The sequence below is a fragment of the Saimiri boliviensis genome, chromosome 13 (genome assembly GCF_048565385.1).
Source record: "Saimiri boliviensis isolate mSaiBol1 chromosome 13, mSaiBol1.pri, whole genome shotgun sequence".
In the NCBI taxonomy this organism is placed as follows: domain Eukaryota; kingdom Metazoa; phylum Chordata; class Mammalia; order Primates; family Cebidae; genus Saimiri; species Saimiri boliviensis.
Window position 1 is genome coordinate 98,484,269 of NC_133461.1, and position 206,515 is coordinate 98,690,783.

Sequence of the window (206,515 nt, forward strand, 5' to 3'; positions counted from 1 at the left end):
GTAGTGGTGGGTACCTGTAATCCCAGCTACTGGAGTGGCTCATGCTTGTAATCCCAGCACTTTGGGAAGCCAAGGTGGTTGGATTGCTCAAGCCCAAGAATTCAAGACCAGCTTAGGCAATATGGCAAAACCTAATAGCTATGAAAAATACTAAAAAGAAAAAATTAGCCAGGCATGGTGGCGCGTGTGTATAGTCCTAGCTACTCAGAAGGCTGATAGTGAAAGAATTGCCTGAGCCCAGAGAGGTGGAGGCTCCAATGAGCCGTGATCACACCATTGCACTCCAGCCTGGGCTACAGAGCAAGACCCTGTCTCAATAATAATAATAATAACTCATTTGTTGTCTTTATTAGGTTTTTAGTTGCTTAGAGAAACAGATCTGGCAGGGTGCGGTGGCTCACACCTGTAATTCCAGCATTTTGGGAGGCCGAGGTGGATGGATCATTTGAGATCAGGAGTTTAAGACCAACCTGACCAACGTGGTGAAACCCTGTCTCTACTAAAAATACAAAAAAAATTAGCTGGGCATGGTGGTGCATGCCTGTAATCTCAGCTGCTCGGGAGGCTGAGGCAGGAGAATCGCTTGAATCCAGGAGGTGGAGGTTGCAGTGAGCCGAGATTGTGCTACTGCACTACAGACTGGGTGACAGAATGAGACTGTGTCTCAAAAAAAGAAAAAAAAGAAAGAAAAACTGAGATCTAAAAGGTTTTTTACATCCACATAACCCTCTGTATTGCCTTTAAGTTCTTTTGATAATCACTTTGGTTAAATGAGTGTGGAAAATAAAAGTTCCCCTTCAAAGTTTCCTTTCTTGTTAAAGAATAAGTGTGCTAATAACTCGTTACGCCTTATCCTATGTAGCTATTAGACATGCTTATAGGCACGTAGTACATTCTTTGTCTTTGTACTTTAACCAACATATCTGTGTTGGATGCACTCACAGGCATGTCCCAGCTCGCCATTGTTTTTACCTGTTTAAAAAAGAGGTTTTTTTGTTTTTGTTTTTGTTTTTTTGTTTTGTTTTTTCTAAGATGGAGTCTCCCTCTGTCACCCAGGCTGGAGTGCAATGGCGTGGTCTCAGCTCACTGCAAACTTTGCCTCCTGGATTCAAGCGACTCTCCCTCCTCAGCCTCCCAAGTAGCTGGGACTGGGACTACAGGCACGTGCACCACACCCAGCTAATTTTTGTATTTTTAGTAGAGCCGGGGTTTCTACTAAAAGGTTAGTCTCAAACTCCTGACTTCATGATCTGCCTACCTTGGCCTCACAAAGTTCTGGTATTACAGGCATAAGCCACCGCACTGGTCAAAAAAAAGTTTTAAGTTGTTAGCCAATCAGGTTTTAGTTTAGATTGTGAGGTCTGGCTCCAGCCAACGAGCCAACGGAAATCGGACAACCCCAAATATATAAGGGATAAATATGTCTACTTTTCCTTTGTTGACTGTACTCTCCTGGCAAGAAGGCTAGCGAGAGAACCCTTCCTGCAGTCCAGGAAGTAAAAAGTTGCTTACTGAGCGATCCTTTGTCTTAGTGCTGATTTTTCTTTGCGGCACCGAGTAGCTGTTTCCAACATGAGTAACTATTGTTTCACAATGACCTATGGTTCTGTTTTAATCAAATGTTTTGAGCCTTTTTTATTTATTTATTTATTTTCCTCCATGTGCAGAGTTTCTATCCAGGTCTCAGTGTGCGTTTTGAGCATTTTAACCTCTTTAACAAACGTTCTCATAATGGAGTGCGAAATTAAATCTCTTACTGCTGGAATTCATCAAAACTATAAAAATTAATCACCACAAGGTTAACTTCCAGTCAGGTCATAGACTTCAGTGCTACTGTCTCCAGCCCCTTAAAAATGTCCTTATTAGGCCCTGTTTTTTGTTTGTTTGTTTTGGTTTTTTTTTTTTTTTTTTTTTTGAGACGGAGTTTCGCTCTTGTTACCCAGGCTGGAGTGCAATGGCGCGATCTCGGCTCACCGCAACCTCCGCCTCCTGGGTTCAGGCAATTCTCCTGCCTCAGCCTCCTGAGTAGCTGGGATTACAGGCACGTGCCACCATGCCCAGCTAATTTTTTTGTGTTTTTAGTAGAGACGGGGTTTCACCATGTTGACCAGGATGGTCTCGATCTCTTGACCTCGTGATCCACCCGCCTCGGCCTCCCAAAGTGCTGGGATTACAGGCGTGAGCCACCGCGCCTGGCGCTATCAGGCACTGTTAACTAATGCTTGTGTGGTTAAGTTACAAGGCTTTGACTCCTGGGTACACGTAGCTCATCTAAAGAAGGCACTGACTCCTGCCAGTCTCTGACATCAAACTCAAGGTAACCAAAGCCTGTCTTTGGACCCAGGCAAAGGCAACAATCAAAGTACACTGATTCTATGAGACACAGGAGTCAGAAGCATTTGAACCAGAGCAACTTCATCTTAAATAGGAGCTAGGTAAAATGAGGCTGAGACCCACTAGATTGCATTCCCAGACGTTTAAGGTATTCTAAGTCACGAGATGAAACAGGAGGTCAGCACAAGATTCATAAAGACCCTGCTGATAAAACAATTTGCAGTTAAAACAAAAAAAAAGCAAGCTAAACCCCACCAAAACCAAGAGAGCCATGAAAGAGAATGATCTCTGGTCATCCTCACTGATAAACTCACTGATGCCATGAGAGTTTACAAATGCCATGCCAATGACAGGAAGTTACCACACATGGTCTAAAAGGAGGAGGCATGAATAATCCACCCCCTGTTTAGCATATCATCAAGAAATAACCATAAATAGAGACAACCAGCAGCCCTCGGTGCTGCTCTGTCTATGGAGTAGCCATTCTTGTATTCCTCTAACTTTACTAACATGCTTGCTTTCCACTTTATGAACTCGCCCTGAGTTCTTTCTTGTGAGAGATCCAAGAACCCTCTCTTGGGGTCTGGATCCGGACCCCTTTCCCGTAACACAGGGACAGGCTTGTATTCAAAACCACTAAGATTCATTTAATCACTTTGCCTCTATGTAAAACAATATCATAAATTGTATGCCTTGATACCAAACAGTTTAAATGTTTAGCTACCTATAATTTGGAGCCAGGCAAAGGCGACAAAGTGAACTGCTTTTGTGAGACACAGGGACAGGCTTGTATTTAAAACCATTAAGATCCATTTAATAATTTTGCCACTATCTAAAATAATAGATTCTAAGCTGTGATACTGAATAATTTAAATGTTCAGCTACCTACAAGCTTCCTTTCCTGTCATTCTCTGAACTAGGCAGGGCTTATGAGCTTTCTGTTTAAAACATTGCTAGTTCTTGGCTCGGCACGCTGGCTCAAGCCTATAATCCCAGCACTTTGGGAGGCCGAGGTGGATGGATCACGAGGTCAGGAGATTGAAACCCTCTTGGCCAACATGGTGAAGCCCCATCTCTACTAACAATACAAAAAAAATCAGCTGGGTGTGATGGGGTGCGCTGTAATCCCAGCTACTCGGGAGGCTGAGGCATGAGAATCATTTGAACACAGGAGGCAGAGGTTGCAGTGAGCCGAGATTGTGCCACTGCACTCCATCCTGGCGACAGATCAAGACTCCATCTCAAAAAAAAAAATGCTAATTCTTTATATTTTGTTTTACCTCCAGAATTAAACATTTTTCTTTTCTTTGCCTTTCGACTTTTGCTTTTTGGCTCTGGAAACTGCTTCAAAGGGGTTTTAAAGTTAACGAGTGCTTGCCCATCTCCTTTCCTATCTGGACTGGAATGTATAATTGCCCGCAAGTCTTTTGACTCAGTCCCTTGACCACAAGGATCCCGAAGGACATGATGCACTCGGGAAGGTAGCCACATCATTCTGTTACTGACATGGAACAAACTAAAAGCTTGGCTCTTGATACTCCTCTGGTATACCTTGACCAAAAAGGAGGAAGTATAAACTAAAAAATAAAATAAAATTCTAAGTCCCCTGACAGATTGAATGGACCTTCTCTTGGCCAAAGAAATCTGAAAGGGACCTGAAACACTCGCTGAGTCCATGACAGGAAGCAGGGGTGTGACACACCTCACTGTACGTTCCCCCACTTTTTGGAATTTAGGCTCCAACTGATCAACATTAAAAGAGAAGTCACAAGACTGACAAAATAGACTCTTTGTAGCAATAAAATATCAAAGAGATGAGAGATCAATGTTAAGTCCACATCCCTGATCCAGTAAAAATAAGAGATTTGACCAGATACAGTGGCTCACGCCTGTAATCCCAGCACTTTGGGAGGCCATGGTGGGCGGATCACGAGGTCAGGAGTTAGAGAATAGTCTGGTCCACATGGTGATACCCTGTCTCTACTAAAAATACAAAAATTAGCCTGGCATGATGGCAGGCACCTGTAGTCCCAGCTACTTGGGAGGCTGAGGCAGGAGAATCGCTTAAACTCGGGAGGTGGAGGTTTCAGTGAGCTGAGATCATGCCACTGCACTCCAGCCTGGGTGACACAGCAAAAAATTAGAGGTTTATATATCAGGGTGGAAATGTAACCGTGTGTAGAAAAACAGGATTTAGGGAGGGGTAAAGAAGAGAAATCAATCAACAGGAAGCAGGTGGTTGACTAGACAATCATGATTGCTGTGGGATCTCTGGTATCTCAGTGTCCAGATCAACAGGAAGCAGGTGGTTGATTAGACAATCATGACTGCTGTGGGATCTGGTATCTCAGTGTCCAGATCAACAGGAAGCAGGTGGTTGATTAGACAATCATGACTACTGTGGGATCTGGTATCTCACTGCCCAGATGCAGTGATCTCAGGAAGTTTCAGCTACTGGATACTATCGGGGAGACTAGTTGGCTGGTTTCCTGGAAAGGAAACTCAGATAAGAAAAATGTAACTTTCGGCCGGGCACAGTGGCTCAAGCCTGTAATCCCAGCACTTTGGGAGGCCGAGGCGGGTGGATCACAAGGTCGAGAGATCGAGACCAACGTGGTCAACATGGTGAAACCCCGTCTCTACTAAAAATACAAAAAATTAGCTGGGCATGGTGGCGCGTGCGTATAATCCCAGCTACTCAGGAGGCTGAGGCAGGAGAATTGCCTGAACCCAGGAGGCGGAGGTTGCGGCGAGCCGAGATCGCGCCATTGCACTCCAGCCTGGATAACAAGAGCGAAACTCCGTCTCAAAAAAAAAAGAAAAAGAAAAATGTAACTTTCTCGGCCGGGTGCGGTGGCTCACGCCTGTAATCCCAGCACTTTGGGAGGCCGAGGCGGGTGGATCACGAGGTCAAGAGATCAAGACCATCCCAGTCAACATGGTGAAACCCCATCTCTACTAAAAATACAAAAAATTAGCTGGGCATGGTGGCGCACGCCTGTAATCCCAGCTACTCAGGAGGCTGAGGCAGGAGAATTGCTTGAACCCAGGAGGCGGAGGTTGCGGTGAGCTGAGATCATGCCATTGCACTCCAGCCTGGCTAACAAGAGAGAAACTCCGTCTCAAAAAAAAAAAAAGAAAGAAAGAAAAAGAAAAAAGAAATATGTAACTTTCTCAAGTTTTAAGACAAAGGATTGGCAGGGCAGAGTGACTCATGGCTGTAATCCCAGCCCTTTGCGAGTCAAGGCCACAGGATTGCTTGAGCTATCCCCTTTTCTTCAGTAACCAAAGACCCAATAAGGACAATAGGAGTTTCCAGAACTCAGATAAGAAAAGTGTAATTTTCTCAAGTCACTTTCGTTTTTTTTGTTTTTGAGATGGAGTCTTGCCCTTTCACCAGGCTGGAGGGCAGTGGCATGAAATTGGCTCACTGCAATCTCCATCTCCCAGATTCAAGTGACTCCCCCGCTTCAGCCTCCTGAGTAGCTGGACTACAGGTGTGTGCCACCACGGCCAGCTAATTTTCTGTATTTTAGTAGAGACTGGGTTTCAACATGGTGAAACCTCATCTCTACTGAAAATACAAAAAAATTAGCTGGGTGTGATGGTACACGCCTGTAATTCTAGGATGGTCTCCATCTCCTGACTTCATGACCCACCCTCCTCAGCTTCCCAAAGTGCTGTGATTACAAGCATGAGCCACCTCTCCCAGCCAATTTTCTCAAGTTTTAAGATGGAGGATTGGTAGGGCAGAGCGACTTATGCCTATAATTCCACCACTTTGTGTCAAGGTAAGAGGATTGCTTGAGCAATACACTTTTCTTCAGTAATCAAAGACCTAATAAAGGACAATACGAAGCATGGAAAATTATTTTGAAATGCCATAACATTTTAGTTCCCAAAGCAGATTATTTACTAGGTAAAACAAGACCTTTCATAGTTTTTTTTCTAATTAAAGAAAAAAGAAAACCCATTTTGTCCTTTTTTTTTTTTTTTTTTTTTTGGAGATGGAGTCTTGCTCTTGCGCCCTGGCTGGAGTTCAATGGCGAGATCTTGCCTCACTGCAACCTCCTCTTCCCAGGTTCAAGTGATTCTCCTGCCTCAGCCTCCCGAGTAGCTGGGATTACAGTCACCTGCCACCATGCCCAGCTAATTTTTGTATTTTTAGTAGACACGGGGTTTCGCCATGTTGGCAAGGCTGATCTCAAACTCCTGACCTCAGGTGATCCACCCACCCTCCTTGGCCTCCGAAAGTGCTGGGATTACAGGCGTGAGCCACCACACCTGGTCTATTCTGTCCTTTTAACAGAGAAATTCAAATTCTAGTTTTGAATCAGTTCACTCTCAATATTTAGGCTTATTTTTAAAAGTCATATAATAAATTAATTCCATTTAGTCAACTTGAGCACGTATGATTCTCTCTTGTTTCTCCTCTTTCAACTTTTTCTTTCTGCTGTGGTTTGCATGTGTTCCCCCGCCCCCTCCAAGTTTGTGTGTTGGAAACTTAATTCCAAATGCAACAGCGTGGGGAGGTGGGACCTTGAAGAGATGATTATATCAAAAGGGTACTTCCCACATGAATGGATTAATATATTATTGTGGGAGTGGGTTCGTTATTGCAGAAGAAGATTTGTTATAAAAGTGAGTTTGGCCCCCCTTGCACGCTTCCCCTTCCTCCCATGCATGCCCCCCGTCCCTCTACCTTTCACCACGTGATGAGGCCACAAAAAGGCCCTCGACAAATATGGGCCCCTTGACCTTGGACTTCCAAGCCTCCAGAGCAGTGAAAACTAAATCTCCATATTTAACTAAATCGCCCAGACTTGGGTGTTCCATTATAGTAGCACAAAACAGACTAAGACAATATCCATTCCATTTTATCTGTTATTTATTGATTCTTTCTGAAACAGCCTTTGAATAACTTCCACACTGGATCTTAGCCAAAAGGCCGAGAAGCAATAACCTTTGAATAACTTCCAAACTAGAACAATATTTTTTTTTTATTTTAACAAAAACCCATCTTTTCGGTCTCATAGTTTTTTGTTTGTTTTTGCTTTTTTTGACAGAGCCTCACTTCGTCCCACAGGCTGGAGTGCAGTTGTACAATATTGGCTCACTGCAACCTCCACCTCCTGGGTTCAAGCAATTCTCCCATCCCACCCTCCCGAGTAGCTGGGATTACAGATACCCACCTCCATTTCTGGCTAATTTTTGTATTTTTAGTACAGACATGGTTTCAACATGTTGGCCAGGCTGGTCTCGAACTCCTGAGCTCAGGTGATCCACTGCCTCAGCTTCCCAAAGTGCTGCAATTACAGGCATGAGCCACTGCACCCAGCCGGTGTATTTCACAGATTTCAAAGAAAAAAATACGTCTTATTTTTCTGTTATGCTTTGCATAAAATGTCGCTTTTCCTATTACTTTTAGAACTGCTACTTACATTAATTTGGTTAATTTTTTTTTTTTTTTTTTGAGACAGAGTCTCACTCTGTCACACAGGCTATAGTGCAGTGGTAGTGCAATCTCGGCTCACTGCAGCCTTCGCATCCTGTGGTCAAGCAATTCTTCTGCCTCACCTTTCCAAGTAGCTGGGTTTACAGGCTGATGCGGTCACGTCCAACTAATTTTTGTATTTTTAGTAGAGATGGGTTTCACCATGTTGGCCAGGACGGTCTTGATCTCCTGACCTCATGATCTGCACATCTTGGCCTCCCAAAGTGCTGGGATTACAGGTGTGAGTTACGTCGTCCAGCCAATTTGGTTAAGTAAGAATTGTTAACTCTTAGTGACTTTAATTTCTAGTGAACACTAGAGAACTAGAAAATGTGCAATCATGAACTGTTTTCTTCCAAGTTTGCAAGTACTCGATTTCATAATTACTAGAAACAAGATTCCTAGAACAATTGGAACGTTGTCCTATGACACCATATGGGAAATGGCAGAGGAAATGTTTAATAGGCCCCAAATACCTTTTTTTCTTCTGTAATAGGTAGCCAAAGTTAATAAGTTCTAAATTTATGTTCAGCAATAAATATTTCAGTATCATATTAATATTTAGAAATGATCTAGAAATTCAATACATATTGCTATGGCTTGAATATTTTCCTGCTCTGAAAATCATATTAAAACTAAATCCCCACTGAACAGTACTAAGAGGTAGGAGCTATCAGATATGATTTCATTATGAGGGACCTGCCCTCATGGACAGATTAATCCTTCACAGATTAATGCGTTGTCATGGATGTGGAGTAGTTATAATTTATGTGTGATAGAGTTTGGATCTGTGTGTTGAATTGCAATCCCAAGTGCTGGAGGTAGGGCCTGGTGGGAGGTGACTAGGTGGTGGGAGGTTTCTCACGAATCCTTTACCACCATTGCTTGGTGCTATTCTCCTGATACTGAGTGAGTTGTCCTGGCATCTAGTTTTTTGTTTTTGTTTTTTTTTTTTTGAGACAAAGTCTTGCTCTGTCAACAGGCTGGAGTGGGGCAGTGGCATGATCTTGGCTCACTGCAATCTCCACCTCCCTGGTTCAAGCGATTCCCCTGCCTCAGTCTCCCAGGTAGCTGAGACTATAGGTGCACACCACCACACCCCGCTACCTTTTTGTATTTCAGTAGAGATGGGGTTTCACCACGTTGACCAGGATGGTCTTGATCTCCCGATCTCATGATCCGCCTGCCTCGGCCTCCCAAAGTGCTGGGATTACAGGCATGAGCCACCAAGCCCGGATATCGTTGTTTAAAAGTGTTTGGCAGCTCCTTATCTCTCTACCTCCTGCTGTGGCCATGTGAGACAGCTCACTCCCCCTTTTCCTTCTGCCGTAATCGGAGGCTTCTTGAGGCCTCCTTGAAGCAGAAGCTGCTGGGCTTCTGTACAGCTTGCAGAACCATGAGCTAATTAACTGTCATTTCTTTATGAAGTACTCAGGCTCAGGTATTTCTTTATAGCAATACAGACTAATACAGTGTGGCTCTCTTATAAAAGCCTGTTTGTTTCTTAGTGTGTCCCCTCGCCATATAATGCCCTGCACCAACTTGAGACTCTGCAGAGACCCTGCATTAGTCTGTTCTCATATTGCTATAAATTATTAACTGACACTGGGTGACTTATAAAGAAAAGAGGTTTATTTGGCTCACAGGTCCACAAGCTGTACAGGAAGCATGAGGCTGGCATCTGCTTGGCTTCTGGGATGGCCTCAGGAAAGTCACAATCACAGCAGAAGGCAAAGGGAGACACAGCACTTCACATGGCCAGAGCAGGAGGGAGAGAGAGTGGGGAGATGCCACACATTTTTTAACAACAAGATCTCATCAGAACTCATTCACTGCGACAAGGACAGTCCCAAGAAGAATGGTGTTTAACTGCCCTCATGATCCAGTCACCTCTACCAGGCCCACCGCCAACACTGGGGACTACAATTCAGCATGAGACTTTTGTGGGGCCACAGACCCAAACCATGTCAGACCCCATCAGCAAGAAGGCCCTCCCTACATTTGGCCCTTTGTCCTCGGACTTCCGAGCCCCACAAAACAATACACGAATTTATATTCCTTAGAAATTACCCACTCCCCACTCTGAGGTATTCACGTATAGCAATAAAAAATAGACTAATACAAATAACCGTCATTTAACTTAGATTTTTAAGTTACGGAATATTAGATATAAAACATTCTTAAAAATATACATCTTATAAACATCCTATCAAAAAGATACATCACATAACACATAAAAAGCACAAAAATATTTTAAAAATATAAAAAACCACATTGAAAATACGTGGTTCTTTTCAAGTCTCTTTTTCCTTCTCGCGTTTCATATACATCAGGAAATTTATCTTTTCCTTGTACATTTTGTTCCTTAGTTGAATGTACAGTTTTATGATCGTAAACACACATTAAGTGTTTTGATTAGTAAATCCAGGTAGAAGTTGTACGTGTGCACTGTAAATGTTGACAACTCTAAAGATTTGCCTGTTTAAATTAAATCAAAAAACTTAAACTACCTTTTTATTTACTAATGATTATCTCAGATAAGATGAACTTGAAAAACATTTAGGTAAGCTCTCATTTTTCTAAGAAAATGCTTCATTTATGGGAGCAATTTTCTTCCTTAGATAAATCTTTGCATAGGTACCAAATAACACATTTGTTTAGGATGAGAGCTTCCCCCTCCAAAAAAAGTATTTTTTATACAGAAACGTCCAAATCTCCAAATGTACATGTACTTCAATTGTGACTTGAACTCAAGGTAAACACATAATTAATAAATTAACCTTAGCTTACTCGATGGCCACCGTCTTATATGCTGTTCCCTTGACTGAAATGTTATGAGGCAAACGACTGTACATGAGATGGGACTTACTAGAGGAATTAATGCATGTGATAAGGAACTTGAGAAGTTCCACGACAGCCCATCTGCACAGTAGAGACCTTGGAATGCTGGAAGCAAGGCTCAATTTAGTCTAAAAGCCTGAGACCCAAGGAAGCCAATGGTATAATTCTCAGGTCAAGGCCAAAGTTCTCAGAACCTCAGGTGGGCGGGGGGGGTGGGTAGGCCATTGGTGTAAGCCCTGGAGTCCAAGGGGTAGAGATCCTGGAGTTCTGATGTCCACAGGCAGAAGAAGAAGTGTCCCAGCTCCAGGAGATCAGATGGATTTGCTTTTCCTTTTTTTTCCTTCTGAGATGGAGTCTCAATCTGTCACCCAGTCTGGAATGCAGTGGTGCAATCTCGGCTCACTGCAACCTCCACTCCCGGGTCTCAAGCAATTCTCCTGCCTCAGCCTCCTGAGGAGCTGGGATTGCAGGTGCAGGCCACCATACCTGGCTAATTTTTGGTTTTGTTTTTGTAGAGATGGGGTTTCACCATGTTGTCCAGGCTGGTCTTGAATTCCTGACCTAAAGTGATCTACCCCCCTTAGCCCCCTAAAGTGCTGGGATTACAGGCGTGAGCCACTGCACCGAGCTAAGTATTTATTTTAAATAAACGTTTAAATAACCTAATAAGTATTAACACCTAAGAGGAAACCTCTAGTAAAAAGAGACTTTTTTCCGAGACATGGGCAGCACCTGTGCCATCTTCCTGGTAGATGAACTTTCCAGAGTTCACGAGGAGGTCCTCAATCCTCTCCTTTGCATGTCTCTCTCCCATCATCTCCAAAGCATTCAGCAGGGTGTGGATAGAGGCATTCCGCCCAGTTTTGTTGACCCATTTCGTCAGCATTACATACAAGGCATCACTTGGTCCTGCTGCCTCAGCTCTGGCCACGCAGATCTCATTTTCCGTGAGGCCCAGCAGCCTCATGAGCTGGTCCCAGGAGTTAAAGGACACGTGGTCTGTAAAGTAGTGGAAGCACTGCCTCAGAGCTGGGTGGGAAAAGCCACAGAGACAGCCAGGTGAGCTGGGACTCGGAAAGGACAGAGGATCCCACATCGTGCCCAGAACCCAAGAAGAGAACTTGGAGAGCCCCCTGCATGGGCAAACCTGTTGCTCCATTGTCCCCTTCCTCCCATCCACAGAGGGCCGACTCACACTGCCCGGCCTCCCTGGCACCCAAGGCGCAGAGAGGCATTAAGGTCACCAGAGAATCTGTCCTGAGGGAGGGCTGAGAATCCACCTGGGGAGGATAGATGGATGCTACAGAGGCAGAAAGCAAAGTGGGTGAGAGCCCGAGGGAGGGAGAGAGCGTGGCTGCAGCGGGAGCTCAGATGAGGGAGGCTGCTTGGACTGCACTTGCCATGGGAGCAGGTCCCAGGGCGACCACTTCTGCATTTGTGGAAAGCGCAGGGTCTGGGGCAGGGGACCTCTGTTTACACCCAGCTCAGTCTCATTCCCTGAGGCTGGGGCAGAGCTAGGTGGGGGCAAGCAGACCCTGAGCAAGAAAGCAACCTGAAGACAGAGCAACCCTGCCCACATCTCAGGACTACCAGGGATTAAATGGAATGAGATGTGTTTGCACACCACCATCCACAGGGATGGAAGAGACCAGGAATACCAGGCTGTTTTCTAACAGCCTCATTTAAAGAACCTAAAAAGAAGTGACATTTATTTTAATGTATGGTATAATTATATGAAAAATATAATTTAATATGCAATCAATATACAAAAACTGAAACCCAATTGTCTCATAGAAAGGTATTTTTGTTTGTTTTTTATTTTTTTGATAAACAGAGATTGACCCTTCTGGTCTTCAACTGCTTGAAACTTTTGTTTTATCTGAGTTACTTCCTCAGGAAAGACCTTCAGGCCTCTCAAAAAAAGTGTCAAAGAACTGAAACTCACGATATGACTACATCCAGACAGTGATAGGATGAGGGACCCCTCATTCATCTTGATTGTTTCCTTCCTGCATCCTAGCTCCTACTTCTTATACCTTGTTACATTTCTTGCCTGCTACATAAACCCCTAGTTTTAGTGGGTCAGGGAGATGGATTTGAGACTGAGCTCCCGTCTCCTCTGCTGCAGCACCTGTTAAAGTGGTCTTGGCAACACTCATCATCTCAATGACTGGCTTTCTGTGCAGCGAGCAGCAAGACCTAGACTAAACCCCTGGTGTTTTGGTAACAGATTTTGGTTCCCTAACTAGGGAAGTGTTATTCATGGCTCTACTGCCATGGCCAAGGAGTCTCAGAAGCCCCCCTAAGCAGTTGCCGCCCTAATTTTGGCTGGACGTGAGTTTCAGTCTCTCTGTGGTTCCACTGCAGCTGGCCCCAACCACATTCCTGATTACCCCAGAAGAACTACCTTTGAAATTTGACATTTGCATCTGGATAGGTGATTGTGCTTTGTGGGCTCAGACACAGGTTCTGCTTTTCTCAATTTGGGAAATTTTTAAAGGAATTTTCATTTGCAGGTTGAACAGGCCCAAGTGACTGTGAGAAGGAAGCACCCTGACTCAGTTTGAATACTCTTGGGGGTTTGTTTGTAATTGTGTGTCGTGTTGGGGAAAGTGAGTGTCTTTCGTGGGTACCAGACAGCAGGACTGGTTCCTCTGGATTTCAGAAATTTGAAAGAAATTTTTGGCTGGGCGCGGTGGCTCATGCCTGTAATCCCAGCACTTTGGGAGGCCAAGGCAGGTGGATCACGAGGTCAAGAGATTGAGACCATCCTGGCCAACATGGTGAAACCCCGTCTCTACTAAAAATACAAAAATTAGCTGGGCATGGTGGCGTGCACTTGTAGTCCCAGCTACTCGGGAGGCTGAGGCAGGAGAATCACTTGAACGCAGGAGGCAGAGGTTGCAGTGAGCCGAGATCTTGCCACTGCACTCCAGCCTGAGCAAGACTCCATCTCAAAAAAAAAAAAAGAAAGAAAGAAAGAAAATTTTGTTGGCAGATTGATCAAGCCCAACCAATGAGGAGAGGAAGCACCCTGACCATTTCAGTTTGGATACTCCTGGGGCTGGTCTGGTGTTGCAGCAGTTGGATTGTGTTTTGGGGATTACCCGTATGTGTTTGGTAGAGTCGTCGGAAATTAGAATTCAGTAAACTTGGTATTATTGTTAATACTGTTTGGCCCCCAAATTGGAAACTGGAGTTTGCTGCTGAATGAGAAAGTGGGAAGGAGTTCCCTGTATTGAGGCTCTTACATTGCTGTTCTAGGCAGGTTGGGCCAGGTTAGTTGTTTCTAGGTGGTATTCTCTGTAATGCTGTTTGACCCCAGTGTTCTTTGGAGTCTGAAGAGGTTTGACCCTTAAAAACCAAACTGCCATGGCAACCGCTTTACCTAAAATTTTGGTTCACACCTTCACTGTATTACCTATGGGGACTAACAAAGTTCAGCCATGTGAACGTATTTGTAGACTGGTAAGTTTATATTGCTCTCTCATGGCCAGAGTTCAAAGGTAAAAGCTACTGGGTCTTTGTGTGTTGTGTGAATAGGTCTAGATGTGTTTATGTGTATGTACATTTATACCATTATTATCATTATTTGCGACGGAGTCTTGCTGTTGCCCAGGCTGGAGTGCAGTTGCAGTATCTCAGCTCACTGAAACCTCTACCTCCTGGGTTTGAGCGATTCTCCTGCCTTAGCCTCCTGAGTAGCTGGGATTACAGGCATGTACCACCACACCTGGCTAATTTTTGTATTTTTAGTACAGACGGGGTTTCATCAGGTTGGTCAGGCTGATCTCGAACTCCTGACCTTGTGATCCGCCTGCCTCAGCCTTCCCCAAAGTGCTGGGATTATAGGTGTGAGCCACCATGCCCAGCCTTTACATTTATTATCATTAAATTACATGTTGTGTCTGCCAAATTGACTCATAGGTAAAAGAGTGCTTGTAAATTAAGTCAGTCAGTCCAAGCAATTTTCAAGTTCATGTGACTTAAGGTAAATCCTTACTAAACAAGCTGGCTTTAAAAGTATTGGTGTAAAAAAAAAAAAAAGTGTCTTCAGAACTGTCAGCATACCTTTTTTCCTGGGTTTTATATTTGTCTCTGCTAGATATTTTGAGGTATCAGTTTGGCACAAAAAAATTGTAAGACTTTAAATCCAACCAAAACCAAATGATCTTTGAGTCAGTTTTTGGCCGAGTATTTTAATGAACAGTTGAATCTTCTGAGTTATTGGTGAAAATACCTATATATTTAACTTTGAAGCTCTTAAGTGAGCACCTAATGGTCACTGGCTATTAAAAAAATGATTGGCAGGCCGTGGTGGGTCACGCCTCTAATCCCTGAACTTTGGAAGGTTGATCACAAGGTCAGGAGTTTGAGTCCTGCCTGGCCAAGATGGTGAGACCCTGTCTCTACTAAAAATACAAAAATTAGCTGGGTGTGGTGGCAGGTACCCATAATCCCAGTACTTGGGAGGCTGAGGCAGGAGAATCTCATGAACCTAGGAGGCGGAGGTTATAGGGTTACAGTGAGCTAAGATCGTGTCACTGCACTCCAGCCTGGGTGACAACAAGACTCTGTCTCAAAAAAAAAAAGGTTGACAAGGAAATAACTAACTTTAAATGATGGTGTATAATATCTCAATTTTCAGAAGCAATCTGGATAAACTTAATGCAAGAACTGAGTAAATGTAAATGGAATACATGTTTTAAGTAAACTTTTCACATAACTAAAAATCTTAAAATTACTTTTGATGTTCATCATTGGGTATCTGAGTCATTTCCAATTATGAAAGTTATAAATACAAGGAAATACGTTTCTAAAAATTGTGGAACTGTTTTCTTTTCTTTTCTTTCTTTCTTTTTTTTTTTTTTTTTTTTTTTGAGGTGGAGTCTCCCTCTGTCACCCAGGCTGGAGTTCACAGGTACACGCTTGGCTCACTGCAACCTCCACTTCCTGGGTTCAAGCGATTCTCCTGTCTCAGCCTCCCAAGCAGCTGGGATTACAAGCTTGTGCCACCACACTCAGCTAATTTTTGTATTTTCTGTAAAGACAGGGTTTCACCATCTTGGTCAGGTTGGTCTTGAACTCCTGGCCTCAGGTAAGCCACCGCACTCAGCCAGAATGGTTTTCATCTATAAAATGTTAATATGTGATTTCAATGCTAATATGCTAATATCAAGATTTCTTGCTTTCTAGGGTTTCAGTAAAATTTAAGCTTACTACAAATGAAAATTATAGTTAACATGCAACTGTGTGTATAAAACGGGCCAAAAAAGATGGGTTATTAGTGAGAAAAAGAATAATTTTGCCTAATTCAGAAGTTAACTAAAAGTTAATTCAAATTATGGACTTGAAAAAGATGATTTATGAAACAAGGTAATAAGAAACCAGTTTGTAGGGAAGAGAGATGTAAAAAAAAATTATAAATATGAAGATGTATTTTTGGTAAAGAAAGTTACCCAGAAAAGATAATAATTTTGTATGAGAAAAGATCTTGTACAGTAATTTTTTCATCCTGGAGTAAAATGACTGGTTATTTAAAGAAGAGAAAGAGGACAAGAAAAAAATCTGGGACTGCATGGAAAGCCCAGGCATGTCACAGATAGTCTGTGTAAATTACATGTAGTTTTTTTCTGTTTCTCTGTGTGTCTCTTTTCATGCACATACAGAGAAATAGAAAGCTGAAAAAGTTAGATAATAAAATATTCTTTAAAACCTGATAGAAGATTGGAGAAATTTAGCTAATTAACATTTTTATAGTTAAAGCTCTTAGTCTTGATAAAGATAAAACAAGAAATACTGTAAAGAAATGCATTGGCAGTTTGGCTTTTTTTTTTTTTTTTTTTGAGATGGAGTCTTGCTCTGTCTACAGGCTGGAGTGCAGTGGCACAGTCCTGGCTCACTGCAACCTCCGCCTCCTGGGTTCAAGTGATTCTCCTGCCTCAGCCTCCTGAGTAGCTGGGACTACAGGCATGTGCCCAGCTAATTTTTTTGTATTTTTCGTAGAAACGGTGTTTCACCATGTTGGCCAGGATGGTCTCAATCTCTTGACCTTGTGATCTGCCCACCCTGGCCTCCTCAAGTGTTGGGATTACAGGCATGAACCACTGCGCCCTGCTACAATTCTTTTTTTAATATAGTTAAGCATGAAGCCAGATTTAGTGTAGAGCCAAACATTTTGCATACCTGTTTGCATTGCTCCACACTATATTTGCTATTTTGCATAGATAGCGCTAGGACTCAAGTGCTTACTGGCCACGTGTAAAGTGAGTTTCATGTTTGCATCGCTTCACACTGTATTTGCTATTTAGCATAGGTAGCACTAGCACTAAAGTACTTTTACTGGTCATGTAAAGTGAGCTTCTTATTACTCACATACATGTTCTCATTGCTTCACACTATCTTTGCTATTTTGCACAGGTAGTACTAGTACTAAAATACTTATTGACCATGTAACTAAAGTGAATTTCTTAATTGCACAAAATATATAATGATATTGGTGGACTTAAAAATAATAAATTGTGTATCAGGAATCAAATATCCATCATGTAGGTTTTCTAAGGCTCTGGAAAACAGTGTAGCCTACAAGGTAAACTGAGTAGCAGAAAAATTTGGGGTTGGTGTTGTGTTCATTTTTGCTTCTAATTTTCATTTATTTGCTGTTTGTTCTCCTTTGGGTTTTACTTACCTCTCTCTCTCTCTCTCTCTCTCTCTCTCTCTCTCTCTCTTCATATATGCATATAGTATATAAAACCATTGATATTTTAGTTTTTCTGGTTCTATAAACAGTCACTTTGTTTCCTAAGCATTTCCAACATTTCATTCTTTGCTCTATTTATCTAGAGTTCCTAAGCTACATTTGTCCAGCTTTCAAAAATTGATAGAGGATACCAGCCATTTAAATTTTGGTTGGTTTTCCTTACCTCTGAGGATAGAGAGAGAGAGCTACAAGAGATTTAAGGTTCTGGCAAAAAATAAAAATAAAAAACTTATTTTTACAAGTTCTGAGCAGAAATAGTACATTATGTATTTTGCTATTTGGAAAAGTAGGTGAGAGCAGAAATGTTTAAATGCTGTTTATTTCCAAGGTAATTCAATTTGGTCAATAATTTGAATTGATGGTGGATGTCCAAGAGATACATATTAGACTTATTAGTTATTCTAGAATTATGCAGGAAGCACTGTCACATCTGAGGTGATGTTTAGCTTCCTTTGGGTTATGCGTACAGAGAAACGTTAATATGTGTTCCAAGATTCTACAACATTCCTGAAATTCTGAGTTGTCTTAATATATATTATCAGTAATAATTATCATGTTAAATCATTGTATGTCACAGAAATAACCAAACTCCCTGGTCTATTGTGTCTTTGACTATGGCTGTCCTAAGATTTGATCATCCACAATTGATGTTTTTCTTTGATCCATCTAAAAAAAAAAAGGTGACTTCTAATCAGCTACAGTCCAGGGCTTGCTTTTATAGGGGAGTTCATGAAAATGACTCTTGAATGAAGATTTCTGATATCTGTGGAGATTGTTGTCATTGGATTACAGAGAAAACTTCTAGTGCAGTCATTGAAAGACCCATGTGTGCCCAGGCACAGTGGCTCATGTCTGTAATCCCAGCACCTTGGGAGGCCAAGGCAGGCGAACCACTTGAGGCCAGGAGTTTGAGACCAGCCTGGCGAACAGGGCAAAACTGTCTCTACTAAAAATATAAAAAGTACCAAGGTGTGGTGGCACACACCTGTGGTCCCAGCTACTCAGGAGACTGAGGTGTGATAATTTCTAGATCCCAGGAGGTGGAGGTTGCAGTGAGGTGACATCACGCCACTGCAGTCCAGCTTGGGTGACAGAGTGAGACTCCATCTCAAAAAAAAAAAACAGACTGATGCGTTCATAAAGATTGTGATTGTTAACCAAACATGAAGCAGGGCAGGAGTTGATTTCGAAGACTGAACTAATAGTGGACTGAAATAATTTTTATGGCTTTAAGTATACTTTAAGTATCTTGATTACTTTTGTAAGCAGAATTTGAGGCATGTTTCTCTCTCTGCCTAATTTCCCCAGAATTTGTAAACTATTTGTGACTATTAATCTACGGCAATGTGTTTGTTTGTATATGGTCGATAACAAAATGTTTTCTTTTACAATGGAACACAGTTGGAGAAAATGGTTATTTTCCAAGAACTTTGATTGCAAAGGCCTTGTGAGAGGTTCCAATAAAGCCAGCTTGGGAGAGCCTATGTGGACAGTGAGTTTTGCTGTACTTGGTGTGGGTAAACAGGCCATGTGTATGGAACTAACTTACTTTGCAGGTACATGGGTCCCACTATAATTTGTCTTTGGAGGAAGTGGGGCCGAGAGAGAGAGAGAGAGACTGAGTTCCAGAAGAAACATAGTCTTCTAGTATTAGATTAACCTTTGATTCCTGGGTCATCCACAATATGAAGCTTCCCACAATGCCCCTCTTCAGCCATGAAGCAGCCAGAAAGATCCAGGACCAGATTCCCCATGACTGGGGGATTAATAAATAGCAAGGGAGAATTGAAATCAACCCAATAGTTCCATCAAAAGGGTTTTTGTTTGTTTGTTTTTTAAATAAACATAGAAATTGACCTTTTTGTTCTTAAAGCTCAAATCTTACATTTGTTTTATCTGAGTTCCTTTTTCAGGAAATGATCATCAGGCCTCTCAAAAAAATTATCAAAGAACGGAAACTCACCAGATCACTACATCCAGTGGGATGCTGGACCCCTCATTCATCTTGATTGCTTCCTTGCCCCCTCCCTAGTTCCTGTTTTCTTACACATTGTTACATTTTATCCCTATTCTATAAACCCTTAGTTTTAGTCAGTTGTGGACATGGATTTGAGACTGAGCTCTCCTCTCCTTGGCTGCAGCACCCAATTAAAGCCTTCTTCCTTGTCAATACTTGTCTTAGTGATTGGCTTTCTGAGCACCAAGACCTAGACCCAACCTCTGGTGTTTCACTAACAAAATAATGAGTGAAATATTTTCCACTCTTTCTTGCATTAAGTCTTTGGCATTGGCATATTGTTTACACAACAGTGCTGCAAATTGGGCTTAGGCACAGATCAAGAGCTCATTAGCCCACTGAAGTCAGTGGTGCCATGCAGGAGAGGACAGCCCCTCAAGAGGTCCTGAACAGCAAAGGAGAAGAGAGGAGGTGGATGAGGGGATGGACAAAGTGGTTAGTGCTGTAAATAGGGTGCAGAGAGGATCAGCTAGAGTGAGGAAGAGCTGGGAGAAGATAATTTAGGGTCTTGATGGTCTATAACATAGAACCCCCGGTTTCTGGCATGGATTGCTCTGGAAGAGCACTCTCTGCAATTGGGACACCAGTTAGAACACTGTCCTTATTCCCTCCATTCCTGCTGCATCTCCAGAAGCAAAACACTTACTCTCAGTGGGGTCAGCGCCATTTGGTAGAACCAGCAACCTTGTCCTCTGAGACCCTTTGTCTTCTGCTGGTCTCTGTAACATACGGTGGGGAACGCCTTAGTCTGGGTCAGGAGTCCTGCAGTCTAGTACTGACCCTGACCACCAGCCAGTCCTGAGACCTGCAGCATGTCACTTTCCCTCTTGGGTCACCATGGAGATGGAAAAAAACCTTCTGGTCCCCCAGAGCTCATAGCCACTCTCCATTGCAGGCATTACCACCTCAGTTCCACTCCCTGTCAGATCAGCAGTGGCATCAGATTCTTATGGGAACATGAACCCTATTGTGAACTGTGCATGTAAGGGGTCAGGTCACATGCTCCTTATGAGAATCTTATAGCTGATATGTCACTGTCTCCCATCACCCTCAGATGGGACCATCTAGTTGCAGAAAAAGAAAAAAAAAAAAACAAGTTTAGGGCTCCCACTGACTCTACAGTATAAAAAATTATACAATTATTTCATTACATATTACAAGGTAATCAGAATAAAGCGCACGATAAATGCAACGTGCTTCAATCATCCCCAAACCACCTCCACCTCCCAGTCCATAAAAAAATTGTCTTCCAGCCAGGTGCAGTGGCTTACACCTGTAATCCCAGCACTTTGGGAGGCCAAGGCAGGCGGATCAAAAGATCAGATTGAGATCACCCTGGCCAACATGGTGAAACCCCATCTCTACTAAAAATACGAAACAATTAGCTGGGCATGGTGGCGCATGCCTATACTCCCAGCTACTTGGGAGGCTGACGCAGGAGAATTGCTTGAACCTGGGAGGTGCAAGTTACAGTGAGGTGAGATCGCGCCACTGCACTACGGGCAAGCCTCTGTCAGCCTGGACAACAGTGTGAGACCCCAGGAAAAATTGTCTTCCACAAAACTGATCCCTGGTGCCAAAAAGGTTGGGGACCACTGGTGTATAATATAATGTCTTTTTAATACAGATACACTGATGCATAGATTTGGACAAAGAATTACAGGAAATGATTTCTCATAGTTACTTGAGGAAAAAGACCCAGGGCACTGCAGAAGAGTGGAGGATGCTCTCTTCACTGAGTACCTTTCAAGAGTTTAAATTTTCTGTTTTTGTTTTTGTTTTTTTAGATGGAGTCTCGCTTGTTGCCCAGGCTCGAGTGCAATAGCGCAATCTCACCTCACTGCAACTTCTACCTCCCAGGTTCAAGCAATTCTCCTGCTTCAGCCTCTCGAGTAGCTGGGATAACAGGCACACGATGCCATGCCCGGCTAATTTTTTGTATTTTAGTAGAGACGGGGTTTCACTGTGTTGCCCAGGCTGGTTACAAACTCCTGAGCTTAGGTGATCCGCCCGCCTCGGCCTCCCACAGTGCTGGGATCACAGGCGTGAGCCACTGCACCTGGCTGGTAGTTTAAATTTTCTCACTTTAAGTATAGGAACCTTCTCCTGAAAATGTCAAAGCACTTAATCAAGCTGGAGAGATGATTGACCGTTTTAATGTTTGCTTGTTTTTTACATTTTTAGTTAGAATAAATGGATACTAATGCAAGAATGGAACAGCCTAGGTGGAAGGAGATCATTGTCTAGATGAGCATTTAACCTCTGATCAAGGAGGAACCCAAAGCAGAGGGAAATAGGAGAATCAGTGGCTCAGCGGGGTTGGAAAAACCAGACAGTGACTAGAACAATTCAGGAAGTGGCTCGCTTTGCATTAAAACACAAATCAAGTTCCGTTTAGATTATATAGTTAAACGCAAAAATCACATCATTGAAAAAATATCTCCATCAGAAGTTAGAGAAGTTCGTCTTGTGTTGGAGAAAGGTCTTTCTACAGTAATGAGCAATGAAAAAGTAAATATATCTACAGATTTCACTGGTTAAAAATTAAGGCTTCTACATTGGAAAATACTAGAACAAAAAGCGGCAAGAAGTCAGGAATCTATTGTCTGAGTGTGAGAAACAGCACAAGTAGGAGAGCACGCCTTTTCATAAAGACTCTGTAGACAAGACACCGATTTTATGCAAAAACAGTCAAAACAAAGCAGTGTTCATTTAAGGCCAGGCACAGTGGCTCATGTCTGTAACCCCAGCACTTTGGGAGGCCAAGGCAGACGGATCACGAGATCAAGACCATCCTGGCTAACACGATGAAACCCCATCTCTGCTAAAAATACAAAAAATTAGCTGGGTGTGGTGGCATGCACCTGTAGCCCCAGCGACTCAGGAAGCTGAGGCAGGAGAATCGCTTGAACCCAGGAGGTGAAGTTGCAGTGAGCCAAGATCGTGCCACTGCCCTCCAGCCTGGATGACAGAGAGAGACTCCATCTCAAAAAAAAGAAAAGAAATGTTTGTAATATTTTCCTAAATACCAAAAAAAAAAAAAAAAAACCCTTTGATGTCAGATCCAAATACATGAACTGGTACAGTCCAACACTAGGGGGCTGTGTGCGTGTGTGTACATGCATGCGTGTGTACCTGTGTGTACGTGCATGTGTGTAGATGCATGTGTGTGCCTGTGTGTGTGTGTGTGTGTGTGTGTGTGTGTGTATGCACAGTAAGCAACACTTCTACACGCTGACTTGGAAATCGTGCTTCTTCTTAGAAGTCTCCATACAACCATATTCAGAAATCTGGACAGAGATTTACATTCAAATCTGTTTGATGCAATACTAATTTCAGGGTAAATTTTAAACCCCTGCTGTTATGAGCAAGGGCTCCCTGAGTTCTGTTAGGAGCACACAGTGGAGACCGTGCAGCCCTCATTCAGTCATCAGTGAACCCTGTGACCCCCACTCTGTGCCTGTGGAGCTCCAGGTTCTGAGGACACAGCAAGGATATGACAGGGACTAAGAAGTAGATGTGCTGCAGAGTGGCTGTGCCCTTGTGAGGACGGCTGATTCTTCCCACGCAGCCCCGTTCCCTGCAGTCCCATCTCCCTCAGGTTCCATGTCCCCCTTGGCCAGGAGAACTGAGGCACGGCCCTCGATCTCTGCCTATAAGGTCTTGAAGAGACCCGACCCCCACTCACCAGCAGAGACTGTGCCTCCCCGGGGGACTGTACAATGACATCTGTCAAATCTGCTGGCTCCTGGCTTTCCATTGGCTCCTCAGAAGCGAAAGTGGACAGCGAGTCTGCGTTGTCCAGAATCTCATTGTGGTCATTGTCCTTGGCCTCTGGCCCTCGTAGAGTACACCAGCAGAAGGAACAGACCTTAGGAAGGCAAAGAGCCAACTCAGAAGCCCACACCCAGGGCACCCCACAGTGTCCCCAGGGCACAGCTGGACCTGCTGTCCCTACCCCCTCCCAGTGAGGTCACCCCAGGAAGTCTATGCTTAGTACATCCAGGACCTGCTGCTGGGGCCAGGCCCTGGTGCTGTGCTCAAGGGCTCACCCCATCTCCAGGGTACAGGTTGGGTGAGGATGCCACCCAGGCTGCAGGAAGGGATAGGCTGCAGCATGGCCTGACAGCCTATGTGATGCTCCAAATGGCCTGTGTCCCCCAAAACCAATCTGCAGCATCCAAGCCACTTCAGAGACTCAGGGCAGCCGTGAGAACATGCGACCCACCCACCCAGGCTATACTGTGGGCAGGGAGCAGTTCTTGAGCCCTGGATGCCCCTGGCTCCTGGAGAAATCAACTTACTCTGCCCATGCACCTGGAGTCTCTTCCACAACCTAGAAGAGAAAGGGGTTTCTTAGCGGACGGGGAAGGGCCCATGCGGCGCTCCTCCTTAGAGGGCAGTGTTGGGCAGGGGCGGGCTGGGGGCTAGGGCACTGGACAAGGAGCCCCGGGCCTGGGATCCACATGAGGCCTTGCCAACTCAGGAACTCCCTCAGGACAGGGAGTATAAGGGGAGGTGGAGTGAAAACATGTGGACAATCTCTGTGTTCTGCTGTGTTCTGCTCTGACCAAAGCTAAATAAATCCCCTGACCGCTTCTCGTCCTGAACCTTGTCACCCAGTTGAGGAGCTGACTGCCCCCTGCCTGGCTGGGCCTGAACATGGGAGGAAGTGGCCCTGCCCTCTCAGACTTGACGGGGAGATGAGGGGACCCCAGCCCTGGGAGAGGGACTGATGAAACCAAGGTCCTGGGCGGTGCACAGGAAGGGGAGATGCGGGGTGATCACAAGGAGGAAGATAGAGCCGGGATGGAGACGCCAGGATGGAGACACCAGGACTTGGGGCAGAGGTGGGCGATTCTGTGTGTGGGAACAGGAGGAGGCAGGGCGGAGAGTGCCCAGCATCCCTGTCCTCAGCCAGCACCTACCTGAGCGGATGTAACAATAGATAAGCAGTATGGCCACAATCAGAAGGAACACAACCACAGCACTCGCAAGTGAAATCTCCAACACAAGTCCATTGTCTGAGAAAAGACAGGAAAAGACAGGAGTCCCCAGGCTGGCGGTCACTGTCTCCTCCGCAGCTGGGGCTTCCCCAGTGGGCTTTGTACCTGATTTTTCTTCACACTTGATGTCACTCTCTGGCGTACAATTACTGACTGGAACCTTCCCACTGGGGCACCTGGGTACACACAAGAAGGGAGCAAATTACTCTTGGCCCTTAAAACCCAAGTAGGAAAAGGACAGGTCTTACTGAGAAATCAGGGACCAGGGGTGACGCCAGCTGGGTTGGCTCAGGTCCTCATGGGAACTTAAGGGAGCTCCACCCACGGCCTTATTACGCCTTTTGTGGGCTGTGGGCATTTCTGTCTTCTTGCATTAAAAGCAAATATTAAAAATTACATTTTAGGACTCAATTAGTTTAAGTATAAATACAACCCTGGCTGGATTCTATGTCAATATTTTCTTAGGATTTCAAGATAAAATATTTCCTGCACCTCTCTGATGGGTTCTTAAGTCACAGCCTCCTGAGACCAGTGAACAAGTCAGCCTGGCCAAGGGGACTTGTGCTGGAGAGGAAGGAGGGGGCCACTGCAGAAGGCAGGGGTGGGGACAGTCAGACGGACCAGGAGGGGCCACTGCAGAAGTCAGGGGTGGGGACAGTCAGACGGACCAGGAGGGGCCACTGCAGAAGGCAGGGGTGGGGACAGTCAGATGGACCAGGAGGGGCCACTGCAGAAGGCAGGGGTGGGGACAGTCAGATGGACCAGGAGTGGCCACTGCAGGCTCAGAAGACTTCACATGGTCAGGGACGCCCCATGGGAGAGGAGGCACCATGGGGTCTGGGAGAGATACAGGCACAAGGAGACTCAGGTCTTCTCAAGGTTCCTGGTTTCTGGGGGGTTCCTTGGGGCTGCTGTCTCACCGTGTTCTGCATGTACGACATATCTCGGGGGAATCTTCTTCCCGGAAGGTGCCTCGCTTGCACTGACACACTCTGTTCCTGGTCCCGGTGCAGGGACTTAGCTCTTCTTCATCTGATGACAGAGCACAAGGCTTTGGGAATGTGTTTCCCTGATGTGTCCCTCCACCCTTCCTCACCACCCCGACCCCCGCCCACTCAGCTCAGCTCAACTTGGTTCACCAAGGAGTTCTGAGGGCCAGTTCTCCACCAGCACACTTGGGGCTCATACAGGACACCCACCCTTCGGCTGTCACCAATACTCAGAGTAATAAAAAGGACCACAATTCATTATTTATTACATCAGATTAGGGGAAAAGCACCATTCAGATCACATGGTCCATAGCAAAAAAGGCGCAGGGTCATTTGAGAGACTTTGCAAGGAGAGGAGCCCTCGGGCGACTTCCCAAAAACCCAGCCTGCTGGGGAGGAGAAAGGGGCCTGAGAACCCAAAGACTGAGTGAGGCTGAGCACCTGCCAGGAGCACAGAGCCTGGGGAGAGAGCCTGGCCCCGGAGCAGACCCGCGCCACCTCTGACACCCAGCCCTATCCACTCGGCCAGGCCTTCTCTGTGCTATAATGATGCCCTCACCCTCTTGCAGCTGACAGTTTGCACTATCAGGTGGCATGCATTATAAATACGATTTCTTTCTGTTTTATTTTATCAACCGAAGTCATAATCATGGAACAGGGTATGATGAAGACCAGGCTGGGCTGGAACTTGGTTCCCTGACTCACATCGGCTACAACTCCAACCTCATCGCCCCACCCTTACCTCTGGGCAAGGGGTCCACACATTCTGTACCTGATTTACAAACTCTGCATGGGCAGCAAAAAGATAAGTTGATGGAATCATTGGTGTAGCCTCCACCAGCTATGTTCTGGTTACAATTTCCACCGTGTTCTGATTGATAAGATTCTGGGAGGGGAGAGAAAAGCCAGTGAATGAATTGCCACAGAGATTCCAAAGGCTAGTGGTGGTGGCTGGGATACTCTTCTTTTGGCCACAGGGAAATCCCCTCTTCTCGGCTTGATCTTGTCATCAATTCTGCATCTATTACACATGTCTGACTGGCAAAGCTGACAGAAATAGAATACAAGCTACATACCTAATTCAAATTCTGTGAGAGCCATATTAAAATAAGTAAAAAATAAGTTTAAAAAAGTAAAATAGATAAAAAAAGAAGTCAAATTAATTTTAACAATGTATTTTTTGAACCTAAAATATCTAAAACATTAGCTTTTTTTTTTTTTTTTTTTTTTTTTTTTGAGATGGAGTTTCGCTCTTGTTGCCCAGGCTGGAGTGCAATGGCATGATCTCGGCTCACTGCAACCTCCACCTCCTGGGTTCAGGCAATTATCCTGCCTCAGCCTCCTGAGTAGCTGGGATTACAGGCACACGTCACCATGCCCAGCTAATTTTTGTATTTTTAGTAGAGACGGGGTTTCACCATGTTGACCAGGATGGTCTCGATCTCTTGACCTCGTGATCCACCCACCTCGGCCTCCCAAAGTGTTGGGATTACAGGCGTGAGCCAGTGCGCCTGGTCTTTTTTTTTTTTTTTTTTTTTTTTTTTTTAACAGAGTCTCACTCTGTTGCTGCCCAGGCTGGAGTGCAGTGGTATGATCTCGGCTCACAACAACCTCCACTTCCCAGGTTCAAGTGATTCTCCTGCCTCAGCCTCCTGAGTAGCTGGGACTATAGGCACGTGCCACCACGCCTGGCTAATTTTTGTATTTTTAGTAGAGATGGGGTTTCACTATGTTGGCCAGGCTAGGTCTCGAACTCCTGACCTTAGGTGATCTACCTGCCTCTGCCTCCCAAGATGCTGGGACCACAGGAGTGAGCCACCTCACCCAGCCAACATTAGCGTTTCAACATGTAAACAAGATAAAACGTTGAGATATTTTCTTTTATTTTGAATATTAAGTCTTTGAAACCCAGAGTGTATTTTTCACTCACTGCACATCTCAATTCAGAGTCTCTGTGTTTGAAGTGATTAATGGCCACATGGGCCTAGAGACCAGGGCAATGGGCTCTTCCACCCAGGTCCCCGGAAACTTACAAAAAGTCATAATGTTGGGAGGCCGAGACAGGTGGATCATGAGGTCAAGAGATCAAGACCATCCTGTTCAATATGGTGAAACCTCGTCTCTACTAAAAATACAAAAATTAGCTGGGCATGGTGGCGTATGCCTGTAGTCCCAGCTTCTTGGGAAGCTAAGGCAGGATAATTGCTTCAACCCAGGAGGCGGAGGTTGCGGTGAGCCGAGATCACGCCATTGTACTCCTGCCTGGGTAACAAGAGCGAAACTCCGTCTCAAAAAAAAAAAAAAAAAGTCATAATGCCTGTCCTCAGTGAGCTCATGGTTAGCAGAAGGCACAAACAGGCACAGAAGCAATACCGCAATGAGGGGAAGGCTTCAGATATAGCCCATGCCACCTGCCATGGGAGGAAAATGGAAGGAAAAATGGGTCCTCCCTGTACAGAGTCAAAGAATGATCCATAGAAAGGGGGCCTATGGGCTGGGCATAGTAGCTCATGTCTGTAATCCCAGCACTTTGGGAGGCCGAAGTGGGCAGATCACAAGGTCAGGAGTTCAAGACCAATCTGGCCAACATAGTGAAACCCTGTTTCTACTAAATATACAAAAAATTAGCCAGGTATGGTGGCAGGGGACTGTAATCCAAGCTACTCGGGAGGCTGAGGCAGGAGAATAGTGTGAACCCATCGGGGCAGAGGTTGCAGTGAGCCGAGATCGTGCTATTGCACTTCAGCCTGGGTGACAGTGTGAGACTTTGTCTCTAAAAAAAAAAAGAAAAGAAAGGGGGCCTACTTCGTGCTCCCCTGGATTGCAGAGGGTCTCCAGGCACTAAGGTGACAGCTGCAGGAGCCATCGCCAGCAGGAGCCCATGTCCGGAGGGTCGACCATCACCTCCAGGGCTTTGCCCCTTCAGGTGACCTCACTCTCCCCTTTCAATGCTGTCTATTTATCCCCCTCCACTAATTCATATTTATTAATACTGAAAGATACTCTTAGAAACCCAAACTGTGAAAAAAAAACTTCCTTGATAATGTGTTATGACAATAATACGACCAATGATAAAAAATGTGATTATTCAGTGATAGTGTGGGGGCAACTAAGGTTACTGCTGAAAAAGCATAAAGCTTCTTGCTTATGCTCTCCCTATAAGGAAATAAAGACTAGGTGTATCAAGGTGTCAACTGCAAAGTACGAAACCACACAAGTACTACATGAAAAATTTTTCTTCCAGGATTGGAGAGGGAAACGACCTTCTCAATCTCACAGGAAATTAAAAAGTTGCCTAAAGTAGGGCTAGGCACGGTCACTCACACCTCTAATCCCAGCACTTTGGGAGGCCAAGGTGGGTAGATCACCTGAGTTTGGGAGTTCAAGACCAGCACGACCAAGATGGAGAAGCCTCGTCTCTGCTAACAGCACAAAATTAGCTGGGCGTGGTGGCGCATGCCTGTAATCCCAGCTACTCGGGAGGCTGAGACAGGGGAATTGCTTGAACCCGGGAGGTGGAGGTTGTGGTGAGCCAAGATTGAGCCATTGTACTCCAGCCTGGGTGACAAGAGTGAAACTATGTCTCCAAAAAAAAAAAAAAAAAGTTGCATAAAGTTAACTATATAAAAATTAGGAACAAAACTGCATGGAAGAAATCATGACTAAGATAAAAACAAACTAGGAGGAAATAACGAAATACAAACCACACTTAAAAGCATAGTTTCCTTAAACTATAGGAATTCATACAAAAAAATTCTAGAAAGAAGAAATCATGACTAAGATGAAAACAAACTAGGAGGAAATAATGAAATACAAACCACACTTAAAAGCATAGTTTCCTTAAACTATAGGAATTCATACAAAAAAACTCTAGAAAGAAGAAATCATGACTAAGATAACAAACTAGGAGGAAATAATTGAAATACAAACCACACTTTAAAAGCATAGTTTCCGGCCAGGCACGGTGGCTCATGCCTGTAATCCCAGCATTCTGGGAAGCCGAGGCGGGTGGATCACGAGGTCAAGAGATCGAGACCATCCTGGTCAACATGGTGAAACCCCGTCTCTACTAAAAACACAAAAAATTAGCTGGACATGGTGGCACGTGCCTGTAATCCCAGCTACTCAGGAGGCTGAGGCAGGAGAATTGCCTGAGCCCAGGAGGTGGAGGTTGCAGTGAGCCGAGATCGCGCCATTGCACTCCAGCCTGGGTAACAAGAGCGAAACTCCGTCTCAAAAAAAAAAAAAAAAAAAAAAAAAAAAGCATAGTTTCCTTAAACTATAGGAATTCATACAAAAAAAATCTAGAAAGAACATCAGCAAGAAAGTAGTAGACTTGAACAACACATTAGCAACTAGACTGGACAGACCTCTATAAAATGCTCTACTCAATCAAAACAAGATATATATTCTTTTAAAGTGCACACAGAACATTCTCCAGAATAGGCCATAAGCTCAGCCATATCATAAACCTCAATACACATAAAGGATAGAAATAATCCAAAGTATTCACTCCTACCACAATGGAATAAATTTAGAAATATATAGCAGGAAAAAAGTGGAGAACCTCACAGCTATATAAAAATTAAATAGCTCACTCCTTTTTTTTTTTTTTTTTTTTCTTTTTTGAGGCAGTTTCGTTCTTGTTGCCCAGGCTGGAGTGCAATAGTGCAATCTCAGCTCACTGCAACCTCTGTCTCCAAGGTTCAAGCGATTCTCCTGCTTCAGCCTCCCAAGTTGCTAGGATTACGAGCATGTGCCACCACACCCGGCTAATTTTGTATTTTTAGTAGAGACGGGGTTTCTCCATGTTGGTCCGACTGGTCTCAAACTCCCAACCTCAGATGATCCACCTGCCTCAGTCTCTCAAAGTGCTAGGATTACAGGTGTGAGCCATTACGCCCGGCCATAGCACACTCCTGAATAACCAATTGGTCCAAGAAGAAATCAAGAGATATCAGAAAATAAGATGAAAATGAAGACACAACATACCAAACCTATGGGATACAACTAACGTAGCTGAAGTTTAGAGAGAAATTGATAGCTGTAAATGCCTATTTAGGAAGAAGAAATATCTCGATCTATAACCTAATAATCCATTCTAAGACACTGTAAAAAGAAGAGCAAACTATAGATAAAGCAAGCAGAAGGAAGAAAACAATACAGGTTAGAGCAGAAATTAATGAGACAGAGAATAGAAAAACAACAGAGTAAATTAATGAATCCAAAATTTAGTTCTTTGAATAGATTGATATATTGGCACAGGAATTTGAGCTAAAAAACTAACACAGGGAAAAAATAAGAAGACTCAAATTATAGCCATGCATTGCATGACGACGTTTTGGTCAACAAGGAACCACCTATGTGGTTCCCATAACATTGGTGGTCCCATAATATTATGATGGAGCAGAAAAATCCCTATTGCTTAGTAGCGTCATAACTCTATGCATTGCTCAGGAGAAATTCAAGCTGACTGCAGAAATTTGCATAAGTAATGAGGAGCTGAATGTTAATCCCCAAGACAATGGGGAAAATGTCTCTAGAGCACGTCAGAGGTCTTCATGGCAGCCCCTCCTATCACAGGCCTGGAGGCCTAGAAGAAAATGGTTTCCTGGTATAGGTTCACGGTCCTGTATTGTATGCAGTCTAGGGACTTGGCGTCCTATATCCCAGCCACTCCAGCTGTGAAAACAAGGGGCCACGGTACAGCCTGGGCTGTTGCTTCAGAGGGTGGAAGCCCCAGGTCTTGGCAGCCTCCATGTGCTGTTGAATCTGTGAGTCTACAAAAGTCAAGAACTGAGGTTAGGGAACTTCCACCTAGATTTCAGAAGAGGTATGGAAACACTTGGATGCCCAGGTAAGTTTGCTGCCCAGGCAGGGCCCTCCTGGAGAATGAAGGGAAGGGAAATGTGGCATCCAAGCCCCAATATGGAGTCCTACTGGGGAGCGGCCTAGTGAGCTGTGAGAAAAGGGCCATCATCCTTCAGACCCCAGAATGGTAGAAGCACCAATAGTTTAACCATGCACCTAGAAAAGCTGCAGACAGACACTCAGCACCAGCACATGAAAGCAGCCAAGAGGAGGGAGGGGGGCGATACCTTGCAACGCCACAGGGGCAGAGCTGCCCAAGACCGTAGGAACCCACCTCTTATATCAAGGAGACCTGGATGTAAGACATAGCGTCAAACGAGATCATTTTGGAGCTTTAAGACTTGACTGCCCTGCTGAATTTCAAACTTGCACAGAGCCTGTCGCCCCTTCGTTTTGGCCAATGTCTCCCATTTGGAATGGCTATATTTACTCAATGCCTCTACCCCCCATTGTATCTAAGAAGTAACTAACTTGCTTTTGATTTTACAGGCTCATAGGCAGAAGGGACTTGCCTTGTCAGAAGATACCTTGGACTATGAACTTTTGTGTTAATGCTGAAATGAATTAAGACTTTGAGTGACTGTTGGGAAAGTATGATTCGTCTTAAAATGTGAGAACATGACATTTGGGATTAGCCAGGGGTAGAATAATATGGTTTGGCTGTATCCCCACCCAAATTTCATCTTGAATTCCCATGTGTTGTGGGAGGGACCTGTTGGGAGGTAATTGAGTCGTTAGGGCACATCTTTCCCATGCTGTTCTCATGATAGCGAGTAAGTCTCATGATACCTGATGGTTATTATAAGGGGTACTTTTCCTGTGCAAGCTCCTTCCTTGCTGCCATCCATGTAAGATGTGACTTGCTCCTCCTTGCCTCCTGTCATGATTGTGAGGCTTCCCCAGCCAATGGCACTGTAAGTCCAATTTGGCCTCTTTCTTTTGTAAATTTCCAGGCTTAGGTATGTCTTTATCAGCCCAGTATAAAGGGACTAATACAATTACCTTAATATTAAGACCAGAAAAGGAATTCACAAAGAAAGAAAACTACAGACTAATAATTCTTATGAATATGGATGCTGCAACAAAATACTAGCAAGTTGAATCCAAAAGCATATAAAAAGAATTATATACCAGGACCAAATGAGTTTTATCCTAGAAGTACAAGGTTTGTTTAACATCCCAAAATAAATTGATGTAACAAATTATATCAATAGAATAAAAAGCAAAAGAAACAGGATTATCTCAAAAACAGAGAAAGCATTTTACTAAGACCAACACTCTTTCATGATAAAAATCACAAAATAAAAATGAACTTCTTCAACCTGATAAAGAATATCTACAAAAACTCACAGCTAACATTATATTTAAGGGCGAACAACTGAAAGATTTTCTTCAAAAAAGATATCTGTTGTCACTGCTTTTATTCAATATTGCACTGGAGGCTCTAACTAGGACAATTAGGTAAGTAAAAGAAATAAAAAGGATCCTTAGCTGGGCATGGTGGCTCATGCCTCTAATCCTAGCACTTTGGGAGTCTGTGGTGGGCAGATCACGAGGTCAATAGATTGAGATGATCCTGGCCAACATGGTGAAATCCTATCTCTACTAAAATACAAAAAAGTAGCCAGGCATTGTGGGATGTGCCTGCAGTTCCAGCTACTGAGGAGGCTGAGGCAGGGAAATTGCTTGAACCCAGGAGGTGGAGGTTGCAGTGAGCTGAGATCATGCCAGTGCACTCCAGCCTGGTGACAGAGCCATACTTTGTCTCAAAGTCAAAAAAAAAAACAAAACCAAAAAAAGCATCCAGATTGGAAAGGAAAAAGTAAAACTTTATTTGATTTGCAAATTATATACTATATAGGGAAAATCCTAAGGAAGCCATGATAAACGCATTAAGAATAATAAACAAGTTGTGCAAGTTTATAGAATACAAGATCAGTGAACAAAAATCAATTATACTTGTATACACTGACAATGAATCCTAAAATGAAATTAAGAAAAGGTTTTATCCACTTTAGCATAAAAAATATTAAATATCTGGGAGTAAGTTTAACAAAATCAACCCAAAATCTATAGTCTGCAAACTACAAAGCATTATTTTAAAAATTAGAGATATGGCTGGGCGCGGTGGCTCAAGCCTGTAATCCCAGCACTTTGGGAGGCCGAGGCGGGTGGATCACGAGGTCGAGAGATCAAGACCAACCTGGTCAACATGGTGAAACCCCGTCTCTACTAAAAATACAAAAAATTAGCTGGGCATGGTGGTGCGTGCCTGTAATCCCAGCTACTCAGGAGGCTGAGACAGGAGAATTGCCTGAACCCAGGAGGCGGAGGTTGCGGTGAGCCGAGATCACGCCATTGCACCCCAGCCTGGGTAACAAGAGCGAAACTCCGTCTCAAAAAAAATAAATAAATAAAAATAAAAATAAAAATTAGAGATAATCTAAATTTGAAAAATGTTAAAAAAGTAAACTCATGCTTTGGATCAAAAGACTTCTCATTGTTAAGATGCCAGTGACCTCTACACTGAGCTACAGGTTCAGCATAATCCCTGTGAGAAACTCAGCTGATTTTAGAAACTGGCAAGCTGCTCCTAAAATTCATATGAAATTGCAAAAGACCCAGTATGAACAAAATAATTCTGGAAAAGGAAAAAAAAAGGAAGATTCATATTTCCTGATGTCAAAACTCACTATAAGACAGTGTGGCACTGGTAAAAGGACAGATATACATCAGTGGAAAATAACTGAGAGTCCAACAATAAACCCATATTTTTATGGTCAACTGGTTTTTGAAAAGGATGCCAAGACCATTGGGGGAAAAAAAAATCATTTCAACAAATGGCAACTGGATAGCCACATGCAAAAGAATGAAGTTGGACTCTTATTTGACACCATTTACAAAAATTAATTGAAAATGCATCAAGAGTTAAAATGCAAAACTCTTAGGAGAAAACATGGAGATCAAGCTTCATAACTTTGGATTTGGCAAAGGATCAGTAAGTCTCTGCTGAATAGAAGAACCAGAAACTGCAGGAAACAGAAAACTGGAACAACATGGAAAAGGAATGTCATTGATGAATTTAGAGATAATTTTTGTATATGGTAAGGAAAAGGAAGGTGTAAAGGATTAGAAATCAGTCTTAGAAAGTACCTGGTGGACACACGTCGTCTCCCAGAGGGCTATGTTTCTGTTGCTGTGAGGCAAGTAATTGATCATCATTGTTGATGGTTTCAGCTGAGGCAGGTACAGCCTGTGGGGGCAAAGCAGGGACTGGCATGAGTGGCTTTCAGATCTCACCCTTTACAAGATTAATCTCATATTCCATTCCCCCAGCCTCCAAAACTAGACAGAATTTTCAACTTTCTCCCAGTTCTAAAATTCAACCATTTGTTTGTACTCATATTTGTCCCTTTGCCCCCATCCCCCTGCCCGAGCCCTTGGCAACTACCATTCTACTGTCTGTTTCTATGAATTTGACTACTCTAGGTACTTCATATACATGGAAACACACAGTATCTTATTTTTTTCTTGAAACTGTCATATTTCACTTAGTATAGTATCATCATGATCCATCCATTTGGTACCATGCTTTGGAATTTCCTTCCTTTCCATTGTGTGTGTGTGTGTGTGTGTGTGTGTGTGTGTGTGTGTGTGTGTGTATCATATTTTGTTTATCCATTCATCTGTCAATGGACATTTGGATTGTGTCCACAATTTGGCTATTGTGAACAACGCTGGTATGAACATGGGTGTACAAAATCTCTTTGAGCCCCTTCTTTCAGTTCTTTTGTATATATACCCCAAGGTAAGGGGTTTATATTGCTGTTTTCTTCCAAGAGTTGTATAATTCTTGTAGGTCTTACATTTAGGCCACATATGAAAAGCCAACAGCTAGCATCCTACTTAACAGTGAAAGACTAAAGATTTTTTCTCCAAGATCAGGAACAAGACACGGAGGCCTCCTTTTATCACTTCTATGGTATCAGGGTAATGCAAGGCCCACAGAAAGAGTTAGAAAGAGTTCCATTCCCTCCAACTCAATTTCTTGGAAGAGTTTGAGAATTAGTAGACGTCATCATTAAAGAAGTGTTTCCTCCTTCTTTTTGTCCTGAAACAATTTGTCTACTGTTGGTGTTATTCCTTCCAAAAACACTTATAGAATTCATCAGTGAAATGACATGGGACTGCAGTGTTCATCATTGTGAGCACTTAACAATGAATTCCACTGGGGATGGTGGCTCACACCTGTAATCCCAGCACTTTGAGAGGCTGAGGCGGGCAGATCACCTGAGGACAGGAGTTCGAGACCAGCCTGACCAACAGGGTGAAATCTGATGTCTACTAAAAATATAAAAAATCAGTCAGGTGTGGTGGTGGGTACCTGTAATCCCAGCTACTCGGGAGGGAGGCTGAGGCATGAGAATTACTTGAACCTGGGAGGCGCAGGTTGCAGTGAGCCAAGGTCACACCACGGCACTCCAGCCTGGGTGACAGAGCGAGACTCCATTTCAAAATAAATAAATAAACAATAAACTCCAATTCATAGACACTTTAGGAATATTTAAATTAGCTTTACCCCTTGTGGCTATTTTGCTGAGTAGTGTTTTACAAGAAATTTTTCTGTTTAATCTAAGTTGTCAAACTGATTGGCATTAAGTTATTCACGAGATCCCACTGTTACCCTTTTACTAGCTGTAGAGTTTGTAATAATATCCCATCATTAATTCTTGATATTGGTATTTCATGCTGTTCTTTTTTTCTTTTGAACTTTGATTTATTACTTCTATAATTTTGTTGACCATTTCTGAGAACCAACTCTTGGCTTATTGATTCCTTTTATTGTTTGAATTCTGTTTCATTGATTTCACTCTTATTATTTCCTTGTCATCTTGATACTGCTTTTGAGTTTAATTGATGACTTTTTTTTTTTTTTTTTTTTTTGAGACGGAGTCTTGCTCTATCACTAGGCTGGAGTGCAGTGGTGTGATTCCAGCTCACTGCAACTTTCATTTTCTGGTTTTAAGCAATTCTCCTGGCTCAGCCTCCTGAGTAGCTGGGACTACAGACATGCATCACCATGCCTGGCTAATTTTTTTTTTTTTTTTTTTTTTTTTTTTTAGTAGAGATGGAGTTTCATCACGTTGGCCAGGATGGTCTTGATCTCTTGCCCTCATGATCTGCCCACCTCAGCCTCCCAAAGTGCTGGGATTACAGGCGTGAGCCACCGTGCCTGGCCAATTGACACTTATTTTATGGGTAAATAATGCAGACCTCTGAGTCTGTTACCATTCTTCTTTTAATCCTAAAGCACTTTACTAAGATATACTTTATATATATAATTATTTCCTTTAAATAGACTTATAGAAGTGTATAACCAGCAGTAAAAATTAATTTTTGAATATTTTCATCACCCAAAAAGAAAATCCATGCCCATTAGCAGTCACTCCTTGTTTTCCCCAACTCCCAATTCTTCTTACAGAAGCCGTGAGAGCTGTGCATGTCATTCTAAGCACTGGCTTAGTGGCTTCCCACACATTTCCACATACTATGTAATTATCATCATCTATTTTGAAATATTTTGAAATCTCTTTTGACTTCATCCATGAACTATGAATTATTTATAAGTATGTTGCTTAATATTCACCTATGAGGACTCTTTCTAGATATTGTCATTGCAACAATTTAATTTCATTGAGATCAGAGAACATATTTTATATAATTTTCTTCATTTTAAATGTTTTTAGATTTGTTTTATAGCTCACAATGTGGTCTATCTTGGTGGAAGTACTATGTTCATAGAAAAGAATGAATCTCCTGTAGATGTTGCAGGTGTGCTCTATAAATGTCAGTTAAGTCAAGGTGGTTGACAGTGTTCAGATCTTTTATTTTACGGTTTTCATCTGATCGTTCTAAGCAGTTGTTGAGAAGGGGGTGACATGATCCCCCTTTAGTCCTTTTGAGTGTTGCTTCATGTATTTTAAACCTCTACTAAAACACATATACACATTTATGATTATTATATCTTCTGATGAATTCACTTTTAACACTAAAAATAGTGCATTAAAAAAAATATCTGCTAATAGCAAATGAAAACCTGACAACGAGCTCCTGGTGACTCTGAATCTCGGCAGTTCTCAGCATTCTGTTCAGCTGCTCTTCCCACCTCTCACATAAAACACAGTGCAGGCTTCCTAGAACCCGTGTTACTCATTCACCCAAGTCAGTGCCCGGTGACCACTCTGCAAGGAATCCTGGAGTATCAGGGGCAGGCACGACCCTCTCTTTCCTTAGGACAGTTCCAGTTCACAGGGAGATGAGGCACAGCCATCACTAACCCCAAAGTCCATGAAGGTGCAAAGAGTCATGAGGGGCTGCCTAGGCAGAGGTGACAAATGCCATTAGTGGTAGGGACACTGGTGGACATAGAGGAAAAAGTCCACACAGACAGGCTCCCAGGCAGATAGGAAGTCAAAGCAGTCGGGGGTGGGGGGGAGTAACAAGAAGTGAGGTTGGGACCCAGCTCTGCAGTTTGTGGGCGTCTCTGATTGAGGGAGATGGAAGGTGCGGTCAGAGAAGTGAGGTTCTCAGTTCACTCATGGGGGTGTGAGGTGGGGTGTGTGTGTGTGTGTGTGTGTGTGTGTGGGTGTATGTTTGTTTAAGAGAGCGAGAGAGACAGGTCTTGTTCCAGGTCTTCTCCTCCATAGCCTCTCCTGACCCTGCCTCTTCCTGAGCTGAGTCATTAATCACAGGGTTTCCTTGCCTTGTGTTTTACAGCCAAGTTTGTCATGCACACTGTGGTCTCTTCTCTCAAGCATACATACCTTAAAAAATGCCTTGATCTTAAAATGAGTAACTCAGACTTGTTCTGAAAGTTGTCCTGTGGTCGGAAATCTGCTTCCCCTGAGCCTTTTGTGGCTTTTTTCTTTGTTTCTTTGTTCTTTTAGTATGAAAAGACCCCTGGCTTAAGAAGCAAGCCATCTGTCAAAGTCTCGGGCCAGCCTCATGGTTCAGGGGAAGCCACTTCTTTTCTAAACATGTCTATCATTCTTGAAATAAGAGGTGGCCTTACATGACTTCTCAGGGACCCCCAGCTGTGATCCAGCCCTAGGTGAGTGCAGGCCTCAAGAACAAGCACCAAATACCTGCCTGGGACAGACCAGCACAACCCAGTGACCCAATCACTGCTGCTGCCCCGAGGGTCGCTCGTCCCCCTGCCCAGCCCCTCCACTGAACGAATGTTCTGCGTCTCCTGCTGCTCATCTAAAGTGAAGACAACGAGAACTCCTGTGCAGTCTGGCTGTGTCAGGATTCCGTGCGTTCACAGGTGTATGGAGTTCTGAGAACAGACTTGGCACGTGCAAGTAATATATTTCAGCACACGCTGTTGTTAGTACAAACATTACCCTCAATGTGGATTTTAATCAAACCACATCTTACAAGCCAACAATACCGTGACCTGAGGACTTGTAACTCCACAGCCTCCCTCTGCCAGAGTCAAGTAGGGAGATGGTATCCCTGTGTAACATAGCTAGCCTAAAGTTAGAACCTGAGCAATGCCATTTTATAAAAGACAAAACTGTTTTTAAAGTAAGTTGTAAAGGCTGCCCCATTCTCCTCACAATAACTGCGGGCCTTGGCCTCTGTAAATATAACTGCTAGTTTACTTTGCAAAATGCAAAAAGGTAAAGCCGCTTCTCAGTGACTGCCAGAGTTGCTAGTCTTTGCTTACCGGTAATAACCAGAATAAGCATCCCCATCTAATTCCATCCTGGCTCCTGCCGCTTGTAATAAGTGACTAAGATCTGTTATTTCTACCTTAACTCAGACAATGTGCAAACTAACGCTTATCTTGACTTCTGTAAGCCACTTAGGTAACAATCGAAGTGACAGCAAGTCCTCTAGCCCTCGGAATGTCCAGAGATCCGTACCCTCCTCCCTGCCTGGGAAGTGATTTACGGAATCCCCTGGCCCTCAGATTGTCTGAATCCCTTCACCTCCACCCCCACCCCACTCTCACCCCCAAAGGTGGGCATAAAAAGGTCTTGTCACCCTCCTTTCGATGCCACGGTTGGAGAGACGCGAGTCCTCCGTGGCTGCCAGCACAATAAACCCTGTAATTTGGCATACTTTGGTCTTGGTGTTGACTTTCTATGCTCGGTCCAGTACAACACCTGGAGCCGGCACAGCCTCTCTGGAGGTGGGGGAGGTGAGGCAGGTGGGGGAGGTGAGGCAGGTGGGGGAGGTGAGGCAGGTGGGGGAGGTGAGGCAGGTGGGGGAGGTGAGGCAGGTGGGGGAGGTGAGGCAGGTGGGGGAGGTGAGGCAGGTGGGGGAGGTGAGGCAGGTGGGGGAGGTGAGGCAGGTGGGGGAGGTGAGGCAGGTGGGGGAGGTGAGGCAGGTGGGGGAGGTGAGGCAGGTGGGGGAGGTGAGGCAGGTGGGGGAGGTGAGGCAGGTGGGGGAGGTGAGGCAGGTGGGACCCCGTGCTTCCTGATAGCTATTTAGGTCCCTGGTGACACCTCCTTCACCAGACTGTGGGCTCCAGGGAGCAGGATTCACACAGGGCTCACTTGTCCTCCCACCGCCACCAGGCGCAGACATTCTCAGAGTAAAGGGCTCATCATCCACTTCCTGGGTGAATGACTTTCCCGCCAGGCCCATGACACGAGCCCAGCGGTGGCCTCAGCTCACTGCTCAGCTCATAGGCTCCAGGCTGCAGCACAGGGAGAGGCCCCCGAAGAGCCCTGTGGACTCTGCTGAGGATCCCCAGGAGCTCCCAGAGGCCAAGGGCAGGGCAGAGATACACAGAAGTAGCTGCTCAGCCACCTTAGTCCTGCAGAGGCCAAAATGTGGCTGTTATTATTCAGAAGGGGAGGCCAAAAATGCTAGAGGCATGGCTCCTGAGGATTATTTTTGCCGCAATCAACGTGCTGAAACCACTGTTAAGGAGAAAGTCTTAAAAGCAGCCAGAGGCCAGGAGCGGTGGCTCACGCCTGTAATCCCAGCATTTTGGGAGGCTGAGGCGGGCGGATCACGAGGTCAAGGGACCAAGACCATCCTGGCCAACATGGTGAAACCCCATCTCTACTAAAAATACAAAAAAAACCAGCCAGGCGTGGTGGCACACGCCTGTGGTCCTAGCTACTCAGGGGGCTGAGTTGGAAGAATCGCTTATAACCAGGAGGTGGAGGTTGCAGCGAGCCGAGATTGCGCCACTGCACTGCAGCCTGGTGACAGAGCAAGACTCCACCTAAAAAAAAAAGCAGCCAGAGAACAAAGGTCTCCTCCCCACAGACAAGCCAGGTGAGAGGGGCAGCCTAAGCCAGAGAAACCACAGCAGGAGGAGGCAGCCACAGAGGGCCTGCCCCAGGCGGTGTGACTCTTCCCTCCTCTTTACCAGGACTGTTCCCCCTCCCTCCGCTCAGTGCTGAGACATGGGGCGAGGGCATGATGCACTTAATATGACGTAAGCCATGCAAACCTATTACCAGCAAAACTCCAATGCCTTGACTTTGAAATTCTCTTCATCTAACTTTTTTAAGTGGTCATTCCTAGTTTCCCTCATTCCTCCCAGTGCTCTGGACAGACTGGCCTGTGGCCCGGTGCACACACTTTCCCCCTCTGAGCTGTGGTTCCCTCCTCTGTAAAATGCGATGATTCATACCTCCTCCCGGCCCCAGGCGGGTGTCTGAGGTGCTGAGCACACCGTGCTCTTCCCTACAAAGCAGACTCTTTCTCCTTTCCCTATTATCACAGATACCTGCCTGGGAATCCAAGAGATGCTCTTCGCAGACCAACAGGCACCTGCTATTACCAAGCAGGCCAGGTCCCAAATGCTGGGGACTTCCTCCTCCTAAATCTCATTTTCTCTCCATACAAAATGAGAGCAACAATCCCCAACTCTCTGGGTTAGGAAAATACCCTGATCAAAGATGTGCAGTCTCCGGCTGGGAGGAGGACACCAGCTGTCCAACAGTACAGGCTCGGGGCATGGCACTGTCCCCACGGTCCCCATCCCCGACCTAAAAGCTAAAAGCTAGAGCCTCACTGCCCTGCCATTCCTAGATACAGGACAGAAGACCATAACTGGGACTGTCGATTTTCAGTAGGGGCGGGGTGAGCAGCCAGCTGCAGCCACCTAGATGGAGACATTTCCTGCTCTCTCTTCAAACTGCAATCTGGGCTGCATGCCCACTAGAAGGACAACTGAAGTGTGGCAGGTGAACCAGGCTGTGCCCCTGCAGTGAGACCGCTGTCCTCGCTTGAGGTCTGGATCCTCTGTTCCTCCATGGCCCCTCCCCATGGCGCTCCACCCCAGTCTTCAGAAGCTTCTGCCTCAAACTCATGCAAATACTGATGCTGAGGTGCAGGTAGGATTGGGTTCAGCCTCTGCTGGGTGGAGGGCATGTGCCCTGGGGAACCAGTTCACAGTGACTGACACTGTCGCTGAGGATGTGATTTGTCCTCCCACGTGACAGCATACAGCCCGCCAACACAGTCCACTGGGGTTTACATAGAGCCACGGGGGACTTTTTCTTCTATCTGTCTATTTTATAAGGAGCTGGGGCCACACCAGAGTCACTAAGCTGAAGAAAAGCGCTGCCAACCCTGGCAGTCTTCAGCCTCCACTCTCTGGGCTCTTTAACAGCCTGAGTGTCTGAGCTCCTGAGCCTTACAATTTCTCACTTCCTACTTGGATAAAGAGACAGGAGAGGTGGAAGGACGTGGTATAGAGATTGGACCATCCCAGCATTGACAGAGCCAGGACCTGAGGTCAGAAACTGAGCTTATCTCTAGGCTCATCTGAGGTTATCCTGACAGCCTGAGGACAGAGACCTTATCTCCATTCACAGGCGGCAAGTGGCAGGGACTGGCCCCAGCTGACCACGGTTTCCCGAGTGCATAGGTGTGACTGCGGCCTTCCCTGCTCCCTCCCCTGCTGTCTCATCTGGAGTCTCAAAGTCATCTACTTCCAGTCTCAAAAAATTCCTGGATCCTTGAAAATCTTTAATAACATTGAAATAAAAAATACGACATTGGGAGCTATCATTTTTTTACCTCTTAGACTAAGAAAGAACGAAAATTCTGTGTAGTAAGGGTGCAGGGACATGGGCACGCTTGGGTACTCTTGGTGTGAGTGTAAAGACACAACCTTCTCCCAAAGGACAATTTAGCAACATCCAAACAAAATTCTACATTGATGAGCTCATTGACCCAACAATTCCTCTCCTAAGGAGCTGCCCGATACTCCAGTGAACATGGATATATGGGCACGTGACACATACAAGGGTTCTCACTACGATCCTTCTGGACTTAGCACAAAGGCAGGATACCATGTTAACAATTGTCCATAGGATGGAAAACTAAAATCAACTGTGGTTCACCCCATGTGTTTCACCCAGGCACTAAATATTATGATGCTGTTAAAAAGAATGAGATACATGCAGGTAGTGACCGAAAACACCTAAAGCGATTTCTTGTTCACTCAGAATTTTTAAAACCTAAGGTGCCTATAAATGCACAGGAAGAAAGCTGATGGATGGCGGGATGAGAGGGTCCTGTGGGATGGCAGAAGGCCTTGGCATCTGCTTATAGGTCCTACCAGGTCTCATGCTGAAATCTGAACCCCAATGTAGCTGGTGGGTCCTGTGGGGGTTTGGGGTGGATCTCTCACGAATGACTTGGTGCCATACCCGCCCGCTCTCCCATCTGCCTCAAGGAGTTGTCACTGTCAGTTACCGTGAGAGCTGGTTGTTAGAATGAACTTGGCCCCTCCCCCTCCCCTTGCTCATCTCTTTCCCCTCCCCCTACCATCTTTCCCACCCGCTTTCCCGGATGGACAGAATCCAGCTGTCCTTCCCCTTCGCCAGGAGTGGAAGCTTCCTACCAGAAGCAGATGCCGGTGCCATGCTTTTTGTGTAGCCTACAGAACCACGTGCCAAACACACCTCTTTATAAACTACACAGCCTCAAGTATTCTTTTACAGCCACATAAACCAACTGTCACATTGCCAAAACCACCACATTCAGATGTTGGACCTTGTCTACACAGGTGAGCCCTACATCCACCTGGACTCACATTGGCCTGTCAAAAAGAAAGACATTTAATAAGCTTATTAAAAATAAACAACAACCGTGGGTTCCACCTCATATAAACTGATGTTTAAAACATAAATTCTGTAATTATTTGCAGATTACAAAATGCCATTGGTTTCCTGATCTTGTTTACTTTGTTAAACAAAAAAAACTTAAAATCTCCTGACACCTGTAAGACGGGTTTTTATCCTTGAGGTATTTAGCTTTTGTTTTGTTTTGTTTTTCCTCGAAGTGGAAGTAATCGGGAAGAGAGCAACTGGCAGAGCCTCAACCGACTTGAAAGAGAACTGAAGGCATTGGCATTTTCCAGACTGATCGCTTTAACAGAAAAAGCTGCCCTCTGAAGGATGGGTGAGCCCGGTCCTAGCCGTGTCACTGCAGTTGATTCACTGCCCTGTACCTGCTCATGTGCAAGAAAATGGCTGGAAGGAAACTGCTGCTGGGGTGCTCAGGGGACTCGAAGAAAACGGAAGACTACAGAGGAGAGAAAGTTACTTTTTCCTGCCGGGCGCGCGTTTAACCGATCTGTCTAAGTAAAGAAGGATGATGGAGGGGCCGGGCAAGGTGACTGACACCTGTAATCCCAGCACGCTGGGGGCCGAGGCGGGCAGATGACGAGGTCAGGAGATCGAAATTATCCTGGCTAACACGGTGAAACCCAGTCTCTACTAACAATACAAAAAATTAGCCGAACTTGGTGGCGAGCGCCTGCGGCCAGGGATCGCTTGAATCCGGAAGTCGGAGGTCGCGGTGAGCCGCGATCACGCCACTGCGCGCCAGCCTGGGCGACCAAGCGAGACTCTGTCTCAAACCCACACGCGCACACGCGCGCACACACACACACAAAACGAAAAGAAGGATGAGGGTGGGGAGGACGAGAGTGACGGAGGGGGTTTGGGGGGAGGAAAGACATCTCCCCTGCGCTCCCCTTCACGCAGCCAGTGTGGCTTGGAGGTGGCTTGGAAGTTCACACACTTGAGCTCGCTCTATCGATTACGAAACTTCCCGATACGCAGCGGCAGACAGGGTGGAGTGCCCCGGCCCGGACTCCTGCGGGGAGGGGGTTGGGGCTCTCTGCTCCCTCCAGGCCCTGGTCACTCCTGCCAGACCCTAGGGACCCTGCTCTTCCTCCGACTCCTACAATGGGTTCCTGCTGCCCGGACATGCCCGGCCACAGGTGACCCAGGCCAGGCACCCCGCTGCGTGCAAAAAAAAAAGCTCTCCCTGCCCCCTCCCTGTGCCAGGCGCGCTTTTCCGCAGTTCGGACTCACCTGCAGCAAGACCCAGACGATGGCTACAACGAAGAAAGTCTGGGAGACTCGGAGCCCAGGCCTGGCTCCCCGCTCCTGCCTGGGTCCTAGGGCGCGCCCTGCCCAGGCCCTCGAGGGAGCCTGGGCGCAGGGTCCCGGCTGTCTCATGGGGTAGGCAGCGCTCCTCGGCCCCCGCCCCGCTGTTCAATCCTCGACGCGGAGGGGCCCCTAGCTATGCTGTGTGTGGCCGCGGCTACCTCTGAACCTCTCGCTGAGCTTTAGATTCGGAGTCGCTGTCAGGAAAGCGCCCAGCTTTACTCCAGCTGGTGGTGATGGCATCAAATCAAACCGCGTCAATCCAAGAAGCAGTGCGCTCTGATAAAACCGAAGATGGCATTCTCAGAGTCAAGGCACCTGATCCCGCCCCCTTCTCGCGGCACCGGAGGCTCGGGTTGGCGAACCCTGAACTTCCTTCTTCTTTGCCCCTCCTTCCCCCCACCACACCCGACGCTGCTGTTCCTCGACGAAACCCAACCGCCCGGATGCCGCTGCATTCGGAGTCGCTTTGCCACGTTCCTATCTTCCTATTATCCTTAAACCCGAAAAGTATTATGGGATTTGCATGCTGTGGCTATAGTTTAACCAAAACATTAGATTGTGGATCTAGTAACAGACGCCTGCAACTTCTTATCTACCGAGAAAGTGTGTAAGAACTGCTAACTCATGCCCCCATGCCTAACAACGTGGCTTTCTCGACCTTTAAAGGGTTAGAGTCATCCGTGGGTCTTAGGACTCCAAATAAAAGTAACAAACATGTATTTTTCCACTGCTTTAATAGCCCTAATCCCCTTAATCTAAACGATTGTTACTACCTTAACCAGCCCCTGCCAAAAAGGTCCATACCCAAATTACGTAAAAATATCTATCGCATGCGCCTTCGTCATTAGCCTCATCCCTACAGCAATATTTATATGTACATGCCAAGAAGTCATTATCTCAAACTGACACGGAACGACAATCCAAACTCTTAAACTCTCACTAAGCTTCAGAGTACACTACTTCTCCACAATATTCATCCCAGTAGCACTATTTGTTACCTGATCTATTGTAGAATGCTTAATATGATACATAAACTCAGACCCTAATATCAATCAATTTTTCAAATACTGATTTTCCTCATCATCATATTAATTATGGTTACTGCCAACAACAGCCTTCAACTTTTTGTCGGATGAGAAGGCGTAGGAATCGTGTCTTTCTAATTGGCTGATGGTACCCCCGAGCAGATGCGAATACAGAGACCCTCCAAGCAGTGGCGACATTGGCTTTATTTTAGCTGGAGCATAATTCGTCTCATCCTCCAACACGTGAGAGCTTCAACAAGCATTTATTCTTTTATTTATTTGTTTGTTTGTTTGTTTGTTTTTTGAGACGGAGTTTTGCTCTTGTTGCCCAGCCTGGGGTGCAATGTCGCAATCTCGGCTCACCATTCCCGGATCCAAGCGATTCTCCTGCCTCAGCTTTACGAGTAGCAGGGGTTACAGCGCCCACCACGCCGCCCGCCTAATTTTTTTGTATTTTTAGTAGAGACGGGGTTTCTCCATTTTGGCCACGCTTGTCTCCAACCCCCGACCTCCCGTAATCCGCCCTGCTAGACCTCTCAAAGTGCTGAGATTACAGGCGTGAGCCACTGCGCCCGGCCACAGCATTTATTCTAAACCCCACTCCCGACTCCCTTCCATTAATTGGCTTTCTCTTAGCGGAAGTCGACCTCAGCCTCTTGGTAGCCGGGTTCCTGTCGTCCAGCAGGCGCTCGGTGGGCGGATGGTGGCAGAATGAAGGCTACAGAGGCCGCCACCGCGGGGTGTGAACTCCGGGCCGCTGAAGGCTTCTACGGCTTCCTCCGTCGACACCAGGCAAGTGAATCATCCTGTTGTTGGTCTCAGGTTTCGATGCCAATAAAATGTCACCTCAGCTCCACTGTCCGCGGTGTCAGGCAAGCCCGAGGGACCCAATCCCGCCTTTCTTCTGGATTTTCCTAACCTGTTAAAAGTCTTGAAAGCCCTTAAACCAGGGGAGACTACCTGGCGCGTGACAGGGGATGCGTTTTGGCTGGGGTCGCATGTGGGGTAGGTCCTCCCATTAGTTCCTCTGTACCCAGCGCTGCGCCGGCCCCGGCGCGGAAAATCAGCCTCCCGAAAGCCAAACGAGTCACAGTCCTGCCTGCGCAGGGCTCCCAGGGTGTCCATGGGGCTGAGGAGTGGGTAAGAGAAAGGCGGCGCTGGTTGATGTTCATTTTTCTCCGTATTTTTACGGGTGTTCCGACACCATTTGTGGAAAAGATTTTCTGTCCTTATCCAATAGCTTTATCACTTTTGTTGAAATTAAATTGACCATATATATACGTGTGTGTTCATTTCTGGACTCCATTCTGCTCCAATTATCTTTATTTGGCTAATGTCATGCTAATTTCTACATTGTCCTAATTATGAGCTGTGTAGTCAATCTTGAAATCAGGGAGTTCAAGTCCTCCCCCTGCTAGCCCCCCAAAAATGGTTTGCGTTTCCACATATATTTTATATAGAACACTTTTTTTCAATATGAAAAGCCTGCTGGGATTTTAATTGGGATTGCATTGAATGTAGAGATCAATGGAAATAACAGACATTTCAACAATTTTGAGTCTTCCAATCTATGAAATCGATTTATTTATTTATATATTCATTACTTAAGCTTGATAATATTTTGCAAACTTTTCACATACAGGTTTTGCATATCTTTTGTAAATATATTTCTAAATATTTTTGTTACTATTGCTAACAGAATTAGCTTCTTTTATTTTCAAATTATTTGTTGCAACTATACAGAAATACAATTGATTTTTGTGCATTGGCCTTGTAACCTATAGTACTGCTAAATAGATATAATGTTTCTAGTTGTTATTTTATAATTATTTAGGATTTTCTATGTAACTAATCCTATTGACTGTAACTAAAAACTGTCTCAGTTCTTCAATTCCAATCTTATTTATTTATTTACTTATTTATTTGAGATGGAGTTTCACTCTTTTTGCCCAGTTTGAAGTGCAATGGCGTGATCTCGGCTCACAACAACCTCTGCCTCCTGGGTTCAAGTGATTCTCCTACCTCAGCCTCCCAAGTAGCTGGGATTACAGGCATGTGCCACCACATCTGGCTAATTTTGTATTTTTAGTAGAGACGGGGTTTCTCCATGTTGGTCAGGCTGGTCCCAAACTCCCAACCTCAGATTATCCTCCCACCTTGGCCTCCCAAAGTGCTGGGATTATAGGCATGAGCCACCGCTCCCAGCCTCCAATCTTTATACCTTTTATTCATCTTTCTTGCTGAGTTGCTCTGGATAGGATTTCCAGTACAATGTTAAATAGAAATAGTTAAAGCAGGCATGCTTATCTTATTCCATACCTTAGAGAGAACACATCTAATTAATCACCATTAGATACAATGTTATAGCTTCCTCATAGATCCCTGCTATGGTTGTAATGTCTCCTCCAAAACTCATGTTGAACGAGACTCCACCTCCAAAAAAAAAACAACAAAAAGGCCCCACCACCCAACACCCTTACACTTGCAAGTGGCTCACGCCTGTAATCCTAGGGCTTTGTTTGGGAGGCCGAAGTGAGTAGATCAGGAAGTCAGGAGTTCAAGACCAGCCTGGCCAATATGGTGAAACGCCATCTGTACTAAAATTACAAAAATTAGGCAGGCATGGTGGCGCACTGCTGTAATCCCAGCTACTCAGGAGGCTGAGGCAGGAGAAGTGCTTGACTCCAGGAGTCAGAGTTTGCAGTGAGCTGAGAATGCCTCAGTGCACTGCAGCCTAGGTGTCTCAGCGAGACAAGTCTCCTTCTGTCGCCCAGGCTGGAGTGGAATGGCAGGGTGATCTTGGCTCACTGCAACCTCCACCTCCCAGGGTTCAAGCAATTCTCCTGCCTCAGCCTCCCAAGTAGCTGGAACTTCAGGCATGCACCACCATACCTGGCTAGTTTTTGTATTTTTAATAGAGATGGGGTTTCACCATGTTGGTCAGGCTGGTCTCAAACTCCTGACCTCATGATCTGCCTGCCTCAGCCTCCCAAAGTGCTGGGATTACAGGTGTGAGCTACAGCGCCCGGCCTGATGTATTATCTTTTTTACGTATTGCTAGGTTTGACTTGCTAATACTTTCTTAAGCATATTTTTGTGTCTGTATTCATGAGAGATACTGATTTATCATTGTCTTTTTCTGTTATACCTTTCTAAGTTTGGGTATAATCATTATTCTGGCTTTATAAAATAAACTCAGTTTTCTTGAGAGTCGTGTAAGATTGGCATTACTTCTTTCTTCAGTGTTTGATACATTCACCAGTAACACGATCTGGACTTGGAGATAATTTTTGTTGTTTTTCTTTCGGAGTATGTGTGTGTCTGAAGGTTTTTGATAATGACTTCAAATCCTATAATAGATAAAGGTTTTTCAGATTTTCTATTATTTTATGCGTCTCTTCTGGCAAGCAAAAATTTTCAAGGAATTTGTCTCTGAGTTCTTAAAAAACTTTATTGGCATAAAGTTGCTCACAATATTCCCTTATTATCCTTAGCAAACATAGTGATATCCTCTCTTTTATTTTGATTTTGGTAATTTATGTTCTGTCTCTCTCTGATGAGTTTCGCTATTTATAAATGTTATTATTCTTTTCAAATAGCTATGCTGTCTATGTTAATTTTGTTTATACTTTCAGGGTTTTTCTGTTTTTTATTCTACAGATTTCCTCACCTTATTATTGCCTCTATTATACTTATTCTGGGTTTATATTGCTCTTCTTTCTTTAGCTTTTAAATGGAAACCTAGATCATTGATTTCTATCCTTTTTTCTTTACTAATATAAACATTCATACTATGTCCTGCTGTAGTTACTTCCTACAAATTTTAATATTTTGCATCATCATTTAGTTTGAAATACTTTCTGATTTCCACAAGCTTTCTTCTCTGACCCATGGTTGTTTAAATTGCAAATATGAAAGTCTTTTCTATATATCTTACTGTTATTGACTTCTAGTTCAATTTTACTGCAACTAAATAATGTATTCTGCAGCCCCAAAAGCAGTACTCATAGCTCTGACAAAGGCCTTAGACTGGGCAGAGAGAAAAACTGTTAACATCTACACTGATAGCTGGTATGCCTTTGCTGCGGCTCATGTACATGGAGCCATTTATAAAGAAAGAGAACTACTTACTTCAGAGGGAAAAAAAACATCAAAAATAAAGAAATCCTAGCCCTACTAAAGGCTATATGGAAGCCCAAGGCAGTGGCATTAATACACTGCAAAGGACACCAGAAGGAAAATTCACCAGAGGCGAGGGGAAATAGGGCGGCTGACCTACAAGCCGGACAGGCAGCCTTGGGACCAGTAAAACCTCTGACTCTTTTTGTGACTCTGCCGGCCCCAACCCTGCCCCCCACCCCTACATACTCACCTGATGAAGAAAACTTTGCTAAAGAACAAGGGGGCACACAAGATTCCACAGGATGGTGGATTCTACCGGACACAAGAATTGTGGTCCCCAAGACTCTAGGACGGGCCCTAGTTAAGGACACACACCAGGACAGACCAAACTAACTGAGCTGCTGAAAGTCACATAATACATTCCCCACTTACATGAACTTACAAAGAAAACTACTACTCTGTGTGATGTTTGTGCCCGAGTAAATCCGGGAGGGAACAGGTCTAGCCAGGTAGGAGTAAGACTCAGAGGGACTAGCCCTGGGGAGCACTGGGAAGCAGATGTCACTGAAATAAAACCCCCAGCAAATGGCTATAAATACCTCCTGGTGTTTACAGATACATTCTCTGGATGGGTCGAAGCCTTCCCCACTAAGTCTGAGACTGCTTTGGTGGTCACAATAAAACTATTAGAGGATGTTGCTCCTCGGTTCGGCCTCCCTCTAACGCTGGGGTCAGACAATGGGCCCGCCTTTACTGCACAAATTTCTCAGGGCCTAGCCAAGGCCCTGGGTATATCCTGGAAATTGCACTGTGCCTATCGTCCCCAGAGTTCAGGACAAGTTGAACCAATGAACCAGACCTTAAAAGAAACCCTGACAAAGTTTATCCTAGAAACCGGTGGAAACTGGCTCAGCCTGCTTCCTTTCGTCCTCCTCCGCATCCGATGCATGTCCTATCAAAAAGGTTTCTCCCCTTTTAAAATCATGTTCGGCAGGCCCCCTCCCTTACTCCCCAAACCCGCGGATACCATGCATGCTGAAGTCCATAATTATACACTCCTTAAGTCCTTACAGGCGCTCCAGTCTGTTCAATCACAGGTACACCAGGTCATTAAGGACACCCGTCCCACCCCATTGGACCTTGCAGAGCAGCCAACACCCCTTCCAGCCCAGAGGCTCTGTCCTTGTTAAAAGATTCGCCACCTCTGGCCTCACTCCGCGTTGGAAGGGACCCTACACGGTTATCCCGACCACACACACCACACTCAAGGTGAACGGACTAACGGCCTGGATTCATCACACCCATATCAAGACTGCCCCACCAGAAGGACAATGGAGCATCAAACACTCATCCTCTGATTCACTAAAGCTAGACTTGTGTGCTCTTCACGGTCACCACCCTCACCACCCTAATCCGTGCTATAAATCCCTATAGCAACCCCCCCCCCAGAGCCCACCTACTATCAGTGGGTCCTCACCGAGGGCTCCACTGGAGGATATGTTAGTTCCTTAACCAGGAAGGGATTCACCCTAGTCAACTTAACCCTGGAGTACATTCCAAAGAACCCCATTACCTTCTCCCTAGACCTGTGTGCTCTCCTGAGCCCCAAACTAAATTTCAGAACAAGTGGAGGTGTTGCCGGGTGCAGCAGTTCAGGGGCAGAGCAACAATGATCTGTGCCCAGGATCCACCCCCCACCACCCCAAAAAAAGATGAAACTGTGGAGACTTAAATGAATTCTTTTGCCCCCACTGGGATTGTGAAACTATCTCCACTATATCAGGGTACACCAAAAACATAGACTAATGATATTAAGGTCTCGATATGAGCCCAATACTAACCTGTTGGAGGAATCAATGATTTAATTCCTGTCAATAAAACAAGAGGGGGATGTGACATGGTAAAAGCCCCATAATACCTCAACCATACCTCAGCTTTCTGTTGAAACTGCTCTCTGTAACCCAAATGTGAATAAGTAATTAAGGACAGTAATTTCCACCCTACCCAGACAATGTGTAAACAAATGCTAATCTTGACTTTTGTGAACCACTTAAGTAACAATCAGAATGTCCAAAGTCCCCTGGCCCTCAGAATGTCTGACTGGGCAGAGATGAGGGAGCCCCTCACCCTCATCTCTGCCCAGCAGGTGATTTACAGAATCCACTAGCCCTCAGAATGTCTGAAGCCCCTCACCCCCACCCCTGTCCCTCACCCTCACTCCCAAGGTGGTTTTACAGGTATAAAAGGTCTTGACACCCTCCTTTCAGGGCCACGGGTTGGAGAGACGAGAGTCCTCCATGGCCACCAGCAATAAAGACCCTGCAATTTGGCATTAAAAAAAAGAACATATTCTGTACAATTTCAATCCTTTTACATTTGTTAAGACTCTTCATAGGCCCAGAATTGGGTGTACCTTAGTGAACATACTATGTGCACTCAAAAAGAATGAACATTCCACAGTTGTTGGGTATAGTATTCTATAAATGTTTATTAGGTCAAGGTGCTTGACAACTTTTTTCAGATGATCTATGACTTCATTGATTTTTGTGGGTTTTTTTTTTTTTTTTTTTTTTTTTTTTTTTTTTTTTGAGACAAAGTCTTGCTCTGTTGCCCAGGCTAGAATGCAGAGGCACCCATCTCAGCTCACTGCAACCTCAGCCTACCAGGTTCAAGCAATTCTCCTTCCTCAGCCTCCCACACAGCTGGGATTATAGCCACCTGCCCCCATGCCTGGCTAATATTTGTATTTTTGGCACAGATGAGGTTTTACCATGTTGTCCAGACTGGTATTGACTCCTGACTTCAAGTGATCTGCCAGCCTTGGCCTCCCAAAGTGCTGGGATTAGAGGCATGAGCCAACGCGCTGGCCTCCATCTTTTACTTTCAATCTATCAAAAGCTTTATATTTAAAGTGCCTATATTTTAGGCAGTTAATACTTTCAGCTTGCTTCCCCCCCCCCCCCCAACCCCACCATTTGGAGAAATTCTGCCTTTTAGTTTGATTGTTTATTCTGGTTACATTTGTTGTGGTGGTGAAATTTGGAAAGTTCCATCTGCCACAATTTCTTCATTTCGTTTTTAATGCATATTTTCAATGTGTGTGAATAATGAGTCAACAGGTTTTTTTCACTACTTGACAGATCCTGGGCCTTGGTTTTTTTGAGTCAGCTGTCATTCATATCTTTGTTCCCTGTGAATGCATAAAATCGGCTCCGCATGCTTATGATGTGTCCAGGTGGGGTTTTCTTTACATTTATTTTCTGAGGGGTTTATGAACTTTTTGAATCTGTAAGTTGGTATTTTTTCACTACTTTTGAGAATGTGTGAACCATTTTTTCCCTCATCTTTTCCAACCATTTCTTCTTGGTCCCTGGTTCCATGAGCAGTGCATGACGTTGTACCATAGGTCACTGAGACTCACTTCCTTGTTTTAGTTCAGTTTCATTTTCCTTTTTGCTCTAGCTTGAACGATTTCTATTGATCTCTTTTCAAGTTCACCCATATGTTAGCTTCTGCAATGTTCAATCTCACTTCAAAAAGCCCAAATAAATTTTTTTATTTCAGAGAGTGGAGTTTTCAATTCTAAAATTTCCATTTGGTTCTTTTTTTATAGTTATCATGGGTATGCTGAAATAGCTTATCTTTCATTCACGTCAACAATCTTTTCTGTAGACCCAACATATATTTTATAGTTCCCTAAAAGAGATTCTATTATGAATCAGCATTAAAAATCACTGTCAAGGCCAGGCGCGGTGGCTCAAGCCTGTAATCCCAGCACTTTGGGAGGCTGAGGCGGGTGGATCACGAGGTCAAGAGATCGAGACCATCCTGGTCAACATGGTGGAACCCCGTCTCTACTAAAAACACAAAAAATTAGCTGGGCATGGTGGCGCGTGCCTGTAATCCCAGCTACTCAGTAGGCTGAGGCACGAGAATTGCTTGAATCCAGGAGGCGCAAGTTGCGGTGAGCCGAGATCGTGCCATTGCACTCCAGCCTGGGTAACAAGAGCGAAACTCTGTCTCAAAAAAAAAAAAAAAAGCTCTCCAGAGGCGGGCCCTAAACGGGCACCTCCCCTTTCCGACCGCTCTAGGGGCTCTGCCAACTGGCTCACGTCTCCCTTTCACGTTTCCTCCCGCTCTCCAAGATCGAAACCGAGAATCGAAACTAAGCTGGGGTCCATGCAGCAGGAGCCTGCACCCGCCCGATCTCCGGGGCCCCAGCAGGACCCCGCCCGGCCCCACGCGCCCACCATGCCTCCCCCCGGCACCCCCTCTGAAGGCCGCCAGCCCAGCCCCGGCCACAGCCCTGCAGAGCAAAGCACGGAGGAGGAGTTCCGGTTTCTGCGCTGCCAGAAATGCCAGGCGGGAGCCAAGTGCCCGAAGCTGCTGCCTTGCCTGCACACGCTGTGCTCGGGATGCCTGGAGGCGTCGGGCATGCAGTGCCCTATCTGCCAGGCGCCCTGGCCCCCGGGTGCAGACACGCCCGCGCTAGATAACGTCTTTTTCGAGAGTCTGCAGCGGCGCCTATCGGTGTACCGGCAGATCGTGGACGCACAGGCTGTGTGCACCCGCTGCAAAGAGTCGGCCGATTTCTGGTGCTTTGAGTGCGAGCAGCTGCTCTGTGGCAAGTGCTTCGAGGCACACCAGTGGTTCCTCAAGCACAAGGCCCGGCCCCTGGCAGAGCTGCGCAACCAGTCGGTGCGTGAGTTCCTGGACGACACCCGCAAGACCAACAACATCTTCTGCTCTAACCCCAACCACCGCACCCCTGCGCTGACCAGCATCTACTGCCGAGGCTGTTCCAAGCCGCTGTGCTGCTCCTGCGCGCTCCTTGACAGCGGCCACAGCGAGCTAAAGTGCGACATCAGCGCGGAGATCCAGCAGCGACAGGAGGAGCTGGACGCCATGACGCAGGCGCTGCAGGAGCAGGACGGCGCCTTCGGCGCGGCGCACGCGCAGATGCACGCGGCCGTCGGCCAGCTGGGCCGCGCACGCGCAGACACCGAGGAGCAGATCCTCGTGCGCGTGCGCCAGGTGGTGGCTCACGTGCAGGCGCAGGAGCGCGAGCTGCTGGAGGCGGTGGAGGCGCGGTACCAGCGCGACTACGAGGAGTTGGCCAGCCGGCTGGACCGCCTGGACGCTGTGCTGCAGCGCATCCGCACGGGCAGCGCGCTCGTGCAGAGGATGAAGTGCTACGCCTCGGACCAGGAGGTGCTGGACATGCACGGTTTCCTGCGCCAGGCCCTGTGCCGTCTGCGCCAGGAGGAGCCCCAGAGCCTGCAAGCCGCCGTGCGCACGGATGGCTTCGACGAGTTCAAGGTGCGCCTGCAGGACCTCATCTCTTGCATCACCCAGGGGACAGATGCAGCTGTATCCAAGAAAGCCAGGCCAGAGGCTGCCAGCACTCCCAAGGACCCTATTGATGTTGACCTGCCTGAGGAGGCAGAGAGAGTGAAGGCCCAGGCCCAGGCCCTGGGGCTGGCTGAAGCCCAACCTGTGGCTGTGGTACAGTCAGTCCCCGGGGCATACCCTGTGCCAGTGCATGTCTTCTCCATCAGAGACCCTTCCAACAGAGAGGAGGTCTCCAACACAACCACAGTCCAGAAGAGGAAGAGCATTCAGACCCAGTGCACCAGGAAGATGATCAAGATGGAGTCTGAGGAGGGGAAGGAGGCGAGGTTGGCTCGGAGCTCCCCCGAGCAGCCCAGGCCTAGCACCTCCAAGGCAGTTTCGCCACCCCACCTGGATGGGCCCCCCAGCGCCGGGAGCCCCGACATAGGAAGTGAGGTCATCCTGCCCAACAGCAACCATGTGGCCAGTGGTGCCGGGGAGGCAGAGGAGCGCATTGTGGTGATCAGCAGCTCGGAAGACTCCGATGCCGAAAACTCGTCCTCCCGAGAGCTCGATGACAGCAGCAGCGAGTCCAGTGACCTCCAGCTGGAGGGCCCCAGCAGCCTCAGGGTCCTGGATGAGAGCCTTGCCGACCCCCGAGCAGAAGACAGGCCTCTGGTTTTCTTTGACCTCAAGCTTGACAATGAAAAAGATTAGCCAGCTGGCAGCAGTGAACCGGGAAAGCAAGTTCCGCGTGCTCATCCAGCCCGAAGCCTTCAGCATCTACTCCAAGGCCGTGTCCCTGGAGGCGGGGCTGCAGCACTTCCTCAGCTTCCTGAGCTCCATGCGCCGCCCCATCTTGGCCTGCTTCAAGCTGTGGGGGCCTGGCCTCCCGAACTTCTTCCGGGCCCTGGATGACATTAACAGGCTGTGGGAATTCCAGGAGGCCATCTCGGGCTTCCTGGCTGCCCTGCCTCTCATCCAGGAGCGTGTTCCTGGGGCCAGCAGCTTCAAACTCAAGAACCTAGCCAAGACCTACCTGGCGAGAAACATGAGCGAGCGCAGCGCCATGGCCGCCGTGCTGGCCATGCGTGACCTGTGCCGCCTCCTTGAGGTCTCCCCAGGCCCCCAGCTGGCCCAGCATGTCTACCCCTTCAGTAGCCTGCAGTGCTTCGCCTCCCTGCAGCCCCTGGTGCAGGCGTCAGTGCTGTCCCGGGCCGAGGCCCGCCTCCTGGCCCTCCACAACGTGAGCTTCGTGGAGCTGCTGAGCGCACACCGCCGGGACCGGCAGGGGGGCCTGAAGAAGTACATCTGCCACCTAAGCCTGCAGACCGCCACGCTGTCCCCCACCCAGCCTGCTCTCAACCTGCAGGCTCTGGCCACCTACTTCGAAGGCCTGTCGGAGGGTCCGGCGCTGGCACGGGCAGAAGGTGTCTCCACCCCCCTTGCTGGCCCTGGCTTGGCAGAGAGGGCCTCGCAGCAGAGCTGAGAGGAGTGGGTGACCGGCTCGGGTTCTCTGGTGGGCAGAGAGGGATGGGGTCCCTGAGCCAGGCCCCGCCCATCACAGCATTCCCAGGTCCTGGTACCCAGCCCTCAGTTGTCATTTGGTTCAGAAGCAGTTCCCTCTCTCTGGGACCAAATTTCCCTTCTCTAGACATCCTACAGAGAAGCTTCCGAAGCTGAGGCCCCACCACCCCAGGTGTTCACCAGGCGCCCAGCCCCTCCTTCCAGGAGCTAGAACCAGAGATGTCCTGAGTGAGGAAGGCATGACCTCTGAGCTCTCTAAGTGGCCCTGGTCTTGCCTCTGCCATCCCACCTGCCACTACCTTGGGTGTCCTTACAGCTCTGCCCTGACCCCAGCCGCTGTGCCAGCGGACCTGCTGACAGCTCCCGCAGAGAGCAGTCCGAGGTGGTGCTGGCCACGCTCCCACTCGAAGTGCCTTCCAAACCGGACTGCCCCTCGTGAGGTTAGGTTCCTCCAGCCTCCGCCTGCCCAGCGGCCAACGCTCTTCCCTTCCCCTTTCATCCCACGGGGGCCTCATCAGCAAAGACAGAAGCTGATGTTCCACGCATGTCCCCGCTTTCAAAGCCTGACCTTCCAAAGTTTGCTTCCTTCCTCCTGGGCACAGACACCTCTGCTTGGCCACAGCTTTGCTCTTTGGTCCTCAGGCCACCAGACCCTCACAGCATGGCCCTTGGCTCTTCCTGCCCTGCCCTCACCCTCAGACCTCCCAAGGAGTGTCCAACTACCCAATGTGTAGTCCAGGGCATCGGCATCCCCTGGGAGCTTCTTAGAAATGCAGACCCGTGGGCTCCACCGCAGGCCTCTGGAATCAGAAGCTTCAGGGTGGGGCCCAGCAGTCTCTCTTTTAATGGGTTCTCCAGGTGATACTGGTGCATACTCCAGTTTGAGAACTGCTGCTCTCACAGACGGCTCCTCCAAGGGGAAGGGTGTGAAACAGCAGAGAAAGTCCCATCCCTGTCTCTGTGCAGTGAGTGTGGCCTAGGAAAAAGTCCCTTCCTAAGCTCCAGCGTCCCCACCTACAAAATGGGCTGATTGGCCTCCATGGTCTCGGAGCTGCCCTCTGGCTGTGCCAGCCTGCATTTTTAGGAATGGAAAGCAGGCCTCTGAGGCAATGGGCAGGAAACTTTCTCATTCTTGAATTCTAGCTCCCATTCCAAGCCTTTAGTTCCCCAACTTGCGGTCACACCAGCGGTCAACAGCAGAACGCAGGCAGGTCAGGGTTGTCCTCTCTGATTAGCAGAACAGCGGACCCTTCCTCCTCCTGCCTCCCTCCCATCCGTCCTCCTTGGCTCCCTGCTCCTGGGATGCTTCCCAGACAGCCCAGGCGTCTAGCCTCCATGGCTGATGACCTCAGCTTTCACATCGGTGAGATCTGCTTGCCCATACTGCAGCTCCGTCCCATGTGGGCCCTGAAGACTCACTGAGGGATTCTGTAGGATCTTGTTCCCATGACAGGAGTGTGGCTCTAGCAGTGAACGTTGACACATTTAAAGTAAGATTCTGATGCCAGACTGTTAAAGCAGGTGCTGGTTCTGAAGCACCTATGGAAACATATTGATGTAGATTGAAGGAGGAAGGGAGACTGGGCCCACTGACTTCCAGCCTTGCCATGTGTTGCTGTCTTCAGATGTAGCTGAGGGGTGCTCTGCCCTGCCTCCACTGTCACAGCCTTTAATAAAGATGTGAATCTTGAAAAAAAAAAAATCACTGTCAAGACAGAAACTCTACCTAGAAGAATGAGGTTTTTATGGTTTTGGTTTTGTCTTTTGAGATAGGGTCTCACTCTGCTATCCAGGCTGGAACGCAGTGGTGCAATCATGCCTCACTGAAACCTCGACCTCCTGTGCTCAAGAGATTCTTCCACCTCAGCCTGCTGAGTACCTGGTACTACAGTCATGGGCCACCAAGCCCAGCTAATTTTTGTACTTTTTCTAGGTACAAGGTTTTGCTGTGTTGCCCAGGCTGGTCTTGAGTTCTTGAGCTGAAGTGATCTGCCTCAGCCTTCAAAATGACTAGGATTACAGACCTGAACCATTGTGCCCAGCCAAGAGTGAGTTATCTAATGAAGAGTAACAATAACAGAAAATGTTTGTTAGCTCCTGCCTACAATAATTTTACAAGTATTTATTGAAAACTGATTATGTACCAGGCAAAATGTATGCAAACATTAAAATACACAGTACCTGCTCTAGGGAATGTGCACACTAGTAGGGAGATAGTAAAACAATTGCAATAAAATGTGATTTGGCAGGACCTATTAAAATGATTCCATACCCAAGAACTTGTATTTTTACTTTGGAGGGTAAAATACTTACGGTGATTAGGAGATAGAAGGTAGGAGAGAAGAAGAGAGTGGAAGAAAATGAACTGGGGAATGTCTCAGACCTTATTTACAAAGAAATCTTCAGGAAGACAAAGAAGGGGGGCAAGGGAAGACAGCAGAGGAAGTTTTAGCCTATGACACCCATAGCTACAGCACGCAGTAAACACTCCCTAACTCCTAGTCAGATAAACATAAAATCTCCCACTAAAGTCCTATTTCACTCAGTTACTTTTATCCAATCCATCATGCCCATAATACAGGAAGTAAACATGTATTACAGAATCGAAGGAAGAGATTTACACTACTATACTAATAGTTGGGGACTTCAATTCTCCCACTTTCAAAGATGGACAGAACAATCAGAATGAAGATGAGTAGGAGCACAGATCACTTGAACATCACTATATACTAATGGAAACTAAAAGACATACAAAACAGTTCACCACAAACAGAAGCATAAAATTTTTCTCAAAGATGCATAGAATATTCTCCAGGATAAACCATAAGTTAGGTCATACAGTAATTCTTTTTATATATATATAAAATAGACCTACCCCTTACCACTGTCATACAGTAATTCTTTACAAATTAAAAATAACTGAAATTATATAAAGTATCTCTTCTGATCACAATATGACACTAGAAATCAACATCGGAAGGAAAAGAGTAAACTCCACAAACATGTAGAAATCAAACAAGTTTTTAAATAACCAATGAGTCACAAAGGAACTCATATGAGAAATTATAAAAGATCTCCAGATCTTTTCTAATTAAGTAATTAAAATTTCGGCTTGCCGTAGTGGTTCACGCCTGTAATCCAAGCACTTTGGAGGCCAAGGCGGGAGGATCACCTGAGGTCAGGAGTTCAAGACTAGCCTGACCAACATGGAGAAACCCCATCTTTAAAAAATAAAATAAAATAAATGTTCTAATTAAATTTAATTAGGAAAACATGATCCAACAGTGAAGTAGAAAACACAACATATGGAAACTTATGAGATGCAGTGAAAGCAGGGCTACGAGGAAATGTTATGGTAAAGGCTTATTTCAGGAAGGAAAAAAGACCTAAAAGAAACAATCTAACTTTATACATTAATAAACCAGGAAAGGAAGAATAAACTAAATCCAAGGCTAGTAGAATGAAGGAAATTAAAAAAAATAGAGTATAGATTATTTTAGGAAGAGAACAGAAAAACTGTAAAGAAAAATCAATAAGCCCAGAAGCTGATTCTTTGAAAAGATTAACAAAATGGAGAAATCTTTGGCTAAATTTATTTAAAAACAAGAAAACTCAAATTACTGAAATCAGAAATGGGACATTATCACTGATTCTATAGCAATTAAATAAGGATTAGAAGAGAGTGCTGTGAAAAAATGTATGCCAAAACCAGAATGATCTAACTAAAATGAACAAATTCCTAGAAACACACAGCCTACCAAGACTGATTTATAATGAAATAGAAAATTGGAACAGACATAACTGGAAGGAGATTGAATCAGTAATCAAAAACTTCCCTGGACCAGATTTGCATTCTGCCAAATATTTAAAGAAAAGTCACCACCAGGTTTTCTCAAACGCTTCCAAACGGGAAAAGAAGGAAACCCTTCCTGATTGTATGAGGCCAGTATTGTCCTGACACCAATGTCAGGCAAAGATACTACAAGAAAAAAACTACAGACCAATATCCTTTATAAATTTTGTTGCAAAAATCTTTAACAAAATAGTAACAAACTGAATCTAACGTTTATTGATTTTTATTTATTATTTACTTTTAAGACAGTATTGCTCTGTCATCCAGGCTGGAGTGCAGTGGTGTGATCATAGCTCACTGCAGCCTCGAACTCCTGGGCTCAAATTATCCTCTTACCTCAGCCTCCCAAGTCACTGGAACTATAGCTGCTTGTCACCATGCCCAGCTAATTTCTTGGTTTTTTTTTTTGGTTTTGTTTTAGAAATGGGGTCTTGCTATGTTGTCCAGGCTAGTCTCAAACTCTTGGCTCAATCAATCCTCCTGCCTCGGCCTCCCAAAGTGCTGGGATTACAAGTGTGAGCCACCACACCCAGCCTTGTTTGTTTGTGTCTTTGCTGTTGTTTCAGTCTTTCTCCCACTGGGTTTGACCAACTCTATCCGACTCGATCAAATCCAAAGGAAAGTTCCAAATTACGAGGAAAAAGGCTTCTAAAGTGGCTAAATTCCCATACACAAAAAAAGGTGGTATAGTGGGGGGAGAAAAACGGCCAAGAAAAGAAAAAAATAGGAATCATTTTTTATTTTGACTACTTAAGGGTTTTATTTACATAACAAGGCGACCTTTTTGCTAGCCAGGGCAAACTGAAAGCAATGGCTGACTCCCCCCCCCGCCCCCCCCAGCCCCCGTGCACTCTGCAGTTCAATAACTAAGGTTCTGCCTTTTTTCCCTCATCGTGACAGCTTAGGTTTGGTTCCTAAATAAGGTCCTTTCTGGTTTGATACTTGGTTCTTCAGAAATAGCAGCAATTTGTCCCAGCTAAAATATAATAACATTTTGAAAGATTTTTTATTTTTAAAGGCACCCAATGGTTAAAAGTCAGCTGAATTAAAAGCTAACATGTAAAATATATGTGTATGTGTGCATGTTTGTATTTAAAAGGCCTTCATGTTTTTGTTTTTGTTTTTCTCTGCTAGGACCTTGTTTATTTTTTTTTGAGCAAAAGTTTTTTCCTGTGGCGTTGGTGGTATAGTGGTTAGCATAGCTGCCTTCCAAAGCTTTTTCCTTCTCAATTGACTGAAATCCATTTTCACCCCATTTTTCTTTTTTTTACTAAAATCGTTCTTGCAATAGAGGCTACTCTTGGGTTTTTAAGAAACAGTATAGTTTGGACACTCAGAAATGCCTTGTTTAAAAAAAAATTAAGTGCACTGTAAAAGCATCGCATGGTCTAGCCTCATAATAATTCTCCCTTTTTGGAGACCCAGGAGCTCAGAGATCCAGTTAAATAAAAGTAGGTAGTGCTGGGCACAGTGGCTCAGCCTATAATCCCAGCACTTTGGCAGGCTGAGGCGGAAGGATCATGAAGTCAAGAGATCAATACCATCCTGGTCAACACGGTGAAACCCTGTCTCTACTAAAAATACAAAAACTAGCTGGGTGTGGTGGTGCACCTGTAGTCCCAGCTACTTAGGAGGCTGAGGCAGGAGAATCTCTTAAACTCAGGAAGTGGAGGTTGCGGCGAACCAAGATGGTGCCATCGCGCTCCAGCCTGGGCAACAAGAGCGAAACTCTGTCTCAAAAAAAAAAGAAAGAAAAGTCCCTATCTAAATAAAATGGGCCTTCTTATACAATCCAATGATAAATTTCTATACTTTTATGTTCAATTGGCAATTAAATCTGTTTTAATTTCCCTCTAGCTCACCAGACTTTCTCTTCATACCTTATAATGTAAATTTTGCTATCTGACTTTCATCTGAGTTGTTTCCTTTAATATGCAAATTTAAGACTATTTAGATGATAACTGCCTAGGGTTCTGAAACAGGTCATCAGGAATCTGAAAGTCTAATATAAAGAAAAAATGGTTTTTATGAATCTATAAGACGTACTTCTCTCAGCATGCCTAATACATCTATGTATTTATGTGTTGTGTACACAACGTTGCAGTACTGAAAATATGTAAGAGCTCTAATTGGATTAAAAAATGAAAGCATTTAAATCAAATACTTTATCAGAAAAAGGAAAAACTAGTCAAATGCTTTTTCAAGTTATGTGACTTAAGTACAATCTTTAATAAATAAGCTAGCTTTAAAATGATTGGTAAAGTAGTATTAGAAATGTCTTAAGAATTGCCAGTATACATTTTTGTTTGCCTTTATTAATCAAGCAATTTCATACTTAACTCTGCCAAACACTGTAAGGTGTCAAAAGAGCGAGACTCCATCTCAAAAAAGAGAGAGAGAGAGACAGGGAGGGAGAGAGAGAATCAAAGAAAGAAAAAGAAAGAAAGGGAAAGAGAAAGAAAGGGAAAGGAAACAGAAAGCGAAAGAGAAAAATAAAAGGAAAGGAAACAGAAAAAGCAAAGAGAAAGAGAGAAAAGAAAGGAAAGAAGGACGGAGGGAAGGGAAGGGAAGAAGGAAGGAAAGGAAAGCATTGTCTGAAAAAGGGTGCAGAAGGTGAAGAACTCAGAGGGGGCCAGAGCAAGACCCATTCATTTCCCTGAAACTGAACATTGCAGGTGGCTGCTTGTTAGTAGTGAAGTCCCATCAGCTCTCAAGCTTCCCCCCTTTTTTGGGGAGGGAGGGAAAAAACCTCCCCATGCCCCACAATCCTGTGCATGCCTAATCCTGTCACCCACAGCAGTCAGCAAAGAGAGCAAGGCGGATTCCTCCAGAGAGAATAGCAGTAGACCCCCTGTAGTGCCAAACCCGTTCTTACTCAAAAGGGACTTTATCAAGAGCCCTCAATTTTAAAGGTACTTCAATGCATTGTTGTTCGTTAGAAATGTTCTACTGTAAGCTATCTTTACTAAGATTTTGCTGTTTCTGTAAGACTTCGCTACCTCAGGCCTCGTTTATAAGCCAGAAGGAACTCAGTTTTCCAGAAACCAAGGGTTCCATTTTTACCTAAAATACTGGCTTTATTCCCAGGCTCTCTTGATCAACTTAGCCAATAATTTTTCCTACCTAAGCATGCAAGAAGAATGAAACAAAGGAACAGAACACAAAAATTCCTGTGAATGTGCAAAAGCCAAATTTTCTAACCCCTGAAAGATTACTTCTTACTACCAGTTCCCTTCTGACTCAGCCAGACGTAAGAGGCCTCTAACTGGATCCAAGCCAGTTAATTCCCAAATCAAATCCATTCCTGGGCCCGGTTCAGTTTCTGTAACAAATCCAAACCCAGTTTGGATCAGAAATGTGCTCAAAGAAATTCAAGACAGGTCAAAACACAAATCTGTGGAGTTCTGAAATCCAACAGGGAGCTTACCCACCATCCCCAGCTGCTCTGAGAGATTGATGGACACAGGTGGGTCCTGCAGGTACCTTGTGTGTTCACTCAGCGCTCCTTGGGGTTGCTAGAAGCTCCACTTTGGATTCCACTTCTGATACCATCTGGTCAAAGAAAAACTTGTGCCAAATTAAATGTAAAGGACTTTAATTGAGCAATGAATGATTCATGAATCAGGCAGTCCCCAGAATCACAGCAGATTCACAGAGACTCTAGTGGTGCCTCAAGGTCAGAGCAAATTTACAGACCAAAAAGGTAAAGTGACATACAGGAATCGGCAATGAGGTACAGAAAAAGTGGGACTGGTTACAGCTTGGTGTTTGCCTCATTTGAATGAAGTTTGAACATTCAGCAGTCTATGAGTGGTTGAAGTATGGCTGCTGGGATTGGCCAATGCTCAGCTATTGTTACAGGTGCATACTATTAAGTTAGATTTTCAATTTTGTCTGACTATTAGGCTAGATTACAGTTCATCCATAAGGACTCAAATATAGAAGTAGGGAGCCCTTCTCAGGCCATATTTATTCTGCGTTAGTACCAGTTACCCAGGAGTGCTGATTGTAAGAGACAAAATGATAAAGAATTGAAGCTGTCCTCTTGGGCTGAGTTAGTCCCTGGGTGCGGGTGGGGTGGGGCACAAGCTCAGATGAGCCAGTTTATTGATTTGCATGATGCCAGCTGATCCTTCGAGTGCAGGGTCTGCCAAACATTTCAAGCACTGATCTTAGGAGCAGTTTCGGGAGGGTCACAATCTTGTAGCCTCCAGCTGCATGACTCCTAAACCATAATTTCTAATCTTGTGGCTAAATTGTTAGTCCTACCAAGGCAGTCTAGTCCCCAGGCAAGGAGGTTTGATTTGGGAAAGGGCTGTTACTGTCTTTGTTTTAAACTATAAGCTAAGTTCCCCTAAAGTTAGTTGAGCCTATGCCCAGAAATGAACAAGGACAGCTTAAAGGTTAGAACAAAATGGAGTCGGTGAGATCTCTTTCACTGTCTCAGTCCTAATATTGCAAAGGTGGTTTTCAGCAGCAAGAAGAAGTGCAGAAAGAAGAGGGAGAAGCCCCTTATGAAACCATCGGATCTTGTGAGAACTCATTTACTGTCAGGAGAACGCCATGAGGGTTCTCCCCATAATTAAATTACCTCCCACCAGGAACCTCCCATAACACATGGGGATTATGGAAACTACAATTCAAGATGAGATCTGGGTGGGGACGCAGCCAAATCACATCATTATTTATGAGAGATTTGTTCCCAGGATTCAGTCACCTCCCATCAGGCCCCATCTCCAACACTGGGAATCACATTTCAACATGAGATTATTTGGACGGGACAAACACTCAAGCCATATCACCATTCAATGGGGAGAAGACCATCATTTCAACAAATGGTGCTGGAAATACACAATATCCACGTGCAAAAGAATGAAGTTGTGCCGAGACCACCTCGGCCATAGACACCCCCACCCAGGCAGCACTGAAGGCATTAAGAAAAAGACACGGAAACAGAACAGCAAAGTGGCACTGTCCAGAGGACCAACAGCCTTCCGAGCTGATAGCATTCGGGCTGAGGGCCTCAAGCAGACACTGATCCACATGTTTATTCTCTCTGAACAGGTGATCATTATTAGCAAACAGGTGTTCTGTGTTTTCTCATAGACCCAAGATGAACTAGGTAGGCAGCTGGTGCCTGCTTACCACTGATCAGAGACAAACCAGAAAGTATTCTCCACGAGGGAGCCACGGGGGCAGAGTCACATATCCCGCGATTAAAGAATTGGTTTCACCGGTGTATGATATACATCTACTGTCTTGCTACTTTAGAATGCCTCAGGCAGTTTTGCAGTTGATGGGGGGCAGCTAGGTTTTCCTTGTCATTGTTCTTAGCAAGCAATATAATTTTATCATACACTCAGCATTTCTCAACAAAGTTGAACCTTTACCTTATATCGTACACAAAAATATACTCAAAATGGATCAAAGACGTAAATGTAAGAACAAAACTATAAAACTTTCAGAAGAAAACACAGGCAAAAACTTTATGACATTTGATTTGACAATGATTTCTTTATTATGATAGCAAGAACACAGAAAACAAGAAAAATAGATAAACTGGATTTCATCATAATTAAAACTTTTGGGCAACAAGGAACACTCTCAATAGAATAAATATGCAATCCACAGAATGGGAAAAATATTTGCAAGTCATGTGTCTGGTAAGACATTACTTGGAGTGTGAAGAACTATAACTCAACAATATAATATCTAATTTATAAATGAGTAAAGGAGTTGAACAGACATTACTTCAAAGAAGGCAGGCAAGTGGCTAATAGCCAGAAGAAAAAACGCTCAACATAACTATCAACGAAATGCAAATGAAAACCACAAAAATCTATTGTGGACAGATTCTCCTGATAGGAGAATTGCTTGAACCTAGGAGGCAGAGGTTGCAGGATCTGAGATCACGCCATTGCACTCCAGCTTGGGCAATAAGAGTAAAACTCTGTCTCAAAAAAAAAAGGAAAGAAAAAGAAAAAGAAAGAAAGAGGACAAGTAAATATCTGTGAAAAGGCCTGGAGCCACCAGGCCTTTTAAAATATTAATCTATAAAATATATTAATATTTTATAATATTAATCTATCAGGATTAATATTATAAAAACCAACCAGAAAATAACAAGTGTTGGCAAGAACGTGGAAGAATTAGAGACCCTTGTGCTACTGATGGGAATGTAAAATGATGTGGCCACTATAGAAAATGATATGGCAGTTCCTTTAAAAAAATTAAGCATAAATCTATCATATGATTTAGCAGTTCCATTTCTGGATGTTTATGCAAAAGAACTCAAATAGACATTAGTACACCCAAGTGAATTGCAGCACTATTCACAATAGCAAAAATGTGGAACTATCCCAAGTGTGCATGAACAGGTGAATGGATGAACAAAATGTGAAATAAATATATATATATATATACACAAATATAGTAGAATGCTATTCAGCCTTCAAAAGGAAGGAAATTCTGACACATGCTACAAGATGGAAGAACCTTGACAACATTATGCTAAGTGAAGTAAGTGAGTCAGAAAATAACAAATACTGCAGAATTTCATTTACATGAAGTCTCTAGAGCAGTCAAATTCAGGGACAGAAAGTAGAACACTGGGTACCAAGCTCTGCAGGAAGAGGGAGAATGAGGAGTTACTGTTTAATGAATGCTGAGCTCCAGTATGAGAAGATGAAAAAAGTTCTGAAGATGAGTGATAGTGACATTTGCACAACAGTGTGAATCTAATTAATCTCACTGAATTGCACACGTAAAAATTGTTTAAATTGTAAATTTTACTCACGTATATTTTGCCACAACTTTTGTAAAGAAGACGAGGTCATTTTGGGATAGGGTGGGTTCCTAATTCAGTGTGACTACTGCCGTTGTAAGAAGTTGTCCTTATGAAGACGTAGACACATGTGGAGAACATCAAGTGAAAATGAAGGCAGAGATGGGGGTTATGCTGTTAAATTCCTGGGGCTACAAAACCTGGAAGAAGCCAGGAAGGACTGTTCCCTCAAGGCTTCTGAGAGAGCATGACCCTACCAACACCCTGATTTTGGACTTTTAGCTCCCAGAACTCTGAGAGAATAAATATCTGTTATTTATTTATTTATTCAGGTGGAGTCTCGCTCTGTCACCAGGCTGGAGTGCAGTTGTGCGATCTCGGCTCACTGAAACCTCCGCCTCCTAGGTTCATGCGATTCCCCTGCCTCAGCCTCCTGAGTAGCTGGGGTTACAGGCACCTGCCAGCACACCCGGCTTATTTTTTATTTTTTTTTAGTAGAGACGGGGTTTCACCGTCTTGGCCAAACTGGACTTGAACTCCTGACCTCGTGATCTGCCCGCCTCAGCCTCCCAAAGTGTTGGGATTACAGGTGTGAGTCACTGTGCCCAGCCAAATATCTGTTATTTTAAGACCATCAAAAAACTACTTTACACAAGAGTAAATGGAATTACATATGAAAATGTGAAGCCTCTTATGTCAGCAGCGTTAAAGACTGAATGTTGATGTCACCCACTAATTTGTATGTTGAAACCCCAACTCCCAGTGTGATGGTATTAGGAGTGGGCTTTTGGGAAGTAGGTTCAGAGGAAGTTGTGAGGGTGGAGACCCCCCATAATGGGAGTTAATGCCCTTACAAGAAGCGTAAGAGACACCAAAGCTCCCTCTCACATGCACATGCATTGAAGAAAGCCCATGTGACCACAGAGCCTGAAGGTGGCTGTCCAAAGCCAGGAACCACATCTGATGGCACCTTCCTCTTGGACCTCTCAGCCTTTAGAACTGTGAGAAATAAATGTCTGTTGTTTAAGCCACCTAGTCCATGGTATGTTTCTGTAGCAGCCCCAGCAAACTCATATAAGCAGGATTCACTTTAGAAATAGACACAGTGGGCTTGGTGTGGTGGCTCATGCTTGTAATCCCAGCACTTTGGGAGGCTGCAGTGGGAGGACTGCTTGAGCCCAGGAGTTCAAGACCAGGCTGGGCAATGTGGTGAAACCCCATCTCTACCAAAACAAAACGAAACAAAACAAAACAAGACAAACCGAAAAATTAGCTGGGCATGGTGGCATGTGCCTATAGTCCCAGCTACTCGGACAGCTGAGGTGGGAGGATTGCTTAAGTTCAAGACCAGCCTGGGCAACATAGCGAGATCCTGTCTCTACAAAAAAAAAAAAAAAAAAAAAAAAAAAAAAAAAAAAAAAAAAAAATTAGCCATGTGTGTGCTTGCAGTCCTAGCTATTGGGAAGGCAGAGGCAGGAGGATCACTTGAACCTGGGAGTTCGAAGCTGCAGTGAGCTATGATCGTGCCACTGCACTCCAGCCTGGGTGACAGAGCGAGATCATCTCTAAAAACAAAAATAAAAAATAGAAATAAAATAAAATACAATCTCTATGACCTGTAGTGTAGTGTGGAGTAGTTGAAAGAAATAAGGGTCTTGAATTCTGTTTCTTGGGCAAGTTACTTATCTTTCTGAGCCTGCTTCCTTCTCTGTACATTCTTTTAAGATGGGGTTAGATAATATATATTATAAATGTATATTAAACACATATGAGCACCCAGCTTTATACTGGCCTACAGTAAATGTGCATTAAAAACAACCCTCCCTCTCTTATTTCTAACTTCTTATAAACGAATTTTCTCGCTTTTTAAGGAATTAATGTGGTTCAACTGGAGAAAACTCATTGGCAATTTCAGATTTGAGGCATAAAAGTCCACGTGGGTGTATTTGTGGGATGGGTGTCTTTGTTGCTGGGTGATTGTTGTTTGCCATATGGCATAAGGGTGGCTCCAGGCCTTTTCACAGATATTTACTTGTCCTCTTTCTTTCTTTTTTCTTTTTCTTTCCTTTTTTTTTTTTTTTTTTTTTTTTTTTTTTTTGAGACAGAGTTTCACTCTTATTGCCCAGGCTGGAGTGCAATGGCATGATCTCAGATCCTGCAACCTCTGCCTCCTGGGTTCAAGCAATTCTCCTGCCTCAGCCTCCCAAGTAGCTGGGATTACAGATGCCTGCCACCACACCCAGCTAATTTTATATTTTTAATAGAGACAGGGTTTCTCCATGTTGGTCAGGCTGGTCTCGAACTCCCAACCCCAGATGATCCGCACACCTTAGCCTCCCCAAATGCTAGGATTACAGGCTTGTGCCACCTCACCCAGACTACTTTTCCGCTTTCTTTTCTGCTAGTCCATACTTTGCTTAGAGAAAGTACCTGACTCTTCGTGGCAGTAAAATCATGTGGTGGCGAATCATACTGAATGTTTCTTAGCCAAGAAAATGACTACCAGAAACTTCTGGTTCATTTTCCTGAACACCGAATTATCCTAATATTTGATTTCTCCTAGAACAAAGAGGTTTTAGGTTCACAGCAAAACTGAACAGAAAATACAGAACTGTACCATATGTCCCTGCCCCTTCCTTTCATATAGTCTTCTCCATTATCACCATCCCCAATCAGAGCAGCACATTTGTTACAATCAGTGAACCTGCACTGAAACATCATTATGTCCCAAAGCACGTCATTTACATTAGGGTTGACTTTTTTAGTGTGGTGCATTCTACGGGTTTTGGCAACTGTATAATGACATGCATTCACCGTTATAGCGTCATACATAGTACTTTCACTGCCCTAGAAAATTCTCTGTGCTCCACCTATCCATCCCCCACTCCCTTTAATCCCTGGTAACTATTGATCTTTTTTACAATTTCCATAGTTTGGCCTTTTTCAGAATGTCATACAGTGGGAATCATACAGTTTGAAGCTGAAAATTGTCCGAATCAAAAGGTAGTGACTTGTATCAAACCCTGACAAATGGAGCCAGGGAAAGCCACAAAAAGGGGGTTCTTATGCACATATGTCTGATAACAGAATCATCACAAAAATCTCTACAAAAAAGATAAACTTGCACAAAGGCCACTGCAAACTTACACACACACACACACACACACACACACACACACACACACTTCTGGCCAGCAAATCCCTGTCCAACCTTGGACCAACACCACCCTCGTTATTGATCTTTGTATCCAAGGATAATTTTTTTTTTTTTTTTTTTTTTTTTGAGATGGAGTTTCGCTGTTGTTACCCAGGCTGGAGTGCAATGGTGCGATCTCGGCTCACCGCAACCTTCGCCTCCTGGGTTCAGGCAATTCTCCTTCCTCAGCCTCCTGTGTAGCTGGTATTACAGGCACACGCCACCATGCCCAGCTAATTTTTTGTATTTTTAGTAGAGACGGGGTTTCACTATGTTGACCAGGATGGTCTCGATCTCTCGACCTCGTGATCCACCCGCCTCGGCCTCCCAAAGTGCTGGGATTACAGGCTTGAGCCACTGCGCCCGACGTATCCAAGGATAATTATCTCAAAGCAACTTATGTAATCTTCCTTTAAAAACTCTTGACTTCCTGGCTGGGCTCGGTGGCTCACCCAGCACTTTGGGAGGTCAAGGCAGGCGGATCATGAGGTCACGAGATCAAGACCATCCTAGCCATGGTGAAACCCCATCTCTACTAAAATACAAAAAAAAAATAGCCAGGCATGGTGGCACGTGCCTATAGTCCCAGCTACTCAGGAGGCTGAGGCAGGGGAATCGCTTGATCTGGGAGATGGAAGTTGCAGTGAGCCAAGATTGTGCCACTGCACTCCAGCCTGGTGAAAGAGCAAGTCTGTTTGGAAAAAACAAAACGAAACTCTTGTCTTCCTTTACCTCTCTGAATATACCCACACTTATTCTTATTGCAATGCCTATTCCCAAACATAATTTTCTTTTAGAAAGTCTCCCTCTCTGCCTGTTATTTAGATTTGACACAGTCTTTTCAGATTGACTTCTTTTTCTTAGTAATATACATTTAGGTTTCTTCTATGTCTCTTAATGACTTGATTGCTTAATTCTTTTTAGTGCTGAAATAATTCTTTATTGTCTGGATGTACCACAGATTATTTATTCCTTCACCTACTGAAGGACATCTTGGTTCCTTCCAAGTTTTGGCAATTATGAATAAACTTGCTATAAACATCCATATGCAGATTTTGTATGGACACAGGTTTTCAACTCTTTTGGGTAAACACCAAGGAGTGCAATTGCTGGATTGTGTGGTGAGAGAATGTTTAATTTTGCGAAAACAACCAAACCATCTTCCAAAGCAGCTGTACCAGTTTGCATTTCCACCAGCAATGAATGAAAGCTCCTGTTGCTCTGCGTCCTCACCAGCATTTGGCGTGATTAGTATTCTGGATTTTCACCATTCTAATAGGTGTGTAGTAATATCCTATTCTTTTTTTTTTTTTTTTTTGAGACGGAGTTTTGCTCTCGTTACCCAGGCTGGAGTGCAATGGCGCGATCTCGGCTCACTGCAACCTCCGCCTCCTGGGTTCAAGCAATTCTCCTGCCTCAGCCTCCCTAGTAGCTGGGACTACAGGCACGCACCACCACGCCCAGCTAATTTTTTATATTTTTAGTAGAGATGGGGTTTCACCATGTTGACCAGGATGGTCTTGATCTCTTGACCTCGTGATCCACCCACCTCGGCCTCCCAAAGTGCTGGGATTACAGGCGTGAGCCACCGCGCCCGGCAGTATCCTATTCTTAATTTGCAGTTCCCCAATGACATAGGATGTTGGGCATGTTTTCATATACTTAATTTGCCATTTGTATGTCTTCTTTGATGAGATGTTTGCTCAGACTGAAGGTACAACTTTAGAAGTTATTAAAAAAAAAAAAAAAAGAAAAGAGATGTCCGCTCAGATCTTTTATTCATGTTTTAATTGGGTTGTTCTTTTCCTTGTTGTTGAGCCTTAAGAGTTCTTTGTGTGTTTTGGATAACAGCCCTTTATCGGAGACATCTTTTGCAAATTGTTTCCCCAGTCTGTGGCCTATCTTCACATTCTCTTCACAAGGTCTTTCACGAGGAAAAAAAAATTATGTCTAGTTTTTCAATTCTTTCTTTCATGAATTATGCTTTTTGTGTTGTGTCTAAAAAGTAAGCATGATGCACAAGGTCATCTAGATGTTTTGTCTTCTAGGAGTTCTATTGTTTTGTGTTTTTACATTTAGGTCCATGATCCATTTGAGTTGGTTTCTGTGAATGGTGTAAGATCTGTACCTGGACTTGTTTTTGTTTTTGCACATGGGTGTACAGTTGTTCTAGTGCTCATTGTTGAAAAGACTCTTTGAACCATTGTATTGCCTTTCTTTTTTGAAAGGTCAGTTGACTGCAGGTGTGTCTATTTCTGGGATTCCTATTCTGATCCATTTATCTATTTGTTTATTCCTTAAAAAACACCACACTGTCTTGACTACTTTTGATTTATAGTAATTCTTGAAGTTGGATTTATCTGTCCTCTGACGTACTTCTTCTTCAACATCGTGTTGGTTCTTCTGGGTCTTTTGCCTTTCCACATAAACTTTAGAGCTGGTTTGTTGATATCCACAAAATAGCCATGATTTTGACTGGGATTGCATTGGGTCTACAGATCAATTTGGGAAGAATTGATATCTTGATGATATTGAGTTTTCCAGTGCATGGGTATGGAATGTCTCTATATTTATTTAGTTCTTCATGGATTTCTTTCATCAGAATTTTGTAGTTTTCCTCATATAGAATTTGTACATTTCTTGTTAGATTTATAACTAAGCATTTTATAGAGGGTGCTACTATAAATGGTATTGTGTTTTAAATTTCATGCTCCACTTGATCATTACAGGTATATAGGAAAGGAATAGACTTTTACATATTAACTTTGTATCTGCAGTCTTGCTTTCATTGCTTCTTAGTTCCAGGACACTGATTTGCCAATTCTTTCATCATTTTCTACATAAATAATTTTGTCACCTGTAAAGACAGACCATCTTATTTCTTCCTCTTCAGTCTGCACAACGTTTATTTCCTTTTATTATCTAATTGCATTAGCTACGATTTCCAGTACAGTGTTGACTAGGAATGGTGTGAGCTAATAGTTTTGTGTTATTCCTGATACAAGTAGAAAAGCATCTAAGTTCTCACCATTAATTCTTACATTAGCTGTAAGGTACTTGTTTATGGTCTTTATCAGGTTGAAAATGTGTCCCTCTATTCCTAGAGTGCTGAAACTTTTTATCATGAACTGGTGTTGGATTTTGTCAAATGCTTTTTCTGCATCTAGCGGTATGATCACGTAATTTTTCTTTAGCCTATGGGATTATATTAATTGATTTTTGAACATTGAACTAGCCTTGCCTAGCTATAATAAATTCCACTTTATCATGGCGTGCAGTTGTTTTGATACATTGTGGATTTCAATTTGCTAATATTCGATTGAGGATTTTTGCACCTATATTCACAACAAATATTTTGTGTTTTTTCTTTCTTGTAATGCCTTTGTGTGGTTTTGACATTAGGGTAATCTTTGTCTCATAGGATGAGTCGGGAAGTATTCCCTTTGTTTCTATCTTATAAATAAGATGGCACAGAATTGGTACAACTTGTTTTTTAAATATTTGGTAGAACTTATCAGTGTAACAATCTGGGCTCAACGCTTTCTGTTTGGATGTTATTAATTACTGATTCAATTAATTAGATATAAACATATTAGGTGGTCTGTTTCCTCTTAAGTGTTTTGACAGAGTGTGCTTTCAAGAAATGTGTCCATCATGTCTAGGTTATCAAATTTGTGGACAGTTACTCATAGTATTCCTTTACTATCGTTTTCATGTCCATGAGGTCTGTAGTAATGTAATGTCTCTTATTTCATTTCTGATATTGACTATTTTTTTCTCTTTGCTAGCCAGGCTAGAGGTTTATCAATTTCACTGACCTTTCCCAAAAAAATCAGCTTTAGATTTTGTTGATATTCTTTTCATTTTGTTTTCAATTTCATTGATTTCTGCTTTTTATTATTTTTTTCTCTTCCATTTACTTTGAATTTAACTTGTTCTTCTAGTTTCCCAAGGTGGCATCTTAGATTATTTTAGATCTTTCTTCTTTTCTGATTTGTGTATTCATTGATACAAATTTCCCTCTATACAGAGATCCCGGGATCCATCCGGCTGGTCCAGGCACCACTGGCGCCCCTCTGCGGCGACGCCCCAATCCCACTCTCCGAAGCCACAAGTCAGAAGCCGCTGTGGAACGCTTTGCCAAACTCTAGACTCGAAGGGACGTAAGGCGCAGCTACCTGCCGCGCAGGCGCGAAGCCCTGCTTTCTTCACAAAGACCGAGGGAGGAGGGGTCGGCGCAAACCCTCGGTGTCTCCCTGAAACAACGTTATCATCCCGCCTGCAGGCCTACGGAACGCAGCGCAACGCATGCGCCTTGAACACTTACAGAACTTATTTCACGCCGGGGGCGGCGGTGACGTGTGAACGGGAAGGAGGTGGTCAAGGAACGGAAGCCGGCAGGGAACTAGGGCGGAAGGGGACCAGGGCCAGGCTTGTGTTCGGAGCCTTACCGGGGCTGGGGTTCCGATGTGGTCCCCGGAGCGGGAGGCCGAGGCCCCTACCGGGGGAGACCCGGCGGGCCTACTGCCCCCCGAATGGGAGGAGGACGAGGAGCGCATGTCCTTCCTGTTCTCCGCCTTCAAGAGGAGTCGCGAGGTGAACAGCACCGACTGGGACAGCAAGATGGGCTTCTGGGCACCGTTGGTGCTGAGCCACAGCCGCCGCCAGGGGGTGGTGCGCCTGCGTCTGCGGGACTTGCAGGAGGCCTTTCAGCGCAAGGGGAGCGTCCCGCTGGGGCTGGCCACGGTGCTGCAGGACCTGCTGCGGTAAGGGGCGGGCCGGGACCGCGAGGGCGGGCGGGGGCAGCTCCCCGAGGGCCGGGCCCTTGTCCTGTTCTCAGCACAGCGCATTGCGCCCAGCCCACTGTCTGGCCCAGAGAGGGCATCCAGTGTGTGTTGAGAAGGCGAAGAAGGAAAATAAGAAGGAAACTAAGGAGGCTGGGCTAGGGAGGCTTGGAAGGAGAGGAAGAGGGGGTCTGGGGTGATTGGGGGGCGGGGATAGATTAGATGAGTTCCAGAGAAGCTAGCCTAACAGAGGTGACAGTGATTTGTCTGGACTGAGGTCCCCTTACGTAGTTATTTCGTAAGGGCCTCCACATTTGAATGGCCCGTGGAGCAGAAGGTCTAAGAGATAGGATTTATTAGCCTAGGGAAGGTCAGAGCTGAAAAGCAGGCATTCACGGGGAAGAGTTCTGTAGGCATCTTGCCAGCAACCCCTGGCACAGCTCATGCATCTGGCCTATCCTGGCTTGTCCTTGGCACAGGCTTTTTGGAGCAGAGAAGACGTGAAGGAGAATGAGAGCTTTGCTGAGTAACTGAGTGACTTTAAAAGGTCTGTAGGAGATAGGTGTGCAACAGGTGCAGTGTTCTGGAGGTATCTGAGGGGTAACATTAATAACTAATAGATGTACAGTACTTCCCAGCGTGGAGACACTTTGCATGCACCATTTGACCCTCTCAGCTGTTTTGTGATGAGGTGATAGAGTTAACCTCAGCAGACAGAAGAGGAAACTGAGTTTGAGAGAGATCACGTGACTCACTCAGCATCACACAGCTAGCTAGACGTTACACCTGGAGTGGATCCCTGGTCTTTGGATAAGTCATTTGCACTTCGGTGTACGTATTATTCTGAGACCCGCCTAGCATGATACCTCTCTCAGTGAAGGAAGGAGAAGGTCAACTCTGATGGTTTGGTTTGGTTTGGTTTGGTTTGGTTTAGCTTGCTGCTCTTTCTGATTATGAGATCTCTCTTCCCTACTTTTGTTCCCAGTACCTTTCCATTGGCTGACACTGATATTGCCCAGAATGGTCTTGAACTCCTGGATTCAAGAGATCCTCCCACCTCGGCCTCCCAAAGTGTTAGGGTTACAGGCGTTGAGCCACTGCACCTGACAAGACTTTCTGAGAACACGTACGGTGGAAACAGTTTTAGTCCATTCCTGAAGTAGGGAACAGGAGAAACAGTAGTTTAAGTAGTCAGTGAGGGATGAGACCAGAATGGGCCTCCTTATTGTAGAGAGGTGATGATCTTTCACTTCCAGTCCAGACCCTTGAATACCTCCATGGTATTAGACCCCTCTCCTGACTGCTGGTCCTCCACTGAAGCTTCCTGGTGCTTACCTTGGTCCTGGAGAATTTCTGAGGGTGATATTTCTCCACAGAGACAACATGGCATAGTGGTAGTATTAAAAGTAATGGCAAAAACCACAATTACTTTTGCACCAACCTCATAGTTAACAGCTTTGCTTGAGGGCCAGCCAGCCTAGGCCTGAATCCTGGCTCTGCCATTGGCTAGATTATGTGGCCCTCCACAAATTTTATGTCATCTTAAAGCCTCAGTTTGAAAATTCTAAAATGATGATAATTGTACCTATGTTTATTGTGCGGATTTGAAGAGATACTCCTTAGCATAGTGACTGGCCCGCGGGAAGCATTTAATAAATTGAGCTGCTATTACTGTTACCAGTACCACGAAATACTTAGATCTTACATCTTCTCCCCACCCTAGCTTTGGAAGAGCAGGAACTCTTTCTCTGTACATCTGTGTTTTCTTCCTTATGTCTTGCACTTGACAGTGATTTATTTTCATTTTATTGTTCTGAGCTCCATTTGTAAAAGGAAATCTCAGCGAGGGCCCAGAAGCCTCCTGAGTTTCCGTTGTCTTCGTGGAGCACTTGTCTTTCGGTTCCAGACCCATCATGATGTAGTCTTGGTCTCTCCTTAACCTTCTGAGTCCCTCAGGTTTCTCATTAGTTGAAGTGCTCATAACAGCACCTCCCATGCAGAGGTGTTGTGAGGCTTAGAGCTGGAATAGAAACAGTGCAGCTTATAGTAGTTGGCACAGCATAGGTGCCTAATGAATACCAGTGATGATGATGATGATGATGATAAAATTCCTTTTTTGGGGTAAAGAGGGAGAGCTGGGGACTGGAATGGGACCTTGCCTTAAGTGCTACTACACCCCCTTCTTTTCCTTTCCCTGCAGTCGAGGGGAGCTGCAGCGGGAGTCAGACTTCATGGCCAGTGTAGACAGCAGCTGGATCTCCTGGGGGGTCGGGGTCTTCCTGCTGAAGCCTCTCAAGTGGACTCTTTCCAACATGCTGGGAGATAATAAGGTTCCAGCTGAGGAGGTCCTTGTGGCTGTGGAGCTGCTGAAGGTGGGTACGCAGAAGGGGGTGTCTGGGTGTCACTTGATGTGATTGCGGCATCCTCCGCATCCCTTGTGTGCGTTTTTAGAAAAAGACTGTCTTTTTTGACATGGTGCCTGCGTTGATAACTGAGTTTATCTGCCCTCCCTTGTACTTGCACTTTGTATATATTTGTTAGCGGGACTTTACATTTCAAGGATTAGCCTTTGGGAGTTGTCAGTAACTAACAGTGGATTATTTTCTAGTATCTGTAGGGATTAATGTTAAGCAGCAGTTTAGGAAATGATTTGCCTTCTGTAGTTTACTGACAAGAGTCTCTCAGGATTCCCGAGGACCTTGTGGCTTTAACCATCGCTGCCTCTAAACTGGCCCACTGAGCTCCGCTTCCCGACTTTCTGCCGGTGCCCTTTCCCGTCCCAGCTTTCTGATGGCCTGCCTTCTGCTGTGCATGCTCTTCTGCCTCGAAGAGGCCACTGGGGCCATGGTCCCGTCATAGACTCCTGATCAGTCCGCCGCCCCCTGGCCTGCCTTTCCCACGGCCTGGATCGCATGGCTCATTGCTCCACTGCCTTCCTCAGCAACACCCTCAGCTCCTTTGCATCTCTGTAGGCCCACACCAGGAAACTCCAGCAAATCCATAGCCCTAGATCAGCTGCATGGGGCCTGCCACCCCTGCTGGAGAAAATCCAGACTCAAGTCCCCTTCATGGCCCCCGGCTGTGGGAGGCCCTCGGAGCCACGCCACAGCCTCATTTTTCTTTCTCTCTGTCCCCTCACATGCTTTATCTGTCCATTGTCCTTCGTCTCTGCAGGCACTTCCCGGAGAAAGTAGTCTCAGGATTCCTGAGCTGGCCTTCCATTTTCTGTCCTCCCACCCCAGGCCTAACCTCCTCAGAACCCACCTCCTTCTGTGCTCAGAGAGTAGTGTCCTTCCTCTGCCCCTCGTCTGCTCTGGGTCTGCCCTGCCCCTCTTGTCCCTTTGTCCCATCTGCTGGCCTTTTGCCCGGTATATTCTGTCTCTTTCTCAGCCTCTAAACCCAAACCCACTCATGCATTTCCCAACACAGATTGTCAGTGTTGTGGTACCCGGGCCCTGCCTAGTGACTGCTGTTTCCTTCTCAGCCGACCTTCCTGTCACCACTTCCTCATCGCCCATTCACTCGATCACCCAGTGCAGACCTGCATCAACGACCTACTCCACCCAGATTGCTGTGGATGAGGTGATAGGAGCCTTTGATAGAGAGACAGAGAGAGAGAGAGAGAGAGAGAGAGAGAGAGACAGAGAGAGAGACAGAGAGAGAGAGAGAGAGAGAGAGTGTGTGTGTGTGTGTGTGTGTGTGTGTGTGTGTCTACAAAGTCGGCTGAGCATTGGGCGGCAAAAGTACATTGCAGAGAGTAGTTACTTTTGAAGTTCACAGACCAAGCCTGACCTCAGGGCCCTTGCATAGCCCTAGAGGCTTCACACAGCTGCAGCCAGCCCAGAATCCCCACCCCTCCCCCCAAGAGAACCACCCATTTCTCCTCACCTTGAGAGACTCCAGCCCACTCTGCTGCCAGTCTTTTCCTGTGCCCCAGGATTTTGGACTGAGCAGCCCACATTTTCTTCAGGGGCAGCCCCTCTGCTCCATTGACACTCCCTCCCCACACCCGTGTGGTTATTCCCCTGCCTGGTGCTTTGGTCTCCAGGGCTCAGTCAGGGTCCCCACACAGACTGCAGGATGATTCGGGTGGCTCTGGGCCGAGCTCAGGCCCTCTCTGCCATCTTTCTCTTATCTCACATGTCCTCCAGCCTGGAGCAGAGGAGAGGTAGACCCCTGGATCCCCACAGATGAGGCTTGCACTGGCAAACAAAGAAAGCCTGCTCTTGAGGTAAATCGATTTTCCCAAGTCCAGACAGAGAAAACAGCCAGCAAGTTTTTACTTTCAGGTGGTACTGAAAAAAATACAAAAAGGCCAAAATTGTCTGTGATTTTCTTATTTAAAAAAAAAATACAAAGAAATGAAAGTTTCCTTTCTATTCATCCAGCTTCTCTCTCTTTTGGTACTGTCTTCCCATTTGTGTGAGAGTGTCTGTTTACAGACTGTGTTTCCTTCCTGGCCATGTCAACTCTAGTTCTTCGGAAAATCTTACTTGCCTGTTTCTCATCTGTCTCCTCCTACTAGAAGGGAGCAGTGCCGTGGGCCCTGGGACCCTGGGAGCAGTACCTGGTACCTGGTAGACAGTTGATAAATATCTGTTGGGTGAATGAATATAGACACACAGACACATGTGGACACATCACTCCATTTTTTTCTAGAAATGGAAGGGGTGGGCAACCTGCTTTGTTTTCTTTCCACTGCATTATATCAGGCACCTCTTTCCAGGGCCTACGCAGCAGAGATTGACTTGATTCTGTTTGATGCCCTCATGATCGTCTGTCGACGTGCCACAATTCATGCAACAGGTGCTCCACAGATGGACACTTAAGTCATTCCAATTTCTCTCTCCATTTTTCCGTCACAAAAAAAGTGCTGCTTGTGCAGACATCTATATACTTCTGTTATCTTTATGGAATTGATTTCTGGAAATGCATATATGCCTTTTAAATTTTAACAGAAATTGTCAAGCAACTTTTCAAAAGTGAGTGCTAAATTGTACTTTCATCAAGACTATATTAGGGAGTCTGGTCTCTCCAGATCCTTGTTGGCACTGGATGACATCAGTATTTTAAATCTTGCCAATTTAATGGGAAAAAATGATATGTCCTGTTTGTGAATTGAGCATTTTTTCCACCTATGTACTAGCCATTTACATATCCCTTTCTGTGAATTGTCTGTTTATATCCTTTGCCTGTTTTTGTATTATGTTATCTTTTATGTTACTCTGTATTCTGTATGTATTAGAAATAGATACATATACTGTATTTAGTAGTAAGGATGTAAATATTGTTTTCCAGTCTGTTGCTTGCTTGATTTTTATTCATGATGTCTTTTACCATGTAGAAGGTTTGCTATTCAGTTCTCTCAAACTTTTCTATATGGCTACTGAATTTCGGGCCTTGTTGAGGAAGTCATCTTCTGCCTTAAGCTTAGGTAGATACTCGTTTATGTTTCCTCTGAATTACTTTGTACTTTAATTTTTTCTGTTTATATTTCCTTACTTCAATACTAATTTTTGTGTATGTGGTAAGGAAAAGCTCAGTTTTCTTCCAAATGGACAGCCAGTTGTGTCAGTGCCTTTTCTTGAGGTTATATGACATGAATTCATTTGTGTGTGGTTACGGTGCCGTTACTGCAGAAGCTGAGTATCTGGTGGGGCAGTCGAGTCAGTGAAAACTTGACGTCTGTGTCTTACCAGGCTCTTTTGCATCCTTTGACACTGTTGATGAGTTGCTGCTTAAAATGTCTGGTTTCCTTGAATTCGTTTACACGATGCTGCAAGTTCTCTTTGGTTCCCCCAAAGCATTCCTTCCGGCTCTCTTCTGTGGGTTCCTTCACTTCGTAAGCAGTGGTCTTCCTTGTGCTTATCACTTTCCTTCCTGAGTGTCCTCGGGATCTTAATTGCCGTAGGTATGCTGAGGACTTCCAGCATGGGAGCACTGTCCTGCTGTCTCCGTTGAGTTTCAGATTTGTGTATCCACTTACATGTTGTATGTATCTTCTTGGATATCTCTCAGACATCCTAAAACATTCCATCTAAGATGGGATATTTTGTCTTTTCTTTAAAATAGGCTTTTCCTCCTGTATTTCTTCTATTGATAGCATCACATCCAGCATTCACGCAATTCATAGTGACTTCACACTCGACCCTCTCCTCCAACTCTGTATCCAGTAACCAGTTTTATCTTCTGAATTCTGTTTGGCTCCCCCCTCCTCTTTCTGTACTTATTACTCAAATAGCCTTGTTCAGCCCCACATAACCTCGGTGTAAATGGTCTCCTTGCCTCTTTTCCTGACTCTACAATCCATCCTCTCCCAGTTGGCAGTGAGCTTTCTGTTCATCTGGCCCTGCCAGTTCCCTTCAGTGACCTCCCGCCATCTACAGAATAAAGGGTCATCATAAGGTACTACACTGTCCATAATACAGGAGTGCTTCTCCTCCCCTTTCCCCTCTGCATTTGTACACACGTACTGCATAGACTCGCCCTTCTGTGCTCATGTTCCTCTCTCTTCCTGAGATCCCCCTTTCACCCCTTCAACTAGCAACTTGCTCACTCTTCAGAAATCTGCTCAACTTTCCTTTTTCAAGAAGCCCTGAGTCCCCAGGCATTCCTGCCCTGTATTTTCATAGCGTCCCATGCACACCTCAGTAAGTCTTGTTTCTGGTAGTAATTTCCATGTATGAGCAGCATAGTGACATTGTTTCTTGGAACTTATATTTCTTACTTAGTCTTGTCAGAAATCCTATCCCATCTGTTTGTCATGTACTTTTATTTGTTTTGTTTTTGTTTTTGAGATGGAGTGTTGCTCTTGTTGTCCAGGCTGGAGTGCAATGGTGCAATCTTGGCTCACTGCAAGCTCCGCCTCCCGAGTTCAAGCAATTCTCCTGCCTCAACCTCCCAAGTAGCTGGGATTGCAGGCACCCGCCACCATACCCAGCTAAATTTTTTTGCATTTTTAGTACAGATGGGGTTTTGCCATGTTGGCCAGGCTGGTCTCAAAGTCCTGACCTCAGGTAATCCACCTGCCTCAGCCTCCCAAAGTGCTGCGATTACAGGCATGAGCCACCACGCCCAGCCCTTTTCCCTTAAGACTTTTTACAGACTCAGTCATGTTCATGTTTGCAGTATAGCCAACTGGCAGGAAAATGGAGATACTGCAATTGTAAGGGACTTAGATATCATTTCCACCCTCTTCAGAGAGTGATACTGAGGACTAGTGAGGCTGTTACTGGTCCAGGGTCACCTAGGCTGGGCTGGAAATCACGCCTCAGCTCTCATTCACAGCTTTTCTTCTTCACCTCACTTCCTCATTCTTCCCTTGGGAAACCACAGGTCAGGGAGAGGCAGGAGTGTAAAATCCCCAATGGGACTGCGACACAGAGCTGGCTCCTAGTTCTCATGTGCCCCGTTTTATGTGAATTCACCAAACTTTTCTCCAAGGCTTAAAACACAGATCCTTCCTTTTTAAAAAGCTGCTACTATGGGGAGGATGGGGTTGGGATTCCCAAGCTCTTGCCTTGTTTGATCATGGCTTTTTTGTTAGAGATGGAGTCTCGCTCTGTTGCCCAGGCTGGAGTGCAGTGGTGCAATCTCGGCTCACTGCAACCTCCCCCTTCCGTGTTCAAGCGATTCTTCTGCCTCAGCCTCTGGAGTAGCTGGGATTACAGGCACGCACCACTATGCCCAGCTAATTTTTATTTTTAGTAGAGATGGGCTTCACCATATTGGCCAGGCTGGTCTTGAACTCCTAACCTCATAATCCACCCGCCTCAGCCTCCCAAAGTGCTGTGATTACAAGTGTGAGCCACCGCGCCCAGCTGTGATCATGGTTTTAAAGCTCAGGGTCAGGGTCCCTGCATCTCGTGGCAGTGGCCAGGGCCCGTCAGCCCATGTTGCCTTTCCTGCAGGAAAAGGCCGAGGAGGTATATCGTCTGTATCAGAACTCGCCCCTCTCCTCCCACCCCGTGGTGGCCCTGTCAGAGCTCAGCACCCTCTGTGCTAACTCCTGCCCAGATGAGAGGACCTTCTACTTGGTGTTGCTGCAGCTGCAGAAGGAGAAGAGGGTCACAGTCCTTGAGCAGAACGGGGAGAAGGTATGGAGGCTCATCTGTTCATTCACTGACTCAGTGGTGATTGTATAGTAGCGACCCCTCACCCGAGATTTTGCTTTCTGCAGTTTCAGTGACCTGCAGTCAACCACAATCCAAAAATAATAAGTGGAAAATTCCAAACATAAACAGTTCGCTAGATTTCAGTTGTGCACTGTTCTGAGTAATGTGATGGAACCTCGTAGTGTCCCATCTGGGTTCGCGTCCCCACTTTGTCCAGCATCTCCCCGCCTGAGTCACATAGGACCTGTTTCATTGATCACATTGACTCATGGCATTGCAGTGCTTGTGTTTAAGCCACCCTTATTGTCCTTTTTTTTATTTTTTATTTTTGAGACAGAGTCCTGCTCTGTCACCCAGTAGTGGCGCAGTCTCAGCTCACTGCACCCTCCACCTCCCGGGTTCAAGTGATTCTCCTGCCTCACCCTCTCAAGAAGCTGGGATTACAGGCATGCACCACAGCGCCTGGCTAGTTTTTGTATTTTTAGTAGAAACGGGTTTTCACCAATTGGCCGGGCTGGTCTCAGACTCCTAACCTCAAGTGATCCACTTGCCTCAGCCTCCCAAAGTTCTGGAATTACCGGTGTGAGCCACTGCACCCAGCCTACTGCACTTGATAATGGCCCCAAAGGGCATGAGTGGTGGTGCTGGCAGTCCACACGTAGAAACAGAAGTTGTCAGCTGCTTCCTGTAAGTGAAAACATGGACATTCTGGACTAAATATGGAGGCAAAATATCATTTGCTGAGGTTGCTAGGATCTACAGTAAAAATAGTCTTCTTTTTTTTTTTTTTTTTTTGAGATGGAATCTCTCACTCTTGTTGCCCAGGCTGGAGTGCAGTGGGGCTATCTCAGCTCATGGCAACCTCCGCCTCCTGGGTTCAAGGGATTCTCCTGCCATAGCCTCCTGAGTAGCTGGGATTTTTGGCACATGCCACCATACCCGGCTAATTTTTTGTATTTCTAGTAGAGATGGGGTTTCACCGTGTTAGCCAGGATGGTCTTGATCTCCTGACCTTGTGATCTGCCTGTCTCAGCCTCCCAAAGTACTGAGATTACAGGCATGAGCCATCATGCCTGGCCCAAGAATGAATCTTCTACAGGAAAAATTGTGAAGGAGGAATGTGTGTATAGCTATATGTATAGGGTTTAGTATTCTCCGAGGGTTCAGGCATCTGTGGGGGGTCCCATTCACTGGAATATCTTCCCCCATGGATAAGGGGGGCCCACTGTTCTTGCATGCCCACCAGCACTCCTGCTTGAGAATTTCTCAGCCTTTGTGGGAATGGCAGTAGTAATTTGTCCCTGTCCCTCAGATTGTGAAGTTTGCTCGGGGGCCACATGCCAAGGTCTCCCCAGTCAACGACGTAGATGTTGGGGTGTACCAACTGATGCAGAGTGAACAGCTTCTTTCACGCAAAGTGGAGTCCTTATCCCAGGAAGCAGAGAGGTAACTTCTACCCCTGAGCTGAGCCCCGTCTCCACTGAAGCTGGCCCCCAGAACTGGCAGAATGTTAGTATATGTGGGCTTTTAATAAACAGGTAGATTTTTTTTTTTAAAACTAATTACAAAAGCCCTCACTGTTCAATGCAGAAATCATGGAAACACAGAATATCACAAAAGAGGAAAATGAGGCTTTTATTTTTCTCCTAAATTGAGATAGTGGTGGGAATCTTAGCTTACTGCAGTCTCAAAATCCTGGGCTCAAGCAGTCTTCCTGCCTTAGTCTTTTGAGTAGCTGGGACCACAAGTGTTCACCACCGTGCCTGGCTAATTTTTTAATTGGTTGTTATGGTGGGATCTCACTATGTTGCCCAGGCTGGTCTCATACTCCTGAGCTCAAGCAAGCCTGCCACCTCAGTCTCCCAGAGTCCTGGAATTACTGGGGTGGGCCACTGCGCCCAGCCAAAAACATGAGTCTTAATTCTTCCCACACAAACTATGATTGTGAATGTATGTTTATCTCTTCCTTGCCAGTGTCCAATCAACTACTATTTATTGAGCCAGGCATTGTCTTAGGGACTGGGGATATAGCCATGGGCAAGACAGATGCCTGCCTTCGCAGAGGTCTTTCTGAGGAGCCCTTCCCGTGCTCTTCCCCATGGGTAACTGGTCAAGGATCCCCTGATAAAGACAGACACTCTGACAGGAGGACACAGGCATTGAAGCAGAATCTGTTCTGTCTTCCAGCTGGGAACCCCCGCCTTGCCAGAGGGCAAAGGGATATGCACGAGGCCATTGTTGGTATTAACAGTTCATTCCCCGTCTCCCCAAAAGGGGAAGATGTGTATGAGGTGCCCTGTTTGTGTGTTGTGTCCCTGAGGGTTGAAAAAGCTTACCCTCAGTCAGCCTGCTTGAGCCTGCGAGCTGACTTGCTGCAAGAGTTTTTGGCTGTCAGCATCATTCTTCTTGCTACTGAGTAGAGTGGGTTGAGTCTTCAGATTTAAAACCACCTTTGAATGCTGCTCTCGGGGACCCTTTGGGACCCTGCCACTCCCATCCTGTGGCACAGTCATCTTAACTGTCCCTTGGTTTCCAGGTGTAAAGAAGAAGCCCGCCGGGCATGCCGAGCAGGAAAGAAGCAGCTGGTGAGTTCTTGTCTCTACCAGCCCCATAGCGGTGCCCTGGGCAGGCCTGGAGGGATGCCCAGCGGTTCAGAGAGCAGCCTGCTGGGGTCTTGAGGGGACAGGCTGCAGCGGGCCCAGGCGCCACGGCATATTTTACAAACGGGAGGGAAGAAGGCTGGGTCAGCCTTACCATCTGGGAAGGGCTGTCTTCCTCATGCCCTTTGGCTTGCCCAGTTCAGCACTGACCTGAGTCTCCATGCCCCCAGGCACTCAGGTCTCTCAAGGCCAAGCAACGGACAGAGAAGCGCATCGAGGCCCTGCATGCCAAGCTGGACACTGTTCAAGGCATCCTGGACCGGATCTATGCCTCCCAGACAGACCAAATGGTAGCCACTCCCCTCTGCCCCAGCACCGGCTGGTGTCTCCGTGCGCTGCTCCCCTGCAGCTTCGGCTTTGCTCTTTGGAGGGTCCCTGGGTTCTTTCGGGATGTGTCTGGGCTTGCCTTTGCCTTTCCAGTTAGAAGGTTTGGCCTTAGTGTGTATAGGGTAAATCGAGCTTGGCTGCCAAAAAAAAAAAAAAAACCCAAAGCTGCTTTTAGAGTTGAAACAATATTGTATGTATTTTGCCAAATGTCTGTCACTTGCACTGATAGCTTTGCCTTGTCTATAGGTCTTTAATGCCTACCAGGCTGGGGTAGGAGCACTCAAACTCTCCATGAAGGATGTCACAGTGGAGAAGGCAGAGAGCCTCGTGGATCAGATCCAAGAGGTACAGAAAGGGGCCGGGGAGGGACACACAGAGAAGGAAGTGACGGAGGACAGATTTGACTTCATCGTACATCCTCTTTAACCAAACTTGACTTGTCACCTTGTGAACTTGAAGAAGCTTTCCCCATTTGGGGCAAGATAGCTTTGTAACCCTAGACATTTTCCAGCAGACTGGGATGCTCAGAGCCACCGCACCCAGCTCAGGGCTTTGCCCTTGTCTCTTACAGCTCTGTGACACCCAGGATGAAGTTTCTCAGACTCTGGCTGGTGGGGTAACCAATGGCTTAGGTGAGTGGGCAAGGTGGTTCGTTCTTTCTTCCTTTCGTCCTAAAGGACTTCGCTTCCCTGTGCTGTGATGGGTTTGACAGTGGATTTGCTTTTCCAGGTACAGGCAGCCCTCCCCTAGCCTGCCCTCCCTGGGGCTCCTCTGTGGGAGCAGAGAGGGAATTGCCATTTTCCCCTTGACAGCCGTGCTCTGACCCATCTGTGCTCCGGCATTCCTCGTTCACACGGCTTCTAACTGGATGATCCTCTTTCAAGGGCAAGGGGAATCAGGGTCAGGTCCGTGGGGTTAGCAGAATACATCTCCTTGGGGACTTAGCTCTGACTGTGGAAGAAACATCTCTGCCTGAAGCTACCCTCAGTCTCCTGACTCCTGGGATTGTTTGTAAGCTCCAAGGAGGCTGGCATCTTTTGTGAAGCTCAGCTGGGTTTTGGTAACCTCAGTCCTGGACTCATTAGTGTGTTTCTCCCTGGAGTTTATGTGTCTTTATGTTGTCTTTTCTTTCCAGATTTTGACAGTGAAGAACTGGAGAAGGAATTGGACATCCTCCTTCAGGATACCACCAAAGAACCTTTGGATCTGCCTGACACCCGCCGTGATAGGCATTTTACCAACAGTGTGCCTAACCCTAGGATCTCAGATGCTGAACTTGAAGCTGAACTTGAGAAACTGTCCTTATCAGAGGGAGGTATGGAGCTGTTTTCCAAGGCCTCTGGCGGGCATGTGGCCTTCTGGCTGACAGAGTCGGTGGGCCCAAGCCCAGTTTCTCAATTTGCCAGAGTACCAGAGCCCTGTAGGGAGTTGAGGGTTTGTTTCTATGGAGACTCGGTGCCTTAGACCCTGGAATGCCTTCATCTTCGAGGTTTTCCTGTTATAGTGTTCAGTCATTTCTTTGCCTTGCAGGTTTGGTCCCAAGCAGTAAATCTCGGAGAAGGCAATTGGAACCGACTCTAAAGCCATTGTAGGACCCTCCAGTGAAGGACCCTCATGTAAAGGAGACACCAGGCTTGTTGAGTGTGTACATAGTTATTTAAACAAGAAACTCTGAGAATGTGTTTGGAAGAGGAGGAAGGAGAGCCACTGATTAATCTGGATGCTCCTAATACTACAGGACAGATAGAATTTCTGGAAGGGATGCTCCACAGGCTTGCTCCCAGCTGTGTCATGGACCTGCCTTCTCATCTTTCTAGTGCCACGATTTATACAGTCCTGTGTCTGACCTGTCATTTCCTAGCCCGCAGTTCTTGCCATTGGCACAGTTAGGTTTGTCTTCACCCACCAGCTTTGTTTCCAGCCCATGAAGGGGAAAGATTTGCAGCTTTGCCAAATCCGAATCAGCTCCCCCTTTCCCCCCGCTGTTTTTCTGAGGGGTTTATCTTGTCGCTAATGTCAGTTAAATAACGTATTCCTGTCCCACTTGATTTTCACTGGTAAGAGAAGAATGAGAATGAAACACTTCAAGTTTGATTTGAGGGGACTTAGCTGCTATTTTGTGGAGGAATATAGAGTATAAAAGGGTTTCCTCTAGGGTCATTTGTCAGAATTCTCCAGGTGTTCAGGGAAAGAGGTCTCCCCAGGTGGCCCAGAGTTGTGACAGTACGGAGGGGCTGGCATGTCTGGTGGGCGCTGCCTCCTCATCAGATGAAGCACGAGGTGCTCCGGTGGGGAAAGGCTTCTTCCGCGCCTTCTGCACTCACTTGGGAAGTAGCCCAGTGACTGCAGGACCCTGAGATGTCCAAACCCCTCATGCTTTTCTAAAGAGGCGAAATTGTTGCCTTGGCCCCATCACAGAGTAACTTAAATTAAAAATACGTATCTACCAGAACAAGCCACACAACGACACACCTCCCCTCCTTGAGCCTGGCATGCAGCCCCGGGCTCTCTGAATTTGGAAAGCGTTTCACTTTGTGGCCCACTGCTCGGGGCAGCGGGGCTGAGCCAGGATGTGCAATAGAAGCAGGGGCTGTGCCCTCTGCCAGATCCGCTGGGAGCTGCCTGCGCCACCCATGCACCTGTCCTGCCTCCTGCAGTCCCCGCTTCCTGCCTCTCAAGGGACCGGGCAGGGCGGGGTGGGGGGACAGACAGGAAAGGGTCTGAATGCTCTGGCAATGGTGAGAAGAAACGATGACAGCCACACTGCCACTCTGCTGCCCAGCCACCAGGATTTCTGCCTGGAGCCCTTTGCCCTGTCCCTGGTGCCTGAGGTGGCGTAAGGCAGAGGAGAAGAATTTGCTCCAGGCCAGGAGCACAAATCATTGTTCAATGAATTTCTCTCCCACTCGACCTTGGTAAACGGAAATGTTGGGGGTGAAGAGAAACAATCACTATTTTTTTTTCTTTTTTTATCTGGTAAATAATTAAAAGAAAAAACTGGAACACTTGTCCTGTCTCCTCTTTAGGTTGTATCAAGTGTCTTGTTCCTTCTTGCCCCTTGCCACCCGCAGCTTCTACACACTTTGGTTCTCTGTCTCAAGGCCACAGGAGAATGTGGAGTGCCTGATCGTGTGAGCTTGGAGCTGCAGTGGCCTCTGGTCTGGCCAAGCGGCCCCCACACTGAGCTCTCCTGGGGAGGACTCATTCTTTGAACGGCCTCCTTGGTTTTAGCAGTGTGCCATTGCTACGGTTTGCCGTTGCCTGGGCTCTGTATCTGTAAGTGGCCTAATGTCTTCTGCCCATGTGACGGTACCGTACTTTAATCTGGCACTGGTATTTCTCAGTGCCTCCTCCAGAGATGGTGTTTGCCACGCCCCGTCGGGGAGTTGGGCTTTGAGGCTGAGGGCAGCATTAGGAACAGGCCAGATTATTGGTTGCAGCACTGGGTCTGTGGCTCTAGGTAAGTCAGCAGGTGAACCAGCCAGGAAAAGGTGGTGAGAGCAGTTCACAAAGCCCTGGGAGAATCTAAAGGACCTGATGAGAAGGGCGAGAGGGACTGGAGCTGACGGGCCCCACAGAAGAGAGGCCGGAACCCCTGACGTTCCATTCCTAATGCTGGAAGGAAGTGGCCTGGACCTGGGGCTTAAGGTTACTTTTTCTTTTGCTGTCCTGAGCCACTGAAGAATCCTTGTTAAATGATCCAGACAGATTGTTTGCTGTGCTACAGGAAACTGTAAGAAGCTGTTGAGTCTGTGCTTGGAGCTCAGAACAAGGGGTGATCTACAGGACTTGGGGTGGAGGCTGCGGCTGCCAGCATGGGATTCCCAACAGCCAGGCAATTGGGCAATGGGCTGAGAGTCTGGCCTGAGGAGTCAGCACCACATAGGGATTTATTCTTGAGAATTTTCTTTTTTAGGTTTTTTTTTTTTTTTTTTTTTAGACAGAATCTTGCTCTGTCACTCAGGCTGAAGTGCAGTATGAAATCGTCGCTCACTGCAGCCTCAACCTGGGGTCAAGCAAGCTCCCACCTTAGCTTCCCGAGGAGCTGATTTTACCGATGTGCCTGGCTAATTTTCTTAATTTTGGTAGAGATGGGGGTCTCAAGACTCCTGGCCTCAGCAGACCCTCTCCCACCTGAGCCTCTCAAAGTGCTGACAGGTGTGAGCTGTGGCACCTGGCCAGCTGCTTCCTTCTCTTGAATCGCTGCTGCCTTGGTAGGAGTCAGAGCGGCACAACCATGCCACAAAGAGAAGATGTCGTGCCTGGGAGGGTGGCTGGAGAGTCCCCGTCATTGCTAGTTTGGGAATAGTGATGGTGTGCAGAGAGGAGGTGTGGGTAGAAGGGCAAGAGGATATTTGGGGGTGAGGGGAAGGTGCTGCCTGGGAATCTCCTGGGCCTGCCTAAAAGGGTTGTGTAACCTGAGTTCTAGGGCCAGGGTGGGCTCTGCAGTCAACATGCTGTTGTGAGTGGGACAAAAGGGTTAAACTGCAGTTCTCACTGCCTGCCTGAAGTGACAGCCCGAGGCTGAGCAGACCTCTGTGAAGTGGTCACGAGGGTCTGGCTCAATCTACTGAAAATACCATCCGGGCCATCAGAACAAAAAGAGCTGGAGCTGTGAAGGAAGACGAGACCCCTGGGAGCTGCTGACTCTGAGGGAATCCTAGCAAAGCCCTGCTCTAAGGCTTGTGGGCGAGCCTGGAGACTCTCCTTTCTTTTGAAGTGTCTTGGTGTCTTCTCATTTTTACATGGTTGTGGCTACTGTTTGGGGAAATTGTGGCTTCTTTTCTCTTTCTGTGCAGAAGCAACGCAAGGTCATAGACTCTGGAATGTGAGAACCAGAAGGAGCCACGAGAAGGGTAGGGGAAGACCCCGAATCTTAGGCAGCTGGCCAAGGCTATGGAGCTCACGGGGGAATTAAGTTTATTGACTTCCAGCTGGAATTCGTTACACAAGTGTTGAGGCTCAGGAAATGATGGTCTAAAATGTGGCATTTGAGAAGCTGACTAAAGCAGCAACCTAAAGTCTCTCTCTTTCTCTCTGACCCTTTCTTTTCTCGCTCGCTTTTTCTTTCTCTCCTTCCTTTCTCTCTCTCCTTTCTCTCTCTTTTCTAAAGCACCAGGAGGAGCTCTTTTTCTGGAAGTTCCCATACCTGACTGAGAAAACTTCTAAAATAAATGTGGTTGTCTTAAAACCCTCTCCCTGTGAATCTCTTTAAATAATCAGGAATGATTAATCACCCAAGAAAAGACTTAAAAAGCAGCTACACCTAGGATACCATACCCCGACAGACTTTGCAGCTTCTCTTCTGAGGGCAGGTCCAAGAGAGACCTGGAAGGCTGTGTCTGTACAATGAGACAACCTTGGTTCACAGTGCCCTTCCACCCCTCACCTTCCAGGACGTGTCCACAAACTATTGTTTGTCCTTCAGTCCCATTCAGCCTCCAAAGAGAATCATCTACAAACTACTATCAGGTCCTTGGGTCCATCCATTTACAGCCTCCAACTTCTCTTTCCCCAGTGAAGACAGTATTTAAGTGCCAACTAGTGGGCCTTTCTGTGTATGTTCATATTTTTTATATGGCTCCCCTGCTTCATGCATGTTAATTTGTTATGTTTTTCTCCTGTTAACCTGTCTTTTATTTTAAGGGTGTTGGCTGTGACCCTTTATGATGGGGAAGAAAGAGATCACTCCTTTCCACTCCTGCACCAGGCTCTCAGAAATACATTCTCATGACCAGGTGCAGGGGCTGATACCTGTAGTCCCAGCACTTTGGGAGACCAAGGTGAACAGATGACTTGAACCCAAAAGTTCAAGACCAGCCTGGGCAACATACTGAGACCCCATCTCGAAAAACGGAGGAAGAAAAAAAAAAACTCCCAAAAAATAACTCCCAAAGTACCTTCTGTGGGGGCCGTGTTTCCCGAACCCGGGTCAGTGCTTTCATTTGGAAGATAAGCTTTTTTTTTTGAGACGAAGTTTCACTGTTGTTACCCAGGCTGGAGTGCAATGGTGTGATCTGGGCTCGCCGCAACCTCTGCCTCCCAGGTTCAAGCAGTTCTCCTGCCTCAGCCTCCTGAGTAGCCAGGATTACAGAGGCGCGCCACCACACTCAGCTAATGTTTGTATTATTAGTAGAAACAGGGTTTCACTATGTTGGCCAGAATGATCTCGATCTCCTGACCTCCTGATCCACCCATCTCGGCCTCCCAAAGTCCTGGGATTACAGGTGTGAGCCACCGTGCCTGGCCACCAGATGATTTCTTTAGGCGGTCGGGGAGACATCAGCCCGTAAGAGAAGGTTGCCTACGTGGAGCGAGGACAGGAATCGGGTGTCAGGAGCGGCCAGTTCCCAGGTATACATTGGAGACAGAACCCACAGGTTCCCGAAGGCTAAAGGTAGGGCGGTAGGGTGGGAAGGGAGAACTAAAGGGTGATCAATACCCTGTGGGCTTGAACAAGTGGGTGGGTGCTGGTGCCATATATCGAGATGGTGAGAACCTGGGGCGGGACAAACTTGAAGATCAACTTGAGATGGAGCCTGAGGCATATCGGCTGTTAGAGGCTGAGCAGGAGAGGAGGAGCCAGAAAAGAAAACCAAAGGAGGGGCTGGGGAAGAAAAAAAAGAAACCCAAAACTGTAGGGTCATGGAAACTGAAAGAGAATGGCCATCTCGGAGTTCTGCTGAGAACCAGGCGGCAGGAGCCCTCTGTTCCAGGGGCAGGCACAGAGGAAGGCATTGTCTGCAGAGGACAGAAAAACAAGAGAACCCAGCCTGCTTTTCATTGTCACCATGTGCTGACAATTCTAAACAATGTGGGTGATTTATTGGTCTAAGTTCCAAATAACTATTGTGGTTATCTGAGCTTGTGGGCACATTTCTATCCCCTAGCCTTTACTAACCCTTCCCCTTGGAAGTTCATTCAGAGAACTCACCGTCTGGGAGGGCTGCCCGCACATGCTCAGTTTGCAGGTAAGCTCTTAGCGGTTTGGAATCACTAGAGCTCATTGTGGTTGCAGTTTGTATCTTCAACCCTTATGATAATATGTATTCCTGGGTTTAAATAGTAGATTCAGAATGAGCCAAGACAGTGTAGTAATTGTAAAGACCAAAGACGCAGAGCATGAGTTACTGTAATTATGTCATTTTCTATGGCCTTGGAGTTTTGCTTGTGTTTAACATTTAAAACCACCACGGGCCGGGTGCAGTGGCTCATGCCTGTGATCCCAGCACTCTGGGATGCTGTGGCAGGTGGATGGCTTGAGTCCAGGAGTTCCAAAGCAAGGTGAGCAACATAGAAAGACCCTCATCTCTATCAAACTTAAACAATTAGCCAGGCATGGTGGTACGGACCCTATGGTCCTAGCTACTCAGGAGGCTGAGATGGGAGGATCACTTGGGCCCATGAGGTTGAGGCTGCAGTGAGCCATGATTGTTCCACTGCACTTCAGCGTGAGTGACAAAGCAAGAGTCTGTCTCAAATAAATAATAGTAAAACTGGAAAAGAGCAAACGACATGGTATACTTTAACTTGGTAAGTGAAAATTTTCACTTATGTGTAAAATATTTTACCAAATTTGCATATCTTTTGTAAGGCCGGTTGCCCCGCTGGGAGTTTGAAGACGCCCATCTCCCTCCCGGCTTGAAAATTACGTTATCAGAATATGCCCCTCATCTAGCTCCACCTTGGAAATCCCCTCTGCGCCAGGCACCTAGCCCGCCTCGGAAATCCCCTCTGCGCCCGGCACCTAGCCTCGCCCTGCCTCAGAAATCCCTTCTGCCCCCGGCATCTAGCCTAGCCCCGCCTCGGAAATCCCCTCTGCGCCCGGCACCTAGTCCCGCCTCGGAAATCCCCTCTGCTCCAGCACCTAGCCTCGCCCTTGGAAATCCCCTCTGTGCCCGGCACCTAGCCCCGCCTCGGAAATCTCCTCTGCGCCCGGCACCTAGCCCCGCCCTTGGAAATCCCCTCTGCGCCCGGCACCTAGCCCCGCCCTTGGAAATCCCCTCTGCGCCAGGCACCTAGGCTAGCCCCGCCTTGGAAATCCCCTCTGCGCCCGGCACCTAGCCCTGCCTCGGAAATCCCCTCTGCGCCCGGCACCTAGCCCCGCCTCGGAAATCCCCTCTGCGCCCGGCACCTAGCCCCGCCCTCGGAAATCCCCTCTGCGCCCGGCACCTAGCCCCGCCTCAGAAATCCCCTCTGCGCCCGGCACCTAGCCCCACCCTCGGAAATCCCCTCTGCGCCCGGCACCTAGCCCCGCCTCGGAAATCCCCTCTGCGCCCGGCACCTAGCCCCGCCCTTGGAAATCCCCTCTGCGCCGGGCACCTAGTCCCGCCTCGGAAATCCCCTCTGCGCCCGGCACCTAGCCCCGCCCTTGGAAATCCCCTCTGCGCCGGGCACCTAGCCCCGCCTCGGAAATCCCCTCTGCGCCCGGCACCTAGCCCCGCCCTTGGAAATCCCCTCTGCGCCCGGCACCTAGCCCCGCCTCGGAAATCCCCTCTGCGCCCGGCACCTAGCCCCGCCCTTGGAAATCCCCTCTGCGCCCGGCACCTAGCCCCGCCTCGGAAATCCCCTCTGCGCCCGGCACCTAGCCCCGCCCTTGGAAATCCCCTCTGCACCCGGCACCTAGGCTAGCCCCGCCTTGGAAATCACCTCTGCGCCCGGCACCTAGCCCGCCTCGGAAATCCCCTCTGCGCCCTCTGCGCCCGGCACCTAGCCCTGCCCTTGGAAATCCCCCTGCACTCAGCACTTAGCCTGCTCACCGGAAGTCCTACCTACCTGCCAATACCAGCTCACCCCATCCACATCCTGTTTCTCCAAATCCAATGGAAGGTACGTCTTTGCTCCTTATAAAACCCCACTCCTGAGGGGAGTCGGGCTTGACTTCCCTGGCCCCTCTCACTGGGACCACAGAACCTCGCCCGGGAGCTGAATAAATTCGCATCTAATTTTCTTGTGCTGGCCTCAGTTTCCTCATTTTTAACTCAGCAATAAACCTACAGAGAATAAACTTTACGTCTTTAAATGGAAATTTCTTTTCTTTTCTTTTTTTTTGGGATGGAGTCTCACTCTGTAGCCCAGGCTGGAGTGCGGTGGCACAATCTAGGTTCACTGCAACCTCCACCTCCTGGGTTCAAGCAATTCTCTGCCTCAGCCCCCTGAGTAGCTGGAATTACAGGTGCCCCCTACCATGCCCAGATAATTTTGTATTTTTTCTATCTCTTTTTTTTTTTTATTTTTGAGACAGAGTCTTGCTCTCTCATCAGGCTGGAGTGCAGTGGCGAGATCCCGGCTCACTGCAACTTCCGTTTTCCGGTGTCAAGCGATTCTCCTGCCTCAGCCTCCCGAGTAGCTGGGACTACAGGCGTGCACCACTGCGCCCGGCTTTTTTTGTGTTTTTGGTAGAGATGGGGTTTCACCATGTTGGCCAGGATGGTCTCCGTCTCTTGACCTCTTAATCCACCCTGCCTGAGCCTCCCAAAGTGCCGGGATTAAGTGCTGCCATAAATCTGCATTTAGAGGTAGTGTCCAAATTTTTGCAAAAGTCTTATCTTTGTCAGGAGACCCCTCACCCTGCCTGGGTTCCCATGACTCTGGCCCTTTAAGAAGAGGCTAGAACTCTGGAGAGGTTGAGGTCTCCCAGGAACTGAGGGACAACAGAAGAGTCAGAGACTTTGGAGGTGTGGTGGGGGGGACCCTCCTGGCTGGGGTGGCACACACAGCGGCCAATCAGGTAGAGCGGGGAACTAGGGAGGATGACTCATCCCCCGCCCCACCAGCCCCTGTAGCTCCGCACCCCTCTATCCTGCTTTCCCTCTCTAGTTCTGGCCCTTTCTCCACCATCTCTTTCTCTACCCTTTTATCACTCCCACTGCCTTGGCTCCAGAATGGTCTTTACTTCTGGCTTACAAGAGTTTGTTAGCTGATTTTCTTGGGTTTCTAAGGTTAAAACAACAACAACAACAAAAATCACAGGTTGGGCGTGGTGTCTCATGCCTGTAATCCTGGTACTTTGGGAGGCTGAGGCGGGAGGATGTCTTGAGCCAGGAGTTCAAGACCAGCCCAGGCAGCATAGTGAGACCTCGTCTCTACAGAAAATACAAAAATTAGTCTGGTGTGGTGGCATGTGTCTATAGTCCCAGCTACAGGAGGCAAGAGGATGGCTTGAGGCAGGGAGTCCAGGTTACAGTGAGCTATGATCATGCCACTGCACTCCAGGCTGAGTGACGGAGAAAGACTTTGTCTCAACAACAACAACAAAAACCCACAAACACCACATGTATTCTGCAAATGAGAAGGTGATATCCTCAAATGTCGAAACGTTTCCGTTTTTATGCCTTTTTGTCAATTTGCTTTTTTTGCTAGTACCTCTTAGAAAAAGGTAAATGCTAGGGGCATGGGTACATATCCTTGACTAGTCCTAAAGTGAATGTGCTTCTCCATTTAGCCCTTTGTGGTGTGTTGATAATTTTATTTAGATCCTTACATGAATTTGCATAGAGTTGTTCTAGATGAGAGTTGGGTAGAGAACATATAATAATGTTTTGCTTTTTGAATCCTTTTTTTTTTTTCTTTGAGACGGAGTCTCACTCTGTCACGAAGGCTGGAAGGCAGTGGTGCAATCTCAGCTCACTGCAACCTCCATCTCTCTGGTTCAAGCAATTCTCGTGCCTTAGCCTCCTGAGTAGCTGGGATCACAGACATGCGCCACCATGCCCAGGGGTTCACCATGTCGGCCAGGCTGGTCTTGAGCTCCTGACCTCAAGTGATCCTCCTGTCTCGGCTTCCCAAAGTGCTGGAATTACAGGCATGAGCCACCACGCTCGGCCTCTTTTTGAATCCATTTTAATGTTTGTAATATAATTGAATTATCCTACCTCTGGTTTGTTTGAAACACTTTGGTGTTACTTCTATCACTGATTTTTTTTTTTTCTGGCCTCCTCTCCCTCCCCAGTTATATTTTTCTATGTAGGCAATGTTTCTTTCTTAACCAATTTCCATAACCTCTGGCAGTTATTCGGAAAAAATATCGTTTACTGACTTCACCACAGCTATATGCCTCTCCCCTCCCCCCACACTTTGAAATATAGTCTGGGGTTCCTATCCCAATTTATGGTGATAACAAAGTTGCTTTTGTTTTTACATTCTATAGCCCTCCTTTCAAGATTGATAATATTTGTATACCCTTTTGTTGCTCTGATTATTTAAATTAATTGAATGTTTTAAGTAAATGAATTATTCAGCACAAGGCCTCTTCTGCCAGGTTATACTAGCTTGTGAGTCATTTATCTGGATTCATCTCTTGGTTGTGGGAAATGTGTCTTCCAGTGGCTTTCCAGAAAGGTACGTGAATGTCAAAGCATAACTCAGAAATATTGTTTGTTTTGAGACAGAGTCTCGCTCTGGTGCTCAGGCTGGAGTGCAGTGGCGCGATCTGGGCTCACAGCAATCTCTGCCTCCAGGGTTCAAGCGATTCTTTTTCCTCAGCCTCCCGAATAGCTGTGACTACAGGTGCCTGCCACCACGCCCAGCTAATTTTTTTTCCCTTCCTTCCTTTCCTTCTTTCCTTCCTTCCTTCTTTCATTCTCTCTTTCTTTTCCTTTCCTTTCTCTTCTTGACATGGAGTCTCCCTCTGTACCCCAGGCTGGAGTGCAGTGGCACGATCTTGGCTAACTGCAACCTCTGCCTCCCCAGTTCAAGCGATTCTCCTGCCTCAGCCTCCTTCTTTCCTTTTTTTTTTTTTAAACAGTAGAAATTCTTCCCATTCTTTGTGCTGGTTTTGTTGCATTTACTCAGCTTCGAATGGGAACCATTCTATCCTCACCTTCTGTTTGCACTCAAAGGTGTGGGTAGATTCCCTTCCCCGTTTATCTAGGAATCTCTAGGTAACCTCCACCCATGGTGGAGACATAGACACTGATACCTATTTTCCTGTTTAACCTCTGAGTTTCCCAAAGAGGGTTTGGTAGAAATTAAATTCCTGGACAGCCTTCCCCTGGAGCTTGTTTCTACTGAATCTGTCTCTGAATTTGTTGAACACCTCAAGAACACACCCAGCTCTAGAGAGGTGGGGACATGGCTTGCTTTCTGGGTTGTGGGTTAGTTCCATCATTTCAGGGAGGTACAGCCACTTTGTGGAAAAAGTTGGGCAGAACAAAAGTGTCTCTTGAATTTAATTGATCCTAGAAGACTGTGCCAACATTGAGGGGGAAAAAAAAAAAGAAAAGAGGCCGTCTTGGAATCAGACCCATCTTGGCTCAAAGTAAGACTCTGGAATGTAGTATCTGTGCAAGTTGGGTAAAATTATTTCACCTTTCTGGGGCTCGGTTTTGCCATAAATATGAAAGCTAGTCGTGTCGCTCTGGGAAAAGCGGTTTGTGTTGGTGGCAGCTGCGCCCCCTCCCAATAGGTTAACAAGAACACGCCCCTCCCGTTCCTAGCGCTACCTCCCCCCGGCCGCGCGGTGGCGCTGCGTCCCCGCAGCGGCCGGGGCCTCTCTGGGGCGCTCGGACGCGCAGGCCCGTGGAGACGCCAAGGGCTGCGGCCACGCGCGGAGAGGCTGCGGTGAGTGCGGCGGGACTGGGGTGCGATAGCCTCGGCCCCGGGATGGGAAGGGGCAGCTGGGCCGCTTGGAGCACGCCCCTGCGATCCCCGAGAAGGAGCGCAGCTCAGGGTGCGGGGCCACCTTCGGCATCCGACGGCAGGCGGGGCCGAGAGCCTTGCGCAGCAGCCGGGAGACCTCTCCCCTAAGCCCTGACTTCCCGGGGGTCCCTGGCATCACTTCCCCGCAGCCGGGCCTTGGACCAGAGGGTTTCTGAGGCTCTTGCGGTGCCGGCTTTGCGGGGTCGTGGGTGATCCCGGGGTCTGTGCTCTGATCTCCGGTCCTGCGCGTCTCCCCTACAGGCTCTCCCACCGGTCACCCTGGCCCTTCTCTGCTTGGACGGTGTCTTCCTCTCCTCAGCCGAAAATGACTTCGTCCACCGGATCCAGGAGGAGCTGGACCGCTTTCTGCTGCAGAAGGAGATGTCAAAGTAGGCTGGTGTTCGGGGCGAGGGTGCCCCATTGCTGAGAAAGGCAGAGTTCCCAAGCCGCCTGTGTCCCCTCCCCCGGGTGGTGCCTGGCCGCTGACTCTGACCTTGGCCTTTAGTCTCCATAACGCCAGCTGCCTCTTCCAGCTGCATCTTTGTAATTCTGAGCATCGTCCGGAGACTGAAGGGGCCTGGCAAAGGGATGGGGATGGGACCTGTGGGTCCCTGCGATCACCTCTCTCTATGCTCAGATCCTTTCAGTACACCTGGGTCCCATGGGACAGAAGGGAGCCCAGTGTACCTGGGAGTGGACCTGGTATGGGTCAGGCCCCAGGGGCTGGCCCTGGATCCCTGCTCAGCACTTCTCCCTGTCCCTTCCCAGGGTTCTTCTTTTCCCTCCACTCTCCAGTCGCCTCCGGTACCTGATCCATAGAACAGCAGAGAATTTTGATCTCTTGAGCAGCTTCTCCGTTGGGGAGGGCTGGAAGAGGAGGACGGTCATCTGTCACCAAGACATCAGGTGTGTAGCCTCCCACCTTGGAGTGCCTGCAGCAGGGGTATGTGGGTGGCTGGCCAGCTGGTCAGCCTTTGGAAGGGCAGGGCGCTGGGTGGAGCTAGGGCTGGGACCCCCGGCAGCTGCCATTCCTAGCCAGTGCTGCTTTTTGCATCAACAGTGGGGCAGACATGCAGTTTGTGTAATTCTCCTGGCAAAATCAGCTATATGGTTGGGCCAAAAGAGAGAAAGGAAAGAGAGAGAGATCTGTTTGAGGAGGGGAGGGGGGCCTCCCCAGCATTCCTCTCAGGAAGCTTGTGCCCCACAGAGAGCAGAAACGCCCCTGCCAGGCTTGGGTCCCCTCTGCTCCCATGTGCATCTCACAGTGGGCATCTTATTGTAATGATTATGATCCTGGTGTTTGAAGTTACATGTTTTTCTGATAGCATAATTCCTAAATGCAAGCGCTTACCTCCCTAGTGTGTAATTGAAGACAGACTGATTTCTAATTTGAATCACAGCACTAGAGGGTGAGCTGGCTGCTCTGGGCTTGTTCAAAAGTGACAGCTCACATCTGTAATCCCAGGACTTTGGAAGGCCGAAGCAGGTGGATCATGAGATCAGGAGTTGAAGACCAGCCTGGCTAAGATGTTGAAACCCCACCTCTATTAAAAATACAAAATTTATTGAGGTGTGGTGGCAGGTGCCTATAATCCCAGCTACTCAGGAGGCTGAGGCAGGGAATTGCTTGAACCTGGGAGGCGGGGGTTACAGTGAGCTGAGATCGCTCTACTGCACTCCAGCGCCTGGGCAACAGAGTGAGACTCCGTCTCAAAAATAAAAAATAAAAAAATAGTGACAGCCTCTACCATGATTTCTTCCTAAGGGATTTTCGAGGGTTATTTTGGCTGTGGTTTTCACCTAATGCTGACCTGATTGTCACTCCTGAATGACAGGTGGCTCCAGTAAATCATTTTCCTTTGGGCCCCTGCACACTCTGATGACCTCCTCCCATTCCTGCTCCAGGGTACCCAGTTCAGATGGCCTCTCGGGCTCCTGCCGCCCTGCTGCCTCCTACCCCAGCAAGTACCATGGTCCTCGGCCCACCTCAAACCAAGGAGCAGTTGCAGGGCCCCGAGGTGCCCGGGCTGGCCGGTGGCATCGTGGACGCAAGCCAGACCAGCCTTTGTATGTGCCCCGGGTGCTGCGCAGGCAGGAAGAAGGGGCGCTGACCTCTACCTCGGGGCTCAAGGGAGAGGCCCAAGCTGGCAGGGACCCAGAAGAGTCTGGAGATGTTGGTGCTGGAGACCCCAACCCTGATCAGGGACTCTCTGTGCTGACGACTCAGGGAACAGAGGACCTAAAGGACCCAGGACAAAGGTGTGAGAATGAGCCACTGCCTGACCCTCTTGGCCCTGAGCCCCTGGAGCCTGAGAGTCAGTCAGGGAAGGGAGATAGGGCGGAGATGGCCACACAACTTGAGTCCAGCCTGCAGCTGGACCTGGAAGAGGGGAAGGAGAGTCCACTGGAGAAGAGGCTAGTGGCAGAGGAGGAAGAGGATGAAGAGGAGATGGAAGAGGACGGCCCCAGCAGCTGCTCAGAGGACGATTACAGTGAGCTGCTGCAGGAGGTGATGAGGCTCTTGATCCCGGAAGGGGAGGGCGGAGGTGAGGTGGGTGTGGCCATGGGTGGATGGGGACCAAGGGTTATGGGTGGAGGGCAGGGCATGTGCAAGGGGAAGCAGGGCTGGGTGTTGGGTGACGGGGATTCCTTAGGGAACACAGGAGAGGAGGTGTGGATTTGGGCTGGGGCCAAGGAGATGCTTGACCCTGGGCAAGTTATATTGTTTTGCTGAGTCAGTTTCCTCATCTGATGATAAAACCAGATGATAATACAGGCGTCACTGGGTCATGGAGGGACTCTGTGTTACCAAATGATAATACAGGCCTCACTGGGCCATGGATGAGACTCTGTGACCAGATGATAATACAGGCCTCACTGGGTCATGGAGGGGACTCTGTGTGACTAGATGATAATACAGGCCTTACTGGGCCTGGGAGGTAACTCTGTGTGACCAGATGATAATACAGGCCTCACTGGGCCATGGAGGGACTCTGTGTGACCAGATGATTATACAGGTGTCACTGGGCTGTTGAGGGACTACGTGTGACCAGATGATAATACAGGCCTCACTGGGCCATGGAGGGACTCCGTGTGATCAGATGATAATACAGGCCTCACTGGGTTGTGGAGGGGACTGTGCAGACGCTTCGTCATGTGTTACTGATGCCAGTCATGGAAATTACTCTTTAGCCTGAAGTTTTATCTCACAAATCTTGTTTCCTTGGAACCATGTGTCTGCCCGAGACTGGTGGTGCGTTCTGGTGGGAGGGTGGCATCTTTTATTGCTATTTTATATATAAAGAATGCCCACCACAGCCCTGCCAAGTATCAGTCACATCGCTAGTAGGGGAGGGAAAGGTCTTGGACTTGCCCAGCTCTGCCTCTGACTGACTTTGCAATTTTGGGAGAAATTACCTAACTCTTGGGCCTTTGGTTTCCCCATCTGTAAAGCAGGTTTCTAGAATATAGTTCTCAAGATTCTCTGGAACGTTATGTGTGTCAGTGCCAGTCATTTAGTGGGGACTCCATACAAGTAAGCGCCCTCCCCTAAAGCCCACACTTCTTGACCTTCCAGCCCAGCCTGCCTGCTGCTGTCTCGCCCCGACTTTTGCCAGGTGGGCCCCTTCTCCCCTCAGAGCTCTTGGTGCATGTCTAGGCTCCCCTTGCTAAAGGGTCCGATCTCTCCTAGATCACACACAACCTGACGAAGAAGGAGATTCAGATAGAGAAGATCCACGTGGACACGTCCTCCTTCGCGGAGGAACTGCCTGGCGAGAAGGACCTGGCCCACGTGGTAGAGATCTATGACTTTGAACCAGCGCTCAAGACGGAGGACCTGCTGGCAACGTTTTCTGAGTTCCAGTGAGTGGTGGCGAGGGAGGTGCTGCCTTCGGAGAGGAGCAAGGACACCCGTTTGTAGTTGCGGGTGCTTGCCTGCCCCGCCCCCAGTGCCGAATCCTCCACAGAGAAGTGGGTGTGTGGCCTGGGCTCTGTATTCCTGGGCAGTTTGCCCTGCCGGCCATCCCTGGGAAAGGGAGCACTGATCTGTGGGTTGCAGACACACTCTGGAGGCCCTAGACCTGGGCGGATCCCCCTGCTTGGCCACACGCCTGCCAGGACCCCACATGCCCTCCCTCAGTCTCGAGGGACGCAGCAGCCCCCTCTTCTCCCCTTTCCCGATTCCCAGTGGCTGCTCAGTGCGTCTCCAGCAGGCTGCGGGCAAGCTCCACGTGGGAATTGTTTCCAGGGTGCACTGAGTTGCCTGGTGGGGCAGAGTGGAGGTTGGGATGGTGGCCAGAGGCGGTACTGAGAGACGGGACTTCCCTCTTCCTCAGCTTCGCCACAGGCCCTTAGATCCACCCTCCTGGCTTTCCTTCTTTTTTCTTTTCCTTTTTATTCTCATTTCCCATCTTTGCTTCCTCTTCTTGGTTCCTGCTCAGGCTTTCTTTCTCTTTTTTTTTTTTTTAAATGGAGTTTTGCTCTTGTCGCCCAGGCTGGAGTACAGTGGTGCGATCCCGGCTCACTGCAGCCTCTGCCTCCTGGGTTCAAGCGATTCCTCTGCCTCAGCCTTCTGAGTAGCTGGGATTACAGGTGTGTGCCACTACACCCGGCTAATTTTTTTATTTTTAGTGGAGTCGGGGTTTCACCATGTTGGTCAGGCTGGTCTCAAACTCCTGACCTCGTGATCCGCCCGGCTTGGCCTCCCAAAGTGCTGGGATTACAGGCGTGAGCCACCCCGCCTGGCCTTCTCTTCTCTATTTTGAGACAGGATCTTGCTCTTTCGCCCAGGCAGGCATGCAGCGGTGCAATCGTAGCTCACTGCAGCCTCAACCTCCTGGACTCAAGTGATCCTTCCACCTTGGCCTTCCAAGCAGCTGGGACTACAGGCATGCACCACTGTGCCCGGCTCTGCCTAGGCTTTTAGAAACTCTTTTCTGCGTGGCACTCCTTGCTAACTCTGCTTCCCAAAAGCCTTCCCCTGTGCTCTGCCCTTGAGTGGGAGAAGAGCCACAGGGGCGGTTAGGGGCAGCACGCTCTGTTCTTCTGTTCTGTACCTTGATGGTGCAGCCAGGCTGGGGCCCTGTGCCTTCCTCAGCTGGGTGGGACCACAGTGCCTTAGGCCTCTCACAGGCTGCAGGGTAGGTGGCACTGTGGTAGCACTGTCCTGGGCAATAGGAAGCATGGTGGGCCTGCTGGTCTGAGGTCCTGTTCCCCTCCCCAACCTCAGAAACCCTTTCGACCCCAGCCTCACACCCCATGGCATTGGCCGAGAGGAGCCTCTTCCTCCTTGGGGTCATGCCATACGAGCTCTTTGAGTCCTGGCTTCTTTAGTTCTGGAAACTGGTGGCCTGCCTGACATACTGACAGGAGTGACATTTGTCTTTCTGAAGCTGACCATATGGGCTTCAGAGAAAGTTTGGTGCAAATGGTGGTCTCCGTCCCAGAGATGGGCCCTTGCCTCGGGCTCATGGCATCTGCAGGCTGGAGGTCAGGGAGCGCGGCGGCAAGACTGGAAGAGGAGTTTGACTGCTTGCTTTCCTGATCGTGCTGTCTCCTTTCTCCCCACAGAGAGAAGGGGTTCAGGATCCAGTGGGTGGATGACACTCACGCACTCGGCATCTTTCCCTGCCTGGCCTCAGGTAAGGCACCCCCGGTGGGCCTAGCCCTCGCTCAGACCCCCACTGAGAGGGAGGATCTTGGTTCCCTGGGTGGAGGCCACCGATCTCCTGGGTGCAGACTCAGCAGTTCTTGGGGTTCTGTTCCCAGCCTAAAACACAGGTGGAGCCGGGTGGTCTCTGGCCCATAGTTATGTGTCTTCATGTTGAAGGTCTTCCTATCGTGTTAGTGCTTTCTATGAAAAGGCATCAGATTCAGGCTACCTTTGCGGAGGAAGGGCCATGGGCCAAGCCCAGTGGATGTCCCTGTATTAAACCACAGGACAGCGCTGCTTTAATGGGCCAAAAGCATTCGAATTCTGGCAATTTCATATGGTTCAAATAGATACGTTCTTACTCGATTTTCACTTCAGCCTCAAGATGTAGGTCAGAGCCAAGCATGGTGGCTCATGCCTGTAATCTCAGCACTTTGGGAGGCTGAGGCGGGTGGATCACCTGAGATCGGGAGTTCGAGACCAGCCTGACCAACATGGAGAAACCGTCTCTACTAAAAATACAAAATTAGCTGGGTATGGTGGCCCATGCCTGTAATCCCAGCCACTCAGGTTGACACAGGAGAATCGCTTGAATCTGGGAGGCAGCGGTTGCGGTGAGCCGAGATTGTGCCACTGCACTCCAGCCTGGGCAACAAAAGTGAAACTCCATCTCAAAAAAACAAAGATTTGGTCAGGTTACTCCATTGTGCAGCTGGGGAGACCTGAGGCTCCCAGAGTGTGGGGTGTGTGCTCCAGGTTACACAGCCTGAGTGTCACCGCTGAGAGTGTCACGGCACCTCCCCGTGACTCTGGTGCTCCAGTCCCCCTCAGCCACTTGCCTGCATTGCCTTGCCACCCACCGTGCTTATGTTTGGTGCAATTTGTAGTTACCCTTACCATGCCCCCTTCACTGGGCTTCCCAGAAACAGCCTTCTGAACACCCAAGATGGGGGCTGGGAGTGTCATTGCTGGTGGGGCCAGTCCTCAGGAGGGAGGGGGCAGTGTTTAGGGAGGGAACGAGGCAGTGTGGGGTCTCAAACCCCAGAGAGGGAGGCTGTGGAAAGGAAGGCAGGGAGCGAGGCCAAGAGGCGGCCCTGTGCTGTGAGAGGAATGAGCTCTGGCTGAGGTTGGCTGTGGCATTCTGGTCTCCTCCAGTCTATGGCGGGAGCAGGTTCCCTGGGCTCAGTTTCCTCTTCTGTCAAACAGTGGGCAGCTTGGACCGAAGCCTCTCCCAGCTCTGCTCTGCTCTACTCTGTAAATAGCTGGGGTGCTACAAGGCCAGGTGTGACTTGGGGCAGTGAATGCGTTTCCCAGAGGGTCTTGAGTGGTGAAAGGGAGAGAGGTGCCAGGCACGGTGGCTCACGCCTGTAATCCCAGCACTTTGGGAGGCTGAGGTGTGTGGATCATGAGCTCAGGAGATTGAGACCATCCTGACCAAAATGGTGAAACCCCGTCTCTCCTAAAAATACCAACATTAGCTGGGTATGGTGGCGTGTGCCTGTAGTCTCAGCTACTCGGGAGGCTGAGGCAGGAGAATCACTTGAACCTGGGAGGTGGAAGTTGCAGTGAGCCAAGATGTTGCCACTGCACTCTAGCAAGACTCTGTCTCCAAAAAAAAAAAGGGGTCAGGGGAGAGGCTGTGTTAAGCCCTGGGGCTTTGGGAGCTGGGAGCCCACCTCTTCTGATGTCAGAATCACAGCCTCACCGTGTTCCCCGATTGGCCTGGGGTAGGTGTCCTCTGGGTGCAGGTGTCCCTGTGCAGGCCCGTGGGGCTCTGGGGGATGAGGCAAGCAGGTGGCAGTCATCTCTTGCCCATCCAGGGCGGTGTGGGAGCAGCCCTGCCCTGAACTTGGCACAGGTGCATGACATGGCTGCATGGGTTCAGGGTGATAGGTGTACCTCGGTGTCCTGAGGAGGAGGGCATGACTTCACACCTGCTTTCTCTCTGCAGCTGCTGAAGCCCTGACCCAGGAGTTCTCGGTGCTCAAGATCCGGCCTCTCACGCAGGGAACCAAGCAGTCAAAGCTCAAAGCCTTGCAGAGGCCAAGTAAGGAAGCGAAGTCCCTGGATGGGGAGGCTGTGCATCTGTGCATGCATATGCGTGCGCGTTGTGTCTGGGCTGGGCAGGTCTTCCCCTCTATTCATTCTTACCTCTTGATTTCTCTGCTTTTTGGGAGCCCTGGGCTGTAGTAGTCCGTGGGGCTGTGTTCCCCCTCCCTAGCAGGCCTGGGGGTGTCTAGGGCGGGGGTCTTCCTTGGGGAGTGGCATCTGCCAGCCACCACGCAGGGAGGCCTCCTGCTCACACCCTCTTCTGGGCACCACACAGGGAAAACCTTGGTCTTTCTTCTGGAGGGCCCTGGAAACCATATCCACAGGGCCGGGAAGGGCCTAGGCTTTGGGGTCCACTCTGGGTGTGATCCTGGCTCTGTCAGTTACTTCAGTTGGCCTTGAGGAAGTCACTTAGTGTGTGAGTTGGTTTCTTCTGTAAAATAAGCAGACAGTGCAGGGTAGCCTGGAGGACTGAGAGCATGGCATACCTGCCTGGAGCTCTGAGGAGGGCATGTAGAAGGTACCAGATAACCATTGGTGCCTCCCTTTCCCCTCCTCCTTCCAGAAACCATGGTGGGAGATTTTAGACATGAGTTTTCCATGACTTCAAAGTAGCAACTAGTAAAACGGGCCTGCAAGACGTCTGCTGAGGCTAGCTGTGCTCTCACAGTTGGTTACGTAGACTACATGGTCCTGCGTTTCTTGGAAGAATAAATATCCTGTCCATAGGTCTGTGAGCTCTGGGTGTCCCATCCTGACTTAACATCCCTCCCAAAGGACCCTAAAAACCAGGGAGGTGTGCAGGATGAACCCCTTAGCCCCCCCTAGTATACTGACAAGAGAAACAAGGGCATGGAGAGGTGACAGGTTTGGCTCAGCATCCCCTGGGGGACCAGGATCCCTAATTGGGCCCCCCTTTTGAGCATTGGGCCATGCCATGGGCACACCTGGGCACAGGCCCCACACGTCACATGAGAGGCTGGCTCTGATGGCCTCTATGGCTGCTGTATTGCTGGGGGAGAGGCAGCCACGGCCTGGTATTCAGGTCCCCACCGTGGGCTTTCCCTTCTAGAACTCCTGCATCTGATGAAGGAGAGGCCACAGACAAATGTGACCGTGGCCCGGAGGCTGGTGGCCCGGGCCCTGGGACTCCAACACAAAAAGAAAGAGCGGCCTGCTGTCCAGGGTCTGCTGCCACCCTGAGGCCTGGAGACTTGGCTGGCCTGGATCTGCACCCCGACGTAGCTGGCGCCCCAACACCATAAGCCTTCACAGATGCCGGAGCAGCCCCACGCCACCCTCAGGCTTCATCATGAGGCAAGGTGGGCTTTAGTTCAGTTTAGTCCCAGAAATGGAGAAAAAATAAAAACTCACATTGTTCTAATGTGATTGGTTTGAAATGGGGTCTGCGGGGGACGCTAGAGGGTGCTGTTCCACCTTGCAGTGGAGGCCTGCAGTTGCTGAAGGAAGGTCACTGGAGGAGCCTGGCCGGGAGGCTCCCTGCTGGGCCTGCAGGGCCTCTGTGCACAGCCTGCCTGGTTTTGGGCGCTGGGTTCACATGTGGTTTGGGTGGGTGGTGCCAACATGGTCCTACCTGCCCTCTGGTTTGCCGGGCCCTCACATGCTATTGACACAAGGGGGAGCCCCTGTGTCTGGGTGAGTGGCTGGCTGGAACTAGCCTCCCCCACTGCCACCAGGAAGAGCTGGGAGCCCCTGTCCTGTGAAACGATGCCCTCCTCCTTTGAGAAGTGCCTTGTGGCTGTTTAAATCTAGACTTTCCGTCCGGCCCTAGCACAACTTCTATACCTCCTGACAAGTGTCAGTAAAAACCATAGGAGCTCAAGAAAGGTTATGATTCCTGTTCTGTGGCTTTTTGCAGTCTCCTTGGACTACTTCTCTCAGAGGACAGGAGCTGCCCCTTTTAGAGCCTATTGAAGGAGGCCCCTGGTGGCCACGCTGGGCTGGAGGGGATCTGGGGACCCATGTCCACTGCAGGGAAACCACAAATGTATCCGAAGCTCTGCTTCTGGCCACTGAACATAGGAAGCCCACTGCTCAGGGCCCACGTGCTGTGGGTCAAAGGAAACATAGGCATGTATCATAAATCTTTTATTCCAAGTTCAAGTATGTGTAAGTGTCTGTGATGACACATGGTATTCGGTGAGCGTCCCTGTCACCCAGGACCCTGGGTATAGCACCGTTGAATCAAAAACCCACAGAATTGGAACAATAGGAAGATGAGTCACTTACACAGGTGGGCTGGTTTTTCGTTAGAGCTGTACTTCCAAAGACCCAGATGTCCGATATTAAATACCACTATATTTGTGTTTCAAAAGTCTGTGAAAATATAATATAATATATAGTATCTTGAAAAATAAGGGGGGCAGGTAGAGAGAGAAGCACCAAGTCTGGGCTCACTGAGTCAGACACCACGTGGCAGCATTATCTATGTGCCTATAGTAGACTATAGTAGAGGGTGCTGGTTTCCTGGGCAGAGAGGTCTAGACATTCAAGTTTGCTGAAAATGACCTAAGAGGAGGAGAAATGGGATTTGACCTGACCTTCTCTTGGGTGGTGATGAGACTGCATTTGTCCACGTGTCACTGGAGAAGAGTGTGGCCCCACTGTGTCTGTGGTGAGCTTGGTGGCTTAGATGGGACAAGCTGGTGACAACCTGTCTGTGGGCCTCATCCTGGGCAAGGTTGGCTCTTGGTGCTCCTCCTGCAGCGCTGTGGACAAACTGCACCCTCCAAGGCCTTTTCAGGCCCCAAGGTCAGGCAGCAGCCCCTGGCGAATGACGGGAACGTCCCCTTCCTCCTGAGTTTGGACATGGCTGTAGGGTCTGGATGGGGTGGGGGCCAGGCTGGGCGAGGGCACGTGGCGTTCATTCAGACTCACTTGTGGGGGAAGTCCCAGGGAAGATGTGGTGTGGCCTGAAGACAGGAGGTGACCACACAGCCGCCTTTACTGTGGAGAGAGCTGGTTGTTTAGGAGCCCGCTGAAGTGCTCAAACTTCTTTTCTGTCTCTTCACTGAAGGAACCGCCTGAGAGCGAGAATTGGGGAAAGAGAGTGGGTAATGAGATGCTCAGGCCTTGCCTGACCCTGAGCTAGGGGAGTGGGCCTCAGGGGCTCTGCTGGGACCCCCCCTGTGCGACCTCACAAGGACAGGTCCCAGGTGCTGGCCATCTCTAGGGCTGGGGACACAGCAGGTGCTCTGTCAAAGTTGACTGAACGAGTGGATAAATATAGTGCCTTTAATTTTAACCTCGCCAAGAGTGAGGCCCATGACTGTTCCTGTACAGGAAAAAGCTCTGCCTTCCCTTTTTGTTCCCAAATCACATCATCCAGGGAAAAACCGTCTTTACTGGAGACCAGAAATAACAGTGGTTTGCCAGCTTCCAGCTTTTGACAGAAAAACCTGATAGGCAGCATCCACAAATTGCTGACGCCCACATTTTTGAGGTCACATGCAAAATGAGCCAGTGGCCTCTGCTCTAACCCTTAAATAGCCTTGGGGTCTGCACTGGGCCAGCCCGGGGCCTATACCACCCTCTCTCCGTGGCCCGAGCTGGCTGTAAAAACTTAGTCTCCATCCAGGCCTGTGTGTCTGTGGCTTCCGTCCTGAATGTGGAAATGTGGTGCTGGCTGCATTCCCCAAGCTCTTTACCCAAATTAGGAAGCTGACTCTGGGTCCTTGAGAAAGTAGGGCAGCTCTCGCCTGCTTCCTGGAGCAGGGTGGCCTGGGCCTTACCTATGTGGCAGTTGTACATCCAGATGCGGTGGCCGTCGTAGCGGCTTCTGCACTTCATGATGTTGTTGGAGTAATCGGATTCTGCAACCTCGTAGTTGGGGTTAATGACAACCTGTGGAGAATTGGGACAGAGGAGGCTGCTGGTTCCCTCTGCGGCCACCTCCACCCAGGCCCGCGGCTCTGTGAGACCAGTGACCTCGGGGAAGGGAAGCATGGCAGGTGCCGGGACCCAAGAGAGGGGTCTGTGGGTCTCAACAAAGTCCTTGGGGCAGGACAGGGAGATCCCACCCTCTGTCCATGTCAGTGTAACACACACCCCTCTATGCAGAGTGGGCCTTCAGAAAGGGGTCACCCCCTCTTGGGAGTTCCGGGAGAGGCAGGAGTTGGGGTCTGGGGAGGCCCCAGAAGATGCTGAAGGGAAGCAGAAGGGTGCAGGAAGGACTGGGCAGTGTGGGAAGAGGGCTGCCTGGGCACTGGAGATGGGACACTCGTCACAGCCATGTGACTGTGGACACGTCCCTTCCTCTCTATGAAGTGATGGGTGGGACGTGGGGATCCGTGTCCCTGCGTGCTCTGCTGGCCCAGGGCTGGGCTCTGGGGCTGCTGGAGAGGCTGCACCCTCTCCCCGTCCTTCCACCCCTCCTGCCTCCGCATCCCCACAGCTGCAGGGATGTTGCCCAGAACAGCAGGAATAGGAAGGACATATTCTGAGAGGGTGTCTGTGAGGGGACAGCAAAGAGGAGATTTGGGGTGAGGACCCGAAGAGAGAAGAGAAAGGCAGGTGGAGGGAGAAAAGCCAACAGCAGTGAACAGAGGGGCAGAGGATCAGGTGACAGGCCTTGCCCGAGGGTCCTGCCACATTTGGAAGGGCTGTGGCCCACAGCAGTGAGGCAGGTACAAGCTGCTCATTCAGGAACATTCTCTAAATTTGGGGCCCCAGAAAGGCCTGAACATGACCCTTCAGCAGGCCGCTGGGCCTGCCCAAAGAGGTGCTGTGGGGAAGGGTGGCCAGCCTGGCAGCCAGCCCTGTGCTCGGGCCCAGTGGGGCTGTTCTGGGGCCTGCACTGGTCCAGCTGTGTCCTGCTGGGACCCTGGCCCTTTAGCTGAGAAGGTGCAAGTCTCATTCTGCTGGGGCGGCTTGAGTTTTATTTTATTTTATTTATTTTTTCCCCCGAGACAGCATCTTGCTCTGTCACCCAGGCTAAAGTGCAGTGGTGCAATTTAAGCTCAATGCAACCTCTGCCTTCTGGATTTGAGCAATTTTCTGCCGCAGCCTCCAAGCAGCTGGGACTACAGGCGTCTGCCTCCATGCCTGGCTAATTTTTTTATTTTTAGTAGAGACAGGGTTTCACCATCTTGGCCAGGCTGGTCTTAAACTCCTGACCTTGTGATCCACCCGCCTCAGCCTCCCAAAGTGCTGGGATTACAGGCGTGAAATCTACCCAACCATTCTAGCTGCCCCCTTGTCTCTGGCTCACGCATGGTATGGGGCAAACACAGGTCCACATGCCAAGGCCTCTGGCTGTGCAGGCCAAGGCAGCGCTCTGGCCACCCAGGTGTCTCCACACTGCAGCTGTGAGGGCAGCAGATGCAGCAAGGGCTTGTGCTGGGGGCACAAGGGCCACTGTGACATGTGGGGTGGAGGTGGGGCTGGAAATCTGTGTTCCCCATAGTTGCTCTCCACTCATCTACTGCAGGCCGAAGTCTCATGAGGGCCTGCAGGAAGTGGCTTTAAGCCCCTGTGTGTCTGTGAATCTAGGAAAAGATGAGAAAGTGGATAAAGCAGGGGCCACCAGGAGCCAGGAGGCCTCTTGAGCCCCACCTCTGAGCCCTGCACAGCCCCTCTGCATGGAAGCCTACTTCCCCCTCGCCCAGCCCCTCCTCCTGTCCTTCACAGCACCACTGATCTCTGAAGTCAAGGCCAGCACTTGTGTCCCATCAATCCCCAGGCAGGTGCTTGTAGTGCCTAAAGCTCAATGTCTATATTAAGGGGAATGTGTTTTTTGATTAATCAGAGGCATTAATATGCTTCTAATGAGTCCATTTGCTAACTGTATCATTTAGGGGCCCGGAACACAAAATACAGAGTTGATGTGTCTGGGGTTGTGTGGCAGTGAAATCAGGGCAGTGATGACACCCCTTCCTTGGGAGATTAAATGAAACAATGCATTCCCCAGGCTTAGATATTCAATGGATGGCACTGGCCAGAAAACAGGGAGAGACACTCTCACCCAGCAAAGTGAGAACAAACCTTAAACAGAAACCACAGGCAGTGTATACGTGCACATGGCCACGGCTATTCATCTTTTAAAATAAATAACCCTCTGGCTAGGCCTCTCCAAGTCTGTGGTTCTGGGCCTGTGGGTGGAAAAGTGTTTGGCTGTCTGCTTTCCAGCCTCTGAAACTGCCCAGGAATCCTCTGAAAGCCCCTCTGTGGTCTGTTCTCTGAAGGTGTTTCTTCAGAGGGCTGTCTGTTGGTGGGGACCGTGTGCCAGGCCCTGGGCTGGCTGAATGCCCCCTCAGGAAAGCTTTCAAGGTGGAATGACACATTTCTGCACATGCACCTTGCTGCCCAACAGGGCAAGCTGCAAAATGAGAGGGGTGGGGAACGTGGGAGACAGTGAGAGGGTGGGATAAAGCTTCTGCAGGTGCCGTGGACCCAGGCACCGGGAGACATTAGGGGTACAACACCCCGTGTCTCCCCCAGTTAGAGCCCTGGCCAGAACATGCAGCTGTTTTCAGGAAGGTGGGAAGCCAAGGCCCCCTGGCTTCTCCTCAGGCAGGGTATGTAGAAACAAACCCTGGGAACTCCTCTGACAAAGAAGGCACCTGGCCAGGCTGTCTCTCCTGTTCAATATTTTACTCTTACAGATTCACTTCTTTGCAGTGAGAATGGCCCCATCTGTAGCTCTTCTTTTATGAGGCAGATACTTCTGAAAGAACTAAGTCACAGGCACTGGCAAGTGACCCTCCGTTTATGATTTTGCTTTCAGTCTTGACAGCACAGACCAAGGAAGGCTAGGAGTACTAAGAGAAACAGGGATGGTGGAGAGAACAGCTCCACAGGTGACAAGAGGGGTGGGTTCCTGAGCGTCTATGGAGTGAACTCTTGGCCGGAGGAGCAAGTCTAGCCTGCCGATGAGTTTTAAGTTGCATATACCAGGTGTTAACTAAATTGAACATCAGTGTCTCCGGTGTCTCTGGTCCTGTGCATGCCCTATTCCTCAGGCCCTCAGGCCCTCATGCCTCACATCTTTGGGTTAACTGATGGGACTGTGATGGCCTCTGGGGATAGCACCTTGCCCTTTAGACAGCCTGACTTCCATGCCCCTGTGTGGACACCAACAGGGAGGAGCCTCTGGAGGTGGCCCTCCCCTCCCAGCCTCTGCAGGGCTGGAACCCCTTCCCGGCCACCTCACCTGGAACAGGTAGTCTCCAGGGGGCACGTCAGTGATGTCAACCCACTGGCAGTCGATGTCATGGCGGTACATGTCCCAGCAGCCCATGGTGATGCCCTGATCGCCGAAGTTGGCGCACTCGTAATTCTTCTGGATGTCTGCAGGCGGTGGGGAGGGGAGCTCATCACCATATAACCATGGTCCCACTGCCCAGCCTCTTCCTGCTCCCAAGGCTCCTACCACTGCTTCATCTGGGCTCAGCATTCCATCCCACTATGTGGGTTTCTAATCTTTCTCATTTCAGTAGAACCCCCCATTCGATTCCCTACCCACATCCTGCCTTTTTGTTCAGGCCGGGCTCAAGGTCCCCTTCCTCCCTGAAGCCCTCCCTGACCACTCTGATCCACCCTGGACTTTATGTGACATCCTCAGCCTGGAGATGAACTGCACGTGTATATACCGGGGAAATCTCTGGTGTCTGTGGCTTAACATTACATGGGGTTCATGCTGTCGGTCTCCTCTGGAGGATCAGCAAGACAGAGTGTAGGACGTCTCTCTGACACTTACATGTTATCTGCACATAGTAAGAGGTCAATACCTGCCTGCTGTGTGATTTCACGGCAGGCCGCTTCAATGAATAACAAACTAAACACACATTTATTGAGAAGCTGCCATGCCCAGACACTGCTCTAAACAGTGGGTATAGTGAGAAGAAATGACAAGTCTCTTCATGAAGAGCCCCCAAGGCTGCAGGTGCGCAAACAGGGTGATCACAGAGCAGGTGTGGCGACCTACTAGAGGTGTGAGCAGAGTGCCACTCCTGCCTTGGTAGGAGGGGCTCCAAAGGGGGTATTTGAGTTGGAATTGAAGGGTGAGAGCCTGGCGGGGTAGGGAACTTGGTGTTGAGACACAGGAAAAAAGGTTGGTGGCAGCCAGAGCGGGAGAGGCGGAGGCATCAAGGTCTGAGCTACTGAGCCCAGATGGAGCAGGTCCTCAGGGTCTGGATCTTGTCCAGGAGGCCCTGTGGACCGACCAGTGCCTGTCAGCACAGCTCTGGGGGATCCTGGTGCCCTGGAACCAGATAGTGTCCATGCTCCCAGTGCCTCACTATAGTTAAGGAAAGTCCAGGTAGGAAACGGCGGTAGTGGTCAGAGTGACACAGGGTGAGCACCAAGCCTGGGCTCCAGCCAGGTGATCGTGGAGGTGGGGGCACTGGAGTCCCTCTGAAGCCGCCCATCTCCCCATTCCGCCCATAGATACCTCCTTCACACTCTGTGTCCTCCAAGCAAAAGCTGGCCTTGTGGCCCTCTGCCACCTTGGTGCCATTGAGGTTCAGCAGGTCGTAGTGGGTGAACACCTCCATGCTGTGGTAGTGCCTGCAGGGAGAGAGAGATGGCCTGGAGGTCAGTTTCTGGAGCAACTGCTGCTTGCAAGCAGAGGCCTGGCTGGCAGTTTGCCTCTGGGAAAACTTCTGGGGGACAAGAAGGAGCCGGGTAGGGAGAGGGGTAGATGATAGGGGCCTGAGGAAAAGGAAGCCAGTGCTTCAGAGGCAGCTTCAGGGCTCTGGAGTCAGACAGCTGCTCACCTTGCTAGGCCTCCGCCCTCTCCTCCACTGAACAGGAATGACCATCATAACGCATGGGGTGCTGTGGGCACCGGAAAGGTGAGCGGATTAGCCAGCACTGCATATGATAAGCACAGGAGCTCCAGCTATTGTGTTTGTTTTTTTTTTTTTTGAGACCGAGTCTCACTCTGTCGCCAGGCTGGAGTGCAGTGGCAGGATCTCAACTCAAACTCACTGCAACCTCCACCTCCTGGGTTCAAGCAATTCTTCTGCCTAAGCCTCCTGAGTAGCTGGGATTACAGGTGCCCACCACCATGCCCGGCCAATTTTTTGTATTTTTAGTAGAGAAAGGGTTTCACTGTGTTAGCCAGGATGGTCTCGATCTCCTGACCTTGTAATCTACCCGCCTTGGCCTCTCAAAGTGCTGGGATTACAAGCGTGAGCCACCGCACCTTGTCAGCTATTGTTTTTTTGTTTGTTTGTTTGTTTTTTTTTTTTTTTTTTTTTTGAGACGGAGTTTCGCTCTTGTTACCCAGGCTGGAGTGCAATGGCGCGATCTTGGCTCACCGCAACCTCCGCCTCCTGGGTTCAGGCAATTCTCCTGCCTCAGCCTCCTGAGTAGCTGGGATTATAGGCACGCACCACCATGCCCAGCTAATTTTTTGTATTTTTAGTAGAGATGGGGTTTCACCATGTTGACCATGGTTGGTCTCGATCTCTCGACCTCGTGATCCACCCGCCTCAGCCTCCCAAAGTGCTGGGATTACAGGCTTGAGCCACCGCGCCCGGCCCAGCTATTGTTTTAATACGCGTGCAACTGGCTCTCACTGCCCCTTCATGGTTGATGCACTTTCTTTGGACTAATTATAAAACCCCACATTTTGGTGTCTTTTTAAACGGAATATGGTAGGGAGAAAACAAAAAAAGGGAAGGGGGCGTGATTAAGGGGGAGAGATGGAAAGGAAGAGAACGTGTGCCCTGCACAGGACATGCAGGTGCCCTAGGGTCGTGCCTGTGCTTCAGACCTGGTCAGTAAAGGCCTGCAGCTTTGCCTCCAGCCCCGGGAGGTGAGCAGCGAGTCTGCTCCTCACGTTGCATGAATAGAGCAAGAAGCAGCAGAAAGACAGCTGGGAAGCCTTCTGGGAAGGAGACACTGACTCATCCTTGGGGGCACGCTGCAGTGGCAAAGGGAGGTGCGTCCCTGGGGTTCTGGAAGGGAGTTCTGCTGGGAGAGCTTGTGCAGGCAGGCTCCAAGTCCCTTGCCACTGGTTTACATAACGACACTCCCTCTCTTCCCTCGGGAGGAATTGAGAACAGATGCAGTCTTGGAACACAATGTGATGCGCTTGGTTTAGAACAGCCCTTGGTTCAGAATAAACAAGGGAAACGGGGCTGTCTCCTGTGGCTGTGGGCCTTCCCAGAGCCTGCACGGACCAGGACCAGGGCTGAAGGGAGCAGGTTGTCTTAGCCCGATTCCAACCTGCAACGTGCAACAGTTCCTACACGCTTGTCTCCGCCATTACAGGGACATTTGGAAAATGGGGGAAACTGACGAACAAGATGCCAAGTCATGAGCAGAGTCCCCGGATCTGCGCTTCCTCTTCGGCAAAGAGGGGAGGGTGGCTTTATCCGCTCTCGGAGCTGCAGAATTGAATAAGGTGAATGGTGTCAAATACCTAATGCAAGGCCGGTAGCAGATGAGTGCTGAGGACTTGACATACCTGCCCCCTTGCTTGCGACACTCCCATCACAGCAGTAACAGCAGCAGGAGTTTTATCACGTCCACTCCCACTGGGCCTACACTTCCGCAGCTGTCTGCGTTTGGCCTCAGGTTCCCTCTGCTGTGTATGGCCGTGAGCGCACGGGGAAGATAGCAATGAGCAGGAACAGGACAGGCTTCTTGGGAGGAAATTCGAGGCTCTTTTCCCTTCCTCCTGCATTTGCCTGTGCTAAAAATATCGGGAGTTGCTAAGTTGGCTTCCCTCAGTCACTCATATTTCTGGGTAAAATGACACGGAGCCCAGGGTCCACTGAGATTGTTCACAAGGAGGCATTTTGTGGCTGCTGAAGTGACGACTTTGAAAAAGTCTATTTTGGCTTCTTGAAGGAGCAAGAAGAGACATGAGGTCTGACTCACTGCCTGAAAAATGTCTGCATCGCTCAGAGAGGAGCTTATGTGACCATGTTTACCAGCTGGAAAGACTGAAGAGAAATAGGTTGATGCTCCGTTGTCTAAACAGAATTCAGACGGAGTGCACAGACAGACTCTTGTAAGGCTAACCCTGTCCTGCTCCTCAGCTTCCTGCAGACTTGATTTAAGTCTTCCCCAGCTTCATTTTTTCCCCTGCAAACTCAGAGGGGAGCAGCTGGTTTCGTGGCCTCCCAGTTTTCCCTGGCTCTGACTCTGTCCTCTCGGGCGTATGCGGTCACCCCTCCCTGGGGCTACATCTTTTTCCCAGCTACCTGGATTAGAGCCTAGAGCACCCCCTGCCACCAGCACTACCCACCCATACCCCCCAGGAAATACAGAGGACTCCGGGAAGATGGGATGGCAAGTCTGTCGAGGAAGGTCTTCCTTCTCTTCCCAGGCTGAGCTGCTGTGGTGTCTAGTAGGGGCCTGGATACCTGGGGCAGAGTTAGGGAAGCCTGGACTTGGAAGGAAAATCTAGACGCCAAGGGGAGAGAGCCTGACGCTTGGCGGAGGTCACTTGATCTTGACAAAAGGAGGCACAGCCTTCTACAGTGAGACCCCAGAGCTCAGTGGTTTTTTGGTTTTTTCTTGAGACGGAGTCTCACTCTGTCACCCAGGCTGGAGTGCGGTGATGTGATCTTGGGTCACTGCAGCCTCCGCCTCCCAGGTTCAAGTGATTCTCCTGCCTCAGCCTGTAGAGGAGCTGGGACTACAGGCGTGCGCCACCACACCTGGCAAATTTTTTTTTTTTTTTTGAGACAGAGTCTTGCTTTGTTGCCCAGGCTGGAGTGCAGTGGTGTGATCTCGGCTCACTGCAACCTCCGCCTCCCAGGTTCAAGTGATTCTTCTGCCTCAGCCTCCTGAGTAGCTGGGATTACAGATGCCCACCACCATACCCGGCTATTTTTTTGTATTTTTAGTAAAGACAGGGTTTCACCGTGTTAGCCAGGAAGGTCATGATCTCCTGACCTTGTGATCTGCCTGCCTCAGCCTCCCAAAGTACTGTAATTATAGGTGTGAGCCACTGTACCTAGCCCAGAGCTCAGTGTTTTAAGACATGGCACTTGCCAAGAGAGGAGGTGTTAGATGTAAAACGAATGGCAGATAAAGCTGGTTCAGAGGAAGATGGGCGATGCAGGTATGTTCTTTGCTATCCTGGGTCACTGGTGGCCCCAGTGAAACTCGCAGCCAGCCTTGGTGCCCCTTGTAGAGGAGACACTTGCGATCTACATCTTTTCCCACTGCAGCCATATGCCCCCGGGGCATCTGGAACGGACAGTCCTGGAGGTGCTCTGCGACAGTGGGGCAACCCTCCTGTCCTCTTTTCAGAGAACACTGGGGGTATTTCCATCCCAGGAGGAGCGGCTGGGAAGGCAGAGGCCCTCCTGCCTGCTCCACCTGCCATCCCCCTGTGCCAGGCAGCCCCTTGGCAGCAGCAAGCCCCACAGATACAATGTGGGCCTCAGATGGGCTCCCAGGGGCCACATCACATCTGTGGGCTTTGAGCCTCCCAGAAAGCTGCGCCGCACATGGGGCAGGCAGGGTGGAGGGAAGGGAGTCTCTCCTCTTTGCAGCCATGCCATCCCTGACCCAGAGGACTGTCATCTGAGCTGCAGCCCACTCCCCCTGCTTCTCCAACTCCTAGCTGCTCTCCCGGGGCTCCCCTGAGGTGGGAGGGCCAAGCCCCTCGTCCTGTGCAGCCTGGTGTGCATCTGTGCCCAGTGCCCTGTCCCATTAGAGCTGTGGCACATTGTGCCAGTCGAGCGGGCACATCCCCACAAGCGGCAGGAGAGGGACTGCATGGAGAGCGTCGGCCAGGGCGCAGTGCACGTGAGACAGAACAAGTCCGGGGGCAGCTTCCTCCAGGTATGGTTGCCGTGCAAACTTCCAAGGTGGCCAATCTCGGTGTTTCAGCCAAGGGCTTTCCAAGAACAGAGCCCTCCTCCTTGAGGCAGCATCAGTTAAACTGGAAACAGCATTTTTTTCCCACTTTTTTGAGCCAGGGTTCTCAAGCGAGGCTCCAGATGGCCTTCAGAGTGTCTGCAAATCTGCTGACATAGGCTATTAAATTTCTAGAAATGTGTGTTTTGAGGAGAGGACAAGCCAGCTCTCATCAGCTTCCCAAAGGAAACCAATAGAGGTTTGAGGCCTGGCGAAGTCACCTGGTGCTCAAGGGACCCCCCTTAAGGGACCTAGGATCTTATGGTCATCGTTTCTCAGCTACGGACCAGGACGGGGCGAGCAGAAGCTACGTGTGCCCAGCATGTCCTTCCTTCCCCTCCCAAGCCACTGACTGGAGTATCTGTAAGCAAAGAAATAAAACAGACCACAGGAAAAGCGGTGTGTGGCGGGGACAGGGAGCCACAATCCCCAGGGCCAGATCAGAAGAACATTTCCAGGATGTCACCGTTTGCCTATTCTTGGAGGAGACCGATCCTTGGAGAGTAAGTATATGGCACAGGGAGGTTCCTACCATGTAATCTCTGGGTGGGCCGCCATATGCAGGGCTGAGATGCAATTATCTTCTGCTTATAGACCCATAGGCAGCAACAGCCCCTGCCTGCCCAGGAGTTCCACCCACACATTCCCTGAAGGGAGCCAAGCACCCATATCATCATAACTTTACTCTGACTTACACCCTGAAGAAGACTGGCATGCTTCTCTGTAAAGACTGCACCTTTGGCCGAATGCAGTGGCTCACACCTGTAATCTCAGCACTTTGGGAGACCGAGGTGGGCAGATCACCTGAGGTCAGGAGTTCAAGACCAGCCTGACCAATATGATAAAACCCCATCTCTACTAAAAATACAAAATTTAGCTGGGCATAATGGCATGCGCCTGTAATCCCAGCTACTTGGGAGACTGAGAGAGGAGAATCACTTGAACCCAGTAGGCAGAGGTTGCAGGGAGCCGAGATTATGGCATTGCATTCCAGCCTGGGCGACAAGAGCAAAACTCCGTCTCAAAAAAAACAAAAGACAAAAAACCATACCTTCTTGGGCTAATTAGGACATTCAGAACGTTCACTGAATTCTACCATAGTCCTTTCTTGTGAGACTAGTTGAACAACTCTATCCCAAACTGATTTGAATGTGACTAGGTCATCAGTTGCAATATGAAAAAAAAAAAAAAAAAAAAAAAGCCAAAGATAGATTTCTGATGCAGAGTCAGCAGAGAAAAAAAGAAAAGGGTATGTGCTTTGGAGTCAGACAGGTCTGAGCCCAGATCCCTGCTCTCTGCAACTCCTAGCATTATCTTGGGCAAGAGACAACTCCCAACCTCCGTGTCCTTCCCTAAGAAAACGAGGTTTCACTGAGCCTGACACTTAGAAGGGGACAGGACATGTTAGTTCTGCCTGTAACAGTGATGGCCACATTCCAGAGCTGCCACAGTGCCTAACATCATCTAAACGAGGGCTTCTCAGACTCCAGTGTGCACACGGCCACCTGAGAGTCCTGCTAAATGCAGATGCTGATGCATAGGTCTGCAGTGTGCCCTGGGATTGAGGAGCTCCCAGGCTCTGACGTGGTGGCCGATACCATGGGTCCGAGGACCTGACTTTGAGAAGCAGGATGTAGTGCAAAGCCTCGGTTGTACAGATGGGCCTTCCGAGTGTGGAGAAGGGCAATGACTAAGTCACCGTCTGCAGCCCCAAAGGGGGCTTCCTGCTGTATGAAGTGGCAGAAGGCTCTCTTCCTTCCTTTCCAAGAGCATACCTGCTTCTCTTCCCTTTACCCACCCAGCTCAGGTCTGAGCAAGAAAATCCCTCAACAGGCAGGCCAGAGACAACAGATTCTGGATTAGATTAAGAGGCCAGGCAAAGAAAGGGAAAACAGACAGAGGAAAAGGGAGAGGATGCGCAAATGGCTTGTGGTGGCTCCAGCCCTGGCTGGCTGTAGGATTTCACCCTGTTCTGTCCTTGCCTGGGATTTGTAGCACTGGATCAGGTCCACAAACGGACAGAGCTGGAAGGGACAGGCGAGGTCCCAGGCAACATGGCCCAGCTGAGCCAACATCATGCAGCTGGCTAGAGGCACGGCTGTGTTTAGAGACAAGGTCTGAGGACTCCTGGGCCCAGACTGCAGTTTCCACATCCTGTCTTCCTAGAGGTATTTAAAATACATACCACTATGTGGAATATATATATATATATATATATATGTATATATATATATACACACACACACACACATTTTTTTGAGACAGAGTCTTGTTCTGTCACCCAGGCCAGCTCACTACAACGTCCACCTCCCAGGTTCAAGCGATTCCCCTGCCTCAGCCTCCCCAGTAGCTGGGATTACAGGTGTGTGCCACCACACCCAGCTAATTTTTTCTATTTTAGTAGAGACAGGGTTTCACCATGTTCGCCTGGATGGTCTTGAACTCCTGACCTCAAGTGATCCGCCCGCCTCTGTCTCCCAAAGTTCAGGTATTACAGGCTGGGAATATTTCTAAAAGAACTCAGAGTCCAACAACCACAGAGCCTAGAGTACCTGGCACAAACCTATGGACACACTTGGAAACCGTTGGCTGAAGGTCAATGAGGAGGTACGGGCACTCAAAGTGTGTTTCCTGACGTTAGAAACACTGTGGGCAGGAAGAAGGGCGGCAGACCAAGGGAACTTGGAGTGGAGAATGTCTTTGGGAAATGTGACAGCCAGTGTGGCAGACGCAAGCCCCCTTTAGGAGGAACCTTTCTGTGGGTCATGCAGCCTCTTGGCTCTAAGTGACCCTGGCGACTCTGAACCCACATCTGGGGCCTGCAGGATGTCCGCCGGGCAGCTTAGTGGGGAGGGTGGTGGGCTGGGCCTACCTGTGACAGTCATGCCAGATCCACGCGTGGCGGCCGTTCTTGGGCCGGAAGTCGGACTGGCCGTTGTTGTGGATCTGGGAGGAGAAGCGCAGGAGCCGGCGGTAGCCCGTGGTGGGGTTGGTCTGCGCGGCCGAGGCTGACAGGCAGTTCTCCTCCATGGCGCACTGCAGCATGAACATGGGCCGGTCCTCCAGGTAAGTGGTCTGCTGCACCATCTCCGCGTTGAGGACCAGGTCCGGGGCGGCTGGGGAGGACGGCACGCTGGTCAGCAAGACAAGAGACCCCCTTCCCAAGGGTTCTACTTCTGATTCTTGAGCTGCGACAAAACCCTCTCCTGCCTGCCGTCACCTTCAGGAAGGGCTCAAGGGCTGCTCAAGGTTACCTTCTTGTTAGGAAGACTCTAAGTTACTCTTTCCCTCTGCTCTGAGTCCTCTTTGACAGCTCCTCAGTTATCAGTGCGGATGAGCGCGATCTTGACATCTCACTCACCTGGTCCCAGGCTACCAGCTAAGTGCAGACCGTGGTCAACAGAGCCAGCTCCTGGGAAGCACTGAATGTGGGTGATGAGAACATGGGGGTTGATTCTATTATTCTACTTTTAAGTGGCTTCAAATTTTCCATAATAAAATGCAAAAAAAAAAACGACGACGATGTGATTGTGCTACCCAGAGAGAACACCTCTAATGCCTTAGTCATCGTCTTCTGGGAATGAACATGTATAATACTGTATGTAGATACATGATGTGCTAATACTGTTCCCCTTAAAATACATCTTAACATACTTTCATGCTGACATATATCCATTACAGCACACTCACTTCATGGCTACATATTTAATTCCTAGCTCTCATAATTTTAGATACATTGGTTGCTTGGAATTTTTGTTATAAGCTGTGATAAACACCCTGTAGTACATCTGTGCATATAACTTATTTTTTTCTTGAGAATATATTTCTATAAGTGAAATTGCTAGGAGAAAGGACCGTCTATTTTTAAATCTCTGATTCCTCTTGCCAAACTGCCTTCTCGCAGGTTTCTGCAGGTTCCACGGCACACACTGCTGCCGGACCAGTTTTCCCCAGGTGCCTGTCTTTTAAATGCTTGATTTACTCAATTAGTGCACTGCACATAGCAGGTGTTAAAAAAATGACTGATGGCTACAATCTGTGTTTACTAAACAATTATATTAGGAGGCTTAGCTTCTTTGCAAAAGGATTAACTGTAGGCTTTATCCTTAAGAGTGTGTTTTCAGCTTGGGGTGGTGGCTGACACCTGTAATCCCAGCACTTTGGGAGGCCGAGGTGGGCAGATTACAAGGTCAGGAGTTTGAGACCAGCCTGGCCAATATGGTAAAACCCCATGTCTACTAAAAATACAAACATCAGCCAGGTATGGTGGTGGGTGCCTGTAATCCCAGCTACTTGGGAGGCTGAGGCAGGAGAATGGCTTGAACCCGGGAGGTGGAGGCTGCAGTGAGCCAAGATCATGCCACTGCACTCCAGCCTGGGCGACGGAGCAAGACTCTGCCTCAAAAAAAAAAAGAAAAAAGAAAAAAAGGCTCTTTCAGTGAACATTTCTAGTACACAGAAAAATGCCACATATGAATTAGTGATCACGAGATCCTGCCATCTTTAATTTTGACCAGCCGCTTGTAATTTTTTTTCCCCCTAGACTGCTTGGCAGAACTGCTTATAAATTTCAAGCAAGCACAGTCTGTGAGTTTTGCTTCTCTCAAGTTCATCAGCACCTGGAGGGAGCTCTGTCTCCCTTTTCCCCCTCCTCCCCACTAGGCTTACAGGCTGTGGCAGAGCTCAGCAGGTTCTCAGTCAATGCTGTGAGCTCACTGGCACCTGGCAGAGCTGGCCTCCTCTAGAGAGCAGATCCATTCACAAGAATTGGTTGTGGAACCGAAGGGCAGAGAAAGGGCACACACAGATGGCATGTGGTGTAGGGCATGGAAGCCATAAGTCAGGAGGCTCCTGTTGATTGACAAGTATTACTTCATGGAGGCTATGCCAGGATGCAGCATTGCCCTGCACCAAGTATTCTGGGTATGCTTTTTTTTTTCTGAGGGTGTCGTGTGAGTCTCTTATTAGTAGATGGTTCCTCTGAATACCTCTCAGGTAAGCACGGGAGTCTCCACTTGGGCCTGCCCTCCAGCTCATGAGGAGAGGGATCTGTTAATGTGCCATGGTTTCTGATTAGCTGGTAGCCTGGGACCTGCACTCCCAACCTGCCATGGGTTGGGACTTGGCCTCCTTTGCATCCAGCAGGCAGCAGAGCGCCTAAGTGGCCACCTTCCACCTACCCATGGCTCAAGTATTACGATGCACCATGCTGGGCTCTCTGAACGGAGCTGAGCAAGCCAGATGTGGAACTACCCCAGACTCTAGCAAGAGAGAGACTTATTAAGCCCATAATAATTACTACTGCAACAAGAGCTGGCAGGAGAAATGTAGGGCATGATGGAAATTGTAACAGGAGGAGCCTGTCGGGTGGGTGGTCAGGAAGGCTGCTTTGGGAGAAGCTGTGTTTTAGTTGTTCTCTGAAGGATGAGTGGGGAATGGAGGAAATACACTAAGGATGAAGTTGGGGAGGCTTCAGACCAAAAAACCAGCCTGTGCAGGCCCCTGTGGCACAAGGGAGGGTCAAAGCCAGTGTGGTGCAGATGCTGAGGACAGGTCAGGGTGGCCTGGGAGGGGGCTGGACAACATCAGGGTGGCCTGGGAGGGGGCTGGACAACATGAGCCCTGTGTGAGCCCCTAGTCACGGAAGTGCAGTGGGACCTTGGGTGGGATTTAAGTGGCAGGTGGTCTTGGCTGTGGCTTTGGGGAAAGGAGAGGAGGGGAAGCCACCACAGGGGCATGTGTGACTGTGGGGACCTCCTTTGCAGTGATGCCGTGTGGAAGGTGGTCATCTGGACACAGGCAGCAACAGGGGTGTGGGAAGTCACAGAGGAGGCTGAAAACATACTGAGAGGTAAAAATCAAGAGGGACTGGATGTGGGGATGGTAGGCAAGAGGGAGAATCAGGAGGATGTGGAGATTTCCAGTATATGCAATTGGTAGGGTGAGAGTAAGATATTAGGAAGGGTTGCCTGAAGAATTACTTTATTTCCCTGAATGCTCTAACATGCATTTAGCCAGACCAGCCAAGAGCTGTGTTCCTGGCCCCAAAGGCCACTGCCCCACTGCAGACACACTCCTAGTGACGCTTCAGCCTGAGCTGTGGAGCATTCTGAGGAATCGTCCCATGAAACTCATGTTTGGCCCTTCCATGAGGATATGAGGACATCGTTCATCTCATAAATCTCAGTCCTCAGCAAATTTCAGAGTTGTGGGCTTCTCTTGACTTACGGGTTTGTTTCCGTCTCACTGTTAGTTATATTAATGACCGGTTTTCTCTTTCCTCTGGCTGGTAGGAAGCTCGGTATGAAATTAACGACCTACTCATAATAAATGTATAGAAACCCCAGTATGCATTTTTTAAATTAACCTCTCCCTGGCTCCATTTTAAGCCACAACCATTTTGCTATTAGCTGTCTTATCTTTCATCTGTTTTTATTTTATGCTATCTTGAATTGTATTTAGGTTTGTATTATCTTAATTTCCTTGAGGAAAAGATGGGATACTGCGCATATAAATAAATTGATATATAAAGAAAAGGCCCCTGACAGGGGTGTGGCCATTCCTCTCTGCTGGGATGCCCTCCTCTGGGGAGCTGGTAAGGTGGTGATCTCGCCATCTCTCCTCACACACAGGTTGTGATAGCTTGTGATGTCTGCCCAGAGAAGCTTGCCCTGAGATCCTGCTTTGCGAGGGCTAGGAGATGCCAGTGAGTCTAAAAGGGGTTGTGGGCAAGGGGTTGATGGGCCAGGCACCGGTGGCTCACGCCTGTAATCCCAGCACTTTGGGAGGCTAAGGCGGGTGGATCACGAGGTCAAGAGTTCAAGACCAGCCTGGCCAACATGGTGAAACCCCATCTCTACATACAAAAATTAGCCAGGCATGGTGGCGAGCACCTGTAATCGCAGCTACTCAGGAGCCTGAGGCAGAGAATTACTTGAACTCAGGAGGCAGAGGAGGCAGTGAACCAAGATTGCGCCATTGCACTCCGGCCTGGGTGACAGAGCGTGACTCCGTCTCAATTAAAAAAAGGGTGGGGTGGGGTGGATAGGAGAGGCACCTGCTGGGCTGAGTTCAAGCCCGCATTCTCCGTGATGGCAGAATGACAGTGCATCTTGGTTTACCAAGCACTTGCATACATTCACTGTCACACTTGATTTCTAATTTCTAGGGAAAACAACCACAGACCACAGAGGCTGACATGCTTTGCCATGATCAGCCAAGAAGGCAGGGTCTGGTCTCAAGTTCTCTGGCCAGTACCTGTGCCTCCCAATGAAGATGGCTACATGTGGGTTTTATCATAAGGCCAGGAAAGGAGGGCAGGGCTTGGGCTGAGGAGGATAGCATTCTTCAGGGCTGTCTACTGTTCCTCTTCTCTCAGTGTGGGAGGGAGGCCTCAGGAAGTGGGTCATTCTGAATCCTGGCTGGCATTCCCTTCTATGGGACCAGTCTCTCCAGGACTCCCAGCGAGCTACCAGGCAGCTAAGTGACCGCCAGGGTCTGAAATAGGAACTGCTCTACAGAGGAGGGGGAGGGAGGAAGCCAACACACGTGGAAGCTGTCATCATCCCCATTTAACTGGCGTAACAGAGGCGCGCGCTCCCAGTCATGTTGTCTGCCCTGCGTCACTGAAGTCGCAGCGGTCCTGTGACTGAAACCAAGGCTCCCAGCCTGCAGCCCCTCCCTCCCGCTGTCCTCCCCACTACGTCATAGGCAGTGATCTGTGGTTGGGGTGGCGGTCATCCCTCCTGCCCCCCACTTTTTCTCCCTTAGTACTTCATTCCACCTTCTATTGCTTGGCTCACGGCAAGGCTTTAGAGCCTCTCAAAGAATAACTGACGGGACTGTGGTCCCCTTGGGAGCCCGGCGGGGAGGGTGAGGTGTGACCCCCCAGGAGTTCTCACTTTCTGAGCAGGCGACTCCGGCCCCGTACTGCACCCCGCCCTGGGGACAGGCCACGTCCTCCCCGTCGTGGCGGCAGTGCGCCAGGGACAGCTCCGTTCCCGAGCACTTCACTCCGCTCATGACCACTTTGTTGGCGTAGACATCTCCATGCCAATACCAGGTCTCCTGGATGAACCAACAAAACAAATGGTGGGTACATCACCTTGAACTGTCACTTTCTCATATCCTAACAACTTGCAGCCTCACAAAAATCCCGTTTTATGATCCCATTTTATGAACGGAGATAGCTGGGGCACAGAGAGTCCCCTGCCCAAGCTGCACGGTTAGTTGGTGGCAGAGTGAGTTGGAATCCAGGTCTCCTGACCCTAGCACTTGGACTCTGTCACTCTCCCCTTCCAGGAAGTAGGGCTAAAGTTGTGGTCAAACACTGCAGGGCTGCTTATCAGGAATGGCAGGTGCGCACAACTCAGGTTGCCCACTCCCTAGTCTTGAGCCAAGGCAGACATTGCTAATCAGTCACAGCACCCTCTCCTCTAAGCCCAAATGGGATCTCAGAATCCTTCTCAACACCATGCTCCAGGAAGATGCTACTGGTTGATTGGAAAGGGTGAGAGAGAAAAAATCTATTTGCATATGTCAATCGTTAGACATGTTACAAAGATGAACTTCTGAATTTAGGCTTTTCCCCAGTTTAAAGAGCATTTCATAGAGTAGTTCTACACAGAGGCTTAGGATGCTGGGATTTATTTGGCCCCTTTGCTCTATGGGGCTTCAAAATACTGTTAGGATTTACTCACACCTCAGAGTAGTTTCCAGCAGAGAAAAATGAGGAGCAGAATGGGGCCATCAGGTATAGAAATGGGATGAGAACACAGGTTCTGTGTTCCTCGGGTCTCTCAGGCTTGGAGGATGAGGCAGGATTAGAGCTCAAGGAATTCTTCTTGGAATCATCAGAGAGAGACCATCAGCATAGGAAAGGCCTTGGAAGTGTTACTATCTCATCTAAACTCTCCTGTGATGGTTGATAGTATGTGTCAACTTGCCTAAGCTACAGTACCCAGATACTTGGTCAAACACTATTCTAGATGTTTCTGTGAGGCTGTTTTTAGCTGAGATTAACATTGTAATCTCTGAGTAAGGCAGATTACCCTCCATAATGTGGTGGATTCTCATCCAATCGGTTGAAGATTTTAAGAGGTAAATAATACCTGGAGCCCCCCAAGGAAGAGATCATTCTGACCACAGACTGACTTCAGACTGCAACACCAATGCTTCCAGCCTGCTGGTCTACCCTGCAGACTTCAGCTTTGCCAACCCCATCACTGGATGAGGCAGTTCCTTAAAATAAATATATTTATGCTCTGTGTGTGTGTGTGTGTGTGTGTGTGTGTGTGTGTGTGTGTGTGGCTATACAAACACATATAAATCTATTTTGGTGGAATATATTTGCATAAATATATATTGGTTGATAGCGCACGCACACACACACACACACACACGCACACACAAATACACATTCATAAAACCTATCGGTTCTGTTTCTCTTTTTGACCAATGGATATTTTGACCAATACCCATCCCCATCCTCCAGATGAAAAAACTGGGGACTTGAGAAGGGACAGGGCTTGTAATGAGTGGCAGATTTGGTCCAGACATCAGCCCCAGGCCTATTTCATGACCCCACTTGAGGCCCAGGTGTCTTAGGAATGAGCTGACAGGGAACAAAAATATCTGGACAAAGACTCTCTTGAAATGTGGCACTGTTTTCCCACTCTCTTTGGAGATTTAGAGAGTGCCCTGGCTTGTCATAAAAAGATTAGCAGAAATACTGCGTTGCCTGGGGAACCCGAGCTCCCAGAGGGTGTGGGCAGCCATTTCAAAGGTCTGTCCCTACTGGGTGCAGGAATGAAGAGCCACAGGGCAGGGGACCCCAGGCAGCTTCTGCTCAGGGCTCAGCACCTCCCATCAGAGCGACCTGGGACCCATCCAGCTCATGGGAGACAGTCAGGCTCAGTAAGGATGGGGGAGTCCTCCTCTTCCCTCCCTAAACCCCTTTCTTGGGCCCCAACAAGGGCCACTGGGGAAGGAGAGCTGGAGTCGGGATTACCACCACCACAAGACGGTCTCCAAGCATCTTCCTGTTCTGTAAGCTGCTTAATGAACATGTTTAAAGCCAGGATACTGAGGACTTGGGATTGTTCATTCCCTATCACAGGGAGGACAGCTGAGGCAGGGAAGGATGACTGCTTTGCCCCAGACCATTACACAGAGGGCTGGTGGGAATGCATCGGGATTAGAACGGGGCCTCCTCTTTTGTTGCTGCTTTGTGATAGAGGCGGGAGGGTGGGAACAAGGACCAGAGCTCAGCTGTTCTCAGCTGAGTCACTCTCTCTTTGGAGAAGGGGCTGGGAGGAAGTATAGCTCACGTGACAAGTCTTGGAGATTTCCTAGCGTGTCAGCGGGAGAATGCGTTAGGCAGAGATGTCAGCGGGGAACGGTGTTCAGACCAGAGCAGGCTTCCAAGTGAGCAAGCTAAAGCATAAGGGAAGGGTGAGCCTTGGGCTGGGGATCACCACCTCCCTGAAGGACTGAGTTGCTTCCTTTTGCACAAGGCATATCAGGACGCCCCAGGATCAGCCTTGAGCCCAGGGTGAACCCCAGTGTGCAGAGCAGGAGTGGAACATGAAAAGCGGAGCCCAGCGCCTCGTTCTGCAGCCGAGAAATCAAGGCAGAGGTGGGAGTGACCTGCCCGAGGGAGGACTCAGGCCCGTTAGGAGGAGCGCTGTGGCTGAAGCAGGCTCCCTGCCTCCGAGTCCTTCCAGGGCACCTTGTTCTGTCTTTCCTGCGTGGGAAGGAGGGTGATTGAAGACAGTGTGGTCAGACTGCACGGGGCGGGGGAGGGCGGTGAGTGCGAGGTCTGACGCTGGAGCTTCTCACCTGAAAGGCGTTGCTGGCAAATCCCAGGCCCAGCTGGCGGCAGACCACCATGGCCTCCACGATGCCCCAGTTCTGGCCGCATACCGTCCCCCACACAAGGGACCCGTTTCTCTCCACCAGCACCTCCACTCGGCCCTCGTAGGGATTGCGGCCCCCGTTCAGGCGCAGCTGCAGACAGAAAGGAAGGCGACAGTCACCAAGAGGGACGGAGGGCTTCCCCACTATGCCGCCATCTGCCCCAGTGTCCTGGTGTCCTAAGCCTGTTGCTGCCGGAGGCACACGCAGATTCAGCAGCACCCTTGGGAGCCCCCTGGTGGCAGCACCGTGCCTAGCATGGTCTTAGAGTGAGGTCCCTACCCCAGGTACCCTAAGCAGCTGGGGAGGCCCAGTGACTCCACTGACTTTGCTGCCCAGGAGCCTATCAGTGGGGGCTGCTCTTTGCGAGGATGCGTTCTTGGGACCTTGACCTGTTGGAACCCCCAAGACTCCTGCCTGGGCCCTTTTCTCTTTGCCACACCCGCTTCCTGGGGTGTTCAGGTGACTGCTAGCATTTTGTTCCATGGCCCCCCCTGCTGGCTTCTCTGAGACCCACCTAACCAGCTGCCTATCTGATAGCAGCACTTGGCATCTCAGAGATCACACATCTGAACTTGTCTTTTTTCTTTACCCTAAATAACTGGGTGTGGCCACGTTCCAATACCACTTCATTTTTTTTTTTTTTTTTGAGACAGAGTTTCGCTGTTGTTACCCAGGCTGGAGTGCAATGGCGCGATCTTGGCTCACCGCAACCTCCGCCTCCTGGGCTCAGGCAATTCTCCTGCCTCAACCTCCTGAGTAGCTGGAATTACAAGCACGCACCACCATGCCCAGTTAATTTCTTGTATTTTTAGTAGAGACAGGGTTTCACCATGTTGACCCGGATGGTCTCGATCTTTTGACCTCGTGATCCACCGGCCTCGGCCTCCCAAAGTGCTGGGATTACAGGCTTGAGCCACCGCACCCGGCCCACCACTTCATTTTAAAAAACACACTGGGTATGGTGGCTTATACCTGTAATCCCAGCACTTCGGGGGGCTGAGGTGGGAGGATCACCTGAGCCCAGGAGTTTGAGACCAGCCTGTGCAACACAGCAAGACCCCATCTCTACAAAAAACAAATTTAAAAAATGAGCCAGGCATGGTGGTGCCTGGTGATGCACACCTGTAGTCCCACCTACTTCGGAGGCCAAGGTTGGGGGATCCCTTGAGCCCACAAGTTTGAGGTTGCAGTTAGCTATGATCATACCACTGCACTCCAGCTTGGGCAACAGAGCAAGACTCTGTCTCAAAAAACAAATGAATAAACAAAAAACCAGGAGGAGGAATGGGTTTGGCCCACACGTCATAGTTTGCTGGGATTCCGAATCTGCTGTTATTCAAGCCAGAAACAGAGGAGCAGCTGTTGACATCTCCCACAGTCTTGTCTCACATCCTGTCAAAAGTCTTCACCTGTGGGTTTCATCGCTCATCTCTCTCCAATGCATCCACTTCCCTCCAGCCCTTCCCTGCCCTCCGTCGTCTCCTGCCTGAGCCAGAGCAGCATTCCTGTTCTAGATCCTAAAGCCAAGGCAACCCTCAGGGGCTCTGGCTGCAAGATGTGGCTGCCTCGTTGCCTTTGGGGCCAGGAAAACATGTGGTCACCAAGTACACTTCCCAAGGCTCCAAGACATTGCCGTGGTTCTCCAAGGCGGGCCCGGCCTGGGGTGGCCTCCATGACAGGGAGAAGGGTTTGACTGTTCTGCAAGGAATCTGGCCCCTTCATGCACTGGGGGGCTTTTCTAGTTTTCTAGAGAAGACTGGAGGGCACAGTGTAGCTGGCAGGCACTTCTAACTTGACACGGAACACAGCTGGCCAGTTCCAGGGCCCCAAACAGGCACCAGCATCCTGGAAACCACGCAGCTTTCTGGTGAGCAGGGTCTGACCCCAGCAGTGACCATGGAGCCTGAGGGACCTCGTGGTCAGCCAGGAGCCTCTGTCCTCATCCTCTGCACCTCCTCGCCCAAGGAGGATGCCAGGGAAGGTCAGTCCTTCTCAAAGTCTCTTTAAAGCCGCCCAGACGTTTCCCTTTTCCTGCTCCTTTGGTTCTCAGTGGCAGGAGCACAAGGTCTTAAAGAAGGGAGCAAAGTGTGGGGCAGCCCAGTGTTTTTCGGAACAGGAACAGAGAAAACAGAACACCTCCAGCCAGCTTTGATAAGGTTGTGGCTAGCTGGTCCCATGCCTGTGTTTGAAGGTGGTGGGGCAGACGTGACGTAACTCAACTTAGATACTAACAGGCAGGGAGGCAGGGAGGCAGGGTCTTTCCAGCTCAGGCTGCACACAGGGGCCTGGGCCTCCTGCCAGGCCAGCCAGGCCTGAGGTTCAGAGGGGAACTGAACACCACAAATGTCAAGTGGCAGTGTCAGCAGCGGTACTCGCAGCGGCACCTGCTGGTTCATCTTCTGGTTCATCCCGGAGCTCTGCGTCTATACTTTCTGCAGCCTCAGTTACAGTTCCCTCTAGGTGGCCAGCCCCCTCACCTTTTTCTGCAAGCCCATGGCAGGGATGTTGCATCTCACACCAGCATCCTCCTCATGGTTGCAGCCCTGAGACTCAGCGTTGAACTTGCAGTCTATGATGGACTTCTCATTGCCCGTGCACTGGATCTCGTTGAGGTGGATGGGTCCGATCCCTGCAGAGGCAGAATGAGCATGCGCTATGAAAGCTTTGCACGGAAACTTTCGGGATTGGCAAGAAAGTCCTGTACAGTAAGAACATGCCCTTCCCATCCTCAGAACACCCTTCACTGCCTCTAGTGAGGGAAGCCTCTTCTCCCCAGAGAGAACAGAGCCAGCTCTCTCGGGATTTACTTATCCCGTAAAAGCAAATAAAGTTTGCTACTAATTTGCTGTGTGACCTTGGCCAGATCACTTAGCCTCTCTGAATACCAGTATTCTATCATCCTTTCCTAGTCCAAAGGAATTGGACTAGAAGCTGTGTACGTTTCCTTCACGACTTTAATATTCTATGCATTTATGAATCTCAAAGGGACGACTATTGCTGTATTTATCAGGGTCCCTGCAGGAAACAGATGGCATGTACAAATTGAACTGAGTTAGAAAAAGGAATTTTAGAAATAAAGGTATGGATGGAGTGAAGGAAAATCACAGAGCACAGTCCAGTACTCAGGAGCTAGTGACACAGACATAGATAGCACGCCTGTTACTCCCCACCTCCCTGCTAGGTGCTGAGGATTCAAAGATGGGTGAGGCAGGCTCCTGCTCCAAATTGCTCCTGGTTCCTGAGGGAGGCAGAACTCACACAAAGGCTTGTGATATGAGGTTGTCAGTAACAAAGATGATGGTCACGACAGGTCCTCTGGGGCTCAAAGGTGGGCCCTCAGCCCTGCTGGGGGGTTCTGGAGATAGCTGGTATCAAGGCTTACTGAGGGCAAAAACCAACTTATAGATCAACCCATATTAGCAGGCAAGAGCCAAGTTTCTGTTTCCCTGGAAATTCATAAATGATGATGCTACCAATTCCTTGGAATTTTATAAAATGCATTAAAACGCATCAGTGATGGTAGCTGGAAGCACTGAAGGACGAGTGTGGAAAGGCTGTAACAAGACACCGATCCTAATCAGAGCCCAGGAAGCAAGCCAGGGCCACAGCTCATGGGCACAGACAGGTGACAACCTGGGACCTCAGACCCAATCGGATCAGGGGCTCGTCTGGTGCCTGTAAGGGTGATGATGGGGTGATGAGGCTGGTAGCTGATATTTATCAAGCACTTATTATGTGCCAGATTGTGTGCTAAACACACTGCCTGCATTAACTCACCGAGTCATCCCAGCAAGCTCCCAAAATAAGGAATCAGACGACCAAAGATTAAGTCTCTAACCCAGTGGGGAGCCAGGATTCAAACCAGGCAGGCTGACCGCTGGGCACGGTCTTGCCAAGTTTCTGAAGCTCATTCAGGGGAGTCAGGAGAGAAAACCCTGTGTTGGGTAAGAGCAGAAAGTTCTGTCTAGGAAGCAGCTGGGCTTATCTGGTCCAAACACCCGAGCTCTCCTCCCTCGAGGGAAGCCCTCACTGTCTACTGCCTCCTGGACTGCCCTCTTTCTGCCTCCAACTAAGGAGAAGCCTGCCTTGAAGGAAAATCTCAACTCCGTCCTGCTTCATGGTGCAGCTTCAAAGACCTCTGAACTTTTGCTTTTTACATGCCTTGCTCAAGCGGCCATGAGCTGGGCGGGCGGCCTGAGACTGAATTCAGCTTGAGGTTGAAGATTAGGGAGTGGGGAATCCTTAAAGAGTGATAAAAGCTTTAGCTCCACCTTCCTCATCTGTTAAAAGGGCAATTAATTATAATATGTGTTTTGCCGGGTCAGGGTCAGGATTTTTTTTTCTTTTTTTGAGACGAAGTCTTGCTGTGTTGCCCAGGCTGCAGTAAAATGGCGCGATCTCAGCTCACTGCAACCTTTGCCTTCCAGGTTCAAGTGATTCTCCTGCCTCAGCCCCCACAAATGGCTGGGACTACAGGCACATTCCACCACACCCAGCTAATGTTTGTATTTTCAGTAGAGACAGGGTTTCACCGTGTTGGCCAGACTGGTCTCTAACTCCTGACAAGTGATCTGCCCACCTCGGCCTCCCAAGGTGCCGAGATTACAGGCGTGTGCCACCCCTGCACCCGGCCCAGGATGAGATTATGGGGAATGAAGAATATGTCAAGTATGTCAAGTGACTAGGGACTCAGTAAATGGTCAGTATTTTTAGTATTATGTCCTCTGTATCATCCATTTGTTTTGTGTAAGTTATTTCTTAGGTTTTTCTTATTTCTCCCACTTGACATGAGCTCCTGGAGAGCAGAGTATTTGTGGAATAAATGATTCTCCATTCCAGGATCCAGGCCAAAGAGCACTCAGCCAATGTGTGTGATTGCTAAGACGACAGCCCAAGAGTGGACAGGGCAGGAAAAGCCGACGTAAGCACCAGCATGCTTCCGACTCCAATGGTCAGTCTCCTGGCTGAACTTCCATGTAAACTTGCATGGCTCTCAGACATGGGGGAGGAGGCCCCAGGGGGGCAGGGCCACCCTCCCGAAGCTTGCGTACTCATGGTGCATCCAAGGAAGGGCACGGAGGAGGAGGCCCAGCGTGGCTCACCCTCTTCCTGCCCCACTGAGTTCCGTGGGTTGGGCAGGTGGAAGAGGCTCGGAAGAACACTGGACCGAGCATCTGGCTTCAGGGTGCCCATGGTGTCTATGACTTCTGCTGACCTGGGATTTGCATTTTGCATCCTTGACCTGCGGCTGTCACCTACTCCTGGCTTCTGGAGCACCCTCAATTGTTCCTTCTCACGGTGCCTTCCCCATCTCCACATCGGCTGTGTTCTTCCCCACATACAAACGCTGCTCTAGGTGACCACAGGCCTGAGGCAGAATTAGGATGCAGTGGAAAAGCCGCGTCTAACATCTTGCAGCTGTGTTATGGCTTCCGTGGGTCCAGGCCAATGGGTAGGCTGAACCGTCAGCTAAGCTGGTTACAATCAGATTGTAGGAAGCACAAGAGAACAGAATAGGACACATCACGGGTTCTGCGTGTTGTAAAGCTAAGCTCTTGTTTACAAAACTTTTGGTGGAGTTTTGCATGTGTGACGGATGCTGTCACATGCATTCCTTCTTGGGGATTGCGTGCAAAAGGGTTTTGAAGCCACCCATCTGGAGCTGCCCCCTCCAGCATGGGAACCACCAGCCACATGTGGCTATTGGGCACTTGAAATGTAGCCAGCCACTTTGTCTACACTTCTGAGTGGAGCCGTGTTATGGCTTCCATGACGCCAGTGAGTACTTAGAAATGTAGACACACTGAGATGTCTGTAGGTGTAAAATATGTACTGGATTTCAAGCACTTAGCACCAAATATGCAAATGATCTCATTAATAGCATTCATATTGATTACATGTTGAAATAATACTTCGGATACACTGGTTTAAAGAAAATACATTATTAAAATTAAAGTCATCTTTTTCAAATTGTGGCTGCTAAAAAATGCAAAGTTACATATGTGGTTCCTGTTCTGTTTCTTTTCTTTTTGAGAGACAGAGTCTCGCTGTGTCACTCAAGCTAGAGTGCAGTGGCTCGATCATGGTTCACTGCAGCCTCCACCTCCCAGGCTCAAGCGATCATCCCAACTCCGCCTTCTGAGTAGCTGGGACCACAGGTGTGTGCCACCATGCCTGGCTAATCTTTTTAAAATTTTTATAGAGCCAGGAGCGGTGGCTCACGCCTATAATTCCAACACTTTGGGAGACCAAGGCAGGTAGATTACAAGGTCAGGAGATTGAGACTATCCTGGCTAACATGGTGAAACCCCATTTCTACCAAAAATATAAAAATTTACTCAGGTGTGGTGGCACATGCCTATAGTCCCAGCTACTCGTGAGGCTGAGGCAGGAGAATCGCCTGAATCTGGGAGGCTCAGCAATAAGCTGAGATCACGCCACTGCACTCCAGCCTGGGCGACAGAGTGAGACTCGGTCACAAAAAAAACATAAAAAATTTTTAGAGCGGGGGTCTCACTATGTTGGCCAGGCTGGTCTTGAACTCTCAGGCTCAAGTGATTCTCCCACTTCTGCTTCTCAAAGTCTCAGAATTATAGGCTTGAGTCCTACTGTTTCTATCAGACAGCACTGGTCCAGGATTAGAACTTCTTCACCAAGTATTTGTACTGCTGACCCTACTTATTCAACTGGAACACATTCATTCATTCTTTCTTTTAACACGAACATCTCTGGAGTGCTGCGTACTGGCAGGCTTGGTACTAAGGACACAGAGATAAAGACACAGGTGCTCCCCTCATGGGGCATGAAGCCTTGCAGGGAGGTGGAGGCACCAACAGGCAGTTGGGGCCTGATGTGTGCGGGGTCCTGAGGCAGAGTGCAGAGCCTGACCAGGACCTCATGTCTATGCTTCTGAGGCTGGAGCCAGTCAGAGCTGCAGGTACCGTGTGTTCAGCCACCTTGTTCCACAGTGAAGAATCTGAGGCCCAGAAAGTCAATCTAGGTCACCAAGCAAGCAGGTGGCCGGGCGGGAGAAGAGGACTCAGATTGCCTGCCTCCTGGTCATTGCCTTTGCACGCCTCCTGGCCCTGGGTGCAGTCACTGAACCCATCGGCAGCGAGAGCCAGGATCAAGGGGCTGACCCTGTCTGCTCTGTGACTTGACATTAAATGTGGTAGTTTTCCCTTTCTGCCTACAGGAGTTGACCCCGCCCAGCATGACAGGAGATAATCAATCATCCACTGGTTCTTTCAAGGACAGCATCAAAATGCCAAATGCCTCTTTCTCCCAGCATTCTGCAGGTCCCTGGAAACCTCTGGCTGCTCTGGGCAGTGAAGTAATTAGGTCACACAGCACACACCCATGATAAATGGAATGTTCATGTCATCGAGGGCCTGTTTATTCCTCAGAATGAGTGGTCTTTGTCCTGGAGGCCCTGGGAGAGGATGAACTCACACGCTGGCCAATCAGTAAGTAACTGCAGGGAAAGTCAAGATCCAGAGGGGCCGGGTGCGGTAGCTGACGTCTATAATCCCGGCACTTTGATAGGCCGAAGTGGGCGGATCACTTGAGGTCAGGAGTTCGAGACCAGCCTGGCCAACATGGTGAAACCCCGTCTCTACTAAAAATACAAAAACTGCCTGGGTGTGGTGGTGCACACCTGTAATCCCAGGCTACTCAGGAGGCTGAGGCAGGAGAATCGCTTGTACTTGGGAGGTGGAGGTTGCAGTGAGCTGAGATCAACCCCATTGCACTGGGTGACTGAGTGAGACTCTGTCTCAAAAAAGATCCAGGGGATCCTGAGGAGCTCACCGTGCCCAGGGAAGGAGCCCTGTTATGGCCCAGTGGACACTGCCAGGTGACATGATGTGACTCAGTGTACCCCAGCCCCCCAAACTTCAGTGCACACCTGGAAGCTTCCATGGACTGGAGAACAGAGACAGAGAGACATTCCGAATGAGAACAGGACTGGACCAAGGTAGGTATGAGGAAGAAGCATCTGAGAGTTGGAAGACGTGCGTTTCAGTCTTTCTCTGCCGGCAATGGTTGGGGTGGCCTCGGATTTGTTCTCATTTCCTGGACTACAGGACCCGAGGTCTTCTCCAGCAGCGCTGTCCATGAGTCTAGGACTCTCTGCTACTGGAATGCAGGCCTCCTTCCAACGTCAGGAGACCCTGTAAGAGCTGACCCACTGCAGCCTAGGGCCTGAGTAAGCCGAAGAAACCGCCAGCCAATGGCACTAGACAGATGAGCTCCACTTCTAGAAGGGGGAAAGCTCCATGGCCTTTGACTCAGCTGGAGGTTAAGTTCAATGCAGGATTCTGGATTCTCCCACAGAAAACCACTGAATGCGGTGTCAGGCCCTGGGCTAGTGGGGACTATCATTTCCTCCAGGCTGTGATCAGTGACCTCACCACATTCCTTTCTGTGGGGTGATGGCCCGACATCTGACACTATGGAAATATCCCCTCCCCACTGGACAGGCCGCCCTACCCCTTGCCTGCAGCCGGTTCTGCTTCCTACCCATCCCTTCCCAGCCACAGTAGCCCACGGTCTGCGGCAGCCTCCCTGCTGGTCAAGGCTGAAAAGATTCCAGGAAATGACTATGACTTCTCTTGCTCAAGTCACAGTTGTCCCAGCGAGGGCTGGGCACTCCCAGGCTGCCCAGTCTGTTTGGGTCGAAAACTCCTCCTGCTGAATGACCGAGGCTCACGAGGATAAGTGGTTTTCGTGCGGCTGGCTGGGGAGGAGAAGTGGCCTCTTCTGGGTCATCTTCTGGTTCCAACATCACTTTCCACCAAGGGACCCACTTGAAAGCCTCCTTCACTTCTGTTTTTTGCTCACATGAAAGATTTGTTCAGGACAGCTAATAAAAAGCAGGCCCTTTCTCGATTAGTCTGAGGACATCCGGGGGCGGTCTCTTGTTCCCTTGCTCTGCGGTCAGGGAGGAGATGTTTGCAGGGCTGCTCCACGGAGGAAAAGTAACAGGGCATTTGGTCCTTGGGTTGTACAGAGTGGCTCGGTCTGCTGAACTTGGAGGCCCTCTCCTGGAGGAGGGGTCTGAGAACCCCAGCTTTTTTGGTGGGGCAGTGGAGAGCACTGGGTTAGGAGTTGAGACCCACGATGGAGTATTCACTGGCTGAGAATATGTTATCTCACCTTGGACGTTTACTTCATTCTTTGGGCCTCAGCTTCCAAATCCGTAAAATAGGATCTCAATGTTCTCTAAGGCCCCTTTCAGCTGTCTAGGGAGAGGCCTGGGATTCTCTCCCAGGCAGATGCTAAAAGGAGGAGGCCAAGTGAGGATCGTGGAGAGCTCATGGCGCAGCCAGGCCGGGCTCACAGCACCTTGCTCCCGGGAAGAGAGGCTCCCTCCAGCCTCCCCAGTCCTTACCTTGTCCCAGTCGGGAGCCCGTGACTGCCTCTTTGGCACTCCCAAAGCCCAGCTCTCTGCAGACCACACTGGCCGACACCAGGTCCCACTTGTCGTCGCAGACGGTCCCCCATTCTCCATTTTTGAGCACCTCCACGCGGCCCTCCCCGATGCTGGCGCCGCCTCTCAGTCGCACCAGGGGTTGCTGGAGAGACACACGGTCCTGCTGAGCACAGACGCTGATGCACATTCAGCGGGCAACCACTGTCTACTCCCCTCCCTTCCCCACCACCCTGCTCCCAGGCCAGCCACTCAGTCTGGGAGCTGCCACTGTGCTTGATGTATGGATGGGTGTGTGTGTCACGGGTGTGGGAGCTTCCTCTACAGAGTCAGCTCTGGTCCAAGCTCCCTTTGCAGCCCTTGCATGGAGCTTCTGTCCTGGTCCTCTGGGAAGCCCATCGAGGACCATCAATCACTCATCACCCCAACCTATTCATGGCACAAGTATCCTTTCATCAGCACTTCCCCCACCAACTCCAGAGCTTCATGCTTTAGCGATACAGAAAGAAGCACCTACCCCCCAGAAGTCTGCAGATTCCAAACGGATCATAATTATTCCTTAAAACAAGGTTGCTCTTTTTTTTTTTTTTTTTTTTTTTTTTTTTGAGATGGAGTCTCATTCTGTCATCCAGGCTGGAGTGCAGTGGCATAATCTCAGCTCACTGCAACTTTTGCCTCCCAGGTTCAAGTGATTCTCCTGCCTCAGCCTCTGGAGTAGCTGGGATTACAGGCATGCACTACCACACCTGGCTAATTTTTTATATTTTTGGTAGAGATGGGGTTTCATTATGTTGGCCAGGCTGGTCTCAAACTCCTGACCTCAAGTGATCCGCCCGCCCTGGCTTCCCAAAGTGCTGGGATTACAGATGTGAGCCACCGCGCCCGGCATCAAGGTTGCTTCTAAGCAAGTTTGGATCAACCTTGCTTGTAACACAGCACCACAGTCTAGGCCTGCAGACTCCACGGTACTAGGCGGGCACTAGAACAATTCTGCTGTGCACACCAGTTAGAGGCAGGAGGGAGCAGACAGGAGAATGGGAAGACAGGGAGCTGCAAAGCCAACCCTCATAAAGCCATGACTCAGAATGGAGGCTGTAAGGGATGGGAGCCCCATACTGATTTTTCCAGTGCTGGAGGCATGCCCAGCCACCCCCGATATGACTCCAAGTCTAAATTGGCCTGATTCCATTAGATACAGCCCCGCCAGCGATGCAGAGAGGGTGGAGAGTGAGCATTGAAATACCCTTCATGCTCACTCACAGTCTGGAAGCTTTCATCTCCTTGTGAGTTCCCTGAGTTAGGGAGGAGTAAGACCCCACTCTCTACGTCCTGGCCACAGTGGATCATGTCTTACAAGATGGAAGGAGCTGGGTCGCTTGACGCCAGCTGTCCACATACCCAGGTTTGCATCTGTCTCTCTGCACGTGTGTATGTGCAGGCTCACCTGCATGCGTGCTGCATGTATACACGTGTGTGTTTTGGAGGAGGCTCAGAAGCCTGTGAGGCTCTCAGCTGCTGCTGCTGCTCTTTCAACTGCACACAGAGGGAGTGAGGAAGACTGTGCAGCCATCTGGGCTTGTCACGTCAGATCAGAGTCATCGTCTGCCCTGGGCCCTGTGTTGTCCTCAGCCCGTAACTGTCCTCGCTCTACTACTGAGGGCTTGGGTGAGGCAGGCCTGGGTGGAGGGGACCTTTTCAAGCATTCACATCTACCAGCTACCTTGAGAGGGATGATGACATACAAGAGCCTGCCTCTTCACCAGCTGTACCTTGGGGCTGGCAGTGGCGGGGGGCGGGGGGCAGCGGTGCTGGGACAGAACCCAGATGTACAGACCCCAGGTACTGCACTGACCCCAGCAGTATGGGGAGAAGGAAAAAGGGGAAAAATATCCATTGGCCATAGGAACTTTTATCCCAGCTTAAAAAAAAAAAAAAAAAAACCCAAACAGAACAAAACAAGTACAACTGCCGGCTCCAGCCTCTGTTTTCTGTGGAACGGCGGCCTCCTGCTTCCCCAACCTCCCTTCCCAAGCTGTCTTCCCACAGAGTGACTATCCATGACCTAAGCTTAACGGAGGCGGAGTGTCAAATAACCTCGCCCCAGCTGGCGGTGGGCAGGCAGTCAGCTGGCCCCAAAGGGAAGAAAGAAACCAAGGGAAAATATGATGTAAGGCCTGCTCGCTCTGTTTTAATTGGTTTGGTATGAACTTGATTCCTCTACTTTAAACCGCGGAGTAGAGGAATTCCAAAACAGTAGGATCTGGTATTCTGGATGACACACGAGGAAAGCTCAGAGGCTCAGGCTGAGGCTGTGGGAAGGCTGTGGCCATCGAGTCACACACGGGGGCAAGGAGGGTAAGGGGGAGTTTGGGGGGTGGTGGGCTGATTGTTGGAGGAGGGGGAAGTGGCGCTGTCCACGTGTGCCCTGGAGCCACACGTGTAATGGTGTGGTCACCTCTGTGCTCTTCAGAGGCCTCTGGGTACTGAGGGGACAGAGGAGGCAGGGCCTCATGGAAGTGCCAGGAAGTCGCTCCTACTAGTCCCCACTCCCTCTGCTGAGGAGGGCGGGGCTCCCAACATGCATTTCACTCCTCTCACTTAAGGCTCAGTCTTTTGTCCAAATCGCCACCCAGCTTGGGAGAGGGGCACCCAGTGTGGTCTATCCAGCTCTTGCCATGGTTTCCCTTTTATGTTGGAGGAGTGTAATCACCAAAAAGAGGGGAGACAGGGGAGGGAAGGGGGAAAGAGGGAGTGGGAAGAGAAGAGGGGACAAAAGGGCGGGGCTGGGGGAGGGCTGGGTGGCTCAGCCCCTCTGCTCCTGCCTGGCTGCCTGGACCTGCTGACACCTTTCTGACACACTCTCTGCTCCCACCCCAGAGCCCTTCTGCCTCCTCTGGCTCCCTTTTATCCCTGCCTTGGTGACAGCCCACCTGGAATGCACCCTGCCAACGCGCTGATGACTACGATCATCACGCTCCTCAGACACTATCTCCACTCACGTGGAGTCAGCAGACACTGCCGTAACGACTGAGGTTCCACCTGGCACAGGCAATCAGCTCCGAGACGTGATCGGTCACTTCTCCTATCCCTCCCTCTCCTCTTCCCTGTTGCTATCCCCATATACTCACCAGAAATTAGCTGTTTCCTGAACGCAGAAATCACAGAGACTCTTTGATGGATATCGTAGAAAGGAAGTGGAGGAAAAAGAAAAGCGAATCGAGAAGAGACAGACAGGGTGCTTGCTCTTTTTCAGAGGCCGGGCCAAGCCTGCTGTGGTTGGGCTGCTCTACCTGTCCTAAGAAATCGACCAGTTGGGCTGGGCACGGTGGCTCACGTCTGTAATCCCAGCACTTTGGGAGGCCGAGGTGGGTGGATCATCTGAGGTCTGGACTTCAAGACCAGCCTAGCCAACATGGTGAAACCCCATCTCTACTAAAAATAAAAAAACTAGCCAGGCATGGTAGTGGGTGCCTGTAATCCCAGCTAATTGGGAGGCTGAGTCAGGAGAATCAGAATCTTGTGAACCCAGAAGGCAGAGGTTACAGTGAGCCAGGCTGGCACAAGAGTGAAACTCCATCTCAAAAAACAAAGTAAGAAACGAAACTGGCCTTTTGAAATGGGGCTGTTACTTTATATGGGAAGATGTTCATCTGCATTTCTGGAATATACTCACATACACCCCCCCACACACACACACTCACACCCACACGCACTCAGACACACACACTCCCACACACACACACCTGACACACCCCCCCCAAGACACACTCATATACCCCCACACACTCACACACCCACATACCCACTCATACAGCCCCCCCCCACACACACTCATACTCCACACACATACACCCACACGGGGACACACACTCACATCCCCACACACGCTCATACACATCCCCCACACTCATACACCCCACACACTCACACACCCCCCACACTCACACACCCCCCACACTCACACACCCCCCCACACTCATACACACCCCCAACACACCCCACACATTCACACACACCCCCAAACACACCCAGACACACCCCACACATACACCCACACTCACACCCACATACAAACTCACACACCCCCCCCCAACTCATATAGAAACACAGACATGCTGTTTCACATGAATATAACGTAACTAATGTACAGACGACTTAGGATAATGGCACGTTTTCTACCTTGGTGGAAGCTTTTTAAAATTGTTATCCACTCTATTGCAAAATAAACCAAACATGCTTGGAAACGTGTGGTGGACTGCATGTGCTTTTCGGTGCTGGGTCACATTTCCCATTCTCCTTTGGGAATTGTGCAGGGGCACAAGGTCCCTGTCACACATCCGTTCATGGCCTGCTCACGCTGAGTAAGCAAACAGCACACAGACAGCCTGTGACAACCGCCGCTGGGGTATTCTCCCCCATGCAGTCCTTCTCTACAGAGGACGCTGAGGTCTCAGGGTGAAGCAGCAACGATGGTGACCTCAGCTGGGGCCAGCCCTCCTCACTCTCCTGGGGTATCATGCCTACTCCCTCCACACCATCCCATCCCAAGGGCCAAGTAGCCACACCTCATGCCCCACCCTTACCTCTGGCTTGTAGGCTTTCCGGAATCTCGACGGTCCGTCAGGGCTGAAGACCGGGCCAGGCACACAACTGACCACGGCCGGGAGCCCATTCTCACAGGTGACATTCTTCATGGGGTCCAGTGACACCTGGGGGCCCAGCTTGCAGCTGGAGATGTGGGCCTCTGTGCCGGTGCAGTCCATGGAGAATGGCCAGTAGCGCTGCTTCCTCCGTGAGGCAAACATTCTGCAGAGGGTAGGAAGGGACAGGTGACCAGGGCATCATGACACTTACCCCCGATTCCTTCTGCACCGAGGCAGAACGAGAGAGGCGGGGCCCTGCTCCTGGAGCTCAGCCCTGCTTCACAGAAGGGTCCCAGCTCAGTGCATTCCACCAACATTCACTGAGCACCTGGTAATGCCAGGCACCGCACTGGGCACTGGGGGATAGGACCCAGAGGGTGAGCAAGGCCTTCTGCCCTCAGGCAGCTTCCATTCCAGGAGAGAAAGAACTAACTCAGTGTAAGAAAATAATAATAATGAAGCCCAGGAATACCACGAATACAGAATGCACAAAGCTATTTAAAACAGGTGAGGCCTGGGCGTGGTGGCTCATGCCGGTAATCTAAGCACGTTAGGAGGCTGGGCTGGGCGGATCACAAGGTCAGGAGATCAAGACCACCCAGGCCAACATGGTGAAACCCCATCTCTACTAAAAATACAAAAATTAGCTGGGTGTGGTGGTGCGCATGCCTGTAGTCCCAGCTATTCGGGAGGGTGAGCAGGAGGATCTCTTGAATTTGAGAGGCGGAGACTGCAGTGAGCCAACATCACGCCATTGCACTCCAGCGTGGCAACAGAGCAAGACTCTGTATCAGGAAAAAAAAAATAAAAGGTGCGATCCCTGATCCTAGAAAACCCTTCACAGTCTAAAATAAACCATTGTTAACCCTAAGTCTTCAGATAATTTTAACACAATTTATTGTTATTCCATTTTTTTTTGTTTGTTTTTTTGAGACGGAGTTTCGCTCTTGTTACCCAGGCTGGAGTGCAATGGCGCGATCTCGGCTCACCGCAACCTCCGCCTCCTGGGTTCAGGCAATTCTCCTGCCTCAGCCTCCTGAGTAGCTGGGATTACAGGCACGCGCCACCACGCCCAGCTAATTTTTTGTATTTTCATTTTTTTTTTTTTTTTTTTGAGACGGAGTTTCGCTCTCGTTACCCAGGCTGGAGTGCAATGGCGCGATCTCGGCTCACCGCAACCTCCGCCTCCTGGGCTCAGGCAATTCTCCTGCCTCAGCCTCCTGAGTAGCTGGGATTACAGGCACGCACCACCATGCCCAGCTAACTTTTTGTATTTTTAGTAGAGACGGGGTTTCACCTTGTTGACCGGGATGGTCTCGATCTCTCGACCTCGTGATCCACCCGCCTCGGCCTCCCAAAGTGCTGGGATTACAGGCTTGAGCCACCGCGCCCGGCTAATTTTTTGTATTTTTAGTAGAGACGGGGTTTCACCATGTTGACCAGGATGGTCTCGATCTCTTGACCTTGTGATCCACCCACCTCGACCTCCCAAAGTGCTGGGATTACAGGCGTGAGCCACCGTGCCCGGCTTTTTTTTTTTTTTTTTTTTTGGAGAGAGTCACTCTATCCCCTACGCAGAAGTGCAGTGGTGCGATCTTTGCTCACTGCAACCTCCGCCTCCTGGGTTCAAGCGATTCTCATGCCTCACCCTCCTGAGTAGCTGGGATTACAGGCACCCTGCCACTATGCCTGGCTAATTTTTGTATTTTTAGTTGAGATGGGGTTTTGCCTTGTTGGCCAGGCTGGTCTCGAACCCCTGATCTCAAGTGATCCGCCCGCTTTGGCCTCCCAAAGCGCTGGGATTACAGGCGTGAGCCACTGCACCCGATCTGTTGTCATTCTTTAGCTTAATTTTTATCAATGAGCAGTACAAGCTGACTGCTAAACTCTCTCAGCGATCTACAAAATTAACTTTGTGTTTCCAATGAAAACAGTCTTAAATTACTACATCTGCTGAATCAAAGTACAATGTGCTTAGCAGTAGAAATTATAATGGTAACAAAACTCAGGAAGATCAGTGAGGTTGAGGATGTCTCTGTATAATATCCTAGGGAAGCCCTTAGCCTGTATTGCTAGCATGTGCAAAGTGTTCCTTTGCATTTTTTTTTAAAGACAGAATATGGATGCAGGTAATTTGGTTTTTTTTCTGAAACAACAACCAACTGACAAGTAATAGACTGGCTAACAAAAAGGCTACTGTGCCTCAGTTTCTCATGTCCAAAAATCAGAAGTAGTAATAGTATCTGCTGCACTAGATTGTTGTGATTATTTATTTATTCATTGTTGTTTTTTTTTGGGGGGGGGGATGGAGTCTCACTGTTGCCCAGGCTGGAGTTCACTAGTGCGATCTCGGCTCACGGCAACCTCTGTTTCCTTGGTTCAAGTGATTCTCCTGCCTCAGCCTCCAGAGTAGCTGGTATTACAGGCACACACCACCACGCCCAGCTAATTTTTCATATTTTTTAGTAGACGCAGGGTTTTACCATGTTGGCCAGGCTGGTCTTGAACTCTTGACCTCAAGTGGTCTGCCTGCCTGGGCCTCCCAAAATGCTGGGATTACAGGCATGAGCCACCATGCCCAGCCTGTTGTGACAGTTTAAATGAGTTAATACTTGCCACTAAAACAGTGCCCAGACATAGGGAGGGCTACATAAGAGTCCGTGAAGTAAAGTAAATAAAGAAAACTTTACTGGTTAAAGAAAAAAGGAGAATGAGAGGAGGGTGGGCTTCCCTAGTTGCAGCGACAGGAGACAACTTTATGGAAGAGGAGGCTTTAAATCAGGCCCTAAATGATGGTGGGATTTGAAACAAAGGAGGTCCAGGAAGGCCCTCCTGCCTGCTCATGCCAACCCAGCTTTTTAGGGCCAGCAGTGCTTGTCTCTGTGCGGCAGGACCGAGGGGGATGCCAGAAGGAGCCAGTGGAGGGGCCTTGCTGGGCAGGCTGACCCCGAGAAAGGGCAAAAGCGAAGTCCCGTCCCTGCTGGTCCAGCAGCCCTGGAAGGACCTCCTTTGTCTCAGAGCGAACGGGAAGTGAAGACAGAGGAAGGACAAATCCTACAGACACAGTTACCATCTCTCCTTAACCCAAATTTGAGACTTGTTACAATTCTAGTGTGCCTGTGAACATAATGACACAGAGTCTTGCTACGAGGACTATCCCGGTAAATTCACGGTGCGTGCTCACCACAGCGGCGGCCAGAGCAGAGAACGGCTCAGGAGGGCTATTAATACTCCCAGGAACCACTGCCCCCTCCACACTTCCTGCAAGGCCCCTGCACTTGGATGCCCACACCATGTTCCATGACGTCCCTACAATGGGCGGGAGAAGACACAGCAGAGGGGGAACACCAGCTGCTTGAGGATTGGTCAGACCCCACCGTCTGCCCCGGCTCAGGAAAACCCTTTTGCGTCCAGCAGCCAGTGAGCACCACCCTCTCCAGGAACAGATGTCCTGCATGCTCAATGGAGAGCTCAGAGCCCACAGCAAACAGAACTGTCCCCAGCAGCCTGGATCTCTCTGACATCAGCCCCCAGGAATGTGCAGCCACTCCAGCACATCTAGGCCTCCCTGAGGCAGCCCTCCCCTCCTCCTTCTCAGTATGTCACTGGGGACGGGCCTCCGAGCTGCAGACGGAGGCCCTCGGAGGGTGGCAGACAGCCCACCTGGCTCCAGGCCTGGAGACTGGAGGGGTGACTGGAGTGAGTGAGGCCGCCTGGGTGCAGCGGAGCGGAGCAGGAAGCCTGCTGTGAAAGAGGCAGCTAGGCCAATAGCTGGGCTGACTGAACCAAGAGTCCTATCCACCAGCTCTCCCCCAGCCAAGGGTGAAGGCAGATGTCATGGGATTCTGCCAGTTGCTAAGTACATCTTTTTCCATGATGCTTTCTGGACGTGGGGAAATAGCACAGGATGGGTTTGAGATGGACTTAAGCTAAAACCCCAGAAGCCCCTACTTGGCTATGTGGACCAAAGTGTGGTCCACAGTTAGCGAACAGAAATGCTGGCCGTGCCTCTGTGGCAGGTGGAGGATGCTGGGGGGAGCTCTCCCTGGAGCCGACCCAGCTGTCCTGCAGGCTCTGCCGGGTGTGGGCTGTGACACTCCGAGTCCACTGCCCTTCAGGCCTCTTCCATGCAGACCCAGGGCTTGGGCCAGTGGTCTCTGAGCCTTACCATGTCCTAAGAGTCCTAGCCCTTTGCTGGCAGATAGCCCACCGAGGTACAGAAACTCTTCACAGCACCTTTCTCTTTTGGGGACATGTAGGTTTAACTGTCACTGAGTCCCAGATATGAACATAAAATGACAGGGACAAGCAAGAAGATCGCGCTTTCCCTCACATTCCTCTGCTAGAAAGTCTGCCCCCTTGCTCCCTGCCCCACCCAGCTAGAAGGCTGCAAGAGGGGTTAGTTTCCAGCAGCTCCTGTTCCTCATCTCTCATCCTGCAGACAGCACCACCCACCACCCCCTTCTTGGGTTGCTCTCAGCCTTGGAAGCCTTATCCTCCCCCTACTTGAAAAGGCAAAGCCACAGACGCCAGGGTGGGAGGGGCGGGGAGGGGGTTCCAATGCAGCACGTGACAGGATTACCCAGGGCTCAGCTGCTGAAACTGGCCTGAGATCAACTCCTCAAAAGCCGAGAAGGACTCTGGACTGGTCAGGGTTGGGAGATGGCTTCCAAATGCCATCTGAACAAGGTGTGTGCTGTGCAGTTCGGAACTGCAGCCAGGCTGGGGGCACTGGCAGGGCCAGCCAGGTAGGAAGTCTGCCAGGGAAGGGGCTTGCTTTTCTTGGCTCCAACTGGTAAGAAAAGCTGAGAAGGTGTCACCAGGGAAGGAGTCGGGTGGGAGTTCCCCAAAGTATTCTGAGGACGGTGACTCCTGGTGCCAACAGGAAGGAAGATCTGGGCCATGTCTGGGGGCTGGAATCACCATCGACGTTACCCTAGGGTGTTGTGTGCTCACCCCACTGGGCAGCTCTGTGGCCGCACTCATTCAGCCACGTGGGGGTCTGGAGGCTGGGACCAAAGTACGGCCCACCCCATCCAGGCCAGGCTGGGCCAGGGTCAGGGAGGGATATGCGGTCTGCCCCGCACCCCAGGGAGCTCGCGGGTAGAACTGGGGCTCCAAGCTAGGTCTCCTGGAAGCCAAGTCTTCTCTTCCTCTAATTTGGAAGGAAAGAGACAGTGCTGTGAGTCTGCACTCTCCATGACTGTGGACCCTACAGCTGGATACAGGGGACCTCCAGAGGCCAGGCTGTGCATGAGGCTGGGATCTGCCCCTTTCTGGTTCTACCACGTTTCTCCAGTTTCCTCAACTCTTGGAAACAGACCCCTATTTCCCAGTGGTGGTGTGAGAATTAAATGACTGAGAATAGTGCCTGGCACGTGGTAAGCCCTTAGTAAAGAGAAGGTAATATTCCTATCATTATTAAGAGGAGGGAGGCTGGGAGCAGTGGCTCAGGCCTATAATCCCAGCACTTTGGGAGGCCAAGGCAGGCGGATCAAGAGGTCAGCAGTTTGTGACCAGCCTGACCAACATGCTAAAACCCTGCCTCTACTATATATTTTTAGTATAAACATTAGTATAAACATATTTAATATAAACATTAGCTGGGCGTGCTGGCGTGTGCCCATAATCCCAGCTACTTAGGAGGCTGAGGCAGGAGAATCACTTGACCCCAGGAGGCAGAGGTTGCAGTGAGCCGAGATAGCACCACTGCACTCCAGCCTGGGTGACAGAGCAAGAATCTGTTTCAAAAAAAAAAGAGGGAAGAAGACCCTGTGATCCACCAAGTATACCCCAAGTAAACGCCAGCTTGTTGGGGTGCTGGAATCCTTCCACTGGACACCCGTTAAGTCAAATGACTCCAGGTTCTGCCCCTGCCTACTTCTTTCCCCCACTGGGAAATATGAACGTTAGCAACCATAACAGCACTGGCGGATTTAACTGGGATTGAATGAAGGGAATGGCATTGGTCAGTTTCTCAATGACCTGCTGCAATTTCCAGATTTCTCAGAATCACCATTTGCAGAGGGCAAGTAAACATTTCTTCTTTAGTTAATGTTGTCTCTGCCAGGCCTGGCCAGGGTATTGCCCTAGCTTACCTCATGCAGTCCCTGAGCGGGCTAGCAGCACCCCAATCTGGGGTTCTCTGGGCTGGGGGTACCCTGCACCTCACTTCTGCAGTATGCCATCCCTCAGGCTACTCTGGGGATTAGGGTCTATCTCCTGTAGACCTGTGAGTTCCTCAAGGGTTAGGATGCCACAGGGTGCCCTTGAACTTGGCACCTGGCCCAGCAGAGGGGCTCTATGCAGGCTGCCTGCAAGGACACCCGCTTGCCTGGCTGTGCCTGGCCAAGGAAAGGCTGCCGCCAGGGCGGACTCCTTTAACCAGGTAGGCGGGGCAGGAGCCCTCAAAGCCACCCCTTCCGTGCAGTCCTCTTACTTGTACACTTTGGTGTTGTACGTCCTCTCCCCAGGGAAGCCAAACATGCCGCAGACCACGCGGGAATTCTTGGCCGTCCAGTGCTTGTCACAGATCTGCTTCCAGGTCTTGCCCTCCTTCACCTCCACGTAGCCCTCCATCACTGGGGTGCGCCTGCGGTAGGCCGAGAGGATAGCTCGGATCCGAATGTCCTCCACCTGGATATTCAGGTTCTGGGAAGAAGGAGGAGTGGAAGGAGAGGGTTACCCTCTGGCCTCGCTGCAGAGACATCAGGCATTCAGTCCTTCAGTGACTACAGGCTGGGCCTGCCCGTGCCCTTGGGCCCTGCAGTGAGCTCCAGGCACCCCCGAGGAGCACATGGCCCAAGCTGCAATTAGAGAGCGCTGTGCATGGGTGGTAGTGTGGCTGCAAGGACTCAACACGGAGTGGGGCAACCTGGAGCAGTCAGAGAAGACTCGGGAGACCCATGGGCTTCTCCCACATCCGAACCTAAGATCTTAGAGAGCACAGGGCGGCAGCCTCTTCCTGCACAGGCCTTGAAATAAATGCAAGGGAGAGAAAGGGTTCTTTGAATGCGGATTTCACATTTCACTCCAAAGCACGTGTGTATGTGCCTGTGAGTGTGTCTCTGTGTGTCTCCCTGATTAATCTTTCAGTAAAAGTTGAGTTTCAGATAGAGGAGCCCCAGAAGCTGGTGGTGCCACCTTGCAGACTCCGTCATATCCCAGGGGTGGGCATTCCATGTTCAAAAATTCTTAGAGAGGCCTGAGAGAAGGGGCAGGGCTTAGAGAGAAAGGAAGCAGAGATTCTGGCATTGAGCATCCTGTGTGCAGAGACCCACACCTACCTGGCAGGGATCAGGGAAGTAGGGTTGGGGACAACGGTTTGGCCACAGTAAGGAAAGGAGAGACTGCAAACGTCTTGAGTCCCTTGGAGGGTCCCCTTCCCACACCCACCCCACTCATCTGTCTGTGGACAGGGGCTGGGGTGTGGGTTGGAAAGATTCATTGGCAAGGCCCTTTGGGAGGAGGTGGAGATGGCTGGAGGGGCACAGGTGGGAGGAAGGCGCCTGTCTCCCTGCCACGTGGGCATTCCTCCTCCCTTGACATGGAGCTGGAACGCCTGTGTACCACCTACACCTGGGTCCTGGGGATCTGGCAGGAGAGGGAGCCTCGAGAGGCCAAGCTGGATGAGAGGAGCAGAGGTTCCTGGAGTTACAGTGGCACTTACTGATGCCTTTCCAAGACCTGCCATAACAGGCTCCAAATACTATGGAAGTTCCCTCCTGAATCACATGGCCCGCCATCCCAGCTCTTGCTACAGTCCCTGACTGAGGGCCAGCAACCAGAGAGCTCTTTATTCTTTTAAATAATTAATTAATTATTATTATTAACTATTTGAGGCAGGGTTTCACTCTGTTGCCCAGACTGGAGTGCAGGGGTGTGATCGTGGCTCACTGCAGTCTCATATCCTGGGCTCAAGCAATCCTTCTACTTCAGTCTCCCAAGTAGCTGGGAGTGCAGGTGTGCACCACCATGCCCAGCTGATTTTAAAATACATCTCAGAGATGAGGTATATGTTGCCTCAGCTGGTCTCAAACTCCTGGCCTCATGGGATCTCCCCACCTCGGCCCACCTCAGCCTTCCTAAGCGCTGGAATTACAGGTATGAGCTACTGCAGCCGGCTCCTTCTAAAACACAGATCTAACTTTGTCCCTTGACTAACTCCTATTTGTCTATGTAATACCCTCATACTGAGTGAGATGTTCTCAGGCATTCAGAACTGATTCCACCTGTGCCTCCAGCCCCATCACTGTCCCCAGCTTCTCATGGATCGGCAGACACCATGAATCGCAGCGCATAACAGCAACAGCTACCACAGAGCAGGCAACAGGTGCCCAGCCCTGTGCGAAGTGCTTTCCTGGCCTTCTCTTACCTAACCAATGAAGTGGTTGATGGCTACTGCCATCCCCATCTTAAAAGACGAGAATACCAGCTGATTCCGGTCCCCTTGCCTGGACCGCCTGAGGTGCAATGGAAGACACACACGCACTGTGAGTGGGCCACAGAGCAGGACGTATGACCGGTCTGAGTGGGGCTGGAAGGCAGAAGGAACCCAGTACCCCAACTGCCACAGCCCTCTCCAGCCGAGATGCAAATGAACCACGAGGTTGAACAGAACCATTCTTTGGGTGCCCGGGGATTCACGTCTCCTTGCCACGGGCTCCAGGGTCCACAGCCAGGCCCGGCTCCAGGTCCTGCAGGGCGGTGGAAGGTATGTGGACCTGGAGTGACGGCACTTGGCTCGGTTTCCTTTCCGCCAGAGTGGAAGGAATGCTGCCAGTGGCAGGATTATACCCCAGCCTGGATCCTGGATCCTTTACAGCCCTCATTGAGGCCGCAGGACCCGTGCCACCAAGACACGTGGACAGGGGTGAGCCAAGAAAGGGCCTGAGGTCTAACCCAGCCCACCAGCCGGCCGCCTTCTGTCTCTTCCCACCTCGGGAGGCTGGGCTGGAATTCCAGTGTGTAACTGTCAGGCCCAGAAGGAAAGTTACTACCTAGCATGAGGCCTGCGCTTCACGGGGCAGGCAGCCCAGGCTGACCTTCGGTTCACAGATCCTTTCCCCTGCAGTAGGCAGCAGTGCAGGCTCGCAGCAGGGAAGGTGTGACCCCCAGCACCTGGCTGCCACAGGAGGAGGAGGAAGGCCTGGCTGGAGGAGCTCAGCAGACCCCGCTGGAAAGAGCTATGCGGGCCTGAGGCCAGCACACACCAACCCAAACGCCAAGGGAGCTTGCGCTCATTCCTGTGATGATACTGGGCAGGTTCCCCTGCTAAATATGGCTGGTGGGGAGAGCCCTGGGGCTCCACCGTGAAGGCAATGCAGCCTGGAAAGAAAGGGCTAGCAGCAGGTCTCATCATCCTCACTCTTCCACTGACTCACTGCATACGTGTTTATGCATCTGTGTGTGTGTGTGTGTGTGTGTGTGTGTGTGTGTGTGTGTGTGTGTGTGTATGTGCATGGTGGTGTGCACTTCATGGTCTGTGTGTGTGCACGCTGGTAGAAAATGTGCATGGTGATACATGCGTGATGGTGTGTTTGTGAGTGTCGGTGTGTCCATGTGTCATGTGAGTCTCTGTGTGTCTCTGGGACTGTGTCTGTGTGCACGATGATGTATGCATGACAGGGTTGTGTGCGTATGCCTGTGTGTCATGTGGTTCTCTGTATGCTCTCTCTGTATGAGTGTCTATGTTACATGGGTCTCTGTATGTACAGAGTGTGCATTTGTTTATGTGTCTTATGGTGGAGGAAATTCTGCAAGGATCTTGTTCCTTCCAAGGCCTTTGGAAAGCAGTCACGACACGCTTCACACTCATTCCTTCAAACTGGAACGTCTTCTCCTCATCTCCCTCCAAAGAACCAAAGCTTCCCCAGTCTTTAGGGCTTAAATCTACCTTATTCATTCATTCATTTAACAAAACACAGTCTCTGCCCTCCCTGGGCCTTGCTGGGCTTCCTCCTTACACTGTAACCATAGCGCCCTGTCTCAATAATGACAGCTATGGGCATCATTTATCAAACACCAATTTACTGCAGGCTCGGTTCCTTTTTATTTTTATTTATTTATTTATTTGTTGGAGAGGGAGTCTTGCTCTGTCACCCAGGCTGGAGTGCAGTGGCACGATCTCAGCTCACCGCAACCTCTGCCTCCCAGGTTCAAGCCATTCTCCTGCCTCAGCCTCCTGAGTAGCTGGGATCACAAGCATGCACCACCATGACTGGCTAATTTTTTGTATTTTTAGTAGAGAAAGGGTTTCACCATGTTGGCCAGGCTGGTCTTGAACACCTGACTTCGTGATCCACCCACTTTGGCCTCCCAAAGTGCTGGGATTACAGGTGTGAGCCACTGCGCCTGGCCAACTGCAGGCTAGGTTTTATACAGAAAACTTTACATTCACTCCGTTAGTCAATTACCATGGCAGCTTTCAAGATGGCTCCTGGTCCACCCATTTAGAGGTGAAAACATGAGAAATCTTGGCAAGCTTTTGCAAGTCACCCAAGTTTACACAGCTAATAAATAGGTAAAACAAGTATGCAAATCGAGTTCTGACTCCAAATCTGTGCTCCAGGCTCATAATGACCACTGGTCTCTGAGCAGTCCTCATCTCATGCCTGTGTCCGATCCACTGCCCGGTACTGAGGGTGACTCACCCAGGGCAGGGCCTGCGGCTCAGAATTCTGGGTGTCTCCTTCAGCCACCTGAAGGGTGCTGGTGCTGCGCACAATGGAAGCCCAGCACCCTACAGCGAGGAGCAGTGAGTCAGACCGGAGTGTGTACGTGAGGGGAGAGCTAGGCTCTGGGTGTTCTTGCCTTTAGGCCAGCGGAAAGACACAAGGAAACCCTTTGGGGCACACATTTGGTGCTCACACAGGCTAACCAGCTCACAGAGGCTTAGTGAGACCTCTTAGAAAACACGCGCACACACGTCACCCATCACCTCTCTCTTAACTTCACTGCTGTGGAATCCCTTCCATAACCACAAGTATTACGATCCATTTTCCCCAGGAGTTCAGCCCCAAAAGTGAAGAGAAAGTTTGAAATATTAAAATATACACACATTTTTTTTTTCTTTTTAAAATGAAAGGCCCTCTAGGCTTGTGAGTTTAAAATTCAGCCCCAAATCCCAGAAGCTGGTCAAGTACCCTGCACATATTAAAATTCAAACTAAAACCTGATGCTGTCCCTCTTGCCAGCGACGACAGTGCACCCAGACCTCCAAATAGCTTCCCTCCAAGGCAGACACAGAAACCCCGGGGATGTGTGGTCCTCAGAGCTCATTACATCCTCCGGCAGGGCCTGAGGCTCTGGGAGTGATCTGCACCCGCTCCCAGAGTGAAAACTAAGGCACAGCCAGGTAAGGGACTTGTGACTTCAGCCAGAGAGGAAGGGAGCCCTGGGCTCTGACTTTCAGGTTTATGCCTGAATGACATTTAGCATTTGCAGCATCTGCCCATGACTTGTAAATTCCAGAACGCAAGAGTCTGGGGCTGTTGCCAATGAGGAAAAATCACCCATTTTGAAAGTCTAGCTGGAAGTTGCATCAGAGAAAGGTACAAGGAGAAGCAAAGCAATGCAGCCAGCCTACATGAATCCACGTCACAGTCACTCTAAACTCTCAGCACCAGGCACGCTGGCAAGGCCAAGTTTTAGCTTAATGGTCCTTCTCCTTCCTGCTGTTCTATAAGTTATAATTTAATATCAGCCCAGGCTTTCTTGGCTGAGAAGTCATCCTGGGGAAGAGAGGACCATGTTGGGAAGACATAACATCATGCCAACATCTCAATGAGAATGTCCGACTGTCCACTCTAGCCAGCCTCTGCTCAGCTCGCACGTAGCCTCCCACGACCACCAGCAAGTTCCTGCATCTTCCTCTCAGAGCCTGCAGCTTTCCTACTTTGGCTACTTAAAACCAAAACAGGGCTGGACATCCCTAATCCCAGCACTTTGGGAAGCTGAGGCGGATGGATCACCATGTCAGGAGTTTGAGACTAGCCTGGCCAAAATGGTGAAACCTCATCTCTACTAAAAATACAGAAAAATTAGCCGGGCATGGTGGCACATTCCTGTAATTCCAGCTACTTGGGAGACTGAGGTAGGAGAATTGCTTGAACCTGGAAGGCGGAGGTTACAAGGAGCTGAGATCACACCACTGCACTCCAGCCTGGGCAACAGAGCAAGACTCTGTCTCAAAACCAACCAACCAACCAACCAACCAACCAACCAACCAACCAACCTGGGCCGGACGAGGTGACTCACACCTCTAATCCCAGCACTTTGGGAGGCTAAGGTGGGTGGATCACTTCAAGTCAGGATTTCAACATCAGCCAGGCCAAGTTGGTGAGAACCCATCTCTCACCAACTTGTAAAAAACAAAAATACAAAAAACAGCTGGGCGTGGTGGTGCACACCTGTAATCTCAGCTACTCAAGAGGTTGAGGCAGGAGAACTGCTTGAATCCGGGAGATAGAAGTTGCGGTAAGCCGAGATGGTGCCACTGCATTCCAAACTGGGCAACAGAGCAAGACTCTGTGTCAAAATAAATAAATAAATAGATAGATAGATAGATAGATAGATAGATAGATAGATAGATAGATAGGCTGGGCACGGTGGCTCATACCTATAATCCCAACACTTGGCGAGGCTGAGGCAGGCAGATCATTTGAGGTCACGAGTTTGAGACCAGCCTGACCAACATGATGAAACCCTGTCTGTACTAAAAATACAAAAAAAATTAGCCAGGTGTGGTGGTGGGCGCCTGTAATACCAGCTACTCAGAAGGCTGAGGCAGAAGAATCCTCTGAACCCGGGAGGTAGAGTTTGCAGTAAGCTGAGGTCACGCCACTGTATTTCAGCCTGAGCGACAGACTGAGACTCCATCTCAAAAAATAAATAAACGAACCAACAAATAAATAATGAAATAAATAAAACAGGCTGGGTGTGGTGGCTCACACCTATAATATCCTCATGCTTTGAGAGGCTGAGGCAGGAGGATGGCTTGAGCCCAGGAGTACAAGACCAACATAGGTGACAGAATGAAACCTCATTTCTTCAAAGGAAAAAAGTTAAAAATTTAGCTGGGCAGGGTGGCACATGCCCATAGTCCTACCTCCCAGGAGGCCGAGGTGGGAGGATCACTTGAGCCTACGAGTTTGAGGCTGCAGTGAACTAGGATTGTGCCACTAGACTCCAGCCTAAGCGAGAGCGTGAGAATTTCTCTCTAAAAAACAAAACAATACAGCGACCTCCCAGATACAGACCCACATCCCAGCTGCGTGCCTGACACCCTCCTCAGCACCTCCACCCAAACACATCCAAGATGGCTTCAACTCTGCCTCTTTTCATTGAGCCTTGAGGGACGCTCCTGCCTCCAGCTTTGCAGACCTCTGTTACCCTCTCTCTTCCTCACTCATGCGGCCATTCAGCCCTAGCAAGACCTTCTCTGCCCTTCTATCAGCTTGCCCTTGCCTCTCCCAGTTCCCAGTCAGCTGTGCAAGGAGAATGCGTGGGAGCATAAGAACGATATGACAATTTCGTCATCTCGCCTAGGCCCACACTGTCTCCTCACCTCTGGTTTCTTCTCCCATCCATTCAGCCTCTTTGACCACAGAGCATTCAAGATCTTCCTGGAGGCCTGCCTGCCTTAGGTAGAAAGAAGGGACAGAGAATGGCAGGGTGTGGGATGGGCCTATCACAATCCCGCCAATCATCAGGGAAAATGTTATTCATCCATTCAAAAATATTTGCCCAGTGCTACCATGTCCCAAGTACTGTGTGAGACCTTGAAAAGACAGACGGGCATGGTCCTTGCTGTCATGAGGTCCCTCATCTACAGGAGGAGAGGAGGCACCAGCATCTCCATGAAGCCCCCTCTCCTGCCCCCCAAGTATCACCCCCACAGGTTTGAATTCCTCTTTATTCCTCCAGCACTGGCGTTCTGGTGACTCACTGGGTTACTGGCTTATACTGACTATCTTGTGCTAGCATTTACTTTTCCACATGCTTTTGCTGCTCAGTTGGACTGTGAATCCCGTAAGGGCAAAAATCTGCCTTATTCATTTTTGTATTACCCACACAGCAAGAATTTATTACTGGTTCCTTCCAACCATGTTTGAGGACCCACTATAGCCAGACACATAGTGGGCCCTCAAACATGGTTGGAAGGTACCAGTCATGATTTCTTCAAAATCCAACAACAGGAGTTTAGCTTAGCTAGACATGCTGAGTGCCAAGTCCAACATTTTAATAAAGACTCTTTTCATTCTTTAGTGCAAAATAAACAGCTAGGCAGTCCCCATCTCTCTTCGTAACATAAGCAGAACTTGCGTGGCTTATGGATAGACAAGAGAACATGTAAGCTTTGTCCAGCCATTCTTTTGTCACCTGAGCTCTCTAACACCCTCTCCCCTTTGCCCTTGAGATCTGAAATTAATCAATAGTTGCTGAACTTAATTAAAAGCCGTACTGATCCACAGCACACAGTGAGTTGGCTTGGCTAAGTGGGTATTATCTGTACACAGTATAAGGCATGCAGAGTCTGACTATGTTATAACTATCCCCTTTCGATGATCCAATAAGAAACTTCTAGTTCAAGAAGCTGCTAAGGGTCAGGCACAGTGGCTCATGCCTGTAATCCCAGCACTTCGGGAGGCCGAGGCAGGCGGATCACCTGAGGTCAGGAGTTTTAAACCAGCCTGGCCAACATGGGGAAACCCCGTCTCTACTAAAGATAAAAAAAATGAACCGGGAATAGTGGTGCGTGCCTATAATCCCAGCTACTCGGGAGGCTGAGGCAGGAGAATCGCTTGAACCCAGGAAGCACGGGTTGCAGTGAGCCAAGATGGCGCAGTTGCACTCCAGCCTGGATGACAAGAGTGAAACTCTGTCCCGGGAAAAAAAAAAAAGCTGTTGTTAACATTCTCCAGCCTATGACTTCCAGATGGAAGAAGAGGAGAGAGGAAAGGCATTTCAACAATTTTTGTTGATCAGGTCTAGGTGATAGAGGCCACTGGGGGCAGCATGGGGGTGGCCTGGAGAGCTGAGGTCATGCTGACACCACCAAAGGAAAGAGCCAGTAGCCTGTCGTGCCCTTCCTCCTATAAATCAAGAGCTTTGCAACACTGCTGGAGAACGGAATGCTCTGTTTCATTTTCCAAGCAGGCAGCCACTTGGGTAGGTAACAGAGGCTGCTTCTTTGGAGAACAGGCAAGCCCTGCTGTCAGCAGGAAGCCGGTGGGACACCTGTTCCAACAACCAGCCCCTGTGACCCAGGCAGTTCCTCCTGTCCTGGTCAGGCCTGACTGCCCGCCACACACCCTGGTGGGGAATCTGATGCTTCTCTTCACAGCAATCATCACCATGGTAACACAGTCACTACTGCCAGATGGAAAGCTCAGGGTGGGCAAGATGGTCTGTTCCATCACTCCCTTTATCTTCATGCCTAGCGTAGGGTCTGGTGCTCGATTGAAATGTATCGGGTGAATGAATGAACAGATCCTCAGCAAAAGCCTCCTGGAGATGAGGAGGGGGATTCCTTGGCACTGACACCCAGCATGGCTGAGGTGACTCAACTAAGCCACTTACGCTCATTGCAGAACCAGGCTGCCCACTGCCCACTCTGCCCTAGTCATGTCACCAGCCCTCCCTGCAGAGCGGGGCTGCCCATGCCAGAAAGGAGGGGCTTTCTCCAGCCCAGATCAAGCCCCCAATAGCAACTTTCCCACAGGTTTCCTCATTCACCTCTCCTCCAAACCGCCATGCAACTAAGCACCCAATCACACTCTCCAAAGTTCGAGTACATCCTGGTCATTTATTTACTTCATCTAAAACAAATTATAAGGCTACTTATTCATGTGCAATTTAATAAATAAATGATAAGGTTGCGTATTGGTTTATTTCGTCTCACAAACAGTTATAATGGTATTTACACATTTCAAAGCATTGTATCTGCAACACCTGGGCCGGAAACCAAGTTCCCACCCTTTTGCATTTCAGATTTTCAGTTGGGAAAACAGGTCACCTTAGAACCGCTTTCCTTCTGTGTCCCTGTGGTAGCTGGCAAGCCTAGGTGACATATAGACTATTAGTAAATAGAATCGTGGGATGCGAGGGCGGGACAGGATCTTTTTTTTTTTTTTTTTCTTTTAACGGAGTCTAGCTCTGTCGCCCAGGCTGGAGTACAGGGGCGCGATCTTGGCTAACTGCAACCTCCAGCTCCCAGGTTCAAGCAACTCTCAAGTAGCTGGGACTACAGGCGTGTGCCACCACACCCAGGTAGTTTTTTGTATTTTTAGTGGAGACGGGTTCTCACCATGTTAGCCAGGCTGGTCTTGAACTCCTGACCTCAAGTGATCTACTCACCTTGGCCTCCCAAAATGCTGGGATTACAAGTGTAAGCCACCTTGCCTGGCTGGATGGGATCTTAAATAACCTCTTGCCCAAGCTCCCTGTGAGGTGGGAGACAAAACCCAGGAGCGCTTCATCTGATTGTCCAGCCAGACAGTTCAGCAAGCCCGAGGGTTCAGGCTGTAAGCCTTCACCATGGCTTCTTCCGCCCTTGCTGAAAACTCTGGCACAAACTACCCTCTTGCTACCATTTCTCTTCCTCCTACAGACAGGCCATCCAGCTACACTGGGACCAGCTGGGAACGGGGTCTATATTTAGGCTTGGAGGAACCACTACCTTCTAAACTGCACAGGAATGAAAACAGGCCTCCTTGATTCCCAAAACCACCCAGTGCAACCTCTCTGGTGGGAGCCAGGGGAGGGATGAGATTCCTGGCTGGAAAGGGCTCAGAATTTTCAGACGTCTTTCTAGAGACCTTTCCCTTTTAGGCTGAAGCCCTCCACCTCTGCTGCCCCCAGACAGACAAAGCTGCCACTGGGAGCACAATGCTGAAACATTTGGCAGCTCACTGTGACGAATAAAAACCTGGACCCAAGGAATTTAAAACTTAATTCACAGCAGTCTCAGCCTCTGTGGTTAAGATGGGAAGAAAGGGCTTTTTCACGTCTCAGCGTCCTTCCCAGAGAACATGAGAGAGCAGAGAATGGGGGGACAAGGTTCTCCCCTAGGGTGGAAACAAATGGCTTTCTCCTCATTCTGTCCTCATCACCCCTCTGTTGTCCCCTCAAGACCTCTGAGGCTGCCCACTTTTACAAAGGGGAAACTGAGGCTCAGAGGTCATTCAGGGGATAGGCAACACCTAAATCTCACAGCCTGGGGATTTCCAGTCAGTTCTGGTAATGAAATTGCTTTTTGCAAAAGAGCCTTGAGAAGATGGGTAAGGGCTGGGCACAGCGGCTCACACCTGTAATCTAAGCACTTTGGGAGGCCAAGGTGGGCGGATCACCTGAGGTCAGGAGTTCGAGACCAGCCTGACCAACATGGAGAAACCCCATCTCTACTAAAAATGCAAAATTAGCCGAGCGTGGTGGTGCATGTCTGTAACCCCAGCTACTCGGGAGGCTGAGGCATGAGAATTGCTTGAACCTGGGAGGTGAAGGTTTTGGTGAGCAGAGATCACGCCACTGCACTCCAGCCTGGGCAGTAAGAGTGAAATTCTGTTTCTCAAAAAAAAAAAAAAAAAAAAAAAAAAAAAAAAAAAAAGATGGGCAAGGAAGAAGGTAGGGTGGGGAAAAGAAAAAAGGCCAGGATGTTCCCTGATCTAACAACACAGAGCCCAGCCACGAAGCTTCCTGAGCACATGACCTGGCCACGTGCAGAGCAGCCAGGCAGCAGAGGTTTACTCAGCAGGGCATCTGGATTTGTCATCTCTCCTTATCTAATGCTTTTTCCAACTGGTCGACCCGCCACGGGCGGAAACAAAGCCTCTCGATTTAAGAGGCTCTGAAATCCTGGGAGGTTTGGCTGGGGCTCCGTTTGCCAGGTTTAAAAGAGATCTGTTCACTCGGAGCCAAGAGTATTTCACATTTGCTTATTTGTTCCTACTTACCTCCTTTTAACAAAGTTTTGAGGACTGACCTAAAACTCAGTTTCTTTATACTCAGACAAACTTCTGTTTGATAGGACAGTGACCAGGGACCCAGGAAGGGTCAGTCACTCTGGACATACAGCTGTGAGTTCCAGTCTCCACTGGGACTAGAGCCCGGGGGTTCTGCCTTCAATTCTGGAGTCCAAAACTGAGAATATACAAGATACGACGGTACAGCCTATGTCAGAGAAGGGGAAAACTGAGAACCTGCCTGGTTAATTTCCTGGATAAAATGAACCGAGGATGGTGATTCAGTGGTAGGACTAATCCAGTACAGCACTTTTGAGTCTGCAAAGCACTTTTACAGCAATCATCTGACTTTGTTTCCTTACAGAATATTTAAAACTACCTTGTAAATGATGAATGCACACTACGTCTTTCTGATGGAGAAACCACTGCCACTGGACTACAGACCGTCGCAGCTGAAAGGGATTGAATTCAACTTGCTGGACACTACCCAGCTGAAGTGAACCCTTGCCCAATTGTTCTGGATGCTGGTCAAAAGGCAGCTTAGGGTACGAACCTATGAACTTTCCCTTGGTGGGGCCATTTATATGAAGAAGGCGTGATTTTTTTTCCTCCTCTAGAGGGGAATTCACAAACTATCAGGAGCCCCCAAGGATTCTCCAAGCAGCTGTAGGAGTCCAGGGAAGCACAGTTAGCTCATTAAGTGAAATTCCATCAGCCAGGCTCCAGGGCTTAGTGACTCTTGCCTCTGGCATTCCAGAGTAGGATGAACTTGGTCTAGACTGATGCAGTTTTCTTCCATTCTCTGCTCTGGGAATTCCAGTGCACTCTGGAGGAAGCGTGGGCTGTGAGGGTCATCTGTAATTATCTGTGCTCTATCCCCAATCTCCAGGGGTTACTGAGGGTGAATGTTACAGAGCCCAGCCCACACTCTTGCAGAGTAGCTGTGGGAAGGGACGTGGATGCCCTCATCACATTCATTAGCCCAGTGGTCTACAACCAGGGGTCACAAGACATGAGAAAGTATTCACTGACATTTTGTTCCAGGCCACTTTTGAATTCGCCCCTTCCAAACTGGGGGAAGTCGAGGGAGGGCTTTAACTCTCACACCTTGATATGCAGAGTGAAAAGTCTGCACCTGGTTTCAAGATCAAGGCCATCAGGGGCTGGAGAAAAGACAGAGAGACCCAAAGCACACAATACACATGCTGGCTGGCAGGCACCCTCACTCACTCTCTGTGTTCTCATACCCCCCGCCTCACTCTCTGTGTTCTCACACCCCCTCTCACTCTCTGTGTTCTCACACACCCCCCCCACTCTCTGTGTTCTCACACACTCCCCCCCTCACTCTCTGTGTTCTCACACACCCCCCCTCACTGTGTTCTCACACACCCCCCCTCACTCTCTGTGTTCTCACACATGCCCCCCTCACTCTCTGTGTGCAATGTCAATATCCAGCTGGTAGGCTATGTGGGATGAGTGCATTCTCCCAGACACTGAGTAGCAAGGGTCTTAAAACTTGGCAATCACTTAATTCCACTTACTTCCCCATGTAGGCATCTGACCACAATATTCCTGGCAAGAGATTGTCCAGTTCATGCTTAAATTCCTCCTCCACCAACGAGGAGCTCACCTAACTTAGGGTACAGCTGTCTACTGCAGGAACTCCACTGAGCGGAGATCTGAGCGGCGATCTATTTCCCATCACAGTCCCCTTCGCCTTGGCTCTGGAAGTTGGAATATATTCTTTTTTTTTCTTTTTGAAACAGAGTTTCGCTCTTGTTCTCCAGGCACCATCTCGGCTCACTGTAACCTCCGCCTCCTGGGTTCAACCTCAGCCTTCCAAGTAGCTGGGATTACAGGTGCCCAGCACCATGCCCAGCTAATTTTGTATTTTTAGTAGAGATGGGGGTTTCACCATGTTGGCCAGGCTGGTCTTGAACTCCTGACCTCATATGATTTGCCTGCCTCGGCCTCCCAAAGTGCTGGGATTACAGGTGTGAGCCATGGTGCCCAGTCGGGAGCTGGAATACATTGTAAACATTCTTCTGCATGGTAGTAGTTCAAGTATTTGAAGAGAACCATCTCTCCCCGTATTTCCTCTTGACAACTTCAGTTCCCTGTGATACGGTTTCCGGATTTGTCTCTATCCTGTTGGCCTTTCCCCTGATGGACATCTGGATCCAGAACTGAACCCTGCAGTCAGTGATCGGTCCAAAAGGCAAAGAGCTTAGGGAACGAATTCTTCTATCACTAAAGCGGTTGATACTCACTTTTTTTTTTTCCAAGCAGCCCTGTCATACTGTCGGCTGATACTGAGCTTTTAGTCAACCACTGCCCTCTCAGAGATTTGTTCTTTTATTTTTTTGAGACGGGGTCTCACTCTGTCACCTAGGCTGGAGTGCAGGACTCACTGCAACCTCCACCACTTAGGGTCAATCGAGCCTCCCACCTCAGCCTCCCAGGTAGCTGGGACCACAGGCACGTGCCACCATGCCAGGTTAACTTTTTTAATTGGGTAGAGACATGGTCTCGCCATATTACCCAGTGTGGTCTCAGACTCCTGGGCTCAAGCAATCTGTCCACCTCTGTCTCCCAAAGTACTGGGATTACAGGTATCAGCCACCACACCAGGCCTTTCAAAAAAAAACAAAATCAGTGATTTTTTGTTACTTCCCCTAAAGTCTGCACTCCTGGGGCTGTGTTTTTCTTCATGAACTTTGATATAGGACCTTCTATTCATCCCTAAGATGTTACAGCTTGGGCCTGTTATTTCAACCTACAGCAGTTTTTCTGAAAGTTCATTCCATTAATTTTATACTCCAGCAATCTCTCCTAGTTTTGTATCTCCCACAGATTTTATCAGTATGCCTTTTAATTGCCACAAACATTCCTGAAACATGATGGGGAGGCCGGAGCAGAGCCCTAGGGCTCACCATCAGAGACTATCCACTCTGTTTATACACAAATTAGTCAGCAGTTACCCTGGGTATCATTAGTCAGTGTGCTCATGACTTCACCCAAATGCATGTCCACCGAAGCTTCGTCTCTTCTTCTTGTCCACAAAAATTTAATAGAGGGCATTTCTTCAGCTGAGAGTAACGATCCTATGACTTCAGCTACTGACACAAGCTGTTCCAGGAGGTATTTTGGAGAAGCGTCTCAGCATCCCACAAATATCCCACGTAGGTGGTCTAGGTGGTTCTCCACCCATCAGGCCAGCACTGCCAGTAAGCACGAGCCTCAGCCACAAAGCCCGGGCTACAAGAAGCTTCTGGCAACTCAGCGGTTCTCCCCAGACATCCTGAGGTGTAGGCCCTTTCAGGACCTACTTTCAGCGGGTACCAAAGGGAAGCTGCAGGGAACTGATCATCAGTGAAAGTTCCTGCAGTCTCTGTGGTTGGGCCAGAAAGCTCCCCTCCGGCTCCTGGTCACTGGCCTGATCTGTCTGACAGCAAGAGGGAGCCCTTCTAGGAAAATGCGGAGCGTAGAAAGCTGTGGATGTCACCTGTCCCTTTAAGCCAGACATCTCCACAGGCTGCCTGCTCTGGGTTTCTGGAGATTCAACAGGGCCTATGCTCCTTGCCTTGGAAGGATCCCCAGCTTTCTCCAAGGTACACATCTTGTCTTGCAGAGACTGAGTGAACTTTCACTGATGATCTGCAACTTCTTCCCTTCGGTACCCGCTGAAAGTAGGTCATGCAAGGGCCTAGACCTCAGGGTGTCTGCGGAGAACCTCTGTGAGCTGGAGGACAAGGACCATGTTTTCTTTCCCTGCTGGTGTCCCAAACCAGCAGGTACCCAACAAATGCCCAGAATAAAGGTAGGGGCTAAGCTTTCCCATCATGGAATCTCAGCCCGTCCAGAATAAGTAAGTTCTCTCTAGCCTTTTTTTTCAGTCTTATTCTGCCCCATAAAAGCTCTGCTTTTGTTATGATCCATTTTATTTCTTCCTGGAAATGCTAGGCATCGGAACTGGCACTTAGTAGGCATTCAGCAAACATTTATCTAATGACGTGCCACTCAGAGTCCTTTTTCCAAAATCATTTTTTTTTTTTTTTTTTTTTTTGGTAATGGTAGACAGGCCTTCTCACGTTCTCCATACAAAACTCACTGATGTTTTGGTCTCTCTTCCTTTTTTATTCAAACCATTAATGACTTTCTTATGCCAAGAGGGTGGGTCTTCACTGGACACTCCAAGTGGATTACCCTGAGGTTCTAGGTTGAACAGAGGCCCATCCAAGATGTTACTAATCAGCTCATGGTCCTAGCAGGCAGAGCAAGCTGTGAAGAAATGACTTGCGTCCATGTGCTTCTCACTGCTGTTGAATTTAATGTTTCAACCTGGGAGATTCTCCACCTAAGGAGTAACAATTTCTGGTTTGCATTTCTGGGGAGAAGAAAATTTGGGAGGTGGAGATGTTGTTCCTATTAGGTACGTAGAATTTATCTATTGGATACGATGATGAATAAGATAGAGTCCCTGCCCTCTGGGAGCTTCCAGTCTCATGGGAGAGATAAGATACATTTAAGTGGGGCTAATTATTGTCTATGAGGTTATAAGGAATGGAGATGGAAAATTTTGTGAAACTGAGTTGAACAAGCCCATCCTTGAGATCATCAACTTCATGGTAAAGAAAGCAAAGCTGTCGGCCGGGAATGGTGGCTCACGCCTCTAACTCCAGCACTTTGGGAGGCTGAGGTGAGCAGATCATGAGGTCAGGAGTTCAAGACCAGCCTGACCAACAGGGTGAAACCACGTCTCTACTAACAATACAAAAATCAGCTGGGCATGGTGGTGTGCACCTGTAATCTCAGATACTCGGGAGGCTGAGGCAGGAGAATCGCTTGAATCTGGGAGGCGGAGGTTGCGGTGAGCCAAGATTGTCATCACACTCCAGTTTGGGTGACAAAGTGAGACTCTGTCTCAAAAAAACAAACAAACAAAAAAGGGAAAGCAAAGCTGTCATCAGTGACCGGAAGACGAAGACTGAAGAAAGTACATCAACTCCATCACAATCTGTTATCTCCAATAAAATAGCAGCATTTGCCAGGTGTCGACCAGCAGTCTCCTCCTTGCAGCTGACAGAAGCCTGGAAATCCGTTTCCATGCTGTAATGCAGGCTTGGACAAATTCCTAGCACACTTGGGAACATACATGGAGAGAGAAGGACTGTGAGTCATGACAATAAAGACCACAGTCTTAGAGAACTTCCTCTGGGGCCCGAACAGGGCAGTCTCATTGCCTTTCTTCTGCATCAGTGCTAGGGTCAACTGGAGGCTGAAGCACAGTGAAGGTTCCTTGGCCTGGATTTGGGGCAGATATCACAATCCCTTGCGGGTGATGTCCAACATGTTCCTTGAGGAAACGAGTGTTAGCTACCAACTCCTCCTGTCCTAAGCCCCACAAATGTTGCCCGTAAGAGTAATGTAGGCCAGGTGTGGTAGCTCACACCTATAATACCAGGTCTCTGGGAGGCCGAGCCAGGCCGATCACCTGAGACTGGGAGTTCGAGACCAGCCTGATCAACATGGAGAAACCCTGTCTTTATGAAAAATACAAAAATTAGCTGGGCATGGTGATGCACTCCTGTAATCCCAGCTACTCAGGAGGCTGAGGCAGGAGAATCACTTGAACCCAGGAAGCAGAGGTTGCAATGAGCTGAGATCACACCATTGCACTCCAGCCTGGGCAACAAGAGTAAAACTCCATCTCAAAAAAAAAAAAAAAAAAAAAAAAAAAGAGTAATGTAATCAGTGTGTGTAAATTTAATTGTTTGGGTAAAGAATTTGCTGGAAAGCTAACCCTGAAATTTAGCCATAAATGTAGAACGGTCAGAAGCCCTGCTGACCATTTTCAAAAGCTGAAATGGTCATTCTGGCAACATCAGAATCATCTGGGGCCACTCAAAGAAAAATAACCTGGTCCCATAGCAGGAGATTCTCAGTCAGCAGGTCAGGCGGGAGGCCCCAGTACCTGCATTTGTGAAGTGATTCCAATCCTCAGCCACACTGGCCAGCAGTAGCCAGCTTCCAGATGGTCCCGGCCATCCTACCTGTGGCACCCCTTGTGCGATCTCCTCCCACACTCTACCAGGGCTAGTCCGTGTGATCCACAGAATATGGCAGAAAAGATGGCCTATCTCTTCCAAGATTAGGTTATGAAACTGACTTCCATGTTCTGCTTTCTCTCACTCTCCTTTGCCTCATTCACTCTGAAGGAAGACAACTACTATGTCCCGAGGCCGCTCAGGCAGCCTATGGAGGGGCCACATAGAGACGAACGGAGGGCTGCAGTCTATGGCTAGAAAGAAACCACAGCCTGCCAACAACCATAGGACCTTGCATGGGAGGGGACCTTCCAGACGCCACTGACAGCCCAAATGCAACACCATGAGATGCCCTGAGCAGAATCAAGTAGCTAAGCCGCTCCTCAAATCCTGATTCTCACAAACTGGGTGAGATAATGAAGACTCATTGTTTTAAGCTGCAAAATCTGGGGGCAATTCGTTATGCAGCAATTCATAATGAATACATTTTCCCACCCAAAAGGGCAAGCTCCTGAACACGGCACAGCAGGTGTTTCATGCCCATCTTTCCAGCTTTAGTTCACTCTACTGCCAGATGCACTCCACCTGAGATCATGCTCTGCTTATCCCAGCCCAACCTTCACACCTCTGTGCCTCTGTCCAGCCTGTTCCTTGTGCCCAGAATGCCTTTCCCCATGGATGGGATTCCCTTCTCCAGAAATCCTTCCCTGGACTGCCCTTGCATCTAATCCCATTGGGTTAGGTAACTCCTTCTGCTCACACACACTTCTTGAAATCAATACGGAAAAAGCAAGTTGCATTGAGGAGGAATAACGTTTGCGTGAAGCGGACATGAAGAGCACATGACTTGCCTCTATCTGGTTGATCAACGAATTGTCAAATTTGAACCCAGGAATCCTTTTGTCACTGCACACCACACCGACGTCCTCCGTGTGCTTGCAGTCGGTGACGCCCCAGCCATTGGAGGAGCACGCTGCAAGTGTCGCCTCCTTGCCAGTACAGTGGAGATTGTCCAACCAGATGGGCCCTGAGGAGGCAGAGGAGAGAAACCAAGCACTGTATCAATGCAGGTTTGAGACTCCGTGGGGCAACAATGTCTTACATGGAAAGAGAATTTGTATCTCATTTTGGCAGCTGTGTGTGGCCGTCACTTAGTTTTTATTATCTTACGATACTGTACACAGCTCTAGACCACCTGGATCCCCACAGCACAGGAAGCAGCTGAAGTGATCTGGGGATGTGGTGAGTTAACATGATTAGGACAGAAATTAGATTTAAGCCCAGAAGTCGCACGGGATAGTGCGAAGAGTGGGGCTTGGGGTACCAAGCTCGGTTTGAGTTCTCGCTCAGCTGCTTGGCTGTAGGATCTTGGTCAAGGGCTCTTTCGCTTGTCAGTAAAGCAGAGCTAACAATGACACTTCAGCTGCACAGCTGCGTGCAGATGAGAGACATTATGAAGCACGTGCCTAGTTCACTGCCGGCCACGGTAGCTGAAAAATAGTGATGATGACAAAGATGATGATGATGTTTTAGTGACACTGATTATAGAACTAGCCAGTCTCACCTTCTATCTGTAGCAGAGGCTGAACCCGGACCCCTCAGGGAAAAACTAAACTCTCTTGCCACTGAAGGTAAAAGGTTTTTTTTTTTTCTTTTTTTGTGAGACGGAGCCTTGCTCTGTCGCCAGACTGGAGTGCAGTGGTGTGACCTCAGCTCACTGCAACCTCCACCTCTGGGATTCAAGCAATTCCCCTGCCTCAGCCTCCCAAGTAGCTGGGAATACAGACATGCACCACCACACCCGGCTAATCTTCGCATTTTCAGTAAAGATGGGGTTTCACCATGTTGGCCAGGATAGACTCAATCTCCTGACCTCATGATCCACCCACCTCGGCCTCCCAAAGTGCTGGGATTACAGGTGTGAGCCACCGTGTCCAGCCTAGTTTGAGGTTTTTAAGGCATTTGCACATGTAGCATCTCCTTGGTCTTCCTTCTTCCTATACCAAGGGGACGCGGTGACATGATTATCCACCGCCCCTTGAGCCCAGAAGCCTGGGCCGTGACTTCCTGTCCAGTGCTCTTCTCACTTCCCCACGTTTCCCATCACTGACTCAGAGACAGCCCAGCCAGACTGGCCACAGAGCCACCTTGTCATGTTCCAGAAGCTGCCATGGGACTGTGCTTACTTTTTTTTTTTTCTTTTTAACCTCACTTGCACTAAGTAGAGAATTCAGTGTGCAAAGTGCTGGAGGGTGAACCACAGTGAAACACCACCTCAGACCCTTAGGATGGCCACTATCAAAGAAACAGAAAATGGCAGTACTGGCGAGGATGTGGAAATTGGAACCCATGCGCACTGTTGATAGGAATGCAAAATGGTGCAGCTGCTATAGAAAACAGCATGGTGAGCCAGGTGTGGTGGCTAACGCCTGTAATCCCAGCACTTTTGGGAGACCGAGGCGGGTGGATCACCTGAGGTCAGGAGTTCGAGACCAACCTGACCAACATGCTACAAACCCTGTCTGTACTAAAAGTACAAAAATTAGCCAGGTGTGGTGGTGCACGCCTGTAATCCCAGCTGCTCAGGAGGCTGAGGCAAGAGAATCACCTGAACCCAGGAGGCAGAGGTTGTAGTGAGCTAAGATCACGCCACTGCACTCCAGCCGTGGACCTCATCTCACTCTGGCTGGGTGACAAAGTGAGACGAAATAAAAGAAAGGAGAGGAAAGGAGAAAGTAGAATGGAGAAAGGAGAAAAGAGAGGAGAGATGTTTCCTTAAAAAATTAAAAATAAAAAATTACCATATGATCCAGCAAAAGAATTGAAAACACAGTTCCTAAGAGATATTAGCACCCCTGTGTTTATAAAAGAATTATTCAAAATAGCCACGAGGTGGAAGGAATGCAACTGTCCATCAACAAAATGTGGTCTATCCATACAATGGAATATTAGCCTGTTAAGAAGAAAACGCTGACACCTGCTGCAATATGGATGATTCATAAAGACATTATGCTGAGTGAAATAAGCCAGTCCCAAAGGACAAATCTTATATGGGGTATCCAGAGGAGTCAAATTGACTGAAACAGAAAGTAGAACGGTGGCTGCCAGGGCCTGGCATGAGAAAGAAATGAGGAGGGTTGTTTAATCGGTACAGAGTTTCAGTTTTGCAAGATGGCAAAATCCTGGCGATGATGGTGATGACAGCTGCACCACGACGTGGACATATGTAACACTACTGAATTGTACACTGAAAAAAGTCGGCCAGGTGTGGTGGCTCACACCTGTAATTCCAGCACTTTGGGGGGCCGAGGCAGGCGGATCACAAGGTTAGGAGATTGAGCACATTATGGCTAACACAGTGAAACCCATCTCTACTGAAAATACAAAAAATTAGCTGGGTGAGGTGGTGTGTACCTGTAGTCCCAGCTACTTGAGAGGCTGAGGCAGAAGAATTGCTTGAACCCAGGAGGCAGAGGTTGCAGTAAGCCAAGATCACGCCACTGTACTCTAGCCTGGGCGACAGCACGAGACTCTGTCTCAAAAAAAAAAAAAAAAAAAAAAAAAAAATTTAAGGCTGGGCTGGGTGTAGTTCATGTGTGTAATCTCAACACTTTGGGAGGCCAAGGTGGGAGGATCACTTGAGCTCAGGAGTTTGAGGCCAGCCTGGATAACATAGTGAGAACTCATCACTACTAAAAACCAAAACATTTAATTGGGCATGGTGGTGCGTGCCTGTAGTCCCAATTATTCAGGAGGCTGAGGTGGGAGAATCGCTTGAGCCCAGAAGGCTGAGGCTGCAGTGAGCTGTGATTGTGCCATTGCACTCCAGCCTGGGTGACCGTGAGACCCTTTCTCCGAAGAAAAAACAGTTAAGGTGGCAAGTTGTATGTGATGCACGTTTTGCCACAATTAAAAATTTTATAAAGTGCTAGAGGGTTTTCAAATAGTGATTTTTAAAAGTGCCACTGCAAAATGAAAGAAAACAAAACTAAACCTCTCATTTTTCTCACAGCTCCTTGTAGGAGTCTACAGAATAGCAGCAGAGACACACAAATCTGAGTTCCACTTCCATCTGCCACATACTGGGCCACTGTATAATGTGGTCAATGGCTTCAACACCTGCTTCGCATTTCTAGAGCCAAAATAATGATGCTGAGCAAACAGGTTGCCATGGAGACTTGATGAGGTAAGGTATGTGCCTGGTATACTTTCAACCTCCCTTTCCCCTTCCTTCTTCCAGTCAGTCAGAAAAGCAATGAATTATACTGCTTCCATGATGCAAGAGGAAAACAAATAGAAACATTCCCATTGGAGAGATTAGAAAACCAAGGAGAGAAACAGAGGCTCTTCAAGATCAAGAAGGACCCCGGGGCCAGTCTCCCGACGTGCAGGCCCCGCTGAAACGTGTCTGCTCTCACGGATGCCAGACAAGATTCAAACGAGAGCACTGCAGATCCATTCTGGAGAACAAAGGGCTTATTGAAAACATCTGGGCTGAGGTTTTCCAACTGGCTTCTCAATCTGGCCTGGTTTCCAAGCAGTCAAGCTTCACTGAAACATACACTCCCTAATCAATTGCTGTCTCAACAACAAACTGATGTTTGTCTTGCTAAGTACTAGCAATGGAAAAGACCCTCCACGTTCTAAGTGGAACATTCTGTTGCAGAGCTGTGCAAGTGTCGCAGACGGTGAAAAGCAGTGGCACCCTATTCCATGTGCAGTGAGAGAAACCCCCCTCGCTAAGGACCTGGAAATCGACCAGTGCATCATCAACGGAACTGAGAAGAGCTGCAAACCAGAGACCCTACGAAGCCTGCCCCAAAGAGCTTCTCTCTTATGAACCTTGCAAAGATCCCCAACAATCTTCCATGGACCCCTTCCTCATATGGTTGGTCAGTTTCTACTTAGAAGGCGGGTATGTTAATTCGTCCTTAGCCCAAGACAGTATCACCATGCATGGTATACTCATTTGGCCTCATTTCATGACAACACATTTCATGTTGGTTTTTTTGAGACAGTGTCTCACTCTGTTGCCCAGGCTGGCGTGCAGTGGTGCAATCAAAGCTCACTGAAACCTCCGCCTCCCAGGTTCAAGTGATTCTCCCATCTCATCCTTCCAAGTAGCTGGGACCACAGGCGCATGCCACCACGACTGGCTAATTTTTGTCTTGTTTTGGTAGAGACAGAGCTTCACCATGTCAGCCAGGCAGATCTCGAACTCCTGATCTCAAGTGATCCACCTGCCTCAGCCTCCCAAACTGCTTGGATTACAGGCATAAACCACTCAACAGGGCCCCCCTTTTTTTTTCTCTATATACTTAGGGCTCATTAACTAGACTACTCTGACTCCAGTGCAACCAGCTTCTGGGTCAGCCTTCTGGAAAGCAAGGTGGTTCTAGGCACAGTCCAGATGCCTCCTCAGAGCTGCCAGGAGAGCCGTGTCCTTGGGATGCAAGATAAGAGTCAAAACTTTGGACACAAGAAAGCCATTCAATCAGAAGCCAAATTTTATCTTACTCTTTTCCTTCCAATGCCTCTCCCGATGAAAGAAGAGATATATACACAAGTTAACAGATCATTAGGAAGATAAAAATCATACATGAAATTCAGTTGGAATGTGAGAGCCCAGGGCAATGGAAATTATTCAAGTTAGAATCTGTGGGGTCAAGACCAGGTGCGGTGGGTCAGCCTGCAATCCCAGCACTTTGGGAGGCTGAGTATGGGAGGCTGGGTGGTCGGATCACTTGAGGCCAGGAGTTTGAGACCGGCCTGGCCAACATGGCAAAACCACATCTCTACTAAAAATACAAAAAAAAAAAAAAATTCAGCTGGTTGCACACGCCTATAATCCTAGCTACTTGGGAGGCTGAGACGGGAGGATCACTTGAACCAGGGAGGCGGAGACTGCAGTGAGCTGAGATTCCACCACTGCACTCCAGCCTGGATGATAAAGCAAGACTCTGTCTCAAAAAAAAAAAGAAAAAGAAAAAAAGAAAAAAGAAAAGAAAAGGAAAGAAAAATATGTGTGGTCACAAGGTGGTTATCGCTGGCTTCATCGCTCTGGTCTAAAGAATAAAGGATGTGAATGGGAATAGGCTCAGCCTCCTGATTCTGAAGACAGGGCAAGAACAACAACCACCTTAGGTTCTGCTTGCTATACCCTGACCAGGGGTTGGGAAACAAGACAGCTGCTCCCTCCAGAACTCCCTAAAAGGGCCCATGGTTTGCCCGAGCTCAGAGATGCTTGAGGAGAACCATCTGTGGACAGGCCGGGCTGGAAAATCCAGGACATCCCTGGTGCCCTCCCTGGTTGCATTACTCTTAGCCTGAACTCCAGGGGAGCTTGAGGAGTCCTGGAGGGGGGCAGCCTTATCCACAGAGTCTGACCTGCACGTTGAGCCCCTCGGGAGCAAGCCCTGGGCGTTGGCCACGTTCTGTGTTCACTATACCCAGAACTGTTTCTGCCAACTGTTTTTCCTATTCTGCCAAATAACAATGAATCGATCAGCTAATATTTACTGAGTGCCCACCATGTACCCAGGGATAAAGATCTGGATTGATGCTGGTAAATTCAAATACATTTAAATGTAAAAGGTCTCTCATGTCATAAACCAAGTACCACTTCCCATAAGCAGCTTAACTTGTAAAACCTGGAACACTTGTAAAACCTGGAACACAAGACAGTGTTTTTTTTTTTGTTTTTTTTGGTTTTTTTAAAGCATCTGTTTCTTCCCATCCTCTCTTTGACATTATTTCTTTTACGATCCTTGATGGTTTCCATGTCCACCAAGATGACCTCTCCAGTACTCCTGGTCTCTTCATTAACACTCCTCCTCTCTCAGGGACTGTCCTCCATCCTGCTCCAGCTGCTACCCTATGGTCAAAGCTCAGGTCTCTCATTAGCAGAGACCGCACCCTTTCATCTCCATTTCACTCCTCCTGTTCTGCACCCCTAGCTCCTTCCATCTTTCGGTAAACTTCTTGAATCTCCATCTGAACAGAGACCCACAATCCACTGATCACAGTGGCTATGCACAATCCAACTTCTCCACGTATTACCACCCTCCTTACCCAGCACAGTCTCCAGAGACCCTGATTTTACACTTGATCTTAGCCAAAAGGCCGAGAAGCGATGAGACCCTGATTTTAACTGTTCCCTATCCTATTCCCTCCACTCCCTGGAACTTTTCACTCTTCGTCATGCTTGGATGGCGAAGTCCCACCTCGGTAAAAACCTGCCCCTACTACCCCATGCCTACTCCTGACAGGGAGAAACCACAGTCCCCTTGTCTGACGACAGGTAAGTTTGAAATTTACATTGAAATAAAATTTCACTGGAAAAACACCTAGTCATTGGAAACCATACTGACCCATCAGTATGGCTGGTCACTTACTGTGCCCCTCATCAAAGATAATGAGCACGGGAAAGTCTGAAACAGAAAACATGAATCTGAGTTTACCCTGGATCGCTCGGCCAGCCGGATCAACAGAGATGTGGAAATATCAGACGTTTTTCTAAAGAAAACAGGAAGTGGGCTCTAAAGCCTGGCATTTGCTAACCTCACTGCTGTGGCTCTCATCGCTGCTAGGGAACCCCGAGGGAGCTGCAGAGAACATTCTACCTCCTGAGTGAGTCACCGCAACAGGAAATGTTCATTTGCATGGAGGTGAGATGTGTATGAGATGGCAGTTCCTTTCTCCTATAATTGCTAGAATAACAGAAATAAAAGTTGGAAGGAAGAATAACAGTTATCAATTTCAATGGCTCCCAAACCTGTCACTTTGCAGGTTTCCAAAAGTGACAGAATCCTGGGCTCCAGCCCAGACCTTTGAAACCAGTTTACGGGGGGCTGAGGTCTTCGATATTCTGTATTTGGAGCTCCCTTGGGCGATCCTTATGCAGTCATCGTGGCATTAACCCTTTAGTCCAGGACAGGAGTGTGGGCATCTCTGTATTAGTACAGTAGGCAGACCTGCACTGAGCCTGGGTTGCAGCTAACCCGAAGGGGTCGGGGGTGCGAGCTTCCTGTGCCTGGCTGACCCAGAGATGGGAAGCTCTTAGCGCCCGGCAACATTGTTAAAAAGAAACAATGCCCTTCACTCTTATGTCTTTCCTCTGTGGGAACATACACTGCCAGGGTTTCAGGGTTTCTTAGAGAGCCCAACTTCCTGGGGAAAAACGAGGCTGGAGAAGGTACATGTCTTCCTACAAAGTGTTGTGTCAGAGGTCAGCACAGACTCATCTCTAGGTTCAGGACTTCAAACTTGTCCTGCCGCAAAGCTCTTAAAACAATTTTTTTTCTTTTAAGACAGAGTCTAACTCTGTCACTCAGGCTGGAGTTCAGTGCTGCAATCTTGGCTCACTGTAGCCTCCACCTCCTGGGTTCAAGCAATTCTTGTGCCTCAGCCTCCTAAGTGGCTGGGGTTACAGACACTGGCCACCATGCCCAGCTAATTTCTGTATTTTTAGTAGAGACAGGGTTTCATCGTATCGGCCAGGATGGTCTCGAACTCCTGACCTCAAGTGATCAGCCTGCCTTGGCCTCCTAAAGTGCTGGGATTCCAGGTGTGAGCCACCATACCCAGCCAGCTCTTAAAACAATTTTTAAAAATAAAGTAATAAATTTGAACCTCCCAAGGGAGGAAAGACTAGGCTAACCAACGGTGAAAAACCCAAAACATCTCTGTTCCTATCGTGACCAAGCTCACAAGAGCAGGTTAGTGTTAAAAGATGAACTCTACATCCAGGAATGTGGGGAGCGTTAGCGAACTCTAGCATGTGGGAGCCTTTGCGGGGAAGAGCAAGAGGCTTTCCTAACAGGACGATTTGGAGTAAAGTGCCACTCACTCCCCTGGGCTGATGCAGTCCCCAGGCAGAGCACCCTTCGTGGAGGGAGGAGCACAGTGTCATTTCACCCCCTACCTGGGGTCACCCACCGTTCTGGTTTTCCCAGGATGTGAGACTTTCTGTGCTAAAGCCAGAAAAATCCTGGACAAATCAGTATAGTCACTTACTGTGCCCCTCCTAAAGACCCCTTCCCTCTCGCCTTCCTGCAGGGTGCAGCCTGTGTGGGCACAGAAGGATGCCAGTCCCGAGATGGGGCATCACCAGGAGTTAACGCTTTGTAGTGTGTACAGCGTCCTCTCCCAGGCTGCCCTCAGGGAAGGCTGCTCTGGGCCTTGCCAGGTGACAGCATTCAGATCCAAAGCACAGAGCCTTTACCTTCCCCCTTGCCGTAGGAGGAGCTGGCGGTCCAGGACTTGGCCTCCACGTAGCCCAGCTCCCGGCAGACGACGTGGGCAGCGTGGATGGAGAAGTCATCATCGCATACGGTGCCCCACTGGCCGTCATAGTACACCTCCACCCGGCCCTCGCTGTGCTTCCTCTTCTGCCCGGCCAGGCGCAGCTGGATCTTGGCCACGTTGGCAGGGACCTGGGGCTGGTGATACTCAGGAGCTGGCTGCTGGAAGTACTCAGGGTAGTAGGGCCAGCTGTCATACTGTGCCAGGCTCAGCGGGGACAGGAGGGCCAGCATAGCCAGGCAGCTGCAGAGGTGGGAGCACAGAGGCCTCTCCATCCCAGTCTTCGGGCTGAGGATTCCACAAAGGGGCCCTGAGCAGTTGGGAAGGACAGGCAGGGTACAGAAGCAGCAGCAGTTTTCTGGAAGAGAGGAGAGATGCGTTAGGTTGGGAAGATGGGGCTACGGAGACCTACAAAAAGAACCAGCAATTTCATACCCCTTGGCTTAATATGGAAAACTTGTCCATTCTCGACACCAATCCAGCCCCACTCCTACCTTCCATTTCCACCACGCAGGGCTACGAGTTCCTACCCCTTTACCCACCATCTTCCCATCTCTCTGGAATGCTTTTTCCAGTAGAGTTCCTGGCAGGGAACAGCTCACACTCCAACTTAATTTGAGGAGGGGGCGGGGGGGGGGAGAGAGAGAGAGAGAGAGAAAGAGAGTGAATGTGTGTGTGTGTGTGTGTGTGTGGAGACAGAGTCTCACTCCATCACCAGGCTGCAGTGCAATGGTGCAATCTGGCTCCCTGCAACCTCCTCCGCCTCCCAGGTTCAAGTGATTCCCCTGCCTCAGCCTCCCGGGTAGCTGGGACTACAGGCCCCCACCACTATGCCCAGCTAATTTTTGTACTTTTGGTAGAGACGGGGTTTCACAATGTTGGCCAAGATGGTCTCGATCACCTGACCTTGTGATCCGTCCACCTCGGCCTCCCAACGTGCTGGGATTACCGGCATGAGCCATTGCTCCCCGCCTGAGGAGAGTTTTTTAAGACTACGGACATGAAGGCAGTTCTGCAGAACTAACAAAGGCTGGTGTCACACCCCAGGGCTGGCAACTCAGCGGGGGTTACCACCCTAGGCTTGAAGGGAGCCTGGGGGTGAGAACAGCAGAGTGGCAGAGGGAGCTCTCTCTTAGGAGCTGTGCCTTCACTGGAGGGTCTCAGAGCCAACCCATGGCAATGTGGGGATGAGGAAATGGGAATAAATACCGGGCTTCCTCTCCTCCCATCTTTGAAACTTTCTGGTGCCTCCTAATTAAGCATACCGAGCCCCCTCCAACTCGGAGCCTCTGTCAAGGGAGCCCATTTAGGAAGACCGCATGGACCAGCCTCCTGGAACATGGGGGCTGGTGGAGAAGGAGGGCAGCAAGTCTGAAGGGACAAGGGCAGGATACTCAACACACCCACCCTCCATTAAAGGAATGGCTCCCCAAAGCACTACAGGAGCATTTGCTAGGTGAATTCTAATTTTCCCATCAGCATTGAGGACTGCAATGCTAAATGAGCTTTAAAATCTTCAAGGTTGGCCAGGCACGGTGGTTCATGCCTATTATCCCAGTGCTCTGGGAGGCCGAGGTGGGTGGATCATGAGATCCGGAGTTCAAGACCAGCCTGGCCAGCATGGTGAAATCCTGTCTCTACCAAAAACACAAAAATTAGCTGGGTACGGTGGCAGGTGCCTGTAATCCCAGCTACTTGGGAGGCTGAGACAGGAAAGTCGCTTGAACCTGGTGGATGGAGGTTGCAGTGAGCCGAGATTGTGCCACTGCACTCCAGCCTGGGTGACAAAGTGAGAGTCCAGCCCAAAAAAAAAAAAAAAAATCCTCAAGGTCGTGGTCACTGTATCTGATGGAGCCTAACTCCAAGAATTCCTGAGTGAAATCACGTAGCAAGAGACCTTGTGTATCTTGGTTCTTCGGTAATTCAGAGAAAGACGGAGACTATCTTAAAAGGGCTGCTTGTTGTCTTGTGAAGAAAGATGCAGGCACCCAAACCAGGATGAGCAGGTGGAAATGGTGGGGGACACAGGGTATTTTATTTTAACCCTGTACAGAGGAGTAGGCTGATCACATTCCTTCAGTCATGGCACACTACCTTTGAGGAAGGACTGGATAACTTTCCTGTAGTCAGAGCTGTCCAGAGCTGCCCATGGAGGGATGATCTGCCTTGAAGAGAGGCAGTTCCATGTCTGTTGGGTGACCAGCAGCACCCACTGCCCCAAGGAGGATGCTGGGCTGGAGACGTTAGAGCTTGGGGGACGGTCAGAACTGAGGATTCTGGAAAGCTTTCTGATGTCGCCAGAGGGCCAGACATCCTCATTTTATGACTCACAATCAAGGCCGGAAAGTGACCGACGGTTCCTGTGATAGCCCCTCAGCAGCTACCAACACACAGCCTGACCCCCTAGTGATGTGGGCGTGAAGGGAATCAGCGTCCCGGCCACGCATCAGTCCCATCAAAGCACATTTGCATTATCAAGCTTACCTAGGCCTCACAAGAACCTTGGAGAACAGAAGAGGTAGGTATTATTAGGCTTCTTATTTTACAACAAAATCAAGAACAAGAGAGGACTGGAGATTTTATCAGAGTGGCACAGTTAGTGCAAGCAAAGCCAGAACGGGTCACTCCCAACCTGCCACCCCATGTAAAAAATGTCCTGGTTCAGCCTGGATACAAAAGCCTTTATGATGTGGCACGTGCCTACCTTCCCGGCTTCGAGAGTGTCTCTCTTCCCTCACTCCAGCCCTGCCCATGGCACACATCCCATCGTATCAGCCTACACCAACTTCAGTTAGAACAATGCGCCCCCGTCCCCTCCCCTCCAAATGGCAAATGGCATAATTCCTCCTGATCTTCACGGAGACCTTCCCAGGTCCTCCAATCGGAGTGAATGTCTTTCTGATTTCCTCTGGCGTCGTGTTTTGCTTGTGCTTTACAACGCTGTCGTGTCTGGCTCTGCCACTTGGACCCTCAGCCCCAAGGGACAGAAACCACCTCTTTGTCATTTCTGCTCAGCAACACATCTGCCTCTGGATGTAGCAGGCTAGTTTGTAGTAGATAAAGCTTCCTGCCAAGAACAACTAGAAAAGGAAGGTTAAATACTAAAAACATATGTCTGAAGACACAAGAAAGCTACCAAGGCAGTAAGGACTCAAGGAGCCAAGAATCCAGAGAGATGGGATGAGCACTGAGGTGAGGCTCACGTATGTCTCTGCTTTTCCCTGAAAGACACTGGCCAGTTCTCAGCAGGGTGAGAAGCTAAGCAAAGCTGCAGACGCCTCCAGGGATGGGGGAAACGGGGGGATTCAGAATCTGCCAAGGATGAAGGGACTGTTCAACAGCTCCGGGCTTTCCGATGCGTTCCTGAAAAGCTGCACTCTAGAAGCTGGGGCACGGGAAGGTCTGACATTCCCGTAAATGGAATCCCAGGGAAGAGCAGAGACAGGATGTAAGGAAGTGCAGAGGATAAACAATGGAAGAAATAATGGCCTAGAATTTTCCAGAACTGACAAAAGATATCACGCCCACACAGTGTAATTTACGAGGAAAACCACATCTGGGCACATCAGAATCCAACTGCAGAGAATACAAGACAGGAAGAAAAAGCTTAAACACAGTCAGGGTAGAAAAGCCGCATTACCTTAGAGCAGCAGAAAGACTAGCAGCTGGCCCCTCAACAAAAACAAGGAGGCAAGATGTTAACGGCACAACATTTGCAAAGGGCTGAAAAAAGCAAGTCTGCCTAGAATCTGTGCCCAGTGAAGAGAATGGAGGTAAAATAAGAACACTTCAGATAAACAAAAGAGGCGCGAATCTGTCACCAGAATATCCACAAGATGGAAGTGCTACAGGGAATTCTGCAGGCAAAGGGAAAAATCATCCCACATGTCAGTAAGGAGGCGTAGGAAGGAATGAAAGGTGTGAGGTGGGAAATGACGCAGGGAAATCTAACTGAAGACCAGGTGTGGGAAACAGTAAAAATGTCTCGTGGGGTTTAAAATGTATGGGTTATTAAACAGACATGACAACCATAGCACAAAAGGCAGGAGGGCCTAAAATGGAGTTCAAGTGGTTTAAGGTTCTGGTGCTGCCTGGGAAGCAGTAAAAAGTGCTATTTTCGACTAGACTTTAGCAAGTCTAACAGATGCATGTTGTAATCTTTATGGGAATCATTGTAAGAACCACATACTAAAAGGAAAGTAGAACTAAAAGGTTAATAAGGAGGGGAAACAGTACAATTAAAAATACTTGGTTACTCCAAAATTGAAGCAATAAAACAGAGAAAAGGTAGCATAAAAAACTGTTACAAATAGAAAAAATATTAGATGGTGGCTTTAAACTCCTATACATCAGTAATTACATCAGATAAAATAAATACAATTAAAAGACAAAGGTCATCAGAATGAATATAACAAAACAATCCAGCTCTTTCTCTCTCTTTTCTTTCCTTTCTTGATGGAGTCTCGCTCTGTCGCCCAGGCTGGAGTGTGCAGTGGCGTGATCTCAGCTCACTGCAACCTCCACCTCCCGGGTTCAAGCGATTCTCCTGCCTTAGCCCCGAGTTGCTGGGATTACAGGCGTGCACCGCTACGCCTGGCTAATTGTTGTCTTTTTAGTAGAGACAAGGTTTCACCATGTTAGCCAGACTGGTCTCAAACTCCTGACCTCAAGTGATCCAGCTGCACTGGCCTCCCCAAGTGCTGGGATTACAGGCGTGAGCTACCATGCCCAGCCCAATCCAGCTTTTTAATTCTTACAAGAGACACAAAGGCTTAATGTAAAAGGATGGAAACAGATATACTATATATACATTACCCACCGGGAAACGGTATGAAGTCAGATAAAGCTGACTTTAAGACAAGAAACATTACTAGAGACAAAAAGGGACAGTTTACAATAATGAAAGTCAATCCACAGAGAAGATGTAACTCTTCCAGATGTGTATGCCTAGCTTTAATATACGTAAAATAAATACTGACGGAACTAAAAGGAAAAAACAGACAAATTCATAATCATAATGGGAGATTTTTAAACACACCTCTGTCAGTAATGGATGGAATAAAGACACAGAAAGATTCTGGCAATGAAGACGTGAATGACATGATCACCATACTTAACCTAATTTACAAGTTTCTATAAGCTGTACTCAGCAACTGCAGAAGGCAGCTATGCTTCAGGGACAAATGGAAGACATTACGATACAACATATTCAGATATTCAGATACAGTGACATTATTCAGAATATGCTGACTACTGCAGTATTCAGCTATAAACCATTAATAAAAGAACAAGCAGAAAAATCCCTAAATATTTGGGAATGATGGATGTGGAAATCTATTATCATGCATCTCCATCCAGCTCACAGTACCAAACTGATTTATTCATTCAACAAGCACATTCGATGAGCTCCTATTATAACGTAGGCCCTGCTGTGAGTAGGGGTCTTTCCCATGGAGCTGACCGCCTAGCTGGGATTCACCTACAAGGCATCGATGTCCGTTCATGGACTGAACTACCTGAACCAGAGGGACCTAACTTTGAATTCAGGAAGGTTTTCCTCTTTGCGCTGTCATTTTTTTTTTTTTTTTTTTTTTTTTTTTTTTTGAGACAGTTTCACTCTTGTTACTCAGGCTGGAGTGCAATGGCGCGATCTCAGCTCACCACAACCTCCGCCTCCTGGGATCAGGCAATTCTCCTGCCTCAGCCTCCTGAGTAGCTGGGATTACAGGCATGCGCCACCATGCCCAGCTAATTTTTTGTATTTTTAGTAGAGACGGGGTTTCACCATGTTGACCAGGATGGTCTCGATTTCTTGACCTCGTGATCCACCCGCCTCAGCCTCCCAAAATGCTGGGATTACAGGCTTGAGCCACCGCGCCCGGCCTGTGCTGCCGTTTTTTGAGAAGGGTCTTGCTACGTCGCCCAGGCTGGAGTGCAGTGGTGTGATCACAGCTCACCGCAGCCTTGACCTCCCGAGCCCAAGCAACCCTTCTACTCAGCTGCCTGTGTAGCTGGAACCACAGGCACACGCCACCATGCCTAGCTAGGTTTTTCAGTTTTTAATTTTTTAATTTATCCTCATCTTGTGGAAATTAAATACAGAAAGCCAATGAATTGCCAAAGGTCACACAGAGAAAGTAGCACATAAAAGAAAGAAAGTAAGGGCCAGGCGCGGTGGTTCATGCCTGTAATCCCAACACTTTGGGAGGCCAATGCGGGCAGATCACGTGAGGTCAGGAGTTTGAGGCCAGCCTGAGCAGCAGACACTGCTCTCAACACTCCAGTGTTTTAATTCACTTGATGTGGTAGGCATCATTGTTATCCTTGGGAGGAAACTGAGGCACAGAGAAGTCTGAGAAGTTGCCTAAGGTTGTGCAAGCCACGTCCTGAAGGCAGTGGTGGGCTGACCTGGGCTCTGTCCCCACCTCAAAGCTCTACCGCCCCCCACCTGGCTCTGTCTCCCTTCCAGACCTTCCCACCCTCATCCTCCAAGGGCTTCAGACATTTCCAGAAACTCTAATCCCGTCCCAGAAAGAAATTTAAAAAAATATGTGGTCTTGCAACATTTTAAAAGGTATCTTAATCTCTGGATTTGTATATGTGTACACTGCTCCACCTAGTTTCCTGGATTCTCCAATCTGTGGTAATGCTTTAGTATTCAACTGCTAAATCTTTCCCAGAACAATGATCCTGAATTTTTGGCCTCCTTTGTAGGGTCTTCTCCTAATCCCTCCTCTGGGGGATTGTAACTTATTAAACCCAGCTGCTTTTCCCTTCTTTTAAAAATTACTCTTAAGGTTTTTTCATTTTTTATAGTGAAATTTACACAAGCTGTAATAAAAATCTGGAAAATGCAAACAAGTAAAAGGAAGAAAATAAGGGCTGGGCAAGGTGGCTCATGCCTGTAATCCCAGCACTTTGGGAGGCCAAGGAGGACGGATCACTTGAGGTCAGGAGTTTGAGACCAGACATGGCAAAACCCCGTCTCTACTAAAAATACAAAAATTAGCTGGGCATGGTGGTGAGCGCCTGTAATCCCAGCTACTCGGGAGGTTGAGGCAGGAGAATTGCTTGAACCTGGGAGGTGGAGGTTGCAGTGAGCCGAGATAGTGCCACTGCACTCCAAAGAGAAAGAGAGAGACTCCTTCTCAAAAAATATAAAAAAATGAAGAAAATTACTTGCAATACCATTGTAGGGCAGGGGGCAACCATTTTCAAAACTGTTGTAAACCTCTCCAGTCTTTTTTTGTACATATTTCCTTTTAAAAATTGGAATCATTTTCTACACTATTGCTTTGTAAACTGCTTTTCACACTGACCAGCATATTACAAACATTATGTCTTATGGAATATTCTTTCATAAGATTTTTATTATAGTATTCAATCTTATGGACACATAATAATCAAGTTCCTAAATTTTTTTTTTTTACTGCTGTAAACACTGTCGAAATGAATATCCTTGTAGCTGAAACTTGGCACAATCTTGGGATAAATTCCTAAAGGTGAAATTGCTGGGCCAAAGGGTCTGTACAAAATCAACACTTTTGCAAAACTACATGAACTGCCTTCCAGAAAAACGGTGCCAACTGAAACCTCTGCCAGCAGTACGTAGGTTCCCCCCAAACCTCAAAAAACTCTGGCTATGACCATGTTTTCAAACTTTCCTCCATCTGATAAGCAAAAAAAAAAAAGTATTCTGTTTTAACAAGCCTTCTTTTTATTAGGAGGGAGGCGGAGTTTTTTTCTTCCCTTGCCCCAAGCTTATTGGCCACTTGTGTTTCTTTTTTGGAGATTATGTCTTCCTGCCTGATATCCCCTTTACTATTGAGCTTTTCCCTTGTTGCTTTGTAAGATTCCCTTTTCTCATTGGTCTCCTTTCAACTGCCAGGTGTTCTGGGTAACAACGCTGCCTCTTGCAGGTCAGAATGGGGACAGCGAGGCTGTGCCAGCCTCCATGGGCGCCAACATGCCCTCTCTCTGCTTATACTGCTCACACAGGTGGGTGTTATAGGTGAATGGGCACCCGCCGGGGCCCCCAAGCCTAGCACAGCACCTGGTGCATGACAGGGGCTTAATTAAGATGGGCTGGATAATAACAGGGTATGTATGCATGGCTCCCAGTAGACCTCTCATTCTTGGGAAAGACAGCAGAGGGGACCAGGTGAACCACAGCCCTGCTGATGATGCTGGAGGGAGGCACGATGTCATTTATAAACAGCTGAGAGCTCACAACAGAGCTGCAATGAACACAGGCAGAAGCGCTGAGACTACAGTTAGGCTGGCACAATGGGTGGAATCCATTATACACAGAAAACCATGTCCTCCCTTTCAGTTTTGATCTCTGTGAAGTAGACACATTCTGGCCTGTGATCAAGTGCCATCAGCGAATGAACACAGTGACAAAGCAGAGGAGAAACGTGCTGACTTGATCCTGTCTCCCAAGAGGAGGGAGCCCTGTCCTGGGGCTCTACAGAACCGCCGAAGTCCTGAAAGTCTTAGGTGAACAAGACTATTATTGTGAGCTGAACTGTGTCTCTCTGCCCTGCTCTGCTCAGTCTGTCTAGGACCTGAGCCCCTTCCTCTCGAAACCCTGCTCCAGCATCAGTGGTCCTGATTCTGCTGCTAGAACTCCGTAACGCTTTCTGCCTGGACCTCTCAAGACTGCCTGACAACGCTCTTCTCTGGGGTGGGCCATTCTGTCTACCTGCTGTGTCGACTGGAGGCGATGACACCCGATGAGCATGGCTGAACCCGCCCCAAACACCTGCTCCCACCCTCAAATCCCTGTGTTTACTCTGGGCCCTGACTTCTCCAGGGCTGCTCCGCCTACACTCAGCTGATGGGACCTGGTGGTCGTCTGGTACCTGACAGGCCTCTCTGTAGTGGTTTTAAACAAGCTCAACCCTATGACCCTAGGTCAAAGGGGGAGTAGAGTAGGACCCCTGGCATTCCCCTCTTCCATTGTGTGGACCCTCCTGCCTCTCTGTGACCCTCCTCCTGGAACTTACTGGACCACTGTTTCCCTAAAAAGCTGATGTTGGGTGTAGGAATCCTGCCTCCCCACTTCCTAGCTATATTAAGAGCCTCAACTGCTTCTTCCAAATATAGAAATCACCTGTGTGTGTGTAATGGCGGTTAAGTGAATAACATGAAGATCTCTAGCACACAGCATCGACTCACTCTTGTTAATTTTCTTATGATCTTCCTTTGAATCCAGAACCTCTGATTGTGGAGCTCTGTGCTTCATCCTCAATAAACATTGACCGAGTGAATAAACAAATGTCTATTCAAATATTCACATCCTATCAACACTACCTTCTCCCTCTGACCTAATTACATTGGAAAGCAAGCTGACAAATTCATTCCTTGTCATTTTTCATATTAAGACATTTAAGACATTAAGGAATAGATCAGGTCTTTCTAAGGAGACAGCACTTTTACATTAACAAGAAACTCCTTGATGTGAATTTCTAGATAGGAATATTACATATTGTGCAAGGCTGAAAGTAAGAACATTAGGGTTTTCATGAGTGGTTAGACCTGACCCATGCCCTTCAAAACAGCTCACCTGCTTGCCTCTGAATCACTTGTGCAATAAAGGCAGTAGGCAAACATTGAGGTAATTTATGGGATACCAAGATCTGGGATCACAAAATCTCACCATAGCAGATAATCAAGGCTTATGTCTAGACAGGAATTACGGATTATACGGTTGGACCTAGGAGGGGCAGAACAAGGCACGATCCCAGCCCAGTACAGCTGACTTCCAAGGCAACGTGCCACCTAGGCTGCACACACTGCTTGCCCTGAAGGAAATGAGCCTCTAAATACATGCTGGACATGGATGCTCCAAAGGGGTTGTCAAGACCTGAAGCGGTGAGCGCTGCTGACACAGAGGGGAGAATGGGGTGCCTGCAGTTACTTCTGCAGAACCAACAGGGAACAGCAATCTCTCAAGCCTCACCTCCTCCAAGAAGCCCACTCAGCTTACTTCCAACAATACCTGCAGCTGGCTCAGGAGGCTCCAGGGGTTGGAGAGATTTCATTAACGATCTGAGTCCATTTCAAATTGATGTCTCAGAAAGGAAGAAGGAAGGAGTAACTTAAAGGGCTCCAGCTTTCCCAGCTCTCAGCATGGACAGTGAATTAGAACGTGTGGAAAGGCAATTTGCTCTAACCTTTGGGGTTCTGGCAATTTTATCATGCAAAGACTGGAGGGAGCAATTTCACAGAAGTTTCCCTCATCTATGAACATAAAGACTTTTCTATTCTCTGCCTGTTTGATGTATTTTATTTATTTACCAGTCCCTGGGCCCCCTGCCCTGTTTGAAGAGAATCACCTCTACTTTTATACAGCAACCTGGACACCACATGGGCTGGTGTAGAAGGTGGGCTTCTGTGAAAGAGAAAGTTCGATTTTTTTTTTAGACAGAGCTTTTCATTCCTGTTGCCCAGGCTGAAGTGCAGTGGTGCAATGTGAGCTCACTGCAACCTCTGCCTCCCAGGTTCAAGCAATTCTCGCAGCACCACACCTGGCTATTTTGTGTGTGTGTGTGTGTGTGTGTGTGTGAGTGTGTGTATTTTCAGTAGAGACGGGGTTTCACCATGTTGGCCAGGCTGGTCTCAAACTCCTGACCTCAAGTGATCCGCCCGCCTTGGCCTCCCAAAGTGCTGGGATTACAGGCATGAGCCACCATGCCCAGCCAAAGTTGGATGTTTATAAGTAAAACAGAAGTACATTTATTGATCATTCATCAGTATCAATCCGTTTTTGATCAGTATCAATCAGCATGTGAAAAGTGCTGAGAGGTATTCACTCATTTCATCCTCCTGCCCAGATGAGCACTGCCCAACAGAAACGTAATGCGAGCTACATAAGAAAATGTGAATTCTCTAGTAGCCACATTCCAAAAGTAGAATGAAACAGATGAAATCAATGTTAATGATATATTTTATTTGATGCAATATATCCCAAATAGCATCATTTCAATATGGAATCAATATAAAAAGTATTTATGAGATGTTTTGCGTATTTTTGTGTTTTTTTTTTTGTACTAAGTCTTTGAAATCCAGCATGTTCTCTGTGTTTGCAGTGCAACTCAATTCCAACCAGTGCACGACAAGTGTCTGCTGGCCCCATATGGTGGTGGCTACCGTGCCGCACAAAACAGCTTTGGCCAGCCCCCTGAGCAAGGCATTTTCAGCATCTCTAATTCCCTAAGGAAAAACCGAGGGACAGAAAGGCTACATCATTTTCTTATAGAGTGATCAAGGTGGGCTTTGTACCCAGGCCAGCCAGATACCAGAGCAGACACCCTTATTCACTAATTGTCATTATCCCTATCACTGAGACAAACATACCCTGGCCTGTCTAGCCTTGCCCAGCAGCCAATTCACTTAAACAGGCTACTCTGGTTTTTAAAATTTGAGCTTTAACTATGAAATGTACTAGGACCCAAATGATTACAAATAAAGAAAAAACTGAATTTTACTTTGAATAAAATAAAAATAAAAAAACAGGCTGGGTGCAGCGGCTGATGCCTGTAATCCTAGCACTTTGGGAGAGAGGTCGACGGATCACTTGAGGTCAGGAGTTTGAGACCAGCCTGGACAACATGGTGAAACTCCATCTCAGTAAAATATATATAAAAGTACTAACAGGCCGGGCGCGGTGGCTCAAGCCTGTAATCCCAGCACTTTGGGAGGCCGAGACGGGTGGATCACGAGGTCGAGAGATCGAGACCATCCTGGTCAACATGGTGAAACCCCGTCTCTACTAAAAATACAAAAAATTAGCTGGGCGTGGTGGCACGTGCCTGTAATCCCAGCTACTCAGGAGGCTGAGGCAGGAGAATTGCCTGAACCCAGGAGGTGGAGGTTGCGGTGAGCCGAGATCGCGCCATTGCACTCCAGCCTGGGTAACAAGAGTGAAACTCCATCTCAAAAAAAAAAAAAAAAAAGAAAAAAAAGAAAAAAAAAAAAGAAAAAAGTACTAACAAATACAAAAATGAGCCGGGCATGGTGGGATTACAGCTGGGATCACACACCTGTAATCCCAGCTGCTCAGAAGACTGAGGCAGGAGACTCGCCTGAACACTGCAAGTGGAGGTTACAGTGAGCCGAGATCGTATCACTGCACCCAGCATGGGCAACAGAGTGAGACTTCCTCTCCAAAAAAATAAAAGAAAGAAAGAAAACAAAATATAAAGTGCTATATGTCTCATGATGTCTTAGCATAAACAAATACGGTAAATCTCCATCTACCCATCCAGACATTTGAGGACATCTGGACAAATGGCGGATACATTTCTCTTCTTCATACCTGTTCTATTAGTCCTCGTTCAGTTAAAAAGAAATAAAAAAGCCTGGTGGAGATACCACAGTGGGAAGTTTTTAGGAAACAGGAAGATCTATTCTCAGCCTTCACCTTGGAGGACCTCCAAGGGTGTCTCAGCATCAACAGTCTAAGAAGCATCTGCTCCAGTGAAGTCACCTCAGTCCACACAGTGGAAATTCCAGGACCCTCCTCTACCCTGAATGCAAGCAGACAGCATTTGCCAACTGGGTCAGCAGAACACGGGAGACTCAGGCGGAGGATCTCTGCTGCTGTCTTCACATCCTCCAAACCGACGCAGCTTTCACAGGCACACAGGGGTACTGCCCACAAGGGGAAGGCCTCCCAAGGTGCTAGAATTATAGGCACGAGCCAAGGTGGGAAGCCCATCTTGAAGAGTATCCTGTTCAAACCTCGATTTGAGTGAGGTCTGTGAGCTGCTGTGGTGGATGGCCTTAATAATTCACACAGCTGAGCCAGGAGTGGGTCATAATTAGAGGACAAGGCAAGATGCCTAAGGACTGAAGTCTCTGACTGACACAAATAAGAGACTGCCAGGAAAAGTTGGTTGTGCCTGGCTCTTCAGAAAGGGAGAAACTATCCCCCTAATATGGTCTCACTGGGCTCTTGACTGAGCAGCGGAGAATGCTCTTACATTCAGTGCAATCCATTCAAGGCTACAATATTCACACAGTTGATTCTGGTATAAGCTTTGCCAACAAGAGGCACCAAGTCCTCAGGGGATGTGAGAGATCAGCAAAGAATCCCTCCACATCACAGGGACTCGGGGAGTAAAGTATGCCTTGGAACTATCAGCTGGGATCAGCTTACCCCCCGGGGTCTTGGGTATCTCCCAGTGCAGGGACCCATTCAGACAGCCCGCCGCACACTCTGCCACCTCTTTACTGACTGTGACCAGCATGGACTAGTGGCTTAGTCAGGCAGAAGCTGGTTCAAATCTTCTCTCTTCGCTTATTAGCTCTGTGACCTAGGCCCATTAAGATTTTTCTAAGTCTCAGGATTTCAAATGGAAACAGTATGTACTTAAAAACAAACTTTTTTTTTGAGATGGAGTCTCGCACCATTGCCCAGGCTGAAGTGCAATGGCGTGATCTCGGCTCACTGCAATGTCTGCCTCCCAGGTTCAAGGGATTCTCCTGCCTCAGTCTCCCGAGTAGCTGGGATTACAGGCACCCACCACCATGCCTGGCTAATTTTTTGTATTTTTAGTAGAGACAGGGTTTCACTATGTTGGCCAGGATGGTCTCGAACTCCTGACCTCGTGATCCACCCGCCTCAGCCTCCCAAAGTGCTGGGACTACAGGCATGAGTCACCGTGCCTGGCCAAAAACAACTTTTTTAAGGAAAAATATGAAACATCTTTTCAGGCCAGTTGTAAAAATTAAAGATCAAAATTAAATATAAGCAACGGCATTACGCATCTTAGTATCACTCAAAACTGTAATTGCTGCTTAAATAACCAGATCTTGGTTCAAACAGGTACTCCTGCTAGATTCAAGTCAAGGTTATTCAAGCAGCTACTACAGTTTTGAGTGACATGAAGCTGCATAATGCCGTTGCTTATATTTAATTTTCATCTTCAGCGTCCCCCAGTGTTATCTGGAGAACTGTGAGCTGCCAGGACTGAGCATAGGTAGTTGCTTCTGGATGCTGCTCCTTGCAACAAGTTCAAAACTGGAAATGGGCTGCGTGTAGTGCTCACGCCTGCAATCTTAGCACTTTGGAAGGCCAAGGCAGGAGCACTGCTTGAGCTCAGGGGTTTGAGACCAGCTTGGGCAACACAGGGAGATCCTGTCTCTACAAAAGATTTTTTTTTTTTTAATTGGCTGGGCATGGTGGCAAATGCCTATACTTCCAGCTACTCGGGTGGCTGAGTCAAGAGAATCACTTGAGCCCAGGAGGTCGAGGCTAAAGTGACCACTGATTGTGCCACTGCACCCCAGTCCAGCCTGGGAGACAGAGCTGAGACCAGTCTCCAAAAAAAAACCCAACATATATACACAAAAAAAACTAGAAATGTACATTTGCTCCAAAGAATATACAGTATCAACAAAAAGCTTAATTATCTAAATAAAAAGTTGTCTTCTCACATACTGTGTACATTACATATGAGCAAAATTGCGCCAAATCTGTAAATAAGGCTTTTAAGCAGGACTTGTATCAACCAATGCCTGCTGATCTTGCTGAGAGCTAGGGAAGAGGGTTGGATTGGAGGGGGAGGAGGAGGATCTAAATCGTGATCTCACCCAAGGTTCTGAGTTGGTCAGGAACAGTACTGTTACAAATGTCTGACAAGCATCATTCATTTTAAGACATCGTTAGCCCTTGAAGCACCTGTCACCCTAAGAACTTTCCATTACATTCCAGAATCCCTGATTTTTCTCATCCCAGTAGTCATACTGTCCTGATAATGGATGAGTGTTTGAAAATCCTTCATGAAGCCTTACTTAATTTTGACCCCACAGAGCTAACAGAGGAAAAGAAGAAAACATCAAACTGGCCTTTCCAGGGTCCTTTTCTGAGGCTACTGCCTTGACAGCTGAGTCAGCCGCCTAGGAAGGAATGCAAACACTCTCCAATATCAAGATTTTCCTTGAAGCTATTCAGATTTTTTTTTTTCTTTCTCCAAAAGCAATCCCTTTTGAATCATTTCATCATCCATCTAAAAAGGCATTCTGTGTTATAGAATTCACCTGCTTAATGGTACCTTCTGGAAAATCAAGTAACAACTGGCTTCCTAGTTCATTCTTAAACACAGGAGAAACCTAGAACACGGCCACTGATCAATGACGCTTGACCTGTGCCACGCAGTTGAATCATGCCCCATGTGACCAACTGATTCCTAGTCAATGGCAATAACTGTTTTTATTCCCAAAAGCAATAAAAATTCCTACTCATGTACAGATAAAGAGGAAAACGCACCGCAAAAATTATACACTGTATTTGGATATCATGCTTTTAGATTTTCAAGAATGCTGACACGACCTGAGATCCTGATGTAATGCTCCTAACTGTCCCTTTCCCTTATATGAGTATGTGGGGCATAGGACTCTCGCAAAGCAGGCTTCAATGGGACCCCACTTCATTTGCCTGGTCTCTGGCAGGTCCCCTATAAGTAAGCAAGTGATTCATCCCTCCCAGCACTGGCTCCACATCTTGTGCCCTGGAGCTCCTAGCAACAGTCCTGCCTGCCCCAGATTTGAAGCATCTCATAAACAACCTGGCGCTTCTCAGCCAGGAGCAGTGCCCCACCCTGCCAAGGGCAATGGCTTGCAACAGTGCAGCTCAAAGCTCAGCTGAATTCTTCCCTCCAGACAGAATGTTCCGCTTGACATTTCTGCCAGAAGCTGGCATTCACATTTGGTCAGGGGCTAGGGTGGGGTCTCTCTGCTCCATCAGACCCTCCCTACCTGGGATTCCTGCTTGGACCAACAGGAGAGATGAATGGTCCTCATTCATGGCCCAGAGCACACTGCGGAGTGGCGATCCCAGCTGTGGTCCAGAGCTGCTTCTGGCATCATAGGGAATACATTCCTTTGTACGAGGAGGCTGTCTTGGGTGAATGGGGTTTGCTCAGAGAATGAGGGAAGTGGTTCGGGGGCCAGAAGACCCCTTAGAACCATCTCAGACAAGAATGGAGACTTTTAACACCAAGCTTGGCCCAGGCTGTCTGGTCCACTTGGCCCCCCACCGAAGATTCTACTTCAGTGCTGTCTATTTCTGGCCACAAAGTGGGAATGTTCAGGGCACAGTGAGATGGTGAGTAAGTAAGCATACAAAACTGCATTTTTTCCCCAGCCTCCAAAAAGAGGTCTTTGTTGGCACAATTTGTTGTGACCAATGGGGAGTCCCCACAGCCCACCTCTGACTCTGGGTGGAACCTCATTCTGACCAGGTTATTTCCTGGGGAGGTGAAAGGTACAAATTCAAAGACTTTAAAATGTTCCTACCAGAGACTCTCAGATTGGATCAGACTGTAAAAGCCAAAAACACAGTGTCTATAAGACACACCTCTTCTCTGCAGCCAATAAAGAAGGGGGAAAATCCAAAATTGGTGATTTTGCTTAAAGGCAAGAAAGTGACTGGCACAAGGATGGCTGCATTAGTCCGTTTCACACTGCTGATAAAGACACACCTGAGACAGGGTAATTTACAAAGAAAAAGAGGTTTTATGGACTCACAATTCCACGAGACTTGGGGAGGCCTCACAGCCATGGTGGAGGGTGAAAGGCATGCCTCACATGGCGGCAGACCAGAGAGAGAATGAGACCCACGTGAAAGGGGTTTCTCCTTATAAAACCATTAGACTTGTGAGACTTAGTCAATACCACAAGAACAGCACAGGGGAAACTGCCCCCATGATTCAATTATCTCCCACTGGGTCCCTCGAACAACAGGTGGTTATTACAGGAGCTACAATTTAAGATGAGATTTGGGTGTGGATACAGCCAAACCGTGTCAATGCCTATCGAGTTCATTTTACCCAATCCCCACACCCTACACAAAAAACCACCAACAACAAAACAAGAGATGCAATTTGACTAAAAGCTAACATGTAACAATTGGAAAAGCATGGCCAGCATCTGAGTGTGGTCTCGAGATTCAAATGCGGCTGCAAATGGGGAAGAGTTTTAGGTCTTCACAGGCTACATGAAGAGCTGATGTGGCCAGCACAGTGACTGGCTCAGTTATAAAATTAAAAAATCAGCAACAATCTGGACAAAATCCGGGAGACATATCATATTCCCATCAACCACTGAAGAGTGCCCAACTTCACAGCATTTACAAAAATAATTCGAAATGGATCAAAAACCTAAATGTAAAAGCTAAAACTGTAAAACCCTTAGAATAAAACATAGAGTAAGTTTTCATGACCTTGGATTTGGCAGTGATTTCTTAGACATTACACCAAAAGCACAAGAAACAAAAGGAGAATATATGTAAATTAAATGTTATCAAAACAAAACTTCTAGAAGCACATCAAAAAATGTTTTGAAGACGCTTTATGAACCAGGGCAGCAGTGGTGAGGGTGGTAAAAGAGGGTGATGACCAAATACTTATCACAGTTATTCTACTGTTTTGTCATTGTCTATTTGCATGTCTGTTTCTCTTTTAAGCTGGTGATCTTCCATCCCTAGATGTTTTAAGGTAAGGAGCTACTTAAATCTCTTAACTAATCTGTGATTATAAACTGACTCTTTCAAATCAGATTATAAACTGTGTTCTTTCAAATATCTCTTCCAAACCCCCTCACGGCACAGAAAAATCAACATCCAGTCCTAAGATCTTGAGGTATAGCTGAAGCAGCCATATTTGGGCATGAAATGTATTTGAAATCTCCTGCTTTGCCTTTAAATTTGTGCACTCTTGGTAATGTTCTCTTCTAGATGTAGCAGCTGCAAATGGGCACGTTGACTTTGTAAAAGTTCATTCACAACAGGCATTTGTACGCCAATGTTCACAGCCAAAAGGTGGAAACAACCCACATGTCCACCAGTGGAGGAAGAGATAAACAAATATTGTCTATCCCAGGCGTCCCCAGACTTTTTACACAGGGGGCCAGTTCACTGTCCCTCAGACCGTTGAAGGGCCGCCACATACTGTGCTCCTCTCACTGATCACCAATGAAAGAGGTGACCCTTCCTGAAGTGTGGGGGGAGGGGCAGATAAATTGCGGCCCGCGGGCCATGTTTGGGGATGCCTGGTCTATCCAAACAATGAAATATTATTCAGCCTCAAAAAAGAGGGAAATTCTGACACAAGCTACAACATGAAAAAACCTGGAAGCCAGGCTAAGTAAAATAAACCAGACACAAAAAGACAAATATCATATATTCCACTTATATGAAGTTCCTAGTTCAGTCATACTCACAAAGACAGAAAGTAGAATGGGGTTAGTGGGAGGGGGCGATGGGGAGTTAGTGTTCAGTGGGTACAGAGCTGCTGTTCTGGAAGATGCAAAAGTACCAGAGATGGCTGATGGTGATGGTAGCAATGTCAACACACTTAACGCCACTGCCTAAAAATGGTTAAGATGGCCAGGCATGGTGGCTCATGCCTATAATCCCAGCATTTTGGGAGACCGAGGTGGGTGGATCACGAGGTCAAGAGTTCAAGACTAGCCTGGCCAACGTGGTGAAACTCTGTCTCTACAAAAAATATAAAAATTGGCTGGGCGTGGTGGTGTATGCCTATAATCCCAGCTACTCAGGAGGCTGAGGCAGGAGAATTGCTTTAACCAAGGAGTCAGAGGTTGCAGTGAGCCAAGATTGTGCCACTCCTACTACAGCCTGGTGACAGAGTAAGACTCCGTTTCAAAAAAATAGTAATAAAAAGGTAAAAATGGTGAGTTTTATGTTACGTACATTTCACCACAATAAAAACAAAAGCAACCCAAAAAGCCTATATAGGTATATACTTAGGATCAATGTGATTTTACCTGTATGTGCTATTCTTGGGGCAGGTGAAACCTTCTTCCGAAATATGCTTTTCCCTGGGCATAGTGGTGCCTGCCTATAGTCCCTGTTACTCAGGAGGCTGAGACACGAGAATTGCTTGAAACTGAAACGTGGAGGTTGCAATGAGTCAAGACTCAGTCTCAAAAAAAAAAAAAAAAAAAGCTTTACTCAATTTTTATTTTTAATTGTTTTGGAAAAGTTTTAGAAAGATTTTTTAAAAGTATCTTTCTCACTACATCTTCGAGTCATGCAGGCACTCAACAGAGTATCAGGACAAGGCTCGGGCACAAGAACTTCACAGATCCAAGTTCCAGAAAGATACTATAAAGAAACTGCAAATTAAGTTGTCCACAAGTCACCACTGTAAGTTTTCCTGTCCTAAGCGTGTGTTTCACAGGCAAGTGGCACCATTTTTGCAGCGATACCCTCGGCACTTTGTTGGCGACACGTCAAAGAGGATTTGTCTGTTGCCACAGGACATCCAGAGGGCCAGCTGTGTCTGCTTGTCTGACATGGACTGTAGCAATGAAAAAGGAAAACATTGCTCCATGCTTAGAAGACTATAATTAAATGTAATACTTAAGGTACCCCAAGTGAAGGGATCAAAAGCCCTGGACAAGAAGAACATACTGTGGTCCTAACCACACCCTCAGCCTCTGCTGAGCTAGTTCCTGTTCTCATCTGCCACACACACCACTTGCCTGGTGATATTGTCTGGGCCACAGGAAGTGCAAAAGATTGGTTAGAACTCTGGACAGAAATCTCAACTAAACAGTCCCCATCATGCTTTATCATCATCTAGCAACTGGCTATTCTTGCTTAGTTTGTTTCTGAGACAGGGTCTCACTCTGTCTCCCAGGCTGGCATGCACTGCAGCCTTGACCTCCTGGGTTCAAGCAATCTTCCTGCCTCAGCCTCCTAAGCAGCTGGGACTATAGCATGCTAAGTTTTTTCTTTTTTTTTTGTAGGGACGGGGTCTCCCTATGGTACCAGCTATTCTGAAAAGGTGCCTAGAGATGTCCATGACACTGGTCACGGAAGAAGGGCTGCCAACACGCTTGGCCAAGAGGTGTTCCCTGCTGAGCAGGTGCTGTGCTGGACAGCAGTGGGTGCATCTGTGGAATTACTCAGGTGAGAAATTTCTGATTTCTTGCTTCAAACCACACAGGACTGAAGACTTAGGAGACTCAGCTGTGTGTTGCTCTGGCTGCACCTCTGTGAATGTCTGGGTGGCCTTTCCTTGTCTAGCCTGCAACTGCTATTCCCGCCTCGTCTGTGGGTCTACAGCAGAGTGGCCTCTGGCCACTTCATCTGAGACTTCATGGCCCACCCAGGGTGTGACTGCCATGCAAACCGACCACAAAAGCCTTTCTCCAGAGGGAAATGGACGATGACAGTGACAAGCTGTTCTTTTAAAGCCAGGCAGCCCCTGGGAGTGGGAAATGACATCTCCTTCTATGGTTTGAATACCTGTCTCTCTAAAAAATTCATGTTGAAACTTAATCCCCAATGTGGCAGTTTTGAGAGGTGGTGTCTTTAAGACGTGGTGGAGTCATGAGTGCTCTGCCCTTGTAAACTGATTAATCCATCCATTCATTAACAGATGAATGGGTTATCATGGGAAGGGAATTGGTGGCTTTACAAGAGGAAAAGAGACTTGAGCTAGCATGTTAGAATGCTCAGTGGGCTAACATGTTAGCATGCTCAGCCCCCTCATGATGCGATATCCTGTATCACCTTGGGATACTGCCAAATCCCCACCAGCAATCTGGCCCTCACCAGATACAGCTCCTGGACCTCAGACTTCTCAGCTTCCGTAACCGTATGAAGTAAATTCCTTTTGTTTATAAGTTACCAAATTTTAGTTATTATGTTATAAGCAACAGAAAATGGACTAAAACACCTCTAAGGCTCCCGAAACTCTAAAATGAAGGAAGCAATCATGCTTGTGCAACTGCAGCTGATGTGAAATCACCTAGAAAGAAATTCCTCCTCCATGGAGACAGCCTGTTAGCTAAGGAAAAAAGGGTCTACGACTGCCAGAAGACAGGGCGGGTTAACGTTAATGTCCTGCCCCTTTGAGTTCCTCCATTGAATGGAATTGGGTTGATCAGTTCCTCTGCCCCGAACTGGCTATTTTATGGAAAGTCTGTTCATTCCCTGTTTCAAAGTAACAAGCCTGACAGCAGAACATGTAGGAGTCCTGCGACAAGGGATTCCTTTTTCCCACGTATCCTGTCAAGGACGGAGAATTCCAATGAGTCTCATTAACAAGGTGGAGAAAGTTCTTAATCACTCAATTTCAAAAACAAACTTCAGTAATGAAAATGCTAAAAGCAGAAGGCTCTGGTGTTCTATCAGTCTGTTCTCATGCTGCTAATAAAGACATACATGAGACTGGGTAATTTATAAAGGAAGGAGGTTTAACGGACTCACAATGCCTCTTGGCTGGGGTGGTCTCACAATCATGGCAGAAGACGAAGGAAGAGCAAAAGGACATCTTACAGGGAGGCAACAGAGGGTGTGAAGAGGGACCCCATTTATAAAACCATCAGATCTCAGGAGACTTATTCACTACCACAAGAAGAGCACGGGAAAGACCCACCCCCATGATTCAATTACCTTTCATCAGGTCCTTCCTACAACACATGGGAATTATAGGGGCTACAATTCAAGATGACATTTGGGTGAGGACACAGCCAAGCCATTATCAGGTGTTACATATCTTCACTGGTCAAAGGCAGAATAAAGTCGTGCATAAACTAAGGACTTCAATGGGAAGCCTACATAACTCCACTTCTCTGTCACAGGATTTGAGGGCTTCAGCATGAAGGTACCAGCTGTTAGAGTACTCAGGTGATGCTCAAAGAGGGGAGATTGTCCTCTTTCTGGGACAGAGGACCAGATTTCTTTCTGGGCCCTTTGTTTCTTCCAGGAATCCCAGCAACAGTCACTTCACTCATCCCATTTTTATATCTTGAAGTCAAAGAATGAGAAGTATAATGCTCTCTCGCTCAGAGAGGGCAGCTCTGAGCCCTTGCAGTTTTGCAATGAGCTAGGAAACAAACCCTGGCTTCCTGACTTTGCAGTTCATTTATCTCAAGCACCAAATGTCCAATTGCTAAATATTTACACTGGGATTTCTGACAGCAGGTGTACAGGAAGTGATAAGCCCGGGATGAAGCCTGAGCCATGAAGAACTCTTCAGAGAGCAGCTGGGAATCCATGAGTTAACACGGAGAACCAGAACCACCACAGTGCAGCCATGAGGAGGCTGGGTTAGACCCTGACTCCCTGGGTCAAAAGCTGCGCCCTGTGCACAGCTCATCTGCTTATCCACTTCCTCAGCTGAGAAGTAAGTTTGAAAATACCCACCTAACTCTTTAGTGGGACCTTGTTAAGAATCAAATGACAAAGCGGACAGAAAAGCAGTTTGAAAGGAATAACACACAACAGGAATGCAACAAGTTACACAAATCAACAGAACTCATGTTGACTACTGAAAAAAAAAGACATTTTAGGGAAAATTGGTAAATGTTGAAATACAGAGTGCTATTTGGCATGAGATGCTACCAAAGAATTTTTGTTAGTTTTCTTAGGTTTAAAGATGGCATCATAGTTAATTAATATCTTTAGAACTCACACTGAAACATGCAGCAATGAGCACAGAAAATCTGCTTCCTTCACAAAGCCCTTCCACACTGGCCATCTAGAGGTCAAAGGACAAGGACTTGGGAAGAGGCCAGGAGAGGCCAAGAAAGGAGCCTAGTTGGAAAGAAAATAAATATAAGGCTGGGTATGATGGCTCACACCTGTAATCCCAGCGCATGAAACCAAGGTAGGTAGATCACCAGGTCAGGAGATCCAGACCATCCTGGTTAACATGGTGAAACCTCATCTCTATTAAAAATACAAAAAAAAAAAAAAAAATAGCTGGGTATTGTGGCATGCGCCTGTAGTCCCAGCTACTCAGGAGGCTGAGGCAAAAGAATCCCTTGCACCCAGGAGACGGAGGTTTCAGTGAGTGGAGATCACACCACCGCACTACAGCCTGGGCAACAGAGTGAGATTCTGCATCAAAAAAAGAAAGAAAGAAAAGAAATAGAAGCATCTTTGCAGAATCTCCTATCCGTGATGCTTAAAATGTCAGCCAATGTGTGATGTCAAGCACATGTTTTGTCTTCAGACCAGAGTTTCATACTCAACTTTGCCACACAATGCCTAAGTGGCCCTAGATTAAGTCACTAAGACAAAGTTACAGGGAAGCAAATGCACGTGCATGCACAAACACACATACATGCACACGTGCACACACATGCACACATACAAGTGCACACATGCACACATACCCAAGCATGCACACAAATACACATGCATTACAGGTGTGCACACACATGCAGAGGAACACACATGCACACATACACAAGTATGCTCACACACATGCACGAACATAAACATGCCTTGCACACACGTGCACTCATACGGGCACACGCACATACACGTGAACACGAATACACAAACGTGCACTCACTCAATCAGTAAGATTCAATTCCCTTGGGGTAAGCCCGGGTAGCCACCAGGGGCCCATGGGGCGCATGCATTTTGTCGTAAGTCTAATGGTCATTCCAGGGCAGATACTAGGGACCAGGAAGAGGAACAGGGCAAAGGTGAGGAGAGAGATTAAAAATTTTGTCAAGTCAGGATGTAGTAAGTCAGTCACTTATCTGGGAACCGACCAGGGAAATGAATTCTTCCTCTTCCAGCCTAAACCCCATCCCTTACCATTAAGTACATGATACATCATCAATAACTAAATCATTCCACCAAAGATGACAACTGACGTTTTGGGGTTCCAGGACAGACAGGCTACAGGAGGCATGAGGGAGGTATCTGGAGTAAGAGGTAGGCGTTTCAGTCCCCACACTGACTAACCCAATGGCCCTGGGCCTCAGTGTTTTTCTTCTTAGGAGAGAGAGAAAAAAAAGCACAGCGTTTGAGATCTCCACAATTCTAAGACCTTCGGGACAGAAGTAATTTGGAGCATGTTTCTGCCTGTCATGCACATTTCTCTCCTCATCAGGACTTGGGGTTTCCTAACCATATTGAGTAGTTCAGCCCTCCCCCGCCGTGTTCTGCGGCGTTCTCTTCCCCCCTACCCTCACCCCCACCCCACACTCCTGCGGTTTTTTGATGGTCTTAGCCCTCGCATGCAGAGGAAGGAACCTCGCTTGTTTCTCCCAATCAGCGCCGATTCCAGGGACACCTCGGGCAGGCAGCTACATCTGGAAGTTCCAGCTTTGGGCGAGAGGGGGCGCGGTGGGCAAAGCGCCTTCGTAAAGTTGTAGCACTGGGGACCGCGGGACTAACGGCGCAAGTTTGGGGTCAGCTGTACCCTTAAGTTCGCTCGTGCCTGTTCTTTCCAACTCCAGGGTTTCTCGGTGATGACGGCGGGAGGGAGTCTCCGGTGCCCGGAGAAGCCAGAGCGACTTGGGAGTACACAGCTGGCGTGCCCCGCGCCTCTGCGCCCGGACTCGGGGTGCTCCCGCGCTCTCACAGCCTTAGCAGGCTGGGGGCGTCCCAGCCAGCACGCTCTACCCCCAAAACCACAGCTCCGAGGGCATGCGCTGTGCCACCCGTCCCCCACACCTCAATAATCAGAACTCCACAGACGCTGTCCCTGGAGCCGCGCTGCACTCTCCAGGACGCCCAGCGCGCACGGAGACTCCACTGGCTCCGTCCCGCCTGACTACGGGGGCTCGGGACGGTCAAGGAACCCAGCGCCGCGCCCGGCCCAGACGAGGTGGGGCTAGGCGGGGCCGTCCGGGGCGGCAGGGGGACCCGAGGGGCGGCAGGGGGACCCGTGCCTCGCATTGGCTCTCGCAAGAAGTCTTCGAGAATCCCCCAAGCACTGTCGAGAGGCAGCCCTGCGAAGGGCGAAACCTGGAGACCCAGCAGGGACGCTCCCGCTTTCCCGCGAACCGCTTCGGGGAGGGGGTGGCGCGAGAAGCGCTCTTACTTGGTTTCTGGGGTCCGCAGTAGCCGGGGTGGGACCGCGCTCTCCACGGTGGTCCCCCTCCGCGTCCGCCGCCGTTGAACCCCTTTCCCGAGCAGAGCAGGTAGGCCGAGGTCTCCGACGGCTGGAGAAAGCGAGCCCCGAGCGTAGGCAGCCGCGCGCCTCTTTTCCGCCTTACTTTTAACCGGAGGAGGACGGCAAACCCCTCCCCGGACCCACCCCCTTCCCCGAAGGCAGCCGAGGCGGCAGGCCCGGCCTCCAGCCTCTTTTGTTGTAATTCGAGAGCGGCCACTCCCAGGGCCAGAGGGAGCTCCTCGGGGCAGCCCTTCCCAGGCTCGTCGCGCCCGGGTTTCCGGAGCCTGAGAAGACCGAGAGGGGGCCTTTCCTCGGGAGACTCTGGTACACCCCAACCCCCGCAGCGCTCCCAGAATTTAACCCTTCCTTGTCCACTAGCCTTAGGGCCTGTGCCTAGTCCACCTTCTATCCCGAAAACCCTGGCCCTGCCTGGCACATAGTACACGCTCAATAAAAACTGCCGAATGAGCGTTCAGAAACTTGGCTCCGTCTGGCCTGAGTTCCACATCCCTTTTCCTGTAGGGGGAAAACATCCTGAACGAGTCAACAGCCCCCTTTCGGGTAGATCACATCTCTGGCCCTGGCCAAGCCTCTTCTCCTCCGAGGACTAGCTTTATTCTTGGTAAATTCGACGCTTTGGATTCCGTGACCTCTGGGTCCTTCCTGGAATGGCAGGGCTGGGATGAACAAGCCCTATGCTTGGAGACCGAACAGGACGCAGCTAAGGGCGGGGGGGGGGGGGGCATTGTGCAGAAGGACCTCCCGTGCCTGGCTCACAAGCTCCCGGGTGCGGGGTGGGCATGCTGGAAGAGCCCTCCGCACAGAGAGGGCTCCTTGCGCACGAGCAGGGCTTTGCCAGGGCCAGGGAGGCAGCTGGCTGCAAAACAAGGGACCCCTGTGCAGACGTGGACTGTCACCTGCAAGTGGCTCCTTCCTCAGTCCTCTCTTACTCCACCCCATGGCTGGACAAAGCCTGCCCACCTGCAGGGGTAGGTGGAAACTCCCAAATCTCACCTCCAGCCCAGGCATCTCTCCTAAACCATGGGTATTTAAATCTGTTGGCCCCCGAAAGACTTCCACCTGGACATTCCGTTGGCCACAGCTAACCTGGCAAGCCCCAATTTTGGCACTGCAACTCACAGCCCACGTTGACCCCTGTGAGCTCTCCCAGGCAGATATGGGGCCTTCTCCATTGCCTCCTCCTTACCCTCCCCACAGATCAGTCCCTGGCTCTGGTGGGCAGTGGAGGGAAGGGGTCAGAGGAAGGGGGTGTGGTTATCTAAGACCCGGGGGAGGGATCCTTGTGGTAGTGGAACTGTTTAGTATCTTGAGACAGAAAAGCACACAGGTGATAAAATTGTATGGAACTTAATACACCCAATAAAATTTCAATTAAAATTTTAAAAATCCTCCGTGGCTCCAGGGTCCTCAAAATGTCATCTGAATCCCTCTCACCTGGGCCTTACTTGATGTGCTTCTATAAGCCTTCTATTTCACACCCCACAGCCTTTGAATGTGACATCCCCTTTCCTTCTCTGCACAGTAAGGCCTGGTTATGGAGCTCTTACTTAGCTGTCACACCCTACACAGTGCCTGGACATAGCAGATGCTCAATAAATGCTGGTGAAGCTGAGCTCTCCCCTTTCCCCATCTCCCATCCTTCCACCTAGTCCTACCGACTCCTGCTGCTAAAGCATTCACCAAAAAGGTAGAAAATGAAAGGAAACCAACTTTGTAAAGAATGTTTTGTCTGGTATAAAGAAACGCAAACTTCCTGTGGAACATTCAGAAAATATGCAAAAATTTAAGGAAGAAATTGTTACTTTGGAGTCCTGTCACCCATAGTTAAAAACACTATTTGGAGTATTTCCTTCAGAATATTTGTTCAGCTAAACTGTAGTTATGGCTTTTGTATCCTGATTTTATTATTATTTGAGACAGTCTAGCTCTGTCACTCAAGCTGGAGTTCAGTGGCACAATCTCAGCTCAGTGCAACCTCCACCTCCCAGGTTCAGGTGATTCCCGAGTAGCTGGGATTACAGGCGTCCACCACTAAGCCTAGCTAATGTTTGTATGTTTAGTAGAGACAGGGTTTCACCATGTTGACCAGGCTGGTCTCAAACTTCCGGTTCAAGTGATCCACCCGCCTCAGCCTCCCAAAGTGCTGGGATTATAGAAGTGAGCCACTGCACCTGGCCTCTGATTCTTTTTACTCTATTATTTTGTGTTAATTTTTCAATGTAATTTGTAATGGTTTTAGACAATTCTGGTCTGAAACTACCGTGCAATGGAGTCATTTCTCCATTATTGGATATTCAGTTCTTCACAGCTTTTTGCGAGTATAAATTACACCATGACAATTATCCTTGGGAAAGTAATGTTTATTGATTGGGTTCCTGCTAATTTATTACAGATGAAAAAGCCCAAGCTCAGAGAAGTGGTTTTCCCAGAGTCACGGAGCTCGGGAATGGCCAAGTTGGGAGAATCAACTGGAGCTCAACTCCTCCAGCAATATGAGTGACTCACACTGGGGTCTCGGTAAGTCCATCTCTGCTTCACCGTGTCCCCACTTCCAAGAGAAAATGAGTGGAGTATTTGAAGCTTGCACCAAGTGGTTTACTGATACATTTTTGTTGACCTGAAATCAAGACCTAGGAGACTACTTCAGGACAGCTGTAGCCCCTTGTCCTCAATGAAACAAAATGATGTGGGATGCCTTATGTTTGTTAAGTCTGGATGTGCCCTATCACCTCCACCACACAGGTCCTGTACTGCTGCAGAGGCAGAGTCGTACAATGGGTTCAGGGCATGCTTGTGTAGTCAGGGGTCCAGGGTTCAAATCTCAGCTCCACCATTAACTGATGTGAACTCCCTTTTCCCTCACATGCTTCATCTGTAAAAAGCACCTCACTCAAAATGCTCTTAAGAGCTTGGGTGCGGTAGCTCATGCTTGTAACCTCAGCACTTTGGGAGGCCGAGGCAGGCGGGCTGCTTCAGTCCAGGAGTTTGAGACCAGCCTGGACAACATGGCAAAATCCTGTCTCTACAAAAAATATAAAATTAGCCAGGCATGGTGGTGTGGGGATGTAGTCCAGCTACTTGGGGGGCTGAGACAGGAGGATTGCTTGAGCCTGGGAAGTCAAGGCTGCATTTGAGCCGAGGTCACGCCACTGCACTCCAACCTGAGTGACAAAGCGATACCTGTTTTTTTTTTTTTTTTTTTTTTTTTTTAAAAAAAAAAAAAAGCTCCTAAGGAGTAGAAGGAGTGAATGGGCTCAGAACAGTCCCTGGCATGGTACTTGGACAATAAATGTTGCATTATGAGGAGGGCATGTTTGAGGAGGGCACCATGACTCCCTATCCCTCGGGGCTTCAGACCCCATGCAGGGAGTGGGAAGGCAGCACCTCCTGCCCACCCCATCCCCAGGGGTCATGTGGATGACCGAATTAGGATCCACTTCCAGACTGTGATTACTGAGTCAAAGGCTAGAGGCTAGTCTTTCTTTTTTCTCCCTTGGCTTTTGCACCCTCTTGCTGAATCACTCTCCTGGCAGCCTGCCTCAACGAAGGTTGCAAGAAGCATAGCATGTCCCAGGGGGCATAGCTGGAGGCTCCGGGGAGGCCCAGCAAATGCTGTAGCCAGTCT

At 48.4% G+C, this 206,515-nt stretch overlaps 5 protein-coding genes and 1 pseudogene across 11 annotated transcripts; 4 read left to right on the forward strand and 2 right to left on the reverse strand.

Moving 5' to 3' along the window:
• Window positions 1-7,167: 7,167 nt before the first annotated feature.
• Window positions 7,168-45,066, reverse strand: TNFRSF10A (TNF receptor superfamily member 10a). Of its 3 annotated transcripts, XM_010347737.3 has the most exons (10): window positions 44,677-45,066; window positions 34,466-34,565; window positions 26,214-26,327; window positions 25,373-25,484; window positions 24,558-24,628; window positions 24,375-24,470; window positions 23,751-23,782; window positions 23,135-23,317; window positions 20,093-20,165; window positions 7,169-11,698 (listed from the first exon to the last, which is right to left on the reverse strand). In XM_010347737.3, exons 1-10 carry the CDS (start codon window positions 44,821-44,823, stop codon window positions 11,349-11,351), a joined length of 1,278 nt encoding a protein of 425 aa, XP_010346039.3. In that variant the 5' UTR covers window positions 44,824-45,066; the 3' UTR covers window positions 7,169-11,348. The 3 variants fall into 3 exon arrangements, with proteins under 3 accessions (XP_074240163.1, XP_010346038.3, XP_010346039.3); XM_074384062.1 differs by having other exon boundaries at window positions 7,168-11,668; window positions 24,375-24,628; XM_010347736.3 differs by having other exon boundaries at window positions 7,168-11,698; window positions 24,375-24,628.
• An 8,957-nt stretch (window positions 45,067-54,023) lies between these two features.
• On the forward strand, window positions 54,024-58,461 carry LOC101045516 (protein PML-like). Its single transcript, XM_039461040.2, is given in 2 exon segments — window positions 54,024-55,939; window positions 55,941-58,461. Coding segments are annotated over 2 exon segments (2,640 nt in total). The 5' UTR covers window positions 54,024-54,080; the 3' UTR covers window positions 56,722-58,461.
• Window positions 56,766-58,461, forward strand: LOC141580909 (uncharacterized; annotated as a pseudogene).
• A 16,161-nt stretch (window positions 58,462-74,622) lies between these two features.
• Window positions 74,623-89,480, forward strand: CHMP7 (charged multivesicular body protein 7). 2 transcript variants are annotated; one of them, XM_003937171.3, is made up of 10 exons: window positions 74,623-75,358; window positions 77,577-77,748; window positions 83,287-83,472; window positions 84,803-84,936; window positions 86,027-86,075; window positions 86,321-86,440; window positions 86,724-86,822; window positions 87,049-87,109; window positions 87,613-87,792; window positions 88,008-89,480. In XM_003937171.3, exons 1-10 carry the CDS (start codon window positions 75,060-75,062, stop codon window positions 88,067-88,069), a joined length of 1,362 nt encoding a protein of 453 aa, XP_003937220.1. In that variant the 5' UTR covers window positions 74,623-75,059; the 3' UTR covers window positions 88,070-89,480. The 2 variants fall into 2 exon arrangements, with proteins under 2 accessions (XP_003937220.1, XP_039316975.1); XM_039461041.2 differs by lacking the exon at window positions 87,049-87,109 and having other exon boundaries at window positions 74,959-75,358.
• A 9,508-nt stretch (window positions 89,481-98,988) lies between these two features.
• R3HCC1 (R3H domain and coiled-coil containing 1) lies at window positions 98,989-108,202 on the forward strand. The gene is made up of 8 exons (XM_010347738.3): window positions 98,989-99,038; window positions 99,378-99,505; window positions 99,885-100,022; window positions 101,022-101,625; window positions 102,808-102,980; window positions 104,688-104,758; window positions 106,721-106,816; window positions 107,891-108,202. Exons 2-8 carry the CDS (start codon window positions 99,498-99,500, stop codon window positions 108,019-108,021), a joined length of 1,221 nt encoding a protein of 406 aa, XP_010346040.2. The 5' UTR covers window positions 98,989-99,038; window positions 99,378-99,497; the 3' UTR covers window positions 108,022-108,202.
• Window positions 105,441-202,965, reverse strand: LOXL2 (lysyl oxidase like 2). Of its 4 annotated transcripts, XR_012513273.1 has the most exons (15): window positions 202,798-202,965; window positions 177,888-178,325; window positions 169,516-169,691; window positions 151,094-151,305; window positions 144,595-144,817; window positions 139,973-140,177; window positions 133,059-133,210; window positions 130,504-130,671; window positions 127,566-127,731; window positions 122,537-122,780; window positions 115,229-115,344; window positions 113,990-114,126; window positions 110,571-110,682; window positions 109,717-109,862; window positions 105,441-107,251 (listed from the first exon to the last, which is right to left on the reverse strand). XR_012513273.1 is itself a non-coding variant. In XM_003937173.4 (14 exons), exons 2-14 carry the CDS (start codon window positions 178,240-178,242, stop codon window positions 109,783-109,785), a joined length of 2,325 nt encoding a protein of 774 aa, XP_003937222.1. In that variant the 5' UTR covers window positions 178,243-178,325; window positions 202,798-202,965; the 3' UTR covers window positions 108,913-109,782. The 4 variants fall into 4 exon arrangements, 3 of the variants coding, with proteins under 3 accessions (XP_003937222.1, XP_074240165.1, XP_074240164.1); XM_003937173.4 differs by lacking the exon at window positions 105,441-107,251 and having other exon boundaries at window positions 108,913-109,862; window positions 139,973-140,156; XM_074384064.1 differs by lacking the exon at window positions 105,441-107,251 and having other exon boundaries at window positions 108,913-109,862; window positions 139,973-140,174.
• Window positions 202,966-206,515: the final 3,550 nt, after the last annotated feature.

Coding starts and splice junctions, on each gene's coding strand:
- TNFRSF10A (XM_010347736.3), bottom strand. CDS start 44,823: ATGAGACAGCCGGGACCCTGCGCCCAGGCTCCCTCGAGGGCCTGGGCA. Junction 25,485..26,213: donor ATGCAGAGTTTGTAAATCAG/GTACAGAATGTG, acceptor CTCTGTCATCAG/ATGAAGAAGAGCTAAGTCCC. Junction 23,783..24,374: donor CTATTGTTACATCCGCTCAG/GTAGGTGCTGGC, acceptor TTTCTCTTCTAG/GTTGTGGAAGAGACTCCAGG.
- CHMP7 (XM_003937171.3), top strand. CDS start 75,060: ATGTGGTCCCCGGAGCGGGAGGCCGAGGCCCCTACCGGGGGAGACCCG. Junction 83,473..84,802: donor TTGAGCAGAACGGGGAGAAG/GTATGGAGGCTC, acceptor CCTGTCCCTCAG/ATTGTGAAGTTTGCTCGGGG. Junction 87,110..87,612: donor TGGGGTAACCAATGGCTTAG/GTGAGTGGGCAA, acceptor TTTTCTTTCCAG/ATTTTGACAGTGAAGAACTG.
- R3HCC1 (XM_010347738.3), top strand. Junction 101,626..102,807: donor ACAGTGAGCTGCTGCAGGAG/GTGATGAGGCTC, acceptor GATCTCTCCTAG/ATCACACACAACCTGACGAA. Junction 106,817..107,890: donor CAAAGCCTTGCAGAGGCCAA/GTAAGGAAGCGA, acceptor TTTCCCTTCTAG/AACTCCTGCATCTGATGAAG.
- LOXL2 (XM_074384063.1), bottom strand. CDS start 178,242: ATGGAGAGGCCTCTGTGCTCCCACCTCTGCAGCTGCCTGGCTATGCTG. Junction 115,345..122,536: donor ATCTGGCATGACTGTCACAG/GTAGGCCCAGCC, acceptor CTCTCCCTGCAG/GCACTACCACAGCATGGAGG. Junction 114,127..115,228: donor GGACACAGAGTGTGAAGGAG/GTATCTATGGGC, acceptor CACCGCCTGCAG/ACATCCAGAAGAATTACGAG.